Source organism: Pongo abelii, chromosome 6, assembly GCF_028885655.2.
Source record: "Pongo abelii isolate AG06213 chromosome 6, NHGRI_mPonAbe1-v2.0_pri, whole genome shotgun sequence".
NCBI classification, from domain to species: domain Eukaryota; kingdom Metazoa; phylum Chordata; class Mammalia; order Primates; family Hominidae; genus Pongo; species Pongo abelii.
The window spans coordinates 59,385,655-59,674,012 of NC_071991.2; the positions used below are offsets into that span (position 1 = coordinate 59,385,655).

At 40.8% G+C, this 288,358-nt stretch overlaps 1 protein-coding gene, 1 long non-coding RNA gene and 1 pseudogene across 3 annotated transcripts; all 3 read left to right on the plus strand.

Annotated features, from left to right (window-relative positions):
- Positions 1-51,843: 51,843 nt before the first annotated feature.
- Positions 51,844-206,616, plus strand: LINC03007 (long intergenic non-protein coding RNA 3007). The gene is made up of 5 exons (XR_008526978.1): positions 51,844-51,977; positions 143,267-143,493; positions 201,143-201,193; positions 201,560-201,809; positions 202,782-206,616. It is a non-coding gene; the product is annotated as a long intergenic non-protein coding RNA 3007 (long non-coding RNA).
- Positions 114,955-115,296, plus strand: LOC100432760 (ubiquitin-like). 2 transcript variants are annotated; one of them, XM_054559369.1, is made up of 2 exons: positions 114,955-115,057; positions 115,145-115,296. In XM_054559369.1, exons 1-2 carry the CDS (start codon positions 114,955-114,957, stop codon positions 115,294-115,296), a joined length of 255 nt encoding a protein of 84 aa, XP_054415344.1. The 2 variants fall into 2 exon arrangements, with proteins under 2 accessions (XP_054415344.1, XP_054415343.1); XM_054559368.1 differs by having other exon boundaries at positions 114,955-115,296.
- On the plus strand, positions 187,112-193,142 carry LOC129060355 (tigger transposable element-derived protein 1-like; annotated as a pseudogene).
- Positions 206,617-288,358: the final 81,742 nt, after the last annotated feature.

Consider the following 288,358-nt stretch of genomic DNA (forward strand, 5'->3'; position numbering starts at 1 on the left):
TTCTCCAAAAATCATCTTCATTACAGATCACGGAAGCCTCAGAGATCTCCACTTCCAATGACTGGCAAAGTATGGTACAAATTAAACAGCTCTGGTGGTGTACAGAGAACTGCCAACATTTTCTTTTCTGGTGTTTTTATCTTCAAAAGGGCAAAATTGGCTCTAACCATATGCATTTTATACATCTTGTATGTATCTGTTCAAGAATAGTTAATCCAAACTAAGCAATATAACATTTTTCCCACCAGAAATTTGGTAATATATACAAAGATTGCAGCTGCCCATGGGTCTGTTTTGCTTTGCAAGCTGTCTTGATGGACAAGGCTCTATTTTTAAGCTAACACTTTATTTTCATTTGTCAATGCAGTTTTAGCCTTGAAATAATACTTATAAAATGGAAGCGTTTTTATAGTGCTCCAAATACAACTTTCAAGAAAAAAATTGCAACTATTAAAAATCATCTTGGTCTCTCTGTTCCAAGATAGTAATTAATTTAGAAACATGATCAACTTATTTTTTAATGCCAAAACTTTCAGTTTGGTTGCTTGACTGTGCATTTGCTATTTAAAAATAGAAAATGGAAATAATTTGGTCATAGGTTATGGCGTATTTTGGAAAAAGACCTATGATCTGGGAAATGGTATGTTGGTTTGCATTGCAAAGGAATAAGTGAATGAATACAAAAGTGTTTGTTCAATGTGCCTCTGAAGTAATAATTGAACTTGAGGAAAATGTTATATTGAGGTTTTGAGAGGCTAGGGAGGTGAGAAGAAGAATCTTTCAAAACAAGGGGAAATCTCAGGGGAAACAGTATGGAAACGATTGCATCTCAGGAATTCACATAGTGACAGATGCGCCACCAAGGAATGATGGTGTGGATGGCGCAGTAAGAGGAAATAGTTGGGATGTAGACAAATGTTTTAAAAGCCATGATTGGATTTGTCAATAAACCAAGAATAAGAAATGTTTTGTGCACAGTCATAAATATTAGGTACGGTTTATTTGCAAAAGCCAGCTGTGTATAAGCCATAGCCTTCCACTAAAAAGGTAGTTCTAGAAAGCAAAACGAGGAATTTCTGTCATTTCTTATGATCTCAAAGGGATGTTGGAGAGAAGAGCACAGCATTTGTCACTTGCTTTGAGCATCAAGTGCAATAGTCGAGCTGAAAAGTGAGAGAAGCACTCTGGAGACATAATTTCCAATGAGGTTCTTTTCCCGTGTCCACTAACAACTCTAACCACAGACACACATGCTTATACTTTAAAACATTCTCGAAAAGGTGCTCCATTTTCACAGCAGAAACCCTTTGCTGAATTCAAAAATAGGTTTTATTAATTAATGAGTCATCACTCTGAATTGTCCTACTGACCTGGATATATTCTTTACAAAATGCACTTCCCTTTAAGTTAGAAGATGGGCATGCATTTTTTTGTTATTATTTTTTAGAGAAAATTAGAATTTTTATTCTAGTTTTCTAGTGGCAGATCTTTAAAAAAATTTTAATGTAAAATTTCAAACCCCAAGCAGAAGGAGAAAATAGACTATAAAGAAACCCTGTGTATTCATTATCCTGCTTTAGCAATTACTATATTTTGCCAATCTTGGCCAAATCTTTATAAAGTACAAGTGTCAGGTTATACTTTCTATATTTAGACATATTCCTGTAAAAAGGCATATAAATTGAACTATTGTAAATTTATTGGGAAATCTTGCTCTTAAAAATTATCTTAAGGGCGGTCCATTGGCTAAAGTGAATAATCATTCCCTTTTCTGTTTTTTAGAGTAAATGCTTTTTGTCCTCCCTCCCTATCTCTTCTCCTCCCTCTCCCCACTCCTCCCTCCTCCCTCCCTTTGTTTTGTTTCAGCAGGGAGTACTTTTTGCAATATCTTGGAATGGGAAGTTGCCCTTTTCCATAGGGTTATGGAAGCTGATAGTTTCAGTGGGACAGAGGTAAAGAGTGTTATGAAGAGGATTTAAAAAATATATCTCTGTGTGTGTGGTTCATGTTTTATGGTCAATCTGGTAAAGCCACTTACTTCCAGCATTAGTAGCAATCACATTTTGATTCCATAATTGCCCACTTTACATTTAACTCAAGATTTCACCTGCTAGGAAGTCAGGTCGAAGTTGTTCCTCTTAGGGACTGAATGCCTCTGGTGCTTACCAGGGTTTTGGAGAACACAGCCTGTTTCACTGAAGTCTGGGTGTGGCTCTCTCCTCGGGATAGAAATATATGACTTCTTAAGCACTGTGGTGGACCCTGCCAGAAACCTTCCTAATACCCATTCTTTCCATACTGACAGAATCCTAATCCTGTTTGGGGTGGCAACGTCCCCACCTAAACCACTGTATGTCCCAGCTCTCCCAATGAGACATGAGTAGAAGTTTGCTGGGGATTTTGGAGAAAAATTTTGCTTTTCTCTTGTAGGCTGATGTCCTATCCCCTTTTCCTTTTGTGTGGATGGGGTACCACAGGAGGACCCCTATCTTGTGACCATGAGGTAGGAAGTGTGAGGAGTAGATGAGAGAGGGAGGAGGCTGGGACCTAGCTCCTGCTGAGGAATTGCTACACCTGCCTGCACCAGCCACCTCAGGATTTCTTGCTATGTTTGAGAAATAAGTCCTCTTTGATTACAGTCAGCTTTCTGTTAACTGTGTAGAAAGGCAATTTCAGATGGACCAATGCATAATATATAGGAACTCTTGCCGTTTCTTAACTTCAACCTTGGGTAACATCATTGTGCATGTCTTGAGTTAGGGAAACTGTCTGAGAGAAATGTGAGCAGGACTCAGCCCTCCAAGTAGTGAATGTTTCTTGAAAACAGCCCATATTTTCTTCCAAGCGCACACTGAAAATGTTCCTTAAAAATTTCTCATTCCTAGGTCTAGGCTCACAAAGTGAATCTGAGAACTGAGGAAATTGCTTAGAGAGCTTGCCTTCCTGAATGCTTTCATAGAACTAATCATATCATTGAGTCACAGATGATTTTTAGACACGTTACGGGGATCATTTTCCTTGGTGATGTGAATTTGCTTTCAATGTTTACACGCACTGCATAAACAAAATAATCTAGGAAATTCAGGTTTGAGTAGCTCTACACTTAAAAAATGCTATAGTTGTTTAGCAGAGACGGTGCCAAATAGGGTGGCTTCTTCTGAGGTGAATAAATCAGGCATGGGATGGTATCACTACAAGGCCTTCAAATGCTCTGAGAGCAACATGTAAAGGCCATGAAAGATTTTTTTTTTGAGAAGTGACAGATTACCTAACACAATAATCCATGCTATTGGACAAATTGGTTTGCAAAGAATACAGCTGGCTTCATTTCAGCACCGCTAATGCTATGAATGGCAGCAACCAAATGATACCTGGAGGGCAGGGGCCCTTGTATGACAAACCTGGCTCTGGGCCAGCTCAAAGAACGTTTTCTTCTTGGTTTTTTTTTGTCTACATTTGACACATGGCAGCCACATCAGGGCTGTTAACATCAGATGTTGTGTAAATCTAAACAGGTAAAAAATCAGGATCAATTTTTTAAGATAGAGACGTTTCCAGCAATTCATCTTGAACACAGAGCTCTGGCATTCCTCACTCTCTGTGAGGCCTCCTGTTGCAGCAGATAATTTATGACTCCCACATCTTGGCATTTCATTAAAACCCAAAGCATTTGACAAACTGTATTTTCAGAAAGTTTTTTCCGTGAGTTGGTTTCTAGCAGGAGGAATTTATGATGAGTTGACTTAATCCTTGCTTTTTAGAGGCGTCTAAAAAAAGTTCTTTCTATAAACAGCAGAATTGCGTGTAGGGGATGGCAGACCAAGCAATGGCTAGGATGTCCTTGTGAAAGAAAGCTCACCCAATGCCGTTGTAAAGCCTCCTGTGTGCTGCTCAGCTTTCGCGTCTACCTCCTGAGCTAATTGTGCTGTCTGGAGGTTGGCGGGCTTCCAGCCTTACCTGGACCAGTTTTTCTCCCAAACCCAGGTTGCCTGTGTATTCACTTATTACAACTAACCACTGTGAAATCATTCACAGACTTTGGAAATCACATATGTAAGGTGATTTATTTATATATTTTGACTAATAATCTTAACTTGTCATTTCGTTTTTAAAAGTTGATAAACAGACTCGGAGTTGGAAGAGGGAGGTGTTCGTGTTAAATTTATAACCCTGTTTCTTGGCATTTTTGGGTTGGTTATTGCTCTTGGATTTCTTTTCTTTTCTTTTTTTTTTTTGGGTTAGAAACATGTGTGTGTGTGTGTGTGTGTGTGTCCTGGGGTCTCTTGCTTGCTCCTTCTGGTTTCCCTCAATATGTCAATATTGCATTACACAGAAAATTTTTGAGAGGTGCAGCCTTCACAGAATTTTTATGCACTAAGAAAGAGGAAAACTGAAAAATGTGAATATAGCATTTTGTCAGTGTAATTTTTGCCTTTTCTTGCTGTATATACACAATGTAAAGTTAAATGGCATTTCAGCAGTGATTCAGTTATTTTGACAGGCAAAACAGAAAATTCAGACTCTTAAATATATTTTCTTGTCTGTTTCCCCAATTATCATCATCTATGTGGAATTCAGCGATGGTCACAATTCCACTTCACTTTGAGCTGAATACACATCGCTTCTTCTTACATCTTTCTTGTCTGTTTCTATGACCAAGAGAAATGAACGGGGAGGTGTGGGGCAAGTGTGTAGATATTTCATATTACTGTTCCAATTGCTTGAGGGATAATATGAGTAATACTGGTTACTTACGTTGACTGAATGCACAGCTGACTGGTCTCCTGCAAGTCTTGGCCTGTACAGACATAAGTCCATGTAGTTTGGGTTAAACAGCAAGTACAGGCAAAGAAAATTAGCGATGTGGCAATTATCTGGATAATTCAGATTTAAAACACTACTTATCCTTGAAATGGTTTCAAGGGAAAAATGGTTTTGTGGGGACTTACTTAGATCAGCATGTGGGAGCTTTCTGTAAAGGGCCAGATAGTACATATTTCAGACTTTGCAGACCTGACAGTCTCTATTGCAACTAGTTAACTTTCCAGCACAAAAACAGCCATAGAAAATATTTAAAGGGGTAGGTATGGCTGCATTTCAATAAAACCTTATTAATAAAAACAGGCAGTGGATCAGATCTGGACAGCTCTCTTTAGATATTCTATATGGGTCTTTATTCTCTAAGTTGTGTAATCACTAGATCACCAGTGATTATTCTGCCTCACGGGAGTGGAAAGCACACGTGTGTGTTAAGTATGTGTGCATACAGATCTGATCAATGCTATTTATGGATGTTAAGATGAATCAGGCTTAAAAAAACCCTGAAGCATCTCAAACTACTCGGTTTCAAAATTCAAAATGTTTTACAAAGTCTTTTCTCCTGTCAATCTTTTCAATTGTTCCAAGCCTTCTTGTCTACGTGTTGTAGAGAGCAAGGCCGAGAGTGCTGACAGACAGTGGGAAGGGCTGTCTCAGAGGTAGAGAATGAAGGATGGAAAACTGACAACTTCTAGAAATTGAAGAAGACGACATGGTCTGGACCGTCTGAAGAAGCGAGTAAATGGGACGTTTAAGCTGAATTAAGGTGTGCAGGCTTTTTGAGGTGTATTTATCTGTCAGGGATGGTTACTGCTTTTGTCTGCCCCGTTCTTGCTCCTGTCTGCCCCATTCTTGCTCCATGATCCATAATGACTGAGTGGGCACACAGCACTGGCCAGGAGAATCAGGGGCCTTCCCAGGTGTTCGAGGTGGTTCTGGTGGTGAGGATGTCTTTCTATTCAGATTGGAAAGTCTTTGTGCAAGTCAGAGTTGTCTCCAGCCACGCTCCCTGAAGTGTAGAAAGCCCTTTGGCAGTAGACAGCGTGGCACCAACAGCCCGCAGAGCGATGAAATGAACAGAAAGTGTCACCTCTGAGCTCTGAAGCTCTCCTTCGACTCCGTAAACCACCCAGTACCTTCCTGATCACCCCCTTTATTTTGATTTAACTATTTTTAGTTGGGGATTCTACAGCCATAATCAAACAGTCCTGACTGTTGTTTTACCATCTCATTGGTAAAGTATCTGTCTTCAAATGTCAAGTTGTATATAAAATCTCTATTCTCATAGAAAATCTGTTTCTTTTTAACAAAACTGATGTGGCTATATTCCTGTTACATTCACTATGTTTCTAAGAGGGGCAAAAGATACCTTCCAATATCTTTTTAGGATGAAATACATAATTCTGTCTAGAACTTTGTGACTTTATATGCACATACTCACAAGACACATACACAACCACACCTACCTACTCTTTCTTTGGAGTAAAAGTTGCTATTTGGAGACAACTACCTTTTACAGACTTCAGAATGAACAAATAATAAAAATAACAAAGAAAATTTTCAGAGAGGTTGAAGCCGCTGTAGCAGAACCCAGCAGTTGTTTTAAGAATGTTTTCATTGCTCTAAGGGAATTTCTTCTACTTTGGATTCACAAAACCATATGACTGGTCTCCTCTAACAAAGTGGAACAGAAGCTATGACAGACTTCACAACAGAAAGTCAAGTGGAGAGCTGGAAATGAATATAATCAGTGTTCACAAACAAGTTATAAATTTCCAGGAAGAAAGAGTCCATTTGACATGTTAATTTTTTTGCATGAGGCAGTCCACAAAAATCTTGATAAACAGTGTATTTCCCTGTGTCCACTGGACTCTGTGCAATGTGGTCCAAGCCAAAATGGACACAAATTTATGAAAGAAAACTAATCTTTTTGATTCTCAATAGTCAAGATATTCTTTTGACTTTTTATAACTCATGTACAGTAAAGTTTACAAATCTTAAGTGTGTAGCTTACTGAATGAATTTTCATCTATGTAGATATCCATGAAACCACTACTCACATCAAGAGTTACAATATTTCCATCATTCTAGAAAGTTCCCCTATGCCCCTTCTATATGAATATCCCCACCAAAGGCAACCGCTATTCTGAACTCTAACACATTAGATTACTTTGGCCTGTTCTTAGGCCTCATATAAATAGAACTGTAGGCTATTTATTTTAGGTGCATTTATTTTAGGTGCATTATTTTAGGTTTGACTTTTTTTTCACTCTACAGTATGTTGGTGAGAATCATCCACATTATTGAGTATAGCAGGATACTTTATTTTTATTGCTGTGTAGTAGCCCACTGCACGAATATACCACAAAGTATTTAACTATTTTGTTGCTGATAGAAATTTGGGTTGTTTCCTGTTTGGGGTGATTATACATTAAGGTGCTAAGAATTTTCTTGTACATATCTTTGAGTACACACATGTACTCTTTTCTCTTCATTAATACACCCATGAATGGAATTTCTGGATCATAAAGTAGGTATGTGTTTAGCTCTAGTAGATACTGGTAAGCAGTTTCCAAAGTGATTGTTCTAATTTACAGTCCCACCAAAAGTGCATGAAAGTTCCATTTGGTCCATATCCTCATCAACATTTGGCACTGTAAGTCCTTTTAACTTTAGCTCTTTTGATGATTGTATTAGTCTGCTCAATCTGCCATAACACAATACCATAGACTGGGCGGCTAAAACAACAGAAATTTATTTTCTGAGAGTCCAGGAGGATTGAAATCCAAGATTAAGGTGCTAGCAAATTTGGTTTCTGGTGAGGGCTCTCTTTCTGGCTTATGATAGCTGCCTTCTCTTTATATCATCTCCTGGCCCTTTCTCTGTGCATGAGTATGAGAAAGAGCCCTCTGATTTCTCCTCCTCTTATAAGGATGCCAGTCCTACCAGATTAAGACCCTGCCATTATGACCTCATTTAACCCTAATTTCTTATCTAATTTCCCAAGCAAAGCGTCATCTCCAAGTACCATCACACTGGGAGCTGGGGCTTCAATATATGAATTTTGAAGGCCATTTGGATGGCCAGTAAGCATATAAACCTTAAGTGACTGCTTAAGGTTTAAGCCCATTAAAAAATTGGTTGTCATTCTCCTTATTGATTTGTAGGAGCTCTTTATATATTCTAGATGCTAGTTTTTTTGACAGATATGTTAATCACAAATATCTTCTCCCAATCTACAGCTGATTGTTAATTATCTTCATCTTGTGTTATGATGAATAGAAGTTCTTTATATTAAGGAAGTCTAGTTTTTCAAACTTTTATTAGTTTGTGTTTTTGTGTTTAAGAAGTTTTTGCCCACACCAAGTTTCTGATAAATTCTCTTAAGCTTTCTTCTAGAAGCTTGATTGTTTTAACTTTCACATTTGAGTCTATGTGGTACCTTAAATTAATTTTCTCCTATAATGTGAGCTAGAGGCTCAAAGTTTATTTTTTTTTTAGATGAAGATCCATTTGACCCAGAACCATTTATTTTAAAAGCTCCCCACTGAATTACAGTGTGTTTTTATTGTAAATCAGATGACGACTATATGTGGGTCTATTTTTGGGTTCTCTATTTTGTCCCATTGGTCCATTTACCTTTGTCTGTGCCTCCATCACTATCTTTACTACTGTAGCATCTTACATCTTGTTATCGGATTGTGTAAATCCTCCAGATGTGATTTTTAAGATTGCCATGGCCAGGTCCTTTGCATTTTCATATACATCTTAGAATCAGCTTGTCAGGTTTCACAAAAATCCTGCTGGAATTTTTATTAGGATGACATTGAATTTTTAAGTTAATTTAGGGAGAATTTATACCCTAACAATGTTGAGTTTTCTAATGCGTGAAAATGACTTATTCCTTAATTTATTTAAGTCTTTCAAAATTTCCCTCAGCAATGCCTTGTGGTTTCTGGTATATAGATTTTGCACATTTTTGTTAGGCTTGTTCCTAGGTATTTTATGATTTTTGATACTATTATATTTGGTGTTTTAAAAATTTCATTTTCTAATTATTTTCAGTAATTATGCAATTACTTTTTGTATCCAACAATGTTAAGTTACCTTAATAAATTGAATAGTCTATAGTTTCATTTGGATTCTCTATGTGCACTTAATCATTTCCTCTATGAATAATGTTTTATTTTTTGCTTTCAAATCTTTTACTTTTATTTATTTTTCTAGCCTTATTGTCTGGGTAAGAGCTCCGCTATAATATTGAATAGAAGAGATTCAAGAGTATTTTTTTGTGTTGTTCTCAGTCTCAGGGGAGAGTGTTAGATGAGTTTTATATGCATCTTTTATCGAATTAAGGGTTTCTTTGCTATTCTTAATTTGCTAAAAGTTTTTTTAAGTCATGAACAGTTGTTGAATTTTATCAAATACATTGTCTTTGTCTATTAAGATCAACAGATTTTCTCCTTTATTATGTTATGTGGTGAATTACTTTAATTTATTTAGTATGTTAAGCCAACTTTGCATTCCTGGAATAAATCCCATTTGGTCATAATGTATTAATTTTTGGCTGTATTACTGGATTCAATGCGTTAATATCTTGTTTAGGATTTTTCCATCTATAATCTTCCTTTCTTATATCAGATTCTAATATCAATGTTATGCTCCTCAGAAAAAAAAATTGGAAGGTTTTTTCTTTCTCTATTCTTTGGGAAAATTTGCACAAAAATTCACTAATGAAACCATATGGGTACACGGCTTTCTTTGTGGATGTCTTTAAATTATGAATCCAATTTCTTGAACAGCTTTAAGAGTATTCACATTTTCTATCTCTTTCTGAGTCAATTGTAAATAGTTTTCTTCCAGAATTCATTCATTTCATTTACAATTTCAAATTTATTGTTGTAAAGTTCTTTATAACCTCCTCTTAATATGTTTTCAGTGTCTGTAATATGTGTAGTAGGTCCTGTTTTTCAACTTTGGAATTAGTTACCTGTGTTTTTTCTAAATTTACCTTGCTGGGAATTTATAAACCTTGCTAATTTTTTCAAACTACCAAACATTTGTGTTTGTTGATTTTTCTCCATTGCATATTTATTTTATATTTCATTAGTGTCTGTGCTTAACTTTATCATAACTATTTTAACATTTTTACTTGTGCTTAATTTGCTACTTTTTCCATAAGCTTTTTGAGACAGCAACATATTAATCTTCAGCCTTTAAAAACTTTAACAATATATGTATTTACCTAATTTAAAAAATATTTTTAACACATGCATTTAGTTCTAGGAATATTCCTGTAGGCACTGCTTTAGCAGCATTCCAGAAGCCTTGATATGTTGCATTTTCACTTGGTTCAGAATATTTTCTAATTTCTATTTCTATTCCTTCAATGACCTGTGGGATATTTAAATGTGTGTTGCTTAATGTCTAAATGTTTGGTTATTTCTTATCTATCTTTCTTATATTGATTTCTCATTCAATGCTACTATGATCAAAGAAGATAGTTTAATTTAAATCTTCTGAAATTTGTTAAGACTTAATTTATGGGCAAGTTTATGGTTTATTTTGGTAACTGTTTTATAATCACTTGGAAAGCATGTGGGTTCTCCAGATGTTGGGTGGGTGTTCTAAATATGCCAGTTAGGTCAGGTTGACTAATCATGTTGTTCCAACCATCTTTATTTTTTGCTGATCTTTTATCTGCATGTTCTGTCAGTACGGAGAGAGGTGTATTAAGGTTGGTGCTACTCTGTCCAGCTGCAGAGGCTTGCCTGACTTTACGGAATATGTGCATGGCACTTCCTGGAGTCATAATCAGAACTCATGCTGAGTATGAATGTCAACCCTAGGACCTGGGCCTCAATGGACTGGACATCTCCAAGATGAGTCAGAGGTCTGTGTTGAAGATTCAGTGCCATGTATGAATGACAAATCAACCTCTGTCAATTATATAATTGTAATTGTAGCATTGTAATGGTAATTTGGGTAGGATTTTTGATTTATTTGGTCTGCTATTTCTCCTTCTTTAAGTCAGACCACAAAAATGCTCACTCTTCCCAGGCTACAGAGAATACACGAAGGCCCTGGCCGTGGTCTATGTGAAGACAGCGAGAAATGGAAATGTTACTGGACAGAAGGTAGATGCTGGGAGTTACCTAGGAAGTACCTTTTACCTGTAGAGAGCTGTTTCCTCAGCAAATTCTGATTTTGGAAGTGGAGCCTGACTCTGCCTGAAGTGTGGGTTCAAGCATCGCCCCAAGTCCCTTTCTTCATGGTGAACACTTTCTAGATGGGAGTATATGCTGGCTCCAAATTGTCCAGTGCTGTGGGCTTGGTATTTGTGACGGACCAACGAGTGTGCACAGACTTCTTTGGAGCATCAGGCTGGGGAAAAACAAGGGTTTTTGAATTCAGAAGACCTAAAATTAAATCCTACTCTGGCACTTTCTGGTTATCTGACCATGGGCAAAACTACAACCTCTTTAAGCCTCACTGTTTTCATTTGTAAAATTGGATTCACAGGATTTATGGGTAGGATGAAATAAATAGGAGGCTCCCAGAGCTATGTCTGGTCAAAGAGATAATCAATATATGTTACTTCCTCCCCCTTGCTTCTCAGTCTCTCAAGTGAAAGAATTGAAGAATGTCCCTACCTTTGAGGTTAGTGTTGAAGACTGAGAATGGGGTTGGCTGAGGAACCTAGCCCTGGGAAAAGGCTGGGAATATAAGCGGTCTGGGTTGACAGGTCCAAGGCCTACGGAACATTGAAGTTTTCCCACAAAAGGAATGGGGACCAGTTCTCAGCTATACTAGACCCTGCTCCTTCCCTTAGTTTATGCTGACGCAGTTAAGCCTCCCAGGAGAATTATAAACCAGCCCATCCAGGAAAGACGTGACTGGCACTTCACTTCTGTCCAAATGTGGAAAAGCCCCTTACACATCAGAAGTCCACCCAAATATAATTCTAACACTTTCCTTTTGCACAGGACTGGGATCTGTTAGCACTCATCACTGTCTGAGATCTGCTCTAAAGCACATCCTAGGAAAATGTTATTGCAGCCATGGAAGGAGGGCTGGTAGTTCTGGCTCAGCAGGGGCTCCAACAGAAATGGAAGCATCTGCTGAGGCTGGTGAGGGCAAGGCAGGGGTGACAACCTAATTCTGAGGGCCTGTGGGAGGCTCTGGGAGCCCTACCCTCCCTCTCTGCTAGAGTACCCAGGTTGTCCTGGAGTCCAGAAGACAAGTATTCTGGGTAGATCTGATCCTGTCTAAACTGTGAGAACAATTACAGGCAAAGCGTGGGATAAAACCATGCTATGGAAGACCTCCTCATCTTGGGATGGGCTTCATCTCTAGCAGGCCCTACTGAGAATGATTCCAGAGGCTCTTCTGGGCTCAGCTGGAAATCAGGCTGAGGCTAATTAGTGATGTCTGCCATGGAGCAGGGACAGGCTGGCTGACAAGTTGCTCCATTATTTTTTGTTTCTTTTAATGTTTAATTTTTTTCAAGTGATATGTTCATATAATAGAAAAAGTCAGTGATACTATAGGGCATGTAAGGAAAACCATGTTCCCTTGTCTCACCTCTCCATACTTGAGCTTTGCCCTCTACCTCCACTGTCGCCTCCCCCAAAGCCAAACTCTTTCCATTTTTAAAAGCTATGCTTCTTATGTCCATATTTCTTGTTTCTTTTTCTTTTATTAAGGGCAATTTAGAATATATACAAAAGTTGAGAGAATAGTTTGAGAAATCCCATGTTCCATCACCCAGCTTCAACCACTATGCGCCACCAGTCTTGCTTTCTTTCTTTCTGGAGTGCAGTGGTGCCATCATGACTCTCTGCAGCCTCGACCTCCTGGCTCAAGTGATTCTCCCACCTCAGCCTCCCCAGTAGCTGGGACTACAGACTGAGATTACAGATTTGAGCCACCATGCCTGGCATATATATATTTTATATATATATATATATATATATAAAATATATATTATATATATATTTTATATATATATATATATTTACATTTTTACCTCTATATTTCTAAATAATATAGTTATATTTGAGTCTTTATTTTCAAAGCCAATAGTATGGTTGCTCTATCCCGGGGATCCATCTATGTTACAGCAGGTCTGAAAGTCATTGAGGGGCAGAAAGGTGCCTTTGGGTGAGGCATGATGGTCCTAGCTGGGATCCCTCCCCCTGTGGCCTCCCCTGCAGAGGTTGGCCTTCTAAGCAGTTGAGCCCAGCGATGGGCTAACGCAGGGTTTTGCACTTTCACTTTGTGAATTCGAGGACAGTTTTAGAGATCCTTGCTCCACACAAGTGTATGTGGAGCAGACATGTGTGCTTATGTAATAGCACTCAGATTCCTTCCTGACACTGGGAAGGTGAAAATGGCAATTGTTTCTGAAGTAGCCAGAGTGGTGTAATGGAAAGAACTCATGGTTTGTTGGAACTAGTAAGCTTGGATTGAAATTGGGCTCTGTCATGTAGCAGCTATGTGACCTTGGGCGAATTATATAAACTTTTTGTCTCTCTTTTTTCCACATGTGTCATGCAGGACAAGAATGCTTACCCTGAAGGGGCATTGTTGTGAGGACCAAATAAAATAACACTCACAATGCACTGGCATATAGCAGAACCTCAATAATTTCATATGCTCTCTCTCTCAGTTCATATACTATAGTACATAGTATCTATCTATAGATGTATGTGTATAGATATCATACATAATATTTTCCTTTTTTCATAGATAAATGGACAGCAAATCTAATTCACTTTATTTTGCTTATTTACTATTGTATTTATTTAAAAGATTTAGCCTTTTTACTTTAACTTCTACTTATGACTACCTAAAATAAAAATGTAAGACGTAACAAAACAACTCTTTTTAGTAAAACTTCCTTAATATAAATTAAAAATCTTACTAATAGAATTATTTTTAAAAATAGGTTTTATTAGTTTCATGTAATGCCAACTAATTGAAGTAAATGATTCTTGTTTGGGCCTGCTTTAGTGGACATGTTACTCACACAGTGAAAAGTGTTTCAGTCAGGGCTCCTCTGGTTGCAAGTGCCAGAAAGGTAATGCAAATTAGTGTAGGCAAAGAGGAATTTTATTGGCTCACAGATGTGGGAAACCTAGAGGCTGAGTTGTCTACAGTCATATCACGGTCTAGGAGCTCATAAAACGTTGCTAGATTTTTATCTTTCTCTTGCCATCTCTCCATCACTTAGCTCTGTGCATTGACGCCAATCTGCAGTTTCTTCCACTTTTCAAAGGTATTCAAAGTGACTGAAAGCATCTCTAGCTTGTGTGGTCTTTGCAGCTCTCAATCCCAGAGGAAGAACTTTTGTTTCCCAGAATCCATAAGTCCCATCTCAGGAAAGACTCTGATTGGCTCAGTTTGGTCATTTGCTCACACCTGTGGTGAGATGGTGAGTACAGGGACTCAGCGGTTGCTAAGGCGGGCAATCTCACTAGGACCACATGGAGCTAAAGGGGTGATTCTCCAAAGGAAAATCAGAGGGTCGATATTATATAATGAATGTTGTTCAGAGTAAAGAAAAATAAAACACATGATCATGTCAATAGATGCAGAGGAAGTATTTAACAAAATTCAACATCCATTCATCATAAAAACTGTAAGAAAACTAGGAAGAGAAGAGAACTTCTTTAACATGAAAATGACATCTATACAAAATTTACAGCTAGCATCGCATTTAATGGTGGAACACTGTGTGCTTTACCCCTAAGGTTGTGAGCAAGGCAAAAATGTACACTCCCACCATATGTACTCAACATGAGAAGTCGTTGCCAGTGCAATAACTAAGAAAACAAATAAAAGGCATACAAATTGAAGAATAATAAAGTGTCTTTAATTTAAGATAACATGCTCATCTACATGGATTATCAAAAACAAAACAAAACAAAACTACAAAGAAGCTACTAAAAGTAAAAAGTGAGTTAAGGAAGGCTGTACTATACAAAAATCAAATGCGTTTCTATAAATAAATAATTGAAATTTATAAACAATCTAAATTAAAAATTCAAAAAAGAATAACAATTGTAATAACATCAAAAAACACTAACTACTTGGGGATAAATCTAAAAAATGAGTAAAATTTGTATTCCTCAAAATAAAAATTATTGATGTGAGAAATTAAAACATATTTAACAAACAAAAAAATACAGCATTCTTTATTGATTGGAAGGCACACTAGTGTTAAAATGTCAGTTTTTCCCAAATTGACCAATAGATTCAAGGCAATCCCAGTCAAAATCCAGCAGGCTTTTATTTCTTGTAGAAACTGACAACATTTTATATGAAAAATTTTAATTTGTATATAGATAAAAGGAAATAACTGTAAACATAATAAAAGGAAATGACTATATAAGTAATAATAAAAGCAATTTTTAAAAATAAAGAACAGATTTTTTTTTTTTGAATAGAGACAGCGTCTTTTTCTGTCACTCAAGGTGAGGTGCAGTGGCACAAATATAGCTCACTGCAGCCTTGAACTCCTGGACTCAGGTGATCCTCCTGCCTTAGCTCCTAAGTAGCTGGGACTTGAGGCACATGCCACTACGCCCAGCTAATTTTGTTTTTTGGAATTGAGGTCTTGCTATATTTCCCAGGCTGGTCTCCATCTCCTGGCCTCAAGTGATCCTCCCACATCAGCCTCCTAAAGTGCTGGGATTATAGGCATGAGCCATCATGTCAGGTCAAGAATAGCTTTTTAAAAATTGACACATAATAGTTGTACACCATCTGATACAGGCTACTATAAAGCTATTTGAGCATGAGGACATGGTGTTAATGTAAAGTTAGAGGGATAAATCAACAGAACAGAATAGAAAGTCCAAAAATAGACCTACACATATATTGTCAATTGATTTTCCACAAAGATGCCAAGATAATTCAAAGGAGAACAAACGGTGTTTTCAACAAATGTTGCTGGAACAATTTGAAAGCTATATGCCAGCCGGGCATGGTGGCTCACGCCTGTAATCCCAGCACTTTGGGAGGCCGAGGCGGGTGGATCACGAGATCAGGAGATCGAGACCATCCTGGCTAACAGGGTGAAACCCCGTCTCTACTAAAAAATACAAAAAATTAGCTGGGCATGGTGGCTGGCGCCTGTAGTCCCAGCTACTCGGGAGGCTGAGGCAGGAGAATGGCGTGAACCCGGGAGGCAGAGCTTGCAGTGAGCCGAGATCGCGTCACTGGACTCTAGCCTGGGCGACAGAGCGAGACTCCATCTCAAAAAAAAAAAAAAAAGAAAAGAAAAGAAAAGAAAAAGAAAAAAGAAAAAAAAAAGGAAGCTATATGCCAGAAAAAAAAAAAAAAAAAAAAAGAAAAATCAAACCTTGACTCCCACTGGCTCTGTGACCTCACCAAGTCTCATTTTGAATTGTAACCCCCACATGTTGGAGAAAGGGCCTGGTGGGAAGTGACTGGATCATGGGGGCAGATTTCCTCCTTGCTGTTCTCGTGATAGTGAGTGAGATCTGGTTGTTTAAAAGTGTGTAGCACTTCCCCCTTTGCTCTCTCTCTCTCTTCTGCTTGGCCGTGGTAAGACGTGCTTGCTTCCCCTTCCCCTTCCGCCATGATTGTAAGTTTCCTGAGGCCTCCTATCCATGCCTTCTGTACTGTCTGTGGAACTGTGTGCCAATTAAACCTCTTTTCTTCATAAATTACTCAGTCTAAGATATATCCTTATAGCAGTGTGAGAATAGACAAATACACTTCCCTAGGAAAAAAAGAGAAAATGTTATGACCTTGTGATGGGAAAAGATTTGTTAGTACGCAAGGAAGAGTCATTAAAAATGTTTAATTGGACATCATCAAAATTTTTAATAAAATCTGCTCTTCAAACATGTTCAGAAAGTGAAAAGCCACAGAGAGAAAATAGTTGCAAAATACATATCTAGCAAAGGAACTGTGTCCAGAATATATAAAGAACTCTCAAAACTCAATAAAATAAAAAATAATTCTAAAAAATGGGCAATGTATTTGAATATATATTTAACTCTATGAGAGCATATAAGTACCTGAAATGATGCTTAAGATAATCAATTATTAGGGAAATGGCAAATCAAAACCATGATGAAACACTACCACACACTTACAGAAAAGCTAAATTTTGGGGGGATTTTCGGGTCTTGTGATTCTTCTTTTCATATTATTTCTTTATTGAAAATAAAGATTGTATATACTTATGTAAAAGAAAGTTGTTAAGGGAAAAACAATTGCATCATTTACACAACTTATTTGGCATGTGATTATGGGTTATGCTAAAAAGTCAATATAGTATAATTTTTATCAAATAGTTTATTCCTCTATTTAATGCCATTCTTCTCTGCAAATGTGTTTGTAGCATTAATTTTATATCAAATTATTTATTTACAATGCTCTGGAGCACCTAACTTGCCTTAACCCATTAATTTTCACCCAAATCCCCATTTTACAGATAAGTAAACCAAGGTTGGGAGAGTTAGGAAGCTTTCCCCAGTCACATGATTAGTAACAAGAAAAACTTGAATTCAAACTGGGAAGTCAGGCTACAGAGCTGGCATTCTGACTACTCTAATGAGAAAAGGAAATTTCCGTTTAGCCTGTGCTCCTCCATGTGCACAGGTCACAGGACCACAGATGATAAACCAAACCAAATCCATGTTACTTGTAATACACATTATGCTATATATTCTTAAATAAAATTTATTCATCAAAGATTAAGATGTTAAAGATGGCAGCAATAGACACTGGGAACTACAAGAAGGAGGAGGGAGGGAGAGAGGCCTGGGTTGAAAAACTGTTGGGTACTATGCTCACTACCTGGGTGATGGGACCATTTGTACCCCAAACCTCAGCATCATGCAATATGCCCATGTAACAAACCTGCACATGTATCCCCAAATCTAAAATAAACATTGAAACTATAAGGGGAAATGATTAAAATGTAATAATTATGGTAAATATCTTACGGTGCGGGAGGGTCATAGCAAAACAAGATCAGGTCCTCTCCCTTAAGAAATTTGTAATTTGCTTGAGGAGATAAAACATGTAAATGGGAAATATTTTTTGAAAACCCAATAAATGCAAAGCCACTAGCAGCCCTATTTAAATGTGCTGGCGAACAAGAACCAAAATCATGTCCTGGCTGGCTGGGTTTAGCTAGGAAAGCTTTTGAGAGAAGGTGAGTTTTAAGGTGGGCTGTGAGGGAGGGACACACATGGATTAGCGAAAGCTAGAGGGAAGGCTTTAACAATAACAAACACTGGGAATTATAGCTGACATTTGTTTGTATTACCATGTTCCATTCACTCTGCCAACTCCTCCATGTGCATGCTCTCATAGAACCCTCACCATAACCCTGTGAGCCAGGTACTATCATTATCCTCATTTTAAAATATAGCGAGACTGAGTCATAGAGAAGGTTAGGTCACATGTTCGAGGTTACTCAGCTAGTAAGCAGAATGGGGATTCATACTAAAGTTGGCTGACCCTAAAATCCAAGTTCCCAACCACTATGCCTGGGGTTTATCCCATTTAAAAAATGTTAAGCTCTGTCATGTACCAAATACACTGGTAGGACAGAAAGAGCATTTACAGGGTTCTAGATGTGAGAAGTTACTCTCGGGGGCTCAGATGACTGAGTGCATGTGTGTTGAGTTCCTGCACTCAGGTGGCAGAGCAGTTGACCTGGCACCGGGCATTTACAGACATGAGGAGCTCAGCATGCCCCACACCAGGAAAGTCCCAGTGTCTATTTTGTCCAACCCTGATCATTGCAGTAATTTCCACAGGGTGTCTTTCCCGGGGCCATATGTTATCAAGGTACTACCAGCAAAGTGAAGGTTGGACTGTAAAGTGGCAGTCTAATCTTAAACCAGTGAAACAGCAGGGAAACCGTTCACAGAGTTTGCTCACATCAGCATAATCTCAGTGAATCATCCCCAAGGACAAGCTCAAATGAGCAGGAAAGGCATGTGGATGAAATATAATCATCAGATGCAGTGGAAAAGACATGAGAAACCAGCGAAAGCAGCTGAATGACATTTCCAACCAACCTTTGGTCATCGTTTTGGCTAAGTGTCCACAGGCACACCCAAAGTCCCTAAGTCCTGGGAGCCCACAAAGAAGAAACAGGATGTGTGCATGTTTATTTTGTGTGCACGCATGAGTGTGTGTGTAGGTGGGTGTTTAAATTCATGGCAGCAACTCTGCTGTATGTGTTAAATGGCTGAAAGTTAGGAGAGTGCCAGGCTCGGCTTTAATTGGATTTTCTAAAGCGTAAATAAAAGGTAGGGAAGGGAGATGCATTCTCTGATGGATGTCTTCCCTCAAGTGTGCACAGCTGGCCCAGTCCCTCTCTTGCCTAATTAAGGGGCTTTATTCTGCTCACGCTCAGAGCTGCTGCCTGTATGCTTGTCTGGAAGCTGACATCAAGCCCATTTGGCCAGAAATACCTCCAGAGGTGGAACTGGCCCAGAAGACTGGACCCCCAGAGTGCTATGGAATGTCTATGGGAACAAAGGAGGACCTAATGGATAGCAGAGAAACACGATGCCCAGCTCTGGTCTGGTAGGAGGTCCCTAGAAGAACGGCTTCAAGTGAGACTTAGAAATACACCCAATGGGTTAGCCTTTGGGAAGCGTAATGAATACTACCTCCAGTAGTTTTTGAAGGTCAGCCTTTGTTGTGAAGGGAGGTGGGACAGGGGTGGGCTTTCAGGGGCTGGGAGAAAAGAGAAACCATCCTGCCATCTTGCCCTCTACTGTCCATTTTCCTCACCAGGACAAGGTATAAGGGAGGCAAGTTGGGCACCGAGGGAGACAAAATTTCAGGAGCTGCTCACTGTTGTGTACTTGCAGTACTGTAGCCACAGGGATCTTTCAAACATGCATACATGAGTGTGTCAAAGACAGAGACCAAATGCCTTAACAGAGCTCTGTCAACCTGGGGATCTCTTGAATGTAAAATTCAGATTATAGGTCAGAAGCGAGATTCTGAGAGTCTGCCTTTCTAATGAGCTGCCAAGGTGATGCTGATGCTGCTGGCCTGGGGACCACAGAACAGTGAGGGTTCAGGTGCCAGCAGAGTCAGGATGTCAGCTGGGTCTGGCCTACCACCTGTTTTTGTAAATAAAGTTTTATGAAAACACATTCATTTACATATTGTCCATGGGTGCTTTCTAGTTACAGCAGCAGAATTGAATAGTTGCAACAGATTGCATGACCCATAAATCCTAAATTACTTACTGTCTGTCCTTTACAGAAAGGTTTGCTGATCCCTCTTTATGAAATCTGTCTTTGTTTATCGCCTGTTAATTACATTTCAGCCAAAAGCCATGCACTTTCCTTTCTGGGGCTTTGCAATTAAGATTGCCTCTGCCTTGATGTTCTGTCCTTTCTCTTTTAAACTTTTACCTTGCTTCTCTGATCTCAGCTTAGATGTCATTTCTTCCATGATGCCTTGCTTGACTTCCAAAGACTGAGTTAGGTGACTCTCACATATGCTTCCAGGGAGTCTCAAACTTCCCATTGTGACATGAATGGACACTTATTGCGCTAAATGGTGATTGCCTATTTCATCATCTAGATCTCCTGTTAGACCATAGGCTTCCTGAGGAGAGACCATACCTGTTAATTATTGAATCCCAAGCACCAGGCACACAGTGTTCAGTTGTAAAGTTGATGACTTTATGACAACTTTAGAACCTTTCTTATGTTTAAGCAGTCTGAATGGAGAGACATCTTGAGATTCCAGATCTAATCTGCTTACCAATACTGGTTTCCTGAAAGAGGATAAAGTACTCAACAATGCCATCACAACCACCCAACACCACTCATGCTCACACACAAACACACACACAGCTGCTCTTGGTTCTCATTTCTGGGTTAGGCAGAGAACTTACATACATTTTGAGATTAAAATCCTTGAGCATTTAAGAATGGATCTATTTGTTTCTTGAATCTTCTGCACTGAGGCACTTTAGAGCTGTGGTAGAAGTTTCAACAGAAGGAGAGTAAAACTCTGTTTATAATGATTCTTGGATTGTATTTAATCCTGTTCTCCTTTAAAAGGGAGAATGGAACTCCAGTTCAAGGGGCCATTTCAGGAAAATAATTAGCCATTAGGTCAACTGCCTCTTTCAAGAGAACAAGCAGTGGTTTACAAAGCTCATTTCCACTCAATGGGGCCAGTGGAATCTTGGGTGAAAAGCCAGGGTCTGCCCAGTGAAAGCTGCGGGCTGGCCTGGGGTCTGGCTGCTATAGACAGGTGTCTGTAGTTGCCTCAGATTCTTTCTTGAACACTGCAGTATGCGCTTCCAAGGTGGCCCTTCTGCAGTATGCAGGAGGTGTCTAGTGGCAAGGCTTAAAGACTTTAAGCCAACCATTGATTGAAGGTTTATAAGATTATCTTGATGAGATGGTCTGAGCTAACCAGATGCCTATCAAACCAATGATTCTTCAATTCCTTCCTGAGATGTTTAAACCACTGCCACAATGTTTGCACATCATGAGGCATTTACCTCTTTTCCTCACACTCTTTATTTCTGTTCATTTATGGTCAGTTCCACCAGGCCTCATTCCCTCAAGTTCGTCGTTAACTATCAGAACCTATGTGTGTCCAGGACCACTGCTTTTTTGTTATCACAGATGAGTGCTTATGACTTTTTAATATCATAGGCATTTCCTCTGCAATCTCTCTCACTTTCTTTTTGAAGTGAGAAAAAAACTCCTTAGGAGAAATTATGTAACTCCAGAAACAAGAGCCAGCATTGGAGACATCCTGTGACAGTGAAAAGCCAAATTCCAGATGTTGGGTTTTGATTCTCCAAAGAAATGTGTTCAAGGAAGGGAGGGATTGGAGTCAGATCAGGAATTCATTAGAGATCTGCTGATTTCCCTTCCTGCACAGTTAGGCGCTCAGGGCACGCAGCTGACACAGGCTTTGGGGGACAGGGCAGAGGTGGGCAGCACCCCAGGCCCTAGCTGCCCAGCAAGCTGCAGGCCTCTGTCTTTCAGATGCCTGGGCCATTTTCCCTCCTGATGCTCTCAATAAATGTTTACTGCAGGACATCTGAGGCAGGATATACAGGACAAGGTTCTTGGAGGAGATGTAATATTATTTATTTTCCTTTGTGCCAGTCTGAATATGTCAAGTGAGTAATTTCTGGACTTTTGTGAAGTTTGACCTCTTTTTCCCTTTTTTTATGTGAAGTAGTTGCTCATTTCTCTGTTTTGGTTTTGTCATAGTTGGGATTTTTCAGGCCACACACAGACATACTTTTTAGTTTTGGCAAGGAGTAAACGGCCAAAGCTCATAAATTACATTCATAAATATTTAGTGTACTTAGATGTGCTGAGGATTTTTAAAGGAAAGGAAAGAAAACCAAGGCTGGGTAAAAATAAGCTTTAGCCAGAGAAAAACAAAATCCTTTCTTGTTTGAAAACTTGAAAGCAGTCACTGAGAAACAAAAATGAACTTTGGAAATGTTCAAAGGAATCGTATTCTGCTCCCGATGTAATAGCAAGGAAAACATCTCTTGATTTCAATAAAATTTTGGATTAAGTGCTCCACAATGACAGGGTGAAGAAATGGTTGCATTTAAGAGTCAATGAATCATGGAGAAAAAGAAATGATGATCCTGGAAGCAGCTAATGATCTAATATAGAGCTGCTTTGGGTCAGACAGTGGGCAGAAACCAGGGAATCTGGCTTCTCATCTTCCATTCCTTGGGGCGAAGCCTGCATTGTCCTCCAGTGTCTGGAAGAGACTTAGGTGTAACCCACTTTAAGAGACACTAAAGTACAGCCTTTTGGATATATCAGAATGAGATAGGAATGATGCTTGTATTGGAAAGATTCTTCACTTTCTAGGAGTGTATTCACCCCTAGATTTGTCTAGTAGCTGCTCTAGTACATTTAAAATAAAATTGAATTTCTAAAATATTGATTTTTTAAAGAAAAACACACAAAAAACACAAAGCTTTTTAGGAAATGCTCCATTGCATAAAGAGAGATGTTCTTGTGCTAGCTAATTTCCTCTCAGGTTTATGAAGCTATCGGCATTAACATCATTTTGTCATTTTCCTGCTCAAAAACCTCCTTTGCCTCCTCATTGTCTATTGCAAGGTTTCTCAACCTTGGTGCTATTGACATTGATGTCATTGATTGGGTGGTTTATAAGCAATAGAAATTTATTTCTCATGGTTCTAGAGGCTGGGAAGTCCCATATCAAGGTGCCAGTAGATTTGGTGTCTCTTGAGGACCCACTTCCTCACAGACAGCCAACTTCTAACTCTAACCCCAGAGGGTGGAAGGAGTGAGAAGTCTCTCAGGTCTCTTTCATAAGGGCCCTAATCTTATTTGTGAGAGCTCCACCTTCATGACCTAATCACCCCCAAAGCCTCCACCTCCTAATACCATCACCTTGTAGGGAGGTGAGGATTTCAACATAAGAATTTTGGGGGGACATAAACATTCAGACCAAATTACATCCCCACTGAGTCATGACAACCAAAAATGTTTTTGGGCATTGCCAAATGTTCCCTGGAGGGAAAAATCAGGGAGAAACACTGGTCTACTGAATAAAGAGTATAGATCTTTCCTTCTCTATTAGTGTCCACCTCCCTTATCCTCTCCTTAAGGCACGTCTGCCTCCCAGTCCCCAAACATTTGTTAATGCCCTTTAGTTTTTTGTTTCTGTGTTTTCCCCCACTTGAAATGCCTTTCCTCTTGCTTGTTCCTATCTAAACCTTACCATACCTTCAGAATACATTTCCAGTCCCAACTCTTTCAGCATTCCCAACCCCATTTGCTTTCCTCTTCCTAATACAAGTAGTATTTATTGTCCCTCTTGCTCTTTTCGAGACAACAGAAACTCCAGAGGTGTTCAGGGCCATCTGCAAGTAGAGAAACCTTGAGCCCCTGGAGAGACCCCTAGGGAGGAACTAAGAACCCAGAGTAGAGATTATTGCTCAGGATAGTCCCAAGAGTTCCCTACTCAGAGGGGAACAGATGTTGCTGAGAGAGGACCAGGCCCAATGAGGCATTCAACTAGGTTTGGTGATATTTGGTGGTCACTTGAGTAGATTGATGCTGAAAGTCCAGATGGGGAGAAGGAACATGGCCACTGGGGAAGGATGACAAGCTTGAGGACCAGCTTCATTGGACACTGATACCTTGCCACCAAATAATCCAATTTAGGCAGTCAGTGGCAACACCAAGAGGGTGGCTTTGAGGTTTAAGTACCATACAATTCCGTCAGATTCCCCTCTAGCCATTTCTGATAAGAATAAGAATAAAAATAAAAATAATAACAATTATTAATATCATTCCATCACTTAGAGTGATCAACTGTCCCAACTTGTCTGAGATGGGTTGGACAGAGACCCTGAAATGTGGGGCTTTCTGCTGTATAACTGAGATGGTCCTGTGCATACTGGAAAAAGTTGGTCACCCTACTACCACGATTACTACTACAACTACCACTACCATTAATATTTTAATATTTTCTAATATTTCTCATATTCTAATAGTTTCTAATATTCTCTTTTAGGTGCAATTTAAATTTTCTCAATTCATGCAAAGTTAGTTGAAAGCTACTTCAGAAAAAAAATTTTTTTGCTCCAAAACATATAATGCAACACACACACACCTTCCAGTGGGAGCTGCCATCCCTAACAAAACTTCTTTTAGATAGAATTCTGGCATTGCTTGTTGCCAATAGAGTCCTCAATATGACACTGGGCCGGGAAACTCTTCCCTTGCGTTGCACCCATCTGATTTGGGTCAGAACACTCATGGTAATGAGGTTCTACAGTCTTGAAGGAATGTCCAAATATCTGAGTATGTCTTCTTTTCCATTTATGCGGCTTAGACCTCTTTTCTGGTTAAGTCAATTGAGTGATCCCACTTAACATGGTCTGAGATTGCTGTAGGCAACGATTCCATTTACAAAGCAACATGAGTTCCAGATAATCTAATTGGTTAATCAGGACTCTCCAGCAAAATGAAACAGGCCAACAAAACAAATCAAGTCAACAAAACTAGCTTAAGTGTGTTTATCTGAGTAGACTTGGCCACAAAAATACCTGTTCTAGTCTCATATCCATTATTGACAAGCCATATAACTTTGCATAGATCAGTTGACTCGGACCAACTGCTGACTTTCTCCTCTGTAAAAGAGATGATATTAGTTTGTTATGCTAGTGATTAGTTTGTATCCAGTGAGGTGAGAGTATGCTGAGAAGTGTAAAGTGTTATGCAAATGGAAGTCTTTGCACTGAAAGCGTTCTCTTTTGGTGACTTTTAAAAAGGAGTATTATGTTAACCTTATCCTGGATTTGTGTTCAAAATCTTACAATACATTGCCATTCAATTTCATGTGCTCAGCGGTTCTGTGTGGTATAGCTGCTGTTTTTGGCAAATGTCATCATTTCATTCATCAAGCTGTCCTGAAGTTTGAGCCCTGAAGTAGCACATGTGGAATGAGGACAATGGAATTCTCCATCCTCCAACTCCACTAAATTCCGTGGGACTGCACGCAGTAGCCCCTTGATGGTAACTCCGAGCCACAGTGCTCCAAAGTATAAACTGTTAAAAAGTAGTAAAAGCCCTTACTCCAGATGAACAGAGGTGATTTCCAATCTAAACCCAACCTCAAAATTCTAGCTGAAAAGAAAACTATCCAATTCTGTGATTCCCAAGTAATGTTTGAACCTGGGCTACTAGGGCTGGGTAGTAACTAGGATGTTGGGCCTACTTTACTTTTTCAGTAGTATCTGCGGTGATGAAAACATCAAGGAGGTTATTGTCGTATGTATGTGTGTGTATGGGGAGATGGTGGAGTGCACCAGCTTTTGAGTCAGACTGACTTTGGTCTAAAGAGCTCTGTTCTGTAGCTATGCTTTGAATTAATATCAAATAAACAATATTATAATTTCTATTATTATTCTTGCTCAGTTGAGATGAGAATGTGGTCTTTGCATCAAGGATGCCTACTGGGGTGGCTCACAATAGGACAACCCTGAAGAATGCCAGTGGGCAGATGGTTCAGGACAGAAAAAAATTAGCTTTGGCCTCATCCAATCATCTTGACTTTCCTGTAGAAGAAGCAGCAACTGGAAGGAAAGGTAAGGAAAGCCGATTTCCAGTAAGCACTACTGGTAGATGGAGCAGGAATAGAGGCAAATTGTCCTATAACCTGTAGCAATGGTGAGAAACCTTCAAAATATGTTGCTGGAGACAATCTCCAGGAGTCAGTGGCAGCCAGGCCAAAACAGGCCTGCTAAAGGAAGGGAAGATGGACCTCAAGGTGATGCTTGTTGCTCTCAAGGAACCCTGCCTCCAGCAACTTCAGTTGCTCGAGGGTGCCCAGATAAACTTTATTCTTGGCTGTGAATAGAGATGACCTAGTCTTACTCCCCACCTTGCACCTTTTCTAGGCTCCATTCCATTAATAGTCATTTCCATGTGCTGAAATCCAGCTCATCCTTCAAGGCCTGTCTCAGATGATCCCTTTTCTGTGGAATGATTCCTCTGAAAGTGCTCTCTCCCTTCTATCTAGCTGTGATGCACAGACTATTGGGGTAAAACCAAGAAACAACTTGGGGATTTGGGAAGGATCGATTTGGATTGAGAACTTTTATTTTACCAAGGAATGATATTTAAAAATGCACAAACAAAACTGTTTTCTACTTTACAAAAGTTAGTATGTTAATTTCAAAGGTAGGAAGGTTATGATTTCAGAATAAACAATAGTTTTTAAAGTAGGACAGAGTTAATGTTACCAAAAATATCTGTCTACATTTTTTTTTGCATCATTTCACATTAGACTTCTGATAATTTTACTATGGGTTTGGACCCTTCTGCAGATCATGGTATTTGGCAATCTCAACCCTGTGACAACTTATTGGTACCTCTTTGGCCCTTCTCAAGGTCCTCATCATGCTGACATTTTTTGGGTTTATGGCTATTATATTAGAAGCTCCCTTATGGTAGGACACAATCCTTAACTTATTTCTGTATACCCTAGAGTTCTTAGCCTAGAGTCAATCCCTGTGAAGATTGAATAGCTGGATAAATGTGCTGTGATTGAACAAGGTAGACTGTCTAAACACAGAAAAAATGCTAGAGGCTTTTCCAGGGGGTACTTTACTGCCCTATTTCTGAGAGTTTTACACTGAAATCAGAGCTACAGTAGATTGATTGCATTAAGGGCCCTTATTCTATACCCCTCTCTAACCCATAGTCCTATAATCTTATAGTGCTCTACAAGGGACCCAGCCATATGACTTACTCAGAATAATTGGATGTTAGCATGCATCATGCAAATGGAGGCTTGAAAAGGTACTTGCTTATTTCTGCTTGTGCTCTTGCCATCTGCTATTGCCTTGAGAGAAATACATTTGAGCTAGCCTGCTGGAAAATGAGATAGGTGAAAGAAGCCAAGTCACCCCAGTCATTCTGGTTAAGGTCAACCTACATCAGCTAGCAACCAGTCAACACCCAAACACATGATGAGCAAGCCACTATTATTGGCAGGAGCAATTGATGGATTGATGTGCAGCTGACAGAGACCTCTTAAGAAAGCCTAGCAAAGATTAGTTGAGCTCAGTTCAAATTAGCTGGATCCTACAGACTTGATGAGTTTGACTAGTGTTTGTTGTTTGCAATTGAAATTTTGTGGTAGTTTGTTGTGTAGCTTTATTGGGGCAATAGACAATTGATACAAGAGCCTTGGCTAAAAGGTAAAACGGGTGGTATATTAGATTTCCAGAAATGATGTGACAAAGCACCACAAATGGATGGCTTAGAACAACAGAAATTTGTTGCTTCACAATTCTGGAGTCTAGAAATCTGAAATGAAGGTGTCAACAGGGCTGTTCTCCCTCTGAAGGCACTAGGAAAGGATCGTGCCATGTCTCTCTCTTAGCTTCGTGTAGCCTTAGGCATTCTTTGGCTTGCAGATGCATCACCCACTCTTTCATCTTTACATATGTTCTCTGGTCTTTATATCATCTTCTGTCTTTGTGTGTCTGTCCATATGTCCAAATTTGCCCCTTTTATGAAGATGCCAGTCATATTGGAATAGGGCTTATCTTAGTCCACTTTGTGCAGCTCTAACAGGGTAATTGAGACTGAGTAGTTTATAAAGAACAGAAATTTACTTTCTTATGGGTCTTGAGGCTGGGAAGTCCAAGGTCAAGGCATTGCCAGGTTTGGTTTTCTGGTGAAGGCTGCTCTCTGCTTCCAAGATGGTGCCTTGATGCTGCATCCTCTGAAGGGGAGGAATGTGGTGCTCTCACTTGGTGGAAGGTGGAAGGGCAGGCTAGTTGAATGCTGCATGAAGTCTCTTTAATAGTGATTTAATTCTGTTCTTGAGGGAGGAGTCATTATGGCCTAATCACCTCTTAATGGTCCCACCTCTTAAGTTCATCACATTGGCCATTAAGTTTCAAGACCTAAATTTTGGAGAAGACACAGTCAAACCATAGCAGGGGGCCCATCCTAATGACCTCATTTTAACTTTATCACCCTATTTCCAAATAAGGTCAAATTCTGAGGTACTGACAGTTAGCATTTCAATATATCCTTTTTTCAGGGAGGAAGCACAATTCAGCCATAACAGGTGGTAAAGTTACTGTGAGTTACCACTGAAAGCCATGAGAACCAGTCACATGGTATAATTTAAGCCTCCTAATACATCTCCTTCCCAAATATCTTTCCCCAACCCACTGGAATTATCCTATGGCCTGCCATTTTACCATAGAAAAAGTCCCTTCTAAAATATCCCTTTGGGATGCTGGAGGATCAAGATGAAAATCATGATTAGCTAACATCTGTGTTATAAACTGAAGTGAACAAAAAGAGGACTAAGCCAGAAGAAGAAATGGGCAGAGAAGGAATTCTATAAGGAGGAAAGTGGCAACTCAGCAGGCATCTCTGAGCCTGGACCTAGTGGCAGCACCTGCATCCTAGGGGGCAGCTGGGAGGAGTATGTCACCTAGGATTCATGCTCAGATCCTCAGGAGGCACTCCTGTGCTGCATAGGGATCCTGACCCTAAAGAACCATCTTCCAGCAAATGATTTGCTACTGTGAATCTCTTTACTTATTCTGAGTTAATTAAGCTTATGTAAAATGCATCTCAATGTTTCCAAAACAATGCACCACAAAATACCAAAGTTTTGATGCTTAAAACTAAATTAAATAAGACAAGCATACTGCCTCTTGATGCTTCAGTGTCATAATGCTTTGTACTTTCAGACTTTCTCAGCCAACAAGAGAGGGGCTTCTAAATTTTGCAAATATACTATCAGCCAGTCCTATCAGCTTTTCTGAATTCACTGCTATAGAAGATGCTTTGCCCAGCTCTGGCTACAGATTTTCCTGCCATCTTGCAAAGATTTATTGTCTTTCAACACTAGCCTCCAGGATTTCTTGTCAAGCCATAGGCCAGGTGCAATTGAACCATTTCATTCTGGCTTTTTTCAAGTTGTAAAAATTAAACCTTCCCTCTAAGATAGGGAATTGTGGTTTGAGAGGGCTTAGAGAAGAGAATAAAGAGACTACCCATTGGCCATTCACCAGAAACCATTTGCAACCTGCAGCCAAAATGGCCTGCACATGATATGATTGCTTTGCCTACCTTCTAGCAAAACTGCAAATGTACCTCTTGGCTATACCCATAGAAACCACTCTGCTAATTTCCACAAAAGAAGCAGTACCTGGTTTGGACAGATGCCTTGTCTATCTCTATCCTGGGCAATTTGTTAATGGCTAGGTGGATTCTGGTTCTGAAGAGGTTGGAGACAGTGATGAGTACGTGAAATGACAGATCAGTGGCTCTCCACATTGGCTGCACAGTGGAAGCACCCGTGCATCTTTAAAAATACCCGTGATGGTGAATTTTATGTGTCAACTTTACTGGGTCATGGTGTGCAGATAATTGGTTTAACACTATTTTGGGTGTTTGTGTGAGGGTGTTTTTGGATGAGAATAACATTTAAATCAATAGACTTTATGTAAAGCTGATTGTCCTCCCTAATGTGGGTGGGCCACATCCAGTCAGTTGAAGGTCTACACAGAACAAAAGACTGACCTCTGGACTTGAACTGGAACATTAGCTCTCTCCTGGGTCTCCAGCCTGCCAGCCTACCCAGCAGACTTTGGACTTGTCAGCCTCTGTAATCAAGTGAGCCAAATCCTTAAAATAAATCTCTCGCTATATATATACACACCCTATTGGTTCTGTTTCTTTGGAGAACCCTGACTAATGCAATAACTATATCTGAGCCCTTTCCCCAAGTGATTCTGATGTAATTGGTCTGGGGTGGGCCAGGGACACTCATGAGGGGTGGGTTAATTTTTATAGATCTCTGGGTGATTCTCAGGTGATACCAGGGTTGACTACCACTGCCAGAGCTTCTCTCTGCCCCTAACGCATAAAATGGGTCCTGGCTCAAATCACATAACCAACATGAGTCCTGACTTTGCTGTTAATGGGCTGAATAATGTTAGGCATATAACTCAAACTTTTGAGCCTCAGTGTTCTTATCTGTAAAGTGGAGATAATGACAACAGGACAATTTGATTGTTGTGAGGCTAAAGACAGGTCAAATAAAATGACCTACAGAAAATCACAGTCTTTTCATTTTTATTAGGTGGGATGAATGCATGCATCTTGTGTACATGTTACTTTTGTCATCACCATGCTGTATAAAACATGCCTCTGTAAGAAGGGTGGGTTTTCTTTTCACCCTTATGTACTAACCTTTAGCCTCTCCTCTTGGATAAGCAGCTTGGTCTCAGCAGTTTTCCTAGTGTGGCTGAGAGCCCTGGATCTGACCTGGTTTCAGCACAATGGGGGCCAAGCCAGGATGGGTGGGACCCTGGATATTTGAGATTCAGCAATTATTGTTGACTTCAGGCCTCTGTGTGGGGGCTCTGCACAAGGGGACTAACTGGGACTATGATGAAGTCATAGGTCACTTAGAAAATGTTGGTGAAACAAATTGAAATATTGTGGCCAAATCGCAGCTGTGTAAGAGAGCAGGAGACATATGTGACCGATTTTCATGGTTAGCTGAGAGGCTCACCATTGCCTGGGGTGAGAGGCTTCAGTCATGCATTGGTGAAAATGATCTCCCTCCATCTCTGGCCAATGGGCAGCTTGCTGTTGATCATGTATTAATTTCAAGTGGTCATGCCCCTGTTCAGGTATCATTGTGCCTGGCTGCAAAGCATGCTCCTCCATGTGACATTTGAGAGGGACATTTGAGAGGGTTAGGGAAACCACTTTTCCCATACTCTGTCATCTTGAGTGAAATGTATTCAGGACATGTAAAAACCATGCCCTTTAATTTATGGCAACATAAACAAAACCTAAGCAGCCTGAGCTGAAACTACAAGATGAGGGAGACAGGAGAAAAGCATGGGTGTGCTTAATGCACTTCAGGTCCATTCACTCCTATGCGTGAGTCTGGGCAGGACGGCTGCAGAATTTGGACCATGAACACATACTTTGCTCATATTAAAACTGTGAAAATAGTTGGGTTTATTTACATCGTGCATTGGAAGAGGACATTTTTAATAGCTTAAGGAAGGTGCATCATTTGAAAGGATTGACAAGTAGGAAACCTGTATTCAAACCTATATGCAGAAAAGCCTATACCAGGTGTGTACGTTTTCACCCCATCCAGGAAAATCAACTATTAGATGGCAGTTGGTGGAAACCACCAAGCAAGATCTGACAGTTTTTGATGGGCCTTATTTATTCATCATATGCTTATAGGCTGCCTCTGGGTCAGGCTCTGTGCTAAACTCTGAAGGGGTATAAAGTTGTGTTCATGCAATGTCTGCCCTGAAAGGATTTACATTAAAATGTGGTATAGGGCAGTGATTAACACAGTATACAAGTTTCACTTTTTACTAGTGATGTAATTATATGTAAATTACTTGAAGACTCAGTTTCTTCTTCTGTAAAATGGATTTGACGATCATGGTAATGATGATGATCGTGATGATAATAACGATGATGGTGATAGCAAACATGTATTGAGTACTCACAACCTGCCAGGCTTACAGGCATGGAACTCAGAAGCATGGAACTTTCGTGTAGTCCTCATTCAATCCTCACAATAAGCCAATGAGGTAGGTTATTATTACCTCCATTTTTACATCCTTTATGAGATGTAATGAAGATTAAATGAGTTAATGTACACAAAGCACTTAACACAATGCCTGGCATTAGGAAACCCCAGTAAGTAAGTAATTGGCAATAATCATGAATATTAAAATTTTAATTAGTGGATAGAAGCCAGTTCCCAAATAATTGTCATAGCTGCTTTAGAAGAGATATAGGCAAAATGCTGTGAGGGTTCAGAATGGGGAGAGTACCTGTAGAAAGAACAAAGACTTCACAAGGGAGGTGGTCTTAGAGCTGGGCCTTCCAGAAAGGATGTGATCACAACAGGCAGCATGGCTACAAAGGTGTGCAAGCAAAAGCACCAGCATGAACAAGGCCAAGAGGCCACATGGAGCAGGGGATGTTTGGGGCAACTGGAGTAGGCTAGTTGGCTAAGGGAGGAGGAAATATAGGAGTTAAGATTTAAAAAAAAAAAAAAATGGAGGCCCGCTTGTAGAGCACCTTGGATGCATTCTAAGAGTTTACACTGAATTTGGCAGGTAGGGAGGCCACCAAAGGATTCATTATAAGTGGTGATAGCCACTGTCAGAGCTGTTTGCTTCTTGAATGCAGCCTTCGAAGAGTTACCCAGGGAACACATAAAATACTGGCAAAGCTATTGGTCCTGGGATTTAAAATGAACTCCGGGCCAGGCCACAGTCCAAAGTGGATGAGAGTTTGGCTTTAATGATGAGGATTAGGTCAGATCTGAAAACCCACAGGGGTTAGATTTAGCTGGTCTGGTCCCTGCATCAACAGCAGTGCCAATATTTTATCTGTTGTTAAAGTGATTCCACCCGTCTTTCTTCCACCCTCTTGCCTGTCTAAGAGAGATACTTATAAGGACCAGCAAGGAGTGCCTGCACATAACACACAGTGATGACAGGGCATGTGGAATGGAATTTGTATAAAACTTATCACCAAATTCTGGAGGATTCTCTTCACCCCCTCTCCACTTCCTCCATTATTTCTTAATGGGACAAAGAGTGATCCAAAAACAACCAATGAATTGTGTATTTCTTGCATGCCTTTGATATGCAGGCACAGAGCTACAAGCTACATGTCCCTGTCCCCTCTCCCTAGGAGCATAGAGTTCCAGTGAAGAACCTAAAGCACAAACACTGATAGCTGTAAGGTAAAGTGGAAAGGGGTAAGAACATTTAAGGTGAGCAGCAGAGTGCTTGTGCTGGAGGGGAGGGTGCAGGTGGTAATGATGGGCCTTCTTTGGAGAAAGTCAGCACCTATCAACCCCTTATTTTGTCCTTTATATTTGAGTACACCATCTGCTGTGGGCTGTGTGGTGCAGTGTCTTGATATCAGACAGACCTTGGTCTGAATCTTGGATCCACCTTTTACTAGCTAGGACTCCTCTGGTAAAATTTTTGAGCTTCATTTTCTACAAAATGGGGATTGATATTGCAGCCATGCATTGCCTAATGAGGGGGGATACATTGTGAGAAATGTGTTGTTAAGCAATTTCCTCATTATGCATACATCATAGCATGTGCTTCCAGAAACTTAGATGGTATAGGCTACTACACACCTAAACTATACGCTATATCCTAGGCTACAAACCTGTATGGCATGGTACTGTACCAAATACTCTAGGCTACTGTAACACAATGGTAAGTATTTATGCATCTAAACATATCTAAACATAGAAAAGATACAGTAAAAAATATGATGTAAAAGGTAAAAAATGGTAAACCTTTGCAGGGCACTTACCATGAATGGAGCCTGCAGGACTGGAAGTTGCTCTGGCTCAGTCAGTGAGTGAGTGGTGGGTGAATGTGAAGGCGTGGGACATTACTGTACATGACTGTAGGCTTTATAAACACTGTATACTTAGGCTACACTAAATTTATAAAAAATTCTTTCTATAATAACAAGTTAACCTTAGATTACTGCAACTTTTTTACTTTATAAACTTTTTAATTTTTTAAACTTTCTGACTCTTTTATAATAACATTTAGCTTAAAACACAGACACATGATATAGCTGTACAAAAATACTTTCTTTATATCCTTATTCTATAAGCTTGTATTCTATTTTTAAACTTTTTTTTCTACTTTTTAAATTTTTTTTTTGTTAAAAATGAAGACAAAGACATACACATTGGAGAGCCTAGCCTAGGCTAGGCTGCCATCTGTAGTGGCAGCTCTCCCCAGACGCAGCACCCCACTCATGTTAGTAACATGGGGGTCAACTGAGCTACACACATCCTCCATACTCAGTTTAACTGGGCTGACTTAGGCCACGTGCGTACTTCTGAATCAGGAACAATCTTCATAAGTTCCTATGCCGGTTATTGGCAAACTGTGTGACCTTGTGTAAGTCACTTAACCTCTCTGTGCCTAAGTTTTAAAAAATATGTCAAATCGACATATCTGCCTTACACTGGTGTTGTCAGAATTTAATGAATGGTGGTTAGCTTAGATCAGCTATTTTCAAACCATCTGCAGCAGCCTAGTGCTAAGTCACGAAGTAAATTTAGTGGACTGTGACTAGCTTGAAAACCAAAAAAACAAAACAAACAAAAAAGATAAGACTAGAGCACATTGCATATGATAAAGGTAAATATTGTTTCATGAAAGTCTTGTTTACATTTTGTATGTGTTTTTATGTGTATTTGGTTGTGATAGAAAACAATTAATACACTGCTTCATGAAAAAAAGTTGAGAAACATTAGCTTGAGCCAATGAGGGTGAATGGCTGAGGCTGGAATCATTCCTTTAATCAGGGCATTGTGAGGAGAGAAGGAATAGATGGAAGGGAAAAATACAAATTGCAAACCCCTTATGTGGGGTTTACCAAGTGCCAGGCATTGACTTAAGAGCCTTAGGTATATTACACAGCATTGTTGGAGATAGACAACTTTAGCATACCCATTTTACAGATGAGAAAACTGTGGGAGAGAAGTTAAGTAACTTAGCAATGCCATATCGTTAGTAGTGGTGGAGCTAGGTTCACATTCTTTGATGTTCTCTCCAGCCTAAGGCCATGTAGAAGAGTCCATGGAAGGGAGGGGTTGGAAAGAACATCAAAGAAGTGCATTTCATGATTACAAATTGGTCTTTCCAAAACTGTGTTCCTAATAATAGCTACTGTTTGTTCCAAGTTGTATATTTAGTCAGACTATGTATCTGGAGCTGCTGTAACAAAGTAACATAGACTGGATGGCTTAGAAAGAACAGACATTGGAGCCGGACACCGTGGCTCATGCCTGTAATCCCAGCACTTTGGGAGGCCAAGGGTGGGGTGGGGGCAGATCCCAAGGTCAGGAGTTCGAGACTAGCCTGGCCAACATGGTGAAACCCCGGCTCTACTAAAAAAAGTATAAAAATTAGCCAGGCGTGGTGGTGGGCGCCTATAGTCCCAGCTACTCAGGAGGCTGAGGCAGGAGAATCGCTTGAACTGGGAGGCAGAGGTTGCAGTGAGCCGAGATCACGCCACTACACTCCAGCCTGGGTGACAGAGTGAGACTCCATCTCTAAAAAAAAAAAGAAACATTGATTTTCTAACAGTTTTGAAAGCTCGAAGTCCAAGATCAGGGTGCCAGAATGGTCAGGTTCTGGTGAGGGCCTGCTTCTGGGTTGCAGACTGCTATCTTCTCATTATATTCTCATGCAGTAGAAAGAGGGTGAGAGAGCTCTCTGGGGCCTCTTTTATAAAGGGATTAATCCCATTCATGAGGGCTTCACTGTCATGACCTAATCACCTCCCAAAGGTCTCACTTTCTAGACCATCGCCTTGAGGGTTTCAACATACGAATTTTGGGACAACACAGACATTTAGTCCACTGCATCATGTTATCCTCAAAAGACCTTTCAGCACATAGTCAAGTTTTTCAAAGGCTCTGAGTACAAGTGGGGTGACACTGGTTGGAGACAAATATAATTTCCTTTAAAACACATCTCTGTTCCCCTGAGGTGTGGGAGGTAATGTTTTCATGATGCATCCAGAAACACACAGTACTAGCCACTGAGAGCATATGGGAGAATGGAGGGAGGGCCCGTTTGATTCTGATGTTTAGAAGATACTCTGATCTCTTTCTGGGGTGTTTGGAAGGGAAATGGGAGGACTGAACAAAGTGACCTTCACACGCCCTGATATAGGTAGGAGCAACAAAGAAATACCCCGAAAGAAGCCTGACCTCATTTTATACAGGGTCATCTTGGCAGGCTAATCTAATACAGTAGAGGAATAATTTTTAAAAAGAGTCCCAAGAGGGCTAATAAAATGGCTTTGAATTTCATTATGTTTGAGAGAGAGGCACTAATTCAATTAGCCACAAAATGAGCATTTTTCTATCCCTTCTGTTCGAAGCAGTTCTGAAGATAGACTGCATCCAAGCAAACGCTGAGCTGCCTTTTAAAATAGTCTTCGTTCTAAAGACAAACAGTCCTTGTCAAAATTTATCCATTTCCTGAACTGTTACTTTCTTCCTCTGTGAAATGCAGATAACGGTGGTGCTAGCTCACTGGTTTGGTGGGAGGATTATGCATTTAATTCTCAGCACTGGGCACAAAGTAGCCACTCAATAAATGACAGCTATTGTTATCAGTTCTTATGGTAGCGGTCTTGTAACCACAAAACAACAGAGACTTTCATTTTTCTTTGGAGGATCTTTCCTTTTTCCCAGTGTTTTTATTTTTCGAGGCTTCGAGGATTTTAGTCAGTGACTATAGGGACAGTACATGGGAGAGAATAAAAAACAAGGATAAATGATATTTCACTTGAAATGCACAGCAGAGTTTAAAGGGAATGGAGGAATAAAAAGAGGTAAAGTTTGCTCTATCAGACTTTCAGAGAATTAGGAAAAGATGCCACTAAAATAGATTAATTAAACTACACAGCCATGCACGGTGGCTCACTCCTGTAATTCCAGCACTACGGGAGGCTGAGGCGGGCGAATCATCTGAGGTCAGGAATTCAAAACCAGCCTGGCCAACATGGTGAAACTCTGTTTCTACTAAAAATACAAAAATTAGCTGGGCGTGGTGGTGCACGCCTGTAGTCCCAGCTACTCGGGAGGCTGAGACAGGAGAATTGCTTGAACCCCGGAGGTGGAGTTGCAGTGAGCCGAGATTGGGCCACTGCACCCCAGCCTGGGCAACAGAGCAAGACTCTGTCTCAAAAAACAAACAAACAAAACACTACAGATATGTTCATTCACTTGCCATTTACTCATATTTACATATTGAAGTCTGGTGTATTGGTCAGCTTAAGCTAAGGTATTCTGGAGTAGCAAATAATGCCTAAATCTCAGTGGCTTAGAACACAGGTTTACTTGTTGTAAGAGATGACAAGATCTAGAAACTACTTGTCTGAATTATTAAATATTTATTGAATTCCTATTTGTCATTCTTGTTTTTGTGGGGTAGGGAATCATAGATTTTTAAGACATGGCTTCTGGTCTTTGGTAGTTCATTGTAGTGACAGAAATTATATAGCAGAAGGTCCCCTATCCAATGCAACTGGGATTTGGAGTCTGTCGGTTAATCCAAAATAATGGTGTAAGGTTATACCCAGAACAAAAATACGCACGTCTTCCAGATCAAATATCAAAATGTCTTTCCATCGTAAACCAATTTGGTCATGATAAGTCAGCACCACTTGAAAGAGATAGTGGAAAAAAGCAAAGAGATACTGGAAAAATGAAGTTGCTTTACAGTCGAATAAATATATATTGTCATTTCCATAGAGCACAGAAAAAAAAAAGAGAATGCTAGACTGAGATTATATGACAAAGAAACAGTCATTCCTAATATCAAGCATCTTTCTCAGGCTCTTCTAACAACATTTTGTAGGATTTATAATATGGTGATGAAAATTATTTCTTTATGTTTAAATTGACGTATAATTGTATATGTTTATGACACACACAATGTTTTTAAAAATGGATACATTATGAAATGGCTAAATCAAGCTAATTAACATGCGTTACTGCACATGCAACTTTTAATTATGGTGAGAACATCTAAAATCTACTGTCAGTAATTTTCAAGTATATAATACATTGTTATTAACTATACATATGGTAATTTTTAATTTGCATGAATGCTCCTTAATAGCAGGGACCCTGTCTTATTTTTTGTACTCCGTGGCACCAAATCTGTTCTTAGTACAGTGCTCAATAAATGTTTGATAAACATATGAAAGGATAATTTAATATAACACTAATTATGTGAGTAGAATAATATTCAAAGAGTCAATTCTCCTTTCTACATGTTTAGCTTTCTCCCAGAGACAGATTTAGGCCTTGGGAGATGGGAGAATCTACCTCGGCTGAATTTCCAAATGACGTGGCCAGCTTTCTTAAAAATGCATTTCTATTCCATTCCATTCCATACTTTGTTATGATCTTTGGCTGTCTTTTTGAACCTTATGACAAATCCTCATGGAGCACATATCTTTGAAAAGGAATGTGTGCCAAGAAGAAGAGAGACAGAATTCCACATGCCACCCCAAGTCTTTTTTCTTTTTTTCTTTTTTTTACTGTCTGGAAGGTCAGCTAGAAACCCCAGTTTTGTGGGGAGGAATTTTTCCAAATCTAAAAAGTACTGCAGAACACATCAATCCTGTCTCCAGGTTTTTCCTAGAATTTATTTTTTCCCTTATCACTACATTTAAACCCTGCTGTTTCCAGTGTATTTATTTGTGAAATGGATTTAATTCTGTCCCTGTAAAGGCTTTAGAAAGTCTGTCAGGGGCATATAGGGGCACACAATGCTTAAGAATGATGTTAAAATTTTAAAAGTGATTTATTTGACCCTGAGGCCAAATGGCACAGCCTGCAAATGTGATAAATCTAGCAAATAAATAAACAAATAAATAAATAAACATAAATGCCTTTGAGGAGGCCACTGGCCAATAGGCAGCTCTGCAGTTGGCATTTAGTTTTACAAGAGCACTTGTTAATCCCACATGCTCAGTACAGTTATAAGAGTTTCATTTCCTCCCTAGACCTTTGTGCCTCCCAGGTGTGTGGAATAGAACGCTTTATTTGAGCCTGGAATCGTGAATGTACTCCCTATAAGAAGATAACTTCATGTATATTGATATCACCAGTAGGGGTTTATTTGCCTTGAAGTTAGGAACCATGACTTACACAGCTCTTTGCACAGAGCTTTTTACACAGTATGTATTCTACAAACGTGTTAAATGAATGAATGATTGCTATATCTCCAGCACTGGGCACAGTATTTAGCACGTGGAAAGCACTCAATAAATGATTGTCACATAAATAAATAAATAAAAGAATTGGGCAAGTCACAGTGTCAGCAGGTATTTCTATCTTCAATACTCTTGCATGTCAGAGATAGGCAATATTCAGGTCTTTTTGGTGGCTTATTGTTATTATTTGAAAAATTCAGTGTTGAAAGGTACTGAGATAAGGTGCTAGACTGTGGAAGGGGTGGGAGGATGAATGACTAGAGAGAGAGAAAAAAGAGCAAAATTAAATGTCAAGCTTGCTTGCTTTTCTTTCTTCCTTCCTTCCTTTCTTTCTTTTCTTTCTTTCTTTCTTTCTTTCTTTCTTTCTTTCTTTCTTTCTTTCTTTCTTTCTTTCTCTTTCTCTTTCTCTCTCTCTCTGTCTCTGTCTCTCTCTCTTCCCCTCCCCTCCTCTCCCCTCCCCTCCCCTCCCCTCCCCTTCCCTTCCCTTCCCTTCCCTTCCCTTTCCCTTCCCCTTCTTTCCTCCCTCCCTCCCTCCCTCCTTCTTTCTTTCCATCCATCCACACACACATATATAAAACTAGCTGTGAAAATTCATTAATTAGGTCGGGCGCGGTGGCTCACACCTATAATCCCAGCACTTTGGGAGGCTGAGGCGGGCGCTGGGAGGCCGAGGTGGGCAGATAATGAGGTCAGGAGTTTGAGACCAGCCTGATCAACATGGTGAAACCCCATCTCTACTAAAAATACAAAAATTAGCTGGGTATGGTGGCACGTGCCTGTAGTCCCAGCTACTCCGGAGGCTGAGGCAAGAGAATCGCTTGAACCCGGGAGGCAGAGGTTGCAGTGAGCTGAGATCATGCCATTGCACTCCAGCCTGGATGACAGAGCGAGACTCTGTCTCAAAAACAAAACAAAACAAAAAAATTTCACTAATTAATGTGGAAAACTATTAAATCTACCTTCCTATCTGTCTCTATCTTTATCTATGTGTGTTTGGACCCTTGTCCTGAAGCAAGACCCCATAGTTCAACTACTGTTGGGCATTTCCACTTGTATGCCCACAGACAGCCTAATCTCTGTCATTTGTCTTTGAGGGCTGAGCAATTGGTTTGTCATTTAAGTCAATGGTTTGTTTCCATCTCAGGATCCACCTTGGACAAGGACTTCTCTATTTCAATGACCCTCCCTGACCCCTGTTTTATATAAAATTTTTAATGGGGTCCTTCCTAGGCATGTTGCAGAAGTTATCTATGTAAAACCTCTTACCACCAGTTCTTCTGCTCAAAAACTTTCAATAGCTTCTCATTATTTATAGGTTAAAATTCAAATACTCCAGCCTAGTTTTAAGATCCTGTGTAACCTCCTTTTGGAACTGTCTTTACTCTATTTTCAAACCCCCTTCCACTAGGTTTGCCCTTGCTCACCCTTGAGAGGCTGCTGTTCTTTCCATTTCTCCCAGTGACCCTCACTGATCACCCTGCTACATGCCAAGCTCTTGTATAGGATCTCATTTGTTTCTTCACCTGTTTACTAGATGCAGGAATGCCACCCACCTCCCTCTCAGCTGAGCTAAATCTTAATCATCCTTTAAGGCCCATCTCAAATCTTTCCTTCTCTGAGAAGGCTGCCTTGACAATTCCAGTCTATAGGCCTTCCTTCTTTATTTGAGCTCATCCCTTCCAATATTGTATTAATATATTTTTTAATGTTCCTCTTTTCTCCAAATTGCACTGTCTGCTTCCATGGGGGAAGAATTCTGTCACAGCCTTTTAATGCTTTTTTAGTGCTGATTGCTCGGTGAAGTCACTTATTAACTGCGGGCTAATTGATTGTGTAAATACTTTCAACAGTTTGAACCTCATTATTTTCTAAATTTGTATCACTTTAGCAATCAGAAAAATGTGCCACCAAGGCACAAATTATCTCTCATACTAAAAATTTAATTATCAGGATCCATGCAGACATTTTTGCACATGGCCATTTAAAACATACATTCACCCTTTTAACTCTCCTTACCCTTTTATTTCTGGAATGCTGGTAAAAAGACATAGAATGAAAATTAGTCTACTTTGGAGGCTTGAAAATACTGAAGAAAAGTCTGCCCAGGACTAAATCTTTCTCTTGTCTTTTGTGGAATAGTGGAAGGCTCTTAAGGCAAGATCCTTTTTCTCAGGAGGCTAGTCACTTCTCTCCATCAACTAACTGTGCAAGCTTGGATAAATCTCCCAGCTGCTTGTGGTTCATTGTCCTCATCTTTAAAAAGGGGATGATACCACTAGCTGGGCCTGAGATCATGTAATGCTCAGGAAAATGTTTTCTAATTTTTTATTTTTTTTAAATTAGAGAGACGCTCTTACTCTGTTTCCCAGGTTGGTCTTGAACTCCTGGCCTCAAGTGATCCTCCTGCCTCAGCCTCTCAGAATGCTGGGATTACAGGTGTGAGCCACCATGCTGTTCCAGGAAAATGTTTGAAAACTGTAAAGTACAATTTTGATGTTAGGTTTTATTGTGGCCACTGTCAAATTACCATCTCTCTCACCTTACCACCTTTGTCACTATCTGCCATCAACCCAGTCCTCAAGATGAGAAATGTCCATTGGAACTGATGACCTCTTATAGGAGCCAGCAATATGGCATTTTCCAAGTGTAAATGGTTCATATGCCATATCTTTTTATTTTGGTATGTTGCAACTTCCGAGAAATTGTATGAGGCCTATCATTTCTCTCTCTTGCTGCACTGAGATCCCTTCTGGTTTTGTGGCTCCAGCTCCCACTGCTGCAATAGGCTTTTGGATAATAGAAATGTCTCTTTGGAATCGTTAGAGAGTTTAAGTTTAACATTGTGAACAGCTGGTCCTGATGTACCAAATTTTTTTGAACCTACAATACCATCAATTGTAAAACACACCATCATTTCATAAATCACCAGGAAAGGCAAAAGTGCTGCCAACTTTAAAGCATGACACACCGCTGATTACAAGATGCACCATTTCAGAGTGATTAAAATATGAAAAATGAGTGTCTGAGAATTGGTCAAATTACAGCAAGATTATTGCTGCAAGCATCTGCTTTGAGTCCTCTGAGCCTGGTGATGGCAGGTGCTGGAGTCTCCCTGCTCCCTGCCCTTGCCTCAACCTCCACTGCAGCCATAGCACTGCTGAGCACCCCAATGCTGAGCTGCAACCAACTGGCATCTTGCTTCTCCCAGGTCTTTTATCCTGTGAAGGCAGTGGTGGAGCTGCTTGTGGAGACTAAGCAGAGGTGTGCAAAGAATGCAAAGCCCAGGAGATGGGATGCTTTCTGTTACGACCTGGCAATGCCTCCTTCAGTCTCCTTGTTGCTATGATAAATCAGTATGGTTATGGTAGGAAGTTGCCCCAGAGGCAGTCGCTTCCAGCTCCGAGGAGGCATGTCGCCTGGCTTATATGTTCTCTTTTTTTTTTTTTTTGAGATGGGGTCTTGCTCCGTCACCAGGCTGGAGTGCAGTGGCGCGATCTCAGCTCACTGCAACTTTGCCTCTGGGTTCAAGCGATTCTCCTGCCTTAGCCTCCCAAGTAGCTGGGATTACAGGTGCGTGCACGCCACCACGCCCAGCTAATTTTTGTATTTTTTTTTTAGTAGAGACGGGGTTTCACCACATTGGCCAGGATGGTCTCGATCTCTTGACCTCGTGATCTGCCCACCTTTGCCTCCCAAAGTGCTGGGATTACAGGCGTGAGCCACTGCGCCCGGCCGGCTTATATGTTTTCTTCTCCAGAGGCACTAGAAGGTCAGGTGCCCATTTGAATTTTTTCCCAGGCTCAAGGAGCTCTTATTTGGTAAGAGTTCGTCTTGTAATTACAGATGGGAGGCTGAGAAGTCTCCTTATTTAGTACACCTAGGGGTCATTTTAATTTGAGTTTTACTTCAGGAAAAATAAGGGTTCATCTTAGGTTACTTTCAAAGTGACAAATAACCTGATTCCCTGGCCTTGGGCCTAAGAGCAAAGTGGTTTTCTTTTTTCTCTGAGACAGAATCAGGGCTGGAGGGAGCCAGAAGGTTCAAAGCTATTTGAAGCAAAAGGCATGATCCCTGCCCTTGTATGTAGGGAGGTAGGATCACCCAGGTTCTCAGGTATCACCAACAACTGCAGATATTTCAGCACCTCTTTTCCTCCAAATGTCTTGGGTTTCAGATAGGGAGGTAACCAGACCCTTCACATTTGCTACAGTAATGCTGTTTCAGGCCCTGTTCCTTGACCTTAGAAATCACCTGCTCCTCTTGAGGTATTATCACCCTCTGGGGTGAGACATCTACTATCCAGATTTTGCTAACAGTATTGGGAATAATTTCTAGCTCAAACTTGTCATTGTTTTGTGTGGATCTTGCTTTGGCTAGCAAAGTATGTCACTCTATTGTGGCTGTAGTATTATTGGCTTAACTTACATGATGGATTGGAAGGTCCTGTTGGCATGGTAAGAAGTTGCCCCACAAGCAGACCCTTCTAGCTCAATGGAGGCATGTTGTTGGGCTTATATGTCCTCTTATGCTGGAAGATCAGGTGCCCTCTTGAAGTTTTTCCCAGCCCTGAGTAGCTCCTATTTGGTAAGGGTTCATCTTGTGACATGTGAAGTTAGGAGGCTGAAGATAAGAGGTTTTAATCTCTTCATAGTCTTTCTGTCCACTGTGTGTCTCTGTATTCTAACCACTTAAGAATGGGGGACTTTCAGAGGCTTTCCAGTCGTATAACAATCAGCCCAAACTCTTTAGCGTAACACTCACAGCTGTACTAGCCAGGACTTTTTTTAGCTCAAACTAGCTCAAGGCAAAAGGGCATTGAATGACTCATGTAACTGAAAAGTCCAGGGAAGGATCTAGAGCTTCAGGCGTAGGTGGGTCCAGGGGATCACATAATGCTCTCAGGGCTCTCTCTGTCTTTTACTATATCTTGGTTCCCGGTTCTTCATTTTCATAGCTTCATTTTACAGACAGCATCTTTCTAGAAAATGGGAAAGATAACTGTTAACATCCTCAAATTTATATCCTTTCAACCTCAGATAAAAGAGTCATTTCTTTCTTCTGATCCTTACATTAATCCAGAAAGTCCTGATTGACCCTGCTCTGATCTTGTGTTCACCCCCGGACCAGTCGTTAATGTCTGTTCTAATGATCTTCGTCTGAGCCACGTGCTCACCCCCATGACTGCGGGTGTCTGGACACAGTGATGATGTCCTCGCTGGGACCACACACAGTGAAGGAGCAGCTCTCTAAAGACAGTATGGATGGTAGACAGACAAACACCAAGTGTTCTCTATCAAGGTCTTTTACTCCTTGGCTCTTTCTACTTGCCCAGCTCCTCCTAGGACTTCCCTAGACTCATATCTACCAAACACATTGGAATACTTGCTGCGATGAAAACCTGCCTTCATCTTAACACCTTATTTTCTTTACTTTCTATGCTGTTTGGATTTTTCTTTTCTTTTCTTTTTTTTTTTTTTTTTTGAGACGGAGTCTCACTCTATCGCCCAGGCTGAAGTGCAGTGGCGCGATATCGGCTCGCTGCAAGCTCCGCCTCCCGGGTTCACTCCATTCTCCTGCCTCAGCCTCCCGAGTAGCTGGGACTACAGGCGCCTGCCACCATGCCTGGCTAATATTTTGTGTTTTTAGTAGAAATGGGATTTCACCATGTTAGACAGGATGGTCTTGATCTCCTGACCTTGTGATCTGCCCGCCTTGGCCTCCCAAAGTGCTGGGATTACAGGCATGAGCCACCGTGCTGGCCGTGGATTTTTTTTCTTCCCCTTCTATACTTACCAGAATTTTTCTCAGTCTTCGAGGCTTAATCAAAATGCTGCTTCCTTCAAAACTCTTACCTATACTTCAAGTTCTTCCACTTTGCCACCAAAGGATTTGGCTGATAAAACTTTTAGAGAGTTTGTTTATTCTCCCCTCTATTTGGAGTTACTTGTTTACATGTCTACAATGTCAAGATTACTCTAAGCATCTAGTAATCTCATAGGAGATAGGCAATAAACATTTGTTGGTTGGAAAAGCATTCCTTCAAGGTCTTTTTTTTTGAGAGGATTCAATGTATTAAATCTACCCAAATGCGCACGCACGCACACACACACAAACACACACACACACACACACACACTCAGGCTCCATATATATAATATCTGCTTAATGATACACACATAGGACTTTTGTATATTCCCAGCAATACACTGGGAATAACACTGTTAGCTTAGTTACAAGCACATTGTCTTATTGGTGACTTTTTAATCTCTGGGTTAGGGAGGATGATGAGTTGCGAATGGGGTTGTGGGAGAAAATCTATCAAATGATAAAACCTGGGTGTGCTGTAGGAATGAATGCAGGACTGACATGCATCCTCCCTGGAGAAAGAGGAAGAGCTAGGGGAAGGAAGTTGAGCATAATGGCAAGAATGCAGCCTCCAGGTTAGAAGTTGGGTTCTGCTACTTGTTAGCTATGTGATCTTGGACAAGTTGACTAACGTCTGTGTGCCTCAGTCTCTTCTTTGTAAAGCAGTGATAATAGAGTATTTATGTTATAGGACTATTGTGAGAATAAAACAAGATAATGCATGTGGAATACTTGACACAGTACCTGGCTTCTAATAGGGGCTCACATGGAAGCTTGGCTCCCCCAGCCTCAGAGCCAAGGTACAAGTAAGGTACCGGTTTTTTGTTTTTCAGGGTAGTCAGGTCAGTCACATTGTGTGAGTCTATACTGGGAATGCATTAAAGGACACTCTCAGTTCTGACTGTAGCTACCTGGATAACAGTGTTACTGTCTAATGACCAGAATGATGGATGCACTGAAAGGGTGGAATATGTGGATGGTTAGAGGTCAGTTATCTCTGTTGAGAGCAACACTGGCAGCAGCATTTTTTATTTCCACTGCATCTGAAATGTGCAGTCAGCCTGCAGAGTGAGGGGCAGAAGCCCCCTTTGACCACATGACACCCAGCGTGTGGAGGATCCCCTGTCCCTGGTTGAAGGGTCTACCAGTTGAGAGGAGGAAACCAAGCCATTTTATGAATAAACTCTGTGCCTATTTATAATAGCGTAATTGTAGACACTACAGGAAAGGAATCCCAGAATAGAGTCCACTGCTAGGTGAGACAACTCCAGGAACTCTGCTTTTTATTAACTCTTTTATGATGCCCATCATCCCCTGTATTCAAATGTTTTTCATGTTTGTATAGAACAGCTACAATGCTTCACCCAGACCAATGCACATCCCATGGAGAGGAAGACACATATGTGATTCATTTTCTTCAGGATGAAGTTTAAGGATTTACCTAAGGACCCAAGAATGTTGTGAGGTAATTTTTCAAAGCGCAACAGGTGGTGTGGTGATTATCGATTGGTGGGCTCACCTCGTCTTCCACTAATTGGCTATGGGTTTGCATTTCCAACCAGTGACCTACCATGTTAATAATGCGACGGAATCTTTAAGGAGGCAGAGGAAGCAGCACTGCTTTACTAGTAAACAGATGGCCGTGAACATGCATATTCCCTGTGCAGCAGTTCTGGACACCAGGAGAGACGTCCTAATGAGCCAAAACTTCCCTGAATGATAGAATATGTGGGCATGGGGTCAGGTTGGGGGGCACTTTAATTGTTATCTAGGCAGGTGAGCCATTTTACCAACGAAGAACCAAAGAAGCAACACTGACTGTCCACAACTCTCAAAGCACTTTATTTTTCTTTTCACATTAAGATTTATCACATTGCATTGTGATTACCTGTGTATCTATCCCTCTGTATCAGGTCAGAGTCTTTCTGCTGCAAGTACTGAAAACTCAGCTCAAATTACTTTCATCAAAACAAACAAACAAACAAACAAAAGGACTTTATTGACTCAGTAACCAAATGTTTAGCTGGCTCCAGTCTCTCCATTTCTCAGTTCTACCTTCCTCCACACTGGCTCCATTGTTCTGGCATACTTTAACTGGTGAGGACAAGTGGCTGCCGCTAGCCTAGACATAGATTGTCACAGCTTCAAATCCAGAGGGGAAAAAGAGGACCTTCTCTCTGCCAGATTTGTTCAGATGGGCTCAGAAGCACTCCTGAACCAATCTTGTGGCTCTGATTGGCTGGGCCTAGGGTAGATGCCTATGAAGCTGTGCATGGAGTCTGTCCTATCTAAACTGCAATGACTGAGACTAGGAGGAGGACAGGTCCTCAAATGATATTTGGGGAACCATTATTAGAAGAAGGAAGAATGGATGCTGGGTAATGCAGAAAAAAAAGCCATTGCCCTCCCTGCCTAGAACTTGAGTTTTCCTATAGAAGAACAATGTCTGAGGCTGGGTGTGGTGGCTCACACCTGTAATCCCAGCACTTTGGGAGGCCGAGGTGGGCGGATCACGAGGTCAGCAGTTTGAGACAAGCCTGGCCAAGATGGTGAAACCCCGTCTCTACTAAAAATTAAAAAAAAATTAGCCAGGCATGGTGGTGCGTGCCTGTGATCCCAGCTACTCGGGAAGCTGAGGCAGGAGAATCACTTGCACCTGGGAGGCAGAGGTTGCAGTGAGCCAAGATCGTGCCACTGCACTCCAGCCTGGGCGACGGAGTGAGACTCTGTCTCAAAAAAAAAAAAAAAAATACAACTGCCTGGCGCTCACGCCCAGAAATGGATATCCTTACATTAATCCAGAAAGTCCTGATTGACCCTGCTCTGATCTTGTGTTCACCCCCGGACCAGTTGTTAATGTCTGTTCTAATGATCTTCGTCTGAGCCACGTGCTCACCCCCATGACTGCGGGTGTCTGGACACAGTGATGATGTCCTCGCTGGGACCACACACAGTGAAGGAGCAGCTCTTTAAAGACAGTATGGATGGTAGACAGACAAACACCAGGTGTTCTCTATCAAGGTCTTTTACTCCTTGGCTCTTTCTACTTGCCCAGCTCCTCCTAGGACTTCCCTAGACTTATACCTACCAAACACATTGGAATACTTGATGCGATGAAAACCTGCCTTCATCTTAACACCTTATTTTCTTTACTTTCTATGCTGTTTGGATTTTTTTTTTTTTTTTTTGAGACAGAGTCTCGCTCTGTCGCCCAGGCTGGAGTGCAGTGGCACGATCTCGGCTCACTGCGAGCTCCGCCTTCCAGGTTCACGCCATTCTCCTGCCTCAGCCTCCCGAGTAGCTGGGACTACAGGCGCCTGCCACCACACCCAGCTAATTTTGTATTTTTAGTAGAGTTGGGGTTTCACCATGTTAGCCAGGATGGTCTCAATCTCCTGACCTCGTGATCCGCCTGCCTTGGCCTCCCAAAGTGCTGGGATTACAGGTGTGAGCCACCACGCCCGGCTGGCTCATGATCTTCTCAAGTAGGCTCCTGTGTGTGTTGTTCCCCTCTTATGTCCATGTGTTCTCATCATTTAGCTCTCACTTATAAGTGAGAACATGCGGTATTTGGTTTTCTGTTCCTGTGTTAGTTTGTTAAGGATAATGTGGGCTGAATTCTTAGTGCGGTGCTGTCTCTTCCATGCTGTCCCCTCTTAGTGACATGGTTGTTCTAGAAAGGTTGGGAATCATCTATGTTTTTAGCGTTTTATCCCTTCCATTTAAATCATTTATTTAGAGAAAATATTCCAACTTAGCTGTTCAAAGTCAGAAATTTTTATGTTTTTGGTTTGGGCCAGTGGACTTAGGCAAATTGATTGGCACTTTGGTAACTCTTGGGTAACTTATTGATATACCAAATCTGTAGTTATAACAGGGAGCCAACTGGCTAACCACGTGTGCATCGCATGCCTCTCATGAGCCTCCTCAGCCTCTCTCAGCTCTGTCCCCAGGCTCTCAGCTGCTGACCCTACTCAGCTCCCGCTGTGTTGAAACTCTGTGGGGACCCATGTCTTTCTACAGCCTGATGCCATTTGGTTAACACACCTGAGCTCCCAGGTTCTCCCACCTTCTCCTAGACTTGATGAAATGACACTCAGCAGGGCAACAGCTCTGGCAGAGGGGCCAGATGGTGCAACCTGGAAGTGTAGGGACATAATTCCCTGTGGTATGTGCTTTGATCAACGGCAAACAGGAGATGGAAGGGAACCTGGAGGACCAATTCCCTCTCCTTCCTTCCTCAGTGGACTCCTGCGTCTCTTTAGGCTCATTGTGAAGTAATGGCCAACATATTCATGCATCACTTTGCATTGCTTTTTATCCTTCCCTGCCTCACTTCTCCTTCTTTGACTTTCATTGCTCTGGGATTTCACCTCCCATAGAAAGCACTGGGATGGAATTCCTGCTTCAGCTCTGTTTTCTAGGAGAACTGGGCTAACATAGGATTATTTTGTTTTCATATGACATTTTCTCTAAAAGCTGCTGAAAAAATTTTTAAGTTCAATCATCTTGATTTGCTCTGATAAAATAGCATTTCTATTTCTCTGTAAGATGGATAAACTGAGGCACATAGAGGATGCAACTGTTCAAAATTACAGGCTTAATCATGGATCCATTGAAACATAGAATCCAGGTTTTCTGTCTTCCCATCAGATACTCTACACCCAATCACATTTTAGGTCTGGGTCTGCACACACAAAGTACAGAGAATAATTGGGACAATTATCCTAATCATTCAAGCCAAGCAACCAAACCTAAAATAGCTGCATAATTGAATTCAATGTTTCCATTTCACATTGGACCTCTGAAAACTGCCAAAGACAAGTTACTAGAATTTTGCCGTTATGTTGTTATAAATGCCACTGGTGTTAGTGGGTATGTATTTTTAAACAGTTGATTCCATGTCTTAAAATATTTTGCCTTCTGTGCCACATTCCTTTGCTTTTTAACTAATGGAGAGGAAAATAAAGTTATAGTAAAGATAATACAATTTTCACAATAGAGGAAATGCCATAATTATAAATAAAACCTTTTAGATTTGCCCAGAAGTGTACTATAAACATGAAGGTAAGGTTAATTAGTAAGTGGACATTTTTGTGCCTCGGTTTCATAATGATTTCAAAGTGACTCCTTGCTATTGCTTTGTATTTGTTTCAAATGAGTTTTTATTTTTATTTTTTTAAATTGAAATTAATTTGAAATTATACCCTAATAGGTATAGAAAACCAGTAATAAAGAGGACTGTAATACAAAACAAATTTTGGTACTGGGATATGTTCTAAACTGAACCTAAAAGGAAAGCTTTATTTGTTTCTGGTCTTTTCTGTGCGTGGTAGTTGATAGTTACGGTCGGGCGAGTGGGGGCTTGCATTCTTCTGTTATATGTAAGATCCTACTCTCAAGTATTTTTAAAGCACCACTGAGGAACTGACACTCAGGTTACAATGGTTTAATCATGTTACTGTTGTCAGATGTCACGAAGTACATTTGTCTAGAAAAGGCAATGCATCAACCTAGCACAGAAGCCACTTCTGCACATTAGCCACCAGAACTGGAAATGTCAAGCCAATATTAAGGGCACACTGTGTTTTTTGAACCCATTTAAAAGTACATGAGTGGTGAACCGTTACAGAAAAATAGCCAATTAGATAAGCATTTAAAGCAGAAAAATCTCAGTTTTGGTGAAATGTACATCTAAAAGAACTGAAGAAAAAATTTAATTTACTTGATGTTTACAAACATGTCAGAATGGAGAAGTGGGTTTTAGGTTCTTGGTTGGCTCCCACTTTGGATTTTGACTTTCCCTGTGGCCTAAATCACAGAAGAAACAGGAAGAAAGACTAAGGCTTCATGGAAGATCATTCCCAGGAACTCAACAATAGGCTACAAGTACATTTTATCATGGCAAAACTGAGATGAAATATTATTCATGTTATATGGATAGGAATTGGAAATGACAGTGACTTGGCCAAGGTGTACAAGACTGTTAGGAAGAAAAGAGTGACATCTTTCAGTGTCATGAGTTTGTGGCTTATACCATTATCGACACTCAACATTCACAGTAAGAATTCCACATTCACATATTTAACTACCAAGACTAGGAAATAGGTCAGGTATTAATCAATTCTTATGGAAAATTGGGCATTTAAAATATTCTCAAGTTGTGTGGAACAAATAGAAACCAGAATGAGCTAGCTTCTCTCTTAGTTCTTTATCTCCGGAGTCTTTGAAGAAACTTGGATATTTCAAAAAGCATCTTTCCCAGGAAAGAGGAGGAGGGTCTGGAAAGGAATAAGAATTGTGAATTTAGCGTCAGTAGATAAAGAAATGAATGCCTGCGGGGCAAGAAAACTGAGGTTTAGACCTTGGAGCAACCTTCTAAAACAAAGATCTTCTGCCAAAGATTCTTAACGCCCACTCGTGTTAAAGTTATAATAAAAAATACCATGAAATTCAGTGAAATACGTTCATTTTCAACGCACAAAGAGTGCTAGGCTTTCAGTCCTGATTAGAGGCATGTTTTCCTAGGACGGCTGAAGTCATTGTGTCGAGTGAGAATTTGCTTTTTCACAAAAGGCTAACCACATTTTAGTATAAATGATGTCAGTTTCTAAATGCATAAAAGGCAATAAAGCTTAAAAGTTAGAAAAAAGGATTATGAAAGAGAATTTGTTTGACAATTCATTCCTTCAGGCTATGGAGGCACCATGATACCAATTTCATTTGTGAAAAAGTTAAAACTTTTTCTCATTGCTTTGTTTAAGCATTAATCAGATGTCAACATCTTGAGAAAAGTCATCTGTGGCTGGCTTAGCACTCTCTGGGTGCTGCTCTGACCCACCTTTGGGCTCAGTGGCTTTCTCAACCCAGCGGATGAATGGACCTTTCAGAGATGATCCTTATTAACCTGAGAGACAGGTATAACCATCTTTATTTCTCATCTTTCCCTTTATTCTCTCTGTTTTTTCCTCCCATTCCTTCTCCTTCTATATTTAAGAACAACACAAGAGTTTGGAGGTTAAAGGGCACAATATTTTGTAAACCAGCCAGTCATATAAAAGAAACAAGGTACATCATAAATATTTGGATTAGATTTAGTCTCCACTGTTATTAAGAGGGCACTGGGTACTCCACAGTCCTAACCAGAGTTAACTTCACCTTTAGCTTGGCTTCTCTTAGCTGAGTTCCTTTTTAAAAAGCCAGTCTTCTCCTGTATAGTGATTATTCTTGTAAAGTCATGATATTATAATCCATGGGATTTAGGAAAGTAAAGTGAAGATTAAAGTGCCTGGGTATCTTTGATCGCAAGTCTAAGATCATTGCTGAGGATCAAAGTCTTAACTTGGGAAAATTTAGCCTCATTACTGTTTTGAGGTCTGACAGCTGTCTCTGTGCTTTTAATAGATCAATTCCATTCATCTATTCAAATGAGCTCTTCCAAATGCTTCCTTGATGTGCCAAGAACACACTTCTCATCTGTGTAGTTTTGTTATTTAAGGATGATATATTGGATTTTTTTCAGTCAATCATTTTGGTTATTCTGACACTTTCTGTATACCATGTCCTTCAAAGTTATTTTTGTTTTATCAAGAGATTTCTTTGTGTGGCTAATAGAAAATGGTGCATAATTGTAACAATAATGAAGTTTTATATATCTTTGCACATGGGTATATGTGACATTTTAGAAATTCATAACATTCTGAGGAACATATTGGCGCCATCCTCATAGGATTTGTGTCCATGGGGATGCTAAGTGATCATTCAAGTCCTTACTTTCTATCTCATTCTGGAGATGGACTAAAAGTTGTAACACCAACACCAAGTGGCATGTTATGTATTTATATTTGTGAATTAGAATTTTCCTGAGTTGGGGAGGTGCATGGCAAGCATGTCTTGCTTGGCCTCATAGTTTGCATGAATGAAATGAAAAGATGGAATGGTGGTGCTTATGATGGATTTTATTGCTATAATACGAACCTGAGTAATGTTAATTAAGATTAATTAGGAGTAAGCTAATTTACAGTGGGGGGGAATCTACTCACAGAAATAAGAACAAATTGTCTAAACTTACATATAAATACTAAATAGTAGGAACTATTTATTTAGCTAAAATTAAACTGTAACAGGTTTGGTTGAAGATTACCCACAACGTAACCAGTCAAGGGGAAATACTGTAAGGATAAAAATTCAACCAAGGGCCAGGCGCAGTGGCTCACGCCTGTAATCCCAGCACTTTGGGAGGCCGAGGCGGGTGGATCACGAGGTCAGGAGATCGAGACCATCCTGGCTAACACGGTGAAACTCCATCTCTACTAAAAATACAAAAAATTAGCTGGGCATGGTGGCAGGCGCCTGTAGTCTCAGCTACTTGGGAGGCTGAGGCAGGAGAATGGCGTGAACCCAGGAGGTGGAGCTTGCAGTGAGCCAAGATGGCACCACTGCTCTCCAGCCTGGGTGACAGAGCAAGACTCCACCTCAAAGAAAAAAAAAATCAACTAAGATGTTACACAATGAATACTATACACATCACTGTCTTGAGGGCTCAAAGGAGCCTTTAATTCTTGCCTAGCACAATGGAAAGAAAAACAAGAGAGGCACAGTACCTAATATAATAGATGTTGGAACACAAGGCCAGAGAGAACTATGTAGAATCTCAGGTGGCATAAACAGCCAGGAATTGCTTGAGAAAGCAGTAAACAAAGACAGTTGTCTTTCCAGCAAAGGCAATTCAATATTCAGATCTTGGACTATTGGGCCTTCAATTGTAAACAAAGACAGTTGTCTTTCCAGCAAAGGCAATTCAATATTCAGATCTTGGACTATTGGGCCTTCAATTGAGAAGCTTTTGGAAACCACTGACTACGGTAAGGCCTGAAGTGTGAGGATCTGAAGTCTTTGTGGAAGATACAAAGGGAATGGATGGGATTACCAGACATTGGATGGTGACACGGAGCCCCAGGATGGGAATCTGTGCCACAACTCAGCATCCAGGAGCTCCAAAGCATCTGCTCATTTGGGGCTACTCCAGGTGGTGTTTTCAAGATAATTCATCCTGAGTGAAATGTTCCCAATAGCCTTTGATCTAGCTACTAAAGTCTCTTTTTGGTGATGCCCCAGGAGGTGAGAACACTTTGTGTATATCCCTGGTGGCCTGCCCAATTCCTTAGGTTGGTTTCTTCTCTGCTTCAGTAATGAAAATGTGCAGCAATAACCAAAGACCTGCAAAGCAATGTGGAAATATTCACTCATTAGTGAACTATCAGTGCCTCCCATGACTGCTGCCATTTCTATCCATGCAGATGGCAAAGGGCTGGCTTCTGAGTGTGTCTTCCTGAGGCTGCAGAGCAGGAAGGTGACAATCACATTAACCTCTCTCTCCCTCGCATCATCCTGTCCATTTGCTCCTCTCTGCATATACTCTCAGTGCCAAAAATCTAGTTAATTGTGAATTTCCCCAGGCAGTGTCTTCATTTAGGTAGTGCATATCCAAGGCCCAGTATCTGGGTGTCTAAAATCAGTATATTGCCATGTAGACAGATTTCAGCCACCCCAGATGGAGTTTATGCTCAGGAAGTGTTGGACCTTAGCAGAGCTTTCAGACTTAAGGAAGAAAAAAGATCTACTTTACCACCTGACAGCATGGAGACAGCTTTATGTACATGTTCTTACAGGGTTTGGCTAAACATTTTGTACGGTTCGGGTGGAACATGTGAAGAACTGTAATAGAAGCAGAAGCGTTGCAACACGATGGCCCGATCGTGGGGGCTTGGCAGCAGCTTGCTCCAGCTCTCAGTTTGGTACAAAGTGCTATCATTACTATTTGGAAGCAGCTCCCTGTAATGTGAAAAGACTTCCAGGGAAATGCCAGGAATCACAAACACAGCCATTACAGAATGCAGAGACAACCGCTATCTTTGCAGGTGGCCATTGGTGGCCCGGATCTGCCTCCCCAAGTCTTAGGCAGAATCTGGAGGGGACAGGAGGGAGTTGAGGGCAGGGAGCGGGTAAAGATATTTTCCCCAGTTCAGCCAGAAAGCTCGGGTAAACGGGCTCTTCCTTTGTAGTCTTGGTTCTTCTGTGTGATCGGCTGAGGCTGAGGAATCTTTGGGGTAAACTCAAGGCAGCTGTGTGAATCTGGCCTTGGGGAAAGCCGGGAGCAAGGCAGAAAAACAGCAGTGGGAAGTGGTTGCTTGGTGCTGAGTTTGGCTTAAAGTGTTGAGCTCCGCTTGAGCCTTCAGGCTCCAAGCAAAACTCCAGAGGAACGAAACCCACAGCAACCCAAACAAGGTTAAGGCTGAGCAGGAGGCCATCTGTGGGGCCACACTGCTCTTCACACGCGGTCTGTGCAGGCCTTTCGGTGGATGGAGACATTTCACTGCAAATCGGGTTCCTTTGGACTCATCTGAGCCAGAGTCGTTCAATGTGTTCAGTCACGACTCGGTTTTTCCCAGAAGCAGAACCCCCTTCTCACACCCAAGACCATGTCCTTGGCTGGCAAGTTATTATTTACCTCGTAGCCGAGCCAGGCAAGGGAATCAGGGGTTGTTTTCGTGAAGAAATTCACACTGGGATTGAGATGTGGGGATGGGTTGTAAAAGGAAAATATGAACAGAGATTTGGAGTCGAGACTCTGAGACTCTGTTGGGGTGAACTCCCCCCTCCATAAGAGTCCTGGAAAAACAGAGGCGATGTCGTCATAGCAGCTGCTGATGGCCTGACAGACAGTTTCCGCAGCGCTACATGAGGCCCTTTGGTGTCTCTGTCAGGAGATTGGCAGCTGAATGACACCAATGAGGCCGGGCTTGTATTCCCTCTGGGAATGCCGCCCTAATTGATAGACGGAAGGCAAAGAGGAGGATTGTTTTTGAACCTGAAAAGAAACCCCTTTTTTTCTCCCGAAAGCTCATGCCCCCACTCTCCACAGCTCTATTTTCCCCTCCCCCCGACACTTTTTTTGGAAGGTGTTTTGTTCCAGGGCAGTTACAGAGCTTAATGGAACTGAATGACTTTTACCCTTCACAATCTGTCAGTCAAAGCCCGACTCCAGGACTGTTAAATAAAGTCCTTTCAGAGGCAGACAGGAGAGGAATGTGTCAGTCAGGCAACAGACCCTGTTGTGTTTTAATCTGTCAGAGGGCTGATGAGGAGAGCAGCGGGCCCCAGGCAGGGCACATTCCCAGCAGCCCGAAGAGGCTTTGACAAACCCAGGTGTGGAGCCAGAAAGTCCCCCGACTCCAGCATTCTTGAGGTGTGGACTCAGAGCCCCCAGGCACTCGGGTTTGCAATCAACTGTGAGATGTTTGGGCAAATTTTCAGCACAGGTTTCATACTAAGCATTTTTAACATAAAACCAACCACTAAGTGCCGGGTATCCGTACGAGGCATGGCTTTCAAATTAATACACTGCTTAGCTGAAAATACTGCAGACAGTAATGCTCTGGCTGAGGGGCCTTCAGGTAGACTCCAATTCCAAACCAATTTTGTCGAGTCACTTTCATTTTTTTCTAATACTTTCCCTTCACATTATATGACAATCCATTAATCTTACCCATTAACTTAAAATTGCTGGGCAATTTTTTTGCTGAGTTCTGAACAGTTGCTTTTGTTCGCTATAGATTCAGAGCTTTACATAAAAAATGTCCACCATTAGACATACTAATGACCAATTCCTTATGTTTGGGTGACATTTCCTTTAAGGGGTTTCAAAAAAAAATTTGGAAAAGGATGAGAGTAGAGTGGAAATAGGGTGGAGGGTGTGGGGAAGTTGATTTTTAAACAAACGGGGTTTGTTTTTATCAGCATGCAGGAGAAAAAGCTACAAAATACCAATACAGATATTTTTACCCAGGGCTGAAGGCCTGGGTGTTCAGGCAGGAAAGGCATCCCCTTGCCGCAGATGAGTGGCAGTGGGTCTGGCAGGGAAGGAGGTCTGCAGAGCCTCAGCCCTGAGGGTTGTTTGGGCTCAGGATAAACTTGAGTATGTTATTTATTACTTGCCTGTTTTCTTGCCTTTCCTCAGGAGATTTTGTGTAAAACAAGAACAATCTTCCCTACTTCCCCCCACCCCTGCAGTTTTCTTTTCTTTGACATGCCTACCTTCTACCCCCCAACACATTTCCCAAATTAGTCAGTTAGCAAAATTTTGTCTCTTTTCTTTTCTCTTTTTTATCCCCTGATCAGGTCTAGGTATTGGGGTGTCCATTTTCCAGCAGCTCCTGGGACCACTCGCGTTACTTGGTGTGTGTGCATTGGTGTATTAGGCAATGAAAAATTCCCCTTCTTCTCTCCTTCCATCCCTCTCTAGCCAAAAGTGTAGACTTTGTGTTTTTTTCTAACCATGGACATGGGCCCCTAGGTATAAACCTGTTTTAGACAGACTAAACTGAAATTTGAAAGGCCTCTGGCATAGGCTGATAAACTTTGTCAAGCTGAAGTAGGTCTAAAAATGTTAAAATAAATATGGCACATTCTCTGTTACTAAAGCTAAACAATTTCCGAAGAAATGAATTTTCAGCATTTTACCCCAATCTGTGACATTAGAGAATCACAACGGACTAAATGGGAAGGGATTAACAACAAAACAAAAGCACGATAACTTATTTCTATACTGAGGTGGGGAAAGAAAGTCTTTTCTCAAATGATAATCAGGTTCTGTGAGCTATCTTAGAGCCTACAGTGCCTCAAGTTGTTTAGAAGGGACTATCAGTTAGATTTTATGCCCATGGAAAACTTCATGGGAACAATATTCTTCTAGAATATTAATGAAGTCTTCAACTTCATTCCAAAAATATGTGCTCTGAGGTTTCCTGAGTCCATCCTTCACTGGTTATTAACGATCTGGCGCACTTTATAAAAAAGCCATTTCTTGGTTCTCTTTCTGCCTGCCTGCCATTCCTTCTCTCAGCCTAAAACAAACATCCTATTCGGGCACTGCTGGGAAACACTGGAGCCTTCTAAACAAGGGAAACATTTTTTTTTCTCTTATCCCTGAGACTTAAAATGGATGCCATGGCTTCTGTTTTTAACATTAATAGCTACGCAAACACTTGCAAGCAAAAGCATGCAGCTGATAAAAATACTTCTTAAAATGGCAGTGTGTTCTCTAGTGGGGGAAAAACACTTCAGATAAAGCTCTTAATCCTCCCATTTCTTCACAGGTGACACTCAAAAAATTGCTCTGGTTAAAAAGCAAATAAACATACACACAAACCAAAAAATACAAATAAACCAAAATCCCACGTGTTGCTCTGGCAGCTCCCAAATTCAGTCCATAAAAGCACGGTTAGGAGCAAACAACTTTTCAATTTCCCTGTGTCCTTTCCTATGGCTGTGGTTGGAGAGACGTAGAGAGAGGCTGCTGCAAAGTCACAATCCAGCCACACGGCGTTGATCCTGTCATGGCTGGTGTGGTTGTGCCCACACGTGACCTGAACATCCTTCCCACTCAGTACCAAATACAGTCAATTCTCTGGCTTGATGGTGCATGGACATAACATTCAGATATTGCCTGTGGTAAGTCTGTCAGCCTTCATACTTAAATAATGCCTGCAAAACATCTGTCCTGCTGGGCTTTCATTAGGATGGCTGCTAAATCTTTTGTCTTAGATGGATGCCCTAAGAAACACAATTTCCTTTCTGGAGTTGCATGCAGAAACAACTGAAACCTACATCTGAAAGTCTGCTTGATAACGCTTAAATTCTTTCTATTTTTTGGACTGATTAAGATTTGAAATTCCTTTTTCAAGTCTATTTTAATATTCAGAAACTTAAGTGTCAGTTACACAAATAGCACACTCTTGGAGTTTTAGCTGAAGATCTCCAAACCAGATTACCCAAAGACTTGAGGGGCCATCTCTACAGGAAGTTCCAGGGGAAAACTAAACCCAAGTTTGTAAACTAGTAAATCAGTAACCCAGGGTTGGAAACAGAGTCAGAGCCTTGGCCTGCCCATCCATTTCCTTCATTATTAGTTCTTGTGTGATTTTTAGTCAAATTAGATCATCTTTGCCATTAATTATTTGTAATAATAACAATTCTGGTAATAATAATTATTAATGATAATATAATGTATTGATTATATATTATGTTATTTGTATGATAATAACATGTGCTAAGCGCATTCCTCATGCATTCCGTATATTATTTAAAAGACAAAAGCCCCCTTTTTGAAACAATGTTTATGGTGGCTAAGAGCCTGGCCTTGGGTGACAATTGCTCCCTGCCTGTGGTGCTCAGCTATCACATTGGGATAATAATAGCATGGACTTCACAAGTTGGTTGTGTAACTAAATGAGTTAGTATTTGGAAAGCCCAGGGAAGTATTTCTGGTCCACCATAGGTGCTGTATAAGTGTTAATACTATTATTATTGTTTTGTTCTACTGTGTAGCCTACATGAATAATGTGAGGGTAGCTTCCACCAATTAGGAACAGCATTCTTTATCAACAGCAATAAGCCCTTTCCTTCCTCTCACTACCAAGCATCCTCCAAATAGTGGTCGTGTTGGCATATAAAATGGCCCAAAGCTTGCAACAGTGAATTTCTGGTGATTGAATGGTTTAAAAAAAACTTTCCTGGGAAAGTTCCCTTGTGAGCAGGCAACCCTGCAGGGAGGCATTTACCCCAGGGCAACACTGAATTAGTCCTAGTGCAGTTTAGACTTCCATAGAGGTGGCCAAAGGCTTCTAAGATCCCTGGGGGTGGCATCTCACTCTCTGGGCAGCTGTCTGTTCTTGCTGGGCAGTCTCTGAATGGCTGTGCCTGGCCTTGAAGGCCATATTCACCTAAGATGTTTGACCTTTGTCTCATTAAACTTGTCGTGACTCTCCCTCACGTCCATACAGAGCTAATACATGATATTCAAATGATCCCTCTGTTAAGTAAATAGCCTGGAAACTAGAGAAGACCTCAGCAGGGTGCATAGGCAGGAGGCAGGGCATCCCTGTGCAGTGAGGCTATTCTTGATAACCAGGCCCCCTTCTTTAGCCACCTTTGTGTTTTCCAGACCATCTCATATAGTGGATGCAGTCCCACCCCTTGGGCTTCAACCACAGCCAAATCCTGCCGGGGCATTGCACCCGCGGCTTCCTAATTGCTACCAGATTTGTCACTTTCCCTTTGGGAAGATAGCTAAGTCTAGCAGTCATAGCATGCTTTCCTATTTAACTGGAAGGACAAACAACCCTAAATTTAATCCAGTTTAGTTCAATAAATATTTATTAAACACCTATAGATGCCTTTAATCACTTATTTTATTTCCTATCAATAAATTCCTGTATAAATATTATAAGAATGTAAGAAAATCTGCAGACTATTTGAACTACATTTTCTGATAACCTTTGCCCTGCCTAAATTAATTCCCAAATACCTGTAATGTTGATCTTGTTTTAGAAAGGCAGCACAGTGCTCCCTCTGGTTCTCACCTCTTACAGGCTTACACTGATGCCCACACACACCTTTGTTTGGTTAATATGGTGAAATATGAGGCACCTAATTCAGAAACCCTTGAGCAGGTCTGACCTGGCCACAGTATAGTCTGCAGACGTGATACAGCTCGGTTGTAGCTCAGAACTAACTAGCTCACAGGGACACCAAATCCATTTGGCTCAGCAAAAGTGTGTACTAATTCCTATAGTGCCTTGGCCCTGACAAGAAGCAAGTGACAGATACATCCTGTGGCTGGGGATGAAAAAGTTGGGGTCATCCAAATTGGAGTAGGTAGTGAGTTGGTCTTTCAGTCTCGAACTCTGTGATGCGGAGATAGTTCATGAGTCAGCAAATAAATAGTTTTAGAGCTCTCAGGCAGCACAGCAGCATGCAGGGATGAATCGACAGAGTGATATTGGCCATCTGTGGTGTTTTATTTTTATTTGTGCAAATTTATGGGGTACAGGAGAAATTTTGTTACATGTATACAATATGTAGTGATCAACTCAGGGTATTCAGGCTGTCCATCACCTGAGTGCAATATATTTTTCTTAAGTAGAGTCACCCTACTCTGCTATCAAACAACGAATTTATTCCTTCTATCTTACTGTATGTTTGTACCCTTTAATCTATTTGTCTTCATCTTCCCCCTGCACTCACCCTTCCTAGTCTTTATCTACTTTTCCACTCTCTATCCCTTGTGTCCAGAGTTTTAGCCCCCACATATAAATAAGAACATGAGATATTTGTCTTTTTGTGCCGGGCTTATTTCACTTAAGTTAATGACCTCCAGTTCCAACCATGCTGCTGTAAATGAGATGATTTCATTACTTCTTATGGCTGAATAGTATTCCATTGTGTATATATACCACATTTTCTTTACCTGTTCTCCACTGATGGACACTTAGGTTGATTCCACATCTTTGCAATTGTGAATAGTGCTGCAATAAACATGCGAGTGCAGGCATTCCTTTGATATATTGGGCATCTGTGGTTTTGTCTGCCACTCCCTCTCTTTCCACTGGGAAATTGCCTTTCTATCCCTGATGGTTCTGGTGACTTGTCAATTACAGAGCCTCATCCCTGGCCCTGGGAGGTAGGCCCATGGTCTAGGCCTGGTCAACTTCAATCTTGCTCTCTCCATAAGGACTGGGCCAGGGCATATGTCCCAAGTAGGGTCAGTTATATCCTTCTATAAAAGCCAGTGTGTGGGCACTGGGACAGATTTGAGATACTTCTGAATGGCAAGCTGTATACACAGAAAGCCTATGACAAGAGAGAATGAGGTCAACATACAAAAGAAGAGAGACCAGTACAACAGAGAGATGGAGAGAGAAAGATAGAGGGAGAAAGAGAATTTTCTTATTACTTGAGCACTGTGATTGAAAAAATTTCCACCCTAAGCCCACTTTTCTGCTTATAATTGTTTATATTGGGTTTATGTTGGGTTTGGGGACTAATACAGAAGATTTCTTTATTCTTCGGGCAACTTCTTGGCTTTGGCAATCTCTTAGTTAAGCTACGTATATCTTTTTTCATTTGTAAAGTGGGATTCGTTCTAGCAGCAGTGGCAGGAACACAGTACCTCTTAGGGAATTTTTGTGGAATGAACGAAGTAGCTAACAGTATAAGGGTAGTTAGTAAGTGTTGGGTTTAACTATGTGAAATCACCACCATTTGACAATTTTTGGCTTCAGAAGAAGCAATTTCACATGGTTAAACTAATATTTTCAGCTACTGAGAAAGTAGCCACACTGTCAGTTAACATTTGTTGAGAACCTACTATGTGTGGATATTGTGTTAAGTGCTGTGAGGGCATTTTGGATGGAGAACACAAGGTCCCTCTTCTCAGGGAGGTCACAGCCAAGTGAGGGACCAAGAACTTACTGAGAAACCACTGATTATAGTGTTGGCCTCACTCCCTAAACTAATGAAAAAATTAGTATTTTTTAAAAAAAGATTTCTTATTTATCAATGAAATGTCATTTGTACAATTTGAGAAGGATCTTTTTATAGTGTCAAATTCCAAGAAGAGTTCTGTTGCTACACTTCCTAGAACTCCTTTGCTTGCAACCTCTGTCTTCTTTGAATCCTTTAGAAACTGTTACACTGCAGCCCCCAAAGTCAAGAATCAAGGAAAATACGGAACATAATACAATATGCCTTTTCGTTTGGTCTCTGTGCTGATTCACCCCACCTGCATGAGAATTTTCTCCTTTCTTTCTTTCTTTCTTTTTTATTTTTATTTTTTGAAATGGAGTTTTGCTCTTGTTGTCCAAGCTGGAGTGCATTGGCGCGATCTCGGCTCACTGCAACCTCCACCTCCTGGGTTCAAGTGATTCTTCTGTTGCAGCCTCCCAAGTAGCTCTGATTACAGGCACCCGCCACCATGTCCAACTAATTTTTTTGTGTTTAGTAGAGACGGGGTTTCACCATGTTAGATTGGTCGCGAACTCCTGACCTCAGGTGATCCACCTGCCTTGGGCCCCCAAAGTGCTGGGATTACAGGCTTGCGCCACCACACCCAGCGCTGAATTTTCTCCTTTCATTCCTTTTGTCTGGGAAAGAACCAACTCCAAATCTCATCTGTTGCTGCATCAAATCCCCAATTCACACAAGCAGAAGGTGAAGAATAATAATGGCGTATAGCAGAAGAATTACAGAAATTTTACTGTGACTTCAGTTTATGCATAACTGGGTTCTCCAACTAGATGGCATCTGAGATGACCTTCTATGCTTCCTCTGTCCATATTTCTTGGTTTAGATTTCCAGACATGGTGCAGCAGTGATCAAGCAGTGATGATTTATTCTAAATATCTCAATTTCAGGGTGTTTGCCCACCAATTCTCCTCCACATAATGTGTACCTAAAAACAGAGACGAATTGCCCAACTCAGGCCAGTTTTTATCTCATGTAGAAAAAGAATTCCCTGCAGGGAGAATATGGTTATTAACCTTCCTTGAGTGGTCGTTTGCTTAGCCGTCCGGTTGAGGGCTCGTTGGAGCTTACAGACTGCTTCCCAGAAAGGAATACTCCTCAGCTTTAAAGAAATGGGTGGTTTCTTCCTTTCTTGTTTATTTCAAGTGAGGCCTCACTTTACCCTGCTCACTTCTTTCACTTAAAGAGAAAATCACCTTCATGTGGAATAACTTGCTTCTTTGCCAAATCTATCCATCAAAATAAGGAACCTTGGGAACTTACTAGTGGACTTATAGAATAGGTGCTCTAATTTATGAAAGATGGACTTACAGAGCAAAAAATGCATGTAGTAGAGGCCATGGTCCCTTGCACACAACCCTGATGTTTTAATTTATCTTCTGCAAACAAGAGAGATGTTTTTTCTTCTAGGTGAACATAAATACAGTAGTTGAATGCAATCTAAACTGTGATGTCAAGCTGTAGAGCTCCTCCAGTGTTGCCAAACCCTCGTGCTTGTGCACACACACTTTATAAGGGGCACTCTCGTTGCTAAAGGAATTCAGGCCACTTTTGCGTGAATGCCCTGTGATTGGCAGGAATGCTGGCTGTTGTAACTACCATATTGTTTGGCGGTGGAGAATATTTTTTATTGCTAGTTCAATAGCATTTCACAGTTATTAAACCAGAGTCATTGTTCCCGGGGTCTCCCAAAGGCTTAGAAACTTTGGGGCACAAAGGAGAAAAATACACAGGCACAAAACCTGTCAGTTATCCTCATTGTTCCTCATTGTTCTAATGCAGCTGTTATACGCTTCGCTTTTAAGGTATTTTGGGAGAAATGTTGAGAAAGCAGCTTTTCAAACATATTTATGGGCAACTTGTTTTCATAAATAAGAATTTATGGGACCAAATTCAATCATAAATATTATTTTGAATTTTTTAAAATTGGAAACATTTATGGAATGATACACCTATATTATTACAACTGCACATGAAAGTACATTGATTAAAGATATGTTCACGGTATTAGCAGATATGGCCAAATATCCCATAAACTCCAAGATAAATGCCTGCCTGAAATCATTAATAGGGCCCAAGTAAAACGCTCCAAGAAGGAGATGAATGGGTGTGATTAGGAAGGGAGCACATATATTTCTCTGCAAGTAAGAGCTCCCCCAGCTCATTTGGCAGATAATGAAAATATCCTGCAAGTGAGCGGGGTTGGATGACCTTGTACAGCTGGCTGGTGTTAGTGACAATTGAGGACTTGCTGGGAGAAAAAAAGGCAGCCTAGAGGACATTTTTCCCCTTTGATAAACTTCAGTTTTAGGATGAGGACAGAGTGCAGGGTGCTAGGCTGTTCTGCAGGGCTAACAGGGGACCAGCACAGTGTACTCATATGGGTTGCCTGAAGTAGGAAACACTTAGGGTTTTTTGCAAACACTCAACTTTCTGGGAATTCGACTACTTTTTTTGTTATTTCTCCTGAGAGCACCAAGCCAGGTCCTGATGATTTTGCTCTCCTCAGCTGATTGCGTACTTTGTGTATTGCTTTCTTTTGCTTCTTCCGAGCAGTTTCTCAGGCCCCGAGGACCACACTGACACTCAAGTCAGTGGATGCACAATTAATATTCTGCCGAAAGAAAAATGTATTCTTATTTGTCTTCAAGTGTGGCTGGCAATAACTGGGCATGGGCAGGAACTTGTGTTTACCTGAACAGAAACAGAAGATGTACAACCTCTAAGCACTTTTGTGGCTTAGCTCTTCCACCAGTCTAGGGCTGAATTCTGAGATTCTTCTGTTTTTCTAGAAGAATTGCAACTTTAGAGGAATATACCCCATGGGCGATATTGTGGCTGATGATTTGATGGCGGTTGTGTTGGTCCTCATGTTTGGTCATGGTTTTCTCCTTCTCTTTGTAAAAGGGGAAATCTACCTCAAATTCTTGGATATTTCCTCCATTTATACTTTCTTCTCCATGCCTGTCTTCTCCACCCCAATTCCTGTCATTTTGTTTTCCACCAAGGGAAGTTAAGGTTCCTTAACTGAAGATTTGGTAGGCTGACTTCTCCCTGTGATAACTGTGAGAAATCATTCTCTCCTGAAGGTAGAATAACTCTTCCCCACATCTATTATACATATGCTGTATAATTAATCTATACATTTCTAGTGCGTATCTTATCTCTTTTCTCCAAACTCTCCTGCATCATTCAAAAGGAGATTGCCAGTCTCTGCTTTCTGTTTTAATATTCAAAAATAGAGACTCTTTAAGGTTACTTCTAGGCTGAATCAATTAAACTACTTTTTAATAAAGAACTTATTTGCTGGGGTTTTCTCATTAGCTATACAATCTCAGTTTTGTCAATGTCTAATCCCCTCTTCCTGTTTGTATATGCTCAAGGAGCATTTTGTGAACATTTTTGATTAAAATGGATTAGTATCTCATCTTAAAACAACAGCAACTGATAGGCACGGTGGCTCACGCCTGTAATCCCAACACTTTGGGAGACTGAAGCAGGTGGATCATTTGAGGTCAGGAGTTTCAGACCAGCCTGGACAACATGGTGAAACCCCGTCTCTACAAAAAATACAAAAAAAAAAAAAAAATTAACCAGTGGTAGTGGCTCATGCCTGTAATGCCAGCTACTCGGGAGGCTGAGGCAGGAGAATCATTTGAGCCTGGGAGGCGGAGGTTGCAATGAGCCAAGATCGCGCCACTGCACTCTAGTCTGGGTGACAGAGTGAGGCCCTGTCTCAAAAAACCAAACCAAACCAAACAAACAAAGACAGCAAAATCTTCTCATTGAAAAAAATCTGGAAGGATATGAATCAAAATGGTAGCATGGTTTTTCTTTGGGGGATTTGGGTCATTTTCCCCCTTTTTAATACCTTTGTGTATAGTGCAAACTTGTACTTACACTCAGACAAAAAGAGGTATTTTACTAAATACCTTCTTTCACAAGCCATTCAGCACTGTGTTGATTTCTTAAAGAGTTATTTGTAAGGAGATTGTGCCTCCAAAGAGGATCGGAGGGTTGTCTTCTACCTACATTAGTGACTCACTTTGAGCAACTCATTGGGTTAAGGCTTCAGATTTTCTTGTGTGCAAAATCAGAATAACACCCACTTGCAGGAATTATTAGAAGCTAATGGGGATATGTGTAAAGTGGATACATGGATACATGTAAAATGCTATCTATACAGGAGGAATAACAATAGTAATCATTTGCTCAGCGGGAATCAGTGAAGCAAACTTAGGCCAAGGAGTGTAAGACAAGGGAATATCAAAGAAACACAATACAGATATTTTACTTGTGTTAGCATGGACAGAGGAATCCTTTCTTGGAGCCTTCAAGTTTGTGCAAGCATTTTAATATTCTTGATAGCAGCTTCTAGCACTGTTTTGTGAAGTGTGTGTGTGTGTGTGTGTGTGTGTGTGTGTGTGTGTGGGTGTATGTAGTGGCAACAAAAGTACCTCAAATGCAATATACAACAACATCAAATTATATGTAAAAGTAATTGTCATAGCACCCATAAAACCTCACCAGCCGACTGGTTCATGGATTTTAAAACACTGGTTTATGTGATGCCAGGTGTTTGCCACAGAGAGGTAAAATTACTAAAAACGGAAACAGAACACAGAAATAATAGTCTCTCACAGAACAGCCAGTGAACTCACTAGATAAAACAGCTATTCTGGGAACAGAAGCTGCAGTGGAGTTTTCCCACAACACAGCAGTGGAGATGATGAAGTTGCTGCCTGGAAGCAGAAGCAGGTAGAAAAGAGAAGTGAGCGTGGGAGGAGGGATACAGTCACGTGATGAATAGCTGTGTTCCAGTCAACCACAGACCGCACATATGACAGTGCGCTGACAAAATTATAATGGAGCTGGAAAATTCCTATTGTCTAATGACATCATAGCTGCCATAAGGTCCAAGCACAAAATGCATTACCTTTTCTGCGTTTGGATATGTTTAGATACACAAATCCTTACCACTGTGTTACAATCGCCTACAGTATTCAGTACAGTAACATGCTCTACAGGTTTGTAGCATAGGAGCAATAGGCTACAGCATATAGGTTGGGTGTGTGGTAGGCTCTATCATCTAGTTCTGTGTAAGTACACTCTACGATGTTCACATGATGATGAAATCGCCTAACAATGCATTTCCCAGAAGATGTCCCTGTCATTAAGCCATGGCTCACTGTACCTTGAAAATCCCTGAACACACTGGACACCCCTGGGTCCTGGTGAAGATGCCCTGTCTGCTTGGGTTTAGAACCATTTTCAACTCATCTCAAGTGCCAGGAGGAGCTGCTCATCTTGTACATCTGGGCTGTTCAGCAGTGAAGCGGTTATGTGTAAGGGTGATCCAAGATTTAAACTGTCATGTCGACAGTAAGCCGGGGAACAGGCTGTGCAGGGGCCTTAATAAATCTGTCCTTGCCTTATGGCCGAACCTCATTCAGCAGAAAATTATTTCTGCAGCATATTGAATGCTCTGCTCTGATGGAGACAGAAATAAAAAGAAAGGTGGAAATGGGGAGAAGAGAATGGAAATTCAATCCACATGTGGTGGGGAGGACTCTTCAGTAAATTCTTTCTCAGATGAAATAAGAAACAGAATGTGTAGGACTCTTGGAATAGAGTACATTCCTTTGATTACTAAAATGTCTTAGGGTAAGAAAACGGACAAGCAGTGATTCTCAGAAAAGATCGATCTGGAGGATGGGAGTGGGGAAGGAGGGGGCAAACCTCTCCCTTAGTGATTTAGACATGATTGCTCATTTATTTATTTGTTTAGTCAATCAGGCTTTATTGAATGTTTACCTACTGTGGACATGGAGATGAGCAAGACATCTTGAGGAGTTTGCAGCGACTGAGTTAGAGCCACATGTTCACTGAGCATCTAAAATGTCAGGCACCAGCTCAGTGCAATACAGCACAACGGAAACACACCTCTGGAACCTTCTCTGAGTCAAATGTGAGACTATGTAGTACGGTTCCAGATATCAGAGAAGGGTCAGCAACTTTTTCACAAGACATTTCCCCAATTCAGTATAAGGAATAGGGGCTTCATTAATTGGAAAGATTGATTTGGGAAAAAAACCCAGTCCCTTTCTCAGACGATATGGGATTTAAATCTCTTATTGCTTTTCCTTAGGATATTTCAGAAAGAGAAGAAAGGGTTAAGATTGGGGGCTTCTGTATTTTTCAGTCCAGTTTATAAAAGTATGAAGGATCCTTCCAATCCTGGACCAGAGATAATTTGAATTCAAGAGATAATTTAGGAGACAGAACTCCTTCTCTTTCCACCAGTTCTGAAACTATTGGAAAAAGCTTAAGAAAATGCAAATAAATAATCAAAACATTTCCTCTTCTAAATAATTTATTCACTGTTTTTTTTTTTTTTTTTCTTCCTATACTTTCATTCCCAGAGCTGTAGTGAGTTTTAGGAACACAAGGTGTCAGATATTGACTTTCTGTCGTTGTTGAGTTCTCTAAATTCATGACCCCTCTAGGCATTCTAGGCATAGATAATATATAATTCAAAGAAGAGATCTGCAGCTTTCATCTTCTCTTTCTTGCAAGATTTGGAGCTTTTTGTTCAAAGGGTGATCTGTTCTGCTGCAGTAGAACCAGCCCTGTTTCCAAAAGTTTTGGCAGAGGACATGGCGCCCTGTGGTACCTTAAGGCTTTGGCAGACTCTCCCTGAGTTCCATGCTTCTGTGAGCTGGAAGTGTGGATTCGTCCTGTCCTGTCCAAGGCTGGCTCTGCTGTTGATCTGCACCAAAAACAAAGGAAGGAGAGAGAGCAAGACAGAACCAGCTAGCTGTCTTAGGGAAAGGGTTGAGGCAAAGGCCCAGGCCATGAGTGCAAATGAAGATTCTCATCTGCAAATGAGAGTGGTGGTTGGATGAATTGGGGTAAGGAAGTCCAGGGGTTAAATGGAGGAATTTTGCTGAAGATAATCTCTCAACCTTCAAGGAACAAAGAGACAACTAGCCCAGAGATGGCTCCACAAAGGACTGGATTACCAGTTCACAGAGCAGGGCTAACCACTCCAACATGAAGTATTCCAGAAACGTTTGTCTCTGAGTGGGTGGTGCGTCTGGGTGTCCTTGATGGGGAACCAATTCATAGATGCTTCTGTGACCTTTCTCTAGCTCTATCTCTTGAGATGTTGCTATCTCTCTTTCTGAGAAAGGAAAGTTGAACTCCGAGTTGCCTGAAGAGGACGGGGGCTGTGGTTATCTCCCCAGGTACACCTTGGGAGAGCCTTGGGGTTTCAGAACTGAATAGGTTGATGAAACTGACTATGGCCAAGAAAACTGGCTACTATCAATCAGCTCCTCTCCTCATGTTAAATATTTAATAATGTATTATTGAAATATATTATTCATAAGCTCAATTTAATATCTTTTTGTGCACATATATACATATATATTTAGTTTTAATTTTTCCTCTCTCCTTCCCTTATATAGTTATTAACTATTTAACTATATAAATAAATTTCATCCTAACAGGGCATTCTGGCAAAGCGTATAGTAATATAGATGCAGAGAACCTTGTGATTACTTATGTCACTCTGGGTAAATTATGTCATCACTCTATTCCTGGCTTTCCCCATTTGTACAAAAAGAGAACACACCTCTTTTACTTTTCTCAGTGTAAAGACTAAGATGACCTAGTGTGGTAGGAGTTACTAAGAAATTATTTTAGGCAGATAGAGAGGAAAAAAGGGGTCCTTGGAAGATTTTTCACAGCTCTTGTCTAGCATGAAAGAGAATCCTGACTCTTAGACTCCAGCCGGCAACCTTTGATATGCAAATGCAAACCGTTAGAAACTGGATCCACCCAACATGGCCGGCTGGCAACCTTTAATATGCAAATACAAGGCGTTAGAAACTGGGTCCACCCCACATGGCGATTCCCACCATTGCCCTCTTACCCTTGCCTCTTACATGTGCCTAGCGGCATGGTTGCCCCTACATATCCCCAGGTGTGTGGAACATCATGGCGCCCTACATTTGCATATTAAAAGACTAGAGTGAGAGAGCCAGTTTTTTCACGGTCTACGTGAATGACATGCCTTGTCAAACCAATCCCCTGAGCCCTATGCAGATCAGACACCGCCTCCTCCAGCCATCGAATATAGCTTGCTGATAGCAGGGTTCCCTCTCAGCTTTGGAGCCCTCCCTCCCTCTGTCTCTGTACAGGGAAGCTTCTTCTTTCTTTCTTCCCCCTTCTTTCTTGTCCATTAAACTCTCTGCTCCTTAAAACTACTCCATGTGTGTCCGTTTCATTTTTTCTAATTCTACTCGAGATGAAGAACCTGGTGTTCTCCACTGATCAGAGCCCTGTCACTAGCTCCTCACTCCATCTCCACTAAGACTTGAAGTTCTTCGAGAAGCTTGTACAGAAGTAAAAATAAGGGTGATTTTCTTTCATTTTAATGACCATCATTTGGCTACTTTCATTTAGCACTGGAAAAAAATCTGTAGATACTTGATGATTTCACGAATAGTTTAAGCATTATGATTTATTTGGATTCGTAACTGAGAAATAAGTTCACCTTGTCTCTCTAGGAGCCCACATAGCTCTTTGTGCCCCATCCTGCCATCCATGCGCCCAGATGAGATTTTCAAGGACTTTTCTTGCTGTCCTTGAGAGGTAACTGTTAGGAAGTGTCTGGCCAGCGATCACTGTGACTGAAATCCCTTTCTTTTCTCTTTACCCTGGATGGTCTCCCCTTTCCTTACCTAAGCCAGATTTCCTTTCTTCACACTTGAATCCAGAGTTCAAACTGGAGAAAAGGGTTGGAGAAATCAGAGGAAACCTTTGACAAATGCCTTGGGGTGAGGGGCTAGTAGGAGGATGGAGAAGCTAAACAAAAAAGAAAAAAACAACAAAAAACCTTAGGCTAAGAAGGAGGAGGAGGAGGCAGCAGTGACCTGGAGGAGGCTTTAGATATCAGTTGCTTTTAATGTTCCTGATATGACGTGAAACAAAGGAGACCTGAAGCATTTAGAAGAAAAGAAAACGATGGAACTGAAACAAAGCTGATCAATTATAAGGGAGGGTGTTATATCAATATTCACCATGTCAGGTTATTCCATCCTGGGAGGTGTAATGAAAGCCCCTGATTGGCTTGATTAAAACTCAGAAGAAGATGAAGAGAAAGGAATGTGTCTGAGTACAGCTGTTCAAAATGCAAACTCGTTTTTTAGCTTGGTATATCTAAGACTGAAACATCGCCAAATAATTGCTGGGAAAGTATTTGGTTAGGTTTCAAAAGACTGTTTAAAGAAACTGACTAGCTGTAAAAATGGAATATTCGGAATGGCTGTCTGGGAAAAATAAAATTAAGAACTGGAAAGATGTGCTCCATAGGCATAAGGGAACCAAAAAAATGTAGAGGAGGAGATGGTATTTTGTATTTTTAAGGATGAGAGTGAAGGTGTCTGAGCAAGAGTTAATTTGCCAAGTTTTGAGTTGTGAATTTTTTCCTTGCTGTGGTTTCCAGGAAGGATTAGGACTTTAGTTTTTATGCTAAGTGGCATCTTATTATAGAACAAAAGATGATAGCCTCGAGTTACTGTATCTAAAATCTGGAATTCTGCTTCAGGCATTCATCTCACATCTAGTTAACTTTAGAAATAAAATCAGAGGGAATTTGGCCTTCAGGTTATAGGGCTGGAAAATGCTTTGAGAGGCCTTCTAGTTGGATTACTTCTGAACTCGCTCTGACAGATGAAAATTTATCTTATTTTTAAATGTTCCCCAGAGGAAGAGTGTCCACAGACTTCCTTAGTAACTCATTCTAGTTTTTAACGACCTCCACATTCAGGAAATTCCTTCTTCTGTCTTACCTAAACCACTCGGCCTCAATTTAAGTCCATTTTCGTTTGATCCGCCCCAGTAGAGATGGAAAAAAGTGGGTCACCTTTTTGCACAAACATCCTTTCACATAATTGAAGATTAATTTTTAAAATCCAAAAAGTTCTCTATCTCCTCTTCTTTATCTCATTGAATCTCCTCACTTCCTTTAGCCTTCTTTCCCTTGGTAGTTCCATCTTCCGACCTCTTATCCACATTTGCCGTTGCCTCAGACACTTCCTCTGTCATCTGAAGCTCATTTTGTAGGCTGGGAGAGACGGGAGAAGGTGGCAATGCACATCCCTCCTTATTTCTTTGGGCTGCCTGTGCTGGAACTCATATAACAAGCTATATACAGCCCTGATAATGTTTAAAGATTTTAACATTTTTCTTGCCCACATTATAATTGTTTTCAAAGTCAAATTTTGCTCACACAGTAGTTCTGTGGGCATTTACAGAGGCATATATTATATCTTTAGGTTTCAGAAGGGCAAAACCAAATTATGGCCGGGCGCGGTGGCTCATGCCTCTAATCCCAGCACTTTGGGAGGCTGAGGTGGGTGGATCATGAGGTCAAGAGATCGAGACCATCCTGGCCAACATGGTGAAACCCCGTCTCTACTAAAAACACAAAACTTAGCTGGGTGTGGTGGCATGTAGCTGTAGTCCCAGCTACTGGGGAGGCTGAGGCAGGAGAATCGCTTGAACTCAGGAGGTAGAGGTTGCAGTGAGCCGAGATCGTGCCACTGCACTCCAGCCTGGCGACAGAGCAAGACTCTGTCTCCAAAAAAAAAAAAAAAAAAAGAAGAATTATTCAGTATAATGCAAAAAGTAAATTCAATAGTCGTTCCTACATTAGAAAAAAAACGTTTTTGCCCAGGAGGTCTTTTCACTAGGTATGAGCATTTCAGTAAATAGCCTCTCAGCATTGCCCAACTGTTATTTGATATTTTGCATGAACTGGTTTCTTGGGTTGAACTCCTGATCTTTCCCCTAGTTCTTGGTGATGAGACCCTAGAATCTAATTAGATATCACATTCGCCAGCACTTTATCCAAATGCTTCCAGGACAGGGCAAAGTCTCGATGTGTTTTCTTGGGAATCAAAGCTGTTGGCTAAACAAAGTAATGGATTTTTTATAATTTACTTTTGCTTTAAATGAGGTCCTGTTATTATCTGTTTGCACAGTTTCCAACAGGTTTAGATATTTGGGGATCAGAGAATCACTGACATGTACATGACTTTACAACTGGCATTAAAAAAATATTTCTAAAGAACTCTAAAAAGAATTTGAGACAGTTTCAGATTTCCCTATAGTTTTCAAAACGTGGTTGTGAAGGTGTAAATGGGGAACAGGTGCTTTTAAAAATCAATTGATATTTTGATGAATCATGTGCTTACTTGTACTTGTGTCTTAGCAAAAGACCATGGAGAAAATAAAAACATAGAGAAAGCAGGCTACTTGTCCATCATTCTGTAGAATGAGTTCACAGCAACCAGGGCACAGTGCTACATTGGAAGCTGGAGTCCTAGAGGCCTCATGTTCCTCTGATTTTATTCTCATTCATTAGAGGACACCTATCATGGGCCAGACAGTAGTCTAAGCACCAAGGTTACTGCAGAGAATAAAAAGAGACAGAAGTCTTTGCTCTCAGAGAACTTACATTTAGTTTTGGTTTTATACATTTATCTTCTCCAGGATCTATTAGAGTTAGAAATTTTTGTTTAAAAAAATTTAAAAAAGAACTTTAGCTTCAAAAATGCATCCCTTATTTTGCAGCCATTAAAAATTATTATTTATGAAAAGTGTATGGTAATGTGGCAAATGCGTGGTGGGTTACCATACTAAATGACAAGAAGGATACAAAGTTGTATATGCAATTTTTCCTAAGTCAAAACTAAAATCAACAATAAAATCATCCCCTTTTACACACACACAAACACACACACACACACACACACACACAAGTAAAGGCTACAAAAAATATGCTTGCCAAAAATACAACAAAATTTTAATGGTGCTTGTGTTTCAGTAGCAGAATGATAGGCAATTCTTTTGCTTTTTACTTTTCTGCATTTTTTCATTTTTTTGTAGTAATCGTATATTACTTTAATAATAGAATGACACATGTTCATTGAAAGAAAATAATTCCTTTCAATCTTTAAAGTCTTTAAAGTTTTGCAGTCTCTCATTAAAATACACCTGGGATGAATCAATTCTTAAGCCATCATCAGTAAAGACTTGAAAGATACACACCTGGGGAAGACAGACACCTCCAAGAGGGAGGAGCCTGGAAGGAAGCAAAATCAGATTTCAGTCCCATCGCACTTTTCCCTGTCCTGGGCAGCTACCTGGCAGCAATTTCATGTTGTTCTTTCAATTAGGGATAGAGTGAAGACGTGATCATTTGGTAAATGCGTTAGGCATCGTATATTGCATTCCATTTAACAAGTGAGGAAATGGCTCGGTGGCACTATGGAGTTGCTTAAAGAAAGTAAGAAGTGTAGTGAGGATTCACAGCCAGGTCTGGAGAGAGGCGATGAACTGTCTTCCCCGAGCTTCCAGAGATGCCTCTCAGACTTCAGGACAGCTTTCTGAAGGTTCTGGGGAGGGTTGAGGTTTGGCAACCATGTACCTGGAGTGATCAGGGCAGTCCTGATTTAAAAGAAATGACCCCAAGAAGGGTCAATTGTTAAATATGTAATCTAATATGACTATAATTTTGATAGCTTTGTCAGAGGATTTTCCATCAATTCATTTATAAATTGGAAAAATACCTTTCCCAGACCACTTGCCTAGTTTTGATTGAGAAAATAGAGTCACACTGCAGATGATTCTTTTTATTTTTACTTTTCATAGAGTCAGGGTCTCTCTATGTTGCCCAGGCTGTCTTGAACTCCTGGGGCTCAAGCAATCTTCCCACCTCGGCCTCCTAAAGTGCTGGGATTACAGGAGTGAGCCCAGCCAATAGGGTCACATTGGATTGCAAAAGCAGAGAGGAGAATGTGGGGGTCTAAGACATTTTCTCAAGGTAGAAGGCATTATTAATGTGTGTGTATATATTTATTTATGTGTATGTGTATATATATATTTACATTTATTTTTTCCAGCTTGAGTTCAAGATTTGTGCTGAAGTCTCTTAGTTACTGCAACCTTAATATAGTCAGAGTCTCTAGGACTTGCTGGGTTGTGGGTTTAATCAGAATACTAGGAAACATGAGTAGTATTTTCTAAGGTTTGTCTTTGAAGGATCAGAGGCTATAGAGTGACCCAGCTAGCATTTTGTTTACTATTTTCTTTCTTAACCTAGAGGTCTGGGAGGTAACTGGCCACTATATTGGAGATTCTCTTATTTGCTGCTGTACAGGAGGTAGAGTCACAGAAGACTGAATCAATTGGTTCAGCTTTCAAACATCCAGAGGTCACTGCACAGCATGCGGTGGTTGGTAAACTAATATACTTTTTATTTTTGGGACCCAAATAAAATAGCTGTTTAGCACACTTAATGCTGGCCAGTATGGAAGCCAGGGCTCAAGAACTTTCAAATTCCTGATGTCAGAATATATGAAAGCATCTTAGCACCAAACACTTGGATAATAAGAGTTAAAGAGAAAGCAAAAGCTTCATGGGTGAATTTTTCTTTTTTTTTTTTAATAAGAGGGACACTTAGTGAAATTTTTGCATGAAAATAAGATAAGGTTCTATTGTTCAACTTTTAACGATAGCATGGAATTCTGAGTAAACATGGATGAAATACAACTTGTCAGCACAAAAATACTGCCTGTCATAGTCATTTGTGTATAAAATATGACCCGCGGGTTTGAACCATATGGTTACATGAGTTCTAATTTACGTGGCATCTTCTTAAGTCAGCAGAATGCGTCCTGGCCTGCCTGGGGGAGGTGGAGTCAGCACCTCACCCAGTGAAGTGAAAAGGGCTCCCCTGGGGAGAGGCCAGTTACGGCTGTTGCAGTGTAGGTCAGGGAATTGCAAGGCTAAATGGAAGCCTCCCCAAGACAACCAGAGCCCTTGCACGCAGTGGCATGGCTGACCAGGCTGTCCCTACAATCAGCTTTCAGAGTTGGACATGTGAAATTGAAAAATATTAAACATCACAGCTTGTGACTTAGCTGTTCCTTCTGTTCCCACTGTGGGGGAAGAAGTAACACAATCTCCCCTAGACGCGATTGTGAGAGCGGACATTTGGATGCCATTTTAAAGCAATGTTTAATGAAGTGAGAAAATGCATTTGCGGTGTTGTGCTCTGTGGCACATGTACGCAAGCCCAGAAGTGCACAATGGACACATTTTGTGATTTAGACATGAATTGGAAAAGCCAAGGAAATGCCATCGAAATAAAAATCAGACTTGAAAGTCTAAGCTGAGCAAGAAACAGATGTACTTTCTGCTACTTAAAAAAGAAATTCTTCTGTCCTCTCCTCTCCTCCCCCCACAAGCTGTGCCCTGTCACTATCTTAAGATGACCTTTCCACCGGGTCTTTCTGAGATGCTTTTAGAGAACGGGTTGGGGCATGTGACTCTTGACCTTTCTGCAAATTCTGCGAGGAGCCCCAGGGTTCTCCAGCTGCCCTCTGGGTGGTCCCTACAGACGTGGCTGCAGATGTCTGCTCCTGATAAGTCCAGAGACCAGAGACTGAAGACCCAACAAGGGCTCCTCTGGAGGGTGAGGTAGGCAGCAGCCTGGCCTGGAGAGCTAAGGGCTCAGCCCAGAGCGGCTGCTCACACTGGGAGGCGAGGGCTGCCAGCTTTGGTGTTTTGTTTCTTGGGCAGGTGTGGGGGAAGTTATTCTTGCTTTTAAAGGATTTTTTCTACCCTGCTGCCATCAGCTGACAATGAAATCTTCCTAGAGTTGACATCCAGCTAAAGGATACTATCATCACTAAGACCAAAAATAAAGCTCAGATATTCTTTCTAAGTAAGTCTAAAAGTGGGGATTGAAATTGACATTGCTTTGGAAGAATAAACAGGGCAGCCTTCTTAGGTAGCAACTTATGTTTGGTAGTGTGCAAGGGGAATGACTGATGAAGCACAAATAAAACAGAGAAAATAAGTCTAGAAAGTGTTGTTTCAGTTGCTAATAAATGAATTATCAATACAGAAAAGAGAAGTGATCTAAGGCTTATTGAATACACACTAAGTACCAGGTATTGACCCAGGTACTCTCCACATGTGGATTCTAGTCTTTACCACAACACTGGGAAAGTGGCACTAATGTTTCTGTTTCAAAGATGAAGACACTGACGTCCTCCGAGATTCAAGTATGTGACCTTGTGCGTAAAAATAATAAACGGTTGAGCCACATGACTCAGGATTGTCTGAATCAAAATTCCGTGCTCTTTTCTGCGTACTGTCATTTTAACAGCTGGTCTAAGTGAATATCAGGTTGTTGTTTAAAATTAAGACCGTATTTTCTTCATTTCCAGTAACAAGTTGGAATTTTTGTGGTTTGAAACAGGGCCTCCTACATGGGTGAGTTTTCAGTAAAAAGTATATCCCTTTTGGTCCCTTTTGTCCACATAGAGCCATGCTCATGTTGTGTAAAAGCCACAATTTTACTATTTTTTTTGTTCCAGAATCCATCTAGCCCACCTTTTGATTGTCTGCTCTGCGATTTTTTGCTTTCAGATCTCTTGGATCTTCAACTTCTCTATCGGTTTGTGTGGATTCTGTGTCTTGGCTGGTGTTCTATCTCACCCCTGGTCCCAACAACCTGATTTGGCCTTCCTCTTCTGGCACTGATGGCGTGTCCTCGCAGACACAGCTTTCCCTTCTCATGCATGGCCATGATGGGCAAGTGGTGTTTGAGCAGCCTTTCTCCCTTGGTTCCCTTATTGGTGGCAGGCATATGGGCTGCCCCTTCTCTGCATCATAGCTTTAGTGCAATGACTTCTTATTTATATAGGAACAGCCTGACGACATAATACGTTTCTGCTTTCTCGAGTAGTGACATTTAGCATTATTATAATATGGTAAAGTTGTCAGGCCACTGAGAAGGTCAAGACCAAGAGTTTCTTGTCAGTTCTGTTAGATAAATATATTTTTAACCTCTGTATCTGGCCTTTGCAGTTAGTTTTGCTTCTTTCTGCCATTGGTATAGCTTTTTACACACAATTGTCTTGGTCAAACCTGAAAGTGCTTCTATCACGCCTAAGATATGAAGGACATGGGCTTTTTGATAAGTCTTTATTTTTTAAGATGTCCTTTGCTTACTTATCTCTCTTCTTCTTTATGTTCTAGATGATTAAAATTGCCTAAAGGGAGTGGTATGTTACCAATTAAAAGCCCTACCTTGCAGAGTAGATCAATGGTTGTCAACCTTTTTGCCACCAAAAACCACTTTCTTATTTTCTTTTCTCAAAGACTCAGATTTAGTCCAAATACTAAATTTCTTTTTCCTATTATTTTTTAATTTCCCAAAGACAAGCAATTATGGCAGAGTGAGATTTGAACCCAGGTCTATCAACTAAAACCTGAAATCTTGGCTTGTCTGCTACAGGTCAAATTGAGGCAATATTAGGTTAAACCATATGAAATTGCCAGTGTTTGACTATTTTTGACCTACAAAAATGAAAATTGTTTGTGGCTCTGCCAAATAATTTTGTTGACCGAATTAATTTAATTTCACACAGAATGAATGCTTTATATGTAAATCAGCCTAGGTTAGATTCATCCTGGAAAACATACTAGTTCTGGGAAAACTTTTGTAATAGTAGCAATAACTCTAATACCACATTCCTTGACACTCCCTTCCTTTCCTCCACCTGCCCCTGCTCTGGCCAACCCTTATACTTCCACAGGCTCCTTGGGGTTAGGGGCACTTCTTTGGGAAACACAAAATTAGGTGGATAACATGAATTCTGTCTGATACATATATTTATATATTATATATATTTAAATATTTATATATTATATATTATATATGATATTTATATATAAATATCATATATTTATATATAAATATATATTTATATGATATTTATATAAAATATATATTTATATATGATATTTATATAAATATATATTTATATATTTATATAAATATATATTTATATATTTATATATGATATTTATATATAAATATATATTTATATATGATATTTATATAAATATATATTTATATATGATATTTATATATAAATATATATTTATATATGATATTTATATATAAATATATATTTATATATGATATTTATATATAAATACATATTTATATATGATATTTATATATAAATATATATTTATATATGATATTTATATAAATATATATTTATATATGATATATATAAATATATATTTATATATGATATATATAAATATATATTTATATATGATATATATAAATATATATTTATATATGATATATATAAATATATATTTATATATGATATTTATATATAAATATATATTATATATGATATATATAAATATATATTTATATATGATATTTATATATAAATATATAATATATGATATTTATATATAAATATATATTATATATGATATATAAATATATATTTATATATGATATATATAATATATATTATATATGATATATATAAATATATTTATATATGATATATATAAATATATATTATATATGATATATATAAATATATATCATATATGATATATATAAATATATATATCATATATGATATATATAAATATATATATTTATATATGATATATATAATATATATTATTATATATGATATATATAAATATATATATTTATATATGATATATGATATATATAAATATATATATTTATATATGATATATATAAATATATATTTATATATGATATATATAAATATATATATTTATATATGATATATATAAATATATATTTATATATGATATATATAAATATATATATTTATATATGATATATATAAATATATATTTATATATGATATATATAAATATATATATTTATATATGATATATATAAATATATATATTTATATATGATATATAAATATATATATTTATATATGATATATATATATTTATATATGATATATAAATATATATATATATATTTATATATGATATATAAATATATATATATGATATATAAATATATATATTTATATATGATATATATAAATATATATATTTATATATGATATATATATATTTATATATGATATATAAATATATATATTTATATATGATATATATAAATATATATATTTATATATGATATTTATATATGATATATATAAATATATATATTTATATATGATATTTATATATGATATATATAAATATATATATTTATATATGATATTTATATATGATATATATAAATATATATATTTATATATGATATTTATATATGATATATATAAATATATATATTTATATATGATATTTATATATGATATATATAAATATATATATTTATATATGATATATATATTTATATATGATATTTATATATATTTATATATGATATATATATGATATTTATATATAAATATATATTTATATATGATATATATATATTTATATATGATATATAAATATATATATTTATATATGATATATAAATATATATATTTATATATGATATATATATTTATATATGATATTTATATATATTTATATATGATATTTATATATAAATATATATATTTATATATATTATATATAATATCATATATATTTATATGATATTATATATAAATATATATTTATATGATATTTATATATAAATATATATTTATATATGATATTATATAAAAATATATATATTTATATATGATATTATATAAAAATATATATATTTATATATGATATTATATATAAATATATATATTTATATATGATATTATATATAAATATATATATTTATATATGATATTATATATAAATATATATATATATTTTTTAAGCTTAGTAGTCACACATAATTTGTGTTCAGATAGAATTCTGGGATCTTTTCCTTTTACATTGTCTAGGTCTTTGTTCCCAGCATGGAGTGAAGGAAAAACTTTCAAGAAGAAAGAGGGAGCATACAGTTGGAGGAAAACCCTCACAACTTGCGGTCGTGCAAACTTTGAGTAAAGGCTAAGAGTGCTTATCATCCCTAACCATCTGAAGCCTTCCTATATGGAAATCATTAATCATCATCGTCGCAATCATCGTTAGCACTATCCTCATCCAAATAGCTAACATTTATTTGTCTTATAGCTTACAAACAACTCTTGCATACATTTGATTCTCCTAACATTCCTGTGAGATTGGTATTATTAGTTTCCTAATTTTGCAGATGAGTAAATTAAGTGAAGTTCAAGTTCATGTAGTGAGATCCTTGACTCTGAAGCGGCATTGCCCAATAGAAGCTCCTGCAATGATAGAAATATTCTATATCTATGCTCGTCAATACAGTAGGCAGGGCACATGTGGCTGTTGAGAAATGGAAATGTAGTGATGTAACTGGATTCTAAATTTTATTACTTTTTACAAACTTGATTCACTTGAATTGAAATTGAAATAGCCGCATGTAGCTAGGGCTAACATATTAGATAGTAGCTCGAGAACCTGTATTCTTTTCTTTGCCACGTTTTCTCTCTTTGGTGCGGGGATTCTGGAGACTGAAAGAAAGGGAATGAATGTAAACTCTAGCATCTTATTTTGATGGATACAAACATTCTTCCCCTGAAAGGGATTCCAAGGGGTTACATGAACCTTGCACAATCTCCCTGTAAAGGTTGTTAGACTATGAGATACTCTGATTTTTCTGGCTGTTTAACTATATTGTACCAAAAAATACCCTCCAACACAAGCTAAACCAAATTCACCCGGTTTCTTTCTAGCCATATGGTCTTATGACAAACATGACTAATTCCTGCTCTGTTTGGTTTGAATCTTGTTAATCTGCCAATTGGTTAGCACCCGTTACAAAGCAGCTTTTATCTGGAGATTCTCATTAGCATGTGAAATTAGTCTAAGTCTAAACTTCATTTTGCCAAATCCTTCCTTGGTCTGCTCTTGAAATAGAGTCTGTTCACAATAGAGGTTTTGTTCCTCGACTGTCAATAAGGTCAGATAATTAGCTTTAAAATTTTTAAAATCAGATATTTAGCATTTTTTTTTTTTTTTTGCCGCAGTCTAAGCTTTGGCAAAGCTAATTTTTTTAAGTTTCACTTCTGCAATGGAGAAAAATGTCGTCTGTTGCCCAGCAAACAAATGATTTCTTATTGTATCAATTTGGTTTCAACAAAATAATTTAAAAATATTCTTTTGTTAAATTTCACTTGACCCGCTGCTGCTTCTACTTATTCTCTCACCTCTAAAATTTTTCAACATTGCCTAAAAACCCTCTTGACATTGCTTTTCTGCATTTTCCCACCAGTGATGGAAGGTAACACAAAGAATCAGAAATGGCTGCATTAATATTTTTTAAAAAATAAAATTATAGTCAGGAGGACAGGTATGCATATGTGGTTCCCTTAATTATTTATCATTTATTTCTTTTAAAGTAACTTTTTATTATTTTTTCAAAAACAATACATGTTATTCAGAAAAAATAGAAAAATCAGAAGCAATTATCCCAAGACTTTCTAGAATAAGTAAAATTTTAAAAAGAGTTTTTTGAAAAACTGACATAAGGTAGCCACTCTTATTTGATCAAGTAAAGACAATTAAAAGACAGAGAAAGAAAAGGAACAGCTTCTCTCATCATCACTTCTATGGAGAAAGGATATTAGTATACTAAAAAATTTCTTTAGCATAAAGAATAACCAGTTAGAGTAAACATATTTAGTTTTATAAAAAGCATGATCATTGCAGTGTCCTTCTTTTTCTCAGTTTTGACCCAGACCTGGGAAAATGTCATGCTGGAAAGCATTTGTGGACAATAGGTATAGAGAAAACATAAAAGTCCCCCTGAATCCCACTTTGCACGGCTGTTCTATTATTTCATTACACTTTATTGGAATAATGATAACTGTGTCTGTGAAAGAAGGGATTTGCATTTTCCTTGGCATTTACTGCTATTCTGTGTCTTGTCTACCTCCCTTTGTAGAGTGTTTGCAAAGCCTGCCTGAAGGTAAAATAACTGCAAGTGAAATGTGAAGGTCTTTTTCCATCTTGTTGTCTCTCATTTTAAAATATTTAATAGTGCAACCGAGACAAGATGGGAGATAACCTGAGCAGGAAATGTGTGTCACTCAAAGCCCATCATTTTCTCTGTCCTGGCCATGAATAGTCACTAAATGGTAGGAGACATTATGGTACACTAGTTAAGAGCTTGGGCTTTGGAACCTGCTGATCTTAGCATAGCTACTCACTAGCTTGGAAAGAATCCGAGTATCAGCTTTACCATCTATAAAATGGGGATACCTAAGTCTTCCCACCTATTGACATTCTTGTGAAGAGTAAATGTCAGTTGGTCAGCACAAGATCTGAACCATAGTAAGAGCACAGTGAATGGCAGCTATTGTTCGTTTCTTCTGTAGGACGCTGGGCACTGGGTGGAAGGAAGGTAAAGGAGCTTTTGTGTTTCTCATTGTGTGTGGTGCATTGTCATTGCTCACTAAGTATCAATACTAATCATCACAGAGAGTGGGTGGATGCTCTTTGGAAAGGGCATGAAGGCTCTGTGCAGGGCAAAAGTCAGATGCTTTTGATGTGCTGCTGGGTCATAGCGGGCTTCTTAGAATCTCCAAAGGACTCAAATTTGCCTCCTGCCAAATGTCGATGTTCTCTGAGGCGCAGGATCCAGAAAGGAGAGGTTGAGAGAAAGCTCAAGTGTGGGTGGGACTCCCTGGAGAAAAGCCGCCCGAGGAATGCAGGGACCTGGGTCCTGCATCATCAATCGCCTATTGAGAAGGGGTCCCAGATCTAAGACGCTCTCTGGGAGGGCTTAGCTTTCAGAAAAGACAAGTTCTAGAGAGAGATTTGATTGTTGTTTGAGGGAAGGTAAAGATATTTTAATTTTTTAAAATTTTTATCCCAATTGTGCTTTTGTTGAGGGGCAGAGGTGATGGGGAGAGATGGAGCTGGTCACAGAAGGACTGCAAATCCCAAACAATAAGTGTGCTGGGTTGTAGTGGCTCTCGTGCCTCATATTCTAAATAAGTATTATTTTATTGTATCTTTTCTTTTTGTCCATTAAAACTGGCTTGGTTTCCTGTTGGAAAGTTTTTGGTTAAAAGATCATTTTGCTGCAGATAACATTCTCTTCTCCTTCCTTAGCTAGGAAAGAATAGCTGGCAGGCTGCAGTGCCCCAGATGGTATTGTTTGAATCTGGGAACAAAGATTGATGAAAACATTTGAGCCATAATTTTGACAAATTATTGAACTCCCTGTAAGCTTCAGTTTTCCCATCTTTAAAATGGGGATAATAATAACACCTAGCTGATAAGGGATTTGGGAGGAACAAAGGTGACAGTGCTGGCCAGAAATGGAGTGCAGTCGCTGAGCAGAGACAGCTCCGAGTGGACATTAGTTGATAATAGGACAAGACAAGTAGAAGTAGGCTTGATGTCTCACAATTTATGTCGCTGATTTCTGTCTTCAGACAGCACCGGGGCATTTCCTTCAGTCAAAATTTTCTTCCCTTAGGAACTCTTGGGGGCGTGTGCTCCCCTCCCAATGCCCACCTCCTAATCAGAAACAAAACTGGGCTTTTTCAAAGGAACAACTGCTTTCCCTAAGCACAATCTTCAAAAAGTGGTGCCTTCTCAACAAATTTTAGGATACTTTGACTTGAGATTTGTTGTATTTATGGTAAGAAGATATTAAAGAAAGCCCTGAGAAATATGTCAATACACATCAAGGTAGTCAAAGGATGGAAACTTTCTCTTTTTTTTTTTTTGAGACGAAGTCTTACTCTGTCACCCAGGCTGGAGTGTAGTGGCGCGATCTCGGCTCACTGCAACCTCTGTCTCCCGGGTTCAAGTGATTCTCCTGCCTCAGCCTCTGGAGTAGCTGGGATTATAGGCACCTGCCACCATGCCCGGCCAATTTTTGTATTTTTAGTAGAGAGGAGGTTTCACCATGTTGGCCAGGCTGGTCTCGAACTCCTGACCTCAGGTGAGCCACCGCCCCCCGCCAGGGTGGAAACTTTCTATGTGTGCATTCCCTTGCCTGTCCCTGGTGTGGGCCCTGCTCTCTGGCCAACCTCGCCCTCAGCTCATCCCCATTGCTATTCAAACACTGCCACCCTCCTTGCCTTCTTGTACTGGGGACTCATTTTCTTCTTAGGGTTGAGACATGCCTCATTTGGAACCTGGGGCTATGTAAGCCCTCTCTCCCATAGTGGTAGGAACTGAAGGTAAAATGAGAAAACATGCTAGAAATAAGTAATAAGTGCAAGAAAACAATGCCTGTTAGTAAGTGGTGTCTTTTTTGAGTTTTCTACGCATGGTGATTGATTGTGTTGCACCTTTCGCATTTCCACCATTGTGATCAGCACTCATGGAATGGGGGTTCAGGCTCGGAGATGCATTCTGTGGCTATGCACCAACATCTGTGTTTTGGTTTGTTTTCACTTTTCTTGTTAAAAGCGAACTATTCCACTATGCAGACAGAGTGTGTAGATCTGGTGAACATTTGATCTGATGAACATTTGATCTGGTGAATATTCTGTTTTCCAAGTGCCTCCCAAATCTGGCTGTGTATTAGAAAAAATTGGAGGCACTGGTTTTCAAACAATTCTGGATCTTGTCCTTGAGGATAATTCTGTGGGTCTGCGCTGGGGACTAGGAATGCCTGTTTTTATCACTCATCCTGGGAGATTCTGACAGGTCCAATTCATGGACTGGCCTTTAGGAACTGATCCATCGGTGATAGCCACACACACACACACACACACACTCACTCACTCACTCCTCCGCAGCAGATAATAAATCCCTCCATGGGATCAGAAGCTCAGGGCCTCCCTTTTCCAAAGGAGGCCGCCTGCAAGAAGACTTTGAATGAAAAGAAGCCAAGCCTGGTTCAATTCCCAGAGATGGAATTTAACAATGACTGATTGCTCATCATCTGCTATTTGAGTGTCATAATAAAGACAAATGGGAACTTGGGAAAAGATCTCTTTATAACTCACCTATAGTACTCAGTGCACTGAACTGTAGACCACAGGGTAGGCTGCTGAGCCCAGAGAAGGGCAGTTATTAGTTAATAGGTACGCACTGAGCTTATAAAATGTTTTATTAAACGACAAAATCCTAAACATTATACAGGGTTCTGTTTTGTGGTCCGTATGCTGACTAAATTCCCAGGTGACTTTAATGAGCAAATGGCAGCCCATTAAAATTACAGTAGTTTTGCAAAGAAAATAGGTCTCCAGGGGAGGACAAGAAAACGCACCAGGCTGCTACTGTGTTGATAGTTGTCCCAGGAGCTCCCTTCTCTTCCCCAAAGATTGCTGGTGGAGGAAAATCTGCTGTTCTGAAAAATGTTTACCCTCATCTGGCCTGTCCTCCTGTGTCTGAGAGACACTGCTTGCTTTTGCTAATCAGTTCCTAGCCTTGCTGACCTTGAAACAATGAAGAAAACAACACTTGTGTGGATATTTTGCTTAACAAAGAAAACATTTATAGTCAACCACTGGGAAAGAATGAACTTGTTTTTCCATATTGGTATAATGACCTCAGCTTTCTTTCCAAGAGACTATATTGTAAAGCAATAACCATGTACCTCTACTAAGTTATCATATTATAACTTATAATTTATATTTGCATTATATAAATTATAAGCCTCTTCTTTATATTAGGTCACTAGGAATTTTGCTTTGTTTTGCTCTCAGAAAAGGTCCTGTTTCATGCAGACCAAAGGGGCAGTTTCTGATCTTCTTTCCCCAGATATGCTATGAACATGGTTCCCAGTGTCTTAAGAGTTTATTCCCCAGAGACGGCATCTTGACTATTTCTTCCCAGTGCACATCACCATGCAAGCATCCTTCATATTGAGGTGTGGGAAGAGTTTTTCACAGTATGTGAGATGACAAACCTTCTATTTCAGCATCTGTATGTAATTTACACTAAATATGATGTTCTATAACCCTTGCCATTACTGGTCCCTAAGTGGACCTCAGCCTTCAATGGATGAATGCTGAGAGGCAGCAAAGCTGCATGGACCAAAAAGGGACCAAGAAGGGCAAGGATCAAGGAAGGCCTAGATTCCTCATTTTTGCCCAGGCTTCATCTGACTGAAAACACCTCTATGTGCAAGTTTTCTCTTTAAATCACCATAACCCTCTTCCCTCTCTTCCTTTGGCCCTTTTTTTGGTCAAGTCTTTTGTCATTTAGGTACCCTTTAAAACATCACCTCCTTCTGAGGCTTTCTCTAGCCAGCTACTATCACTCCTGTTGCCCCTGCCAATCACTCTTGATTTAATCACTTTCTATTGTATCACCTTTTTATATTTCTGCCCTAATACTTGCTACTCTGTGATATGATCATGTTGGTTTATTTCCTTGACTATTGTTTGTCTCTGCCCATCCCTGTCTCTAGAATGTAGGAGCTGGGGCCTTACATATCTTGTTCTTCATTGCATCTCTAGCACTTCAAACAGTGCTCAGCACAGGGTGACAGACAACAGCATTTGTGGAGTGAATAATCTGTGGAAATTCTTTTTTTAAAAAAACACAGTCTTGCTCTGTTGCCCAGGCTGGAATGCAGTGGTGCAATTTTGGCTCACTGCAACCTTTGCCCCCTGGGTTCAAGCAATTCTCCTGCCTCAGCCTCCTGCCTCAGTTTCCTCCTCTGTAGATTTTTTTTTTTGAGATGGAGTTTCACTCTTGTTGCCCAGGCTGGAGTGCGTTGGCACGATCTTGGCTTACCACAACCCCCACCTCCTGGGTTCAAGCAATTCTCCTGCCTCAGCCTCCCGAGTAGCTGGAATTACAGGCATGCACCACCACTCCCGGCTAATTTTGTATTTTTAGCAGAAATGGGGTTTCTCCATGTTGGTCAGACTGGTCTCAAACTCCCGACCTCAGGTGATCTGCCCGCCTTGGCCTCCCAAAGTGCTGGGATTACAGGCATGAGCCACTGCGCCCGGCCACTTTGAAGTATTATTTGTATTTTGTATTTTTGGACTTGGTGCAGCCCAGTGGGAAGTCAGATCATTAAGACTGACTGTGATAACATATTTTGGCCAAGTTAAGCAGCAAAACCGTGGGAGTGGGAGGCAGGTACCTTTCCTTTGATGCCACATCACTATTCCTTATAAGATTCCCAGGAAGGAAGGCACGGGAGGTGCAGGCTGGGTGTGGAGACTCAGCACTGAGTCTTGCTGAGGGCCCTCGAGGCTCAGCGGGTAAAGGAGGTCAGGGGTGGAATTTGTGGGCTCTAAGTCTGACGCTGCCTCTTAGCCTATACTTTATGTGTAGATAGTGGCATGGAGAATGGAAGCCTGGGATAGAAAGTCCACACGGGTGATTCCTTGGAGTCTGTAAGAGATGATGGCCCTATGGTTGAGAGGGTTTAGGAAGTGGTGAGAAGTGTGCCAGGTGTGCAGAGCCTGGCCATGGTCCCAGATGCAGGTTCTGCCTAAACTGACTTTACTATAAAATGTCTTCATTGGGTCCAGGGTGGACAAGTTCTCAAAATGTTTTCAAAAATAGCGGCAGCCAGGAAAAGGCATACCAATATGCCCGGTAGCTATGCTATCCTAAACTATGTTTGGCAGGTGGCTGCATGAGCAATTCATTCTGCAAGCTATAAATGACACCGGTCTTGTTACTAGATGGTCACTTCTTACTGAGGACACAATTATTATTTCCTTTGTGTCTTGGAGGTGGTTACAGTGATTTAAAGGGAAAGCTTATACATGCAGGTATGTTTTCAGTCAGATTAGTGGGCAAAAACAAGGAAGCTCCCTTGATTCTTGCCCATCCTGGTCCTTTTTTTGGTTAATGCATAATGACCTACAGGAGCATATGAGGGTAAGAAACTTTCCGTCCAAGGAATGCCTTCATGCTCTTGATGTCCATGTGTTTGTTCTTTGCTCCTGAGGCCATCACCTCTACCCACCATGATTCTGGGTGACTGTAGATCATGAGACAGATTTGGGAGAATGACATCAGGAACTAAAATCTTGCCTTCTTATTTGATGAGTGAAATCAACTTTCTGAAGAAAGAGTAGAGGAGAATGATTTTTTTTTCCTCTTAGATAACCTGACCTTGAAGGTGGCCTCCACCTCTTATGCCTTAAGCCTCAGTTTCCTCCTCTGTAAAATGGGAATAATGTCTACCTGGACTTTTGTACAAATTAAATGAGATAATATAAAGGTGGGGTGGGGGAGCCAGGATAACTTCAGTCCCAGCCATTTACGAGGAGCTACCTGTCATGTGCAGGATACAGCAGACATGCCAGGAGCCCACTGATCAGGAGCCCATTGATAAGCAGAGTATTGTAAGTAATTAAGTCACATGTCTGTATAAAGTTCTTTTACAGGAAGGGCATCTGACTTAACCTGGGAAGTATTTGGGAGTGAGTGAGCCTGGCCTGCGGATAATGCCAGGCAAGAGAAGGTGGGAATGCAGATGTGAGTCCTTAAAAAGAAGGAAAGGAAGACATAAGTAGGGGGAGAGCAACTCTAAGCAAGGAGTACGGTACCTCAAGGTGAGTGAGCTCAGAGTGGTTCCAAGTGACTGGGCTGGAAAGCACAAAGCTGGGGTGGATGAAGAGGAGGGTGATGTTATCAGAACGGCCAGACTTTCTGAAGAAACAAACCTGGCAGCAAGGTGGGAGGTCTCAAACTGGTTGGAGATCTGCAAAATAATTCTGCTGGTAACTAGCTCACTGACGGAGGTTGAAAACAAGATGTGTGTCACATATATCAAGCTCTTTCAGACATGTGTTGGGGGAACTAAGAGACTTAAGAGAGTCAAGCCCAAGCAATATTATTAATATTCTCCATCATCAAATGTTGGACCCAGGCCAGAGAACGTTTTCTGTAATAAATTTTTTTCCTGGGATTTTATCCTGTGAGATACATAAAGTTTAAGGCTGTCAGTGGAGAAGCATTCTGTAAATCAGGAACAACTGACATTTTGGTCTTTAGAAGCTAAGTAGGTATGGCTCCAATGTGAGAGGGGTGGAAATTATTTTTATTCAGCAAAGTGTCTTTGTTGGAGAAATTATAGAGCATACTACAATCATTAAGTCGTTGAGCCTTCCTCTTTGCATAAAACATTTGCTCAATTGGCCCACATATAAATCTATTTTTTTTGTTCAAAATGGCAGAGAAGCATTAATATGGGAATTGGGCTTAATAGGTTTGGAGAGAAGCATCAGTCATGCACCAGACACTCTTCTAAACACTGGCCTGCAAAGAACTGTCCTCTTTAACACACCAGGGGTTATCCAGCCTGCAGTAGTCATTCAGTAATTCAGCAAATATTTAGAAAGGGCCTTGATGTCCTAGGCTCAGCACCATACTGTAGATCACAGTGGCCAATAAGATGGACAAGGCCCTGATCTCATGAAGCTCAAGGTCTGGTTGGGGGACTTGGTAGCAATCAAATCATAAACAAGAGAATGTTAGATGGTGGGTCATGCTGTGAAGGCATTCTAACAGGATCTGGAGACAGAATGGGGAGTGGTTAGGGAAGGTCTCTGAGGTGACACTGGGCAGAGACTTGAATAAGGAGCCAGCTGTGCAAAGATCCAGGGGAGAGAAGAGCAAAGACCTTGAGGGAGGAATGGGATTGGCAAGTTCACCAAGTGCTGTGGGGTGACTCAGCCTGAGAACTCTGAAATCAGGCTGTCCTGGTTTGATCTCAGTGCTGCCACATAATAACTGTACTAATTTGGGCACGTTACTTAACCTCTCTAAATCCTACTTTGCTTTTCTATGAAAAGGGAGCTATTATAGAACTGCTGTAGGATGCTTTTATGAGATAAACCAAGTAGAATATCTGACAAAGAGTAAGCATTCAATAAGTGTAGGTCTTCTTCATCAATAATTAAGTCAACAAACGTTTACTGAGCATTTTCTACATTCCAGGCATTAAGCTGCAAACATATTACCAGGGATATTGTCTGCTGCTGTTATCCAGTCCTACGGTTTGGGGAAAGATTTCCCTCTTTAGACTATGACCTCAGGGTACACATAGGACATGCACACAGGGGAGAAGCTATTTATTAAATATGACAGATGGTACTATGTAAGCTAAACGCTGGATTATTGTACTTGAAAACATTGGTTTCCCCAATAAATATTTATTGTGTGCCTGCTGTTAGTTAAGCAATATTTTAGGTAATGGGGATAAATTATGAATAAAATAAAGTTTCTGAGCTTATAGAGTTTACAGTTGAAAACTCTTGGCAAAGACTTATCAATGTCTAATTTGATTATAAGTTTCAACAAATAACTCTGAAAAGGCATGAGATGCATCTAATGTAACCTTTCTCTGGGTATAACTAAAACTATGTGTTTGGAAAAAGGATTCTATTTGGCCACCAAAGTTTTCACCACTCTTAATATGGAACCAATTTTTCAGTATTCAAGAGGTAGTAATATAGGGAACTGGAATGGCAATCTAAACCATTAGCTCCTTTTTTCCATCAAGAAGAAATCCAGGGGAAGTGTGTTATATGTATTGAAAGAGAATGTGTTCTGAAGTCAGACAGACCTGAGTTTGAGGACTGCCTCCACCTCTTCAGCCTTAAACCTCAGCTTTTTTTCTCTGTAAAGTGGGGATAATATCTACCTGGAGTTTTGTGCAAATTGAATGAGTTAATATAAAGTTTCCATCCCAGTCACTGATATTGGCGTGCAATGAATATTAGTTTCTAGTCTCCTTCTTCCCTACTCATCTCCTCTTCCTACTTACATTCAAATCTGGGGTTTCTTCTGAACTATCAGCAAAATCTAAGCTGTAATTATCTCTTGGTTATCTCAATGATAAAAATTTTTGCTGGGGCTAGAGATTTGAGGCATCGTTTTGGAAACTGTTATCTCAGGTGCCTTCACCTCCTGGGCTGAGATGCAGTTTTCTGAACAAGATGAGATGAACAAGGTGACACTATTGACAGCAATCACATGGGCTGGTTGTGAGAATTAAGTGAGATAATATGTATAAAAGCGGCTTAGCATAGTGCCTGGCACAAAGGAAACAAAAAGTAATAGCTGCTATGCATATGCAGGTATTTTAGGCTCTCAGACCAATTTTTCACTGCTGGATGGTCTTGGGAAACAGCCACACTTTTAGAGAATCCTTTTGTTCTAAATTTGAAACTGAGAGCAGGCAGTGTAGGCTGTGACCTCATTTGCTCTTGGACAATGGCAGTGTAGTAGCTCTTGAGACAAATGTGAATAAAATATTACTTTGGACTTTTGACAAACAACACTTTGCATAAGTATGATCAAACGAGAAACTAATGGGGTGAGTTTTCCTCTAGGACACAAATGGATAGAAAGTAGATGAGAATGAGACTTTTTAAGAAAAATCCACATTTTAGTTTTGCTAAACAGATAATCTTGAAAATTTGAGTAGTATGAGTCTTGACAATCATTCCGAGTACAAGTTTTAAATATATTCATTCAATAAATATTTATTAACACCCACTATATTCAGGCCAATATTTTCTGTCTTTCTATTCTAGGAGCCTAGGCCTCAATTTCACGGTGTATCTTGTATACTAATCCCTAGCTTATTTTCAAAGTGCAGCTAACATTCACCCAACTTCCAAAAAAGTCAGCATATTCATAGGGAACATGTACACTTTCTTTTGATTAAACTTTGAAACTTAATTAGTCCCAGGAGAGTGCAGTTGACATTATTGTCAATATTATATAGTAGCTGATCCAAAAGGACCTTGGCCAATAGTGTTCTAATTGTGGAAAGCAGGGAGAGTAAGGCTACAGGCTTTGCCAGAGCCAGCTAACCCCGCTCCATTTGTTCTTCAGGGAAGGACAGAATTTGGTTTTAAGACCAATTACGTGAGTATCAATGTTTTGAATTCATGTTTCTTTTTACATTGTTAAATTTATATATTTCAGCTTCACTTTGTTTCATCTGATGCCTTGATTTTTATCTTATTCAATCTCTAAAGTGATAGGCAATCTTTAGAGGTATTTCCCCACCATCTCCTCTTCTATTTCTGTACTCTACCCTTACTAGTACCAAAACTAGAGACAATACAAGAAAAGAAAACCACAGACTAATATCTCTCATGAATATAGATTCAAAATCCTCTGTAAAATATTAGCAAATTGTTTCCAATAATACAGAAAAAGGTTAATATATCAGGACCAAGCAAGGTTCATTCCAGGAATGAACCTGGACCATTCAGCCTGGCTGGTTGAACATTCACAATCAATGGGTATAGTTGGGAAAATATTTGGAAATTTTTGGGAAAAATGGGAAAGTATTAACAGATCAAAAAGGCAAAGCCATGTGATCATCTCAATAGATGCAGAAAAAGCATCTAACAAATTCAACATTCGTTCAAGACAAATCTCTCTGCATATCAGGAATAGAAAGGAAATTCTCAACCTGATAAGATCTTCTATGAAAAATATACAGCTAATATCATACTTAATGGTGACAGACTGGAAGCTTTCTCTCAAAAATTGGGAATGAGGCAAGGATGTCCTCTCTCATCACTGTTCAGTGAGCTTGAAAAGCAAAAGAAAGAAAGTCCATGCATACTGGGAAATAAGAAACAAAACTGCCTCTATTTGCAGACAACATGATTGTCTATTTGAAAAGAAGTTACAGATAAATAAGGGAGTAATGCCAGAATAAACTCTGTGGTGCTGGATTGCAGTCAGAGATGTCGTATGAAGTCATGTTTATTTTAATACATATACAGCTAAGCAGATACAGAAGTAAATATACATGGGTTAGTACACATACACACATAATCTAATGTTGTTCACTGAGAGCTAGGATCAGAGACATCCTTGAGTAAAGAACACACTTAGCTCCAGATTTTGGTTTCTAAACATTATTCTCTAATAAAAGGAACCCAATATTCTTCAGAAAATGGCTAATTCTAGGGCTGGGGCAGTGAAAACATAAGATGAGCCTGGAGCATCTCATGGTGCCAGAATTTAAAGAAGTGGTTAAGAAAAAAAAGGAAAGGATGGGACATATCCAAAGGACACAGGATCCAAACTGAAAGAGTTTCTAATGGCCAAACCTAGAAAATCTGAGAAGCAAAATCAACAATGACAATATTAGATTGTAACCCCCAAATGAAACAAATATCTATAAATCCATGCTGATATAAATACATGTTTAAATAAATACATGGGGAGAAGGAACAAGTCTTACTTACATATACTAAATAATGTTAAGATATGAAGGAATTAGGGAAATTGAAAATTGCCATAAGAACCTCACAATAGTGATTACTGCAGGCAATATTCACCAACAAATGCTAAGAACAGTGGGTGAAACTTTAAAGAGAAGTGGGATAGCTATCTAGCCTCAAAGTGTCTTCCCCAAAATGTTTGTTTATTACTGTGGTGGTTTTAACATGTGTCTGCAAATTCTTTGATATCTCTCTCTCTAGGACTTGGAATTTAATTCATCTCCCCTTGAACGTGGGCTGGATTTCATGATACGCTTCTAATGTAAAGGAGAAATTAGTAACTTTTCCTTGAAGAAATCTCATAGATACTACCTTAATCCAGTGATCAAGGTTAAGTTCACCAATAATAAGACATATTGATATAATATCCCTGTAATGTTGCAAAGGGCATGTCACCTCTGTGGCATTCCTTCCAACAATCTATAACTGTATCTAATCCCAAGAAAACATCAGACAAATCCAAATTGATGGACATTCTACAAAATATTTGACCAGCTGTTTTTAAATATGTCAGGGTCACAAAACACAAGGAAAGATGGAGGAACTGTCATAGACCAGAGAACATGACAACTAAGTGCAATATGGTGTCCTGAATGGAATCCTGGAACAGAAAAGAGACAGCAGCACTGGAAAGATAGAGAAATCTCAACAAAAGCTATAGTTTAGTTAACAGAATTATACCATGCTAATGTCTGAGTTTTGATAATTGTATCATGGTTATGGAAGATGTTGACATTGGAGAAAGCTGGGTGAAGAGTAATTGGGGACTTTATGGTCTTTGCAACTTCTTTCAAAAAGTCTAAAATTAATTCAAAATAATTTAGTTTTTTACCTTTTATTTTTTATTTATTTTTGTTTTTATTTTTGAGATGAGGTCTCACTCTGTCACCCAGGCTGGAGTGCAGTGGTGTGATCACAGTTCACAGCAACCTTGACCTCCTGGGGCTCAAGCAATTTTCCCATCTCAGCCTCCCACGTAGCTGGAACCACAGGCATGCACCACCATGCCCAGCTAATTTTTTTATTTTTTTTATTTTTTGTAGAGACAGGGTCTCGCCATGTTGCCCAAGCTCACCTCAAACTCCTGGGCTCACGTGATCCTCCCGCCTTGGCTTCCCAAAATACTGGGATTATAGGCATGAACCAGCATGCCCAGCCTGAAAAATAATTTAAAAGTTGGTGAAAGTGAGCTAAATTCTTACCCATCATGGTGTGAAGTCAGTAGTTATTGTATACAATTAATAAATCAAGAAATAGTATTTTAAGCATAATATTTAGCAATACATGAGTAACTATTTGAAGAAACAGTTGAAAGAGATAAAAGTGATTGCATACGGGGAATGGGACTGGGATGGAGAAACAGTGACTTGTAGGCTTCTCTGCATCAGTGCCTTGTAACAAAACTTTTTATTCTGAAATAATTTCAGACTTACAGAAAAGTTGCAAAAGTGGTACAGAGATTTCTCCAAATGTTAACATCTTACATAACCATGCTACAATGATCTAAAAGCAGGAAATTAACACTGATAGAGCATCGCTAACAACTTGCAGGTTGATGGTTAACTACCATCAATTAATCTATGAGTGTCTTCGTTGTGCCATTATGTTCTTGATCTGGTCCAGGATCCAGCCTGTGATCTCACATTGCATGTAGCTATTGTCTTTCCTTACTTTCTTCTAGTCTGTGACGGTTCCTTAGTCTTTGTTTTTTACAATTTTAGAGTATTGCTGCTTATTTTGTAGCATATTTCTGAATTTTTTTTTAAATTTTGGATTTGTCTGATGTTTTATGCTTTTCTGAACATGTATTCCTTGCTCTTGATTTAAATAAACTAATTATATAACCCAACTACATTTTACCTGGGTGATCTTTTCTGATGTTCAATGTACTTGGCCAGGAATTTATTTTCACTGTGTATGTTAAGTCTTTTCTAAGTTTCTCAATGTGGGCTTTGTTTCTTTTGGTTCCATCGTTGGTGGAGTGAAGAACAATCTTAATTTCTAGCCCCCTCCTAAGGATTTAAGCTGACAGCAAAGAACAGGTCTAATTTCCTCTGGTTGTGGGAGGAGACCAACCACAGAGGCAGGGCCTGGCCTCGGCCCATGCGGAGGTGCCTGGGGGTTGTTGAAATGAGGGCAAGCTTCCTTAACCAAAGGTTCTGGCAACCCCCACAAGGCACCCCTTCTCTTCCCTGTGACTGAGCACTTGGGTGCTGACCTTTTCAGGTCTTTGCCTGTCAAATGCTTGCCTTTGGCCCAATCATAGCTTCTCACTCCCTTTAAACAAAGAGAGTAGAGACCATCGGCATCTCCAAACGTGCGCTCTGCCTTTTGAAGCTTTGAGAGACTGCGCTGGTATAAATCAAAGGAGAGAAAGAGAGCTTATTCATTTAGCTCATCAAAAAAAATCCCACTGTCATCATGTCACATACAGGAGTTTATTCTTTTCATAGCTTTATTCTTTGCCCGTTAAGAAAGGAATTGTTCCAGGGCACTCATTCCATACTGTATATTAGCCATTTCATTTTTCACAGATGGAAAAAAGTACCTTTCCACACATGATTAATTTTGCAGTTGAATACCAGAAGAGCCGACCATGTGCTGGCTTTGGGCCATCCATCAGCAATCTAACATCTGTAATCTAGCCACAACGAGTCACTGTTAACATCACGAACAAATCATGGCTGGTTCATGGTCTGAGCAGTTTATGGACCTTGTGTGGGCAGAGTTTGCATTCTTCCCAGGGATTTGAAAATGAGGATGATCTGAAGTAAGGAAAGCTGCATATGAGGAGGGCTCATAGAATTTTGTCTTTAAAACATTCCTATTTGATTCTTACCAATGAGAGTTCAGAGCTCTGCCCTCTTCCTCCTTAAAGGAGAATATCAGGGAGAGAATAGTCCAGCTTATACTTTTGAAAAGAGGGGGAAAGCATGATTAGAACAGTTTGAATTAAGTAGAGTCAGAACAGTGGCATAAACTTTTTTTAAATTTTTTTTACTTCTTTTCTCCCATGGATCTGAATTGTGCAAAAGAATTATCACTCACTGCGAGTCCCAGTGTGAACACTTTCCATCAAATGCTCTGACAGCACAATGTGTCATGGAGCCAGGCAGACTGGGTTCAAGTCCCAATTCCCCAGCATAGCAGTTGTCTTTGGATGTGTCACTTAACCTCTCTGTTCTCCTGTTTTCTCCGGGATCGTAATATCCACCTCACACAGTTGTTGTGAGATTTCACAGGGCAGTGCTACCGTATGTGCCGGCACCTGACACTTAGTAGGTGCTGCTGGAACTTATGTTTCTGTTTTTTCCCTCCTCTTTCCTTTCCAAAGAGAACAAGGTGTCTCTGCCAGGATTAACAGATCAAGACAACCGTTCTGGAAGTTTAGTTGAAGGGCAGATCCTTTAGAGGAAAATGAATAGCTTTATAAATTGCCTTCAAAAGTAGCACCAAGTCCTTCAGTCAGTTTTAAAGGAACTGTTTACCGCTGCATATGGCAGTCATTATTTGGAATAATAAACCCTCTGAGAATCTGAACATTCATGGGCCAACAGATGGGTCAACCTGCTTCGCAATTTAACAAAGTAATTTATTTCAATCACCGGGACAGGGCATGTGAAGATTACTAATTCAGTTCACAAGCAAAAGCAACAAACACCACTTGGTTGCTGAATTGTGCAGCCATTATGGAAATGCACACCTGTTCAGTTGGTTTTGGGACAGTCTTCATTTCGATTAGCGTTTTGTTTTCTTCAAAGGTATGTATTAAATTGCTGTAGATTCTTCTGCTGAAATGCATGTGCTAATTGGTGTCAGGATGAGATAAAGATCTCAGTGAAAATTTATACTGTAGTGTAGATAAAATTAAGGTCATCAAAGTTGACTTTGAGAAGTAGAACAGATGTATCAGAAGTATATTCTTATAATAATTGGGCAATGTGATATTCTTTCTTTTCAAAACATTCTGCCCAGGATTTATTGGGGAAGAAAAATAGCCAGGATTATTTTCTCTCGTCTTCAGATCTGCTTAAATCTCCCAGATCTTGACTTTATCTCTCTTAATCCATGCTCACTCTGGAGCCAAAGGAAGAGAGAAATAGAAAAGATGGTCAGAGAGCTTCTCTGGAAAAGTTTCTATGAGCTCAAAAGCGGAATCCAAGATGCTAAAAAGAACTGGGTGGTATTCCCCTTTATAGTTCTCCTCTCCTCTCCCCCAACCCCAACACTGAGTTGGACAGAACTTCTCTGATAATGTCAGGAAGCTTCACACAAAAGATGGTGCCTGGTTTGCATTTGAGAGCTGCCATATGTTAGTTACAATTACTAATACCACAAGATTGTTTTGTTGCCCTTTTTGAAGGGAAGATACTTGTTTTCTTCTGTAAAGTTGTTCTCCACTTTGATGTCTGTACTTATTTTACTTCAATACAGATGGGTTTCCTTTCTTACTATCCCTCCCAAATTATTTAATTTTTGGTTACCTTCTTTCTGCCAGAGGTTAGATTAGCTACTGGAATTTCAACTAAGCAGAACACAATTCTATCTCTCATGCAGGCAGGAAGACAGACAGGGAGGCAGCATTTATAACTCAGTGAAAATATTGCTACAATTGGAAGTAAATGCAGATTATGAGAGAATCCCTTGTCAGTGTTCTTAGAAGGCACTTCTATAATATTTTTACATTTCCATGTATATTAGAGCAGTAAATTAATATATCAATAGAGCTGCAAAATTGTGGTCTTTTTAAAGTTTGTATTTATCAAACTTCAACACCCACATGAATTCAAGGACTGTATACATTAACTCATCATCTCAGGTCATTTGTGCTGCTATTATATAACAAAATACTTAAGACTGGGTAATTTACAAATAACAGAAATTTAGTCCTCATAGTTTTGTGGGCTACAAGGTTCAAAATCAAAGTGCCAGCAGGTTTCGTGTCTGGTGAAACCCTGTCTCTACTTCCAAGATGGTGCCTTGTTGCTGCATCCTCCAGAGGGGATGAACTGTGTGTCCTCACACGGCAGAAGAGGAAAAAGGCCCTAAGCTAGTTCCCTCCAGCTCTTTTATCAGGCACTAATCCATTCATGAGGGCATGATTTAATCATTTCCCAAAAGGCCTCATCTTTTAGTATCACCCCAATGGGGACTAAGTTTTAATCTATGAATTTTAGGAGCCATTCAGATCATGGCACTCATTTAAAGTCAATGTCAAAAGTCTCAGTTTGAGAAATTCATGAATATGAGGCCTGGGCCAAATGGCCCTTCTTCTCCCCCATCCCCACCCCCACCTAACAGCTCTGCATTGCAGCTCCCTCTTGGTTTCATTTGGATGTCTCATCTCCCTAACTCCTGCCCTGCCCCTCCCAAGGCTCAAAATATCTTAAACCCAGTTTTTCACCTTGCCCTGAATCACCAAATCAGTTCTTTCTCGTAAAGTCTCTCCTTCTGTAAATGGCCACACGGTATTGTCATCTACTTTGCACTCCTCCTTCATCATCGTTCCCTAAAATGTGACCAGTTGTCAAGAGCTGTTGGCTCTCCATCTGCCCTATGCCCTGAACTCTTCCTGTCCTGTCCCTCCTCACTGTCATTTTCCTTATTTAGGGCCCTACCATTCACCTGGGTGGTTATCATGCCTTCCACGAAGTCTCTCCTCTTCCTGCCTCACATCAACATATTCCACGCCCTACCCACTTGGTAAATTGATCCTTTTGGTACCAAGATACCTGGCTCCCCACTGCCCACAGAATTAAATAGACGCTTACCAGCCTGAGAGCTAAAACTCTTTCTGGAATAGCCACAACTCTTATCCCTCCCTCCACATACTCTAGGCACAAGATAAATGAGAATACTGACTATTCCACAAACACATCTTTGCCTCTCCATCTCTGAGCATTTACATATACTGTTGCTCTGCCTGCAATGCCATCCCAGAGATTCTGCTTGCTGAAACTCTATCCTTCCTTTAAACTCCACTTCAAATACTTCAGGAAACCTTCCCTCCTCCCCGACCCCCTGCGTGGTGCTCCCTCTTTAGAACACTAGTAGCTCTTTGATTCTTTTAATATCTTACGGCTCTCACTTTTTCTTTTCTTTTTTTTTTCTTGAGATGGAGTCTTGCTCTGTTGCCCAGGCTGGAGTGCAGTGGCGCAATCTCGTCTCACTGCAAGCTCCACCTCCCGGGTTTACGCCGTTCTCCTGCCTCAGCCTCCTGAGTAGCTGGGACTACAGGCGCCCACCACTGCGCCCGGCTAACTTTTTGTATTTGTAGTAGAGACGGGGTTTCACCGTGTTAGCCAGGATGGTCTCGATCTCCTGACCTCATGATCCACCTGCCTCGGCCTCCCAAAGTGCAGGGATTGGCTCTCACTTTTTCTAATGTACTGATTCCACAAATACCTAGCAAGCATCTATGAGGAGCTAGAGACTCTGGCATGTGCTGGGGTTAAACGAGGTATCAAGGATCCCTTTCCTCACAAAATTTATAGTCTAATGAAGGAGGCTGATAAGCAAACAGACAATTCCCATAGGGTGACGAAGCAGGAGAGTGTCTGATGGTAGCACGGAAAAAGGCTGCTCCATAAACTGGGGCACAAGGGCAGAAGAATCCACAGACAAATATCCCCCTCAGTTATCTATATTTTCATTTATACCTTCTAGGTGGACCTGTTCTTGAGGGAAACTGGCTCATATCACTGCATGTCCTTGAAGTCTAAGTATTGTGCCTACACATCAGCACTTACAACTTTGTTTTTGTTTTTTTTAATATATATATTTTTATTATACTTTCAGTTCTGGGGTACATGTGCACAACGTGCAGGTTTGTTACATATGTGTACATGTGCCATGCTGGTGTGCTGCACCCACTAACTCGTCATTTACATTAGGTATATCTCCTAATGCTATCCCTCCTCCCTCCCCCAGCCCCACAACAGGCCCCAGTGTGTGATGTTCCCCTTCCTGTGTCCAAGTGTTCTCATTGTTCAATTCCCACCTATGAGTGAGAACATGCAGTGTTTGGTTTTTTGTCCTTGCGATAGTTTGCTGAGAATGATGGTTTCCAGCTTCATCCATGTCCCTACAAAGGACATGAACTCATCATTTTTTATGGCTGCATAGTATTCCATGGTGTATATGTGCCACATTTTCTTAATCCAGTCTATCCTTGTTAGACATTTGGGTTGGTTCCCAAAATAGCAAAGACATTTGGGTCTTTGCTATTGTGAATAGTGCCACAATAAACATACATGTACATGTGTCTTTATAGCTGCATGATTTATAATCCTTTGGGTATACACCCAGTAATGGGATGGCTGGGTCTGATGGTATTTCTAGTTCTAGATCCCTGAGGAATCTCCACACTGTCTTCCACAATGGTTGAACTAGTTTACAGTCCCACCAACAGTGTAAAAGTGTTCCTATTTCTCCACATCCTCTCCAGCACGTGTTGTTTCCTAACTTTTTAATGATCACCATTCTAACTGGTGTGAGATGGTATCTTATTGTGGTTTTGATTTGCATTTCTCTGATGGCCAGTGATGATGAGCATTTTTTCATGTGTCTCTTGGCTGCATAAATGTCTTCTTTTGAGAAGTGTCTGTTCATATCCTTTGCCCACTTGTTGATGGGGTTGTTTGTTTTTTTCTTGTAAATTTGTTTGAGTTCTTTGTAGATTCTGGATATTAGCCCTTTGTCAGATGAGTAGATTTCAAAAATTTTCTCCCATTTTGTAGGTTGCCTGTTCACTCTGATGGTAGTTTCTTTTGCTGTGCAGAAGCTCTTTAGTTTAATTAGATCCCATTTGTCAATTTTGGATTTTGTTGCCATTGCTTTTGGTGTTTTAGACAAGAAGTCCTTGCCCATGCCTGTGTCCTGAATGGTATTGCCGAGGTTTTCTTCTAGGGTTTTTATGGTTTTAGGTCTAATATTTAAGCCTTTAATCCATCTTGAATTAATTTTTGTATAAGGTGTAAGGAAGGGATCCAGTTTCAGCTTTCTACATATGGCTAGCCAGTTTTCCCAGAACCATTTCTTAAATAGGGAATCCTTTCCCCATTTCCTGTTTTTGTCAGGTTTGTCAAAGATCAGATAGTTGTAGATGTGTGGTATTATTTCTGAGGGCTCTGTTCTGTTCCATTGTATCTCTGTTTTGGTACCAGTACCATGCTGTTTTGGTTACTGTAGCCTTGTAGTATAGTTTGAAGTCAGGTAGCGTGATGCCTCCAGCTTTGTTCTTTTGGCTTAGGATTGACTTGGCAATGTGGGCTCTTTTTTGGTTCCATATGAACTTTAAAGTAGTTTTTTCCAATTCTGTGAAGAAAGTCATTGGTAGTTTAATGGGGATGGCATTGAATCTATAAATTACCTTGGGCAGTATGGCCATTTTCATGACTAATAAAGAAGAAAAGAGAGAAGAATCAAATAGGCATAATAAAAGATGACAAAGGGGATATCACCACCAATCCCACAGAAATACCAACTACCATCAGAGAATACTATAAACACCTCTATGGAAATAAACTAGAAAATCTAGAAGAAATGGATAAATTCCTTGACACATACACCCTCCCAAGACTAAACCAGGAAGAAGTTGAATCTCTGAATAGACCAATAACAGGCTCCGAAATTGAGGCAATAATTAATAGCTTACCAACCAAAAAAAGTCCAGGACAAGATGGATTCACAGCTGAATTCTACCAGAGGTACAAGGAGGAGCTGGCACCGTTCCTTCTGAAACTATTCCAATCAATAGAAAAAGAGGAAATCCTCCCTAACTCATTTTATGAGGCCAGCATCATCCTGATACCAAAGCCTGGCAGAGACACAACATAAAAAGAGAATTTTAGACCAATATCCCTGATGAACATTGATGCAAAAATCCTCAATAAAATACTGGCAAACGGAATCCAGCAGCACATCAAAAAGCTTATCCACCATGATCAAGTGGGCTTCATCCCTGGGATGCAAGGCTGGTTCAATATATGCAAATCAATAAACGTAATCCAGCATATAAACAGAACCAAAGACAAAAACCACGTGATTGTCTCAATAGATGCAGAAAAGGCCTTTGACAAAATTCAACAGCCCTTCAGGCTAAAAACTTTCAATAAATTAGGTATTGATGGAACGTATCTCAAAATAATAAGAGCTATTTATGACAAACCCACAGCCAATATCATACTGAATGGGCAAAACCTGGAAGCATACCCTTTGAAAACTGGCACAAGACAAGGGTGCCCTCTCTCACCACTCCTATTCAACATAGTGTTGGAAGTTCTGGCCAGGGCAATGAGGCAGGAGAAAGAAATAAAGGGCATTCAATGGGAAAAGAGGAAGTCCAATTGTCCCTGTTTGCAGATGACATGATTGTATATCTAGAAAACCCCATCATCTCAGCCCAAAATCTCCTTAAGCTGATAAGCAACTTCAGCAGTCTCAGGATACAAAATCAATGTGCAAAAATCACAAGCATTCTTATACACCAATAACAGACAAAGAGAGAGTCAAATCATGAGTGAACTCCCATTCACAATTGCTTCAAAGAGAATAAAATACCTAGGAATCCAACTTACAAGGGATGTGAAGGACCTCTTCAAGGAGAGATACAAACCACTGCTCAACGAAGTAAAAGAGGATACAAACAAATGGAAGAACATTCCATGCTGATGGATAGGAAGAAGCAGTTACATCTTTGGAAAGATGTTTTTGCACAAAGCACCTAAGTCTGAAATTTGCATGAAGCTTCCTTTGAGAGATGAAGCCGGCTGGGCTTCTGGGTTGGGTGGGGACTTGGAGAACTTTTCTGTCTAGCTAAAGGATTGTAAATGCACCAATCAGCACTCTGTGTCTAGCTAAAGGTTTGCAAACACACTAATCAGCACTCTGTGTCTAGCTAACCGGGTGGAGACCTGGAGAACTTTTCTGTCTAGCTACAGGGTTGTAAACGCACCAATCAGCACTCTGTAAAAACGGACCAATCAGCACTCTGTAAAATGGACCAATCAGCAGGATGTGGGTGGGGCCAAATAAGGGAATAAAAGTAGGCCACCGGAGCCAGGAGCAGCAAAGCGCTGGGATCCCCTTTCAAGGTTTGGCGCTTTGCTCTTTCGCTGTTTGCGGTAAATCTTGCTGCTGCTCACTCTCTGAGTCCATGCTGCGCTGCCTTTGTGAGCTGAAACACTCACTGTGAAGGTCTGCGGCTTCACTCCTGAAACTCCTGAAGTCAGCAAGACCACGAACCCTCCTGAAGGAAGAAACTCCAGACACATCTGAACATCTGAAGGAACAATCTCCAGACACACCGTCTTTAAGAACTGTAACCCCCACCGTGAGGGTCCGCGGCTTCGTTCTTGAAGTCAGTGAGATGAAGAACCCACCTGAAGGAACGAATTCCGGACACACCTTGTGGGGAAATAAAAGTCTCAGGGGAAAAAAGTAAACTAGAATAAAATGCCAAAAGGATTTTTAACTCCAAAGCTTGAACTCTTTCCCAGAGCTTCAATTAGTTAACTTGCTATCTCAATAATTAGTTCCATTTTACAGCTTTCACAAATAACGCCACAGGCTTAGGAGCTGACATCACAAAACAGTGTCTAAAGTCAAGTGGCTTTCCTCCATCTGTTACCTCAGAAACACCCCAGTACCCATAGCAGAGTGCTTGACAGAGAGCCCACAGTCAGGGTTGGATAAGCCAGTACTAAGCACTGTCCATGTTGAAATGTGGGGAAAGAGTTTAATCTTGTAAAATGCTGGCTGGGTCTCTCCTGGGACAACTAGTCTGTAGTTCCCACCTCCCTTGCACTTAGTCACTTAGTCACATGATCGAGTTTTAGCCAATGGAATGTCCCTGTCCTAATGGGTGACTTCTAGGCCGCACATTCTTTCTCCTTGCTGGAAAGCTCCCTGTTGAAGATGGCAGAGACAGAGGTGGCACTGCCAGCACCTCCATGCCTGCCTATCTGGCACACCAGGTTGGACTGTTAAGTGAGCAAGAAAAAAAGCTCCCACTATGCTAAGCCACTAGAACTTGGGGTTTATTTGTTGAACACCTGGCATAACCCTGATTAATACAATCCACTCTATGTTGTGTTCAGAAAGTGAGGACAAAAAAGCAAAACATCTCTAATGGGCTCTCTGTGAAACCAGACTTGCCTTCAGGTGAGTTGGTTGCCTTGTTTCTCTGAGTGCCTTCAGTGGGCCTTTGGAAACTTGCTTTTTTGGAGCAAAGTTAGGTAGGTTCAATAGTATGTTTGAAGTTTTCCTGTGTTAAATTTTTAAAAAATTTGTAATTTGTGGATGCAAATTCTTCATGGTTTTCACAACTGAAGAAAAATTTCCAGATGTTTCACAAAGCACTAAAATACTGTACGTTGTTTTCTTTTTCAATGGGAAATTATTCACAGGGCAATAAAAGGTTGTTTTTTCAGTAAACAGATTATGTTTCAGTCTGCGGTGTGAACACTTAAATGGAACGATGCAATATGCCACTTTTTAAAAGAGGGTTTTAAACATGTCAGTACAAACCTTTCAATCCTCTGTCCCATAAATTCAACTTTTTAAAATGAAATCAACCTGAGCCCTGTGAAAGCTCATACTGCTATATCAAAACCAGTGAAATTTGCCTGTTTATTGCCACCTATGGAATGTGGCAAAGAAACATTCTTTTCACATGGGACAATTTCTTCAACTTTACACCAAGTGAAATTTAATTACTTTTCACTTCCTGGAATCATTAGGCATTAGTTCTCCTGGAGGCGGGGCGAAAGGAGAAGCTGAAAAATAAGTCTGTGTTTAATACATTTCACCTTGGAATTTTATCCTTCTTCCCTCTACTACTGGTTATGCGGAAGTTTCAGCCCAGGAAGCCACTTCAGAAACATTTAGGAGTTCTCATCAACACAGGTACATTGACACTCAAAGCAATTCCTTGTGTCTCAACCAATATTGTCAGTGAAACAATTGGAATGTCAGGTTCTTCCAAGTTAGCGTTTTGAGATGTTTTTGTCTTTACAAAAAAGTAGTAAGTGCAGTAGCAAGTAAGCAAACAGAAGCCCGAGCAAAGCCTTCTCCAGGGTATGGTTGTATCACAACACAGGAAAAACAGAATTGTACAGAACAAGTATGGTTTAGTAACTTAATTCACATCACAATAGATTGTTTGACTCTTCAAAGGAGTTCATGGGTCCTTTTATATTTAATATTCTTTTTATATTTAATTATAAATCATATATTAAAGTTTCTCATAGAGTATTTGAATGTAGTTTATGGTAATTACCTAACAAAGAGAATGAGAAGGGATAAAATTAAAGACCCTTGTTAAAGTCACTGTCAGAAATGCGGATGAACAATCTGCAAAGACACGGAAGACGAAGGGAAAGCGAGAGTCAGTGAAGAAACACAGTGCGTCAGGTCGCATCCATGTTGTAGTGCGAGGTATACTCATGCTACATCGTGAATGTCTTTCCTCACTTTTTGGGATCCTCACCCCATGATAATGTGCAAAATGCTCTTGGTAATTACAAGACAGGACACTGCTGCTAGTTGGTTGAGACCTAAAGACTCTCTCATAATACCACTCTTTGGGAGGCACCAAAGATGAATATTGGAAAATGTAGGATGGAAGTAGACAACTGTACAAAGGAGGAACATAGCATGACTTTTTCTTGGGGTAGATATGGAAGAAGAGAGATGATTAAGTGAGAGCAGCACTTTCTTTATGGGCAAGAATTCCCATGCGTACACATGTTGGTTTTGCAGTTCAATAGAACTGGATTCTGAGCATCCTATACATCTTAGTTTTGTTTTTTTTTTTTTTTTCAAAACAGTGGCAACCATTCTTTCTTAATGGATAACTGCATACTCTGTGTGTGTGTGTGTGTGTGTGTGTGTGTGTGTGCACGTGATGAAGAAAATGATTATCCCCCACTCAAGAGTTTTAAAATGTGGATAATTTTCGTGCTGAAAACCCAACTTGATTAAAGTCTCTATATTTCACTATGTTTAATTATCTGGACCTCTAATTTATTTGAAGGCAAATTTTCAAGATAGGACTAGAGGACATATTTTATTTAACTGTTTGTTAGCACGATCTGAAGATTATAAATATTTAGACCAGTGGTTTTGGGACCCCCACTCTTGTGTGGGGGTCACACAAATGTTGGGGAGCCCTGGCCCTCCTAAGTCTGCAACCAACCAAAACCCCTTGGCCTCTTCAGTTTCTCTACCTTACAGCCAATAGACTGTAAAGATTTCTGTGCTCTGAAACACTCCTTGATCTGTACTGAATTTCATCTGAATGTAAAGTTTAGTCAGGAGGGGTTTCGCCTTTTTAAAAACTCTCTCGCATAGTGAAGGAATGTTTTTTGAGTGCCTATATATGTTATATTCTGGGCTTTGGGGAGATTACACTAGTCAAACAGACCTAATCTTTGCATTTTTGACTAAGTGGGGAGATGGGCCTTGACTAGCAGGCTACTTCAATAGCTTGTTAGCTATTTACTGTTATGGTCAGTGTGACAAAGGATGCTTGTGGAGTCTGAGTGTGTATGAGGTAGAGCTGGGCAAAACGTCCTCAAGAAAGTGACTCTTATGCTGAGACTTCAAGGTTAAGTAGCATTTGGCCAGAAAAAACAGTCACAGGAAGCACCTTGGGCAGAGTCTTGGTTCAGGGTGGCTAGAGATGGGCAGTGTGGTGGGAGAGGAGGCTGGAGCAGGTGATTAGGTGGGTGGGGAGGGGCTGGTCCTGCAGAAGGTGGAGTGCAGTGGCGGGAAGTTGGTGCCCATTAGTAGGGCAATAAGTTTGAAATGGGCTTTGCCTAAGTAAATATTGCTTGCAAAGATTTTAGCCTGTCCATCCTTGCTGGGGTGGGTTTGGGGTTGGAGGGGATGGTCCATCATTTTTCACCTGGGCCTGACCTATTCTTTTTTAATTTTAATTTTAATTAATTTTTTTTAGAAACAGGGTTTTACTCTGTCAGCTAGGCTAGAGTACAGTGGCATGAACATAGCTCTGTGCAGCCTTGAACTCCTGGGCTTAAGCAATCCTCCTGCCTCAGCCTCTCAAGTAGCTGGGATTACAGGTGAGAATGACCATGTCCAGCTAATTTTTTTTTCTTTGCAGAGATAGGGTCTCGCTATGTTGCCCAGGCTGGTCTCAAACTCCTGGACTGAAGCAATCCTTATCTTCCTGTCCTGGCCTCCCGAAGTATTGAGATTGTAGGCATGAACCACATTTGTCCTCTGACCTATTCCTGATGGGGTTGCAAGCAGAGCCCTGTGGGCCATGGCAGGAATTTGTATAATATCCTAAGAGCAATGAGAAGCTACTAGACAGTTTTAATGAGAAGTGTGACGTATTTATCAAGTGCTGTCAGGTTCTAATATTGAGGACTTGAATGAGGTTTGGCAAAGGGCATCAAAATATCTGAGTGTGTTCGTAACAAGTCATGACAATTAAATTTTTAAAAACTGTGTAAAGGAGGAAGGGGCTGGTTAAACATGATGACATTTGATCTGCCTCATTCTTGTTCAACCTAACAGCATATAACTGTGCTAAAGAGAATATAACTCAATATTAGTCTGTAATAGTAGTAGACTGTGGCTGTTTTGAACCAACTAATTTTTGCAGTAATTTCACTCCTAAAAAAACGTGTTCTTGGCCAAGTACAGAGGTTCATGACTGAAGTCCCAGCATTTTGGGAGGCTGAGGCAGAAGGATCGCTTGAAGACAGAAGTTTGAGACCAGCCTGGGCAATATAGTGAGACTTTGTCTCTATAACAAATTAAAAAGTAGCTGCATATGGTGGCATGCATCTGTAATCCTAGTGAGTTGGGAGGCTGAGGCAGGCGGATCCCTTGAGCCCAGGAGTTTGAGGCTACAGTGAGCTGTGATCACACCACTACACTCCAGCTTAGGTGACAGAGCAAGACCTTGTCTCTACAAAAAAGAAAAAAACCTGTTCTCAGAAGAAGCTCATGGTGGGAGGAGCAGAAACCAATGCTGACATATCAGTCTTTGATACGGAGGTATAGTAGGCAGACATGAATTTTCCTAGATTAAAAACAAATGTGTAATGAAAGTTGAAATACAAAGAATTTCTCCGTTTATCTTCTTGACTAAAGAGGGAAAAAGATCATACACATTGTAGATCATGTGAATTTTAGGCTGATGATTTGAAACATTTTTATAATAATTCAGTGGCTCTTTTTGAATATCCAGATGTTAATAATGGTTCCCTGCTATGTGATTAGAAATGAATCTGCCAAGGAAAAATGAAGCCCTTTTCTCTTGGGGGAAGTTGAGTAACTTCTGTTATTTTCCCAGGCTTCCTGGGGAAGTCTATCAACATATGAATAAATGATGGGAACCGGAGTCTGGCTGGTCACTATGGAATTATCAGCCTTGTTTTCTGAGTTTGACCTTAGTTATTTACACACTCAGCTTGAAATATGGCAAATGTAGTCACTTTTCAGCTATTTCATTCCTTGAAATCTAATAGTCCTTTAAGTGTTTGAGATTGAAAAGGCTGTGCTGTTTTCATAAAGGTTTCTGCTGTCATTGGTCGTGAAGGCCATGACTTTTGCCCAAATGAAGAAATAAGATGAGGACTGGGGATTCCCTCTTCTCTATTAAATTTTTCTTGGGAGAGAGAGAAAAAAATCATCCTCTTGAAAAAGAAGCAACGTTTAAAAGCCACAAATCTCTCTTAGAGATAGAAACCCAGTAACTGGCTTGGATGGATGATTTTTGTTTTATTTTTGCATTTCTGATATGCTACCTGTTTTAATTTTTTCTTTAACACTGAAGATTCCATGCTAGGGTTGTCTTAGATCTAGGTATTTCCAAATCATTACATTCAAACATTAAAACACTCCATTTGGCCCTTAGAAACATCATGATAGTCTTCCTTTACACTGAGGAGCTAAAGCATTTCTGGTATAATGCCTAAACATAAACATACATCTGCAATGACCTCTTCCCATATGGGACCCTTTATTCAGTCCACCAACATTTATTGACAGGATTTTTAGGGATTTCTTGTCAAATGAGATCTTGTTTTGGCAAAATAAAAACTTATCATCTGAGAAATGAGAAGATCATTGCTTTTTAAGCAGCATTTATAGGACATTTAATATATATAGGACATTTAATATGTCAATATTTAATTTATTGACAGGATTTTTAGGGATTTGTTGTCAAATGGGATCTTGTTTTGGCAAAATAAAAACTTATCATCTGAAAAATGAGAAGATCATTGCTTTTTAAGCAGCATTTATAGGACATTTAATATCTATAGCATTTTGCAAAGGAGCAGAAGGTAATAATATTAATAACAATAGTTGGCATTGGGAGCTAACATTTGTTGCACACAATCAGCCAGGCACTGAGGTAAGCGCATTATATAGTTTGGCTTATTTTTTCCTCCAGCACTCTTTTGGGGTAGGTACTATTATTATCTTTATTAATAGATGAGGAAACTGAGGCTCACTAAAGTTTAGTAATTTGCCTAACACCATATGGCTAATGAAAAAGCCAGGACACAGTCCTAGGAATTTGTTTCCAGAGTCAAGAACCTTCTAGATCAGAGGCTCTCCAACTGTGGTTCATGGAGTGTTTTCTGAGAACCCATGAGATCAAAGTATTTTCATATTAACACTAAGAGGTTACTTGCCTTTCTGTGCTGACATTTGCGCTAACGGTGCAGAAGCAATGGCAGGAAAACTGCTGCTTCTTAGCACGAATCAAAGTGTTAAAATCAAGTTGTGCTAGTGGTCCTTGTGTTCTTCCCTGCCATGTATTTGTGGGGAGATAAAAAAGACAATTTCTTTTAACAACGTCCTTGATGAAGGAGTAAGAAATTATTAATTTTTCTAAACCTTGGCCTTTATGAAAAAATTTTAAAACATATTCTGTGTGACAAAATGAGACATGAGCACAAAGCCCTTCTTCTGCACACTGAAGTACAATGCTATCACTGTTTGATCGTTTGAACTGTGAGCTGTCTAGTCCTTTCTTTCATGGGGCCCCATTTTTACTTGAAAGAATAAGACAAACGATGGATACTTAGACATGGCAGATCTTTTTAGTGGCGCATTTTTACAAAAATAAACAAAATGTGCTTATTGTGTCAAGAAACTCACTGATAGTATTTATGGCTAATAATAAAATTTGAGCTTTCAAGAGAAAATTAGAATCTTGGAGATCTTGTATTCACCACCATGAGCTTGATAGCTTCAGGATACTTAAAGACTTTTCTGAGCTCAGAAGTGAAATTAACACACGCAATTTTGTGATATAAAGTAAGATATGGCAACATCTGGAAAATTGCATAACTAACAGAGTCAACCAATATTTCCCCAATGACCAATGCTTGATGTTACAAAATCATGCATGAGTAAAAGATTCATTCAATGTAGGAGGTAAACAGTGGATGGTAATGTTACAGAATATAGCAACAGTTATTTTGTATAGTTTCAGATTCCACATTATAACTAACCTTTAAGAAGCTACCACTTGTTAAGTTTTGGTGTGATACCAAACAATATCTGCAGTGATCTGATAAAGCTATCAAAATGCTCTTCCTTTTCTAAGTACATAATCGCAGTTAGAAAAAAATATGCTGGATAATCTTCATAAACTTCAATCAAAACAATATATTGTAACAGATTGAATGTAGGAGCAGATATAAGAATCCAGCTGTGTTCTATTAAACTAGACATTTATGAGATGCATAAAACTGTAAAACTATGCCATTCTTTTTACTAAACTTTTAAAATTAAAAAAATAATTGTGGTAAAATACACATGAACGTAAAATTTACCATCTTAATCATTTTTGAGTGTACAGTTCAGTAGTGTTAAGTACATTAACATTGTTGTGCAACTAATCTCTAGAACTTTTTTCATCTTGCAAAACTAAAATTTTACACCCACTAACCAATAACTCCCGATTACGCCCTCTGCCCCTCAGCCCTTGGCAACCATCATTCTACTTGCTGTCTCTGAATTTAACCACTCTGGGTACTTCATATAAGTGAAATCATATAGTATTTGTCTTTTTGTGACTGGTTTATTTCACTTAGTAACTTTCTTGCTTTTTTTTTGGAAATATAGTCATTTTCATAACAATGTTATTTATGTTAGCATACAATGGATTTCTTATTGTTATTTCAATGAACAATAAACACTTAAAAATTCTCAGTTTTAAATTCTAGTAGAATAAATGTCAATAGATATAGCCACTATACATATCTCTGTTGAACCACTAGCTGCATTACTGTAATTATTCATTTTAATGTTTGTCTTTATAATATAATATAATGTTTGTCTTTGTATTATAATATAATTATAATATAATATAATGTTTGTCTTTCTAATAGTCACTACATGGTGACTATTGTGGCAAGGACTGTGGAGTATTTATTTTATATCTATAGGGCAGATGTTAACTGAGTATTTGATAAGTGATGAGTGCTGAAACCCAAATTACAGTCAACACACTTTGAAAGTTACAGATCAACTTGTTGTGTGAGTGCATAATGCATAATTTTAAGGGGTGCTGGAATAAACATTTTAAATAGCTATTATATAGTTTAATGTGTTTTGGAAGAACTGTAACTTAGATATTGAACTTCCCATTTCACCAATTTCATTGTTTAGTATGAACATAAAATAAGATGCCAGGTAGATAATGTTGTATATTGGAAAGGCAAAAAATTGTGAAGTTGGGACTCCAGTGCTGGAGTTGGGAAAGCAATCATAGTCATGAGCTGCATTTCTTCTGATGAATGAGTTTTCTTGCCATCTTCCTTATGGACATCTGCTGATAAGGAGAAACTCATTGGTAGAGAGTCCTTGAAATTTCCGTAATATGTACCAACATGAATTAATACAAAATACAACAATTATGCAATATGGGACTTGAAAGCAAGTATTGTACTTTATCCACTGTGATGGTTAATACTGAGTGTCAACTTGATTGGATTGAAGGATGCAGAGTATTGTCCCTGGGTGTGTCTGTGAGGGTATTGCCAAAGGAGATTAACATTTGAGTCAGTGGACTGTGAGAGGCAGACCCACCCTCAATCGGGTGGGCAACATCTAATCAGATGCCAGCATAAAATCAGGCATGGAAAGAGAAGACTTGCTGAGTCTTCCAGCCTCCGTCTTTCTCCTGTGCTGGATGCTTCCTGCCTTCAAACATTAGACTCTAAGTTCTTCAGCTTTTGAACTCTTGGACCTACACCAGTGATTTTCCAGGGGCTCTCGGGCCTTCGGCTACAGACTGAAGGCTGCACTGTCAGCTTCCCTACTTTTGAGGTTTTGGGACTCAGACTGGCTTCCTGGCTCCTCAGCTTGCAGACAGCATATTGTGTGACTTCACCTTGTGATTGTGTGAGTCAATTCTAATAAACTCCCCTTTATATATACATCTATCCTATTAGTTCTGTCCCTTTAATGAACACTGACTAATAAACCCACTAAACAATATGGGACTTGAAAGCCAGTATTAGTACTGGCTTTAATTTCAAGGCTTTCAAGACCTAATAATTATGTCTTAAACCCTCATCTTTTCTAGAGAATGACTTTATTTCTCATTTATTAAAAACCCGCCCTAATGTCTTTCTCTTAATGAATGTTCTTAGTTGCTCTATAGCCATGGGATCATTGAGGAAATCTTTTGAATTTGATTAAAAATAGTCTGTGTTAAAAATAAAAACTCACAGAATGACATATGAAGCCCTTACCTTCTCTGTATTTTATTAGTAATACATATGGTGAATAAATACAATTGCTGCCATATAAAGCAATTTTTGGTGCTATTAACATTGTTTTCTGATTTACTATGATTTGAGTATTTATTGATCTGGGGCTGTCACTGGCCTGAAATTAATGGTGTTTAGGGTATAAATTAGGCAGGATGTCACAACATCTTAAATTCCATAGAGAAGAGTGTCTGAGAAATGTGCCTTTTGCTGGTCTCAGTGGAGTAAAACTTTTGATCTTCTGCATACTTGGATCTGGCTTCCTGCAAAGCCATGTTGCCCACATTGGTGCCAATGGCTAAAGCTGAGTTTTTTAAGGACAGCACCAGCTTAAATTCTTGTTGCATTCAGACCAGTTGCAGTCTTGTCTCTGCTCCCTTCCCCTATGAAGAGTTTGGGGAAAAAACATCATGAAAAAATATATATTCCTCCTGAGTACCTGATCCAGAGCTCAGACATTTTTGGAAGTGACTTGGCCTGATCTTTTATCTAACTGTCTAATTTAGAAAACCACAGATTGTCTGAACTTAAAGGGAATCAAAGACAAAACAAGATTGAGGCGGCTGAGCTACAGATGCAGAGATGCAGATCTTTGTGAAGACCCTCACAGGCAAGACCATCATCCTCGAGGTCGAGCCCAGTGACACCACTGAGAATGTCAAGGCCAAAATTCAAGACAAGGAGGGCATTCCACTTGACCAGCAACGTCTGATATTTGCGGGCAAACAGCTGGAGGATGACTGCACTCTCTCAGACTGCAACATCCAGAAAGAGTCCATCCTGCACCTGGGGCTGCACCTGCGAGGTGGCATTATTGAGCCTTCCCTCTGCCAGCTTGCCCAGAAATACAACTGCGACAAGATGATCTGCTGCAAGTGCTGTGCTCGCCTGGACCCCCGTGCTGTCAAATGCTGCAAGAAGTGAGGCCACACCAACAACCTGTGCCCCAAGAAGAAGGTCAAATAAGGCTCTTCCTTCCCCCAAGGGCAGCCTCCTGCCCAGGCCCCATGGCCCTGGGGCCTCAATAAAGTGTCCTTTTCATTGACTGGAAAAAAAAAAAAGACAGAACAATTCAACACACCTTTTTTTTTGCAGTTGATGAAACAGAACTAGAGAGGCTAAGTGGCTTGCCCTAGTCAATACTGAATTGGTGACAGAACAAGGGCTAAGCCCAGGACTCTCATCGGTGGTTTATTTTCTTTCAGCTGCCTGCTGATGGGGAACATTTGTGGGACTTCTTTGAATGCATTCTTGGGGAAATATAGTGAAGTGGGATCAATCCCACCCCAACTCTCTCTCTGTTTATGTCTCTCCCTCTCTCTCTTGCACACACATAGACACACAGGGTATTCCAGTCACAGTTCCAACAGCTTTGTGACTTTGCTTGGTCACTTAAGCGAGCTAAGGCTCAGGAGTGTATTCTGCTTCAGGGAGATGGTGATACCTGTGCTGGCTGTTGCATGTATTCCATGAGAAGATATATGTGGAAGCCCTTCGTGAGATGTAAAACCCTATAACTAGTGTAACAGGGTGGTAGTGACAGAAGATTTTAAAGCAAAGTTCCAAAATGCTTGTTCACACAGTTTTTTGTATAGGTACAAGAAATCTCATGAGGTTGTGAATCCTGTGGTTTCATTTGCATAATTCATAACTCTGTAATATGATATTGTCTTAACCAAATAGCCTTCTCTCGGTCTTTTCTTCATCCCTTGCAGTCTTTTAAGCCAAATTCTCAATTTCAGACCTTGCTGGAAGTCCCCTTGGACCTTCGGTTTGTTATTTCAAAGCTAGGATAAAAGGAGTTTAAGATATGGACATGTCTAAGAAAAATATACTTATTGCTTTGGGCCTTTTCTTTCATTCTGTGTTATTTGGCAAGCTTGTTCTATTTGCTTGAGCTGTGGGCTGGGGATTAGGAGACTGACTGGGTTTTGATCCCTGCTCTGCTCTGTGTCGCTTTGGACCTGGTACTTAACCACTGTAGAAAATAAAAAGGCCAGCTCAGTGGACAGCCTGTTTTGGTCAGTTCAGGCTGCCATAGCAAAGTGCCATAGGTGGAATGGGAGTTTAAACAACAGAAACGTATTTTTTCACGGTTCTGGTGGCTGGAATGTGTGAGATGAGGGTGCCACCATGGTTAGGTTGTGCTGAGGGCTCCCTTTCTTGCTTGCAGATGACCATCTCCTCACTGCGTATTCACACGGCAGAGACAGACAGACAGTTGGCAAAACCTCTAGTGTCTCCTTCTCTCTCTCTCTCTCTCCCCCGCCTTTTTTTTTTGAGATAGGATCTCACTCTGCTACCCAGGCTGGAGTGCAGTGGTGCGACCTCAGCTCACTGCAGCCTCGAGCTCCCGGGCTCAGGAGATCCTCCCACCTCAGCCTCTCTGGTATTTGGGAACACAGATGCACACCATCATGCCTGGCTAAATTTTTGTATTTTTTGTAGAGACAGGGATTCGTCATGTTGCCCAGGCTGTTCTTGAACTCCTTGACTCAAGTCATCCACCCGCCTTGGCCTCCTAAAGTGCTAAGATTTGAGGCATGAGCCACCACACCCAGCTGGTGTCTCTTTTTGAAAGGACAGCAGTCCCATCATGAGGATCTCACCCTCATGATCTCATCTAAACCTAATTATTTCCTCAAGGTCTAATATTCAAATACCATCACATTGGGGGTTGCAGCTCCAAAATATTAATTATTTGAGGGGGAATACAATTTAGTCCATAGCAGGCCTCTTGCAGTCTAAAGGCTGCAAGTCTATATTACATGTGAGGTGTAATGCTAAGTACTGTGAGATACCAGAAAATTTGTAGTACAGAAAATCCAAAACACAGCTCACTCCTCAGGATCACAGCCTGTTTGGAAAGCAAACATAACACAAAGCAATGTGAGAGGAATCACGCGAAAGGAGCAGACACAACAAGGGCCTGTAGCAGTTCGGGAGAGAGAGATCGATTACTACTGGAAGAATCAGGAAGGTCTTGCTGGAAGAGGTGGTGTTGAGTTGGATTTTGAAAGATGGAAAGATATCCACAGATGACTATGGGTATAGGGTGAGTGACAGGCAACAAGAACAAAGATGGAAAAATGCTTTTTGGAGAACAGATGAGCCTGAAGCTTAGCAGGGGATAGTCCTGGAAATACTGGTTCAGTCCACCCAGTTGTAAAAGCAAATGAGTGATGACTGGAGAACCTCTTCAGCAAATTAATAAACAAAGTGGGCTTTGGGGGAAATTAACTCAATTACAGAGAGGAGAGTTGCTTAGGGCAGAGAGGAGATGAACAGAGAGGCCAGTTTGGAATCTAGAGATGTGGCTTGTAGATTTCTCTTAAACATCTGGAATGTATATTAAAAAAAAAAAATCAAGCCGTGGATTTCTTCACTGCTGGAAAACCACCATCACCCTTCTGGTTTTGGCTTCTGCTTTGGGTGATCAGATTTATTTCCTCTTGTCAAGAGTTATATTCCCTTTGCGTAATAGACAGAGGCTCTGGGTGCATCCGGAGAGGTGTCTGTAGTCAAGACAAGCTGTCGTTTCTAAGAGGAGCGGAAACAAGGGCAAGGGCTGGCATTTCACTGGTCCTTGCATACCTCATTTCTGGGAAGGGCAGGAGTGAACTTGGTGGGGCAGGAGAGCCTGAGGCACACTGTGTTCTACATTTTGGGAGCTGTCATCCTCAGGGATGAAAGACTGTCAATTCAGTTTTCAGCACCCTTGACATCTGCAAGCTGCTTTTGTAGCCTGAAATTTCTCAGGCCTCTTCCGCCTGGCGTAGGAAGGTTGCCACCTTGACATGAACCATCAGACTTGGCTGCCTCACTGTGTCCGGCTGCGTGAGAGAAGTGCCTCTGCCCTCTGCCCTGATTTTATTTATGGTTGTGTTTCACATGGGCTCAGGACAGTTCTCATAGGTTCTTTACTTAGGTTTCCTTGTTAGTGTCTGTTTCCTGCAAAGCCACTTGAGAATGCTGTTTCCTGGGGCCTTTCATGCCCTCTCCCCATGGCTGCCCTGAACACCAATTGTCAGAGCTTCCAGTGGTGCCAGAAGATCCCAGGACCCCTTCTGGACTCACTGTGCTGGAGCCACTCTGTCCTCTCTCCTGGGGCATTGGTGCCTCTGCTCAGGGCCCTGAAGCATGAACCTTCCTCCTTATAGGTCACACTCCTCATGCCAATGAACACCCAACCCCTTTGATTCAGAAGTTCTCCAGACATGGCCAGACTCTGAATCCTAGTTTAAGTCAAGCCGTTCCTGAGGACTCCCACCCCCACACCAGCACCTACAAGGCATGTGGCTACTGCACTTTGTTTCTTATCCAGGTGGCGGGACAGGGAAGCAGGTGCTAGAGGCACCAGCAGCACCACTCCCAAGGTGTCAGGGGTGAAACTGTGGCAGAAAGTTGCATAGTTGCGTGTCGATGTGAAGTATCCTCCATGGAAATTTCATTTTCAAAAATGCCAGGACTGACTGTATTTTCATAGAACCAAGGCAGAGCTTCCGTTCTTAGAGGGTGGGCTTTGGAAACAAGACGGCCCACTGCTGAGTCCAGGAGTTGTCTCTTTGGGGCATTCAGGGAGCTCAGAGGACACTGTTGCTGGTCGGTTGCCCTGAGCAGGAACTTCTCAGGCAAGATCAGGGGACTGGGGGCCCTGGGAAGGCAAGTGGGCTAGGGGAAATGCCCTCAGCTGCAGGTCAAACTGCGTCCTGGTGTTGGGTGTAACATGGTATGTAATAAAGAGTATGAATTGGTGGAACAGCTACCCTGTTTTTCCATCACAGCATGGGGCTTCTTTTCAGTTCCAAGCCTGAGAGTGAATTCTGGAAGGGTGGGGCAGGACGGACCTTTTGGTAAGAAGGCAACTCCTTTGCCATTGGGCCAGCACAGTCCCCAAAGGGTTGGCATCCCTGAGCCCTGCTGGGCAGTGGGGGCTAACGGTTTGTGTACGGAGGGCACAGGAGACACAGGGGGCACCAGCTTTGAAGCGGCTCTTCAGCTGATAGTCAGTTATTAAACATCTCAACTGAATGGCTGTTCTGGGGAAACAAAGATGAACAGATCCCTCTCCAGGGAATTCACATTCCGTTTGGGGAGACAAACAAATAAATGCAATGAAAAAAATGCTATAACTGAGATGTCCTGTCACAGAGAGTGTTCCTCAGCAGCAGCGGGAGACAGAAGGTGGTAAACATCCTGGGGGATGGTGGCTAGGACTGCCTGTGACCTCCAGGTGGATGGGTGGGGCTTGAGGACATGGAGACAGGACCAAGCATGAGTGAGGAAGGCCATGGGGCACCATGATGACAGGGGTGCACAGAGCGCAGCTGGGGGTGCTGATGGACGTAGAAATCCGAGGAACTGAGCTTTTCCTCAAGGTGGCAACAGTCAAGGCAGAAAGAGGGCACTGGCAACCCAAAATGCTGACCTGGGAAGTGAGTCCCAAAGACCCCTGGACAGAGTCACCCCAATTCTCTCTGTGGGGATCTAGTTTTAGGACTTGTGTTCCGAAACAAACTCCTTCTATGTGATGGGCTTCAAAAGTGGTAGGGCCTTGTAGAAATGACTAGTTTAATAGTGTGCATTGTGCATTCACTCAGATCTCTGGTTTGGAAACATGCCCTTCTAGAAACCTTCCCTTTAAATTTAATTATTTGAATTAGTAATAGAGGCACCTAGTACAAAAGATACAAAAGGAAGGTAGATAATGAACAGTAAGTCTCCCTTCTGTCCCAGGGACCCAGCCACCCTCTCACCCTCCCTAGAGGAGCCACCGTGTTCAGTTTCTTGTGTCGTCTTCCAGAGATATTTGATGTACAACATGGCTCTTTCTCTATACACACACCCACAGCACCTATTTAAGCGTAAATAGGAACACACCATAAGGTCTTTCTGCACCTTGTTTGTTTCTCCTAGAAATATATCTGGCTCTGGTTCCGTATGAGCTCATATAGAGATTCCTCAGTTATTATAGCTTCTGCTTATTCAGAATATATGTGTCAATATGCATGTGCCTATGCACATATTCAGAAATATATGTGGTGCCACAAATATACTTAACATCCACCATTTCACACGAGTAAAGTACTTGTAAACGGCAATATGTTTCCAGAAGAAGAGTTGTTGGATCACCTTGTATATGCATTTAAACTTCAGGTAAGCATCACTAGGTTGCTTTCTGTAATGGTCATATCTCTTTCCATGCCCACCAGAAATATCTGAGAGTGCCTGTTGCTCCACACTCTTACCAACAGATTCTGTTGTTAAACCTCTTGATCTTTGCCAAGCTGATTGGTGAAAAAATGTTTTTTCATGGTAGTTACCATTTGTGTTTCCTAGTATTCTGACAGAAACTGAGCATCTTAAAGAGTACTTTTAAAAATCCTGTACCACTTCAGTCCTTTTTGAAGTAGGCAGAGGACAGAAGGGAACAATATTCAGAAAACAGAGGTCCCAGTCAGCTGAGAGATAATTGTAATAAATTCCTTGAGGACAAGCACGTATCCTTTTCCTTTTTATCTTTGTTGGCCCACAAAATTCACTATAAATGTGTGTCAGATTGAATTTGTGTCACTTTGGTGTAAGAGGGGAAACTTTTTTCATATCTGCCCTTCAGACTTTGATGTTTCCCTTTCAAGAGTTTGAAAGTGCTTTCCTGGAAAAATTCTGTTCAAAGAGTTCGAGTTTCTTTTCTTGTTACAATGTTACTGCTTGAAGGTCCCATTCATCTGTTATCTCCATGACTTTCTTGTTGTCTTTCCTAAATCATCTTGTATCTGTGAGGAAAGTGTCAGAACTGCATTAATCTCAGAATATGAGAAAACATTTTGTGAATGACATGGACTCCAAATCTTGAAGGAGTGTTTCTCTACAGCCTGTATTTGCTGCCGAATTTTTCATATTGCATTAGCCAATATTAAATGTCAGTGAGTTACAGCTCTTTGGTGCATTCACCTTAACTCTAGGACATTTACCAAAGGAGTTCTGATCATGGGATCCCATGGGAAACATTAGTATTTTAATCTATATTACTGCCAGTATTGAAAACTTTATTAGAATGCAGTATGATATATCAAGATCTCTACAAAAATGAATCATTTTTGCAATTTGACTTTGCAACCATTAAAAGTTTCCATAAACATAGATCTATGCATCCAATAAAGAGCAGACAACATGAAGCTTTTTGTACACTCAAATATTTCAAATTTTAGGATAAAAATCTTAGTGGTAACAAATTGGATATCTATGTCCCTTGCCCTGCCCCCTTAGGAATGAAAAAATATCTGTTTTTAGTTACCAAGTTTTATGCTGGAAGCCATGTTAAAAAAGATTATGGACAACCCTTATTTCCTTTCTTCTTTCCTCCCTTTCTTTTTTCTTCTTCCTTCTTTGGTCATATATTAGGCAGCTACCATATACTGGCCACTGGGATAGAGTCAGAAGTGTATGTAATTGTGCTTATAAATATGACTGTTTTCACAGTCTTCGCAAGGGCAAATTATTTTCTTTTTCTGTAAACCCTTTTGTTGGCAACAAACACGAAGGAAGGAGCTGATTCCACAGCCTAAGACTGGTGGTAAAACACCACTTTCTTGTACAAAAATCTCACATTCACAGAGATGCCAGAGTGCTTGAAATTCTACCACTAGAGTTTTTATCCATTTTGTTTAAAGTATTAACCCAGAAAGTCCCTGTTCAAGTGCAAGTCTATAACTTGGGATAAATAACATACACTGATGTGTACTGAGATATATGAGATTTTAAAAATTGTACAATTAACTATAATCTAGCAGAGAACTGACTCCTAAGGAAAGGGAAACACCAGGTAGGTGACGCTTGATGGTGGAAGGGATGGACCAGAACGTGGGATATTGCTGGGGATTTGTGAGAGTGCACAAGACAAGGGCCCTATAACCTAGAAGTATAGACATTGCTCCATTGTCTCTGGATAGTAGAAAACCAGGCCATTGTGGTGTCACCTCATTCCTTCTCTGGGTATCTGTCTGTCTCCCTTGGATGGTGACTGGAATTTGCTGAGTAAACTCCCTGCCACTAATCAAGACTAACCTCCCTAGGTGGCCTGTACCCCATTTCCAACTCAAACTCTCACCCAGGTGTCCTCTCCTCTGTTGACCCTAAGCCATGAGGAATTATTTGCTGTTTCCCCCCAAAACCAGCCTAATGCACTTCTTTCCATTGCCTCTGCTCACACTAATTCATGCTGAGGATGGTTTGCCTGCCCCATACCAATCTATTCTTCAAGTCTCAGTTTGAGAATCACCACTTCTTGAAGACTTCCATGACTTTGCCATCTTCACACCTGCTCCAAGTAGAGCAGACTATTCCCTTCTTCAGGAACTCAGTGAATTCTAGAACGCTTCTAGCACAGCATCTATAACTTTTTATAGCACTTACTGGTTTACCTTTCTGTTTCTTTACTAGTTTCTAATCACCATGAGGGCAAGGACTATGTCAAATATATCTCAGTATCCCTAGCTTCTTTTAACACTTGGTAGGTAATGTATGCTTAATGCTTTTTGGCTGAACAAATAACAAATGACTCAATATCTGAGAGAGGGGACCTAGTGATATATAGGATAATTAATAGATTATGGACATGGGGGTCTTGCTTCTTGAAAACTCCATTTGATTAGGTATTTTTTGAGCACTTAACACTTGTGTCACTGTGACTTAGTCACAGCTCCCACTTGCTATCAGCCTTATACACTATTTAATGTAATCTTCAGCACAACCTAAGAGGTATGTATTATTATCCCTGTTTTTTTGGATGAGGAAATTGAGACTTGGCAAGATTAAGTAATTCACTCAGAATTACACAGCTATTCAAAATTTCAGGCCAAGTCCATGCAGGTCCAACGCACTTGCTTTTCCTTAACTGCTGCATGAAGCTAGGTACTGCAGAGGATGTAAAGGTGCTGCAAGCACTTCACAGTCTAATGACAGAGGACAAGCACTTCACAGTCTAATGGCAGAGGACAAGCATATGCCGTGAACTCTTCTAATTCCAGGCATTGGATAACTGCTACAATAAGGGTACAAACAAAAAGGCTGATAACCACGTTTGTGTATATACAGAGTTGCCTAGATTTACTGTCATGATATATAATTAATCTTTATTCATGTATCTCATAAGCAGAGATGAAGAAAAATTCATCAAAACTGGAAGCACACACATCGGGTTGCTACATTAGCATGCTTTGGTTTTGTGCAGAGAACCAAATTCCAGCCAATGATCACTGGTCCAGGGCTTGCCCAGCTCAGGTGGTATCTGTGGGTGACATAGCCTGAGTTGTGCCTTTGTTTGAATTACTAGCCTTGTCACCAAGGATTTAAACATGGAATAGACTGGCAGGACCGTGGTAGTAGATTAGAATATCTTTGTTAACTTAGAAGTTGTGTGAGGTTGAATTGGAACCAAATCACACTGAGGTCCTTCAGAAAAGATGGTGTGTATATACTAATGAACAAATTGGATGGTTCTTGTGGGAAAGGCACCAACAGTGAATGGGAACACAGCCAAGTGAACACATGAAGACTAAAAATTTGGAAAACTCAGGGAATGGCTATTTGGGGCAAAGAGTGGGAAAACATATGGCCACTTAGACTAGACCACCCAGTTGGATTTGCTGATGTGCAAATCACTGTGGTGTGGAGACTTCCCCAGCCAGCCCCATCTCCCCATCTTCTCAAAAAAGGTCTTGAGTGACAGAGGGTCTGGATACAGGGGGCTGATGGTCATCAGGAGAGGAATTCCAGTGGGGTCATCCTGAGGCTAACTTGTTCCCAGTCAAGATGACTTTCTGAGAGGTTGTTCTAGGAAATGATCTGTGCTTTCAGTTTGTTCTTGAGAGGTCTGAGGGGTTAGCTGAAGAGAGGAACCAAAGCAGTTAGGATTAGACTCTGTTGAGGTAGCAGAAACCCCATCATAATAGTGGCTTAATCCTGTGTTAGTTTGCTAAGGATAAAAAATAACAATAAAAAAAAAAACATAAAAAACTAGTGGCTTACATTATTTAAAAAAAAGCATATTTCTCTTTCTCATAAAAGAAGCCCAGGTGTGACCAGGTGTGGTGGCTCACGCCTGTAATCCCAGCACTTTGGGAGGCTGAGGCGGGTGGATCACAAGGCCAGGAGATCGTGACCATCCTGGCTAACATGGTGAAACCCCATCTCTACTAAAAATACAAACAAAATTAGCCAGGTGTGGTGGTGGGCACGTGTAGTCCCAGCTACTCAGGAGGCTGAGGCAGGAGAATGGCGTGAACCCAGGAGGCAGAACTTGCAGTGAGCCGAGATAGCGCCACTGCACTCCAGACTGGGTGACTGAGCAAGACTCCATCTTAAAATAAATAAATAAATAAATAAATAAATAAAAGAAGCCCAGGTGTGTCAGCTTAGAACATGATTTTACTCTACAGTGTCAGGGACCCAGTTCCCTTCTATCCTGCTCAGCGTGTGACTTCCACTTCATGACCCAAAATGGCTGCAGAAGTTCTTGTAATCACATCCTTATTCCAGCAGTAAAAAGGAGAAAAAGACAAAGAAGCACATGCCCCCTCCCTTTAAACATAGTTTAAAGGATGTACCCAGCACCTCCTATAGTTGCACACCTAGGTGCAAGGGAGGCTGAGAACTATAGTTTTACTCAGGGTGACCATATGTCCAGCCAGAAATCAGAGGTTCTTTTACTAAAGAAGAAAGAAAGAAATGATTTTGTAGGACAACCATCAGTCTTTGCTACATTAAAGCAGACAGGAGGAACCTCCTGGAGTTCTTTGGGTGGTAGCAGTAGTACATTGAGTTGGGTCTGGGATCCTGGGGCTGGTAATTCTAGATCTGCATCTTAGGCCTGAACAGGAATTGCTGTGTGCTTGAGTCGAAGAGAAGGCAAGGAGGACGGAAAGGGAGTTTGTTTCCTGAAGCATGGCACATAACAAGCACTTGGCTCCTGGGTAGACCCTCCATGTGGATCAGCAACATTTCCTGAGACATGATCCTCAGAGCAGCAGTTCTGCAAAATGGTAGAAGGTATGACTCAAAAGGCAAGGGCCATGGTAAAACAAGTTGGTGCAACACCAATTTATGGGCAGTTAAGCAGGCCACTTAACAGTGAGAAGCCTTAGGACCTTCAATGTGGACTAATGAGCACTACAGAATTCCAACCAAGAGTGGAATGTGGCACACGGCATCTCCCCCTCCTCAAGGCACATCTCCAGTGTCCTGTGGAATGTGCCCCATGGATTCTCAGAGATCGGCAGGACAAGGAACTCTGCAGTTGCGTTGCCTGATGCCACCTCTGACAATGTGTGTGATGGCAGGTTGGTGCCACAAAGGGAGATTTGGTGGGGCAGCAAAGAGAAGAAGATGCTGAGGCTTACGTTGAAAAAGGAGGGAAAACCAGGCCTTATGGAGAAGTTCTTTACAGTCAAAACAAGAGGGCAAAGACGTGAGGATTAAAGTAGAAACTCTTGAATAAAATCAGTGTGGAAAGAACCATGATAGATACTTCTCCCAGAATGGCAGAGAGAGGGGTCCTGACCGACCCCACCAAGGCAGTGACCAGCCACGTGCTAAGCCCTGCAGGAGCAACGGGCTCCTTCCATCTGCAAGCTCTGGGGCAACCCCAAGAAGAGAGCTGATAAGGAGTGAGCATCCTCCCCCAAGCTGCAGCTGCTCAGGGGAAACTGAAAGCTAAGACATTTAACTGCAAGTTGCTAAGACATTTAGTCCTCTTGAAATCCATAGTGATTGTCTTTCCCTTAGATTTAAAACTTTTCTCTCAGACAAAACTTGTCCTATCCCCTAAAGGGTGTAGAGAAAGAAACTTTGGTAGTAGTGATTGACAGTGGTGGTGGTGATGCTCAAACATGGTGGAAAGGTGGGTCCGGCCTCCTGGTCTTCCCCTTTTCTCTCCATGGGCTTCTCAGCATTACCTGTGTGATAGGAGCAGGTCTATTTCTTTGCTAATTCCCCTTTGGCAGGGTGCAGAAAAGTTGGGGGAGGGACAAAAGAAAAGGTTAAGAGAGAATATCATTTTTCTCTTGCAACACACACCCCTACCCCTTCATCATACATTCTCTTACTTCTGACTCTACCTTTCCACAATTACAGAAATCTGCTTATTTAACACAATCTTCTGAATGTCTGCTTTCCCTCCCAATTTTTTGGGTTCCTATTGTGTAGTTTTTCCTTAGTGGTTGTTTAGAGCTTGCCTCTTGGTTTCTCTAAATGTTGAGAGGACACAGTTATGGCTTTGTGAAACTGGGCCCCCCAGTGGAGCCACAGTGGTGGCCCAGGCTGGAGGTGGGGCTGGTTCTGGGCTGTGACTGAGGAACTGGTACTAGAAGAGGCCTGAAGTTCCTATGCATACAAACTTGCCCCAGTTACCTTAAGCCTCCTGAAAGCTCTGCATGTGATTATTTTAACCTGATTTCACTGGAGCTTGCTAGATATTTCTTGCTGATTTTACTGGATATGGTCAAGGTGAGAGTTAGGGGTAAAGGCAAAGAGATATAAATCCCCTTTCCTGGTGCCCCTCACGCTGACCTGGGCACTACGCAGCTCTGCAGAGTGGAGCAGAAAATTCCTTAGCCTTGATTGTTTCTATGTTTATTGGAATTATAAAATGGAGAGCGATTGTAAGTTCTGAGAGAGCCTCTAGCTTCTGCATTTGAAGATTGGTACTACTGCTTGTATTTCTAGATTGACTTGATATGACCTCATAACTTTACCAGAGTTTCCCTAGGGACACTGTTCCATGCCAAGTATGTCGCACTAGGTGTGATAATTTGCCCCAAAGCTGTGGAAAACTAGCAAAAGGACAGATAAAGAATTCACCAATGTATAATTCAAGCCTAGGCTGATATTTATTGGATTCATAAGGCTGAATTACTGATAAAAAGAGGGGAAATGAGCAGAATTGTCAGTGCCGTTAATACTGTGTGCCAAAGGGCAGAGGCACTTATACAGCTGGAGAGGACAATAAAAAATATAAGCACGTTAAGGACTGTAGAGGCTCAGTCACCTCTGGCCAGTGTGGCTCAAATAAATCTATATAGGACCCCAAACTTGAGACCTGATAAATGTGCCACTTCATTTCTCTGAGCTGTGTAGTCCATATGGGGCCAAACATGTCAACACTTCAGACCACATCATTTCTGATTTTAGAATTTTTCCAAACACAGCGGGTATTAAAACCCCAAATCTTGCATGCAAGAAGAAAACTTCTGTGGACGTACCAAGCAAAATGTTCAGCTGTCCGTGACTGCAGAGTGGGAAGACAATACAAGCATTTACAGGCTGGGCCTCCTGGAATCCTCGTTGAGAAATGTTGGATGGAGGAGCCTCCATAGACGTCTGCCCACCTCCCGTCCCCAGTCCCAGACTCCACTCTTCTTTCAAATGTCACACGTCAACAGAAGCAGAAGGCTGCTTGCTTTCTCTGAATGAGAAAAATAGCCTCAGATTTTGCGATTTGTGTGGAGCGGGAATTTAAGCATTTTAAGTTTAATTTCTTATGATTTACCTTCATGAAGTATTTTGGAATCAATCCACATTCAGCTCCCCTCCTATTCCTTACCCCTTCCTAAGTGGTGCATAACTTTTAGGTCTGGAACGGTTTCAAAACACATGAAGAACTCACTTCTACTGAGCCACTTGGTTTTCAATCATAAATGTCAACATACATAATATACGTAGCACTGTCTCACATAACACAATTAAAACATGTAAATACACGGTCTTTCAATTAAATCAACTGTGTGAACAAATATACTATTGAATGTTTTACATGTGTGCATCTTTAAAAATCATAAACATGCACATCTGTTTAAGTTTTGTGTCTACAAAGTTCACACACAAGTAAAAGTTGGTGATATTATTTTCTGTACCCAAACTGTTTAAAAAATATGTGTGTTTGTATATGTAGAAAATTCAGGCACAAGCTAAAAGCCAAATATGTTTCCATCCATATATATGTAAAGTTAAATTACCCATCTTACTTAGCATTTACATCCTTTGTGAACAGTATCCTTAAAGGTTGGTTTTTATCGTTTATAGTATGCCTGCTGAGATCCGCTAAATATAATTGTGATTTTTGAGGGATTAAGGTAAAACCAGATCTCTGATGCAAGCTCAGACCACACCCTCCTCTGGGCCAACTCTGTGAAGCAGGCTGGGAAGCAGCAGTCACATGAGGTGAGTGGGGACTCAGTGACACCAGAGGCCGCCTCTTCCGGTAAGTATTAGTACATCCTGGACACACTGCTGAGAGCTGCCATTTCTATGGCAGCTGCGGGGCCTGCAGAGGCCAACTTTCTGTCAGGCAGCTCAGCACACAAGCTCAGAAGCTGGGTGTGGAAGGGAAGATGTTTTAATTCTCACATCTACTTCATTAAAGTCAACACATTGTGTGGGTGTCAGTTTCTATCATGCTGCAAAATAATCACCACTTTAAAAAATGTTTGAAGAAGTTGGGATTTGGTAACCACTCTAAACAAACAAGGACCACACCACAAACACATTGGTATTGGGGCCTCTAAATGCAAAGTGACCTCATGTGCTAAAGGGAAGTGATCTTATGGATCCTGATCCACTGCTGCAAATACCCAGAAACCCTCAGGGCTTACATTCATGAGCCTGAGGCCCAAGCACCCTCCATCTCTCTTTCACTCTTCAATGAAAAGAGTAAGTTGGACAAATATACATTATTCCAGTCATAGGATGTCCTATGGCAGTGGGTCATGCACTAATCTCTTGGTCCACAAGATAGGCTGTGATTTGCTCAAAGTCAGAGACAGGTCTAGAATCCGGGTCCAGTAACCTTTTAAAATTTTAATTAACATTTGTTTTGAGCAGTTTTCAGTTTACAGAAAAAATTGAACCAAAAGTACGTACAGTTCTCATATGTCCCCTCTTCCACCCACCCCAAATTCCCCTGTTTTTACTATCTGGCATTAGTGTGGCACATTTGTTACAATTGATGAGCCAAGATTGACATATTATTAACTCAAGTTCATAGTTTACATTAGGGTTCATTCTCTGTGTTGTGCGTCCTATGGGTTTGACAAATGTATAATGACACATATCTGCCATTATAGTATTGTACAGAGTAGTTCCACTGCCCTAAAATTCCTCTGCCTCTTCATCCTACTCTTCCTGTAACTGCTGACAACCACAGGTCTTTTTACAGTCTCCACAGTTTTGCTTTTTCTCAAATGTCATATAGTTGAAGTCACACAGTATGTAGCTTCTTTCTTAGTTCTTCTAAGATGAACTTCTTTCACTTAGCAGTATGCATTTAAGTTTCCTCCAGGTCTCTTGGTGGCTTGATAGCTCATTTCATCACTGAATAAGTACAACCATCATATGGTTGTACTGGTTTGATCTATTTACATATTGAAGGACATCTTGGTTGCTTGCAACTGTTGGCAGTCATGAATAAAGCTGCTATTACTGTAGCACATTCCTTCCACATGGACTCAATGTCAATTGTCAAGACTTTGCAAAATCAATTCCTAACAATGGTTACATTTGACAATGTTTGGGCCTCATCAAATCTTTCCAGTATTATCTGCCCTGTGTAAACTCTGCTTCCAAGAGACTCCTCTATTCCATCTCTGAACCATCCCTAATGTAACACACCCATTCCAGAGTTGTTCTTTTATTCATATCCCTGTATCCTATTAAGAATTTTTTTTTTCCCTCTAGTTTTCCAATCTGTATCCTACTCATCCAGGCCTGTTCATATCCTGCCTCTGCTGTGGCAGTCCTCCCTGGATTCCCACAATTTTTAGGCAAAAACTCTAGAAAGCAAATGGGAGGAAAGAGAAGTAATTTACTTTCTCAATGATAAAATCCCCTCAACATGGAGAAGAGCAGTCAGGCAGATGTGCTTCGAATCCTTGCTCCACTACCTTACTGGCTCTGTGCCCTTAGGCAAGTTACTTAACGTCTTGAAGTTCAGTTTTTCCATCTACAAAACGGGTTGAACACTATCAACATTTTGAGTTACAGTGAAGATCTATGTAAAGTACTCAGAGTAGTTTCTGACACCAATAAATGATGATGCTCTCCTCTTGCTCCACTTCCTCCTTATCACTATCATCTCCAAATCCAGAAATGATCTCTCCCTCTTCTGCATCCTCACAGCCTTCTATGTGTGTCCTTGTCATGTCTCCAAACTGGAATATATGCATGTGGGGCTGCTTAACCCCTTTGGCATGCACAGTGCCAGGGGCAGGCTTTTTGAGTGTATTCCTTTACATTTTAAATTGGTGAGGTTAAACAGCACTAACCCCTGTGTTTGTAGAACCCTGTTCCAGCTAACCTCTTTCTGTCTGTGTGGGTAACATCCCTAAATACCCTTTTTTTTCTGGGGCAGGAGAATGCTCCTGTTGGATGTGCAAACTATTTCTGAAATAGGGAGAGGACTGTCAATCTCGGCGGGGAGTCAGGGAATGTCTGAGAATTTGCGGCTAGGGTGCACCTATGTTTTTCTTTCAATTACTCATGGCTGAGGATCCAGTTGGAGGATAAATCAGACCCTTCTGCCTTCTCTCTCTGGTTTTGTATCCTAAATTCAGGCTAATGCTGAGGAAGGAAATTGAGAGGAAAGCCCAGCTTTGAAACCACATGATGAGTTTTATTGGGGCAAGAAAGTTATAACTGTGGTAAGATAAGAAAAACAAATAACTTGTGTGTAAGTGACCTCCCACCAATCTGGTGATATCTGAGGGTAGCAAATGTAGAAACAGTGCAGTGTTATTTACGCACCTTTCCTAATCACTGTGGGACCTGGGACCTCCAGGAATCATTGAGTCTGTCTTTTGTGCAGGGCACATAATTTGTTTTGGGTTTTATAGTACAGGCCAGCAAACCTTTTCTGTCATGGGCCAGATAGTAAATATTTAGGCTTTGGGGGCCGTATAGTCTCTGTCAAAATTAATCTGCTGCTATGTTGCAAAAGTAACAATGGCCAATATGTAAACAAGTGGGTGTGGCTGGATCCCAGTAAAATGTTATTTATGGACATTAAATTTAAATTTCACATAATTTTCATGGGTCACAAATAATATTCATTTTGTTTCCGCTCAACCATTTAAACATGTAACAAGCAGTCATAGCTTTTTGGCTGTACAAAAGTAGGTGGCAGATGCATTAAGCTGTAGGTTGCTGATCCCCACCTTACAATATCATACGGAAAACTGGCTAAGGCAGAATTGGGGTGGATCAGGTATAATTTTTTGGTGGGGTGAAGGGAAAATGATGTAAGAGGAATTTGATACCCCTTTGTCTCATTGCTTTCATTCTGAACATTAACCCGTAGATCGATCATGTCACCTCAAACTAAATTGATCATTTGTGCAGTATTTCTCAGCATTGGCATTGTTGACATTTTGAGCCAGATAATTCTTTGCCGAGGTGGGGGGTGGGGGGGGTGGGGTTCTATGCATTATAGGTTTAGTAGCATCCCTGACCTCCACTCGTCAGATGCCAGTAGCCCCTCTCCTTTCTGCAGTTTGATAACCAAACACAACTCCAGACATTGCCAAGCACCCAGCTGAGAACCACTGAGCAAGTGAACAGCCTCAGAATGACAGGAAATTCAGCAAACCCCTAGCAACCAACTAACTGGGATGGAGGAGAAGCTTGCATGTATGTGTGTGCACATGTGCATGTGTGTGGGTATCTCCAGACAGGGCAGTCTTCTCTGGATTCCCACAATTTTCAGGCAAATCTGGAAAGAATATGGGAGGAAAGAGAAGTGAGTAATTTACCTTCTTAATGACAAAAGTGTAGTCACAAATAATGCGTTCCCTGAAGGGGGCACTCCCTTAGGGAAGACTCCAGTCCAGTCATTAGCAGGGTGTTTCTAATTATCAAATAATCAAGTCAGACTCCACAGTGAGTAAACAGGGCTCCAGGCTTTTAATAAGGCCTTTATTGTGTGATTACCCTTTGAATGCCAATTAAAAGTTTTTCTGTTTTTAGTAGAGGACAAATATTTCATTCTTTCTGTGAAAAAGAAACCTCGGTAGGAATTGAATCATTTCACTTCCTGAACAGCACAGAAAAAAAAGATAAAGAAAGGAGGAAAAAAGTGTCGTTTTTTAAGGAGGCAATGGAATGCTTGAATTCAAAGAAAAAGTTGCATGTACTGCTTTAACCTGGGTTTTCAGTTTTTTTTTATTTTTATTTTTTGAAATGGAGTCTTGCTCTGTCACCCAGACTGGAGTGCACGCACAATCTCGGCTCACTGCAACCTCTGCCTCCTGGGCTCAAGTGATTCTCTTGCCTCAGCCTCCTGAGTAGCTGGGATTACAAGCACGCACCACCATGCCCAGCTAATTTTTGTATTTTTAGTAGAGATGGAGTTTCACCATGTCACCCAGGCTGGTCTTGAACTCCTGACCTCAGGTGATCCACCTGCCTTGGCCTCCCTGGGTTTTCAGTTATTAACAGAAAATGTTGAACAGAGACCTGTGGTAGTGAAGAGACTGGAGATTGTTCAGAGTGTGGCCTTCAGGGTATTATGAAATGCTATCTGTGATAGATATTGTATTGAGAACTTATTTAAACACACAAAAAAGCATGGACTGACTGAGACAGTTGGCATGGCTTTTTACCATTCTGTACCGGTTCTTAGTAATTGCAGATGAAACTGACATAGAGATGAGTAAGTAGCAGTTTAGCCATCGAGACAAGTAAATGCCATTTGATTTTCATACTGGGGCAGATATCTAGGAACAAAAGTCAAGGTTCATCTATTTGCCAAGAGTCTCCCCACTCACAGCCACCCCTTGGAAAACCAAAATTTAAAACTGAACTAAAATAATCAAAACACCCTGTGATCCTGTGAAGGAAATTAATAGGAATCACCCAAGTGGGTGACTGTTCCTTCATCACTCATTTGCCACAATTCAGCTTGTTTTTATTTGCCTCAAAACTCCCATTAAATAAAATTTGTCTTGTAGCCCACAGATCATTTCCCATGACCAAAACGCAGATCTGTCTTCTTTTCCTACTAAAGAATCTGAGCTATGTTTCTTTTCAACAAATCCCTATTCCCTGACCCATATTCTACATTTCACCATGTTTTGTCTACTTGTCTTCTGATTCCAGCTGTGTCATTTTAGTTATCACGCCTTTGTGTCTCAGGACAAACATCGTAGAGTGGGAGCGAGTCAAGGATGCCGACGACACGACACTAACCCAAACTGGGCAGCTACATGCCAGCATCCTAACCAATGACCTCCACCCACTCACTGTTAACAGGAGCATTTTTTTTCCTCCTAATGCATATTTTAGTCTTGATTGACCATCAACCATATGACAGGGTTGTCCTGTGGGCAAGTTTATTATTAACAGCTCACAGCTGGAGTTACAATAACTACACACGGCTGTGACATTGCACTAATTGACGAATACACATCTGAGAACAAGACACAGAAAGTGGCCATTGCAAATTACTTCAAGCACAAATGGAGGGTTTAGCGGGAAACACCAGTTTCAGATTAGAGGTTTCTATATGTTGAGACCAAATTGGTGCGGGGAGAGGGGCTGGCTAGAGGAGAAGGGGAAAGCAAGGTTGATAAGTCACGCAAAGGCTACTTTTGAGCCTCCATTAGGTTCCTGTTTCTATAAATTATTTTAAACAGATCCCTGTTAATGAGAAAGAAACAACTGCACTTAAGTGGAATTAATCCTGAATTTTTAAGTGCTCAGACAATTAAATCACTAAATCCTTCGAGTGCCTTCCGTTCATATTTCCCTGTCTAATCCCGCTATCACAGGAGAGGCTGGGCGAGGTCTAAGAACAGTGTGTGCTGTGATAGCTACATCACTTAGCATTAGAGTCAAAGAAGCCGAGTTTGGAGGGGACCTGGGTTTGTCTGTACCGGTGAGTGGAGTGATGGGGGCAGGGACACTAGCTAGGGATTGTGCATGAGTTAACTGGCTACCGCTGGCTCCTCTCGGGGAAGGCTCCTGAAAAGTTATGAAATGTGAATAGGCTGTCTGTGCATCTCTCAGTAAATTTCTTTCTCAGATGTTTCCAGCCAGGGCAACTCGATTGAGAAATGACTGGGAGAGAACAGAGGACAAAGCCAATGAGCTCAGTGTCTTATAAATCAGCCGCACCGAGCTGAACTGGAACTGTCAAACTGTGGCAAAACCTGCTGCTGTGCAAGCTTGTGAGGCTTTTCAAAAACAAAACCTAACCCTCGCCTGGCTCTCTAGATGGGAGAGGGCTTAATTAAAGTTCGCAGAGGAGTGAGGAGTGGAAAAAGAAATATGGTTTGCTCAGAAAATAAAAAAGAACAAACTCAAGGGAGCCCATATGTGACATGTCCCAATTCTGACTTGGCTCAGGCACAGGATTACAAGTGGGGCCATGCAAAATAGCTAAGTGCTGTCATTAGTAAATCCTGCCTAGAGGTCCAGTATTACTCTGTGCTCCAAAGCAAAACTAATCAAATAACCTGGAATTCTCCCAATAATGTTACCCCTATTTTATGGATGAGGAGACTGAGGCACAGGGAGGGTGAGTCCTTTGCCCAAGGTCATATAGCTCCATAAATGGAAGAGCTAAATAGGATTTGAACCTGTGAAGTCTGGCACTGGAATCCATGCTCCCAACCACCATGCCATCAGTCTCTCTTTGGGGACATCACAGACCCCAAGTTAATAACCCCTGCTCTAGGCAATAGAACAGTAGGCAGGTCTGATCCTGACACTTCGTTTTCTGAGAGTCTTGTTCAGACATTCTGTGTCTCAAGTATATCCAGCGTCTGGATCTGTGCCTTTGATGCTTAACTACCTATACTTGTCTGGAGTTATGTTAGTGCCTTCCCCCGCCCGAGTCTTTATACCAAATGCTGAAAATCAGCTTCGAATTTGGAAGCATAGGATTTGGGAGGAAGACTCACTGAGGTTTCCCATGGCAATTGTAAGTCAGCCAGATTGCATGGTCTCCATCCACGTGAAGGCGTGAAGGTCACCCCCTTGTGCACCAGAAAACAAGGCCTGTGTACCAGGCCTGAAGTTGCATTACTGTTGCTAGGGAGACCATAATTGAATTTCCTGAATTGCGCACAGTGCGATAAAATGTTGAATAACCATATTTATTTGCCTTCTAGGCCCTGTGGCATCTGTTGTTTAGTTCACAAAGCTCCTATTGACTGAAGGAGGGGTTTGTTGATCCAGAAAGCTGTGATGGGCCCATGAGGCAGTGGGAGCTGGAGGACTCCTGGGTAGGGCTGAGAATTCTCATCTAGTTCAGCAATCACTAGCCAAATGGTCTGGCATGGGAAAATCCGTGGAGACAGCCTGAGACTCTGGCATGAAATTGATCCCTCTCTTTCCTGATGTTCTCACTTCTTGATTCAGGGGAAGAAAGAGATGGTGTGGGAAAGTGGTGGTATGGAAAAGGAGGGGTAGCAGGAAGGAGGCAAAGGGGGTTGGTTAGAGACAAGTGGTGGAAGGGGGTTGGAGAGCTATGGACAGAGCTCATGTGTCCTGTTCACATGCACAGGGGTGAACATGAGGCACTGTCTAGGGATGGGTATGACTCGGGGCATGGATACACAGGTGAATGAGACACAGTCCAGCCCTCGATGAGTTCACCAAATAGTTGGTTCCCTAGATACCTAAATCTTATAAGAACTTTACAAGCAGAGAATTATTGGAAGGAGAGGAAGGGTCCCTTAGCTCTGATGAGCAGGTTGGGAAAAGATCTGAGGATTTGGTGATGGTGAAGGTGAGCTCTTAAAAGATGAATAGGAATTCAGTGGGTGATTGGCTTATCGAGCTCAGGAAATGGTGCAGGTAAAAACACAAGCAGAGAGGGGGCAAAAACCTCAGATGCTGGGTATTCTCTGAACTGGCCGTCTCCAGTGACCCTGATGTGCCCTGAAACCCCAGAAGTCTTCAGACATATGCAACCCAGATGACTATGCACCAAAAAGTCAGTCAGTCACAGGCCCTTGCCTGCGGTTCCCTGCCTGGCCAACCTGTCCTCCCTGCACCCAGGGAGCTGCAGAGGGCAGCATGGTGGCCTTCCCCTTGTCGAAGCAGGTAGGCCAGGGAGCCCAAGGGGGAAACGGTGGATCTGGATGGGAACCACATGACCAGGTATGAAGGAAAGAGAGTTGATGGCTTGAAAGTGAAGAGTCCATTCCATAATAGTTTGAATTTCATTTTAAATATTTGTTTTCCCTAAAACTTCTCAAAATATTTACTGGCATTGCCACTCCTAAGTTAGCAAATGAATGGGTGACTTCTCTGGAGCAGAGGAACATAGAGCAAAGGAAGGAGAAGTGTAGGGGGATTGGACTTCATACAGGAGCTCACTGAGTCACAGACCCTATCTTTCGGAACAGAGTCACAGAGGCGCGACAGAAGCGGGTTTTGTTGCCTGAAGTTTATCAGTGTTTCAATTAGAAATCAGTTCTAATTGAAGCATTGGAGCTCTCTAACCCGTCATAGTGTGGAGTGATTTCTCGCCTGGCTTCAATTTGGTTGTTTCAATTACTGAGGTAATAATATAGTCACACCTCCATTACTCCAAGGTATGCTTCTTCTTAATTTATCTTTGTATTCACCATTGGACTTTCCAAATAATCTGTTTTTAGTGTTGTTCAGTCTACCCTGCTGAAGAAGATGTTTAGAAATGTTTTCTTCCAAAATAACAAGATGAAGAAGAAATGACTTTTTCCATTTATTTATTTATTTATTTATTTATTTTTTGAGACGGTGTCTCACTCTTGTCCCCCATGCTGGAGTGCAATGGCGTGATCTCGGCTTTCTGCAATCTCCACCTCCCAGCTTCAAGCAATTCTCCTGCCTCAGCCTCCCAAGTAGCTGGGACTACAGGTGCCCACCACCATGCCCAGCTAACTTTTGTGTTATTAGTAGAGATGGGGTTTCACCATGTTGGCCAGGCTGGTCTCAAACTCCTGACCTCAGGTGATCTGCCCACCTGGGCCTCCCGAAGTGCGGGGATTATAGGCGTTAGCCACCATGCCTGGCCTTTTCTCCCTATTTTTAAGCTTTTTGTTAGAGAAATTTCAAGAAGTCATCCACAGTAGAGAGCATGGCACCAAGAACCCACAGGTGCCCATCATCCAGCCTTCACGGCAGCTCAAGGCTGATCTGATTTCCTCTCTCCCCAAGCCCTCTGCCCTGTTCTTCCATGGCCCACCACCCCATCCACTGCATTGTTTTGAAGCAAATAGCAGACATCATGTCATTTTATTTACAAATCCTTCAGTATGTATCTAGATAAGGACTTTAAAAAATGTGTAATTACCATGCTGTCATTGCACCTAAAAAATAGGATTGGATTTCCAGTCAGTTTTAAAATTTCTGCAGTTAATTAATAAATGTCCATTTACTAATAAGCAGGACAAACCTATACACTGGATTTGGTTGTTGTGTCTCTTAAATATATTTTAATCTGTAGCTTCCCTTTCCCGCTGGCTTTTTTCCTTGCAATTTATTTGTTTAAAAAACTAAGTTATTTGCACCGTAGAGTTTGCCACATTCTGAATGTATTAATATCTAATGAAATGATACATCTAGGGGACCATATTTAATAGCTGTGAAACCATTAGGTGAAAGGCCAACAGGAAATATTCTATTGGATAAGGCTGATGATCCCGGAGCCCTCTGGTCAATCCTAACATCCCCGAACAATCTGATGTGTACATTACCTCCTAGAGTGAATTCTTACCCAAAAATTTAACTTGAAACTGATTGAGCCTATAGTTCTCAAAACCACTTTATGGAAAATACAAGGGACAGAAAAGAAAATCACATGATAGGCTTCCCCCACTTATTTTAACGTAGCAAGCATTTATTTAAAATTTCCTTGGTTACTGCGTTATTAACAGGCAGTATATTGTGATGTTTTCTCCAAAGGTTACTGAGGACTAAGGTGTGTTTACCCCTCACTAAATGGACTCAGACTGCTGTAATTTTGTGGTTCTTTTGCCTGCTTTTTGTAGATTTTCATCTACTTCTAATGAGGACTGACTGTACTGTAACAATTTTCGCATGCCTCAGTGACCTTCCTTCTTGGTCTTCCTCCTCCACCTTGGCCCCTGCCCACAGGTTTTTTTCCATTTTACTGTGGATTGAGAAACCGAACATTGATCCTTGTAAAACGTGTAAAGGTTAAATAGCTCTCAGTGAAAGCTAAATAAAGGCTTCTATTAGTAAACACACAAATATTATTGACAGGACTTTAGCAAGAATCATTGAGATTTTTTGCTTTTTTCCTAATTCTTGATTGCAGTCTGAACAGCAGAAGCATCTGGATAGATGAGATATAACCCTGGTGTTGCTAAACTGATCACGTTGGATAGAAAGTTCAGTCATAACATGCAACAGTAAGCCTTAGCTGTGCATAGGAAAAGTGGAAAAATTCCGAGTTAACAAAACCCAGGAGCGCACACAATCCTAAAAATCCCACAGGAATGTAACCTACATGAGATCCTTAAGGATAAACAAATGCCACACTTCACTTCCTGACACGTCACATTCTATGGGTCCTGCTTGGCCATTCTGTGCATCTCTGTTGTCATCACCTTCTTCTTAAAACATCCTCTTCCTTTGGATTCCATGACCTGACATTCTAATTTTCTCCCACCTCTTGGGACTCTCCCCGGTCTCTTTCCTGATTTTCTCCCACCTCTTGGGACTCTCCCCAATATCTTCCCTGGCTCATTCTCCTCTTGCTTACCATTAAATATTGGAGAATTTCAAGGCTTGATACGCTGCCCTCTTTTCCTTCACATTCTACACCCTCCCTCCGTGACCTCGTCCGTATTCATGGTTTTAATTATTATCTATATGCTGGTGACTCTTAAATTTATATCTCCAGCTTAGGCTCTCATCTGAGCTCCCAATCATAAATCCCATGGCCTATTCCACATCTCGACTTGGCCATCTCACAGCACTTCAGACTCTGCATGTCCAAACACTGAACTCATGCCTTCTTCCTCAAACCCGTTCCTCCCCCAGCATTCCACCTCAGTAAACAGCAGCGCCATCCAAGAATCCAAGATGAGCAAATCAGACACTTGGCAGCACCCTGGACACCTCCCTCCCGCTCACTGCCATATTCAGTGAATCAGTGAAGTGCTGTTAATTCTCATTTCCAAATCTAGCCACGTCTCTTCATCTTCACAAATGCCACTGTAGTCCGAGCTCTCACAGTCCCATTCCTGGGTTACCTGGAGAGCTTCCTACTCTCCCCACATCCTGTCTGTGTCCAACCTATTCTGCAGCCAGGAGCCTTTAAAAAATATGTAAATCTGCTTATAACTTCATCATCTTCCCAGTGCCTTGAAAAAAAAGACCAAAATCCTGGCTTACATGGCCCTGTGTTATCTGGGTTCTACCTCCTTCACCAGCCTCATTTCACAACCCTCTTCTTGTTCTCTGGGATCTACTCATCCTGGTCCTCAGGTCAGGCCTCAGGACCTTTGCACACACAGTTGCCTCTGGTAGGATTGCTTTCTTCTCTTGACCTGGTTAATTTCTATGTGTCTTTCTGAACTTACTTCTTTTAGGAAGTAAAAGAAGTACTTTTACCTTTTACAGACTACCGGCTGCTGGTAGGTCTTCCTAATGTCATGTTCACAGACCTAATTCTTTATGATTGAATCAGCTTTACAGGTGAGGAAACAGAAATGTTAAGTAACTTGCTTGGGGGTCCAGGTAGCGGCTTTGTGAAAACACACACTGGATCATTTTCACTTTAATAGCAGCTACATCTCTTGTCAACGATTAGAGTTCTGTGTCAAGTTTTGGTTTCTAAATGATGTGTAGATGCTGGAATGAGTTGAGAGAAAAGAAACAAGCTAATTAAAAGGTAGACGAGTAGGACCTTTGAAGAAAGAGCAAAGGAGGTGGGGATTGTTTAATATGGTGTGGGGACATGGGAAGAAAACAGGATTTAGAGTTTTCAAGTTTGGGGAGGTTATTGCAGCAGAGATGGCAATAAAAATACTTTTTGACTGGCCACAGGGTACAAAAGATGATATTTCTCATCTCTATAAAGATGAGAAATTGTAGCTGGAGGGGGTTTGGTTTCACAAAAGAAAGGGTGATTAAAGATTTGAACAAGACACAGAGTTAGTTTCTAGAAGTCTTTTTGCAGATGTGGTTAAAAGCAGGATCAATAGCCTTCTAATTCACCTGGTGGCCCAGGCGTTGACCTATTTCAGGCAGGGAGCTGGGCCTGCTGACCTCCTGAGGTTGTTTTGAATGAATGACTGAATGAATGAATGAATGAGAAAGTGAACCTTGCCATCTGTCACAGGCTAGATTGTGCTTCTGCCCTGCCTGGCATGGAAAAAGAAATATTGAGTGGCACGTGTCCCTAAGGTTTCCTCAGCTGATCACACTCAGTTGGCCTTATCTGCCACACAGGTGTTTCCATTTATTGCTGATAAACTGTCGGCTGAGAGTCAGCTTTGGGGTAAGAGGTGGGCGAATGAGTGGAGGGGAGGGTAATACCCCAGATGTTTTCCAAGAAGACAGGAGAAAGTTATTCCTCAGTACTAATACATTTCGTCATCCTATCTGCCTGCAGATGTTAAATTTGGGAACACTTCCAGGTTCTCTTTTTGCTCTTAAAATAAAATAAGTTGTGTATTCAAAAACATCCAGGACCCAGTCTTCCCTGGGGATGTATCTCTTTTGCATATGGATGAAGCTTTGGGGACTTAAGAGGATCCTAAATTTTACTGGCTATGTTTCTTGCAGTCTCACCAGTCCTGTCAGGTTTCTCTGTCGGAAACCAGGAAAAATGAAAATAATCAGAAGTGCCAATTACTGAGTGCCTACTGTGTGTCATACAAAATTAAATCACCATGGCAATACTGCAAGGGCCGTATTAACATCCATTTTACCCTTGGGGAGTTCACCCAAAGATTGTCATTTCTCCAACTTCACAAAAGTGCTAAGTAGCCAAACCTGGTTCAAACCCAGGTCTGTGTAACTTCAAATAATAACGGCAACATTTTGAGAGCTTTCTAGTGTCCCAGTCACTCATTAAATCCTACAGAGGAGGAACTATTAGGTCCTTTTGAAGGTAAGGAAACTGAGGCATAGGTCGTACAGCTAGTAAACGCAGAGTAGAGAGTCAAAGCCCCAGCAACCTGGCTTCAGAGCTTATGACCCTGTACTGATTTCCATCCCCTTTCAACACTGCATAGAGAACTTGGGTTGCCTGGACACAAGCTTTAGTTAAGTGATCTCAGCTTCAGTATCTTGAGTAAGAAAACTTTCTTCCCTGTGTTGTCTTATCTTTCCATTGATCTTCTGTTGTGGGAGCAGCTGCAGGCTCCCCACCCTGTGAGAGCTTTCGTGTGCCAAGTCATTGGCTACAGGTGGCAAAGTTGTGGCTCCAGTTCAAGTCTCTCCCCTGGAGTTGGATGTTCCAGAAAGGACGCTCAGTTCTTCAGGGCTGTCTCTGTGATCCAAGCTTTGATCTGGGAAAGGTTGCGCCTCATTGCAGAGTTGAAGCTATCTCCCTGCTTTGTTTACATGAACGCCCTTCCAGGACTCTGTCTGCTTTTGGGGTGGAAGTGCCCTGCCAAAAACTCCAGCTCTCCATGCTGGCTGTGTGGCCAGCATACCTCCTGCCTTTTCAACGATTCCTCTGCCCTGGATAGAGAGTGGTGTCTCATAACAGTTTGGAAACTACAAAAGTTTCCCTGGCAGGATGAATGATTGACTCGGCAACATGTTCTTGCCTTTTGGAGTTGCCCTCCAATTTTTCCAGGCTTGATTCTGTAAATCATTTCATCTTGTGAAAATACTGGGCCGTGAGCACAGATGATCTCAAAGGTGAGGATTATTTGAAACTCCATTTGAAAATCTATCCTCCTTTCAACAGATTATTCTTGTGAATAAAAATTTTCTTGTGAGCATGCCAGTACACAGGTAGTTCTAGGGCCTTTGAGAGGAAGTAGAATATGCTTCTGCTCGAAGAGGCTTTGGAAAAAGTAACTTGTCTATATATTGACAACTAATTTATCATAAAAACATTAGGCCTGCTCTCTGCAAGTGCTCCTGGGGAGGTGTTGGGGAATGAAGTGGGGAAAACTCGGAAATGTTTTGAAAGATATGTCAAACCCGTAAACCTGAAAATGTCATTTAGAATATTCTGTTGCTTTCTGCCATCCCAAGGAGATGGAAATCTGTGGTTTTCAAGATAGGTTAAGGTTATGTAACTCACAGAGTTGGAAGAACATTTTGGGCAATGATTTGAATTATTGCTTGTTGTAGTTTTTGCTCATTTTTCCCTTTTTCCAGCAATGAGAGAGAATCGGTTGAAGGCAGGCTGTGACAGAGAAGGTCCAACAACCATCAGTTGATGGATGATATCAGAGAGGAAGCTTCTTTGACATCTCTGCTCTTCTTTAACTTGCTGACCAAAGAGTAGCCCATGTGCAATTGCCATATGCTTTTGAAATGAACATTCATGAATGTTAGAAATTATCTTGCTGGTTTTTGGAGTGAAGGCAAATGTGCCTACTTTTCAGCCATACTTAGGAGACCTAACTCATTTTTTAGAGTATCTACAATTTAGTGTGATCCAATGAGTTTAAAAAAATGTACCCAAATATTCGGTTTAAAATTTTGTATTAGATATGAAATCCTTTCATCAAGCTATACCCTAGAAAGGTGATTTCATAAAGTATATTTGTAATGTTATAATGATTAAAACTGATCACAAAGTGATATAAATGGATTAGCTTGGGGAGAGAAAAGAAGACTTGAAAATCTTCTATATGTTTGTGAAGCATTAAAAAAAAATGACATTCCATTTAACTCTCACAAAATTTTTTCTTTTTTGCAGATGAGGAAACAGAAGCTGGGATATGTGAGTAAACATTTCCAAGGTCCTGCAGCTAATCAGTGGTGAGCTTGCGAAGAAACCCATAGCTTTCAAACTCTGAAACTGATGCTCCTTAGATTCACCAGGCTACCTCACTTACTACCTAAGTGAAATCATCATGGAGGGCTCCTTGTCCACCTCTTTGCAATGACCCTAAGGATCTGAGACGTACTTACCTCTCAACAAAGGTAATAACATCATATCTAGGAGGGGCAGTAGATTGATTCTTGAATTAGGCTGCTTGAGCTAGTACTCTTGCTCTGCTGTTCACATGCTATGTGGCTTGGGGGCAAATTACTGAAACTCTTTGTGCTTCAGTTCCCTAATCTGTGACAAAAAAAAAAAGTGTAGATAATACATATACCCAACTCATAGGTTTTGTGAGAATTAAATGAAATGGCAAGTAGTTTGCCTAAGGCCTGGAAAAAATAATTATTCGATATGTCTATACATTTTCTCATTTTATTTGGAGCTTGCATTATGTTTCGTTATTAATTTCTTTAGCAGAAAGCCACCTAGAAAAAAGCATGCAGGTTTCTTACAAGGGGAAAAAATAAACGCTTGTGAGCACAATTAGATATACCAAGGAAGACGTGGGTAACCCGGTCTGGGAGAGCATTGGTAAGGTGGCTGATCATGCTTTCTTGTTTTTGTTTTTTCTCAAACAAATTAGAGATTCCAAATTAAGGAGCAAGACTAGAACAAAGGTGAAAATTATGAAAAATTTCTGTGAAGCCCGATGCTCTATGGTAACCAGTTAGCAAAAAGCTATTGAGGAGAAAGGAACTAGACTAACGCAATGTCTTTTTGCTATAGCTAATTCAATCACTGTCATTACCACCAGCATATTTTCAGAAAAGAGAATATTTAAAAGACTCAATTCTGTTAAAAGTTGGGTACCATATAGTCTCAAAAGTGAGCTATGAAATCCTGTCCCAAGCCAGAAAAAACAAGTTCACCATCTTGCGAGAGTATTCTAAAAAAAAACTTTTTAAAACCTGTTTCTTACTAATTATTTGATTTACATTGAACATTTTGAATTTTCCATTATGTGAAGGGTCTAAAGTCTTTTGCCAAGGGCAATGAAAATGGTGGGAAGGAAAAAAAAAAACACAAAACACCCTTTGTATAAATTTCACCAATTTCTGCACAATTAGAATACATATTAGTTTTTCTTGCATCAATAGAAAACATGCTGATGGAGGGAATCCGTTCCCTCCATCATGCTGAGAGGGAAACATCTCAGACCATTTAAAATTGCTCCTTAAAATAGAAGTTTATTTTTCCCCTTTAGATTTTGCTGTTCAGGGGTGGAGCTCCTGACCATGCTCCCTCTGCAATGCTGCATTTCAGGGACATTTTATTAAGCATTTTACCTTCAGTGGTGATAGCATCCCTTGCTATTTGGGAGGTGGGGTGGGATTAATAAAAATAAAGGTTAGCCCTTCCTGATCTCCGTGGGGGCCATGTTGTCTCAGTTTTGATCATTTCCCCCAAATTAAGATTTCTGCATAAACCCCCTGTGTCTGTGTTTGGCTGGCAGTTTTATGACTGACCAAATTGTGCACTGGCCGCTGTTCTGGTTGGCTGAATGTTTATACAGGCTGTTAATCAGATCGGGGAGGGGGCTGTGGATATGGGGACTGTCTGTGAGCCGGAGCGGTCCTGTTTGCTGTCGTGTGCAAGGGCCTGCACTTTGTTACTACAAATTACATAATGACATGTTACATTTCAAAGTGTATTTTTACTTCAGGGAAAATTAAACCAATAAACAAACAACCCCGGAGGAAAAAAAAAAAAAAGAAAAAATAAGATCCCTGGTTTCCAGATCTTCCTCTTCGAAAAGGTTCTTAATTAAATTGTAGCTATAAACAAATCTTTGTTTTATTGCAAAGAGAGCAATTGTGTATAAAAGCTATTTTTAAAAATTAGGATGTGAACATTTGCCGGACAAGGGTCTGGTCCGTGTTACGTATTTTATGATGTGTACAAAATGAAAAGGCAAGCTTGTGTGGTGATGGTAGATTTTCAATTTTTGATTGTTAATCCCTCTCAAATGTTGCTCCTTCTTGCTTGAATAGAGCCTGTAAACACAGGAATTACCTTAATTTTTCCAGGTACTGATTCAAGCAAAACTGCTTAGCATAAGCATGAAATTGCCGACTCTGAATTTTTAGTCATGTAGAAAATCAGTTCTTTTCTTCATACTATCTGCATTTTAGGAACTTTGAAATTGTTAAAAAACAAAACAAAACCAACCCTCTAACTCAACTTCTAAAGTTTTCACTGCACACTTATGCATGCAACATTAATTCTTTTCTGTAAGCTGTTGAAATTAAGTATATGTTCAGGATCCAAGATTATAATGATACCCCTTCGTGTAGTAGTTACACTCATATATTATTCAAATATGTGTGTATGTACTTGTACAAAACTTTTTTGGAATAAACTACATTATCAAAAGAGAATGTGTTTTCACTCCCTTCTCTGTAGTTGAGTGGAGTCCTGAGAATAAGGACACCTATTAAGCTGCATTTTGTATGAGTTATTTGATCAAATCAATTCTACCCAAATCTGCTGTTATCAGAACCATTTGGCCCAGAATTCCTGGGTTTGTTCAGGTGTTTGGCTGCTACTAGGAAAAGCAGCAGCCCAGGAAATGGCTGGGTGAAAGGGGGCCCCTATTATATTTTAAAAACACCCGATGATGCTCACATTTCTTAGGCAAAATTACGATGTGACTTACAATAATTTATCAGTACAATCCACAAAATGAGAAATCACAAGATGAATTGAAATAGACAGTCTAAGTCTTCCTGTTCAGTTTATTTATTTTTAAATTCAGGATGTTTTAAAAGAAACCTTTTCCCCTTAAATCTTGGAAATAAATAAAGGGGTTTTGAAACTTCAGTTAAAATGTCAGATTTCAGCAATGAATGGAAAAAAGAAAGGGTAGCAAAGTAAAGGACAGATACATAGTGGAAATTTTTGTGACTAAAAAGGGATCATTTGAGGCAATGCTTTTTGCTGGCAAAGAATGCTTTCCCTATCTCATCTTGGATTCTTGACAGTTCTGTTTGAATAATTAGGTTGGATTACTTTATTACTTATGACGGTATTCAACCCTGTCCCAAATTGACCTTCCACTTTTCAAGTGGTTGTGTTTTTGACTTCTGTTTGGGACATTCTGGTGGGGCTTGACCTTGACTTTACAGTGAGCAGAAAAGACCACCAGATTTTTTCACTGCTGCTTGAGCTTACTTTCACAACTATCAGATAAACAACAGCCCAAGGTGAAGAGTCAGATATTAATTCAGGGCTTTCATTCTATGAATGACTAATCCAATAAGAAAGAAGATTTCCGTCCAAGGAATAGTCTAGGAATTGTCTAATAAACAAAGATATGCCCATGAATAGATAAGATGCCTTCATCCTTGTTTTGTGCTTTGCCAGCGTGTGAAGTATAGATGGAGAAAGGGTACAACATAGCTTGTTGAATGAATGAGTAAAAATGGGCAATGTATAATAACAAGTATATCATGAGGCCTTTCCTTTTCATTCTCTTGGATTGAATGCTCTCAATTTCCCCAGGTTGACAACTTCTTTCCTCTGCCTATGTTGCCATCCATGTCATGGTTTGTGTCAAGACTCTAGGAGAAGTCTACCATCAGCACCACAGCTACTGTGCACAAATCCAGAATGCCAGACTGAAGGCAGAAGGAAGGGTAAAAGTTCAATTCTCAGATGGCAATTCAGATTTAGAAAACAGAATGAGAAAGAGCAGTAGTGTCCATCTCTCCTCAATGATGAATTCATGTCTTAAAATGTATCTGCATCTATTTCTTTCGGTCTACCATCCATCCATCCATCCATCTTTCCTTCTTTCTTCTTTCTCTTTCTCTCTCTCCCTCCTTCCTTCTCTTCTTTCTTCCTTCCTTTTCATAAGTAAAACTAGTACTAATGCAGAAGTCTGAAATTAGACTTTAAAAACGAGTACTACTCTTTTTTTTTTCCTTTTTTGAGAGAGCTGGTGATTTTCTTCCTTGCTTGGCATTAACTGTCTTACTGTCTTATGATACTTATCTTTAATGTGGCATATCAGAGAACCTCTTTGAAAATGTTATGGCTTAATGCGGCTCAGGGAAAGGCAAAATAAAGCTTTCTGATACGGACTTCACAGTTAATTTTTGAGAAGGTCCACTTTCATATGCAAGCAAATCTGTTTAGAAATGTTTTAAATTTTAAAGCATGCATACACATATAAAACTCATTTATGTGTTTTTAAATGCTGTTTAAAATTTTAAAGTATACATACAGAGCAAGAGAGCAAGAGAGGGTGCTCAATATGCATCATAATAGCATGAGAACTGAAAAATAAAAGTTTACTTGCAAACTTAACCGGCTTTGCAATGCAACAGACTAAACAAGTCACATTTTATACAATGTATATGTTTATAATATGAGTGCAGCATGCCAATGTGCTATTTAGATCATTGTCCTGGTTGAATGAACAAGCTCACAGGTTCACCATTTAATATTTGTTCTCTTAAAAACATGAAACTCGTTTTGAAAATACTGGCTTAAATGGGCATTATTAAGTCTTTATCAGTTCTAAGCATTTCAGCCTTTTGCATCCAGAAATTTCTCAATCTGACAGAATAAGAAATGCATTTACATGGCCTAAGCTCTTAAATTGTCCCTTTCAATTAATGCCCCATCATGGAGCAATCTGGAAACCATTACTCAGTAACTCTTCATTATAATTGCTTGCAGCTGAGTATTCAGCCCTTGGTAATATAAGAATAAAAGAAAACTCAGTTAGTAACAAGTGCAATTGATTCCATTCAGAATTCCCTTGGTGCTTTGCCATGTTTGGCCTGCATAAGAGGAAACACGAGGGTTTTTTTTTTTTCTTTTGGGGCCAGGAAATGAATTGGCAGACATAAGATGGTTTGTGTGGTGCGCGCCTTCATTTTTCAGCTGGTCCTTGTTAAAAATGAGACGGTGGGACTCCTGCTTTCTTCCCCACTGGCTACATTTTTTTTGGAGGGCTTTTCTGGTAATAGATAAAACCACAAAACTTCAATTTGCTGCAAACTAACAGCATCCAGAAACTGTCACCTGTAGCTGTGGCCGATCCTGGGACTTACTACTGCTAAGGAGTGGGCTTTAGAATTTTAGTCACTTCTACTTTGGTCCTGACTTTATGAGAGCAGAGTCCCTGGTGCATTATGTACAGGTGGAGAGTGTTTATGTGTTTGAAGGCAATCAATCACCAACTCAAGAAATGTAAAGATCTAAATTATGATAGATGAAAATGTGAAAATGTGATGTGGTAAACTAACCACCCCCACAACCATGTTTCCCCTTCCTGCCCATGAAAATCAAGGACCTGGCTTTTAAAAATGGTGAAGGGAAACGTTCTTATCACCCATTCCTGTCAGAGATGATGCAGCTCATTGCTGATGCAGAGATCCAATGTCCAGTGCCCGAGTCTCCCTGGATTCTGAGCACTAGGGGCTGGACTGTGGGGACCATCAGTTCATAACATCCTGTCCCTGCTCCCTGCTGTAGATGACTGAGGCCAGCTGACAAGGACACTCAACTTCATAAATTAAAAATGTGTAAATTATAAAATACATTTTTAATTATAGAATGAATTGATGTTCAGCAAAGAAGAGTTGAACGTAATAAAACTCTCATTTAATTATTTCCATTATTTGCTTTCATCATCAAAGGAAAAAAACATCTCTCTGAAGTTAAATGGCATTTCATTTTGATTAATTGTAGAAAGAAGATTGGAAAATCTCCCATGACCAAGGAAAATTGTGAAAAATATTTCTGATATTTTGTCTATGCATTTTATTTTTGAGGGTGTTTTTTATATTACTGTGACTATTTTGTATTTCCTACCCTGTTGTAAACTTTTTAAAAATTGCTCTTACAGTTATTACTAAGTATATGATTTAAAATCCCTAATTAGGGTTCTTAAAGAAGAGAGAAGCACTCTCATACCCCTAGAACAAGACGAACAAAAGAAGGAGGAAAAATCTTGACCTCCGTAAGATCCAGGATGGCACGTGCAAGGCACTGACACAGCATCTGCCGGCATCACTGACTCTCCTGGACCCCAGAAGCCCACTTCCCCAGGCTCTGAAACCCTGCAGCAATGAAAAGGAACCATAGGCAAGCCATAAGGAAGATAATTTTTCTACTAAAAAAAAAATAGAAATGCATCCTTAGAGGCAGGTTTCATGAGGACAGAGAGAATCCAGTTTTGTGTGTGCCTGATTTCGTTTTTCTGTCAAAGAGATACAAAACAATCAACTGAGTTATCTTGAACTTACAAAGATTAAAAATAATCAATTCCTGTTACTATTTTCAATTTTTCCCCAGTTTTACTTCTTTAGGTATGAAGAAATATAGCCTATTAAAACCTGGATTAATAAAAAACCTTTCATTAACTTTTAGAAGTTATGTGATAACGAAATCAGTGTATGTCCAATAACCTTGTCCAGTGACTATGAATTCAGGCCAATTAATTAGTGATTCTCAACCTTGGGATGAGTTTGGGGGTGGGAGTGGGTTGGAGGTGAAGCCTACACTTAGTAAAGAAGATGTATCTAGTAGCGTAGATGTCTATGTTTGAAGTAATCAAACCCCAAACTCTGGGGGATTCTGGTCCAGGCCTTGGGCCAAAGGTGCATACAGCCACAAGCATGTCCTCCAATCTTCCTTATGAAGGCCTCCTTGTTCTTTTAATGGAACCCATCATGGATGGTTCATATTCCTTCATAAGTCAGGTGGGCCTGTCTGCCCAGTTATCTAGGCTGTTTACAGGACCCTTTCTTTGTTTCATATTTTCAGCACTTTTATTCAAATCCTCTCTTCTTGTCCTCCTGAGGATGAGCAATTCTCCCATTTCCAATCAATCAACAGATCTTTCTTGAGGTCTGATTGAGAGGAATTTTCCTCAGTTGTCTAATGCTGCTGTTTAGTAATGTCTGTGGCCAGGCTTCCTAAGACCAAATTCTTGGATTTGAATGACTTCAAAAATCTTCTTTCAATGAACATTACATCTAATAATGTTGAATAATTTAAACTGCTGGGAAAAGATCGTAGTTTTATAAGGAGATGAGGTAGATTCTTACTTTCCACCATAGATTGAATTTATTTTATCTGTATTCCTAGTTATATGTTCTTATTTTTACTTTTATCTACTTATATTTTTATAGACAGAGTCTCACTCTGTTGTCCAGTAGGTGCAGTGGTTCTCACAGGAGGCCATAGCTCACTGGCTTCAAGTGATCCTCCTGCCTCAGCCTCCCAAAATGTTGGGATTATAGGCATGAGCCACTGCTCCTGGTCTCTAGTGATATGTTCTTAATGAGGATTATTTCATTTTACTACCTCACACGGAAGTCCTATGACCAGGAAATGTACAAATGGACAAGAAGAGCGTATCAATAATAGCTGGCCCTCAATTATTTGTAGAGAGGTAGACTTACAGAGGTTGCAAAGTGAAGTCCCCATGGACATCCACCATTCAGTGTGTCTGGGTTGGCCAGCAAAGTGTTTTTGAAAGCATGAATTAATTTTCATCATTGGAGAATGGGATAATTCATATGGGAACATTTTCCCCTGCTTCTCTAGAAAATCAATGGATCTAGCAACAGTGGCCCCCTGTTTGGCCTGGCAGCCACGAATGGATGTTGGGGAGTGGTGGCCCCTTCCAGTGGGCCAAGGGCTCTTCAGTTTGCCCCCAATCTCCTCCCAGCCAGTTTCACTCTTCATTACCTGCTGACCCTTGTCTGCTTTTGAGTGTGAGAACTCTACTGTGTTTTAGAGCTACTTGAAATTCCCCAATTGTCCTCCTTTTCATCACTGATGACAAAACTCTTCTTTTTAATGCTGCTGTGTAGATGCTTGGGTGTTGACTGTGAACTATGACCTTCGTGATCAACTTGGAATCAAATGTCTCTCAGGAGAGGATATAAAGTACTATCTGGAGGGGGCCCCTCCTCATTCACTGAAGGCAGGAGACATTCATTTATTTCCTCTTCCTGCTCACTGGCTGTGAAGATAATGATCGCTTAAAGAAATATGATATGGGAGGCCAGAGAGAAAAAGAAAGAAGCAAAGCAAGAAGTGTGACAAATTCTCAAATGCATTTTGAGCAGTTGAATTGCATAGGGCACTGTAATAATGTCGCAGGACACTTTTACAAAGATTTGAACACCAGGCATTCTAATCCTACACAAAATGGCCCTGCTGATTTGCCCCCGTGGGGGGCTACAGGGCTCTATTGAGGTCTCTTGCCCAAGCAATGAAACATTTCTGTGGTAGGCTGAAGACTGTGGGCCCCCAGATCCACGAAAGAGCAAGCTCAGCAGATACCCAGTCTCTTCTGGGATCCAGTTTGTTCTATGTCAGGGATCAGGAGGAAACCCACATAGGGTGACTCTTCTCAGGAAGGTAGAGCCTAAAGGGGAATACCCAGCCCTTTCTTTGACCTCTTTCTCTTCCTTCGGCCTTAGCAATGAGGGCTGGGAAGAAGAGGTGACTGTGCATTTGTGCATCTCCCTGCTTCCAGATCCCTTCTCTCCACAGAGGCCAAAAATCCCATTTGGATTGGCAAATCTGGCTGAACAATGTCCAGATTAAATCTGAGAACTTTCTCAGTGTTAAAGGTTTCCAGCCTTTAGCATCCATAAAAGCAAACAAGATAAAGTTACACTCAAAATAGGAATGGTAGGGAAAATGGTCTCCCAGGGTTTACCATAAAAATCAAATTACTCCCAGGACATTGGTGACAGTTAACTCTCTGGCTTTCTTATATCACACAGAATTATTGCTCTGAAAGAGTTTTTCTCACAGTTCTCCAGACATTTGTTGTATGCTCTTTGTGTATTTCGGCATGCACGTACCACCTGGGTCCACACCATGCATGGTGATGACATCTCACAGTTGCTAACAAATGAGAGACACCAGAAAATTGCTTTGTCCAGCTCAGCAAAATCAAACTCCCTAGTTGAACTTCCTTCTGATGCTGGGGACCAGGGAAACAATGAGTAAAGGGCAGGTGACTTAACAGATCTGTAGCAGAATGCCAGCCCCACCTGTGTACTAAGGAGGGGTTGATATTGTGTGGGCCACCTACCAGTTACTTCTCGGAGCTTCTCACTGTGCACACTTAGCTTCCTATCATGTCTGCTTAATTGAAATGTATGCACACGTGTCCCTGACAACCAAGGAGCTATAATTTATTGGTAATTCATTTTGCCATTTTTTCTTTCCTTTCTTCTCTTAGAAGATGCTCCCCATGGGCAGGCCCAGGAGTCCCCTTACCCAGAAATCAGAAGACCCAGGAAGGAGAAGTCTGCACAGAGCAAGCCAGCTGTTTCAGTCCTATGGCCATCTTCCATCAGTGACGATGTCCAAAAGGATGCAAAAGCCCTTGTGACAGAGGCTGCTTGGGAATTAGCAAACCTGCTTCCTCTTCCCACTGGGCTTACACAGCCCATTGCATTTTCCAACCTCCATTGCAATTAAGTGGCTGTGTGACTGGGTTTGAGCCTGGGAAACAAGAGCAGCAGTAATTACACCACTTCCAGGCCTGTCCTATTCAAGCTCCCTTGTGAGGTTCTCCATGTTCATTGTCCCTTTAGCTGGTTATGATGGAAATGACTTCTAGGGCAACTTTGGGAGTTGCCTGATGAAGATGCTGAGCCACGAGATAAGAAGAGTCTGGGTCCCTGATTCATCATATGGAGGAGAGCTTCCCAATCAGGAATAATCTCACTAGACTGTGACATGAGCGAGAAAGAAACTTTCCTTTTGCTAAACCACTGAAATTTCTGGGTTCTGCTGATAGAACAGGTAGCATTACTTCAAAAAATACAACATCAATCTAGGACTTTCTGAAAGAATGAGATACGTAAATAAAGCCTAGGAACAACCTATAGGAACTGGAGAATGGCGCTTATTATGGATGGAGAAGGAAAAAGAACTACAGGTCCTCCACAATCTTCAATGTAGATTACATCTGGAGTAAAAGAATATCTAGTGTAGATCAAGAATAATATCTAGTGTGGATCATATATTCTCCAAACGAGATGCTCCAAACGAAATGCTCCAAACGAAATATTCTCCAAAAGAAATGCTTGTAGCTTGGAGAGATCAATATTTCTTCAGACAATCGGGCACTAACAGTACTTGTGGATATTCACTTGGGAAATGTCAGAGCTCCAGATTATAAAATTCTTGGAAAAGCTTGCAATTGGCGCAGAATGGAACATGGGACTTTGTAATTAGGTCTATCCCGGAATTACAACCTTTGCCCATACTAAGCTGGAAACAATAGAAAATATTTAAATGTTGGACATTTTAATTACAGCATAGGAGAGAAAAAACACACAGTGGATAAAGATGTTGTGGTGTATTGGCTATAATATTCTTAGCAAAGTAGGAAGTTATGACTTCAAAAAACTCTCAACAGATTCCTCACTTTGATGGGAGGAGACTGCAGGTATGGGAGCAGTAGAGACTTGAATTACTCCGACATTATTGCAGAACATTCCTCAAGTCTTTCCTGAATAATTGGACCCCTTATAGGTCTATCACTTTGCTACTATGAGATAATATTGAGTTTGCAAGAATGCTTTTGCAGAGGCCGCTGTGCTCCTGGAAGACAGTATTTATAAAAATAGTCACTTTTTATGGTGGTATCTGTTTGGGACAGTGTGAGCCCCTCACTACTCTCAGCTTTAGATATGGAAAACTCAAAGACAGACACAAAGGAAAATACTTCTGTTTTCCATTATTGCAAAAATAACCCTTTGTTTAAAAACCACTATCTATTGATTACATTTAGTGATATTAGAGACATATAAGGCATGAATATATATATATTATTTTTCAAAAATTCAAACAGCTTAACACAAAACTCTATTCTCAACCAACATTTCTTAGATGTTTGCAGACAAAAGATGAAAATCGACTGAATTGTTTCTTAGGTTCAGGAGTTCTAGACTCCAGTAAAGAGGCTCTCTGGTCCTGATGAGGCCATAGGTTAAATAAGTTTGTTTAGTTATTTTCTCTTTCTGCCATGTAAATTGCCTTTCATTAGCTCACTTAATTGCCTGGGAGAGAACCTTTTCTGAGTTACCTTCTGAAACCAGGGAATTAGATGTAAGGTGGATAGCCACCTTTCTCTTTATTGTTACTGTAAACTATATATCTCTATTTTTCTCACTAGCCATAAAACACATTCAATTGAGTACATCACAGACAATTTAAGTGATGCCCACAATGTACTCTTAGCATGAATATGATACTGAAGTCCTACCTGTGAAGGATTACAGTATTTTAGAATTATTTGTCTCTGAAATACACACACAGTATTTTAGCATTATTTGTCTCTGAAATACACACAAAAACACACACACGCACTCTCACGTACATGACTGTATATCTCCTATGTGCTCTGAATCCTATAATAATCTGGTGAATAGTTACTGTGCCTTATTGAAAACGTGCTGACTCTTATCTTGAGTTGAACACACTGTGCCACGTGTGTTATTTACTTCTCTGTGGCCTTTGTGGGGGTAGGTTTTGGCCTATAATGGCCAATAAAATGTGTGCATGTGAGAATGCCTGAATTAGCTCAAAGGAACAAAAAAAGAGTATTGCCCTACATATTAAAGGGTTGGTGTTCTGGCAACTCTAGGCACTGCTGGTGGGGTGGTAGAGAAAATGGAAGACCAATATCAGCAAGGAATTGAAGATTGATGAAATTTTTTAGACATTAGAAAGGGCATCATACATTCCTCTGCAACCTGGAAAAAAAGCCAATAGTAGAATGAAGCAAAGCTGGTAGAAACTATAGCTAGAGACAGAAGATTACTTCAAGATTGGAGAAAATGGAAATGTGGGTACAGATGTACGAGTAAGGCAGCATGGAAGTACAGGAAAGTGGTTGGTATAGAAAGTTCTTCCGATCATTCCACACAACTCCCAAATCAGTGGTTTGCAGAGTTGTCCACAGCCTCACTGGGAATGTAACTTCTTAGGCCCACCCCAGACCTACCGAATCAGAAACTGTGGGGGTATGACTCTTGATCTGTCCTTTAACCAGCCTCCAGTGGTTCTGATGAGGGCTGAAGGTTGAGAACTACTGGGAGAAGGTGTACATGATGTGGGAAGCATAACTTTGCTGTTCTTGCAGATGACTTCAGTCTTCCCGGCCCTTCACAGCATCAGCCTCTTTTAGTGCTGTGTGCCATTCTACTGTTTATAGGCACACAGTTTTCATGACAACTAGTCCCTAGACAGAAGTTCAAGGGTAGACATAGGCCTATTTCAATGCTAGAAAAAATCTAGCAGGGCTGACTTTAGCTAGAGGCAGTGAGTCCATCATCAATGGGCACCATCCTATGTGATTTTCCAGGATATTTTGACCATAGTCAATATTCACCATATTGTGATCACTTTGAATCCCAGACAGATTCTACTCCACTAGCCCACTGCACCCACACCCATCTCACTGTTCTTGTTTACAATAAAGAAACCTCTGCCTTGGCAGCCAATGCACACTTAGCCTCTTCCCATTTTGCTTGTTATAGGCTTTGCCATACAATGAAGATTTAATGCCATATTCAGCTAAAACACCAGCTAGAGAACCCATAACACAGAATACTTTTGAAGAGTTCAAATGAATGGGTTTGCTATTTTTCAGAGTGCTTTAAAACACAATTGAGTTTCTCTCTGCTGTTCTCCTACACTTGGGATGATTATCTTGCATCATAGTTTGGTATTACTAAAAGGCTTTTTGTCTGATTATGAGCCCAGAGTTCCCAGAGAGGGGGAGATCTAAGAATCTTTTTCAAGTCCAAAGAGAATGTGGAGGAAGCATTTTCCTGTGCCCTGTAGAAATAAATGCTCCAGTTGTTGCTCGGGGAAAATGCAAGAGAATCCTGCTATTTTGCTGATATGGAAGACAAAGAGGATTTGCACCAAATATTGCTTTTCATGTGGGAAGCCAATCCCCCTTACGTGAGCCCCCAACACGCGGCAGTGCAGTCTGCTTTGTTGGGTTTCACCATATTCCACTGATAGGAATGAGAGGACTGAAAACTGATGAAAGGGGCAGTGAGGGAGCTTCAGCTGATAGTGTGTTGAGTGTTACAGCCTGTCTGGCACCTGATGTCACACACAGATATTACACTTTATAACTGCCATCGGATGTCAGAGGTTTCCTAGATGATAGTTCCATGGGGATCCAGAGAAGGCCACCTGCACAAAGGTCTCTGGCTGGCTCCTTCTTTGTGTCTGCTACCCAACAAGAAACCAACAGCAGGAAAAGATTTATGAGTTGGTGAACAAAAGATAAATGATTTCAGTCTCTGGATGTTTTAAGAGCAAATTTTTGTACATCAAGTGGTTAAAATTGATCTCTCCATTGACTTTTGTATGGGATGGGCCCAAACGAATGATGTTAGGTAATCAATGAAAAAAGTCTGTGCGTGAAGAATTAACCACAATATTGGATTGCTACGGAAAAGGCTCCTCAAAGCAAGAAATAAGTGAGGGCTACTCACACTCAAAGAAGGCTGGACCAAGAGCCATCTGCCCTGGCTCTGACATGCTGAGCAGACTCGATCACAGACTGGTCTGAGACACATGACTCATGAAGTGAACCCTCTGACAGTTAATATTTCTTTTCATGGAGATTCTGATTTTGCTATCTGTGCTGGCGTTTCCTGCCTTTGTAACCTTCCTTTTATCTCAAACAAATAGCTCCCAGGGTGCTGTTGTTTGTTATAATAAGTTGTGATTATAAGCTTTTCTGGTTTAAGCCACTGTGAGAGGACCAGGCCTTGTTGTAACCCACTGGGAGGGACTGAGCATTGCTGAGCACAGTCTTTCCCAAGCTCCTAACATGTGTACTAGCCTCCCTAGGTAACTGCTGAACATCCCAGGGCTTCTGGATCCACCAGGCCAACCCTGCCATCCCACCCCTAACTTCCCAGCAAACGTGGAGAATAATACCAGGGCATTAAATTAGACCTCATTACCTAGCCAGTTGGGCTGCCCGGCTCTCCTGCACATAATAATGAAGTCTGATTTACTGTGATCATTATTCAGGAATTACAGGTCACTAAATAACATACTTTGCTCACACATGTCTTCTGAGCTAATAAATATCCTGAGAGGAAACATTCTTGAGGGCGTGAGTCTCAGGTTTGGATTGGTAAGTTCAGGCTCACTAATTGCATGAAGGCACTTTGCCTACTGCTCACGAAATCTTGGGATAGGAAAAGTCTAATTAACAACCTCAGGGGATGTGAGTGAGAGACAGGGAAGAGACTGCTGGATTCTTTGGCGTACGGGCACAGGCCAGGGTGAGCCACTGGTGGAGGCTGACCCCAGGTGAGTCAACCATAGAGCCAATTCCATAGCACCTCATGCAGGGCCTTTTGGGAGCAGAACGGGGGGCTCCTCCCTTGCCTCCTTGCACTGTGTATTCCTGACATATCAGTTAGGAGTTCCCTGTCATGTCTTTCTCTCACCACTGGGCCTTTGCATGTGTTGTCTAAAATGCTGCACTCCATTCCCATCTCCCATTGTATGTGTTGTCATCATGTTTGGAAACTCAGCTTAGATGTCTTCTCCCCAAGAAAGAATTCCATGATCCTTTCGTATCAAGTGTCTACTCTTATACAGTGTATGATGCCCCCATATGGTTTTCATTGACCTCCCTGTATTCTCCATTAGACTGTGAGGCTCTAAATGGCCTAATCTGGATCTTACTGATTGCTGTATTCCTAATGCCTGGCACAGCACCGGGACATGGCAGGTGCCATGTTATTTGCCTGGAGAATGAAAAAAAAATTGTCTATGTGGAAGGAAAGAAGGATATTGAGAATAATGTCATGAATGTGGTGGTGGTAGCAGAGGGTGGTGACTTTTTTAGCCTTGGTAATATCTAGTCATGGAGAAGAGGTCCCTAGCCACCCTGGACATTACTTTCCCAAGCCTGTCATTATCCAGACATACATCCAACTGGAAACTTCTAGAAGGAAGAAAACCTTGTATCCTTGAATGCCTGGCCTGGGTCTTGGCATATAGTAGGTGTTCATTCAATGTTGGATTAAGCTGTTGGCTCTAGTAGCCAGTCTTGCCCACTCACCAGAGACTGGGGCCACTTTCCTTGAACATAAGGGGAAAATGTGGTTTGTGGCTGAGGAGACTGAAGCTTCTTTCTGGCCCTACCCTCAAGTTGAGCTCTGCTGGTAGGCAGGGGAGAAAGGGGCACTGGCAGGGCTAACTGCTGTCTATAATTCCAGGTGCAGCAAGTTGACATTGTAACAATGCCTGGCTATAGGCTTTTCTTTGCATAATCCAAAATCATAGCACATTGAGGTTTCAGCTTTGGACATAATGCAATGATAAGAAAATGACGGCATCAATGAATTGTCACAAGTTCTAGTTTGATAACATCCATATTTTTCTTAAAACTGCAATATATATTTTTAAAAGTCTATTTGTCTCAAGGAAGACACTGGGGATTGGGAAAATAGGATTAAAAATAATTCTTTTTTTCCTAACTCATAATGCAAAATATGTAACTGGTAAATACTAAGTAAATCTGACCATATATCTACATTATTTATGGAAATAATTCAGGATTATTTACTTTGTAGAAAATTTGTTAGAATGCTTTAAAAATTACTGAAATTAAATAAAATCAGGCTCCTTGAATTATCCATGAGTGCAGCTTCACATAATCAATACTTTAGCCATTCTAGGATGACATTGCATCTCAAGACTATTTTCTAACTTAATAAGATTAGAAATAATAAACTGGTATTATTTCTTTGTGAACTGGGGCCTCTGACCTGGTAATTTAATGCCTTCATTATTGCACTGGAAGAGCTCTTAGAGACCCACTGAGCCTCTCGTCCTACTCACAACCACATTCCGTCCAAGTGATAACCTGAGACCTTGTTTCCTTTGGATGTGGGGGGTTACATGCAATTGAGGAATATTCTTAACTTATTTTTAAAACGCTCTGAGCATTATTTTCAGGAGAGTAGTGTATATATTTAAAATGGAATACTTTTATTGATTCAATAACAGAAACCAGTAGGAAATAAGATGGCTTATTCCTGAATTGTATTGTTCTGGATATTTTCACGCTGGCCAAGAGGTGAATTCTGCAATGGGGACATGAAGGAGTTTGTTTTTGCCCAGCCTGTGCTTGATTCAGCTGTGATGGTTCATGCTCCTTTTTCCTGCTATCTGGGAGAAACTGAAGGCAAGGGTGTTAATATCTGAAAGTGCTGTGAGTCTGAGGGCTGAATTCTTATCCCATTTTCTCATGAATTCTGTTCCTGCCTCTTCGGAGTCGAGGAGTCTCTTGAGCCTGTCTGTGTGAAAGCACTTTCTCACGAACCTTTGCCTGTGCGGCTTGAAGAGGATTTCCTCCTCTGCTTAAAATATGTTAGGGCCACACCTCTGCCCAGGAGGTTTTTCAGAGGCCCTTCTGGGAGGCCTGTTCCCAGAGTCACCTGTGGTGAGAAGCCAGTGGAGGACTTGATTCCCAAGGTTATAAGCTGGACTCCAAAATGGAAAATGAATGTGGATTAGAACAACCCACGTAAAGATTCTCCTGACTGGGAAGGGCTGGGCTAAAAGAGGACGAAACATGTTCTATTTAGGGAGCACCATTTAAAACGCTGAACAAGAAGGGCAGGAGGCAGTTACGAATTCTTTAATTGACCAATAGGAAATTGAAGTCTCTCTGCGACAGTTAAAATTATTTGTCCACTGGGTCTGTTGGCTGTTGGTGACTTGCAGAAACAGCTTTGTTGTCAGGCAGCGCTGCTGAAAGTCATGTGACAGAGCTGACTTGGGCCTGGTGAGTTTTGAATAATGCGACAGTAATAACAGTGGCACCCACTGTGCTCCTGGTGCTATTGACAGTGCTCTGCCTCCATCATCTCATTTGCTCCTTACATAAACTACAATTGTATGAAGTGGGCCACATTTAAACACTTGGTGAGACTGTGACTTTCCCAAGGTCACCCAGTTGGAAAGGGTGGAGCTAGGACTCAAATCCAGATTGCCTATCTTGAAGGTCATGTGCTCATAACACCTAAGTATCATATGGCCGTGCCAGAAAGTTGCAAGAAAGAACCGTGCATCTACAACACTGCCTCAGAATCAGTGGCTTTCCAGGGCAAATAGTTTATTTCATTTTATCACTTTCTCACATAATTGCCTCCAGTTTTATAGACTATGGCACAGTGTTTTCAAAATATTGCAAATAGGAAGGTAGTTATTACTCAAGAGCAGTCAAGTGCTTCTGGGCCCTTCTATTGAGCCTCTAAATGTCTTTGGAAATGCTGGTGCTGGGTAAAGCCGCCTGGTGAGCACAAAGCAGCCCATAAGATCTGAGATGGGATGCATTTTCCTGAGACCCTGGCACACTTTACCTATGGGAATTGGAATATGGCAGGGGAAATGCTTGGTTAGTGACTTGTTCCATTGCAATGTCTTCTCCAAGGTAATACACTGGAAGGACAATGAAGAAAGGACAATGGAGGACAATGAAGGACAATGAAAGAACAGCCTCTGAATCGATAACCAGAGACTTGGGATACTACATGGCTATGAGAACAGTGGAAGATTCATAAACTATTCTTTTATAATGAGTGCAAAATTGAAGATTCAAATATTAATGATGACTGTGACTGACATTTCTTGGGTGCTTACTATGAGTCAGACACTCTTCTAAGCCCATTACGTGTGATGTTAACTCATACTTCACAAGGTTCTTATAGCAACTTTGTGAAGCAAACATTTGTGTGTAATTTATTTCTGCTCATGTTATATTGGCTGAAATGAGTCATGTGGCACAACTGGCTGCAGAGGAGGCTTGAGCTGAGTGATCAGTGCCCAGATAAAACTCTTGGAATCATGTTATTAAGTAAATAGGAAGAAGAAAGCCGGGGGACAGTGAACACCTCTGTCCACCCCCTAACGTATTGAGCAGTGAACTTATCCTTGGAGTGGTCTGAGAAAAGGGGTGTTTCTTGTTTTCTCCTCCATCTATGTTTTTGGAAGATGACTGTAGAAAAACCTGATTTTACAGAGGTTGCTAATCTCACTCAGGTGCTGGGTACTCTGAATAGATAAAAGACAAGAAAGGATGAGTGAAGGAGATGAAGAAATTTGAGCATTGCCTCTTCTGTAAACCTCCTGTCTTTGGACAGAACCAATACTTTTGTCCATGAGGCTCTTGCGCTTTTTGCCTGATTTCAGAAATTATGGAAGTTGTTCATTTATTTATTCGACTAGCATTGATTGGAAGTCTGGGATGCATCAGGCCCTGGGCCTACAAAGACACACAAGATAGACAAGGTCCTTGCTGTTAAGGAGTTTACAGTCTATTTGGAGAAGGCAATTGTCAATAAGTAAGTGGACAGGTAACTTCAGAAGTTGATAGGTACTACAAAGAAAGAACATAAATAAAACCACCCAAAATTTAGTAGCTTATAATAACAAACATTCATTCTTGTTTACCAGCTACATAATTTGGGGGCCCAGAACAAAATGAAAGTGTAGGGCCCTTGTTAAAAATATTAAAACATTCAAAACAGTAACAGAAGAACATTAAACCAAGCATGGGGCTCTTCCAAGCAAGGAGTCCTGTACAACTACACAGGTTAAGCACCTGTTTGCAGGTGTGTGGGTTGGTGGGGCTTTGCTCCAGGATTTGGGTTCAGCTCAAATTTGCTCCACATGTCTCCACATTTTCTTTGGCACAGGAAGTACCGAGGCTTAATATCTCATGGCAGGTCAGAGAAGCACAAGGGGCATGCCAGTCTCTGCAAGCACATGTTGAGCCTCTGCTTTGGTGATGTCTACTAACATCCTATTGGTCAAAGGAGTCTATGGCCAATTTCTAGGTCAAGAGGTGGAGAAGTACATGATTCCTACCAAGAAGACATAGCACAGTATGGATGCAAAATTCTGTTAAGGGATGAAGTGAAGAATTGAGCTCAGTCATCCTCATTGGCCTGGTAAGAGTGTGATGATGAGCAATTATTTTAAGAATGGAAGTAACATGCTCTTTTTACATTGTCAAAAGATTGTTCAGGCTGTTATGGGGAGAATAAATTGTAAAGGGCAAGAGTGAAAGCTGGAAGACTAATGAGTCAAAGAGAAGATGCTGGTTTGGATTATAGTGGTAGAAATGGAGATGAAAGTGAAGGATATTATGATTTAGAGGTAGACTCAGTGAGACCTGTTGCTGGGTTGGATGAGGGGGGTGAGTAAAAGAGATCAATGAAGACAGAATCCTATTTTTTTATTTGAGCAACAGAAGGGAGAGGGAGGCAGGAGGGGATTAATTAGTGGGTCTGTGTCCTTAGCCAGACTACAAACTTCACAAGGAAGAGACTACATTATCTTATTCATCTTGAAATTTCTAGAGACCTGTATAGTGATTGGCTTATACTAGGTGCCTGAAAAATCCACCAAAGGAAAAAAAAAAAGCAGATGCTTAGTATGGTGAGTGACATCCTTGGAGATCCTGGAGTAACTTGGGTGAAAGATCATTAAATAATTCATTCAATTAATTCAACAACCATATATTGATCATAGCCCCAATAGTTATTCATTCCATTAACATTTATTGACCATCTTATCATGTGCAAGGCCATGTACTAGAATGCTAGTAAATAGAAATGATTACAGTGCCTCACCTAAAGGAGGTGATGGTCTAGTGGAAGAATCAGGTAAGGAAACCCATGATTATAATATAGGATTAGAAGAGTGTGCATGAGGAACTATGGAAGCAGAAAGGAAAGTCCTAAACGCAGCCTCCTGGGGAGAGTTTTAGGAAATTTTTCCAGAGGGAGTGATGCTTAAACTGAGTCTTCAAGGAAAGTAGGAGTCAGCCCACAGAAGAGGCTGGAAATAGTGTTATAGGCACAGTAACAGCACATGAGAAGGCTCAGAGGCTCGACTGTATATGACATATGTCTGGCGACATGCAAGCAGCTGAAGCCTGAGGAAGGCAAGGTGAGTTTGGAGAAGAAGGCCAAGGCCAGATCACAAAGTGCTTTGGATCTTATGCCCTGTGCTTGGGGCAATAGTTTGCTGATAGAATTTTAAGTAAATGAGTCACATGGCTTATGTTTTGGGAAGATGTTTCTTGGAGCAAGGTGTTGGATGGATAGGGGTTGGAAGGGACTGGAAGCAGAGACTATTAGGAGCTCTTGGAGTAACTTGAGTGAAAGATCATGAAAACCCAGATCAAGGCAATGGCAGTGGGAATGGGGAGAGGTGAGTGATGTGAGTGACATCTAGAACAGTGAATCAACAGCATGATTGGCTGCAGGGGACAAGGGAGAGTGAGGCATTGACAATGATTTCCAGGTTTCTGGCTTGAGTGACTGCATGGAAGGGAATGTGGCCATTCACAGCAGTGGAGACTGTATTGGGGAGAAAGTTTGGTGTGCAGAAGCCCATTGAGCCAGTACCCACATTTGGTAGGATTACAAACATTATCAGGGAGAATTCAGCAAAGCAGCTATTCTAGGTGCACAGTGTGGGACTGTTGTTGCTTTCACAGGGTTCCCTGATTCTGGTACTTGAAAACCTGAAGTTAGCCCTAGAGAGACATCTCCCTTCAAACCCAGTGAATCTGGAGTTACTATCTCCTTTTGTCTGTGCAACAGTGGAAAGCCTGCTCAGGGTATTTCTCTTCTAAGGGTGATCACACAGCAGTCAGGGATATGGTGCCCTGTGGCAGTAGCTATACTCAAAACACACAACCTTGACACTATAAACATTTTGGGCTGTGTAATTATTTGTTCTGGGAACTTTCCCATGCATTATAGGATGTTTAGCAGCATTCTTAGCCTCTACTCACTAGATACTAGTAGCAAACCCCAGCTATGACATCCCAAAATGACCCCAGACATTGCTGATGTCCTGTGGGGAGCAGGTGTCCAAAAACAACTCTTACCCTTCTTTGGCCTGTCTCAGTTACCATAATAATATTAATGAGTATAGCTAACCACATATTGAATATTTTCCAGGTATTCTGTTAAGAACGTTACTGGAATTATTTCGTTTCAAAGTAGAATTCTATTTGGAGAATTGTATTTGTTTACCATTGTACAGCAGAGGAAACCAAGGTACACAGCTACACTGCTCCAGTGCTGAGGATGTCAAGTGGTTTTCTTGCCACTATATTATTCTAGGTTAACTTCAACCCCATCATCAAGAGAGCTCAAAGCTCAGTAATGACCCCATATCCCATGGAAAAATTAACACTGGGTCTGTGAATATTTGTTATATGTTGCAAACACTCACTGCATACCAGGTGCTGATACAAGCACTCTCCATATGTTAACTCATTTGATTCTTATCATGACCCAGTGGAGTAGGTCCTGTTATCACCTCCATTCTATGGATGAGGAAATGGAAGCATAGAGAGGTTGAGTAACTTGCCTGAGGTCATGCGACCAATAAGCAGCAGAGCCAGGGTTCAAACCCACCATCTGGCTCCAGAGTCCAGGTCTCACCCAGTACGCTATCTCTCATACCTAGTAGCAGTTGAGGCCCACTGGGCTGTTGGGTTTGGGAGAACACCAGCAGCCATGAGCAAGCAAGGAACGGAGGTGGTGGATGAGTCTTCGGAACACAATAATGATGTAGAACATGTATAGGTACATTAGAATTCATCACAAGGGCATTTGAATCCCTCCCCAGCTGCCCACGCCCTCCCCAGTCCCCTATGGCTCAGAAAGGCCCCAGAGAGTTGAGTCGTGGTTTTGAGAGCTTGCATAGTCAGAGCAGGCCATAGTTCTCATTCTATCCCTCAGATCTTTAGCCCAAAGGCAAGGTTGCCCCTCAATGCAGCTTCGCCAGGCAGCTCTTTGTGACTAGGGAGGCAATACTTTATCCATTGTCACTTCTATATGGGGAGAAAAGAAAAGCCCAGAAATTCCTGCTGGGCACCATTCTCAGAATCTGCAGAGCAGCCAAACCTGCTGTGAGCACAGAGATAAGCCAGGAAGTGGAAACATGACCAGGCAGGTACTGGCTCTGCAGACTGGACAGAAAGACTGATGTGGTGGGCAGTAGGCCAGGGTGGGCCAGTGAACACAGGGCTCAACTAGCATCAGGAGAAGCAAAACATTCACAGCACAGCCTCCAAAGAAACAGGACAGAGTGATGACAAGGAGACTGGCAATGGCTAAATCAAAGCAGACCCAAAGGTTCCCCTTCCCAGCTTGGGGTGACCTGGGAGGGGCACTTCAACATCGACCTGATCTATGACCCAAACCTAAGCCAAACTTCCAGCTGGCTGAAAAGAAGACATTTTTCAGATCATCATGGAAGCTCCTTCCAGATTTTTATGCCCTGCCCAGGCCTATGAGTGTTCAACTGTCTTAGATAAAACTCAGAGGAAGCATCTGTGATCCTGCTGGAGCTAGTCCTATAGAAAGCAGGAAGGAGTCAACAAGCCATAATGCCTCTTCTCTCTGGAAATTCTCACTGTGGTTTCCAGACTGGAAGGTCTGAGTGGTCTGAGGAAATAGCAAACGCTCACTGTGTTCCCTGCAGCCTTCTGGGAAGGGTTACACATAACACTGACCTGGCTCTCCATGATGCCCAAACAATTTGTTAAAATGTTTACAAAAATCATTTCCCCAACAAATGTGTACTGAGAAAGGCTCTGTTTAATACAGTCAGCTGAAGGTGGAGGGGAAGCTAGTAGATAAGGAATACAAGAATGCAAAGCTATGACCCTACTTGAAGCGGTGCAATGATCTGAACCCCAAGCCTTATGTGAGTACATGGTTTCTTGCTGTTAGTTATGTGCTGAAAGCCAATAACCAATGACATGTAACTTCTCTGAAAATAGAATTATTTACTCCATTGATTGTCCCCATGAGATAGTTGGTTACCCTCAACAAGGGAATATTCCTGTGGACATCTTCTTGAGCCCAGGAGAGAAAATAAGGGAGCAGAGGCAGCATGTCCCTGCTTAGAAGTCTGGCCATTGTCTACAGAGTGCCTTGCTGCCTCATCATGCTTTCACTTGTGTAGACAGTCTCATTGGATCATTACAACAACCTTGTGCTGAGGAAGAGCATAGCCTGTGGCATTATCCATAAGGATGGTGATGATATTAAGAAATTAGACCATCTATTGAATACTTACAATGTATGGGGCCCTGGCCCTGTATTCTATGCACAGTTGCCTGTTTAATCCTCACTGCTGCCCTTTAAGGAAGGTACCTCTTTTTGGCCATTTTGTTGATAAGGGAAATGAGGCTCAGAGAGTGACTTACTCAAGGTGACACAGCTAGTTAGTGCCAGAGCTAGATTTGAACCCAGATCTGGCTGACCATAAGTCCTTGCTCACAGACACTGAACTCAGTCCACAAGGTATTCATAACTTGCTGACAGGTACACAGCAGGCAATACAGGACTCTGAGTTCCTGCTTCCTGCTTTGGGATCCTTCCCCCTGCCCATACTTAGCTCAGCTGAGTCCCTTGGAGTGGGTGGTTTCCAACTGTTCTCGTCCCACCCACCTGCTCTTCCACCCCCTCTGCCCAGACGTGGACAGCTTCCTTTCTGTGTGCACTAATGAGCTCTCTAAGCCCAGGCAGTGCCCTGGGGTGCCAGATGTTAGGGTCACAGTGGGAGTTAGCCAGGAACATAGGCGTCTCCTGTTTGTTTTGGGAAGGCACCAGTTCTGGACCACCCAAACTGCTCCTTAGCCAGAGCTCACTTGGGAACTCTGACATGGAGTTGGCAGCTTTCCTGGTCCTCCTGATAACTCCCCTGGGCCAAAGGCTCAAGTACCATAAGCCTCTCAAAGCCCCAAACCAGTGAACTGCTGGTGCTCGATGCACAGCCCTTGGCTGAGGATGCCCAGTTTCCTCCATTCAGACAGGAGACAGCTGCCCACCCCTGTTCCAGAAGTCCTGACTCAGAACAGTGGTGCCTGTTTCTTCCTTCCTGGTGCACCTGGCTTGAGCCTCAGCCTGTACCGGTTTTCACCTAAACTGCCCACCTCTACAGCAAGGCCGGAAAGAGCTCCCAGCCTGAAGCGCCTCCACTCATTGTTACTGTTGGTGTTATTGATGTGCACAGGTTGGATGCAGAATGGGAGGCTCATTGTCTGGCTTTAGAATCAGAGAGTTCTGGCTCTGAATCCCAAACGTGCCGCTTAGGAGCTGCAGGACCTTGAGAAAAGCCACATTTTCTCAGCATGTTGCAGTGTCTTTATCTGTGCAGTGGGGCTCATGCCACCTACCTCTCAGGGCTGGTGTGTGGATTAAAGGTGATGTTTCATAAGAGGTGTCTAGGACAAGGCCCGGCACATCAGGCCCTCCATGGATGTGACTCTCTCCTCTCCACTTATCCACACGAACAATCACTCCTCTTCTTATGGACACTTGTCCTGTGGCTGAGTGGCTTCTAAAAATAAGCGGACACTTCTGCACACTTTCCCTGGAAGAGATAAGGGAGTGCTGGCGGCTTGGTTTCAGTGGGTTTAGTGTTGGGCAGCTGGTGGAAATGATCCAGTTACTTCTGATCCCTCCCCTGCATGGACGCCTCCGTGGTGTGCAGGCCCATTCCTCCATCCCAAGCATGTAATGTTCTCATTCGGAGAGGTGAAAGGGAATGTTTATAACTATGCCTCCTGGTAGCTTGAGGGAGAGAGGACACCAGAACAACTGCTCTACACAGAAAGGACAAAGACCAATGCCTCTGCCTCTGTACCTTGGAGACGCTTCCTTTTCAGGGTCATCAGAGATTTCTCCCAATTGTAGTTTCCACTACCTCCACACCCTTGCATTCTGTACTCTCTATTCTCTTTGTTTAGAACACCTTCCCTTCCAATCTTAATTTTTAAAAAAAGTTTTAGAGTACAAGTGGTTTTTGATTACATAAATTGTATAGTAAATACAATTACTATAAAGTCTGAGATTTTCGTGCACCCATCACCTGAGTGGTGTACATTGTACCCAATGTGTAGTTTTAAAAAATCCCTTATGGCATTTCCTGCCTTCCCGTTTCAGAGTCTCCAAAGTCCATTATACCACTCTGTCTGCCTTTGGATACTCATGGCTTAGCTCCCATTTATAAGTGAGAACATATGGTATTTGATTTTCCATTCCTGAGTTACTTCACTTAGAATAATTGCCTCTAGCTTTATCCAAGTTGCTGCAAAAGACATTATTGCATTCTTCTTTTTTATGGCTTAGTAGTATTCCACTGTGTATATACCAATCTTTATCTAAAATGTAGCCCATTAAATTACCTTCCTATCAAAGACCTTTTAAAAGTCTTATTTCCAGAGGCTAGTGTTATAAGTAAGTAATAACAAAAAGCACTGCCTTTGAACCCCTGACTATAAGGAGTTCATCTTCCTTCCACCCCTCCTGGAAGTCACTGACAAAGAGATGTGATAGAAGACAGGTGCAGGGTGCCTTATAGGATAGTTGTTTGTTTTCTTCTTTCTGGAAGATGGTAAACTCCATGAAGGCAGTGACTATATTTTACCTATGTATCAACTCCATCCTAACAAGACATTGTCCAGGCCAGGTTTTCTCAACCTCTGCACCATTGACATTTGGGGCTGAGTAATTCCTTGTGGTGGGTCTGTCCTGTGCATAACAGTATGTGTAGTAGCATCCCTGGCCTCTACTCACTAGATGCTGGTACCACCCTGCCCCCTCAATTGTAGTAGCCAGAAATCACCCCAGTTGAGAACCACTGCTTTAGGTTCTCAATATGCTAAAAAATATTTTTTAATAGAAAAATTTTAAGTATAGATGAAAGCAGAAAAAAAAGATGAGGAATTGTAGGTATCTACCACTCCTCTTTAATACATATTAATATTTTGCCAGTCTTGTTTCATCTACCTAGCATTATTTATTTCATCTACCTACATTACATCTATCACCTATTATTTTAAAGCAAATCTCAGGCACCATATCATTTCACTCATGAATACTTAAGTATGTATCTCTAAAAGATAAGGACTTTTAAAATTACTATGATGCCATCACATCTGACAAGAGTAGTAATAATTCCTTAATATTATCTAATACCCAGCCCATGATCAGATTCTCTCATATCATGGACTTTTTAATGATTGGTTTGTTCAAAGGCTCAAATAAGGCTGTGAAATACAATTAAATTTCTTTTATTCTATCTTTTTCATGCCATTAATTTTAATGAATAATTAATAAATATTTTTAATTACGGAAAGTGAGGGGTGCCAAACCAAATTTTGAGGCAAAAAAGAGGGTTTCTGAAAGTTGGCATGAAACTCCCTTCCCTGAAGGCTGAAAAGAAACTCGCTTGTGTTCATTAGCATTTGTTTAGTTCTCTCAGAGTCACCATTGACATACTTGCCTAAAATATCATTTATTTATGAGTGAATATCTTCATTTAATTTTTACGTGTATTTTCAATGCTCAAAAATTAAATTCAACTCACTCCGTACAGAGAACAGTGCTAGGTATAACTTGCAGAAGAAGCATAATTTTTCACAGTTGTTTTCTCTACTTGGTTTTCCAATCCAAAGTCAAGTAGAAATGGAAAGGCATCTCCTATTGATACTGTTTGCATCTCTAATGATCAGGAAGCTCAGATAGTTAAAGCAATTGTTTGGCCAATAGTTCCTTTAATCAGTACTGCACTCATATCTAAGCATATGTTTTTAGACTTTAGATAGTGACTTTCTTTTTATGTTTACAAAATTATTTCTATGGCAAAATCAGAGTACAATTTATTTTCCCTGCAAGAGTAACCTTGGGGTGATAGGAAAAATTATATATCTATCATGTTGCATTGTTGTTTGCTTGTAGAAGCTGCAATTTGTTTTCCTTTATTGAAATGTTTGCTTTCCTTATGACATAGAGAATATTTGGAGATATATTATGTATGCATTTGCTCTATGCATATATTCTTGCCCTTGGGTAGAAATCTAGTGTCCATGGAAGAATGTGGCATTTGATTGAAAGCCAGTGAGCCTGGTGGTTTTCCAACAGTTACAGTTCACGGTTCTGCTTGAAGCAAATGCCTCCAACTGTGGACAATGTGCCTTCCTTGAGAACTGAGACAAGTTGCTGGTTAATGTCTCTGAAACAGCCTGTTAAGACTCTTACTACAAATTAGAGTCTGGATCATTCCGAAACCCAAATAGACTTCTTTCATCTTCCAGATGGCCGTCTGATTGGGAGCTGGGCAGGATCACATTTCAGGTTGTGACTTAATGATTCAGGACAATATTTATGGTTATTACTTGACAGAGGGCAGTAAGGAAAATTAAAGCACAGCCCCATGCTTCATTTATGACAAAAAACAAATACATGGCAGGGTTGTAGATTAGAGATGGCATCTCCAAGCTCCAGGCAGAATCCAGGCACAGTTCTGAGATGACCCACGTGAACAGGTACAGCTACGTTGGCAAGTCCAGACTTTAAAACTTCAGTCAATGTGTTACTTTTGGAAACAGCCAAATAATTCTCTAATAGGAGATCTTGGGAAAGGTATAGCTATGAGTGAGAGATTTCAGAGGAGACAAATAATGCAATTATGTTCTTTGCTGGTATGATGACGACATGCAGCTGAAATATTATGTTTTAGGGCACATTTTTGACTTTATTATCACAGTTGGTAATATCAACAGGAGAAAAAATAATTGTGTTTGCCAGTTGTGGGCATTTTGTTTATGTAGTGTTGTAATTTCTGCATTAACTTCTTCTAAAACATGCTCTATATGATATAATATTCATCTCTTACGTTACCCGGAATTTTAGGAATTCTGTAATTGGGTGCTTTGGGGAAGAAAATGGCAAGCCGGGGAAGATGAGACATAGAAAGGGATAAATAAAGCTTGAGTCAGTTAATGAAAGTGTAGATTGTCTGTAAGAAAAGCCAGCAGAAAGTTTATCTTGCTCCATTAATCCTCTACTCACTCTGTGAAATGACAATGCACATATTGTTCTGCGGGAAAAAAAAAAGAGAAAACTAAACCATATGCCATTAATACATTTGACCAGCTGTGACATTTTTTAAATAAGCTTTTAACTGGTTTTATTACACCAACTGTGTAATTTCAAAACGACTTCGTCATCTCTTATATCTATTATAAACAAGTACTTTGTTTAACCGAGCCAATAATAACCTTCACAGGGAAGGTTGAGACTTGAGGGAACCAAATTCTCTGATTGTTTAGATAAGGGAAAAGAGATTCTTTGGCTAGAAACAGAAAAAAGAACATTATCTTGAAAAGAAATTTTAATTTATCATACGATTCCCAATAATTTGATATTTCTTTCTGTTGTTTGTGGGGTTGGCTTCCAGTGCCCGAAGCCTACCCCCAAGTTAGTGCCATCTTGGTTCCAGCACTCATGCTCTGCTCCTGGGCTCCCAGCTTCCAAAGGGACTGCACAGTGGGACTGTGTCAACACCACTTGGGTTGTTCTGCCCCCAGTGGGGAGCTTGCTGGGGAAAATATGGTCAAGCTGACTTCAAGAGGAGTCACTACCTCTTCTTTTTATTTTTTCTTTGACACATAATGATTGTACATGTTTATGGGTGTAGAATGTGATGTTTGACATATGTATACATTGTGTAATGATCATGTCAGGGTAATTAGTATCTCCATCACCTCAAACATTTATCATTTCTTTGTACTACCTTTTCTTTAGGCCTTGACCTTGACAGCCCAAACTGCAAGTGGCTGCTTTTGCCAGGTGGACTGGAGAGAAGGAATGGGGAGAAATCTCCTTGCCTCCTTACGTAGTGTAGGGTAGAGCCAGCAGCCTCCTGGGTTCAAAGACAAGTCTCTATCTCCCCAAATAGTTTTAGTTTGTGGCCTTTCTTCCTCTCAATATAGTCTTTTAAGTTGTTGCTATGCATACCCATTTTATTTCTTTCCAGACATTTGTTTGTTCCTGCCTCCTGGAGATGCTCAGGTCCTTTCATTTTGTAGGAGGATAGATTGGATACTCATGCACCTATTGTTTTTTTCAGTGGGTGGTGCTCAAGGTGAGTGACACTGACAGCTAATGTTCCTCACCTGCCTCCTTTAGTGTAGCAAACTGGTGTAACTTGGACTGACTCCTTGGGGAACACAGAGGGCTGGGTCTGCACCAGACCAGAGCATGGGCTTTAGAATGAAGAGAGTTAAATTTACATCCTGGTTCTATTCTCTACATGATCAGAGGAAATTAACTCTCTCAGTCTCCAACTTTATCTGGAAAGTGGGAATAATAATTCCAGTTTCACAGGATTGTGATAAGGATGATATAAAATTGCATGCTTGAGACAGGAAAAACAGTCCATATTTGAAAGGTTTACCCCTAATCTCTGCAAAAGGAAATCCATTCTATCGGGAATATTGCACTGTCTGTGCCTCATACTACGTAGTTGTAGCAGGAACCATAAACCCAAGGCTACAGGACCAGTGTTCTCAGATTGCCTACGCTCTGTGCTGTTACCCTCTTCCTAGTGCCTCTGTGCTCTACGCCTGCCAGTGACCCACGGCTTCTCCTTCTCTTGAATCAACTAGGCATTTGTATCTTCATCACATTCAGTCTGTGACATTCCTTATGTTGTTTTTGTTGATGGAGTCACAGAATATTGTCAAGCTGAAATTTACCTAATTTACCTTCTGGGCCAAGGCTTCCACGTTACTGCGGAAGTCCTTGAAGCCCAAGAGGTTGTGTGACTTACTAAGGGCATTAAAGCTAGCTCGTGGCAAAGTCAGGTATCTTGATGCACGGGCCAATAGTGTTTTCATCACCTGAGATTGTTATTTAACTTCTGTGTGTAGATATGTCTCCTACTCATGCCTCCACCCCTAACACACACAGACATACACACCCAGACACACACACACACACACACACAAACACAGACACACACACACAACCCTCAGATTTAAAGTTCCTTGAAGGTATATCGACTCCCAGACTGTCCAGCATTTTAAAGAGGTAATTGATAAAAACTTGCTGAACTGATTCAGTGGTAAGGAGCAATTTCTGGACATGTCAGCAAACAAACATTTCATCAATTATCCTCCTTTTCAATTTTACAGATCTATTGATCTGAAAAGCAATACAGATAACATTTTCATGTAGGAAGAGGAGTTTTATCCTGAGTCAATGGTCACTGCCTTCCTTCCCCAGGGAGCTCAGTTGTCCTTGTAAAGGTGGGAGTTGGGACATCTGGATCACTTCACACTGGGGCAAGGTTCCTTAGAGCAGGAAGGCCAGGAGACATTCAGTGCCTTCTCTGCACCTTGTGATGAATAGGATCTATTTATGACAGACTAACTCTGTCCTCAACCTCAACCAGGCAGTGGCTCCTAGCCCAGTTAACTTTCAGATGTGCTAGTGAGGGACAAAGGCACAAAACCAAATGGAAAGTATTGCACACATTCAGTGAGAGAGGTGGATGCAGTCAGCCAATTAGGGGAGACGTGAAACAGATGACTCGTGACACGGCTGGAGAAGGCGGAGTGTTTTCTAATACATATTGGATTCCGTTTTCACCAAAGGTCAGCTTTAATCAAGTTCCCAATGTAAATATTACCAATATAAACCAAGTAATGGAGGTTAAACGGCTGCTCTCGAGGTCAGCGACTCTTGGTCAAGCTGGAACATTTCACGTGAAATGGACCAGTTGGAATTTACCTGGAGGGCCTCATTGCCTGGCCATGAAACTCGAGCCTGCCCTGACTCTCTTAGCTGTTGGATGGAGTGCAGACCGATGCAGAGCATGGCAGGGTAGCTCTGCTTTCCAGCTCCATGGCTGAAAACCAGATGCATTGGGCCCTGGGGTTTTCATAAACACACAGGGCTGCAGTTTCTCTGTGGCTGAGGTTATAGTGTGGGGATGGGGGCACATGAATGTCTGATGCACAGGCAGATACATCCTGCTTACTGACTTCTCTACGGGGGAACACCTGGTGATCCTGGGAGGATTCCCCTCTCCTCCTAGGATCTGGAGGCTGAGATCCCTGATGAGCCCTCAGGCAACCCTTCACAAGAGGTGTTACAAGATCTTGCTGTAGAGATAGGGCCACTTTATCAAATGCCACACCAGCCTGGCCTGCCACACATGATCCTGATCGTACTGGCATTTTTTACAATGCCCTTTCCTTACTGCCCTATTGCTCTCGCTTAGCCATGTGGCATCACATGTCTACATCATCATTTGTCTCTGTCTCTTGTTGTGCCTGCCACTCAGTTCTTAAAATCATTGTCCTCGTCTCTCACTTTCTGCTGGCTTTAACCATAGCCTGAACTTCTCTGCTGCCTTCTAGTAAACAAACTATATATATATATGCAAACTATATATATTTCTTGCATTAACTTTTCCTGCCAAAACATGCTCTATGATATAGTATATATAAAAAACAACAAACTATATATGTATGTATATCAGATAACTTTCATTATTATATAAAAAAGAAAATTATTGCAAAAGTTTCTTTTGTCTTTCCAATGTGCCAATTACTATGCTAAGTAACTTACATACCTCATAGTATTTACTTTTCATAGCAATCCCATGAGGCAGATACTCTTTATTATTCCTAATTTACAGATGAGGAAACTGAGGCAGAGAGAGGATAAGTAACTTGCCCGAAGTCACGTGGTGGTAGAGACTGGGCTTGAACTCACCTCTGACATTAGTCTTCACTCTTAACCACAACTTATATTGCCTGCTTAAATGGTATCACGAAGCTGGTATCTTTTCTGCATGGATGGTTTTGAGTTCTCATTCATTTCTGACCAGGTTCTGAGTAAAAACACAGTTTTCCATCTACATATCTTAGCCCCTTCTTTCAAAAATGGGCTTTTAATCAGAGATGTAGAAAGAGTCTCACGTATTTTAACTCTTAGAGATAAATCTATGTGCATAACAAACATACTGCATAGAGGCGGTGTGTTAAGATAAGTTTTAAGGGTATTCATTGGCTGTTTCACCCAGCCAATGCTCAGTAGGGTCTGGGAGCTTCATGACTGTCTGGCTTCATGCCTTGTTCATCAATGAACCACACATCCAGGAGGAAAGTATGGACCCATCCTATAGCAGTTGCTTTGGTACCTAGTCTACAACACAAAACAGCCTGGGGAGAGGAAGGCTGCTGCCTGCGAAATGCACCTCCTGTCATCTTTATGGGCATGCCAGACCATAAAACCTGGAGAGATATGACCTGAATAATCACGTTATCTCTTTCAAAGCAAAAAGGAGAGGAGGATGGAACATGGATATTGATGTACAAAAGTGAGAGTCTAAATAAACAATCTACATAAATTTGCATTTGTATAGGAGCGTTGTTATAAAACGTGGTCTTCATTAAAGAGAGAGGCTGGTGATATACCTTAGGAAGGACTGACATGTGTGATTTCTGGTCATCTGGCTCTCTCATCTCTTTAAAGTCAAATCCTGTCTACGGAATATTTGCTTTGTCTAAATAATGCAACAAAATCACCTAAAATGAGAGCTTCTGAGATCTATTCATGACAATATTATACGTGTGGTATAATTTACAGGGATAAAGATGTACGTTCACATGTGTAATTTCCAGGGGTCTTAGATGCAAAAGTTTTCTGGTGATAGGTGATAGGAAAAATCATCCAGAAGGGCATTCTGGTTTAGAACTAAATATTCTTTAATCCCAAGGGAAAATGAAACAGAATAATTAAGAGTGACCAAAAATAATTTCCTTTATAGAAGGGGGAACAGTTGCTCTTTTTCTTTCTCAACTCATGACTGAATAAATAAAAAGGGAAAATAGCTTTTAACAACAGCATGAGGGATTTAGGTTAGAAAAATGACAAGCTTTCTTTTAAGAAGATTGTTTTGTACAGGCTGTCATCTGTTCTGGTGTAAAGTGGAGGGAAGAAAACAAAGTAGGATGGCTTGATATCCTTCCCGAAAAAGAAACAGGAGGAAAATAGTCCCCAGCCTTGCTAAAGACATTAGAAAGCAGAGCCATACTGTGGAACAGTCACTGGAGTTAAAATTAAAAGACTGGAATTCCAGACCCTGGTTTTCAATTACTAGCTGTGTGACCTTGGGTAAGTTATTTCACTGCTCTGGACTTCATTTTCCTCAACTGTAAAACTGGAGCATTGAACTAGAAAATATCTAAGGTTATCTTCAGTTCTAATAATTTTTTGGTTTGAGATTCCTTATGGCAAGGGATGAATATGTTATGGTTTGCCTGGGATGGTCCTGATTTGTGCCTATTGTCCTGGCATAATTATTGATAGTGCACAATTTCATTCTTAAAATGTCGTGGTTAGGACCACAAATTATATAGTCACCCTACCTAGATTAGTTAACATAACAATTTTCACTTGAGATCAGCTTACATTGTTTTTCACAATACTGATATTAACCAGAAAAAAACCAGAACTATTCAGCTGAACAACTAAGCTCTTCTTCCAAGAAACAAATATTAATAATGGTAATAATGAGAGATCTTGTTTATTGAGTTGGAGTGCTTTCCAAGCATTAGCTAATGTAATTCTCATTACAACCCTATAAGTCAGATGCTACTCATTTCTCTTTTACATTTGGGAGCATTGAGCCTCAAGAGGTTAAGGTAACTTGCCTAAGCCAGGATTTGACCCTAGGTCTCTCTGACTCCTGGGAACAAACATTTAAGCTTTCTACCATGCTGCTTGCAATATAGTGTATTTTACTAATACCCCTGGCACCTTCAACCCACCAAGTGCCTTAGCTGCTTTTAGCAGCCAATCTTCCTGGCTGAGAAAGCAAAGCCTTTGCAAGTTCCAATCCATTCTATATGACATGAAGACTTACAGATGAAAATCTTCCAAAATCACTATGACTTCATATGAGCAACATTTTTTTCTTTCCAGCAAAGATACTCAGACCCCTGGGTCATTGTGAAAGTCTTTGGAACTCTAAACTTTTTGATATTTACTGAACAAGACCTGCCTAGAGATTATTGAGAAATTGTGATGTTAATTAAACCATGATGTTCCTGTTACCCAGCAAGCAAACGGTTGAGTGATAAAAGTGGTTCAGTGTCCTAAAGTCATTTTCAAAGCAAAAGAGGGTCTGAACAAAATAAATGATTCGAATGCAAGACATAAACAACCAAACAGGCCTGCAAACGAGACCAGTAATGAGGCATCTGGGACCTTAGTTCTGCTTCTGATGCCTTTCAGGGCGAGCCTTGATGCTTTTCAGATTTTCAAAGAAAAATAAACTGGTGACAAAAGAATAGCAGCTGTGGGCACAATAAGGAAATTAGTTGGAGCAGATTTGTAATTAAGCACTGAAAATGGATCAGTATGATCCCTCCCTGTGTTCAAGTACCTTTTGCTTTTTGTCTCTTCTCAAAACCCCATTTTTAACAAAATTAACACACATTTCATCTTCAGTCAAGCATGTCCTGACCTGGGATATTAGCTAAAGACATTTTTTTTTTTTTCTGGAAAAAACAAGACATTAGCTCACAAGAAGCACAGAACCCCATGAAATAAAATAACATTGACTTTGGGTTGATTTTTGTCATTTTATAACTTTGGAAAGACAGAGAGCTTTCTTCACTCAGAAGATTGTATGTTTATGTATAATGAAGGGAGAGTGAAGGATCCTGGGGCATTGTGAGGATAATTAATTTTTATTTCCTAACATAAGATGAAGATGAAAATTTTATGATCTTTATAATTGTCCTGATGTCATTCAACAATCACATCACAGCCAAATAAAAGTTAGGCTACAAGGATATTATTATATGTTGAAAATGTTTTAGAAAATAGCAGTATTTTTGCATGGAATGAACTTTAGTGTTAAATATATTGATTATGCCTTCTAGGCTAGAGATGCCTCCTCACCCCCAGCCAGATGAAACCTTGACGCTTAATGTGGCATTTCATGGCTGAGATGCCCCAGCAGCTCTTAGAGGGAGACAGACCTAGACTCTTCTTGAACTGAAAATTAGTGTGTCTCTCAGAGAAGCTGATTCCTACTTCCTGGTCCACCCTGGAGAGTGGGCCTTTCCTCTTGCTTCTGGTTCGTATCCCCTCTTCCTGTTCTTCCTGTAAATCACTTTGAGCTTAGAGAAATGGAGGAGTGGGTCGACCTAGGTGTCCTGAATCATTAGGCACACTGGCTCCTCTGGGGGCCAACCAGACTCTGAGCTTTGACAGCAGTGAAAGGTGACAAGAAAGTAAATATCCTAGTGCCCCACTTAACCAGAGGTCAGACGTCCCCCAACCTCCGCCTTCTGGAATTCAGCTTGAGAAAGAGGAAGGAAGCAAAACAGGCTCGAAGCAGCGGAAACACCAGTCACAAATCAATGCACTTTAACTATGTCTGATTGAGTTGTAATTAACACATACTTCTAACAAGCCAATTTATGTAGTCTCTCAGCCCATAACGAATTAAAAGCAGAAAATTGGAGGGGGCCAACAAAGGAGGTAAGAGAGATTGGTAGGGATAACACTGAAGGCAGTAAGAAATGATGGCCAACACCCTGACATCAAAGGAAGAATCAGAAACAAGCCCCTAGAAAGTGGTCCCAGAATTAGCAAAATCAGCTCTCCACAGCCATATATATCGGGTCAAACACATCTGGAAAGCCCTGAGGGCTCGTTGTGGTACTGAACACCATAGTTCCTGCTCTAAAAGCTGAGACAACGTGTGAGAAGGAGCCAGCTCGTGCAGAGACCTCGGCCTCTTCCAACTCCCACGGTTCTCCAATCAGAGAATGTTTGAGAATCACCCAGGGAGCTCGCTGAAAATAACTAACTGGGAGATTCTGACCAAAAACATCTGTATCCTCAGCCCAGGATCCTGCATTTTCACATGGCTCCACCCACTGCGATGCTAACTCACATTCTCACTTTCGAAATCATTGCTAACTCCTTCACCAAACTGGGAAACCGCTTAGGCAGTCACTTAGTAATTGGGGCCCTGATTCTTTTGTAAAATAAAAGGTCAATCATCTCTAAATTCCCTGACAGCCAGACCTGCTTAGAGTGTATTCTAATTTTCCAACAAATGCCCATGCAGCTGCTGAGTGATTGAGGAAGTGTTCTTGAGGAAGACTGACCCCTTTTCTTAAAAAGAAGGCCTAGAAGAGTGTGTTCAGTGTCTCTAACCTTGGAAAATTGCACATCCCATCAGTAAAAATTTGGGGGTGCTCACTCCCAATAGATGTGTTTTTATTTATTTATAATTTATGCATGTGCTATTAAATGAATATATTGTTTATATAATAAAACATACCCCAAAATAAGATAAAGATTAAATTAGATGTTCTAATCTTTTCTTCACATACACCACTTTTAAGATGACTGGAATAAATTTTCGGACAGATTCTATTCAACATCCATTAGAATATGAGCAATTCTAAGGGCACTTTTTGCTTAATTGGTCGTGGTAGTCTCAAGGCCCAGCTCATGGTCCAGGAATGTTTTTGAATGAATAAATGTCTTGGGATTTGAAGTGGCTAAGTTTCAGTGATCCAGGATATTCATTTATATGGAATATCTCTTTCTTCTGTGGTAGTCAACAAATACATCGTGACTAAATGTAGAAAATAAAGGGTGAGGTTGGGAAGTATCACTCATATTTGAAGAAACCACCTGTTAGAACTTAGGGAGTATGATCAATATTTATGAAGCTCAGAAAATCTTCTCCAGGGCAGGGGGATGACTCATAGTTCATGAAAAGGTAAAAGCATCAGCTGTTCCATTAACAGGTATGTATTAAATACCATATGTGTCTATGAAGGGTTTCGTGTGTGTGTTGAAGACATTCTTTAGGAGGTAGCAGGGATTTCCTTTCCCAAGGATATGCTCTGTCAGATGCAATTTATTCAACTGATTTTTTCTTTGTTTTTTTGGTTTTTTTTTTTTGATTTGGGAAAACCGGGTAATATTTTTTAAATGCACTTTAAAAATTAATATATACCACATCCTTCTTTATGCAAAAGAAGTTTAAAATTTAAAACAGTTTAAAATTCTCTTGATTATACTAAGGGTAGTTTGTGGCTTATGTCATATGATGAGTGACTTTGCAAAGTCCTATAGCTGTACATCTTTAAGTATTCTATTTGCCAAAGTGACCAAGGCTCAATTATAGTTGTCTGCCCACTAGTCATTGGCATGGCAGCTCCTTCGTGAGTTGTAAGGATCACACTGGTCATTGCTGGGACTGTGAGAAGGAATTATCTGGGAAAGAAGAGGGCAGACCTGTCTTTGAAGAAATGGAAACGGTAATGGATACCTGCTTCACTTAGTCCGGCACTTCTCAAATGTTGTGTTTTTAGGACCTCTTTACATTCTTAAAGTTGTTGATGACTTCAGAGAGCTTATGTTTATCTGGGCTATATCTATAAATATTAACTATATTTGATATTAAAATTGAAAAATTTTCAAAATACAAGAATACCCATTCCATTAGCCATCAGAACAATGAAATCTTTGTCACGTAGCCTCTAGAAAACTACACTGTAAATTCGTGAGAGAAGAATGAAAAGGACAAATAACATTTGGGATTATTATGAAAATATTTTAACTGCATAAACCCACAGGAAGGGTCTCAGGAACCCCCAGGTGTTCCTAGACTACACTTCGGGAACCACTGACTTAGTCCATTCAAGAGGCAAAAACCTGACCCATGTCCATGTCAGGCAAAGTGTCAACCAGCTGTAAAAGTGACACCTGGCTAGTGAGGTTGAAGAATTTCATTTGGATGATGTCTGCCTTGGTGACAGCTGGTGGCCCACCAAATTATGATAAAGCACATAGCACGATGTGCTGAATGTGGAGGACACGGTATTTGTAAGAGTGACTTTTCACCTCTGGAATTTTTGGAACCAGTGACCTTCCCTTCTTGACATGACTCTTGACACAATGACCAATGTTCCTATGAATTCTTTGCTGTGGCCACCTCTGGAAATCATTAGCTTCTGGGCGTGGGTAAAAGATTCTGAAGAGTAGATGCTCCAGAGCTCAGTTCTCGAGTTTCAATAGCAGGATTCTTTTGAACTGAGATCTTGACATTTCAGCAGGAACATTCTGCTGTTGTCAGAAACAGGGTAAAATAGGTACCGGTTCCCTTGAGCAAATGTTTAACATTATATTATTTACATTTAGAGTCAATAAACACACAGATACCTGTTGAATGAATAAGTGAAATATGAAGCATGTCATCAATTGGATGTGATTAACTGTGGTCTTGGAAGGACAAACTATTTCTTAGGGCAGAATGGAGAGCCTTCTCCCCTTCTTCCAGTGAGAGAAGATGGTGGGGAGGACTCACTCCTCATAGAGACACATTAGTCATGTTGGACATGAGTCAGAGGACTGGGGGCAGAGCTGATTATGGTGTAAAATAAAAACATGGGGCACCTTGTTTAAAAAGCATTAAAAAAGTATATTAAAGGTATCAAAATAGAAAACTTTTTTTCTTTCTTCCATATTTCTTTCTCTCCTCTTGTCATGATGTTATATATTTGCTATCTGATGTCATTTTTAGTAAAGAAAAATTAAAGTTTTAAATTATTAGCACAAATTTTCCCATTTATCTTTATATTGTGCAATGTCAGCTTTAAATGAAAATGTAAGAGCGTGTGTGTAGAATCACTGAAAACATACAATTTGGTTTTCATAGCTTGTATGTGCATAGGTATTTGATTCTTGCCAGAACAGTGAAAACACTGCACAAAACTCCACTGTTTTTATTTCACTTCTTGAAACACGTGTATTCTACCACACTCTGGAAGCAGGTAGCTTCCATAATATGCTCACCTTGTATTCACTTGGAGTCTCACTGAACTCTCACACAAGGTGGGCCCACTAGAATTGCTGTACCCATGAGGCATCACCAACAATACATATGAATGGGACAGCAAGAAACAGCGGACACACGTACTGTGCATGTCTCCTCTGCTCACATATACGTTCCATTGTCCCATCAGACTTCGCCTACAAAGCACAAGTTCAAAGATAGAATTATTAAGAATTTCAAAATGGCAACATCTGAGAATTAACCAAGCATGGCACCCACTTGAGCATGAGACCGTATGGCACTGCATGGATCACATGTCCATGAAGCTGACTCTCACCTGGATCATGTTACTGTGTTGAGAATGGAGGCTTATCCTGACCGGTGAAGCCATGCTTGGGTTATGGTATGTGCAACTCTCCCAAGAAGGTGGGATATCCAGGATCCCACAGGAGAACACTCCTCCTGCAGGGCCAGGGAGGCTAGAAAGCAGAAGAGGGAGCCCTAGATAATTAGTTGGAATGCATGAAGAAAATGATTAAATTCCTTTTTCTATTGACTTTCTTATCTCATTATTTGAAAGCTTCTGTGTAGTATGTGTGTGTTTTCAGAATGCACAAACCGTATTAACAAAGCACTATAGGCATAAAATTTATAAATATATAAATATATATTGGTGACTGTGCTCAAAAATGTTTAACTGAAAGGAGTACCTGAAAGACTAATTGGAGGGCCCCACCCTAGAAGACAGCGTGAGGAATGGGGCAAGGTGGAAAGTGAAGGAATGAGGCCAGAAGGAGGACCATTTTGTTTTACTTAGCAATGGCTTCCTGAGAGTTATATGCCATTGAACTCTTCTTACAGCACTATGAAGCAGTCTTATTATTCCCATTTCACAGATGAGAGAAGGGAGACCCGGAGAGTTACATAAGTTGCTGAGGGTCACAGAGCTGATTATGGCCAGGTATGCCTATTGCCCTGATCACCTATAGATTGCAGGAGGCTGGGTACATAAAGAGAATCTGAGCAGAAGTGTCCCCATCAGGCAGAAACTAATGTTTTCCCTGTTCTACAGATGAGGAAATGAAGACTCAGAATAAGGTGGTGGTGGCTGGAGCTTCTTGGGGCAGAGGCTGGGCACGTAGTACATTGCAAAGTCTGGAGGGCAAGTGCCATGGCTGAGATGGTCACCAGCGTCCTGTGGAGGGTAGATCTAGTTTCTAAAGGGTTGGAGAGACCCTTCAAATGGGAATCACTGGCCTTAGAAACGGGTAGACAGAATCCTTAGCCACTGGACTGGAAATTACAGGCTCAATTTATTTTACACAGCAAGCTCAAGGGCATGAAGAATCAGTTTATAATGATCTCTGTGGTATTTGCAATATCCCTAAAAGGTAACAAAGCAGCTTCATCTCATATTTATATCTACACGGAGTTAAGTAGCTGGGACAAGGCCTTCCCGCTTATGACTGAGAGAGATGCTGTTCAACTCCAGATCCCTGCGCTGGCTCTGACACAGGCTGCAAATAAGGCAGCTTCTCATTGTCTTTCCATTTCTTATTTTACCTCATTTGGTTAAGCTCAGCACGAGGAACTTCCGTTTTCTTATCTTGAACATCATGTACTGTTCCAGCCCACAGCCAGCCACCCAGGAAGGAAGCATTTTGTTCCTTTTAGACAGGGGGTCTGGCCAGCCATATGGCCACGTTGTTGAAAGGCTCTGTAAGTAACATTATCTCTATCCCACTAAAAAAAAGATCTATTAGACCTTGAGAGTGCACAGCATGTTAGAGTTTAATATTCATCTCTGGTCTGTTTACCTCACAACAAACATGAAAAGAAAAACTGCAGAGGCAAGGGAGAGGGAGAGTAAGGAGAGGGAGAGAAAGAGCGAGAGAAGGGAGGGAGGGAAGAAACCAAGCATGGGCCTCTTTTCCTATCTATTTTGAGTTTTCCTAAATCCTATTGCAACTTAATAATGTCAATATGTCAGACCTCAATCTGTCTGTTACTGTTGAGAATCTAAACTATGTTAATTCTTCACAGTAGTCAACTCATTATTCAAATGAATATTAAATGCTTGCCATTTTTAATATCACATGAAAGATGTCTTTATTCTTTCTCTTTCCTTTTACGACTTTTATAATTTGGTTAAATATTTCGATGCCTACATAAAACAGGTAGACCTAAGAAAGAAGTTCCAGCAAATGCATTGTTTCAGCTAGAAAACATAAAAAGAAATTTGCGTGGCAGATTATCTGTCCTGTATTTTTATATCCCTGAGGCAACTGGCTTCTTGGAAACTGTGTTTTAAGCTACCTATTGTTTTTGATTTACACTGCAGAGAATTTTGAAAAGTGCTAAATGAAATGGATCAGAAATATTTTAAGTGACTCAAAAATGTGAAGAAATGTAACATGGAAAAAATGCCTGAATCTGTTCTACTTAAAAAGCTATGTCAAATAGAGATTTTTGCACTGTCAGTCAAAATGGCCTAGTTAATGAAGTATAGTAGGCAGAAGGAATTAAGCTGTGAGTTGGATGGAAAAAATTACATGCTTTTTCTTTCTAGTGTAGGAAGCTAACAAATATACATCTAATTCTAGACTATTAGGAGTCATGGTGAGAGTGGAAGACCCGTGGGTGATCTCAAAGAGCACTCGTGCCTATCATCTTTGGCATATATATTTGCACACATATGGGACATTAGTAGGACTGACGAGAGAATACATTATATTTCAAATAACAGTTTTACTTTAGAAACTTGATCCTGTGTGACTGGCAAACTGTCTAGTGAGCTCTTCTTCAACCTGTCCAGCTCTCATCCTCTCCCTAGCCTAGAGGTGGATTTATTTCTCATATTGACATAAGGCACATGCTTGATTGAATCCCTCTATCTCCCTCTCCCTTGCCATCTACCTTGCTCTACTATCTTTGCATCTTATTGGTCTCCCCTGGACAGTCTCTGAGAATGAGGAGAAATGTTCCAGTAATAACAGCTGGTTCTTCCTGAGGGTTTACCCTGAGCTTTTCTATTTACCTTTTCCTAAGCTCTTGTACATATTATAGCCCTTCATCTTCCCCATGATCTCATGAGTTTCTATTAATATTCCAATTTAGAGTTGAAAAAACTGAGGCACAGAGAAATTAAGCAACTTGCCCAAGGACACAAAGTTTATAAAAGCGGTACTGGGATTTCAACCTAGATAATCTGCTTCCAAAGCATGTGCTTATAACCAAATTTATTACTGCCCCCCAAAAAAGGAAAGGCACATATTGGCTGGGAATGAAGACAGGAGTATAATGAAGAGGGTAAAAAGGAGCGGGCTTTTGGGTTCAAATGGTCTGTTTCTTGATCTGGGTGCTGATTTACATGCACCTTGTGGAAAATTCATGGGACTGAATACTTATGCACTTTTATTTATGTGTATTATATTTCAATTATCTTAAAATAGGAAAAAGTAAATGAACAAAAATAATTAAGGTATATGTATATTATCAATGATAAGTTGAATGCCCGTTGGGTATTCAATAATAACCTTCTTGCTGAAAGAAGATCGACAGAACTGGGCTCACACAGAGGTGGCCTTGCGAGGAAGTTGAAAACATGCACCTGGGGTCCGGAATGGGTGTAAGTCTAGGCCCTGCCACTAGTTAATTTTGAAGAAAATAAGTTGATCTCTGTCCATGTCTCAGTTTACTCACCTGTAAAACTGGGGGTAGCTTAGTCCTACTTTACATAAAGATTTAGAAGTGAAGTGAAGACAGTCTCCTCTTGTTCGATGCCAGGGGAGCCTTGGTAATTAGAGTGTAGCAGCTGGTGCAGGGAAGGGAACATCGGGCTAGTAACTGTGATCATTTTTCCTAAATAAATAAAATGTAGGTATTTAAAAGCCATTTTGATGGCAGGATCAAGGTGTGTTTTTTCTCCAGGTAAAGGCTTTTTCTTTCAAAACAAATTGTATGACCAGATGCAAGCTTAGCCAGCTGACACTAATAAATCCACTGCGTTCACAAGTTCAGAAGGTGCAGACATTAGAAAGAGTACATTTCCTCCTACTCTTCCTTGTAAATCTTATGTTCCATAAGTAAAATGCAGAAGCAAAAATGAATAATTTTTGCAATTCCTTAGAGTTTATGACAGAGGCCAAATTCCAGGAAGAAGCAAACCAGTTAAGTTAAATTTCTTGGATTAGATAAGACTGGTTACTGAGTCTATGCACTGGCTTGATGTGTTGTAAACCTGTGAAATCTGAAATCTTCGTTCTCTTTTGCCTCCTCCATAACACCGAGCTGGCCCACAAGCATTTATAGGATACCTACTGTGTGTATTCCTTTTCTGTGCCCTTCAATGCCTGATATCCTGCCCTTGGTCAAAAAGGCCCATTCTAATTGTGCCAGTGGTCAGTCTGCTTGCCACAATTCTGTCAAACCAGATAAATTAAACATGTCAGGTGACATGTGGAAGAAAAGGCTTTCTGATTTATTAGAGAACTCTTTACGGATAAGAGTTATTTCTCTTGGCCTGATACCTGCTCTCAGAGGCTTGATCACATTTCAAGGCACTGCAGCCACTTCCTTAAATATTCTGGGTTCTCAGATGTTTGAGTGCACGTGTCTCTCTGTGTGTACACATCTGAATACGACTGGAGAACTGGAATGAGGTTGTTGCTGATTGCAAAGTAAGAAAGGAGGGGAAAAGTTAATCCCTGCTGCTCTCACTTCAATGACTTTAAGCTTCACTGTTGCTGTCTCAGTTGGGGAAGAACTTAGGGTCACATTGCAATGTAAAAAAACCCTTAGTGTAGACAAGTTTGAAAACATCATACTATTATTTGGGAGGTGTATAGGAAGCTCTATTTTTTACCTGTTTGTGTTTTCAAATAGGATGCTATGGTATCTTTTTTCCCCTGATGTAGTTATTATTCTTTTTTTTTTTTTTTTTAAATAAAAGACCTAGTGGCATAGGAAGGTCAAATTTGGGGTGATCATTCTCCCTCTAGCTTTTCAGATGTCACAACCAGATGAAGTATAATTTAGGAAGCACAGAGCTGGGTGATAGGTCTTGCAGAGCTGCCTGTCTGTTGAACCTGGAGGAAAGTTTATCCCCAGCAAGGTAATTTATGACACAAGAGTAGCTCAGCTCCCTGCAGGCAGCACAACCTAAGTTCTCCAAGAACTCCTGGTTTATTGAAGAGAACTGTAAGTCTGGAGCCAGGATAAGTTATGGCTTTCCAGTGGCTTTCTCCTTTCTCCTTTTCCGTGTTGTGATATTTATTATTTGTGGATGGGGATGAGAGGGTTCATGCTGCCAACTTTTGAACCCTCTCTAAATTCATGGCTCTGAGTTTTGAACCGTCCCTGAACCTTCCTGTATTTGAGTTTCTATTCTCTTAGCATTCTGCAGCTTCCTGTTTTGAATTGAGAAAGTCTTATTTTAAAAGGTGGAAACAATTCCTTAAACATCAAATAACGTTTTTTTTAAGTGCAACATATTTTGATGAGCCAAGTGTAAATGAATTGGAAACATATGCTCCAAATTTCTCCAGTTTACGCAGCAAGTTCATGGCTGAATTATTGTTAGGTTTCACTGGATTCAAAGTTGATAAAAAATGATAGGACAAAGGATGGACAGGCACAGGCACATTCATTCTTCTTTTTTTTTTCTTCTACTGCTTTGTTCCTTTGTTCATGTAAAATGGGCTTTGGTTGAGTTCTAAAAGCTGGAGAGAAGAGGAGGGCTCAGGAGACATTTATAAGTCGGGTTTTGCCAACTAAAAGCTCTGTATTAGGAAATAGGGCATTTTGGCTAAACATTTAAATTCTTGATGTAATGGCTGTAACCTTAGGAGGTAGAAATAACTTTGAAATCTGGGCTTCCTACCTCTCCACTCCATTGGAGCCTGTCTCATCCCCTTCACACCTGGAGCTCATTTGCTGCTTCCTCCCCAAGCTTCAAGTCCTGTCCTTAAGAACCCTGAAAGGTTATTTGGATCTAGAGCTTTCTACGGCCAATTGCCTTAAATATGTCTTTTTGAAAGTAGGCCCTGTGGGTATTAGAGACAGCTCTGCAAAGGTGGCCTAGGAGGAAGCAGAGGAAATCCTCCTCCACAATCCTGCTCTTCTGTGCTCACCGTGCAATGGGTGCTCAAAGCTGTTTCAACCTCAGGAGACCTGTGTGGGGGCACTTCAGGCTTTTAAGGGTCTGAGTGCATGGTACGTGGTTTAAGAGATGCTCACAGGGTGACAGTCAGTATTGTGTGGTTGGGAGAGAGTAACCACGAGGCCACAAACCGGACTGAGTCAGAGAAGAAATGTTTACTCTTCCTGCTAACATCCTCCAAGACATGCTTGGGAAAACGACTTGCCATTTTTCTGGCTTTGCCCATTTTCCCACCTGAAAATGATAGGCTCATGATTGCCACCCACCTGGTGAGGGGGATGCGGGGTGAATGTGGGAAATTCTGCAGGGAGCTTAGGAATCCCCGGTTTCCAGTTTAGCATCTCTATAAAGCACTAAGCGCCAGTAAAACGCACTTGTAGCATGAGCCAGACGCTATGGGGGAAGCAGGTACATTTTGCATGCAGTGAGCCACCAGCTCAAAATCTGCCTTCTTCTCATTTGTAGAGAGGAAAACACAGTTGTTAAAAGTTATTTTGTGATGACAGAAATGTGCTGAAAAGAAACTGCCAAGAAAACTCCTTTGCCCAGCCCTGGCCCTGGTGTCCCGTGGCCAACTGGGATTATCTAAAGTGGGTGTCCTTAGAGAGGGCAGGCATTCTCTTCCACCACAGACTGTTGAAACCTCCCCATTCGACTGTTTTAAAAGCTGCAGAGAATTAAAAATAGAAGCTTTTCAGAGGGAGGAGAGGGCCCTTTGGGGGCACTTTATTTGCTTTGGTTTCTATCTCCCTCCCTGGAATGCAGTAAAAACTTGGAGAAGTCAGTACGCGGAGGTAGTCTTGCAGAGAAATGAAACCCCCTCATGCCAAAGTGAAGGCTGAGGGGCTCTTTCTGGGATCTGGTTTTATAATCATTTCTGTTTATAGTAGGAAAGAAATAACCCCCTTCTTGAATTCAGCACATGGAGCCCTTTCTTCACTGCCCCTCTCCTTATACAAACATCATAGGGCCTACTCCTTCAATGGGTTATATTGAGCAGCTAATGTTAAATACAGGCGGATGCTGCCCATTGAATGGGAAGCTTGTGTCGCTCAGGTGGTGAAAGTACCATTCATGCAGAGGAGATGGTGATTGCACATGGTGGCCACCAGAGTCTAGATAGTTGGCTGGATGGGTGGGGAGCAGGATGACTTCCATGCTTTTTTGAAAGTTCACTAGAGGGTGTGAGGGTGGGGGAGGAGAGGACTCAAAGGCGATCTGGAGGCCACTGGTCCCTGGAGCACTGAGTTTAGCTGACTGATATCCTGAGGAAATGGGAAGGGAGGATATGATTGGGGTCTGAGAGCCAGCGTTTGGCTAGTTCTTTCTCTTGTCTGTTGTCTGTCTTTCTGTCTTTTGCTCTGTCTCTTTTCCTCTCGCACACACATGGCCCTATATTCTCCTGGTTCGGATTATATAAAACACCACAACCACGACAAGAAAGGAAGAATTCCAAGTGTTACTGTATTACTTTGTGAAATAATTTTTTATTAGGGATCCCAGCAGGCCATCTACCCCTGGGACTTGAATCCCTTTCTCAGAAACCGCTGTGGGGAGAAGGCACAATAAAGAGGAGTAAATAAATACAGAGATGAGGGAACCCTCCAGGAGCCATCCCTGCCCTGGCTCACACAGGTAAGCTGGGCTTCCTCCTACCACCTTCCTCCTCAGCACCTGCCTGGCACTGATGATGTGGTGCCGTGGCATTGAGGGATGCTATGGGGCTGTGCCCTGGGGAAGGGGGCTCTCTCCCTTCAGAGGTGGAGCTTTGAGCTGGATCTTCTGGTGACTAGTTGAGGTCTTTGTGGTTTCTGAGACGCTGAGTTGGATATGCCTTAGCTACTTCTTTGCTTAGAAGCAAAATGTCTCTTCTCATGCTGCAGTGGAAGAGGGCTTATGAGAAGCATTCTACCTTTCTTTACCCCACAAGAGTGATTTGAAAATGAAAAAGTTAATGTTTTGATGCATGCTGTCACACTCAAGTGACAGGCACAGCAATATTACCTTCATTGTTATGGTTATTGCCATGTCCCTGTGTGTTCATTTTTCCCTCTGACATCACAGGGTAAGTATGGTTTCCTTTGGAAAAGACACTGGTACAGACTGCTAATGAGGACATCCATGGGGCTGCGCTGACAGCCATTTCAGCCACAGGCCATCCTTGTTCTATCACACTTCACTTCATTGCACTTTGCAGATACTGCATTTTTTCACAAATTGAAGATTTGTGGCAACCCTGTGTCCAGCAACTTGGTTGGTGCCATTTTTCCAACAGCATATGCTCACTGGTGTCTGTGTGTCACATTTTGGTAACTCTCACAATATTTCAAACTTTTACATGATTATTGTATCTTTTTTGGTGATCTGTGATCTTTGATGTCATTATTATCATTACTTTGGAGCATCACGAATTGTGCCCATATAAGATGGTGAACTTCATTGGTAAATTCTGTTTTGACTACCCCACTGCCAGCCATTCTGATTAACCCTTCCCCGACTCTCTCCCTCTTCTCAGGCCTCCCTGTTCCCTAAGACACAAAAATATTGAAATTAGGCTGATGAATAACCCTACATTAGCCTCTAAGTGTTCAAGTGAAAGGAAGGGTCACATGTCTCTTTATCAAAAGCTAGAAATGATTAGGCTTAGTGAGGAAGGCATGCTTAAAGCTGAGATAGGCTGAAAGCTCGGCCTCCCGCACCACTCAGCCAAGTTGTGAATGTGAAGAAACAGCTCTTGAAGGAAATTAAAAGTGCTACTCCAGTGAACACATGAATGAAAATAAAGTGAAACAGCCTTATTGCTGATAGGGAGAATGTTTGAGTGGTCTGGATAGAAGATCAAACCAGCCATCACATTCCCTTGAACCAGAACCTGATCCAGAGCAAGGCTGTCACTCTTTTCAATTCTATGAAGGCCAAGAGAGGTGAGGGAACTACAGAAGAAAAGTCTGAAGTTAACAGAGACTGTTTCATGAGGTTTAAGATGAGAAGGTGTCTTCATAACATAAAAGTGCAAGGTGAGCTAGCAAGTGCTGATGGAGGAGCTGTAGTAAGTCATCCAGATCTAGCTAAGATTGTTGATGAAGGAGCCTACACTAAACACATTTTCAATGTAGATGAAACAGCTTTCCGTTGGAAGAAGATGCCACCTAGCACTTTGAAAGCTAGAGAGATGAAGCCAATGCCTGGCTTCAAAGCTTCAAGGGACAGACTGACTCTCTTGTTAGGGGCTAATGCAACTGGTGACTTGAAATTGAAGCCAATGCTCATTTACCATTCTGAAAATCCCAAGGCCCTTAAGAATTACACTAAATCTAGTCTGCCTGGGCTCTGTAAATAAAACAACAAAGCCTGGATGACAGCACATCTGTCTACAGCATGGGTTTACTGAATATTTTAAGCCCACTGTTGAGACCTACTGCTCAGGAAGATGCCTTTCAAAATATTACTGCTCATTGGTAATGCATCTGGTCAGCCAAGAGCTCTGAGGGAGATGCACAAGATTAATGCTGTTTTCATGCCTGCTAGTACCACATCCATTCTGCAACCCATGGATCAAGAAGCAATTTCATCTTTCAAGCCTTATCTAGGAAAAACATTTCATAAGGCTATAACCGCAATAGAAAGTGATTCCTCTGAGGGACTGGGGCAAAGTAAATTAAAAACCGTATGGAAAGGATTCACCATTCAGATGCCATTAAGAGCATTCATGAGTCACGGGAAGAGGTCAAAATATCAACTTTAATGGGGGTTTGAAAGAAGTTGATTCCAACTCTTATAGATGACTTTGAGTGGTTCAAGACTTCAGTGGAGGTAGTCACTGCTGATGTGGTGGAAATAGCAAAAGAACTAGAATTGGAAGTGTACCCTGAAGATGTGAGTGACTTGCTGCAATCTCATGATCAAACTTGAATTGATGAGGAGTTGCTTCTTATGGACGAGCAAAGAAAGTGGCTTCTACTCCTGGTGAAGATGCTGTGAACATTGTTGAAATGACAACAAACAATTCAGAATATTACATAAGCTTAGTTGATAAAGCAGTGGCAGGGTTTGAGAGGATTGACTCCAATTGTGAAAGAAGTTCTACTGTGGGTAAACTGCTATCAAACAGCATCACATGCTACAGAGAGATCTCTTGTGAAAGGAAGAGTTCATTGATGTGGCACACTTCATTGTTGCGTTATTTTAAGAAATTGTCACAGCCACCCCAACCTTCAGCAACCACCACCCTGATCTGTCACAGCCATCAACACTGAGGCGAGACCCTCCACCAGCAAAGGTGACGGCTCATTGCAGGCTCAAATGATCGCTCGCATTTTTTATCAATAAGGTGTTTTTAATGAAGGTATGCACATTCTTTTTTAGACATATCCATTTAATAAACTACAGTATAGTGTAAACATAACTTCTTCTGTCTGCTGTGGGAAACCAAAACATTTTTGTGTGACTCACTTCATTGCAGTGACTGGAATTGAATCTGAAATATCTCTGAGGTATGCCTGTATAATTTCCTCGGGCATTGATCATGCTTCATTTTAAAAGGAGGATATCTGAGAACCTGGCTATCTTGAAAATAAGATAGGGACAAACCTAAAATGTTTTAATTAATATTCCAAACCCTGCAAAGCTTAGCTAGCTTGCCAAAGTTTGATTTCTGTAGACCTGTGCTGTTCAGTAGCCACTGGCCACATATGGCCAGTAAGGCATATGAAATGTGGCTAGTCTGAATTCAGAGGTGCTGTAAGTGTAAAACATCACTGGCTTTTGAAGACACAGAACGTAAAAAAGAATGTAAAATATCTCATTGATATTTTTTCTTATTGATTATATGTTGAGATAATACTTTGCATTTAGTTATTTACATATTTTATTAAACTTAACAGATTAACAATTTCTATGTTTTTAAAAATGTGGCTGCTAAAAAATGTAAAATTTATCTATGTGGCTGCATTTGTAGCTTGCGTTATATTTCTACCGGACAGCACTGGTATTATAGCCTTTATTAATAGACAGTGGGAGTATTGCTATCTGGAATTCAGTATTTCCTCCCCAATTCACAACATCAAGGATGTGATTGGCCTTAATAGACTCTACTGTTGTATGTATTGCCAGGGAAAATTATGAAGTACTTTGAAATAGATAAAAGAAAAGTGTCCTGTCTAATTAGGTGGGTATAATTGGGGTTACTTCCACGTTTTATTGATCTTGAGCTATTTTATAGTTTTGCAAGTTGTAGAAAACTGGTAATAAGGAAAATAATTCTTATCTATAGAAGTCGAATTTATTATACCTGGTGGAATGTAATTGATCATTGCCTGCAGATAGATCCTTTTGCATCTTGTAAATTATTTCTGACATTCCTTATTGCCCATATATGTGTGGATTGTTGAATTCTTCTTTGATCTGATTATAACATCTTATTTATCCCTTATTAATTAATGAGCTGAAAAAAATCTTGGAAACAAGGTCATTTTATCTTTTTATGAGCGTCACAATTTTACCTTTTTCAGACGAGATTGGGTGTGTTTGGAGTAGTATGGCTGTAGACAATATTACCTTTTCCAAACAACATTACAGAATGTAGGAATTTATGGTGGTCAAGATTAGCTGACCTGTTCTTCCTTCCTCCCTCCAACTGCTAGCCATGCCTCTGGGTTGTTATTGAGCTACTTCTGGCACTGTGAGATGGAATATAGAGTGCATTTTTCTCTAGAAAGTATTTAATCTGATGGTTGTTTGGTGCTTAAACATTATTCATATATAAGGCAAGCTGAACTGTGGGTTGTTTTGGATTTTGTGAGTCAACCAGAGAATCCTCCTATCCAGTGGAATATTTGATTCTAAGAAAAAATGTTCTTCATTCCAAATTATGGAAGAGAAACTTAGCATACTATTCCTTTGTAAGGCATGTACCGTGGATATTGCTCAAGCACTCAGTTGCATAAAGTCCCCAGAGTTTAATGGTAACAGGTGTTTAAAAGAAAGAGAGTTGTTCCTGCTTTTTTTCCTGTGGGGTTATTTGTTTGTTTGTTTTGCTTCATAAACATTAAAAAAAGTCCCATTCTTATTTTACCTTGTTGTCTTTTTCCAGTAAGAGCTGGCTTCCTTCAAAGCAAGGTAAGAGGAGATGAGCCAGTCACATCAGTATGTGTTTAATGATTCCATTCATTCCTGTAAACAGAATTGATTTCAGCAAACATGAGCAAATTAAAAATATAGAATTGGCAATTTCACATACTGTCCTTTTTTAAAAGTTTGGAAATGTTGCACTTAGGATGTATATGTTTGATTTCTTTTCCTCATTAAAAAAAAAGTTGGCTTTTTTAGCAGAAATATTATTACATTTTGTGAGTATTGGCCTCCAGCATTTAAGTTTTTACAGAACACAAGGACATTTACTGGTCTTTCATAGCAGGGAAGTATGATTTTTATACATCTGTAATTCTGAAAATGAAACATTCACTCTACTAATGCAGAAGAGTCCACTTATGAATTATATGTTTTATGGACTTTTTTTTAATATAAAGCAACCATCTTGGCAACTCCATTTAAAGTATACTTATACAATATTATCACCATATAATCTACCCATATATAATTATTTTCTTTCTTGTTTCTTTGAGAAGTAACATGAGGCTTTATGGCATGAGTAAAGCCCTTGACTGAGGTATTTTTAATACCATAATTTACCTGGGGATACAATAAAGAAAACCAAAACATATGCCTTTTATAATTTTCAGTTGTTTGAAGTTAATTTTTGAAGTTTAACTTGGCTATAGCTGCTTTTGATTTTTTATACTAAGAAATGTTTTTAAAACTGTTAACAAAGAAGAATATGAATTTATGCAATTATTTATTTCAGAATAAAATAACATATTTTTAATAAGTCAATTTAATGAAATGAAAACCTTTGGTAAAATTTGAAAGATCTTTATGTGCTTTTGATGTATCTTATAAAAAAAAGTATTGGTGGCCCTTAATTCTCAATGAAACGAGGAAAAAAACTGACACATTAAGTCTTTTGTTATTATTCAAAAATAATAGAGTACTGTATTTAAAAAATAAAACCAAGTTTTTATTTGCATAGAAAATTTATTTCTTATAAAAGAGCTTTACTCCTCATCCATTTTCCACAAAAAGGAATTACTATATTTTTTAGCTCTTCCTTTAGCTAGGATTTCTTTAATTAGGATTTTCCTCTCACATTGATTTTACTTGTTTCATTGCTAAGAAAGTGTTCATTGCAGTGATGACTGATAGTTAAATAAATAGATACAGAGAGGTAGATTCTTTCTGGAAAGCAAAGAATTGGGGAATCTTTTCCAGAAAACTGTTTTACTTTTTATTAACTTTATGGCATTTAAAAAATTAATAAAAGGATGATGTCTTTGTCCTCAGCTGACCTTTAAGGGCTAAAAAGGTTTAGAAAAAAGGTTACCATTTATTACATATAACTATACTACTTATTGATACTACTGAGCATATAAATCATATCACATACTATTTATGACATATGGCTTCATATAAAAGAGAGTCTCCATTGTTAACATGATCATTATTTATGTGAAAAATAGCTAAGAAAGGGGTACATTCAGGAGGCATGGAGTACTTCAGCTATTTTTAATAGCTGAAGTTTTTAATATTTTTAATAATATATTTAAATGGGGTTCAGGCAATTCATAAAATGCCTGAATTGGTAGGCAACGTTTTATATTTGCTTTTTGCTTGGAAGAGGAATCTTCTTCAGAGTTTCAAAAGTATCCTTGCCCATCTCCCTTAGAAAAAGTTCAGAACTACTTAGCTAGCAGGATTGCTAAAGCTTGCTGCTTGTCTCTTTAACATATAGATGAAAATGAACATTTTAAAGAACATCTTACTGTTTTGTCCATAGGATGACCAGTGCAATCCAAAGACTATACTTTCCATAAAGACTTTGGCAGTGTAGATAAACTGAAGAAGGCACAGTGCTTTAGCATGCCATCTCTTCTCAAAATCTAAGGCCACCTTTCTTTTGAACACCATGCTGTCTTGCGTCCTGGCCCCCAGTCTTTTCACCCTTTTCCCTCTGAATTAGCTAAAGAAAATTCATGGCACTTCTGGCTTCTAGAGAGATGGATAATTCCAGCTCCATAGATGAAAATGCAGTAATGTGATCCATTTAAGAAAGCAATCAATGTATGTTCATACAATGGGCCTGTATTAGGAATATATTATTAAACGAATATTGTGCTATCGATAAGGGGTTTTATTAATTTACAAACTCAGAACTCCAGTATTTCTATCAATAACATGAGTAAGAAAGTGATGAATCACTTATAATCAACCCTGATAGAGACAAGGTTATCAAAGTCTATATTTGCCATGCATAAAATTTATCCACGCTTGACTTTAATTTCTGTTCTTAAAAACTTTCCCTATATCCTAAAACGAACGCATGGTTTTATTTGCAAGTGAACAGAAATTGTAGGAAATTGAAAAGCAACCTCTGAATAATGAAGATCTTGACAGGAAAATGTATCTGATCTCTGAGGAAAGGTGTTGGAAGAGATAGGAGATGGCAGGAGGATTGTCTCAAACACAAGTTTGAGTTCTTTTGACAACAATGTCTCCCTGTTTATGAAATATAGAGAATTCTGCTCAAGAAGTGAGGAAGTTTTGGAGACATAATCAGAAAGAGAGAAATGCAGACAAAGAAGTTGTTGAAACTAGCTCACTTCTCATCATGCTATTTTCAGAATTTTTCTCTTCATCTCACACTAAAAACAACCCTGTGCAAAAGACAAACCTTTTCCAGATGTTTTGGTGAAATCACTTTTACTCTCTATGGACAATAATAACCAGTTTTTGTTTAAGGCTTTACAATTTAAAAAGCATGTACTTTTAATATTTACAATAATAGCTTTTTTAATATTTACAAGAATCCCCTAAAATTGCTGTTGCTTTTATTTACTATTATCATACTGACTTTTTCAAATAAGACAACTGAAATTCAGACTCTTTTTAATCATCCGAGTAGTAAGCAGTGGAAGAGGCACTTTAAAATACAAATTATTAAACTCCAAATTCTCTGCCTTTCTTCCTCCTTTTGGATGACAATAGGGTAAAATGAGAGAAGCATTTTTTAATAAATAAATGTTTATTTGCTTTTTTTGAGTAACAGCTTGGAGAAATCTAATATGTCATTTTGTGTATTCTTAAAAATCCCTTGCTTGAAGAATCTAATGACTTTAATGCCTATGGATTTATATATTATAGGCACCATTTTGAAATATTTAGGGAAGGAGAGAATATAATTATATGCCATGAAAATAAACTAACACCATCAGGCCAGAAGTTGATGCCAACCAAAGCATCCTATTGTCCCATACACTGTTGCTGGCACTGATGAAAGTTGAGGATTGGAAGAAGTGGAATCAGCCAGCCTCATGCAGATTTCAGCTGGAATCTGTGCTGTTCTTCCAGGGTGCACCAGGGGCTTTCCTCCTCCCCTCACTTTCTTTCACTCCCCACTCAGTAGCTTCAGAGGTTGACAAGAATTCAGCTCGGGCAGGCAAATGTTGGTTTATAACATGAACACTGACCATTTCTATCTTACAATTGAGAGAGGGGAAGCAAAGAGAGGTTGCCAGACATCTACAGTAAATCAAGAGGATGTCAGGATCTTTCCATGATGCCAAGTGCTTGCTACCGATGGCTTTTTCTCCTGAAGTAACTTTTAGCTAAATTTACAGATTTTCAGAGGAAAGAACCCCTGTAGCCATGTTTTCCCCCAAAGATCAGGCTCGCTTTCCGCCTCAGAATGGCTTCTCACAAATAGAGTAGTTTTTCAACAACAGATGGGACTAAGTTGAAAGAGACCTTGTCATTGGTCCAGTGGCATGAGGACTTCTTCAAATGCACATGTGGTTCTGATGATCACGGAGGGACCACATGACGTGGATGAAATTCCTCTTTAATGGGCCAGCTCTTCATCAGCCCTGATGTTCAGGCACCCATGTTTAAGATGCAGGTCTCCAGCAAGACCAGCATGAGTGCCACAGAGCTTTGTGGAGACTCACCAATATAACAGGCCAGCATTTGGGAGAGGGTAGTGATTATGTGATTTCAATTTCATACCATCTGTCCCCAGATTTCTTTTACTACCAGGCTGGTCACTGGCTTTGGAGGACAGTCAAAATCCAGGGCTCTGGAATACTCTGTATGGAGTTCAAAGGAGCAGGCGTCCCTGTGAACTCCAAGGCTGGTTGTTGCCATGGGGAAGTGGACCGAGATTGCTGGCTTCCAGCAAGATATGTACTTGAAAGTCCTAATGAAAGCGTGTTAAGCCCTCCGAAGCTGGCTATTTGTCTGAGAGCCTGGCCAAGAGATGTCAGACAGCTCCACGGGCAAGAGAGTACATAAGCAACTGAGGAAAAGGGAGGAAGAGACACGCTGATGTTCTTCTCAACAGGAGCATTCTTTCTTCTTGGGAGTCCATCAGCCTCATCATTTATTATCAGACTGTAACCACCCTTCATCCTCTTTCTCCAGCAGGATCTCATCATTCCAATAAGAACCTAAATCATAAAGCAAAGCAAAAACAAGAAAAATATGGCTTTTTGTTTTTGGCTAGAAGGTCAGAGTTTCTTTTTTTTTTTTTTTTTAAGTGCCGGCTTATTTTATACAGGCTCTTGAATGATTATTTTCTTTTCTCCTAGGCGATCTGGATTAATTGATACAGTAAAGGTCTGGAAGCCCTAAAACTTGGGTTAATTCCTAACTCTGACACAAAGAAGCTAAACAACCTGCAAGAGAATATGTAAAAAAACCAACCACAATTTTCCTATCTGCAAAATAGAATAGGGGTGCCACTAGGCAGCATTTTAAAAACCTTGTGTTCCTTATGCTAATTATTCACCCTTTGGCATTCCAGATCATGCCTCTTGACATCAGTAGCTTGATTGCCAATGGATGATGATACTGGTTTCACTTTTAAATATGGGTTTCAAAAGTATCAGTTTTCACAGTTGTCAGAGAAACAGAATATTGGATGTGGGAAAAAAAAAACCTCAGGTGGAAATCCAGATGTCAATCTCTCTCATTTCACAATGAGGAAGCCGAGGCCCAGAGTGGTGAGTGACCTGCCCAAGGCCACAGTCAGAGTTAGAGCTGTGCCAGGCCCAGGACGCGGGGCTTTCCTTTTGATCAGCATTACATTTCCTAAACCAACTTGCCTTTTATATGCCTGCTTTCCATGATGATTTCTGGGGAAAGGATTTCTCATGACACGGATTTTTCATGGCTCTAGATGGGTGATTTCGGGCAACATAGAAGGGCGCCTTTTGATCTAGCTGCTTCCGCATCAAGTACAACACTCCTTCCTCGATGGCAGAATGGCTGGCCTCTCCTATCAGTCGCTGAAGTCTTAGAAGACATGAAAATAAACAAAGCCTGACAACTCCGTTCCCTGTGTTATGACCTGTTCACCTCCCCTGCCACTTCCAACTTGACTTCTCCCTGAGTAGCCCCCATGTTATTTAAGTCAACAGGGCTTTCAGAAGTCCGGCAGTGCCGAGGCTGCCAGAAGGAACACTTGCGTGGCAGGCGCATGTGGGTCTGAGCTCTTTAAACTCTGGGTCATCACTGGTATAGAAGCGGCTCCTGCTGCTCTTCAAATCGCTCTTGGTCTTGAAACTTCCTTCCAATGGTTCCCTCCCTTATGCTTAACCACTTGATGCCCTGGAATCACTGAGGGTCTCATTCTGATAAATATTATTTTTTGAAGCACTCAGGAGTCTACTTTATTCTGGAATGTTCCAATAGGCAGCTTTAACAAAAATATGGGTGACTTCTTGAAAAAAGAGTAAGCCCAACTTAAAGTTGACTGTGAATGACAATAGCAATCTGACCTCCAATTCATTAAAAAATACCCATATGTTCACAGAAGGTTGTTTCATAATAGCTGCAAAGTGGAAGTGACCCAAATGAATGTCTATCAGTGGATGCCTGGGTGAAGAAAATATGGTATATCTACACGATGGAATATTACTTACAATGAAAAAAAGTATTGCTACATGCTACATGAACACATCTCAAAATTACGCAAAGTAAAAAAGATCAGATCACATACTGTATGATTCCATGTATATAAAATGTCCAGAAAAAGCAAATCTATAGAGACAGAAAAATTAGTGATTGCCATGGGCCAGAGGTGGGAAGAGGGAATGACTACAAATGGGCATGAGGTTTATTTTGGGGGTGATGGAATTGCTCTAAAATTAGATTGCAGTGATGGTTGCACAACTCTGAATATTTACGAAAAAAATCATTGAGTTTTGACTTCAAAAGAGTGAGTTTTATGGTATGTAAATAGTACCTCCATAAAGCTGTGCAAATGAACAACCATGCAGCAGACGCACCAGCTCCTAGCAGGAAGGAGAACTTTGGAGTAGAGGGATGTCTAATGTGGCTGGGCCAACAGACCAATTCAGCCACACAGTTTCCCTCACCCTGACTGCTCCTCACGAAAGGCGACCTTCAAGTCCGGGCAGGAGCCCTTGACATGATGCAACGATTTATTAAATAGGCAGGCTGCCCTTATGAGGTGAAGTCTGACAAAGTCTCAGTTCAGGGACATCTGCATTCAAAGTGAAAAACCGATGGCAGCCGCAATGATTTAGATCTGCAATTAAGACATTTAAAGTGTTTAGGGCTGACAAGGAGTTAAAGTAAATGTTGATTCAGTTGTAGAGTCTTCAAAGATTTAGGCTTGCAAAAGGGCCTTGCACAACTGTAGGATTTTATTTATTTATGCATTGTTATTGACTTTAAAATATTCTTTTTTCTCCCCACAGAGAACTTTTCCAACCAGCAGTGGGGCCCTTAGCAGGGGAGACTGGAAACAGGTTTGAATAATACGTTCAAGATAATTTTCAAAAAATCACCATTTAACGAGTACCATATTCCCTCCAATTTTCCCTAACATGTGATTCACCATTTTGAAAACACTGATGTATAAAGAATGCATTGAATGTGGCAAAAGTTGAAGATAGCCCCTGTGGATAAGACCTAATGGACACCATCCTGAAATAATACATACAGCTCAACCCCCAGACATGTGTCTTTAATTTAAAATAATTCAGCAATCATGTTCAACCAGAACCTGATTACACAAAATGGGACTTTTTAACTCCCAGTCTTGGATCAAATTTTGAGGCTACAAAAAAGCAGGGGGTGGCAAAGATAATATGTGCCATGTTTATATATTCCAGATATGGTGATTAAATGATCCACACACAGGCTGGGTGCGGTAGCTCACGCCTGTAATCCCAGCACTTTGAGAGGCTGAGGCAGGCGGATCACCTGAGGTCAGAAGTTCGAGACCAGCCTGACCAACATGGAGAAACCCCATCTCTACTAAAAATACAAAATTAGCCGGGCATGGTGGTGCATGTCTGTAATCTCAGCTACTCGGGAGGCTGAGGCAGGAGCATCGCTTGAATCCAGGAGGTGGATGTTGCGGTGAGTCGAGATTGTGCCATTGCACTCCAGCCTGGGCAACAAGAGCAAAACTCGGTCTCAAAAACAAACAAACAAACAAACAAACAAAGATCCACACACAAATTTAACTGTTTCTTTGAGCTTATCAAGGCACCTAGTGCCATTTTCCACCTGTAAATATTTACCTTCCTTTAAGAGAACTTGAGTGGAAGTCCTGACTGGGATGCAAAAGAAAAAATGCTGAACATAAATTGAGCCTCTGTCAGAATATTATGACTTTCAAACCACTGAACTATAGTCTCATTCTCTACTTTCTCAGAGGCTCAGGAGGGAAGGAGGCTGAACAGAGTTAGCTCTCTTGGGTTGGCACAGGGGACCCAGTACAGGGCCCAGAAGATGGTATCCACTGTAGTTCTTGCAAGTGCTTGGCTTCCCTTTGATCTTTTATTTTGTTGCTGGCTGCTGCCTTCTCTTCTCAGCTATGATGACGTGGGTCCCCTTCCATACAGGAAGTAGAGCCCCTGCCTGTATTGTGATTTCTGAGATGTGAGGAGGTCTCCAAATCCTTCTTCTTGATAGGATCCCCAATACTTGAAGTGCCACCATTATTAAGTACTTATTTCTTCAAATCCTTGTGATCAGAAGTAGTGGATATAGTGTTTGGTGAATCTCAAGCAACAGTCTCTAGGGATAAGATTCCAGATAAAACACAAAACACCCAGTTCAATTTGAGTTTCAAATAAACTACAAACATTGACTGCATCACTAGAAGAAGAATGATGAGTCAGTTAATTTTACTCAACAAATGTTATAAAGGCTCGCCCCCCAAGATAGGATGCTCTAAAAATTAGGTACCATAAACCTGGATATACTAGAAATAAAGCTTTGTGTTGGTATGCTTTGTTTTAAAATAAAGGGACATATTTAGAATGGATGGTTTTCTTTTCACGTTGATAATGTTTCTGCTTTTCCTTTTGTTCCTTTTGTTTACAGACCCTTTATGCATTGAAAGAAGAAAGTAGAACCATTTCTGGGTCCCAGCTGTGGGAAGAGCTCCTGTTGCTGTGGATTCTGACTTCTGGGTCTTGGCGCAGGGTGTGGCCAGCAAGCTAAGCTGTCCTGAGGGTGTGCTGGGCCAGGGGCTGAAGACAGTGTTGGAGCATCCACAGACTGGTTTGTCTCAAGAAGCATGTTACTAAATATGAAATAGCAAAATCTGCAAGTGGGTTTACTTTTCCCCAATAGATTAGAATGGATTCAATATTATCTCTTTATTAACTTCACTTTTAATCACTTGCATAGCAAGTAGGACAGAAAGGTGGCTTGAAAGTCAGTCGTGAGAATTCCAGATAAATTGACTTTGCTCACAACAATCTGGTATTCATGTGACTATCAACTGTCATGTGTGCTGGGGCAAAAAAAGATTAAGATTCATTGGTCTCAGTTCCAGGAGGGGAAACCCAGGATTGAATTTTTTCAGCCTTCTATGATAAAATTTCCTGCTCTGTGGGTGTGCCAAAGCTTTTTTCAGTTTCCTAAACTCCCATATTCAAGAAGAGAAGCTATTTTCTTTCTCATCCTTCCTTGACAAAGCAAAACATATTTTCATTGTCTACTCTGTGTCATCCATGCTTGGTTCCTGTCCTCAAACAGCTTATAGTTCAAATAAAGGAGAGGGAGAATTTTACAAGGGAATTAAAGGTAAAAGTTTCTGAAAGCCAGTTAAAAAAGTCGTGAGGGAGGGGTCTGGGAGAAGCTGAGCAGGGGTGAAAGGGTACGAAACATTATGGAAGGAGAACGGGGAGCACCCTGACTACTGGGTGGAAACACCAATCAGTGGGTAGAAACCACACAGTGGTAACACTGATTAGTGGGTAGAAACCAATGACAGCAGGTATATGAGGCATGGAACACTTGGCTTATTGTAAAGTTTTCAAGATATGTGGTCCTTTCTATCCACCAGGGGATGGGAGTTGTCTTTGTATATCAGCCATGGAAGGGCTGTTTTGGTTCATCGTTCTGTGGTCTACTTGGGTAGACCTGAAGCAGCCGTGTTTCTGAGGAAAGGAAGAACAGCTTTTGTTTTGTGATATTTAATGGTAGATGTAGTGCCATGGAATGATGCAGATTTCATTCAGATATTCTTGGATCTTGGCCCCAGGACTCACTCATTCTTCCCTATATGAGCATTGGTAGTTACAGGTTTTATCCTTCCTTTAACTGTCTTTTGAAGGCAAAAACTATATCCAATTTGTCACTGTCTCCTAACAGTACTTAGTAGTGTCTGATGCATCTTAGGGAGTTTGTAAATGTTTGGCTGAATAAAGGGAAAACAAAAACAACAACAAAAAACCTTCATTTTGCTTTAATAAAAATATTTTAACTAGTTTCCACTGGCATGTTGTAGATATATTCTAAGAAACAGTATCTTCAAATGATGGCTTCAATAATGGATGAAAAATCGATTTCCTAATGAATTATTTTATAGAAAGCACCACACACACACCCACACACACACCCAACATCAATTAAAAAGTCATTTGAAATTTTAAGAACTATAGGATAATAATAGGTAATCCATGTGAAGTTATGACAGCTTGTAAGGCCAGGGAGGGCATGAGGAAATGAAACACACAGATCATCTTCAAACCACAGAAGCTCAGACTTCTCTTGCTCTGAAAGTTGACGATCAGTGAAAAGCCCAGTGATAGTTGAGTTTTACCTCCTCTTCTTCTGTATAATCCCTTTTTTGGTGAAAGCAGAGATGTCATGGACAATGTAGGATTTCATCAAATCTGAGAGGCCATTGATTGTAAGATGGCATTGTTTTAGGTATCACTAAGAAAGAAAAAAAGCCTTGCCAAGTAAACTCCCCAAATTCAGAGACATTCAAATGTTGAAAAATAACTGTTTCAGAATCTATGAAATACAGACAATTCTCCCTAATGCTTGGCCCAGGGCTTTGCATACCACAGGTGGTCAATAAGCATTTGTTGAGTGAGTGAATAATGTTGACAAGCAGAAATGCCTGGTTTATAATGCCTAGAGCCCATCACTGAGAACAATGGGCTAGATCCCTTCTTGATGTTTTAAGTAATCGCTGAGAGAATGGGTGGGCAATTGCTCTTCTGATTGCTAAGAACAAAACAAGACACAAAACTGATAAAAAGCAGAGTTGCAGAACTGCATCCTGTTGATGTACTCCCAGAGGAGTCAGGCCTGGAGTACTGTTCAGTAAGAAATAGTGACTTTTGCATCCTTGACGTCGACATCCCAGTCATACACGGGCTTTTCTCTGAATAATCAAAGAAGGGATTATTTTGTGTAAGAATGGACAAATGAGTGTGTGAGTTTGTGTAGGGTAAGGAAGGCAGGTAGATAGAAATACATAAAAGAGTAAAAAATTCCTTAAAAAAAGCTCACTGGGTTTAACACACGAATCATTTACACATCAGAAAACAGTATACACTTGTGACTCTGTACCCACAGAACTCAGAACTGCAACTTGCAACTCCATGTCTCCTCACAGTGATAAATATGGGCAATATTAATGTCATCTTCTAAGCCCCCAAAAATATAGCTGACTCTGTTCAACAGAGCTGGTCAGACTGCTGCAGATAAATCATATTCAGATCAGAACTCCATGTACACATAATCTTTGGGGCATTTGCAAAGTCTAGGGGCATGCAGTGACAGATCTGGATTATTGATATCACTTTGCAGCCTGTCCTACTTGAGTTTTTTTTTTCCTACCAGTAATAAGGATGGATTCTCTGACACTGACCTTATAAATTGGCTTCTAGTTCATCTTTCCAGAGGTGCTACCAGAGAACCAAGAAGCAATTTCAATTAAGAGTACAATTAAGGAACATACCTTTTGAAATATTATTTTTTAGTTTTTACTCATTTTCAATAATGGTTGTGCAAGACTCTCTTAAGACCATTTCAATTTTCAGGAGGTTACTGGAAGAGTCTCACTGGGCTTATGTGACTGCGTTAAACAAGGGCAGAGCTTAAGAATTTGATCACTGCTAGGCTCTTTAACAGGAGGATCTGTACCTGATTCGTGTGGGTATTTCTCTGGGACCTGGCACAGGTTTTTGAACCTAGTATCTGCTCAACTGAAATGTATTAAGTAAATGAATAATGAATAAATGATGCTAAGAAGCACAAGCCTCTTGGTACCACTGTAGCAATTAAAGACTTTTAGAGTATATAAATTTTTCTTCCTAAAACGCATTCTGAGGAGAGTAGATAGGTATTAATGCAAGAAAATGAACTCAAGTCCAAAAAAATTGTTGAGCATTAGTGGATTCAGCAAGGATTTTTAATCTCTTTTTCTTAGACTCCCCTGAAAGAATTTAGAAACTATGGACCCTCCCACACTTTTAAGTTAGCATCTAAATTTTTTAAATCACAAGTTGTAACAGTTACAAAGGGTGCAATTTCTGGCATGTTTGACAGTTACGAAGGACTCAATTGCTGGCACATTTCTACTGTTATATCACTCTTTTATTTTTTTATTTTTTGAGATGGAGTCTTGTTCTGTCACCCAGGCTGGAGTGCAGTGGTGCAATCTTGGCTCACTGCAACTTCCGTCTCCTGGATTCAAGCAATTCTCCCACCTCAGCCTCCTGAGTAGCTGGGATTACAGGCATGCACCACCACACCCAGCTAATTTTTTTTGTAATTTTAGTAGAGATGGGGTTTCACCATGTTGGCTAGGCTGGTCTCGAACTCCTGGCCTTAAGTGATCCACCCGCCTCGGCCTCCCAAAGTGCTGGGATTACAGGCATGAGCCATCACACCTGATCTATAGTACTCTTTTAAATGTATCCACAGAATCTAAGTATCATAACAATTTGATGCCTATCTCACTATTTAAAAAAAAAAATATAGAAACAAGCTCTTGAAATTTTACATTTCTTTATCTCTATAAATGCACTCTTTATATACTACTTCCCCCATATGGTTTTATCTTAATGAAATGTATTTTCATACTTAAAAGACTTTCCTTGAACATTTTACTTCTCTGCAACAAAAATATGTATCAAATTTGAAATTAATAGCTTTATTCATTGTCCCCATAATCTTTTGTATTAAAAATTCTACCACTGATATTTAACAAACAACAATATAAACTTTAATAAAATTATTAAGCATGAAAAGTAAAAGTACTGAATATTTATCTCTTAAAGAGGTGGAAGAGGCTGTTTGTTAAAATCGGAATTCAAACAAGGTTCACACATGGCAATTGGTTGGTATGTCTCTTAAGTCTCTTAGCATTTCTTAAAATAAGAATGCTAAGTCTCTTAGCATTTCTTTAAATATCTCCCCTACAGCTTCCTTCTCAATTTATTAAAAATATCAGGGCCTTTTTCCCTGTATTTCCCAGTAAATTATTAGTTAAAGCTAGAAGCATGATCAGACTCAGGTTCACCTTTCTGGTAAAATATTTTAGGCAATAATATTTCCTTTGCATACCTTTCTTAACCTTTCAAATTTAAATCTGTATCTGCCTTTCAATCCAAGCTCCACACTCCCTTGCCCAATAATCTCTGGCACTGGAAAAGTGAGGCAACACAGTAAGGCCAAGGCTATCAAGCACTCAGATTATCCCAGATTGAAAGTTTGGTCATCCCATCAGATAAGAGCCTACCCGGCTGAGTTGCTGGCAGTGGGTAGAGACAACATAGAAAGGGTGGGGAGAAGGCAGCTGTGATGACCAAGTTGGGCTTCCTGACCAGTTACAGAAGTGGGAACTGAAGTAGGGTCCTCAACTCTACTTCTCTTTGTGTATTTCCCCAAGTCTGAGAAAAGTACAGATGCAGAGAGGACCTTCAGTAGGATCAGAAGTAGTGGCCATTGCCATCCTAGGTCTCACAGAAGGGCAATACTGTCTGGGGGGACGGAGGAAGGCATATAAAACATACCTAGGGTGGCCATGGGCTTGTCTACTTCAGTCTCCTCTGCAGCTGGAGTTACAGGCATGTCTGTTGTCCTAAATGCACACATCTCCTGAAACGAGCATTAAGTCTCTCAGACAGGACTACCCAAACTCTTTAGGAAGAGCAGAAACATTTCCTGTGCTGTAATTGAATAGATACACCTATCTCCATGAATTCCATGTCATGTTGCTTGGTTCTTTCCTCTATATTCCTCTTTCCACATATTCTTTCTCCTCTTTGGGATTTGGATGGACATTCCCTTAGTTTTCAAGAGAAAAAGCTGAAGATTACTATTTGAATAAGGCTTGGTTATGTTCTTAGCCAAGGGTCCTTGATCTCATTTCCTTTTCTGGGAGAGAAGGAAAAGGGCTTGTTCTTCCTCATAAAGCTTGGAAATCCATTATCCAAATTGCACAAGAGGTCATATCAATGTGTAGCTAGCTGTACCAACTAAATATATGTTTCAAGTATTTGGCGAAAGTGTTTTGTGACAAGAGGGAGGTAAAAAATAAAAAGTGGGAAGAAAGAAAGGTCATAAAGGGAGTGAGAAATAAAAGGAAACAGAAGAAGTTTGTGGCATAACCAGCAGATGATTACTGTTCTTAGCTCCACTTCCCTACTGATATTGAAATGATTTCTTATTTTCAACCTCATGGGAAAGACTATTTTCTGGGGCATCACTAGACTGCTGCTCTGGCTTTTCCAGCAACCTGTTTAGGTTGAGGACAGACATTCAGGAGAGCCAGCTGAGGGTTCTAATTTAAAGTGCTCAACATTAGCTTTCCAATGCTGATTGCAATTATTCACCTACTTGACCTCACTGCCTGATAGGAAATTACTCTTTGGAGTAATAAGAGTAATATTTCATGCTTATTTCATGATAAGAAATCACCCTTTGGAGTAATATGCATCCTGTTTAATAATGCAAGCGCTCTGAAAAAAGTATTGAGTTAAAGTCTCATAGCTCTCCATGCCTTTCCTCCTATTAGAAGGTGAGGACAGGTATCAGAGGAGCGGAGAGGTGGAGGGTTTAGAGAGGGACAATTTGGGGTATGGGCCACTTCCAGAGAGGCAGTGTCAGGATTGGGCCCATTGTGGGTTTTGTCAGAGCATGAGAGCCCTTGCTGGAGTAATTTTATGAGCTAATGAAGTAAAATCAATAAACTGAGAATCTGGTAAAGTGTCAAAAAATTGAGGAGATTGAAGTATAATACCCCAATATTTTCCCAGTATAACAAACACTGTTACTTCATAAAAGAGGGGACATTTCTTGCCCTTTTATCTTGCCGTTGGTGATATTAAAAAGTAAAAAAGTGAGTCTCAATTGCTTAAACCTGGGAGGCGGAGGTTACAGTGAGCTGAGATTGTGCCACTGCACTCCAGCCTGGGCAACAGAGTGAGACTCCATCTCAAAAAAAAAAAAAAAAAAGGTGAGTCTGTGGTCTTTGAATAAATGGCCTTTTTTCCCAAGAAAGAACATTCATAAATTTATAATAATACACACATACTATATACATACGCATATAAGATATATCTAATATCATTGTCCTTATTTTTCTGGGTCCATAAAAGCTTTGTTATAAACCTGCATTTGGAAACAAGTGGCTTAGAAAATACAGTTATGAGGTCAAGAGATGGAGACCAGCCTGGCCAACATGGTGAAACCCTGTCTTTACTAAAAATACAAAAATTAGCTGGGCATGGTGGCACGTGCCTGTAATCTCAGTTACTGGGGAGGCTGAGGCAGGAGAATCGCTTGAGCCTGGGAGGCCGAGGTTGCAGTGAGCTGAAATCACACCACTGCACTCCAGCCTGGTGACAGAGCAAGACTCCATCTCAAAAAAAAAAAAAAGAAAAAAAAGAAAAGAAAATATAGTTATCACTTATAAAGAGTTTCTGAATATATCATGTAACATGATGTATAAATATGTCAGAATTATGCATATGAAATACATATCATATGTAGTAATTAAGTACCGTCTACCAAGAGATTCCTTTGTAAAATCACTATAGTCTTTTAATATGGAAATACTACAGTATGTGTTGTTATAAACCATAAAAGAAAAGCACGGTTTATTGTTCAACAAGAGCTTATAATGTAATAGCAGTTATATTATCTCCTTACTCTTTGGTGGAACGTATAGACTGATATGACAATCCTATGGAGCCAGACCTGATTGATGTGGCAGTCATTATTGTAGCAAAGTCAGGTTAAAGCTTTAAAGCTAAGTAAGGGAGCAAAAGTAACTGCAAACTATATTGCACTTGAGTTCACTATGAAACCAAGTGTAGTTCCTGCACAAGGCGATTGTTATGTGGATTGAATGCATGCATTCCACCTCCTTCTGTTATTTTTCAGGGGTTCCTGTTCTGAGCCAGTACTCCTAGCTTGAATATCACCTAACCCAGAGAGTGGTAGCTGGCCCTTTCTTTGTGTCCCTTCCTCCTGCCTTGACTATGAAGGAGGGAGGTTCATATCTTGGCCATTAGAAAGTTAATTGCTCCATTGTCCATCAGCTGAGCCCCAGGTGGTGACTATGAATGATGCCAGAGAATGGGATAAGGCAAACCTCAACCAGGGAGCTAAGAAAGTTTGAGTTGGTATAACGAAAAGAGTGTTCTGTTGACCTAATCAATTGATTCCTTCTATTAACCATTATTTTGGGCCCTTACTTTATGCCAGGAACTCTGCTAGGCACGGGGAATATGAAGAAGTATCAGGCTCCTTAAAGAATTCATAATTTAGGAAAGGGAATGTATAAGATGAATAATGTAACACTGTCTGATAGGGGATGAGCAACTTAGCATAAAGGGAGGAGAGGGAAGATGATCAAGGAAAGCTGTATTCATTTATTCAACAATATTTGTTGGGTGCCTATTGCTGTCCCAGGACCTATTCAAGGCACTGGGGCTACAGCAGTGAGAATAAGACAGGTTAGGTTTTTTTGTTTCTTTGTTTCTCTCATGAAGCTTACATAGTAGAGGAGGGAGACAGGCAAAATGCAACAAGATGCTTGACTTGCATCTTCTTACTGGCACTTCAGCTTGAGAAAAGAGGAAGTTCAAAGAGGAGAGAGCTTGAGGCGGGAGGGCCAGGTGGAGAGACTAAGAACTTGGTGAAGTCCAGTAATCATTTGAGAGTTTCGTTCCAAGTACAGAACCTAAATCAAACTGGCTTAAGCAAAAAGGAAACATGTGGCTCATGGAATTTAGTAATCTAGAGAGTAGCTGGCTTTGGGCTCAGCTTGCAGTAAGAGTTAAAAGGGTATCAAAGAGACCTTGTGTCTCTCCACCTCTTCATCTCAGCTCTGATCTGGCCCATAGTGGCCTCATTCTCTAGACAACTATGGATAACTTCCACCTCATGTCCTTAGCTCTGGGAGCTCTGGTGGAGAAGAGAGAATCTTTCGTCTCTCTTGATGGTATAAGCAAGTCTTTTCCAGCGCATGGCTCTGAGGGATCACACGCCCAGCTCTTACGTGGAATGGGATGCTCTAATGGGCCAGTCCTGAGTCACATGCCTTCTGCTGGAGCCAAGAGTATCTCTCCAGGAGAAAATCCGTGCTGTACCCAAAGAAGAGTGAATGCATGAGAGTATCCAAAAAGTCATCCCCAGCATAACAGCTTCAGTAAACAGTCCCCTGGGTGTCAGGTTGCATGTCAGAATAGAATATAGCGGGTACAGCCAAGGTTAAAAGGCAGATGAGTGCCACCCAAGGGAGAGACCAGTGCATGATTAGAGGCTGCTAGCTGAACAAATACACACCGGCCTCCTCGGTTCTCCTGCATTCAGTTCTCTTACAGCAAGAGAGTAGATAGAGTGTGCATAAGATCCAGCTGGCAGTGCATTGCCCCTAGGGCCATCGATCCACCCTGCAGCAAAAGTAGGTAATATGGCTGCATGCACCCCACTTTGTGGAGAATAGAAGGACCCCTCCCCTTCCCTCATGGGGGTCTGAATTGCAGAAAAGGGGTGGCAGGGGGCAGGTGAGGGGACATGCCTGAGGGCCATCCATGCATGCGCCTAAGCAGTACTCACTGAATTTGAAATAGAGGAAGATTCTTGCATAAGGTGATGAGCCCAGCACAGGCTATGAGGGCCCCTACCTCTTGGTAAGGAAGAGCTCTAGGCCCAAGGCCCATTTTTATGTGGCCAAGCAGAATCACAAGACTGCCCACACTAGACTGCCTTTCCCAATACCAGGCAGCTTTTCCAGGAGTAGAAGGCTTTATGTTGCAAAATAAGGAATTTGGGCATTATTCTATGGGGAATGGGGCAGCTCAGCGAGGTTGGAGAATAGCGTGGTTACATCAAGGAGTCTTGAACCAGGCTACCTGGGGTCAAATCCAAACTCTGCTACTTAGTGCCATGTGACTTTAGGCAAGTTATTTTCCTTCTCTGTGCCTCAGTCTTCTCATCTATGCAACGAAGGTGATAGCAACAAGTCCCAGTGAATAGGTATTTTATGAGGATTAAATGAGATAATATATGCGAAGTGCTTAGAATAGTGACTGATCCCTTTAAGGTTGCTGTTCTACTGGAGGGAGTTTAAGGATCAAATAAAATGATAGACCACAGAACTAGCTGGTGGCAGTTCTGTGACCTTGGTGAGCCATTGCCTGTTGCTGAGCCTCAGTCTCTTCCTTGACAAAAATGCAGAGGTCAAATTAGACAGTGTCTGAGATCTCCTTGCTCTCATGATCTTCAGCTGTAGTTGCAACGTGGCAACGCACTTGTGTTTAAATTTTAAAATGAGCCTTGGTGCCTTGCCCTGCCCTTTCAAGGGAAGGGGACTGACAGCTCAAAAGGAACCAAAGCTCTTTAAGCAAAAGAGCTCACCTGACTGTTCAAGGTAATCCAGAGAACTCTCATGAAAATCCGTCTTCCAATGCTAGCAGCAAATGCCCACTTTTCTCTAAGAAACAGGTGAGAGCAAGGATGTCTGATGGTTTTTGAGTTTACACAAACTGGGTCCCTCCCACTCCTACAATCTTTTGAACATCTTGAGCCAAATGAATTCTTGATGTCAGCAAAATTTTACATAAGTTATGCAAAAGCCATCACCAGAAACACGGAGAAAAAGACATAAATAATGCAAATAGAGCATCCATCTTAGCCCTGGCCAGATGAAGTGGGGGTGGGGGCTGCAATTAGCAAGTTGGGGCCCAAAAATGATCATTGTGCTGCATAATCTATAGGAGGAATCTTGTTAGACCTGCACATTTGCAAGGCAGAAATATCATGCTCGATGAAAGAGAAGGACAAATACAAATTGTGAGGGACTGTGAAACAAGGTAGGAGGAGAGATTAACAGAGACGCAGAGAACGGCAAGAGAGAGGATGCACTCACAAAAGATGGGAGACAATGGAAGCCCTGCCCTTGAAATCCTTGCCATGGCTTCTTGATCAAGCTGTTGATTCTATTTAAGCCTAAATTACAAAGGACTGTGAATTATACATGGAAAATTGTCTGGGTGCATCCCTTAGCAGATGGGAAAACTGTGGTGGCAAATGAAATTAGCAGGCTGCCTTGTGGAACGAGCTCCTGCATGTGTTCAGAGTCTGCATGGGGTACAAATGCCAGGATCATCAGGAACAAAATAGCCATTAAAAAAAAAAAAACACCCTTTTTCTTTTCTCAAGATTTAAGAGACTGATTCCCTTATTCCAAGAAATTGCCAACTGGTTTTTCATTCTTGGAGATTTGGCAAGGAGTAGGCATGAGAGGAGGCCGGGGGACTTCTCCTCTGCTTCTCACTGCCCACCCTGGCCACCCTGAATTTCATGATCATCTCCAGGGACTTCAGCACTGGGCACAGAGGCAACAGCAGAAAGGAACAGAAAGTCAGCTGTCACAGGAGTGAAGCCTGCTTCTCTCCTTCAGGGGGGCAATGCTGGCCAAAATTAATGGTTTCTGCTGAAATCACAATGTGAAACTACACTTCCTTAGAGAAGGAAGCGTAGGAATTGTCTGTTCCAATTGAGGAACAGAAAATGAGCTTAGGGAGCTCCCAGCAGCCAGCACAGCAAAAACCTAAAGAGAATGATACTCACCAAACAGCATGGGGAGGCAGATGAGGAATTCTCAGCAATCACCCATTTCTGATCAGTAGCCTTCTGCTCTGCCAACTAGGGTTTCCACAAAGTCTAGAACTTTTTGGACACAGTTTCACTAGACTTATATCCTAGGGTGAGTTAAAACCCAGCAGATAGAAATTCAACATCATCGTAATTATTAAAATAAACATAATAATGATAACAACTCTAATTGCGATCATCAATACACAAGCATGATGAGAGCTATTACTTTCTTAAAGCTTACCATGTGCCCAATACTATGTTAAGTACTTTATATGCATTTTCTTATTTAATTCTCAAGACTTTGAGATGGATACCATCATTAGTTCCATATAAAAAGTGATGAAACTGTGGTGCAAAGAAGAGGAATGACTTTCAAATGTCATTGTGGTAGATTGATTGCAAGGTGGCCATAATTCTTCATTATTCCTGGCATCCACACTCTGCAATGTGACTTCACAGCTTTTGACTGTTCTTATGGCTTCCGTTTGGACAATAGAACCAGGCTTTGCTGACAGTGTCCTAGTTCTGAGCCTAGGTCTCAAGAGACCTCCTACTCTTCTGCTTTTTCTCTTGGAAACTGCTGGGCTGCCAGGTGTACAAGCCTGGACTAGTCTGTTGGAGGATGAGAGACCACGTGGAGCCCATAAACCATTCTAGCAGAGACCATCCTAGACCAGCCAGCCTCCTGAAGACATATGAGAGAGCCCAGATGAACTCAGATGAGCCTGGCCCAGATTGGAAGAACCATCAAACTGATTGCTGACCCGTGAGCAATAATGGATCGTAGTTTAAAGCTACCAAAGTTTGGGGTGCTCGTTACACAGTAACAAACAACTGAAACAATGGCCCAGGTAATACTATTACTCTAAATTAGGTTTCCTTACTCCAAAGCCCTTTGCCTTTGACCTCTAGTCGCTAGTGACACACTCTCATGCACTCCACCTTTTTTAGCAACACCATCTGCTCTAATTTGGTCTTTCTCTTTCCAGTAGGTTCTGGTAGCATCAATTACTGTTTGCCTATGATATTCATTTGCTAGCAGAACCCCTCTGAGACTTGGAGAGAAATCCCTATTCCAACTCTAAGGGCAAATCTTGGTTTTAAAAGCCAGCAATGGTGGCTGCAATCCCTTCAAGGACCATTAATCAGGGGTGAATATGTGACCCCTTTCTGACTATGAGTTAGGCCCATGCACCAACTGGGGACAACTGGGAAAGGTTTCCTCTAAGGACAGAAACACCAGAAAATACAGCTTTTTAGATTTTGTATGCTGCCCACCATCTTGCAACAATAAGGGGCCCTGACTGAGACTGAAGCTAAGCTGTGACAGGCACAGCACAGACATGGGAGAAACATGGAACCCTGATAAGATCACTGGGACAGAGGTCAAATCAAGCCTGGGATCCACACTACTCTTCTTTAGAACTTTCCCTTCTGTTAAGTCATTTGAATTTTTCTGTTTTTTAACTTGCAGACAAAAGCATCCTAATGGTTAGAGTTCCCATCATCAGTTAAAGGGAACCCAGCCACTTGCTTGTCCTTTATTTTCTACAAAAACCAAAACCAAAGTGCACACAGAAGCTTATTCCCTGGAGGCAGGTCCCAACTTCCGGGAGCCCCGTGCTTAAGATGTGTCTTAGCGCCTTTTGGTTGACTTCGGCAGTAAGCAGCTGCCTCGAGCCTCAGAGCAGGATGACTGCAGGATGGGAGTAAAGGGCGAGGAGTTTTGAGAAGTGCTAGGACCATGATTGAACTGTGGTCAGAGATCCAAGGAAGCAAAAACGTTCCAGCAGTGTGTGTTCTCAGCAGCAGTCTCCCTTTTGGTTGGTCCCAACTTTTTCTCCCCATTCCTGGACTCCCAGGAAGCATGTGGTATGTGTCTTTATTCAGGGGAGACACTCAAAGTATTTAACTACTGTTATGGCACAGACGTGGACCAATTAAAACAGATGGCTACTGTGGTGCTGGAGAGGGACTTAGAGGCTTCAGTTTTTGGGTTATGGGCAAGTGCGCACATAGTCGGAGGGGAGTCATCCTGGAGAAGCGGTCAGGGCAGAAAGGGCAGAAGATGGATCCGGGGGGCAGGTGGTGGATGGATCCTGGGCAGTCAGGAGGGCATTTACCAACCAGTCTGGACTTATTTTCCAAAATGTAACACAAATGTTAACAATTATTCAGCCACATGGGGGCATACCAGGCAGGAATCTATTAGAATGCATACCATATTCTCTATGTTTGTCTGTTCTGCCAGCCTGTGTATCCAGGCCGGGGGCACTGTGATGCTGACATATTAACACATCTCTGGCACCTAGCCCTATCTGCAGCACATAAGCCATCCCAGCACAGCTGCATTTATTTTTTAAATAAATTGAATTGAACAGAATCGACAATATAAACATTGAGACCCATCCATGTTGTCTAGTCCAGATTCCAAATATAGAGGAATCTGACTGGTCATGCCATTTCCCTTTGAAACAATTATTTTTTTGGAGCAGGGTTATGGAGAGTTAAGGTGACCTCTGACGTTCCGACCTCTTTCACCCTGAGATATCACAAGATTCAGCTGTCTCATTGGGAAGAGCAGATGGTGGAGGGAACTGGGGGAGAGCAGCCGATGGCCACCCTCCATCACCCTCAGTAATCCAACACTTCTCATTTGACTGAGAAAAGAGCATAAAACCCTGCCCCTCGCAACTCTTGTCCTGCGAAACTCCTAAAAACAAGCCAGGAGTCCAGGACTTGCACACTGTGGAAATCTCGAAAGTACCCCTGTGTACTATTCATCTTCCTTTCCCTGAACACCAAACAGTGTCTGACCCACAGCAGGGACTCTGGGACCATCTGCTGAGAGTCAAGTGAGTGAATGAATGAATGAATGAATGAATGGGGTGCTCTCCCTTGCAAGCAGTTTCGATATAGAGAACATGACATAAACTTTGGAGTCATATTAATTTGGTTTCAAATCCAGATTTTGTCATTTAATGGCTATTGACTTTGGGCAAACTCCTCAACTTCTGTAAATGTGTTTCTCATATGCAAATAGACATAATAAAATCAATGTCAAGGGCTCACAATGCCTGTAAAGTGCTTAGTGTAACACCTCTAAATGCTCAATAAATTGTAACTACTTCTCTCTTCACTTTCTTCTTTTTCTTTATTTCATCTTTTGGGTTTTAACATTATTGTTAGTAGTATTAAACTCAGATATTCTTCGCATGTGTTAGAACAGCCTAGCTTGAGTTTTTTCACGTGAATCATGCCCTGATAAGTCATATAAATGGTGTTTCTGAACAAAGTCTTTGTTGTTCACTTATAGCCATTGAATGTGCATACGCTAAGGAAAAAGACCCACTTGAAACAAGCCTCGTAAAGAATGCAATGTTTAAATGTAATGGGCACCTCCCTTCGCTTATCTTCTCCCTCATAACTTTTATTGAGCCCTTACAGGGTGCCAAACCCAGTGCAAAGCTCTTTATGATCCTATGTTTTTCCTAATCTCTAGAACAGCCAGGAAGGTTGATACCAAGGCAATCTTCTTTTACTAATGAGAAAACTGAGGCTCAGAGATGTTAAAAGATTAGGCTAAGAGAATACAACCAGCAGAGCCAGTATCACGAATGTTATGGTGGTCTCCCCAGTATCCACTTCTTCTTCCGCAGGTGCACTTCTGGTTTTGGTGTGATCAGCTCCATCCTCAACTCCACTGAGTGACTGTAACTGATTTAAAACAACTGCGGTAATCCTATTTCTTTTGGACAGTGGTTTTGTTGGATAGCTCAGATAAACCAGACCTCAGCTAATCAGTGCAGGACATTCCCCTAGTCAATCTGATTGGCGGTGTGACAACTGGCGGAGAGCAGTTGTCCCTCTCTTTCTCCTGCTGGCCCCTAATGAAAAAGCAGTTAGCCTCACTTGCTGCTGGAGCCAGCCTGAAGCTTTGAGAGGAATTGGGGAATCAGTCTGAGGATGGAGCTGAAACAGCAGAGTAGAGAGAAAAGGAACTACTGGTGACATTGAGCTGCTGAACAACCAACCTGGAAGCGTCTTCTGCCTCTGCTCCAATATCAACTACTAACTTTTGGTGTTAAACCTGTTTCACTTGTTTTTTCTGTTACTTGCAATCAAAAGCATTCTAAATGACACAGCAAGATTCAAACCCAGGCTTATCTGACCCCAGTGTGAAACCTCCTGTCCTACTGCTTTCCACTTTCCTAGCTGATGGTCTTAAACTCACACCTTTATCAGAAGGCAGTAGCACCACTGCTGAGTCAGCCAGTCTGCAGCGTTTTTGGGGCAGTTTGTTCTCTGGCTGGAAGAATGAAGTTCAAGAGGTAACTGGTGGACATCTAAGGGCACTCTTTCAAATTGGTGACTGGAGATCATTAGAACAAGCTGAAGGCTATTTCTAGATATAAAGTAATGAAAACCTCTTCTTGGGATCAATCCAGCCAAGGAAGGCTGTGGAGCAGGGCAGATTTCAATGAGGACCAGAGAAGTAAGCAGACAGCTGCGACAGCTGCTTATCAGGTCTTGATGTATTGAACATGTAAAAATGCTGAACTCCTCTGATTGCAATCTAATTTGTACAAGTGCTTAGAAAGAACACTGAATTTATCAGAGCTCGAAGTGCAAAATATTAAAAAATAAATCACTGCTAGTAAAATTGTAGAGCTATCAGGAGATCCATTAGAAAAGACAGTTAGCAAAGTCTATTTGAAGCACGTTCATCAAGCTTTAAAATCATAGAGAAGCCCTCATTCACATGGGCATCCTTCTAGCCAGCTCAAGAGGACCCTACAATTGAAGGCAGAGAACAGCTGAATCCTCATAATTAGGAATCAGATCATTGGGAATTTTAATGAAAGTGTTTAAGATATAAAAGAAAATGCCAGCCAAGTCGCTGAGATCAGGAGATGATTTCTAACCTTCGTTTTCCTGGTCCTTGCCTTCCCAGGTGCGCTGTGGCCAGGGCTGCTTTTGGTCTCCACCTGCAGACTTAGTCATGCCCAAGACCAGGCTATACGTCAGTTTCCCAGACCTGGGTTTAGGTGACTTGTGGCAGTTGAGAATCTTCTGTATTGGGTTTCAACCCACCTTGACTACTGTAATTGAGGGATCCATGTTGACCTCACTGGGAAGCATCCAACCTTCTTGCTTACCCAGTTCAATCCTCAAGCAGGAGTGGGCATCCTAATTCTGACTGGTCAATTTCTCTGTTCAGACCTAAAACCTCAAAGGGGCCTAAGCTCCTTGGACTCTGGGCTGTCGCCTGTCCCCCAAATGATGTGTAGTGTCACACTCGAGGCCGGTCTTTTCAGCTCTGCCCATTTCCCCTGGGCCTCCTGAGGAAGTGGGTTCCAGGCCAAGGTCTGGCCCATTCCTCCTCCCATCTGCCCCATACAATACGAGAAAGCATGAACCTGACTCATTTATGTGTTAACCGTTTATTTGTTTGTTTTTTAATAACGAGGCAATATAGCATGATGGTTTAGGAAGCAGTGCTTCTCAAACTATGCATAGTGAATGACCAGTGTTTTATGTTTTCAACCTACCATAGAATGAAATGTGGGCTCCAGCAGCACCTTGCCCCACATGTGCCTCATGATGCAAATGCGACAGCTCTGAACTCATCTATATCCTATTTAATGAGGTGTGCCCACTGATCATGCACTGGGAAGCCATAAAAATGTCAAATTAGAAAACATTCCAAATGTATACTTTCTATTTCCATGCTTGCCTTGTTGCAGATCAGTAACAATTAGCTCACATCTGCACATGGCACTTTGAGTAACCTTTGTTTAGATCAATGGTTCTCAAAGTGTGGGCCCTAGACCAGCAGCATCACCTGGAAAGTTGTTAGAAATGCAAATTCTCAGTCCCCAGCCAAGACCTAAGAAATCAGGAACTCAGGAGATGAGGCCCAGCCATGGGGACTTTTACCAGTCCTCCAGGTGCTGGCGAGGGTGCATGCAAGGTTGGAGAACCACTGCTCCTGCAGCTGAGCAGGGCAAAGGCCTGACGACAACAGGGGTGTTAGGAGATTTCTCCTGTTAGAACCTTAAGTACAAGTCAAAGGAAATAATCATGTCAGTACTGACCTACTGAACTCAATTTTTAAAACTTTGAGTTGCATTTTCCTTAAAGCCAATGAGTAGTGCATTCTACAGAAATTTACCTAAGTACTCGTTTTAATCAAGTCCACAATTCCGGTGTTCAAAGTTAATATTTAAGAAATTTAAGGCTAGGTGTAGTGGCTCATGCCTGTAATCCCAGCACTTTGGGAGGCCAAGGGGGGCGGATCCCCTGAGGCCAGGGGTTCTAGGCCAGCCTGGCCAACATGGTAAAATCCCGTCTCTACTAAAAATACAAAAATTAGCTGGGCATAGTGGCACATGCCTGTAGTCCCAGCTGCTTCAGAGGCTGAGGGAGGAGAATCGCTTGAACCTGAAAGGGGGAGGCTGCAGTGAGCCAAGATCGTGCCATTGCACTCCAGCCTGGGTGACAGAGTGATACTTTGTCTCAAAAAAAAAAAAAAAAAAGTAAAAAGAGTGAATGACCATTTTATAACTTCTCCTTAACTCACTCCTATCTTTTGCATTATTTTTAAGCAATGCTTCAATAGCATGTGAACAGAGACACTCAGAAGGAAGGAATACCAAGGGAGGGAAGATGAGGCTCATTGAAGGCAAAGATACCAGCACCCTGATATGTTTTGGGTCCATGTCCCTTGCAAAATCTCATGTGGATTTGTAATCCTCACTGTTGAAGGAGGGGCCTGGTGGGAGGTGATTGGATCAAGAGGTAGATAAACCCCTTGCTGTTCTCGTGATAGTGAGTTCCCATGAGATCTGGATCTTTAAAAGTGTGTAGCACCTTCCTGCCTCTCCTCTTCCTCTTGCTCAGGCCATGTAAGATGTGCCTGCTTCCCCTTCGCCTTCCACCATGATTGTAAGTTTCCTGAGGTTTTCCCATCCATGCCTCCTGTACAGCCTGTGGAACCATGAACCAATTAAACCTCTTTTCTTTATAAATTACCCAGTCTCAGGCATTTCTTTATAGCAATGTGAGAACAGAGTAACACACACCCCATCTCTGTGTCCCCAGTAGTTGGTTGATCATAGATACTCAGTACATCTTAATGGAACAAATGAATAAATGAATGAACAAATAGAAGCCTGGAACTGGATGAGTTAGAACACTTTGGGAAAGAACCTTCTGATTAATTGAACTTTCTGGTTCATTGACAAATACTTTTTGCTCTGGTTTCTATTTTTAAGACACTTCCTTAATAAAGTACATTTTGTTTTTCATCTTTGAGTGACTTTCTATTAATTACAAGCCAGTGGTAGCTTGATTAAAAGATAGTCCTTGTTCAAGTGTGAGGCATTCAAGCTACATCTGTCCTAAAGGAGACTGTTCAAGTTTCCCATGTCGCATAACACAGCAAAACTGAGAATATTATTTGTGAGAATTTTCTTATTGGAAACCACATGCAGAGAAAAGCAAATAAAAAAATTATAGCCCATAAAGCATGACAAGTATATGCTGTTATTATTTTAGAGCAAATTTAATTATTTTTATTGTTAATACTTAAATTAAGCACACCTGCATTTGACATTACCATGAGGATAATCAGTAAAATAGTTTAATATCAAGCTTAGAGTTGTTCAGGAAGAATTTGCCAAAAATACAAGGAAAATCATAATTTTTTTTTAACGAGAGAAAAGTAAAAAACATCTACCAACTGGTTTGCATACTCAGGGCCAAGCAGCCAGAATGATAGATTCACAGAAGTTGACTGAGTCTGGCTGAAACTCCATTGGCACAATGCCAAGACAACACATTGATTTGCTCTGTTCAATCCCAAATTGGTTGAATTGATTAGTCAGTTGGAGTACCTTGGAAATCTATCCGTAACCTGTTTGTCTTGAGTACAAAGGCCTGCGTCTTTTAGGAATATCCTCAGCCACACAGCATCCCTACTTAATGGGGAACAAAAGTACTATGGTTACGTAAATGCAAAGAGACCTAGGGGTACCAACAAGAAGTTCCAATATCTGGCTCAGAATCTCCTTTATGATTCAGGCAAGTTCATTCTCATAGAGAGTTTGACACTCCTGGGTTCTTAGAAAAGGGGGAAGTGAATCTTATGAGAGAGGAAGAGAGAGAGAAAGAAAGAGGAGAAACTGATGATGTTATTAAAACAAAAATTTTGAGGTAGGAACTCAGGAAGATCTGAGTTCAAATCCTGACTCTACCTCTTTGGTCATAGGATCATTTTCTGTAAAACAGGGATAATAATACATCTACTCCATAGGTATTTTTTTAAGGATTAAATAAGATCGTGCACATTGAGCACTTACTATCATGCCTAGTGTTTAGTTAAAATTAGCTGTTTTTGTTAGTTACTTTTTGTCAAGCATAGAACTTTTCTTGATTTGCCCAATAATGTCTCTTGGGTGTTAGATATTTGAGTTAATATCCAAAGATAGAGAGTGGATGCCTAATGGCAAACTCTTTACTCTAGTGCTGAGTTTTCATCACACTTTATGAGCTGGTTGTGAAGGAAATAATGATTTTCCCACCCAAAATATATCATCCCTGGAAATATTCCAGTTGATGGTCATGAAGCCAAAAAGCAATAGTAATGAGATTATCAGACTCTGCAAAGAAGGATAAACTAAAGAAGGTTCCAAACCCATGCCTGCCAAGTTTTCCCTTATTTGGAAGTAGCTCGTATGAAATTCTGGAACTGTGTACAGGTCATTCTCAATCTGCCCATTAACTTTCCTGTTTTCTGTCTTCTTGTCTACCTATGTCAACCTGTCTTAATATTTAAGCAGTTTTCAGGAAATTCAGTTTTAAAATGACAGCAAAGCAGCTTTGAATTGGCAAAAGCTTCACATTTCAGAGGTGATACTAATCTAAAGAAACACACTATTATCTTTGTAATTTCCAATTGTTGCTGGAAGCATTTTGCTGCGGAGACCATTGCCGGCTATTAAGTAGAGGAGACTTGTTTTGGTTGCCAGAATTAGCTGAAATTAAGATCCTTTGACATCTTCTTACAGAAAAAAGTCAGTTTCAGTACAAACAATCCAGAATTTAATACATTGTGACAGGTTATAAAATTCTACGCATTTGAAAGAAAAGCTTTGCTGGTGGAATAATGTGTTTCTAATTTACACATAATAGGCCCATGAAGTTATGACTAGAAGGATATTAAAGTAATGAGGAAATTCCAGTTATAGACACCTTCTGTAGAGATCTTAAAGATTATGATTAGGGCAGTCATTTTCCCAAGTACCTTATATAGCTAAAGCCAAAATGAAGGTGTCCAAACAAAAAAGGAGACGAGAAGCACAATAGGCTTCAGTTTAGAGGGCCAGGAAAGCATTTTTGAGATAGCTGCTCAACCCAGATGTGGAGGATTTTATTAAACTTAATGAATGCTGTGTTTTTTGAAGACCTACCAAGGGTCAGCCCTGGGTTCTTTTCCATGAAGGAAAAAGGATAGATCACCAAATCCATGAACAATAAGAAAGGCAGTATCATTTTGGGGGCTAAAACCTTTCCCCCAATACAAAAAAAGAAACATTCAACTTTGCCTTGATTCTTCGTCCCACAATTGTCACCTTCTCCATCCTCCCCATAATTAACACAATGCACAATTGTTTCATTCAGTGTTTTCAGCATTTAGAAAAGTCTCAGTGCCACTGTGTCATTTAAAATGTATACTAGATGGCAAGAAAATTGGGAGTGCGCTATTTGATATGACTTTGGGTAGCCATTCTCATAACACAAATTGATATAGAGATAGCAGAAGTGGCTGGTGCAGAACAGCAGAGAACATGCTCATGATGAAAGGTATATGATTCACTGCATTGCCAATATGTAGTTTCCTGTCCTTTTTTGAGATGAATTCTCAAGAGTTAGTTGATAGAAATGAACCTACTTTCTGACTAAACAGTGATTGGAATCTCATTCTGTTATTGCTTATAATTTGGGTGTCATATTAAACATAGGAGGTCAATACATCTTGGGTGCCATATTAAACATGTTAGAGGTGGTCAATACATTTCCACTTAGTTGTTAGGAGATACGGCAATTTTGTTCCTTTTTAAAAAAAAAAAACTTTCTCCAGTAAGAGTTTCATGGCTCTCCTCTTCTTTCTACCTCTTTGCCCATCAAAAAATATTTTTTGAGCACCCTCTACATGCCAGGAATTCTCTAGGCACTGGAGAATGAGGTCCTTGTGTTCACATGTGCCATGGTTAGGCTCTGATCCTCTTTGGCTTGTTGAAGTTCTCTTCCATCAAACAGCATTTTCTAAGCCTTGATCTTACCTGAGTGTGTGTGTATATACACATATGTATATATATGTATGCATGTACATATGTATATATGTATGTATATTTGTGTATGTATATGTATATGCATGATAGGTTGCAAACGACATTGGAAGAAGTCACCTTCCACCTAGAAGTCTGAAAAGGTGATGAGTTTACAGTTTACAAGTCACCATATTACTATCAAAGAGTAGAAAATGTCCAAAGAAAACAAAAAAAATGCTATGCCAGCAGCTTTGCTTCCCTAAAGCCCATCTCTTTCTGACTTTCCTTCAAGAGGCATGAGGTTTAGTTACCAGGTACAATTTCCATCTCTACTTTCCCTAATGAAGGGTGTCTTGGTGACACTTGACAGCTGGGAAATCAGTTCAATTCAGCCAGAGAAAACAAATCTAGCTAGCAAGTTGTTTGGTGTCCTATAGAAAGACGATCTTCTTTTTTTTAAAATCTTTTTGCCAGTTTGTTATCTTGGGATGTTCTGGAATCCACTTATCTACAACTGAAATTTCCTTCAAGAATAAATATGATAGAATTCTTTCTCATCCCTCTGTGGTCATCATCCCCTAATCAATAATAAAACTTTGAAATAGCATCAAAGGCCATGGCGACCTCATTCGTTCAGAATGCATGATGTTTTTTCATTGCACTCAGAGGAGGTTCTTACTACAATAGCATGAGAATATCCTTGTTAGATGAGGACTGGAATCTGGGTTTGTGCTGTTCTCAGCATCCTGAGGACTCAAAAGTTTCAACTCCACTCAAAGTGAAATCATCATCTTCTGACAGAATTTTGGACATAAACTAGGGTAAACTTGGATAACAAGAATCAGCCCTTGTTTGTGGTTGAAACAGAGATATCCTATTGTCACTGCTTGGGCTTCTAGAAAACTAAATTCCTGATAGATTGAAATTTGGCCCCCAGCTTGCTCTGTGACTTCTTTCAGAGTAGGCCCATGCAACGGACAATCTTATTTATTTTCCTGCAAAACCTCTCATTTGAAATCTCAGAGTTGGAAAGAATCTTACAGGTCATTTGTTCTTATCTTTACTCCTCCCAAATTCAACACTTGTGTCTCTTAAAAGACCATATATGGTGACAAAGAACTCACTAGTTTCTGATACACTAAAAATGCCTGGCACAGATGTATGCAATGAGATTTGTACAGAGAATTTATGGAGGAATGAAAAGATGCACCCAGTAGCCCAAGTGCCAGGGGCCAGCTCAAGGTGTGGGAGGTATTTACCAAAACTGGCTGGCTATATCCATGGCTTCACCGTGACAGTTAGAGAGAATTAGAAGAGTAAAATCACCTTCTTTTTAGCTGAAGTTCCTAGTTAAGCAAGTAGATGTTGTTTGCTGCCATTTTTCTATTACCCTTGTTTCTTGAAAACGCCTACACAATTCATGCCGTTTCTGAAATCTACACTTTGTAGTCATTATTTTAAAAATAACATATTTCCTTTTGCATATGCACTGAGAGCTGAATAATTAATTTGTTTACTATTTAACACATGAAGATACTCAAAAACAAATGAAGTCAAACGCCTTAGTTGGCTTCCCATCTATAAGAGACATAAGAAGAAAGATACTACATTAAATTCTCTCTGAAGGGAATTTTGTCAATTGTTTCAAAAGTTTATAAAAGTGTTAATACCTGGCCAGGTGTGGTGGCTCATGCCTGTAATCCTAGCACTGTGGGAGGGTGAGGCTGGAGGATTAGTTGAGCCCAGTAGTTTGAGACCAGCTTGGGTAATATAGTGAGACCCTGTCCCTGCCAAAAAAAAAAAAAAAAAAATTAGCCTGGCGTGGTGGCACACATCTGTAGTCCTAGCTACTCGGGAGGCTGAGGCAGGAGGCTCACTTGAGCCCAGGAAGTCAAAGTTGCAGTGAGCTGTGATTGCATCACTGCACTACAGGCTGAGTGACAGAGCGAGACCCTGTCTCCAAAATAAAAATAAATAAATAAATAAATAAGTGAATAAACAAACATACTCTTTATTCTTCTAGAAATTCATCCTAAAAATGGATTATAGTAACAAAAACTGGAAATAATGAGTTTATCAATAATAATAATAATAATGGGAAATTGGATCCAAATGCCCAATATGAGCTGTCCAGGTAATTAACAGTAGTTTGCTGTAACAAATAATACAAGATCTCAGTGGCTTAACACAATAACTGCTTAGTTTTTGCTCAGGATACAGTTCGAGGTGGGTTGTTTGGCAGCCTTCCACTCAGCGGTTTAGGGATCCTAGCTCATTCTGTCGTGTAGTCCTACTCTCTTTTAGAACGCCAAATTCTTCCTCTGGATCCCCTGAATTCATTTGATGAATAAAGAGAAAGAGCAAACAGGAATGCCTGCATAGGTAATGTGCTGGATATGGCTTGAATAATTCTGACCACATTCTTTGGCCAGAACCTGGTTATATGACCACAACTACCTGTAAGGGTAGTTATAATCCTTATAACCAGGAAGTATAACCCTTCACTATGCCCAAGAAGAGGAGACAGGATTGGTGAGTATCCTGACTTTGTCAAGGATCCTGACTTTGTCAAAAATAATGTATTTGCAAATAAAAATCCTATTATGTTGGTGCAAAAGTAATTGCGGTTTTTGCCATGGAAAGCAATGGCCAAAATCACGATTACTTTTGCATTAACCTAATAGAAGCCACGTATTTCTTCCTGAAAGGTGGGATGCTAAGGATCTTCCTTTTCTATACTGTGCTTTTTAATATTCCTGGGGTGGGGCGTAGGGTGTGGATTGGGAGATGTTGGTCAAAAGGTATAAAGTTTTACTTTGGATGAATACATTCTAGAGACCTATTGTATAGCATGATGATTATAGATAATGATGCACTGTATACTTGAAAATTGCTAAGAGATCTTAAATATTCTCACATCAAAAAAATAAGCATATGAAGTGATGGATATGTTAATTAGCTTGATTTAATCATTTCACAATGTATGATGTATATCAAAACATCATGTTGTATACCATAAATACATACAATTTGCATTTGTCAATTATATTTTAATTAAGCTGGAGAAAAAGTAACTTTACTTTAGAATAGGCCTCTCTAATAGAAATATAATGCAAATAACACAGGCAATTTTAATTTTGTTATTTTTCATTTTAATTTTAGTTTTTGATATGTTAATTTTTATTGATTACATGTTGAAATGAAAATATGTGGGATATATTATGTTCAATAAAATGTGTTATTAAAAATAATATCACTTGGTTCTTATATTTTTAAAAGTGTAGCCTCAGAGTATGAGAAGCAGCCTGATGTAGACTAGGTAACAGTCAGAAGGAACTCAGAGGAGGATGTCTCAGATGTGTGGGAGGCAGGAAAAACTATGAAGGAGGTGGCTTTGGGATTGGGCCTTGAAAGATGCTATCAATACAGGAGTTCCCCCCTATCGGTGGTTTTGCTCTCTGCAGTTTCAGTTACCTGTGGTCAACCATGGTCTGAAAACATTAAACGGAAATTCAAGAAATAAACAACTCATTATTTTAAATTGTGTGCCATTCTAAGTTGCCTGCTGAACTCTCTTGCTGTCTTGCTCCATCCCTTCTTCATCACAAAAAGAAAAAGGGTGAGTACAGTACAATAAGATATTTTAGGCCGGGTGCAGTGGCTCACACTTGTAATCCCAGCACTTTGGGAGGCTGAGGCGGACAGATCACTTGAGGTCAGGAGTTCAAGACCAGCCTGGCCAACATGGTGAAACCCCATCTCTACTAAAAAAAAAAAAAAACAAAAAAATTAGCCGGGCGTGGTGGCGTGTGCCTGTAATCCCAGCTACTTGGGAGGCTGAGGCAGGAGAATCGCTTGAACCCGGGAGGCAGAAGTTGCAGTGAGCTGAGATCACACCACTGCACTCCAGCCTGGGCGACAGAGCAGGACTCCATCAAAAAAAAAAAAAAAAAAAAAGATATTTTGAGAGAAAGAGACCACAAGTATGTAACTTTTACTGTAGTATATTGTTATAATTATTCTCTTTTATTATTAGTTATCCTTGTTAATCTCTTATTGTGCCTAATTTATAAATTAAACTTTACCATGTGTATGTATGTATAGGAAAAAATATCACAGACATAGGGTTTGGTACTATCTGTGCTATCAGGCATCCACTGGGGTTCTTGAAACGTATCCCCTTCGGATAAAGAGGGACTACTGTAATGCTATAGATAATTGATGACCGCAATATCGACAACACCCACTGTTTATTACAAGCTTGCCACTCGTCGGTCACCCTGCTAACCGCTAGGGGTCGGTAGCGAGGCGGAGATGGACTTTCTGAATGCGGAAACACCAGCAGCAGTGGCAAAAGCAGAGACCTGGACAAAGGACTGTATACACTTGGAAGTATCTGGAGTGGGGTGGGAGGCAGGGGACAGGAACGATTAGGTGTTAAACTCTCACGAAGTAGAAGAAAAGGCAGGTAGGCAAGTTGGAGTCAAGTTTAGAAGCATCTTAAATGGGAAGGGAAAATCTTTATACCTAGTTCCGTGAGAAAACGTGGTGATAACAAAACACTTTGGAAGCGCTTTGTGATACGTGCTGTTCCAGTGTCCAACACGCACTGGCTCACAATGAGAGAGGTACCAATGCAGTCCTGTGAGGTGTCACCACGGGGAAGTGTTCTAACACGTGCATGTTTGGCGATTTCAACGCCATGTGAACGCCATAGAGTGTATTTACACAAACCTAGACCGAAGAGCCCACCACACCCCTGGGCTGTGTGGCATAGCCTATTGCTCCTTGGCTACAAACTGGAACAGCGTGATACTGTGCTCAATACTGTAGGCAGTTGTAACACAGTGGTAAGTATTTGTGTATCTAAATATAGAAAAAGCACAGTAAAATACAGTAGCAAAGATTTAAAACAAATGGTACAATATTAGATGTATGGGACACTTACCATGACTGGAGCCTGCAGGACTAGAGGTTGCTCTGGGTCCCTGAGTGAGTGAGTGGTGGGTGAATGTGAAGGCCTGGGCATGACTGTGTGCTACTGTAGGCTTTAGAAACACTGCACACTTAGGCTATACTGAGGTTATAAAATATCTTTTTCTTTCTTCAATAATAAATTAACCTTAGCTTACTGTAACTTTTTTGCTTTATAAACTTTTTGGTTTGGACTCCTTTGTAATAACACTTAGCTTAAAACACAAATACATTGTATAACTGTACAAAAATATTTTTTCCTTATATTCTCATCCTATAAGCTTTTTTCTATTTTTAAATGTGTTTATTTATTTATTTCCTTTTGATATCACTACCTTCCACTCACACATCTTATCCCATTGAAAGGTCTTCAGGGGCTAGAACACCCATGGAGCTGTCATCTCCTGTGGTAACAGTGCCTTCTTCTAGAATGCCTCCTAGAGAACCTGCCTGAGGCTGTTTACAGGTAACTTTTAAAACCATAAGTAGATAGAGTACACGCTGAAATAACAATTAAAAGGATGGTATAGTAAATGCATAAACTAATAACATAGTCTTGATTAACATTGTCACGTATTATGTACTGTACATAATTGTATGCACTATACTTTTACATGACCAGCATCTCAGTAGGTTTGTTTACAGGAGCATCACCGCAAACGTGTGAGTAATGCCTTGTGCTACAGCGGTACAACAGCTATGACGTCACTAGGTGATAGGAATTTTTCAGCTCCATTATAATCTTATAAGACTACCATCATATATGCAGTCCATCATTGACCAAAACATCATTATTATCTCTATTATCCCCATTTTACAGTTGAGGAAACTGAGGCATAGAGAGTTTAGGAAACTTCCCAATGTTAGACAGTGTGTGACAAAGCCCAGATTTCAACTCCAGTATTTCTGGCTCCAAAATCTACCTCTTAATCACTCACAAAGACTACACCATTTGGAACCAGAGACCTGGATTCTCATCCTAGGCTCTGCATTCGCTCACTGGGAGACTTGAAGTCCTTCTCTGAGTCTCTGGTACCCTCAGCTTCCTCCTCCATGAAAATGGTTCATACCTTGTCTATCTTAAGGTGTCACTGTATGGATGGAATGGCACTGGGCACAGAAAGCATGAGTTACACTGCCTGGCACAGAGCAGATGATGCCCATAAAAGCTGGTTGCCCCCCAAAATGCCATGGGAGGTCATTTTGGGCCTTTAAGTGGGGCAATGAGATGATTGGACTTATACTTTCATATGTATGTTGGAAATACTCATCTTCCCTGATTAATCTGCCAGAGATTGATTGGAGCTGGGAGAGATGTGTTAGAAAGATATTGCAAGAATCCAGAGAAGAGGCAGTGAGGGTCTGTGCAGGCACAGAGGCAGGGAGAAAGCAATTGTATTATTGAATCTAAGATTTTAGAGCTAAACAGACTCTATGGGCCATATAGTACAAACTATCCTCATTTTATAGAACAAAGGGGCCCCTACCCAGACTTAAATGACTTGTCCAAGGAGAAGCTGTGGGACTAGTCCAGGGCTTCTAATTTCCTGATTCGCTGATTTGTCCTCAACTCAGGCAGTGCTGATGTCTCACTAGAGCTTTCGACTCTTAATAAAAATAACAAAGTATATCTATTTTATGTAAGTCATATACTTTCTACTCTTCAATAGCTTCCATGGACATTAATCCCATTTGATTTTGCCAATGACAACTCCCCTCGACCACCAAAGGAAGGTAGCACACTGGAGTTAGAATTATCCCCACACTACAGATAGGTAAACTGAGGCATGGAAGACGATTCTAATTTCTGCCTCAAATTCTCTCATATTTACTTCTACATTAATTCTTTACATTCTGTTTTTTAAGTGTTACCACAATGTTGATACAGGAACGATATTCACAAAATTTCGTCCTGAACAAAATTTCATAGGGACAGAGAGGCTTAAAGAAATGTACCTTCATTTAGAAAGGTTAATGGTTGGGGTTTACTTGAAATTATGTCCAAAGAAAGGATCCTGTGATCAATGGGAAATTGTATGTTTGTAGTTGTCCTGTTTTAATTATGGTGAATGAAAGTATATCTCGCTTAGAAAGTATGCTGAGATGCTATCTCTTTCTGTCTTCCTTCCAGAGGAAAGAAATCAAATCGTATGTTTATAGAATTTGTTTTCTTGTCTGTGGCCGATTGCTAAATCCTACCACAGGAGGGCGCAGGAAATGTTAGGCGCTTTTCATAAAATGGACACTAGGTGGCACCGCTCTGCTAGTTTTCCTCATGTCTGCTTTTAATTTCGTTTTTTTTAATTCCTTTGTTTAGTAGTAATTGTAATGGTTAGCTTTAGCGATGTAAAATGTATTTTTATTTTCCTATGCTTTTCTTAATATGTCTGGGTCTGTTATTTTGCCTTTATAAAAGTATGCTAACAGAGGTAGAACTAGTTATTTATGTTAATATGTTTTCTTTACATTACATAAATTAGTTGTATTTTCTTTCACAGTATTTTTCAGGAATTCAAATATGAGTCCAGATTGAGTTTTCCTTTTTGGTCTGTCATTGTCTCTTATTCTTTAGAGTTTTATTGGAAATTACATGTTAGTTTGATTTTAAAAGAGGAGACGTAATTCTGAATCATATCAGAACAGCAAAAATCTAACATAACTTGAAAGTGGAAGAGAAAAATAGATAACAATAAAGGAGCTGGGAATGGATTCTCCTATTTAAATTTGCATAAGGAGGAATTTCTCTCAGTCTTATTAATTATTTAGTGAATTAGTTGTGTGTCTGTGAATTATGCCCCTCTCTGGAGTTTGGATTCCTAATTATAAAAATGACGCAGTTCCTCTAAACATTCTCAAAGATCTCTTGGCAATCTGAAAAGCAGTGAGATTATGAGCATATTAACAAAGTTATGCCCCCTGCCTGTTCCAAACACAATTATTGAACATATATGTATAAACTATGACTTTTCAAAAAAATCTAGATAATTATCAGTGGCACAAAATATGCAATTATGAGCCCCAGCCAACTTTTCAATCCATGTTACTCGACTGGCGTTCTTGTGAGAATGAAGTATGAACACCGAGGAATAAGTTGCCTGCCCTGGCAGAATCGCGCCCCTGGAGCAGAACTTGCTGGCTCTGCCCAGGGAGAGACTTCGAATCCAACTCTGGCTCAGTCCCTGAGTAGCGGGGAGACACTGACTTGTCAATTAGCAATGGGCAGCGAGCTCCACAGCAGACCCCATGAGGAAGATGTGGAGAAGAAAAAGGCCAGGCCCTGTACCTCAAAATCTATGAGGGGCACAAGTTGTCCTGTCTTGGGAGGTTAGTAATACTGGGGAATAAGTGCCAAATAATATCGGATCTATGTTCCTGACCTAACCCCTGCCCAAACCATTGCCCACAGCTGTGATCCTGAGAAGAGATGCTAAGCCACCACTGGGCACTGGCTGGGTCTGGGTGGAAATCATCGAATTAGGGCACAGAAGAGCAGATGAAGGCTGGAGAGAGATGTTCATACAATTGCTTAACATTCTTTGCCAACTGGTAGCAAATGTTAGACATCATGATCAAAGGTGTTATGTTTTCTATTGGACAAAAGAAAGTGGCAAAGCTGTAAATACATCAGGTTCACATGGATGTTCACTAGCCTGGAAGCTAATAATATGAAGTCTGCAAGGCAGTAAAAGTCCTCAAGACATGCCCTCCTGGATGAAGTCCACTGGAGCTGGTAAAATGTTGAGTGTGAACTCATCAAACCAAACAGTGCATATGGAACCCTTTTAATTAAATGCCCGTGTTGGTGTCATGGGGCTCTTTCTAACCTCTTATAAAATAGAAACAGTTGCATATTTTAGTGAATGGTATGTTGACTGATCACCAAGACTAAATGAGTTGCTGAAAACTGTGAAGCCTGTTAATGTTACAAAAACAGTACACACTTGGAATAATTTTGTCCCTACTGTCATATGGGCTGAACCTGGTAAAAATGTGGTGGGCCTTTCTGAGCCCCAGTGCACTTCCTGATGGTCTGGGCTAGGGTTGTGCGTGGGCTTTGGGGAAGCAGGAGATTGGAAGTGAGTGGTATAGAATCTGAGTTTGGAAGCTGAGGCACTGAAACGAGGGAAAGAGTGGGGGATGCACCATCAGCCACTGAGGTGCAAAAGCTCATGAACCAAATTTTTGTTTTTTTTGAGATGGAGTTTTGCTCACTGCCCAGGTTCAAGCATTTCTCCTGCCTCAGCCTCCGAAGTAGCTGGGATTACAGGCATGCGCCACCACACCTGACTAATTTTGTATTTTTAGTAGAGACGGGGTTTCTACTTTTTGGTCAGGCTGGTCTTGAACTCCCGACCTCAGGTGATCTACCTGCCTTGGCCTCCCAAAGTGATGGGATTACAGGCGTGAGCCACCGCGCCTGGCCCAAATCTTTGTAAATCAAGAACAGTTCATGTCGATTCAAGATGGTGGCAGCAGTGGCAGTGAACAAAGATGCAAGACTCCTTAGCAGAGAGCTGGCCTTCCTTCTTCCAGACTGATCTTAAACCAGTGATTCCCAAAGGGTGTTCCTGGGCACTCTAGCACTGAGGGATGTTAATGGATGAGGAGAATAAATGTTTTTTCAAATTCATTTGGGAAATGCTAGATTAAAAAAAGTCAACCACATTTATTTGCTTCTTGGAACCTTTAATATGCTACCACATATTACAACATTTTTAAAGAAGTATTTATTGTGTAGGGTTTCCTAAACTTTTTGAGTTTGGAAACTTTAAAAAAAAAATCATTGAGTATCTCGTGACAGGTGTTCTGAGAAATACCTCTTGGAAAATAATATCCTAATGCATCCTAATTTATTTTGGACTAAATTCTATTTTAGCATTTTCACTGTAAAATTTTCAGGATAAAATAATTGACAGAAAAGTGAAGGTTTTATTAAACCAACTTATTTGGTGACATGCAAGCAAAGCCAGAGGATTATTTTGATTCATTTGTTTGAATCAGTTGTGAGCATAGACACACTCCTAAAAGGGGCACTGGCCCCATATTTAGATTATTTTTCTCTCACTCAGCTCCACTACATTGCCTCTGCACTCCACACTATAGGGCCTGGCCTAAGTGCTGCCACTGCCTTGGAGCCTGATACCAGTTTGGCTGTCAGTCGAAGCAGATCTTCTGCTATGATGAGAATAAGAAGAATAAATACAGTTCCCGATTTCCAAGTCAAAGACAGTGCAAATTGATATTACACAGTAAAATGCAATGAGATTAAATCAATAACATCTGCAATAAGGCATAATGAAGGTAAAATTATATCTCTGGCTTCCTGAACAGCTGTGAATCTATTTTTAATGATCCTCATTTTTGGCAGTCAGCTAACAACTTCTAAAACGTCCTAGAAATTGGATTGTTAAGCAGATGAGCACGGCAGTGGCTCAGAATGTCATTAATTTCAGCCGCCTTATCCATCTGCATGGGTGAGACAGGGGCATGGAGAACTTACCCCTCACCCACCCACCAAGCACCCCACTCTCAGCCTTGGGTGGTCCCCGCAAATGCTGAAGATAGCAAGGCAGGGGAGCTGCGGGCAGAGGAGCTCTCCCTGGAGAACCACAGGCTGTTGAATTAAGGACAGAAAGGAAAAGTTCTCGCCTTTGTAATGCCAATTACAGTACATAATTGGCTTGCATGTCTCCATTGCACTATAGAACCTCATAACCACTGCAGAGAACAGGATGCTGTAATGATCCCTCAGTTTATCAGCGGGGCACTGAGGGGCCTTGAGATTGCTCTGCCCAGGAGTTGGTTAAGTTGGTCACACTGCCAGCAAGTGCAGGAGCCAGGACCCAACACAACTCTTATTCCAAAGCCAAGACCATTTCCATGGCCCTGCCGGTCTTCTGCTTGTTTGAATAGTAGCCATGGGAAAGGCACCATGAAAAATTTGATATTGAGGAAAGTGAACACTCAGGATCAGCCATGTTCTTCTTAGCTGCCTGGCACCTTTGCACTTGGCTGCAGCTTTTACTACAAGCTGTGCCGGGGAAACAGGCATTGATCTCTTTGGTTGATCGTTTTGAGCTTGCTTTCCCTCTCTGGGCTGGCAGGGACGGGGATGGGAGGTGGCACACCATGCTCTGCACATGGCTGTATTTTCTGCATCCCACGGACAAATTCTCAGATCCCAAGTCAAGCTTACAGGCTCAGGGGCTCAGGAGGCTCCAGGCTAAATGATATTCCAGAAGGCTTCACCTGAGGGTAGAAATTCACCTTCAGACCCCCTCCCTGCCTGTGTGAGAGCTGAGAGAGGAAGATGAATTCCTTATGCTCTTCCCTGTGCTGGGAAGCAGTGGCGTTGAGAGAGATCTTCGTGCTGAAGATGGAGCTGCAGCTAAGATGACCAGCATAGTTTATGGGCTTATTCCACCGCCAGGCTTGCTTTTGGCAGTGGAGCTGATCTTTTGCTGCTTGAAATATGCGACAATCAAGAATTTGATGGTGCAGAGGGTGAGGCTGTGGCATGTGTTTGGATTGGAGAAGAGTCTGGTTCTAGGAGAGTCATCCTATGACAAATGGGACCTGAATTGTTGAGTAAAACAATATAAATGGATACTTCCTTCAACAAGGAAGCCTCCCAGTGGCCTCCCAGTAAATGGATCCCAGTAAATGGATATCCCAGTAAATGGATCCCAGTAAATGGATACTTCCCAAACAAGGAAGCCTCCCAGTGGCCTTCCTGATTTGATAGCAGGAATGCTGTTAAGAGAGGTGGAACTGGGAGGTCTGTTATAATGGAACAATATAATCAAATGCTAATGGGTAAAACAATGCCTGATGTGCTCAAAAACTAAGGCTGGCATCTGAAGACGTGAGGGAAATTGGAGGGATTAAGGTCCACGTGAAGGTGAACAAATCATGCTCAGAAAGAGAAGGCAGGAGCAGTCCTGGGAGAAGAGGGAGAGCAGATTGCCAGGCCCAGGAGGACTCAGTGGGCTGACTGCAGGGGCTAGGAGGCAGTGCAGTGAATGAGAGGGACCCTTGCAGCTGTGTCAGGACCTGCTTGTCGTGCCAGGGGAGCTGGGGTATCTCACAACTTGCAGGGAACAGACAGCTTTCTTCTGGCTCCTCTCTCCCCAGTGGTTCCCTAGCACCAGCTCTTCCTACATGTATTAACCAACGATTCAAACATGTTGTTTTGCTTTTAGAGAAGCTGTTGTCCAGCAGCATTTAACTTACATGTGGAAGTCCACATGCTGGTCTTAATGAGTTAGCTGTGGGTGGGGACAGCCTTTCACTGTACGAGGAGCTACTTGTCTATTAGTGATGAAAAACCTTACTTCTTCATTGTTCACTGACAAGGGCTTAATTCAGAGTTGGCAAATAGGTTTTGTCTCACGTGTTAACTTTATTGATTCACTGTGTTCAGAAGGATTCTGAGGCTAGGTCCAGGTTCATTCAGTTAGTGAGGTCCGCCCTGGATAAGCGGTAGAGAAGATGAGAAGTCATAGCCACCCCCCTACTGCACCCAATGAGGTGTTTGCACTTTAAGTGGAGCTGGCTGAAGCCTCGAAAACCAAGGGAACATCACACTCTCAAGTGGGAGAGGAGATAGAAGGAGGAGCACTTCCTGCTCCAAGGCGCAAAACACATGATTATTTCAGGCTTTGGAAGTATCAGAAATCAAATTCACTGCTAATGAGGCTGTTTGGAAGAATCAAGACGCCAGAGAATGGTTAAGTAGAAGCCGGAGGGCCAAGCTAAATTGTCCAGTAACCTGACTTAGAGTTAAGGGTCAGGAAATTGGGCTACTGCCCATCAGATAGGAGGAGCAAGCTGGGTCCTCTGCTCCTTCCCATTTTGAATAGTGAAGCAAGAGCAAGTCCAAAGAGACAAGGGGGATGGAGACATGTATGTATACACACATATATGTGACTCATACTTATGTGTGTGTGAGTAGATATACACACATGGAGATCATATGCGTCTCACTTCAGTATAGCTACACGTACGTGAAGATCATATGCATCTCACTTGAGTATAGACACACACATGTGCAGATCATATGCATCTCACTTGGGTATAGATACATGCACATGCAGATAATATACATCTCACTTGGGTGTAGATGCATGCACGTGCAGATCATATACATCTCGCTTGGGTCTAGATGCACGCACATGCAGATCATATGCATCTCACTTGAGTATAGACACACGCATGTGCGGATCATGTACATCTCACTTGGGTATAGATACACGCACATGCAGATCGTATGCATCTCACTTGAGTATAGACACACGCATGTGCAGATCATGTACATCTCACTTGCGTATAGATACGCGCACGTGCAGATCGTATGCATCTCACTTGAGTATAGAAACACGCACGTGTGGATCATATGCATCTCAAGTATAGACACACACGTGCAGATCATATACATCACACTTGAGTATAGATACATGTGCAGATCGTATGCATTTCACTTGAGTACAGACACACGCACGTGCGGATCATATACATCTCACTTGAGTATGGATACACACACACAGATCATATACATTACACTTGCTTCATCTATATTACATATGGAGGAGAACAACTTAAGGAATGAAGAGCCAGAAGCCCTATTCCCTTGCTGGTCTGCATCAGATAGTCATCTTTTCTAACTAATTAGAAAGAAATGACTAAAGGCAGCCAATTAAAACTGAAGATTAGAGGGCAGCCACCTGTGGGTTAGATACCTGAAAACTGATCTCATGATCAGCTGTGACTCCCTGGGACTGTGGAGTGTGAACCACAGAGTTAGAGAAGCAATTTGTACTTTGGCTCTGAGCAGATCAAAACCTATGATGTTGGTGGTGTCTGGAAACCTTCACTGTGAGTTCAGATTAGTTCTGGGAGGACCTGCAGGGCTTGAGTAAATTAAAAAGCAGAGCTTAATAGTATTTTAAACAAGATGGTATCACCATTCAGAGGTAATTCTACATGTTAATATCTTTCTCCATACTAGCTTCCTAATAAACTGCATTTTACTGGTAGGGTATGGGATGCTAATTATCAATGGGATTTTGTTTTTAAAAGGAAAAGTTACACCAAATGTCTGCATTGGATAATTTCCCTTAGATGAACATCACACGACTGATGCCGAATTTACTCATGTATTAGAGAAGCACATACATGTATTATGTCACAGTTTGGTTTTATAAAAATATTTTAATAACTCCATTTTAATATAACTGATTTTCTTTTTAATCTCATGTATGTTATTTTATACATTAAAAACATGGGTCTGAGAAGACAGTCTCTGAATAGAAAGAGCCCCCCTTTCATATGAGGAGGCCTGGGGTATAGTACTTGCTAAACAACTTTGATCAATCCTCCTTTTAATGTATTTCTTTAGGGCAATTTAGAAAATTGAGATGAAGTTCATATAATATAAAATTTACCATCTTAAAGTGTACAGTCACTGGATTTTGGTATATTAATGAGATTTTATAACCATCACTACTATCTAATTCCTGAACACTTCATTACCCCAAAGAGAAACCCCTTCCCTGTTAGCATCACTCCCCACTCCCCCTGCCCTAGCCCCTGGCAATGACTAATTTGCTTCCTGTCTCTATGGTTTTGCCTATTCTAGACAGTTCTTATCAATGGAACCATATAGTATGTGGCCTTTTCTGTTTGGCTAGTTTCACCTAGAATGATATCTTCAAGATTCACTTCTGTTGGAGCATATGTCAGGACTTCATTCCTTTTTATGGAAGAATAATATTCCATTGTATGGATGTACCACATGTGGTTTATTGTTGATCCATTCAGGCCAAGTTCTTTTTCAGCCTTAGGTTCTACACTTGCAAAATGAAGAGATTAGGGAAGATGATGGCTAAGGATTCTCCCAGCTTTCAAATTATGTTTGTGCACCCTCCTTCTAGCCACTGCTGCATTGTTTTGCATCAATCTCTGCTTTGACTCAGTTCTAACTGACCTGTTTTCAAAGATTAGCCTATCCAATTTCTCAGAACATGTTTTTCAATTCTATCCATTTATATGTATCACCAAAATTTAGAAACCAGTTTGGAGATCTTACCTAATTTAGGCCTTTTGGGTAGATGTCTTTAATGAAATATTCCCCGTCTTCAATTATCTTTACAACATTACAGCAATCATTCAAACTATAATGAGCTGGGCCCATGCATAGGAGGCCGAAATTTTTTCAATTACAACCAACAGAAAAGTTCTTTTAAATATCTGTGGCACTTTGGACGCCCTTGGGAACAATTCAAGGTCTCTTCCAACGTTCCCACATTGCCATTCTCAATGCTGAATTCCAAAAAAGAATTTTCATCTGTCACTTTAAAATTTCAGCAAATCCCAACAGCTTATTTCCACTAAGCCTGTAAAGGATCAGAAAGATAAAGGAGGAAAGGGCTCATGGAGATAAGGAACTAGCAATAAATCCTCCAACGGTGTGAGTACAAAGCATTGTTCACAGAGTTCACTTGAGGATCTGCACCCGCTTCTTAACTCATTGCCTTCACTCTTGTCTTTATTAGATTATGGAATAGCACATAGGAACAACAGTCAGAAATAACACAAGGCTTCTTAGGCAGTACAACAAATACATATTTAATATGAGAAAAGAAATTGTAAATTACGTACAATGTTATTAGATTTTATGCTCTCTCTCATCCCCCCAATGTATACATTTAAAAAGGAATCGCCTGTTTCATCCCCTCACCTTTCTCTGACATCAAGTAAGCCCTGTTTTGCTTTCAGCCTGTTCCTTTGTTACATAACCACACTCTCAATCCATTCTTTCATTTCCTCCCAAGTGCTTTCCATCACACCGTGGCCTCTGAACCTCACGTTTGAGACACCTCATTACACCCACCGGCACGTGGTGCTGAAGCGTTTACTGTGCTCAGCCCAGGACATTCTTTGCTTGCAAATGCTTTAGTTTCTTTGGGAGATAAACCAAGAAATCTGCAAATTCATACCTAATCTGTCATAGCCCTGTCACTCAATTCAGTCCTTTCTAAACAAAATCCTTTTGGTGAAAGGAAGACAATACCCCCATTTCATAAATAATTTTTTCCACCAACCTTAATCTGCTGTCTATGAATATTAATGAGTCTCATCGATTCATGTCTCCATTTTATGTCCTATATTAGACACCTTCCCAGAAAGCTAGCTGTCAAGGTTGCAAAGGAACCTATTTCACTTTCACATTAAATTAGCAAAATGAAAAAGGGCGACTTCTTTGGCTTGTAGGTTTCAAGAGATACCCCTTTAGCCATACACTCTGATTTGTTTTTTACATTGTTCTTAAATTACAGGCTGATCTTCGCAGGAAAGAGAGATAGGTCACTTCTTTTTGTTTGTTCCAGGCAAGAGTTGACTGGTAACTGGTGACCTGATACCATGGAAAATTTTCAGAGACCTACAAAATGTGTTTCTGTGTTTTTCTCTTACCACTAATTGTGACTTCTTTGCTTGCCTTTTTTTCTTTTTCTTTTTTTTCTTTTTGGTGCCTTCCTGGTTGGGTCTATGTCTGAATTCCTATGAGATTCTGCTTCTTTTGGCTATTCCTGCCTTTAAATATTTTTCCAGGGGACAGCAGATTAAATAGGATTGGTTCCAGGACTGCTGCTGGCTTATAGGGAATCTTTGTGAAAATTAGAAGAGTGGTCTTCTGACAAACTAATTAGAAAATGATGTTATGACATTTCCTCTAAAGGGACACATTAGGAAAAGGAGCCCCTCTCTGGGTGGACATAGCTGTGTACCGGGGTCCAGATTCTGTGGGGGGGCGGGCTGCATTTTAACACCCACTTCCTCTCCACAGGGCGCCCTGGTTCATTTCTCTCATTAAATCTTTCACATGTCTCTCTTAGCTTATTTCTCAGACCCAAGATATTTCTGGAACACCAGAGGCCTACCCTTTATGCTTAGTTCTCTTCCAATTGCAATTCATTTTTATTTTCCTTTCCTCTTTTTCACAGCATTCATGTTTAATCTCTTGTTTATCTGCCAGGTTTTACTGAAGCACCTTCACCTTTACAGCATTGAGCAATGTGAATAGGAATTCCAATGGCATCCTTGGATTCTTTTGTTTATTTGGTTGGTTGAGCTTTTTAATACATGCTTTCACATGTTTCACAAAGACTTGTTTGCCCATAGCATTCTGTGTTGCTTAAACGACAAACATGGCTAGTTGCCAGAGGGGGCCATGTTATTTGAGGGGACCCCGGAAGCCTGCTGTGGTTCTAAATATACTCCTCCCTTGCTTTCCACACATGCCTGAAATTCCATCTTAAAGTCATAATCTTTTTGATTAAGTAAATGTAATATAACACACTTAGAAATAACAAAGTACACTGTATCAGTCATTAACATTTTAGTGAGAACTAGCTTATAAAATCCTATTCCAGGGACAGCTATGAGAAAGAAGGAAGGGTTTGGGGCATATAGGGTACTCACTCTCTGGAGGGTAGGCCTGGTTAGGCAGGCATAATACAATTTGAGCACATTGGGCATTTGGGGGATCTCTGAAAGAACCAGGAACACGGAAGGCAAATTTTCCCATGCCAAGTTTTTGTCTACAGTAATCCCAGAGTAGGGCTTGGTATCAGCTATTCAACAGTATTGGTGTTTTCCAAACCAACTAAGGGTGGGACTTTTTTTTAACTTATTGGGGCAGCTGAGAATTTGAATTTCTGCTTTGGAACGAAGTCAATCACTCCCTATTTTGTCCTGTCTGGTATAAACATTAAATTTTCTCAAAGGCCTAGGATTGATGTTAGCAGGACAGCATATACACATCCAAGGAATTAATTTCTCAGTTGAACATGGATGTCTGTGGAAAGATCTTTGGGTCACAGATCACAAATGCAAGGAATATTGAAGAAATTAGGGTCCTTAAAGATCATCATTAGTCCAGTCTTAATGTGGGCTGCACACACATTTAAGAGTACAAAGTCATGAGTTACATACAAATAAACATGAAACATCTTCCTGAAGTGTCAATTTTACTAGGCAATAACAAACTTAAAATGTGAGTCTTAAATTAAAACAAGCATGACTATATTATGGAATTGAGTGCAGCAGTCACGAGAACTTGAACAAGCACCCAGGGAAATGAATGCATGATTACAGAAGACAGAGCTTAAAGGGGTCTTAGAAATCATCTAGACCTGCACACTGAGACCTGATCATGCATCAGAATCACCTGCAGAATTTCAAACAGAACTCCAAAACAATATTGAAACTGGGCTTCTTTCCAAATGTGTTCTGGTACGTTGATATTTCTCCAAAGACTTGCAGGTGATTTGAAGGTACAGTCAAGGCTGCGATTCACCAAATTCTATCCCAGCTGAGGCTCAGAGAGGTAAAGTGACCCCAAAACATACAACAAAAATTTGTGTTTTTTTTTTATCTATTGTTCTATCTATGATATTCTTCTCAACAGGGTTGGCTGTATAATTTGTGGGGCCCAATGCAAAAAGAAAATGCAGAACCCCTGTATGCAGATTACTATGAATCTCAAGACAGCAACAGCAAAACATTAAGTGCAGAGCCTTTGTATGTATGGAGCCCAGCGTGAAGTCGATCCTGCCCCTCTAAAAGCCTGAACAGCGTGTTCAGGGTAGCAGCCACCTTGAGAGCACAGCTGGAGCAGGTCCACAGGGCAGAGAGGAGCCTGCCTTCCTCTCCACGTCTTAGTTTATGGGACCAGTTAACCTGCTCACATGCACAAAAACACACATGCACAAACACACACACAAACACCTGGACAGGTAGTTCCAAGAACCCTCTGACAGAAGTGTTCAGCAGAATGAAGTCAGATTTTTTAAAATATGAAAGCATATTTCCTTGTTTATCTAAGTCAAGAATGAAACTGTCATCTTTTGAGTGTAACCTCTGTTCAATGGATTTAAAATTCTAGTTTATCCTTTCTCCCCAAACCACAACCCCACTCCTCATCCCTGCATCATCTCCTATACTTCTAAATCTTTATCTGGAATTTTAGACTCAGAAGACTGAAAAGTATTTTGTCATATTTTGACCCAAACAGCCCTCTCTGAAATACATATCTGTGGTGTTGTGGGGTGGCCAGAACTACAGGAGCGCACACACACACACACACATACACACACCCCCCACAGAATGGAAGCAGCAGAGCCGATAAGGACTCCAGACCTGAGAGTAAACCTCACCCTAAGGATGCCATTCTTTCCGGAGAAGGAGGATGTGCACTTCTGGGCCTGGATAAAGACCTCTGTGAGGGCCAGGAGGGAAGGCACAGGGTGGGCCTGGGGTCAGTGCAGGGAGGCAGAGGGCCATGGCCAGCCTATTGGAGGAAGGGGGAGACATTCATTGCATTCTCTTGAGATTCAGTAGGGAGCAAGATACTGAGAGCTAATGAGTCAAGAGGAGGATGGAGGACACCAGGGAATTCAGAGTAGATAATGAAATTCTCATTACATCACCACTGGATTAACATGCAAGCTTTCCTCTCTCCCAGGATTTCTTCTTGGTGCTGGCTGCTGTGAAATATTTGTGGCCAGAGATGCAGGGAAGCCCTAGAGGAAAGAAGGTGATTCCTGTTTCTGGGAATTTGCATCCAGCCCTGTAGTCACAGCAGCCAGTGGCCATCGCCTGCAGGACTGCAGACACTTTCTCAAAACCCTGGAAATCATGAGGTATCCGGTCCTGAAGGCGAGGCCAGTCTGCTCAGATGTGGAGAGATCCAGTGCACTCTGTTCTATGAGGATCAATGCTTACCTGGCCAGCCTTCTTGATGCCAGACCCTTGTCTGTACTAGTGTTCCTTTGGCTGGCCCCTAACAATATCTAAGTCTGCCTCTCAACACAGAACTTCATAAAAATAACAAAGGATTCATTGAGATTCAGAAAAGGCCCATGCTGGAAAACAGTATAAACAGTTTCCTAAATAACTATAGACCGTGCACAGGGATAGGTAGGCGATGATGCAAAACAAACCACAGATCCCACAGGAGCTTCTTGGTGCGGTGGTCAAGGCAGACTTTGAGGTCAGACAGACAAGAGTTCTGTTCCCACCTCTGTGTGATCTTGGGCAAAAAACTTAGCCTTTCTTAGCCCTTTTTTTTTTTTTCACTACAAAGTTGCCTTGAATACGTATGTCATAAACTTGCCTTGTGGGTTAAATGAAATGGTGTAGGTGAAGGTCTTAGCATGAATGCTGTAGGTATTCAGCAATAACCACTATTAGCCACAAATCCTTTCCTTCTTTCTGCCCCCACTCTGGGAGTGAATGAAAACCTTAGCCAAGAGGACATTTCTGGCCAGGTCCTGTTCCAAACATTTAGCACTTTTTATCCCAATTCTGTGGAGTTGGCTGGTCTGTATGCCACATGGGTGCTTTTTCACAAAAAGCCTAACAGGCTGGGTGTCTCTCCATAACAGGGCCTATATATTAATTGAAAGACAAACTTCTTAGCCTCTGTCTCCTGCTGTTTTCGAATGTCACACTTTGAACATGAGTCAAGATGAATAGTCGTAATTTGCTTCCCGATCAATTTGGGCAGTGCTGGAAGATGAGACCGTTCTTTCCATTTCTTCTAATGTGTGTCCAGAGAAGTGGCCCCAGGATCATGTCTCTCTGGGTTACCTTCTAGCAGCTGGAGGGAGGGCTCGCCCAGACCAGAACTTCTGAGGGGACCCAAGCCCTTCAAGAACATGTCTTTGAGCATTCTGTTGCAAAATAAGAAAAGTAAAGACAATGAAGCGAGATTTTGTTCAATAAAGCTTTTAATGGAAAGGACTATCCTTTATCCTTTATGCTGAGATTGTGGCTTGCTTATATTTTTGGTATGAAGTTATGCTTTTTTGGTGTAAAACAATGGAGAGAGTAGATAATAGTGGTTATTTTTCATGCCCTGGCTTGGCAAAATAAAAGGTAGGCAAACTCATGTTACTCCCCTCACCACCACCAACCACCATCCTATTACAATTAAAAAAAAAAAATCTGGCCAGATGCAGTTGCTCATGCCTGTAATCCCAGCACTTTGGGAGGCCGAGGCGGGTGGATAACTTGAGGTCGGGAGTTTGAGACCAGCCTGGCCAACATGGTGAAACCCCATCTCTACCTAAAAATATAATAATTAGCCGGGCATGGTGGTGCGTCCCTGTAGTCCCAGATACTCAGGAGGCTGAGGTGGGAGAATCGTTTGAACCTGGGTGGTGGAGGTTGAAGTGAGCTGAGATTGTGCCACTGCACTCCAGCCTGGGTGACAGAATGAGACGTTGTCTCGAAAATTTTTTTTTTAACTGGCTCATGAAATTAAAAAAAAAACAGAAAGCAAAAAACTGGAAACCACTGATATAGACCACCCAGTCTGAGAAAGAAAATCACTTCCAGATTAGCAGTTACCTGGAACATTTCCCCCTGGACTGGAGACTCCTGGGCTTTTGCTGCATAAATTATTTCATGTCTCATATGTGGCTAACGTGGCTAATGAAGATGTGAGGAGCTTTATGAGAGTTTATAGGTTCCCTAGTAAACCAAGCATGTCCTAATAAGGATGGATGCAAAATCGAATAAGCTGCCGTCATTCCCACCGCGGATACAAACCCTGCCTTTGTGTAATAGGTCTGAGAGCACTCACCGCCACTGCTGATTCAGTACTTCCAAAATGTTATGTTTATTTTCTTATACAAATTCTTATGTTAGAGTGTTAACTTTAACCAGTTTTTTAGGGGCTTTGAAAAGACCACATTTTGGGGGGTAGGTGGAGAGTTTAATACTGTAAAATTACTTATTTCATCATTATAAGTCCTGAACTTCACTAGGAACGAGCTGACGTTTCTGATAATGTGTCCTGGAAGACCTACTGTTTTGTCTCATCCTCTTGTATTTGCCAGGGTTGCCTCAGTAAACGTTTCTGGAGCTCCTTGGGAAGGGCCCCTGTGGTTCTCCAAAGGTTTTCCTGATGCTGCAGTCAGCCACTGGGCTTCAGATTGCTGGTCTTCATATCATCCCATCATCTTGGGGCATTTCACTGTTCCAGACACTTCCCACTGGCCTTGGTCTCCCTCATCCTCTCTTCTTCCTCAAGACTTTGTGATTCATTTCTGCTGCCCCTCCTGGAATGACAACTTGCTCAAGTTCTGCCCCCTCCTCCAGGGTTCAGTTCTAATCACATTTTGTCTAGGAACTCTAAGATCCCTAGAATGTAAATACCTCCCCTTCTTATTCTCCTACTGTACTGTGTACCCCCATAAGCCAAGATGCCTATGATGAATGCCAAAATGGTTATTTACACATTTTTCTTCCTACTACCTCCAGCAACCATGTGGATACAAGGAATAGATCAAATTAGTTTTTTGAAACTTGCCCAAACACTGGCACAGTATATGGTACATAGTAAGTCTGTTAAATATAGGATAAAACTGAGTTGCCTTAAATTCTGACTAGAGTGTAAATGACTGATTGTCATACCTCTACAGAATGTACAAGAGAAACTGTCTCCATGGTAGGAATTTTTGTTCTAATCAGTCCATGGAAAGAAAAAGCTATTATTGAACTTTCCAGGAAATCACCCAGGCTGAGAAGTCTACACAATATTCAGGTAGGTAAAGTGTCAAAGAAGTTTATCGATTCATGACGAGAATCCTGCGGTGTCTCCTACCAATCTTTCCAAGTGAAAACACTAGCAGGTTTCACACAGTATTAGCCTCATTTAACCAGCCATCATTTCCATTTAAAAAATATGAGGGGAAGAATTAAGAGTGAGTAGAAAAAATGCCTTTGAATTAAAATCGTTGCTTTTCTTTGAACATCCAGATGATTAAATGAGATCCAGAAGAAAGCCTGCAAATTCCAAAAAATAAAGCCCAGCCGGGGGTATCTGCATTCCCTCATGTTTCTGCTGGTAACCCCGTGGTAAAGTAATGATTGATTCAGAGAGAATTATGGCTATTATAAACTGTAATCAGTGGTGGATGAGAATAATTACGCAGAGAAAGGGGGAAAAGCTGAAACATGGCTGAGCAGTGTTCTGATGGATGGGGAAGTCATTTCCTAGCTGTTAATGACTGATTTTTCAACAGTCGGCACACAAGCTTTAATCCCAGAGGGGAAAAGGAGAAAGGAACGGCCACATTATTAAGGATGCTACTGACTTAACCTTACCCATTTTCCTCCGGACATTGCTGGTGCCTGTCTCCCATCTGTTCCTGCTATTGCAAACATACCATGCAGGGTTGAGGTTAGGACCTGGCCTTTATCTGAGAGACACTAGAAAGAGTTATGGTTGTAGAAAACTACTGTAGATCATGGTGGTGGGATACAGCATTAGGGTGTCATAGCATCGTAGGATGTTAGGACTAGAAGGGCCACAGAAATCACCTGATCCAATCTGCTCATTTTATAGATGAGTCCAGAGAGGTGAAGTGATGCGTCTATGTCACATAGGTGAGGGGCTTACACATAAGGGGAAATTGCTCACACAGGACCCGGGAGACTGGCCTTATAAAAGAGGCATGATCAGATCTCTGAGGGAGACAGCTTTACTAAAGCCAATTCGAAATTGGCATCAGGTTGGTCTCTTGCCCTCAGAGGTACGCTCTGGAGTTCAATATTCTCTCTGCATTAGTTGTTACTGGATGAGGTTACACACGGTCAGAAAGGGCATGGGTTTGTGGAATGATCAGTTTTGGTTTACAGACCAGTCATGAGTCCTCTAAACTGTGACACTGACACACACAGACACACACACACACACACACACGGACACACACACACACACACACACACACACAGAGAGAGAACCCAATTTATCTTATCATTTGCAGCCATAAAACAGAATAACTGACAGAAGTAGATTAGAAGTCATAAAACTGTGTAAAACAGGATAGCTAAGATTTGGTTGGCATCCCCCTTCAGGGTTCTTGAAGAGCCTTTTGGCTAGTTTTGCAAAGTCCTGGGTTCCCCTCTGGCCTCCCATGCAGAGGCCCCACAGAAAGAGGCTGCACGGTGGTGCTGGGCTGTGACAGATTCCAGCCATGTCTCCCCTCCCCCACCTGAGGATAAAACCCGTCAGAAAGAAAGGCAGGATCATCTTCTAAGAAAATACCGTTGCCTTTGAGGCTAAATCATGTCAAGATATAAGATCAGGAATGTCCAGATGCTGTTTATCCAATCGTAATTAAATTTGGACTTCTTTAGGAGAATAAAACATGTCTCAGTTCCAGGAAAAGTTGTTTTGATCCCAAGGCTGTTTGGACTCTTTTTATGAAAACAAACATTTTAATCGAGATGATACCAGTGTTCCTAGATTTTCACCATGAAGGCGGGTTTTCTGGAGCAGAATCTCTTGAGCCACCTTATGTTCTTCATAATATTTGATCCAACAGTATTAAATATCTCAGCTTTTTTTCCACTTCCATCTTTAGTTTTCGGAAATTATTTTCAACAGGATCAATTCCTTTTCAGGTACATTTTACAATGATGCATTGAGAAGTTATTTTTCTGTCTAGTATTTTTTCCCCTTCTTCAGGTAAGTACACCTTACTTTTCCTTTGAGGAACCATGCTTTCCCTATGCCGTGGGATCCTCCTGTAACTACAAGTCCCAGAGCAGCCATCCTACCCCAAGTACCCTACCTGGCTTGAGATGCATAAGAGGGTATGCAATCCTAGCAGGCCAGGCCAAGTCCTCTATCCCCAAGCCAGGGTGATTGGCTTTGAAAGAGCCACCACTTATGTGGGGCCAATCACCGTCTTTCTCAAGATTTGCTGTATGGATACTGAGAGAGAGTGTGTGCTCTTCAATTTGGAACAATAGCTGGAAGGATATGAATTTTTAGCTGCCTGCACTATCTTTTCAGTGTAAGGAATAAAGAGAGAGAGAAGGTGTGAGAGACAGAGAGAGAGAGAGAGAGAGGGATTATGATGTCACCTCTGATGCCAGGAAAACATGACTCTTGTTTATTTTATAACCCTAGACTTCCCAGTTATGGGAACCAATGGATTCCCTCCTTTGCTGTAAGTTAGAATTAGATACAACTCAAGGAGTCTTGGCTAAGAAAAAGACTTTTCATAGGGTTTAAATTTTGGCTATTGAATGTAATACTTATTTTTTATATGGAAACATTTATATTGAATTATTATGTCAGTATTATGTCAGTAACAAAAGGTTACAGAAGTTTGTAGAGCGGAAGGTAAATATACCTTTTGACTATAACTTTCAGGCCCAGTATGCATCTCATTCTAACCAGTCTTTGGAGCCTATGTTTTGAAAGAATAAATGAATGATTGGACAGATAGACATGCTAAAGTCCCCCAGATCTCACCAAGCACCAACTGTAATCCTCTTTTCTGTCAATTGGTTATTCGAAAGAATGATTCTTTTTTCTTAACCATGCATGCACATACACCGACCCACATCATCCTACAAGGATTAACCAGAAAAAAGCAAAGTTCTCTAGAGGAAATACTTACAGGAATTGTCCAACATGCAGTTTAAAAAAGAGTGCCATTCCCCCACAGGTAGTGCTAATGGGGGGGATCAAATTATGAGAACTCCAAATGGATGTAGAAATTCCAGAGCAGAAATTCAGCCATCTGACTGAGCTATTGCTTTCCATCTAACTTTTCTTCATCTGGGGCCCAACCTTCTACACTTTTGAGGATTAAGTTATACATAACAAAGTACTTTGTTTCTTATAGGCTCTGCCCTGCCCTGTGCAGAGCAGGAAGAATTCAGGGAGGGTGCGTGAGATGCCAGTTCTGATAACTTTCAGATGTGGAGGGTGAGTGCCTGAGACCTTGGAGGCAGTCCAAAAGCTCTTCCTCCTAGGAGGGTCCTCGGGGGGGCACCTGTTAGAAGGGACAGCAGGACAGGCTGGTGGCGCAATCATGTCAGCAGGGCACACAGGAAATCACGTGGCCCCAGAATTCAGTACCCGGCACTGGGCCCACACTGCCCCAAGACAAAGCATCCTACCCTGTGCTGTTCTATTGTGTGAAGTGCAGTTTCTTAGCTGGGAGAAGGAAGAGGAGAGAGGAGCCGCCCTTGGGCACAAATGTCAATTAAGATCACTGTCACCAAGGTGGCACACAGCTTCTGCTCCAGGCAGGACCTTTCCCATTTTATTCTGTCAAGATGGCCATCTTCACAAAGAGCAAACAGATTACTTTGTAACAGTCACTTAAACTCAGAAATGAAGACAAACCATGTCACAGAAAATGGGTATCTCTTTGTCTTATTTGTTGTTGACCTGCTGGGTGTGATATATTTCTGTGGGTTTACCGGTAGGTCAATTCTCTGTATTGATGGGTCTTTGAAGTTAATTATTATATGATACATATGTCTGCATGCATGATACATATATACGGTTATAGACACACATGAGCATATATATTTTCATTCATTCATGAATCTATATGGGTGGTATACATATGTATGTTTATACATGCATACAAACACACCTGTCTTATCCATAATTGTGACTCTGGAAAGAGGTGTTGAGCACATTTTTTTTTTTTTTTTTTTTTTTGAGACGGAGTCTTGCTGTGTCGCCCAGGCTGGAGTGCAGTGGCGTGATCTCGGCTCACTGCAAGCTCCGCCTCCTGGGTTCACGCCATTCTCCTCCCTCAGCCTCCCTAGTAGCTGGGACTACAGGCGCCTGCCACCATGCCCGGCTAATGTGTTGTATTTTTAGTAGAGGCAGGGTTTCACTGTGTTAACCAGGATGGTCTCGATCTCTTGACCTCGTGATCCGCCCACCTAGGCCTCCCAAAGTGCTGGGATTACAGGCGTGAGCCACTGCGCCCGGCCTTGAGCGCATTTTCGAACAAATAGCTTACTGACTTTTTCTGTTGATAAAGTAAGAATACTCATGGTAGAAAAATCAGAAGCAGAAATTTGTGAAAAGAAACATAAATACCACCTCTAATTTCACGAAACAGAGAAAACTCTGCTTTATTCATTCCTTTCCCTTTCCTGAATATTTTGTGGGTACGCCTTTTCCATGACACAGATCATGGTATGTACAGGGCAGCACACTGCCGTTTTCCACTCACCCCTATTTCCCCTATGACTGTGAAACAAATGTTGAGCCTACCTTATGCATTTCTTTACAGAGGTCTCAGTTTAAGTATGAGTGTGTGATGTCTGCGTGGCCCTGACTCCAGAAATGGGGAGTCCCAGTTCTGCATCCACATAGCTCCCTCTTTTACATTGATGGGTCTGCTTGAAGGAGCAGGAGGTGAGATCAGGCATTGCCCGCTGGCATTACCTTTTCCCCCAACCCCCCAAACCCTTTTCCCCTACACTTCTCTCTCAACCCCTCCTCCTTGCCCTGGCATAGTGATGGAACCATCACTTGCTGAAACCCAGAAGGAGGCCTCTTGTTTAGCACTGGCAAGGGGCAGATGACCTTCCCTAGGATGAAGGAGGGCAGCCCTGGCTCCGAACTGTGACTAGCACTTTGCCCTGCAGAGAATGCACCTGTGAGGCTGGTTTAGGGGTGATGTCTGCAGACTTAGACTTGGATCTTGAGTATGCACTTCCTTCCAGCCTCTGGAAGCCATCTGCATCCTCAGTAGCTGAACACCGTGAAAAGGGTGCACGAGGCTATTTGTGTAAGTGGTGGCTCTGTGTGTGGTGTGTGTTATTCAGAGAGGGCAGGATAATGAGCTACCAAGGGAAAGAGTCTTGGCCATGGCTAGGTGAGTGATGGACCTTAGCAAGGGGCACAGCCCTCAGCCACCCAAGGCTGGGCTGTCCCCACCCCATCCCCACTCCAGCCTTGATCAGATCTGCTTCCAGTTAGTTGGGCCCACAGGCACAGAATGCAGCAAAGAAAGGAAAAAACACAGGATAGAGAGCCAATGTTGTAGAAAAGGTTGTTATGGAAAGATTTAGGCACAAAGACATTTTTACCTTTTTTTTAAAGCACCAATAAATTCCTTCTTGTAAAAATGACAGGAAACCAATTTGGAATAAAGAAGAGAAACTACAGAGAGAATCATCAAAGATCCTTGAAGCCAAATGAATACAAAAGGAAAGAGACTGCAACTGGAGGCGATGAGGGAGGTCAGAGGCTTGGTTGGCCTTTGCTGCCTGGCCAGAGCTCAGGGGCTTGCGCAAAAGCTCTCCCTGTGCCTGGCTCCACTTGTCCTGCTGGGGCTGTGCAGGGTGAAGGAAAGAGAAGGCCAAGGTGTGCTGGGAGCCCAGCACTGACATAGCTCTGGAAGATCTGTCCAGTGACGCGTCAACTACGCTGTACCCTTCCCCCTCTAGGTCAAAGCAGGTGCCTGCAGCCAATACGAGGACCTTCCAGGAGCAGCAAGGCCTGGGTAGGGCCTCCCTGCTTTGTTTTGTGTTTTGTAATGTGCCTCCCTGTTTGGGGGTGTCTAGGTTTATGCACTAATTAATCAGGCTGTCTGCCTGTCTGTTAGTTCACAACGAACATGATACTCCCCTTCCTAAAACTATGAGATGTCAATGTTTTAAAAAAATATACTTTCCACTTCTCAAATCATAGCTAAATCTTAAATTTGACAAAACCATTTTAAGGTAAATGTAATCTTTTTTATTATGGAAGTAATATATTTTTATTTTATGCGTTTAGGAAAATTGAATAAAGCACACAATATTTACTTACACTATACTATTACAATAGAAATATGTATTTGGAGATTGTGTGTTTCTCCTATTTTTCTTCTTTCCTTCTTTTTCTTCCTTCCCAGCTGACCTGAGATTATAATTACTACATCCTCAGAGCTTTCCTTGAATTGGGGCATTTTGAAAAGTCCCAGAGGGTCTAAAAAGCACAGGACATCATGGTTAAAAAGTGCTGGGCAAATCCTACCTCCCCCTTCTCAGAGACATTGAGAGAAGTCCCGCAGTAAATATCACTGTTGGACCTGGTTTATAACATCTCATGCTTCTATTTGATCAGGGAACACTTTATTTCACACAACACACATTGCCATCCTGTGGATTGATTCTGAATACACAGCTTCAAAACTGCTGTTCAATCATGAGAAATCTGAACTGCCCCCGCCTTTTCTTGTGATACCGGCTTGTATGCTATCAATAGCAGCTGGTTGGTGTCCCCAAGCCCTTAAATGATGATGCTAATTTAGGGGCTGGCCTTTGAAATACCATTGATTGAGATTCTAGTTTGATATATTGGATACTTTGATTATTGAACCTCCCCTAACTGTTCTGTTGAAAACACTTCGGTGTCTTGTTTCGTAGTGATTATCATCACCATGATCATTAGTGACATTTATTGGCCATTTACTGCTTTTGGTCACTGTGCTGAGCCCTTTACATGCATTATCCTATTTAACCTCATACCAGCTTCAGCAGGGAGACAGTATTATTCTTCTCACTTAAATGAGGAGGAAACTGAGGCTCAAATTGGTTAAGTAACATGCTGAGGGTCAGTTGGCTTTCAAGTGGGTCAGCTGGGATTCAAATCCATGAGGTCTGTCTACCCTCAAGCAATATAAACTATTCACTTCAAATATCTCTGCTGTAAGGTTTGCAAACATTCACAGAGATTTACTGGGCACATCTTAAGACCTTGTGTACTTTTCCCTCAACATATTTATAGCCCTAACCTATCTAATTACCTAGCTGGGTTTTCTCTTTCCTCTGTGTCTTTCCTCTTGCAAGGATTTATTAAATTTCTACTAGATGTTAAACCCTGAGTCAAGTGTGATGATGAAAATGCAGTATTAAGACAGCAGCCCTTCCCTTAGGGAGCTAACAGTCAATGTAAGATTCCGAGGAGTAAATCAATGGCTAAAACACAGTCCACGTTCCTTTGGGAACCCAGAGGAGCAGCATCTAAAGCAATGGGAGCCAGGGAGAACCAACTAGATGAGGTGGCCACAGAGCTGGCTTTTAAAGGGTAGGTGCCCGATAATAAACCAAGAAGGGGAGGGACTGACATTCCAAGAAGACAGGTGGGCATGGAGTCAGGAGATGACCAAGGAGTTTGGGGACCCACAAGTGCTGGAGTTGGGTTGGGCAGTAGGTCTTTGCAGGAGGAAGATGGAAGGACAGACAGGGTTGGCTCTTGGCGGGTTAGGTGGGGCGTGGCTGTGTGCTCAGCCGAGGAATGCTAGATGTATGCAGAATGAGATGATTCGGTTTGTGTTTTAGAAAAACCACTCCCTCAACACTGGGAGGCCATCTGAAGCAGAGGGATTAGGAATAGAGAGCAGAATTAGCATGGAGGAATCTAGAAGAAAAATGAGAAAGGCCTGCCCTGAGGCAATGATGGTGTGTGTGGGCCAGAAGAGGAGGATACTGTGGGAAGAAAAATTGGAAATATCTGATTGACTTTTAGATGTGGAAGTGAGCAGGGAGTAAAAATGACGGCTGGATGTCTGATTGTAGTGATGATGCCAGTGGGACTAGACAGCACTGGTGAGGAGGGGATAGAAGGGGAGACACAGAGGAGGGGCAAGGAGCCCGTGTGTCTGGCTTGGGTAACTCAGTGGGTGATGGTGCCAGTGAGACAATTTGAACCTTCACCTCAAGGACCCTCCCCACCATTTGACTTGTCCTCCTAAAACTGTGAAGCACTGACTTAAAAAAACAAAAAACAAAAACCAAAAAATATACTTTCATTTTCTATTCTCAAATCTTAACAAAATCTTAAAATTTGACACAAAGTATTTTAAGATAAATATCACGTTCCTTTTTTTTAATTACAGAAGTAACATAACTTTATTTTATGTATTTAGAAAAATTGAGAAAAGTACAAAATATTCACCTACACTATTATTACCTTCGGGAGATGTATTTAGGAGTTGCCTTTCTTTCTTTTTCTCTTCCTTACTTTATTCGCCTCCATCTTCTCTTTCTTTCATATGTATTGATTTGATTTAGTTATTTATCACCCATTTATCTATTTATTCTACTGATATTATCTCAGCATCATCTAGTATACCAGGCACTGGGGATACAGCAATAAACAAAACAGTACTTCTAGGAGTATAAATTCTGATGGAAAAGATTTTGACAATAAGTGAACAAATAAATGTATGTTGGGTGGTAAAAATTCTATTGGGGGATATCAAATATAAATAAACAAATAATTGTATGTAGGGCAATGGTACATGCTATGGAGAAGAAGAAATTAAAATGAGCAAGGGAGCTCTGGAATACTGCGTGGAGATTGGCCATTTTATGTAGAGTGGTCTGGAAAGATCCCTGGTCACTTGAGGCATTCATTAGAGACACGAAAGAACAAGGGAACAAGCTGTGGAGCCTATCTGGGGAAAGAGTGTTCTGGGCAGAGGGAGCATCCAATGCCAAGGCCCTGGGGTGAGAGGATGCTTAGCATGTGTGAAGAACAGCTCATGGGTAGAACCGAATGAGTGAGGTGGGGAAACGGGATGAAGTCGTGGAGGTAGGAGGGAGCCAGATCAGCTGAGTAAAGAACATTCTTGGAAAAAAGCACAGAGACCAGTTTGGAGGATATGTAAATATTCCACACAAGGGTCAATAGTGGCTTGTGCTGGTAGTGTGGTGGGGGAGAGTTGAGAAGCAATTGGATCTGGATTTATTTTGAAATCAGATTAGAGGGATGTGATGTGTGAGGCAGGGGTCAAAGACAATGTCAAGGTTTTTGACCAAGGTTTTGACCTGGAAGAATGGAGCTTTTGTTCACAGAAATGACCATTTGTTTATTAATATACCTGCACATATTTGACAGACTGAAACTTAACTGTACCCTGTCTGTATCCTTTCCTTTTTCCACCAATTCTTTCCCCTCAAAGCAGGAAATTAAAGGAAGCCAAATAAAAGACATGCTTCTTGTTCACCTTTTTACTTTTTCTAGCCTTATCCCTATATTTTTCCTTGTTCTTGTCAGGGAAACGGAATGTCCATGAGTCAAGCCATGCATTCTGAATTTTGCTTGTGAGGGGACTCAGCTAGAGGCTGCACTTTATTTGAACTTTGTGGCCAGTAGCCAAGGGAAATAAACCTTAATTAATGCTAATTTTTCTAACCCCTTTCTTTGCCTTTTCAGCAAAATAAAACCACCTTTGGGAGGACTGGCAAAAAAAGTTAGACACCACACTACTAAATCTCACCATTGAGATAGCAAAAATATTTTCCTACAAGGTTGTGTTTGGTCGCAAAATGATAAAATATTTTGTCTTGCTCCTCCTCCTCTCTGTCTCCATTTTTTTTTTAATGTTTGAACAAGTCAGCTGATTTTTATTTGTCTTTTTTCCTTAGAAGATTAAGACAGTCTGTGAGCTTGTTTGTACTGGACTGTGTTCTGAGTGCCGGGGCTTGGTTGGCCATTGTTACAGCCGCTAAATTTCAGGGTGAGGAAAGAGCTGGCAGGGGGAGTTGCCTGCTGGTTGACTCAGTTCGGATCCAATTTATTGGCCTTTCTGGTCTGTGAGATTGTTAGACCAGCTACCTGGGGACAAGCTATTAGGAGGTAATCTTCACCCATTTCTGTAGGTAATAGTTTCTATTAAAGTTAGAACCAAGGCATGCCCTTGTTAACCTCCTGGTGAAGACCAAGAGCTGTGTAGTTTAAGGGGCTTCTTTCTTAGCTTTGGTCTATTTCCTGAGCACTTTGCAGGTTATGTTTATAAAATAGTTGACTTGTAGATTAGAAGTGTAGTGATCTGTGGGAGCAACAGCATTTCCATGAGAAAATGCTGTAACATAAATCCTTAGAATGTTACAGCTCCATCATCATTTAAGAGACTCGAATGTGGTCCCATCCCCTCCCCATCTCCCCATGTCTAGACCAAAAACCAAAGCAAAACACACACACACACACACACACACACACAAATAAAAAGAAACAAAATCATTTACTCATTCCTCACCACTACCACCTCCACCCTATTTTAAAAATGAGGAAGCAGAGGCCAAGCGTGTGAAGGGGCCTGCCCAGGGATACCCAGCAAGTGAGATGCTGAGGATGGGGCTTGGCTTATGAGGTTGCTGCAAAGAACCTGAGAGCTGCTGTGAAGAATCAAAAACATTTGCTGTTGAGTTGCTCTTTGGCCATGTCCTTGGATAAGGTCATGATTTAGGGCAGTGACATATCTCACCTGGACCTCTATAGTAGTCTCCAAAGTAAGATCTCTTTATTTTTGTTTATTTATTTCTGAGTCAGGGTCTTGCTCTGTTGCCCAGGCTGGATTGCAGTGGCTCAATCATGGCTCACTGCAGCCTGGATCTCCCAGGCTCAAGTGACCCTTCTGCCTCAGCCTCCTGAGCAGCTGGGACTACAGGTGCACACCACTACACCTACTAAATTTTTTGTAGAGATGGGGTCTTGCTATATTGCCCAGGCTGGTCTCAAACTCCTGGCCTCAAGTGATCCTCCTACCTGACTCTCCCAAAACACTGGAACTATAGGAAAGATCTCTTTAGATAGTCCTTTTCCTCCTCCAGTTCTTACAGGAAAAATCTGGGAGTTCAAGAGCCATGGGAGATTGAGGCAAAGGAGCAGAACTCAGAGAATCATGGAGATGAGAGCAGGGCAATGACCAAAATTGTTGGGTCAGGGAGCCTCCTGTCGAGAGCCTTAGTTGCTGACAAGGCCCCATTCCTGCAGATGTGGAGAGTGCTCAGTCTTCCTAATTCAAGTACGACAGTCTCCTCTGAGTAAAATAACTTCTGTGGGGTAATTACTTTCCCTCCTCTCAAGGGCATTCCCCACCTCCACCTTCACAAAGAAGCATCATGGTCAGTTGCAAGGGAAGCCTGTGTATCCTCCAGGCATCGTGATGTTCTCCCAGTCCCTGGGCTGCATCTATCGCTGAGTAGCTGAGGCAGGTGTGTCCACCTGTGATCAGGCACCCATGGCCTGGTGGTTCCTCCTTATCCTTCTGATCCCCTGAGGCCTGCCTGTGGCTGCTCCTGAGAATTTGGCTGGCAGAGTCTGCTGTGGAGCTGAGTCTACAGGGTAACCGTCTTCCCCAGGACAGTTTGGAAGCCAATGTCATCAGTCATCATCTATGTTTCCTCTGGAGCACGTGGGAATTTCCATGTCCCATAAATACTAGGCCAGGGATGTGGTAACCTTTGGCCCAGTCTCAGGAACTTCCTTCAGAATTGTCTGTTTTAGTTCAGGCACCATGCAGCAAGCAGCGCCCTGTTGGCCACAGGGCTTCTCTAAGAGGCATGGAGTATTTACAGGATGAGCCCAAGGAAAGTAAGAAAATAGTTTCCTATTCTGGAAGCACCTTACGCCTACCCCAATGTCTTCTGCTGAAGTTCAGCCTGGCACTCCAGATGTGGGAGCCAAAAGGATGCTAATCTGACTTCCTACTCTTCTTCCTTAGTGGCTTCCTCTTCCCCACCCACACCCTGTGAGTCTCTTCCTTTCTCTTTATCTCACAGGTTCTGCCCATGCCTCATGTAATCCTCCTTACATTGACTTAAACAAATGAGCTTAATGTTCATATCCCACCAGGCTTGGTCCCTGATGTGTAAAATTCCAGCTTTGGGAGTTAGGAAAAAGGTCTTTGCTCTTTCTCACAACAAACTCTGGGTCTTTGAAAAACAAAAGAAGCATCTTATGACGTTTTTTCCTCTCCTTGTGTTCAGCATCTGAGTCTCTTCCTCCCTTCATGAAGGTTCTGCCATGGTGTGAGTTTGGTGAGAGCTGAGAGATCAGATGTTCAATTTGCTCTCATAGATCCCTGGCCTCCAGGATGGGGGCTGCTTCTTGTCTGACGTTGAAGTCTGTTTGTTTAGTCAGCCTCTGGATGTTATGAGCTCCCAATATGCCTCCTATAATTTTAATTTCTGCTTAGGTAGATTTCATTTCTGTTTTCTGCAACCAAGAACCATGCCATTTCAACATATGCTTTCAGATTATCATGTAAGTGGAAGCAGATTGTCATGTAAACTTAAGTTTAAAAAAAAAATTCCAAGAGATCAGTGACTGTTCTTTGAAGATTCTAATTTTATTAGGATGTGATCAATTCTTTTGTTTTAGTTGGGGCAGGTGGTGGCTTGGGGCAACCAGGAATTAGGAATTATCAGGAGCTACAAACATTGGTTTAGTATCTTGGAAATGTTATTCTCACCATACATTTTGGGAAGTCTTTGGATGGCCTAGATTAGCATAGTTTATTCAAGAACATACAGTACTATAGCTTGAACTATAATAAAAATTGTCACTCATAATACCAACCAGTTTCTCTACTGAAACCTGTTTTCTGTTCCAATTTCTCTGTTCATTATGTGTCATTTGCCATAGAACGTAAGCGAAGCAAAGTGACTCTACTAGTTATCTATTGCTGTGTAAGAAATTACTCCTAAATTTAGTGGCTTTATCATACAATAAACATTTATTACACACAGAGTTTCCATGGGTCAGGAATTTGGTAGCAAATTCACTGGTAGGGTTTGGCTTGGAGCCTGCCATGAGACTGCAGCCAAATGTTGGCTGGGCCTACGGTCATCTGAAGGCTTGACCAAGGCTTCAGGAGGATCTCCTTCCTAGATGGCTCACAGACACAGCTGACAAGTTGGTGCTGGATGTTGGTAGGGGGGCCTCAGTTCCTTTCCTCATGAGCCTTTCCACAGAACTGCTTGAGTGTCCATGGCAGGTGGCTTCCAACTGACCAAGGAGAAAACTGCAAAGCCTTTTATTCATTAGCCTTGGAAGTCACATTTCCTTACTTCTGCTGTATTCTGTTGGTCACAAAACCAAACTGTGATTCATTGTGGGAGGAATCTTTACAGATGTGAATACAAGGAGGGAAGGATCATAGGGGAACATCTTGGAAGCTGACTTCCACAGTCACTGAGCTGTGAGTGCTCTAAGGTGGTAGGAACAGGTAACCCAGCAGACAATTTACAGCAATCAATGCACTATCATCAAATTCACTGCTCTGTCAGAGGAAATTGCTATCACACATACATTGTGGGGAAGTCTTAAGATCAGGAGGAACTCAAATGTCTCTCACATAGAGGTAGTCACAGCCTCTTCACTTTTTCTTGGTCTTGGATTTGCACATTTTCTGCCATTTTGTCATGGTGTGAATGTTCATCCCCCTGAAACACATTTTGAAACTTAATCCCCAATGTAACATTATTAAGTTGTGGGGCCCTTAAGATGTGATTGGGTCACAAGGGCTCTGCTCTCATGAATAGATGAATTCATTCATGAATTAATGAATTAATAGGTTAATGGGTTCGTGGATCAGTAGGTTATTACAGGACTGGGTTAGTTGTCACAAGAGTGGGTTGTTACAGAGTTGGCTCTATCTTGTGTGCCCCTCTCAGCCTAAGATACCCTCCATCACGTTGTGACACAACACGAGGCTCTCGCCAGATGCTGACCAGATGCAGCTGCCCAATTTTTGACTTCTAAGCCTCCAAATCCATACTAAATAAATATCTTTTCTTTATAAATTACCCATTGTCAAATATTCTGTTACAGCAACAGAAAATGGACTAAGACATCATGTCACATGTAAATATTTAGAAATCCATTCTTGGCAAGCACCTGAGAGGGAAATGTGTCTTCATCGTCACTTAGCATTACCAGCTGGGCCAAAGCAGCCTCTAGATGAAAACTTGTTATTTCTCTGTATTTGGTAGATGATTTTTCATTGTGACTTAAAGGGAGGAGAAAAGAAGGATCCAGGAAGAGCCAGAATGCCCCATCCAAAGTCTTTATTGCAGATAAAGCCAGTCTCTCTCATTTTTTATGAACAAAAACCATACAGAGTGGTACCTGTTCATGGCATCTTACCATGTTTGGACTGGAAGAGACCTTAGCAATCACATGTTCCAACACCATTCTTTACTGGGGAGGAAGCTGATGCCCAATAAATGAGGAGGCTTGTCCATTATCAGACAACTTATTATTAATAGAAGCAAGTCTAGTAGAATGCAAACTCTTGGTTCCTGGTCCATTGTGTTTCTGTTATTCCAAGGTGTTTCTAAATCTTTATTTCAGAAGTCTCCTGATGTAAAATATTCTACTTGTGTGACAAGTTTTCTGAAGTAGATCATTTTCTTTTCTTAGGAAGTTCCTAATGCTTTTGGACTCATGGTCTATTTTGAAAATTCAATAAAAGTTATGTGCTCACCTGCAGAAATATGCACATACTCATCTACAGATGATATTTGCTGTGCAGATTCAGGGAATTGTGGACCACCTGAATGCCATCCTACTGGAGTGTGAAAGTCAGGTCAAAAAACTGTCTAAAATTTTATTTATAAATGTTTCTCTAAATACTAATGTCATCTGCCCTTCCAAAATTATACTGTAAAAATATTCTTAATGAGCCTTGTTACACAGCATTTGAATATTATTCTGGTTTACATTATGTTTCTGACTTTGGAAGCTGCATTATCTTTTGATATCTCAACTTGCAATGTCTTTTCCTCAAGTCCTTGGAATATTTGAACAGTTCTAGGTTCAGGCCTATCCTTGTCAGGGAGACAATCTTTGTTTTATTTAATTGAGAATATTTTTGTTTTATAGGCTATTTAATATTTGAAAGACCATGAGGTTAAATTCCTCACCTGTAGACTTTCCGCCACTGTGCAGCAGGCATTATTTAATCACCACATGACAGTTCCGATCAGAATTCAAAACTTACGCTGACAGCCAGAGTCTGTGGGGTCAAGCTTAAGTTTATTACTTTACAATCCAGAAATAAGCATCTTTGGATTGTTCTTCTAGGGTGTTCTTTATGCCATTCAACTAGATGATTATTTCATATCCTTTTCTCCCTTCTCGAATTCCAATACTTCTTTTCCTGCCCTCATCACAGCTGAATACTTTATTTTCTATTTCACTAATAAAACTAAAGCAACTCGAAGAGAATTTCCATAGGTTCTTTTCACTGTATCCTCCCAGCTCCCTGCACCTGTACTGTGGGTACTTCGTGCCCCCTGGTTGGGATGGGTGAACTCCAAGGCCAATCCCTTCGCTTGTGCACTAGACTTTACCCTTTCTCTCCTACTCAAAGAAAATGCTTCAACAATTGCCTCCTTTTTTTACTCAAGAATCACTATTTTCTCTCTCCTGGATCATTCCCTTTAGCATACAAACCTACAATCCCTCCCACTGTAAAACAGCACAGAACTCTCCCTTGATCTCACATCACTCTCCAGTTACGGCCAGATTTATCTGCCCCAATTACAGCAAAACTCCTCAAAAGAGCTGTCTCTACTCTCAGTCTCCATTTCAGCTCTTCCTGTTCTCTTTTGAAGCCACTCCAACCAGGGTTTCATCTCTACCACTCTGTGGAAACTGCTCTGGTCAAGGTCACCAGTAAATACCATACTGGTTATAACTACTTGCCCAGCCTCAAATGTGCCGTCTACCGTCCCACTCATATCTGTTCCTGAACTGCACATTTGAAAGACACTCAGGCTATCACAAGCAGAAAGAAAGAATGTTTACTCAACTGCTTCCCAAATTTGATAACCCTGCATGTCCAGCCCTATTTTGTACAATATAATTTTATGAGAAAATTGAGCCCATACAATTAAAAATATAAACTCTTCTAGGTCTATACATACAAAATGGGGCATCAGCAATTATTCAATAAATTTGGGCTGTTTAGACAAAGAAGTAGAATAACGGAGATGCCTGCTCCTCTCCTCAGCCACCATTTTTTTGGGGGGCCACAATTGGCACTATTTGGTCTTAAAGGATGTAAGAAATTGTGTATTTCCTTGTTTTCCCTTTTGGGGACGGGGGAGAAGAGTCCATGATATTACTATTGAAGGTCTAGAATGCCACATATTTTACTTTAAAGGAAAACGTGCAGCATGAGAATGAAGTCTTAGAAATGAAGCAAGCTGCACCCTGTCCTAACAGTCTGCAACCAAATGGTCTCTCCATGGACCCCGGGAGAGATGACTGTGCATCAGACTCCTCAGAGGAGGTTCTGAATGGACAAGGCAGCAGTGGTGGGCTCTGTGGGGAGGAGTTGGGAGGGAAGCCATTCCTAATAGATCTACATTAGAAGGAACTGCTTTATAAGTGACTCACGATTTATTGCAGTGGGATATGTATGTCTTCCTCAGCAACCAAGAGGAGAGAAAGGGATCTCAATCCATCTTTTAAGAACTCAGGCTATTTCTTCTTTGTCTCCTTATAGGGCATTCTCCATTCTATCTCCTTCCAGATCGAAAGCTTCATTTATTTTCCTAGATAAGGTCTGAATAAGGGCAAGATATAATTTAAATGCAGTCAGGCTTAAGATAAATCAGTCATAAAGAGGCAATTATTTTATATTAAATCTGTGTCCTTTCTAAAAGGGAATTTGTATTTATCAATTAACTCATTTCCACCATTTAATTTTTCTAAAGGAGATTTTGATCTTAAAAAATATTCATTGTGGGGTCTTTTAGTTTGTAGAAAGATTTAGATGGTTGGGGGGGTCATATTATATTTGGAGTCATTTTATTCATCAACATTAAAAAATATATTAAGAAATACTGTAGATCTCATTATTTGCTTTAAGCACTCAAAAGCTCATGCAACATTTTTGTCATACATTCCAGATTGTTAGATCAGTAATAGGAATGTCTAGCCAGCAAATGAGCACGGTAAATATCAAACGTCATTTGCAATCAGACTTGCGTTTGAATTTCAGGCTTACCACTGCACGATCTGGGGCTTGCTACTTAATTTGGCTAAGTTTTAATTTCCTCAATCAGAAAGTGGGGATATAAACAGCATTTGATTGTAGCAAATATCTATTGGCTTTGCCTGTCCATCATGCATTTCCTCTTCTGGCCCAGGACATTTCCTTTTCTCTCAGGAACCACCCCTCCCCTATTCTCAGCCCATAGTATTCTGATGGAGCTAATCTGCCTCCTGGTTTGGGGCTGTGAACATGACTCAGAACTGCCCATCAGAGAACATTATGTCTTTGGTGCTAAGGACTGAATGTTTGTATCGCCCCAAAATTCATATATTGATACCTAATCCTCAATGCAATGGTATTATGGGGTCTTTGAGAGGTAGAACAGGTTATGAGGGCAGAACCCTCACAAATGGGATGAGTGTCCTTTGTAAAAAGGCTCAGGGGAGCTTGTTCGCCCCTTCCACCATACAAGGACACAGCTTTGAGGCAAAGAGCAAGCCCTAACCAGACACCAGATCTGCCGTTGCTTTGACCTTGAACTGCCTGGCCTTCAGTACCGTGAACAATAAATTTCTGTGGCTTATAAATTACTCACCTAAGGAGTTTTGTTGTAGCAGCCTGAATGGACTAAGACACTTGGCCACAGTGGTAGGTGATGTGTATGTAACCTAAGTGGAACCACTGACTTCTGCTAGTGGTATTAGAAAATCAGTATATGCTCTCCATAAGGATTGCTAAACCAATAGAATGTAAGCCTGAAACTGTGAATGGCTATTATGTTATCCCATATGGGATCCTTTTCGAGAATAATGCCAACGTAGAAAACAGCAAAGCCAGAAAATATGGAGAGAGACAATATCTTGGGAATATTTGAGCTGTTGTCTCCAGCTACGCCCAAAGCACAATGCAACCCTGGATTTCTTAATCATATGTACAAAATAATTTCATATATTCAAAAGCCAGAATAATTCTAAATACTGTGGACATTGGTATCCAGAGATTGGGAATTGCAGGGAACAAACCTAAACTATGGAATTAGTTGTCAGGGTAGGAGATGGAGTGGAGAGGTTTTTCACTCTCCTGGCTAGAAAGTTGGTTACCCTATAATGTGGGTTACCCTTTCAAAGCTTACTGTTGTAAGCATTAGTAGCTCACCCAGTATTTGCCACTCTCTGCCTTCCAGGCACATGTTAGAATTGAATTTTATGGCCCCTGTGATTAGGTGGGGTCATGTCACCTACTTGTTCTGGCCAATAAATTTTGAACAAAATTAAACACCTAATTGCTGGTGCAAGATTCTCCAGGGCACTCATTGCCTTCACTCCATTGAAGATGCCAGCTGCTGCATCAGCCTGGAGTCCTGAGTATAGGTCATGAGCAGAGCTGCCCTGCTGACCAGCAATGGGCATGATGCATGAAGAAGAAATAAACCTTTTTAGTTGTCAGTCACCGAGATTTTGGAGGTGTGGGTTAGAGTAGTATAACCTAGTCTTTCATGGCTCATGTACCTGGTGTATCTTGGGATTTAGACCATATTCCTATCAAAGCTCAAGCCTTAAAAAGCTTGATAGGAAATGTCAGGATTACATCCTGCAGCCTTCAGTTTGGCCCTATAAGAAAGAAAACAAGCTACAAATTGACTTATCTGAAAGCACGGTGGAGTGAAGAGTGGGTGAGGGGTGACTTTGTTAGGAGAGGGCCTGTGACCAGCAGGGCTAGGTGGCTGCAAGTCAGGGATTCAAGAGCTTTGAAGGCTTGGCCAAGCCAAACCATCTTCCCCAAGTCACAGTTAATGCAAGCAAAGGCAGAAAAGCTAGAAACTCAGGGGGAGATAAGTATTGTATATGTATATGTATCCCAATCAGATATGTACTGGGATCTGGGGAAAGCCTGATCTCCAGTTGGTGGTGGGCTCCCAGCCAACAAAGTGGGTGATCGTCAAATCACACTGCACAGAGCCACCCACTGGACCACCTTCTGGGAACAAGGGGCAGACTGGCTGCTCCTTCCCACCCAGCTATTGTTTAATATTGCCCAGGGGCAGAGGCCAAACTGGGAACACAAAGACATGTTGCCAAGGGACAGATACTTTGAGGCCTAAGACTACATTTAAAGACCATGACTCAACTGAGCTTTGGTTAAACAACACAGCTCTAAAAAGCCTGGAGGTAGTTCGGCTGAGTTCAATCCAAACTTCACTAGCTGTGTGGCTTTGGGCAAGCTACTTAACCTCCCTATTCCTCTATCTCTTTCCAAGAAAAGAGGGAGAATAATAGTATCTACGTGATGTTGCTGTCTTCAAGATTTAATTAAGATAATGTATGTAAAGAGCTTAGAAGAGTGCCTGCACATAGAAAGCATTTAATATATGTGTTAGTTACTCAACAACTACTATTATTATTAGCCAAGATAATGGATGGTTAGTTTGAAACAACTTGAACTGCCAGAGAAACCCAAAGCTTGGCATGCAAATGCTTGTAATTGCCTGACCCCTAAAATGAGCAGGCCCCAAACCTGCACTAACAGCAAGTGGGCTGCTAGAGGAATGAAGGGAGCCCTGGAAAGGAACCTTTTTCCTAAGGCAGCTTACATGGGACCATGGTGGATGTGTGCAAGAAAGAGCCTTCCAGAAAGCAGAAATGAGGACTTCCTGGTTGGCTGATCACATAACTCACTCCACTGCCAGGGCAGCCAATACAGGCTACCTTCTCCAGCATAAGATCTCACCAGTTACAAGACAGTAGCCCCTGTATGTTGTTTTATTATTTTCTTTTCCTAAATAACACATTTTTTCCCCCAATTACCCTATTTTGCTTCCACCGTTGAATGTTGGATGTGACAGGGAGTTAGAGTTACTTTCTAGCCATGGAATTCTGTAAAGCTATGTGAAGCTACATCTGAATTGACCAAGGGGAATTCCTATCCATCAGAGTCTCTGGACTCAGAACTGGGTGCATTAACTAGACAAGATTTCATGTTGCCTCCTTTTGGGGATGGGCTGAGTGTATTTTTGTTGTGTATGGGACAGTTGCATTGTCAGGCAAGGGCATATTTGAAGTTGTATATATGTGAAGAAGCGCATGCCTACATGCAGGATGGCAGGGTGAAATGAAATGAACCAGGACATTTCCATTTTGCAGAAGCAGGCTTGAGTTGTGATTCTGCCACTTGCAACAAAGAGTTCTGACTGAAAAGATAAAATAAGAGACAATGTGAATAATTTACTAAATACGATGTCCAGCATATAGTAATGGTTTAGTATACACTAGCCACTGTTGTCATTTTGAAGAATATTGTAAGACCTAAGTGGAATAAGAGGTTAGGAAAATAAGGCTAAGCAGGTAGATGGCACTTGTCCAAGGTGACACAGCTACAAGTTACAGAGCCTATATGATACCAAAGTCCCTTGATATGGTTTGGAGCTGTGTCCCCACCCAAATCTTACGTTGAAATGTAATCCTCAGTTTTGGAAGTGGGGCCTAGTGATTGGATCATGGGGGCAGCTCCTTCAAGAATAGTTTAGCACCACCCCCTCAGTGTTGTTCTTGTGATGGTGAGTGAGTTCTCAGGAGATCTGGTTGTTTAAAAGTGTGTGGGTCCTCCCCGCCTGCTCTTTCTCAGTCCTGCTCCTTCCATGTAAGACACTTGCTCCTGCTTTGCCTTCTACCATGAGTAAAAGTTCCCCGAAGTCTCCGCAGAAGCAGACACTGCCATGCTTCCTGTACAGCCTGCAGAACCATGAGCCAATTAAACCTCTTTTCTTTATAAATTACCCAGTCTCAGGTATTTCTTTACAGCAATGCAAGAACTGACTAATATAGCCCTGTTCTTTGCATGGAGGGAATAGCTTAGCCCCTGTAGGCCAAGAGAGTACAGAGAATCCATGCGCTCTCTGTGCATTAGAGCCAAAGGGACTAAGAGATCACCCCATGCAGCCTTATCATTTCACAGATGAAAAATCAGGGCTTTCAGAGATGTGAAGTTATTTCACCATGGAGAGAGAAAAAGAATGCAAAAAGCCCAATATTAGCATTTACCTATTATGTCACCAAAGCATGAGGTCGAGAAGACCAAGGATATAGTCATGGTTCCATATTCTGACTGTGGGTTATGGGACCAAACATTTTTCTCTTCTAAGAAGGGAGGAAAACAAATTTTCATTATAACCACAACATTGTTTTATTGAGGCTGGATCCCATTAAGGCATAAGCATTTTTGTGGATTTGGGTTTGCCAGAGCTGAGTTTGGTGATAAGAATAGAGAGAGGCCAAGTTTGGTGGTTCATGTTGGGACCCACGGAGAGGGTCCCAACGTGGCAGGGAGGGCTGCAAGGGGAGGCTGAGGCACTGGTGCAAGCAGAAACCACTCGGCGAGGCAGAGCAGGGGTTGGGGCCCCTGGCCGTCCTGTGCCACGCATGCTCGGGGTCCCGGGGTCCCTGGGGTCTGGGGTTCGCGGCCCTGGTGCAGCTTTGCCCCACAGGCAGGGTCCCAGCACAGCAGGGAGGCCTGCAAGGGGAGGCCGAGGCACCGGTGGAAGCACTTTGGGAAGCCATGGGAGAATCACTTGAACACAGGAGTTTGAGACCAGCTTGGGCAACATAGTGAGACTCTGTCTCTATGAAAAATTTTTTAAAATAAAACAAATAAACAAACAACAGAGTCAGAGAGAATGAAGTTGCTTTAGTTAACAGAAAGACAGAAAACATTTGGTGTTGGAAAAGCACTAGAGGCTTGTGAGATAATACGAGGCTAAAGGCGGTATATAGAATAAAGAAGTCCTTAAAAATATATCTGGGGGTGGGTGGAAGACAAGGGTCAAGAGAAAGAGTGAAATAATGATAGAATAGATTGCCTAACAATTAATTGAAAATGGTTCACCATTTTGGTACCACCATGGCAGTGAAGTGAACTACACGGTCAGCCAACTCGGCTGTCCCCAGTTCTGCTCTCTGCTCTTATTGCAATAAAACCCCTTCTGCTTCCTCAAGACCTTCAGTGTGTCTGCTGCATGTGAAACCCCCATTTGAGCAGATTTTTGTGTTGACTAAGGAAGGAGTCAGTTCTACATCTGCATCACCATGGTTGCACATGTGGAGTGGTACAGTGATCCCTAAACTGAACTAATTAGGTAGAGAAGCCCTCAAAGCCAAAATAATGATCCCCCAACCCTTTAGAATTCATAAAGACTAAGAGGAAGTTCTGGGATGGCCTCAGAACATAGCATGGAGTTTCCAGCCCATCTTATCTAAATATTCAGGGCCAGGGAGGCTTCAGATGACAATAGGTTTAACATTTTGTCAGGTGTTGAAAGCTTTGAGATGGGAATGAACATTTCCAGGACATATTCCTTTTTCAGAGTGCAAAACCATGAAATCAGGAATAAATTGCTCTTATGTTTGCATAGCACCCCCAAAACTGACAAATCTCCCTCAGCGCTCTTCTGATTTCCTGGAGGTTGCTCTACCCCTGTCTGGTTGGGTGAGCAATTGTAGCCTGGGATCATCTTCTTGTCTTTTCTCCTTTCTAGTATTTATATTTGTCTTCAGGTTTCATTTCAGACCCCAGACGCGTCTTTCATGCTTTCCTACAAAAACAATCGAAAGATCGTTTCCATAAGAGTTGATGAGATCTCGGGTTTAAAGGTGAATGGTCCTCTAGTTACTTGGCCTGAGCTGACAGTCCTCTCAGCATGTATGATACAATTGTCTCAGCCCATCTGACTGCTGAACTACCGAGGGCAAGATGAGGAGTATAATGTGTCAAGGCAAACCAAAGCTGACGCTCTGTCTCCAGCGCCATCCGCAGAATCTCCACTGGCTGACAGAGGACACACTGCTCCTATTTGGATTGGCTTTCACTACCCTCAGAAGGGTGTAGGAAATCCATCTCTTACCCAGTTCTTGGAACCACTGGGGGATCTGGCATGCAGATTGAGAACAACTGCCAGGGAGTCTTGATCAGGAAGAAACCCAAGCCCGCCTTCACCCCTCACATTTGCAGAGTTCTTGACACATTTAAAAAGCATTTTCATATACACTTGAAACGCTCTTAACCAACCTCCACTTCATCAGCTTGCCAGGCCAACTAATCCTCTCCATCCGTTCTGTAAAACGTGATGGCTGAGGACCACATCAAATAGAATACTCTTGACTCCAAAGTTACTCTCTAGTAACACTTTGCAAACTGCATATTGAGATCCATGAGTGGATCATGAAAACAAGTTAGAAGGTTGCAGCAGAATTTTTAAAAATGTAAAATAGAAGAAAAGCATGCATCACATGTTGTAAGGATAAGCTGTGTTTTCTAAAAATTATGTTTGAGGGGCACAGGCATGTTTGCATTTGTGTGAGTATGCATGTTTGTATGTGAGTATTTATGTGGATATATTAGGCTGCAATAAGAAATGCCTTTCTGTGGATCTGCAGTCAAATAGTTAGAAAGATATTGCTCTAATATGCCCAGGAGCCTTTTTTCCTACTAGCTGTGTAGTGCACTTACCAAGAGTCAGTGGTAGTTATTCCTAAATTTATTTATAGCAGTTGTACTTGGTTAATTTATATTAATATTTATAATAATTTTATTTAATTAATGTAAGACTGATGAGCTATGAGAGTGAAGAAGCAGAGAGTTGTTTCCATAAAAATAGAGTTGAATGATTTGGGAAGGTCTGATAAAGTGAGTTGCTGAAAAAAAGTGCTGCACAAATAAATTTGGACCAGATCATGGTAACATATTGAGGGGAAATATTAAAAATTCAAGAATCTTAATTCATATAGCTTTAAGTTGTAATTTTTTTCAAAAAATGGCTTTGTGCAAGAAAGACCAGGAAGAACCCCACCAGCAAATCTATTGCCTATCAACTACACGTGTAGACAGTGAGGATTCAGTGGTAAATGTGACCCACTGGAAAGATGACAGGGAACAAGACCCTCAGATTGCCTGCATGAAGCTACAATCCAGCAGGAAAGGCAGACTTGAAGTAAATCATTACACAAGCAAATAATGATGACTATGATACAGCCATGAAAAGAAAGGTCTGGACTGGGGAGCATTTAGAATTCTAGGGGTTAGAAGTCACTTTCCTAACCCTGTCTTTACAAAAAAATACAAAAATTAGCTGAGTTTGGTGACATGTGTCTGTGGTCCCAGCTGCTCAGGAGGCCAAGGTGGGAGGATCACTTGAACCTGAGCGGCAGAGGTTGCAGTGAGCTAAGATTGCACCACCAGACTCCAGCCTGGGTGACAGAGTATGAGACCTTGTCCCCCTAAAAAAAATGTCACTTTCCTGAGGCCATCTTTAGTTTGTTTCCTCATTCATCAAGTGGAGCTGGACATACTTCCCTTCCTATTGTCTCTTAAGGGCTTTCATGTGAAACACGAAATTGAATTAGAAGAAAAGTGCCCTCCAAATGTAGAAATATTATTAGAAATAGTCTCTGGCACATGCTATGGTCCAATAGCACTTAATAAATGTGGAAGCATGGAAAGAAGTGATTGAGTGAGAAATAGTATTTTCATGGAAGATTAAATCAATTATTGGAGGAAATACATCACATGCTTGAATAGCTAGAAGATTTAGAAACATACTTTTCCTACATTTGCTTTTGACTGGATCTTATATTTGTTAGGTCTTTCCTAAATCTGCTAAGAACTGTTTTTCCCCCTCATTGTCTTTGCACCTGAGTCCTGAGCAGAGAAAACCTGCTTCTACACCCAGCCAGGATTGGGTTTTATTCTTATATTCCCAACACTACCCAAGATAATCCCAGACATCTACTGAGAACCTGTTCCCTGCATAGCTAGTTCTAAGAGCCTGTAGGATGTGACAGAAACCACCCTGGTCCTTTCCCCTTTCCCTCCAGCCCCAGTTCTTTCTTTCCTAGAAATGTGTGATTGCCCTACCACATTCTTCTTGAGAGGTATGAGGCCACGTGGACTGCAGGTGTTCCTTCCATCTCAAAATAGAGACTCTTGTGCCCCCTTCTATCAACCTGTCTCAGAAGTGTCTTGTTTCCCTTCCAGAACTAACCCCAAAGATAACTGCCCATTCCTTCTTGACCCCAGCCTTTGTAGCCTCAAACCCATCCTTCCGAACGTGCACAGCAGGTCTCCTCTATCTTGGAAAAAGAACAGCTCTTGGCCACACTGTATCCTCAGACTGCTATGTTATTTCTCTCCTGTTGTTGCCACTTTCTTGGTGAGTTCTCCATGCTTCCCATCTCACCATCTGCTCACTCGAAGTCTGGTTCCTGCCTCTCCTGCTCCTGTCATTGCCCTTCAGAAAGGCACCATGTCTTTCTAACAGCAAACCCAGTGGTGTTTTCTCAGTCCCCCTCTTCCATGACAAAAGCAAAGTTACATGAAGGAGGAACCAAGGACTCAGGCAATGCAAAGGATCAAGAGGGCTGATGAGGATTGGATCAAGAGTATGAGTTTGTTCATGGCCCCATGTTATCTTTCTCTGTTTCTTGGAATCTTCATCATTGATTACTTCTGTGAATGATCTAGGTTCTTCCTCTTCAGCCTTGGCCTTTGCTTAACCCCTAGGGACCGTTAGAGCTCTGGTGTTAGAGATTATAATGTAGTTTTCAAATAGCCTGAACAACTTGAATGTTTTCCAAATGTTCTATTATATCATCTACACTTTGGGACTTGATTAAAACACACCACCTGAGGCTTGTGAGGCTCCACATCCCATTAAATCCCATCACTGCTTGCCACTGGCTAGACCAATTGCCGCCTCCCAAAGGTAACATGCTTTACTTAGGCAATGTGTGGAAAGGAATTGAACCTGACTGCATGGAGTAAGTGCTTACTATAAGGAGCTGTTATTAGTATAAATGAGTGCTCAGATTAGTGGAGAGACTTCCCCCTCATGACTTCCTTAACCAATCTGCGGGTTTACTCCATTTTCTAGTAAGCAGAGAAAAAAGTAGTTGTTAATAACTATCGTCGAGAGAATACAGTAAAAGAGCAGATTCCTCTCTTATCTCATACCCCAGCAATAAGAAACCCCTTGCTCTGCCTCTTCTCTAAGTGGACATCATGTGATCGGTTTTTTTTTTCTGGACCATCATAAAGACAATGTAAGAAGAAGACTGACTATGCAGCCCCCACATCCACCCTCAGATCAGCCTAAACCACTGAATCAACCATTTCTTGGGCCATTTTATCATTATGGATATGATCTGAGCCTCAAAATGTGGGCTTTTAAATTGTGTGGACTGAAATTTCTGTATATGAAGAAACATAGAAAGATTTTAATATTCAGTTTCAATGTCCTCAGCATGCACAAACCATTCAAACTTTGTATGGCTCAGTGTAGTTACAAAATATCTCTGTCTAGTTATAAAATGCCTTAATTTTCCTTTTGATCAGTTCCAGATTCCAACTTACCTTTCAGTCAGCAAGAGAATCCTCCAAGGACTCAGTACTAGGAACAGGTGTGCTTCTAAATGACATCTTTCTTTTTGTCTTTTGAAACTATGAGCCATGAAGCTGTCTATATTTCCCTCTTTGTGATGACCATGTGGAAGCTCATGTTCATATTTGCAGCCTGATGCTGGAGGCAAAATATACGACGTAATATAAGACCTGCATTTTATATCTAACCTTACCCTTGGTATTGCTTTGTTTTTCTACCTTTATCCCAATCCTCCATACCCACTCTTTTTTCACTTATTTAATTTTGATTTTACCCTTTATATCATTTGTCATTATGTAAACTACCACAAATTGTACTGAGAATAAAATCCAAACTCTTCAGTATGTCCAAAGAAGCCATTCCTCTCTCATTTGCCCTTGGTCGCCTCTCTCAATGCATCTTTCATAATTCTTCTCCTTGTTCACACCAGCCTCCTGGCTGTTCTTTGTACTCACCAAGGACTTTTCCATCCCAGGGCCTTTGCACATGCTGTTCCCTCTTGCTGCAATGCTCTTCTGCAACAAGGCTCTCCCCTTCCCTTTGCTTAGGCCTCTGATTCAATGCCAGCTCTTCAGAGAGGACTTTTCTGTCCACCCCGTCTAAAGCAGGATTCTCTGTCTCTACTACCTCCCCCATTACCCCATGCCACTGCTTCACTTATCTTGGAATATTTCTTATGACCTAATGATTAGAAAAACAAACCATGTTTCCTCTATATTCTCACAACACGCTTCTGACACCAGATGTGTGGGGATTTCTCCCCACCAGCAAGCAAGCAATTAATGATGTAGAGTCTACAGTGAACACTAGGTGGGTATCCTTCAATCCAATTCAATTCAGACACCATCTACCTGGAGATAATGTCAGATCACACAATTTGGGGCTCAGTCTCATAAGACTGCCCCCCACTTCAGATGACAATCATAAGCCCCAGGTTGTTTTGTCTCTGCTTCTGCCCGACTGGTATAAATGAGGAATTAGATGACCCCCTCCTCAGGTTTGATTAACTTGCTCTAGCAGCTCACAGAACTCAGGGAAACATGTTTACTGGTTTATTATAAAGGATATTACAAAGGATACAGATGAAGAGATGCATAGGGTGAGGTATGGAGGAGAGGTCACAGAGTTTCCGAGAGCTTTCTGGGCTTCCCACTGTCCAGGAACCTCTAGATGTTCAGCTACCTGGAAGCTCATCTGAACTCTTGTCCTCTTCTGCTTTTATGGAAGATTTCCCTATTAAATCATTGGCCATTGATGATGTGGGCCGAAAGTCCCAACCCTATAGTCATGCCTTGTCTTCCTGGTGACCGGCCCCCATCCTGAAACTACTTAGGGTCTGCCAGCCACCAGTCAACTCATTCAGTCAACTCATTAGCACACACACACAAAAGACACAGTTTGAAGATTTAAGCATTTTAGAAGTTGTATGCCAGTAAACTGGACAAAGATGAATATATATTTTCCACTATCATACCTCATTTAAAAACAGTTTATCTTGGGCAGCCTGGGGAGTGGTTATGAGCACAGACTCAGAAATCAGACTGTGTTCATCTTCCTGCTTTACCAGGAAGTGGGTATGTGACCTTGGGCGAATTATTTTACCTCTCTGTGTTTCAGTTTCTTCATCTGTAAGTGAAAGACATAGAAAACAGTGCCTGGCACATAGTGAACACTATCTGAGTACTTCATTTTTGAAGGAATAAAGAATTGATGTTTATTTTCTGACTCCTTACTTGGCCTGTCTTACTTATCACTGTCTCCTTAGCTCCGTAACAGCCCCTGACATATTAGGTAGGCCCTTAAGTATCTGTTGAATACTTTTGGTATAAGTAAGAGCACTAAAACATAAATAAGTATTTTTAAAGCCTGAAGTTAAAGAGAAAAGACACTGGGCCAAGTCTTGGAAGACTGAAGTTTCGATTCTTGCTCTGCTACCTAAGAGCCAGTTGATTTTAGGTAAATTAGGTAAAATCTGCCCAAGGCAAAATTAGAATGAAACAAGTCTTCTTTGCTCCAGAGGTGAAGGGAAAGTAAAGTGAGGATTTTACAAACCTCCACTTACTCCATAAAGAAAAGTTATAGTGTTCCCCAAGGAGAACATGGAGCCATGTTGATTAAGCTCTTCTATGTGCCTGGCTCTGCCTTAAGCCCTGGGAATATGGAGACTAAAGACTTGGCTCTTTCCCTAGAGGAACTGACAAAAATCACAAGGAAGCAGAAAGTAAACAATTGCAGTGGAGTGATGACTGCTTTGGTGGAGGTGAGTTTGGAAGCACAGCGGGGAGCCACCTATAGGTGTGACCCTCACCCTGAACTGAGAAGGGAGTTGTCTGGGTGGGGAGAGGCATTCTCAGCACAAGGAGTGAATGTGCAAAGACATGAGGCTCTTTTCACCACAATTTCAGGAAATGAAGGCAGCTCAGTATGCCAGGGAGTGGGTGTGTATGAGGAGAAATGGCAAATGATGGCATAGGACATGTAAGCAGGGCCCCGATCTTATAGGGTGATGCTACGATTCTCCTCCTTGCCCTCCCATTCCTCTGACGAAGTGGCCTGGGTACCTGCTGGAGGCTGAGACATCACTCCTGGCCTTAGGAGCCCTCCTGACTTGCTGGTCTCAAAGCTGCCTACTCAGATGTGTGCCCAACACCTCAGAGAAGCCAATGGCACTCCTCAGAGAGAAGCAGGAGGCTCACCAGAGTCATCAGATCAAATCAGATCAATTTTTTTTCTAGACAAATGGTATTAAACCTTCCTATACTTGAGGAGAGGGCTGAAGAGAGGGCAGGGGCAGCCAAAGTGAGGAGCAATCCCATTCTTTTAGATTGAGCCTGTTCCTCCTTTCCCCCCAAATTACTTCTCCCACTGCCTTCTCCTCTCATGACCGATGCATCATGATGCTCCCAATTCTCCACTCATCTCTATATTCCTGCCCTTTGCCACGGGACTTTGCGGCATCCAGAGGCGGAGTCTATTTCCCCATCTGTTGAATCTGGCTTGACCAATAGCATGTAGGGGAGGTGCTGGCATGCAGGTTCCAGCCCAGCCATTGGTTCCACTCTCCCCTAGAATCCTGCCAAGGGGAAGTTGCTGAGTCATCCCAGGTGAGACCATTCTAGATCAGTGAGGCCCCAATCAGCCCAGCAGGTGACTGCAGAAGCGTGAGCAGGCCCAGCTGAGATCTACCAAGCCAGGACCACCCACAAAACCACTTGCCCCACCCTTAGGCTTGGGAGAGAGAACAAATGGCCATTGAGTAAAGTGACAACACTTTAAGAGGTTTGTTACATAGAATAGCTAACAAATATACTTCTCAGTGATTTTTTATTTTCCTTTTTGTCCTTCCTTCCCCAAAAAGAGTTAAGGAGGCAAGATCCTGGTGACTGAATTAGGGAGAGGGCATGAGTCGCCATTTTGGGACCTATTTACTCTTTCATCCTAGGATGTAAGCTTTCTATTTATATGAGTACCAACTGCCCTGAAGAGACACCATTTGTGCAGCAAGATGTGTTTTCCGTTCTGATAAACCATTTTCCCCCTTACCCACAGCATTACCCTCTGCATTGCTAGGGCTGAAGGTCATGGCTAATTGGCATGGCTGCTGAAATCATCTCTGAGAATCGCCTCATGGAAATCTTGCAAAGTGGAGAACCCAGTGGGAGAACAGCAGGATTCTGATAATGCGCTGAAGATAATTTCGCTGGCTCACCATGGGCCTTGTTTGCTGGTGATAAAATAAAGGATAGGAGCCCAGCAACCAAATTGGCTCCAGAGTTGATGTGTGGCCGAACGACCTTGATGAGGAAGCTGGGAGTTGTAAAGCAGGCTCGCCCTTTAATGGGTGCTTTGTGCTTGTTTGGCTCCTTGTCTAGAGATTGGGCAAAATCTATTAGTGCGATCCATGCCGCTCACTCCTCATACCAGAGCCATCTGGGAGAAGACTTACCCATTTATTTTCTGATCCTCTAATTGGAACTGCTGACTGACTCTTATGTACCTGAGTGGCTTAAAATGGGGATGCTGAGAGCTCTAGGACCAAAGCATTTTAAAGGGCAACGGGAGATGTCATTCACATTGTCTGCAGATCTGTTTGGATGGATGTGGACATCTGCCAGGAGCAGCCAGCCTGGAAGGTGCCCGTGCAAAGACTGCTGATTTGCAGTGACCTCTGACTGCACTTAAGCAGCTGAATTCTTCAGACTCCAGTGAGCGGAGATTGAGTGTGTTTGAAGTCAGCTGGTGAAGAGTTGATCTTGTTTTCTGATCCTTCCTTCATCATCTTGGGGAAATACAGACAGGAAGTCTCCTGAAAGAGACCTTCTGGCTGCAGTTTTCAATGGCAGGAAGTGGGGGCTACCTTCAAATTTGACATGAAAAGCAATTCGGACGTGGCTGGTTGGTTCCAATTAATCACCCTCATGGGTCTACAGATGACTGAAAAGGTTATGAACCATCCTTTTGGTTAATAGTTTGGTAACTGAAGTCTGCACTCTCAAAGCTTGTTTTTTTTTTTTTTAATTTTGTGATGTGTTGCTCTGTTTCCCAGGCTGGAGTGCAGTGGTGCGATCTCGGCTCACTGCAACCTCTGCCTCCCAGGTTCACGCCATTCTCCTGCCTCCGCGTCCTGAGTAGCTGGGACTACAGGCTCACGCCACCACACCTAGCTAATTTTTTATATTTTTAGTAGAGACCCGTTTCGTGTTAGCCAGGATGGTCTCGATCACCTGACCTTGTGATCTGCCGGCCTTGGCTTCCCAAAGTTCTGGGACTACAGGCGTGAGCCACCATGCCTGGCCCAAAGCTTGCTTTTTTAGTCATCTACTGGGAAGGCCAAGCCTGTTGCTATTTGCAAGTTACTAAGCTGCTAAGTCTCTATGGGAGACCTTATGAGTGTGAGTGGAGATGGGGAGTTCACTTGAGAGGAAGCTAGGTTTCCTCCCACACTGCACTTTGTTTGGATTTTGCAGAGTAGATCCCTTCTAAATAAAGCATGCAGTTTAATGCATCAAGCTTTTCTTGGGCACTTACTATGTGCCAGGAACTGTTGAGGAAGGGAACACAAGAATGAATACCACACGGCTCCTACTCTCGTGTTGCTTAGGAGGCACCAGGCTCTTTTTTGGGATGCCCTGCTCTCCCTCTTTTCCCTGTAACAAGCTCAGCAGCTCTTCTCTCCCTGTACCCACTTGGCCTTAATGCTGCTGGAAGTACCTGGAGGGTTGGGGTGGGGCTTTTCCTTCCCCCAGAAATGTAATGGGGGGAGGATTTTTAAAAATATGTCTATGAAAGTGAAACTTTCACATTTTGTTAATTTTTATCACATTGCATTCCAAAATGGATATAAAAATTACAGGTCATAAGGTCAAAATGGGAAGGATACAAGGGGAAATACATGCAGAAAGGAATACACAGAATATGTGCCACAGAGTCTTATAAATGACCTTGGTGTAGGGAGGGGGAGCACAAATTTGGCTCAGAGCATCTTCATTACTAGCATAAAGATGAAAGCCTGAACAGACAGTGGATTCATATTATTCCTAGAATTTAAAAAGCAGATTATTTTTAAGAAATAGCTATTCTTGAGAAGGGATACATTTCTCATAGTCCCTTAAAAAGGGAGTGGTATGTAATACAACTTATTGGATTCTTTTTTAGTTTAAAGGATAAATAAAGATTTTCAAGTCTGTTGCCTAATGCATTTGTTCTTTAAAGATGGTTTTCTAAGAGGGAATGCTAATCTTGGGATTGCGATACTTCCAACATTCTGTGTTTCACATTATAATAAATACCAGACTAAGGGAGAACTTGAAATCCACATCGGGAAGGAGAAGTAGGGTTTAACTTAGGAGCTGGGTTTAAGTGGACAGGTTGATAACACTCTCAGATTATGTCTTTATCAATTAATGTCATTTTAAGCATGGAGTACAGGGCTTCCAGTTCTGGGGCAAGATGGTTTAGAATTATACTTTCCTGCTCTTCCCCTTTGAATACAACTAAATACCCTGGAAAGAATTCAACAATTATAAGAGGACTGAAATATAGGAAGAAAGAATGTGAATATCAGGACTTGAAAAACAAAATCAAGATGAGTTCCCTGGGCTTTCTTTTTGTCTTCCATATATCCCAGACTGGGTGCCAGAGAGGGCTATAAGCTGGAACCACCAACAGGCATAAACAAAAAGAAAGAAACAAGAAAAGCCTTCTCTCTCTAGCCAATGCTCTGAGAAAGGGAACTGTGTAAGTCCCCTTTCTAAACCCAGCAGGTACTAAGTGGGAACTTAGTGGGGATTATCATACCCAGTGGCAATAGTGAGCCCCATCTGCCTGCAGCAGCAGCAACATCAGCCTCTGACAAGGCCAAGCCCTCTCCCTCCCCACAACTTGTCAGCAGGTGGGCCACTCTGCCGGCACTGGCAGCTCCAGAAAGCCCAATGTCTCCCAGGCCTCACCCAGCAGCAGAAGACAATTCAGGCCAGGTGTTTCTGGTCCCTTCGCCTGATGGCAAAAAGCAAACCAGGCCTAGAATTGCCTAGCCCTCCACCCAGTAGCAGAAGGTGATGTAGGCCCTGGGTCTTCTACCTTCCACCCAGTGGCAGAGAGCTACACAGACCTCATGGCTTCTGGCTTTCTACCCAGGAGCAAAAGGTGGCCCAGGCAGGAATTTCTGTCCTTCTGCAGAACCGACAGAGATCAAGTGGGAAGCTCACTAGCATCAGGTGACTGGAGAACAGGCTGAGGGGCACGCTTCCCATCGTGTGGGTTTAACAACTCTCTGCATAATCATACTAGGTAGCTCACACAAGTGCCTTGCACACCACAGGCAGCAATAGCAAGGATCCAGTAGGACCTTGAGTGGAGCCAGAAGGACAAAGCAGACCAGAATAGCACTGCAAGGGCTCAGAAAACTGAAGTGTCATTGAAACTACAAGCCCACAAAACTAAGCCAGAACCTACCTGCTAACCCTAAATAGGGTGACTTGACTACCTGCTAAAATATAAAGGATCCATAATCTCCTAACATATTAATAATTACTTTAAATGTAATTGGTCAATTAAAAGACAGATATTAGCCAAGCTGAAGTTAATCACATATTGGAACTAACAAAGACTTTAAAGGAGTCATCATAAAATCTCCTCAATAAGTAAGTACAAATTACTTTGAAACAAACAAAAAAATAGAAAACCTCAGCAAAAGAATGGAAGTTATAAAAAGAGCCAAATGGAAATTTAAAAGTACAATAATGAAAATAAAAAGTCACCTGGATGGGCTCAATGGTAGAGTGCAGAGATGTGAGAAGATAGAAACAGTGAACTCAAAAACAGATCATTATGATCCAACTTTATGCTGTCTACAAGAAACTCACTTTAAAAACAAACACAACATATTTAGGCTGAAAGTGAGAGAATGGAAGAATCATATAATGCTAACATTAATTCAAGAAAAGCATGAGTGCTTATATTAATATCAGATAAAGCAGACTTCAGAGCAAAGACAATTACTAAGGACATTATATAATGTTAAAAGGATCAGATCTTCAAAAGAAGGCATAGTAATTCTAAATATGTGACAATAAACCACGGAGCTTGAAAATACAGAAAACAAACAAACAAAAAAACCCTGATAGAGCTGAAAGCAATTGATAGTCATGCTGGGGAAAAAATTAGTAAAGTTACAGAGGAACTGAATAATGCCAACAACCAACCTATCCCAATTGATACTTATGGAATGCTTGACCCAACAACAGCAAAATACACATTCTTTCAAGCAACCATAAAACATTCACCAAAATAGACTATATTCTGGGACATAAAACAAATCTCACCTCAATAAATTCAAAAGAATTGAAATCATACAAAATATCTTCCTTAACTATAATGAATCAAACTAGAAATTAATAACAGAAAGACAATAGGAAAGTGTCAAATACTTATAAATTAAACACACAAACAATCCATGAGATGAAGAAGATGTCACTAAGAAAATATTTTAAATGCATAGAACAAAATTAAGATGAAAATATTAATACAACATCCAGAGTTTGTGGAATGCAGCTAAAACATTGCTGAGAGGAAAATTTATAACACTAAATGCTTACCTTAGAATAGAGAAAGGTCTTGATTCAATAATTAATGTTTCTACCTGAAGTATAATATTCAAGTAAAACTTTAATTATTGAATTAAGACCTTTCTCTATCTTAAGGTAAGCAGGAAGTGTTTTTAATGTTACTTGAATGTTGCTTCCTGGATTAATGTACTTATTATTATCTTTAGAAAAATTATCTTTCTTGTGTAACTATTTTATTCTATATAAACACTTGTACTCAAGAGCTTGAAAGCATGCTTACTGAGAGTAAGTGACTCGGAGTGAGATGACCTCACCCTGTTGGAGCTGCTTCTGGATTGGCTCTGGACAGGCAGTTGTTGGTGAATTGACCATTTCACTCAACAACTTATTTCTCAGGTGATAGTGTCTGATGAATTTTTACTCTCACTACAAATTCTATTGAAGAATAAGAACCAAATCCAAAGGAGCATATTCGATTTGCACAAGAAATGCAGCAGTCTTGAGACACACCCAGATTAAAATTCATTTATTCATTATTATTTATTCATTCAGCCTATGTCCCAAGGACTGTTCTAGATGCTGGAATGTAGCAGTGAACAAAATAAAGACCCTGTCTGAGAGTTCTACTTGATGTAGAAAGCATAAAATATTGAACAACATAATGTCTTTCCCCAGGAGTTTGCAATCTAATAGGGGAAATAGCTGTATATCCAATGAAATGGGCAGCTGGAATGTAAAGTGTCAGATGGGAACAATAGGAGAGCTTAGACAATGAACTGAGGACAAGACAATGTTTGGGGATGGGGTCAAGCAGTGCGAGGAAAAACTTTTATTAAGAGGCTGAGTTGGGGTTATGAGGAAAAAGATAGATGGTTTACAATGGAGGAGAAAAGGGGTTGACATTAGGAGGATAAGGGTAGAGACAAGAAAATACAAGGCTAGGGGCCACCAGAGCCTGCCAAGCAGGGAACAAATGTAACACAGACACTTGGAAGCAGTAATAACTGAGCGGTAACCATTACAAATGTTTACTCTGTGCCAGGGCTTTACATAGATTATTTTATTTAATTATCAAAACATTGAAAGAAATAAATGGATATTTCCATTTTATAAAAAGGAAATTTAAGGCCTACAGGTTAAGCAACTTGTCCAAGATTACACAACGATAAGGGGTAAGCCTCAGATTTGAACCTGTTTGGTACATTTGCTCTGAACCAACATCATTTTTGGATTCAGTCACATTATTTTGTAATCTCTATTTGTCTGTAAATTTCCTTCTTACCTGACTCTCTGTTCTTCAATCCACACTCAAGCTACCCACAGATTGCAGTTAGCTGGGCTGTTTCCAAGCATGGAGGCTCCTTCTTTGCCTTTGCTGGCTTTAGTAACATATGCCTATTGACAAAACCACATTAACACCTTTTAGCCAGGACATTCCTCCTTGGAAATAAAAGTCCAGCGTACCCAGAGATTTGGCCAAAGCTCATGCTTTCACCTCCACATCCAAAAGTACCAACCGACTGGAGTATAGGATAGGGGACAGGTGAAGAGAGAATGAGGAATCAAAGATGACTCTGAAATTTTTTAAGTTAATTGTCTAGGAGAATACTGGAGCCATTATCAGGTGCAGGGAAAATAGGAAGTGGTGATGGTTTGAGAGTAAGGAGAATGAGTTTGGTTTGGATAGGTTGAATGTGAGAGCGTAGTAAGATATCTAAGCAGGAATAGCACTGATGAGGTTTTCTATCACTAGAGCAAAACCATGTAAGACGATGAATGCCATGGTTGGATTCTGCCAGGCAATTGGGTAGTGATGTGAGTGGATTTCTGAGAATGGAAAGTGGTGTAACAAAGAGACTTACCAGAAAAAAAGAGAGGTTATAGAGTTACATGACTAAATCCAAAAGTGTTTTTGGTTTCTATAAGTCTCTTTTATGTACTTTTGTGGGGTTTGTTGTTGTTTGATTTTGAATTAAGATATACTAACTGTACATATTTGTGGGATATGATGTGATGTTTTGATATATGTATACATTGTGTAATGATCAAATCAAGGTATTTAGCATGTCCATCACCTCAAACATTTATAATTTTATGGTGAGAACTTATGTGGTTAAAAAATACATAATATAAAATTTGCCATTTTAACTCTTTTAAGAGTGTAGTTCGTTGGCATTGAGTACATTCAGTGTTGTACAATTATCACCATCATCCATCTCCAGAAATTATTATCATCCCAAACATAAACTCTGTGCCTCTTAAGCAATAACTCCCCGTTATTCCCTCCTACCATCTCCTGGTAATCTCTAGTCACTTCATGTCTTTATGGATTTGACTACTCTATGTGCCTCACATAAATGGAATCATATAATATTTGTCCTTTGTGTCTGGCTTCTTTCACTAAACTTAATGCCTTCAAGTTTCATCCATGTTGTAGCATGTATCGTGTTCCTTTAAGGGTGAATAATATCCACTGTTGTATATAAAATTGTGTTTATTCGTTCATTGATTGATGGACATTTAGGTTATTTCTACCTTTTGGATATTGTGAATAATGCTGCTATGAACATGGATGAACAAATATCTGTTTGAGTACTTGCCTTCAATTCTTTGGGGTTTTACCTAGAAATGGAATTGTATGTATTTTTATAAGTTATAGTCAGTAGGTCTCCAAGCATGAGTGGCCTTCACTGGTTTGAAGTACAGTAACAGGAGAGAATTAAGTGACTTCCATTTTACTCATCTCATCTAAACGGTCAACTGAATAGTTGACAACTTCAGTGTTAACTGGAGACCTCAGAAGCTACTGTTAACCTAAAATAGAAGTCTAGAGGGCACAGAGATGTGCTTCGCTTATGGAAAGCATATAAAACTGATTCTAGCCCTGTTTCTGCCATTAACAGGCTGCGTGATCTTAAACTTGTCACTACATCCCTCTGGGGCTTGGTCTAGCCAACCCCTAAGGTTCCTTGAGCTCCATTATTCATGAAATGTTATGCAAAGAGCTCAGGCAAACACCACCGATGTAACCGGATAATGGCTGGAATTTGTGGGCAGAAGAGTCGGTAAGTAGATGCCTGGGTTCCTTATTCTCTCAGCATCCTGTAGAGAGGTAGGCTGGATGTACTCTAGGGCTCTGCTCCAGGAGAGGGACCTCCCCGTCTGTTGTTTTTTTATTTAACAGACCAAATATGAGAATGTCTCTGCACAGGCAATTTTAGGCTCAGGTGCTAGTCTGTGCTTGGGTACCAGCTGTTTAGAGGAGTGCTGGGCAATACTTGGAGGTCTTGGTTCCTCTTTTTCTCTGGACACAAAATGGGATGTCCAGCCTCTCCAGCAGGAGGGGAAGGGGCTTCCAGCTGCCTGGTTGCTGTGCAACCAAGAGAAATTCCTAGGGTTATTCTTTGGACAATCTTCTTGTTTCTTTTTTTGCACTTTAGAGCTTCCTGACATTAAAGCCTTCATTCTTGGGCAAATCCAGCATAATGGAACCATCGAGCAACAGGGTATGTCATAGTAAAAAACATGGGACCAAAGGATCTTGCACTGACCCTCATATCACGCTGCAGAAATGGCTATTACAATATGCCATGGTGGGGGCTGCCTGTGGGCATTCCTCTCCTGGATAAGAAGCGTTCCCAAAATATTGACGACATGGAAGATTCCTGGGAACTTGCTCCCAGAAGTGCCTCATCACTGTGGCCTGAGGGCTTTTATCACCTTTATTCCCTCTCCCTGACTGTATATAATCTTTATCCCTTCTTATCTTCCCCAGATAAAGGAATAATATGAGTGAACACACTCCCACTGGGTTTGTCACATAGCTCGTTAATGTGTTGGGTCAGTCACGCATTCTTGCAGTCTTACTTACTATTGGGTGCTGAGAAAATCAATTTCTTAGGTAATAAAATTAATTTCTTAGCAACCAGACGAGGCTGCATTATCTGTAACACAACTGTGCCAAGGCATTTCAAAAAATCTACAAAGTGATGATAAAGTATCTACTCATTACAGGTTAATAAACTGATAGTATAGAACATTTATTCATTTTCATATAAATGTAGTGGCTACCGTTATCATGATTTATTCCCCAAATTGTCTTGTGTGCTTAAATTGAGAAGTTACAATGTAAAAGGTTTATCTTTATAGCTGTCACTGGTGTCATATTTATATACATGCTACTTCACCAACACTTTAACAACCGAGTAGCAATATAAATTGAATAACTTTGAAGACAATGTATGTTTCTCTCTGGCACAAGTGTACATTCATTTATATTATAACCTCATTTCCGTAAAAGATTGGCTGCAGTAGAATTGAATTCAAATGGATTCAACCATTGCTTTCCCCCCACTTCCTTTCTTACTTGAAGCACACAAAATATTACTTCAGTTTCCTTTCTTAGTACTGTAAAAATAACTGTAATATTAAATGGTAGGGAATGACTGATGAACGTATGTGCATAATGAATTGTTAGTTTGAGAGTTAACTTCTTACATTTGTTGAAGTACTGTTTATATTTTAATAGTTCTCTACACTTTTTGAAGAGTAAAGCCCTGCATCCTGTAATATAATTATATAATTATATTATATAATTCTTCCTAGTGAATGCTTCAAAAAGAAATGGACTTGGATTTGAAAGAGCTGAATGGTCTGCTGAGAGCCATGTAATCTTCTAAGCCTCAGCTGCTTCATCTAATAAGGGAGATGTAAAATATAAAATATAAAATAGTGTATGTAAAGCATTAGCATTTAGAGTACCTGCCAAATAGTAAGTATTTAATAAATGCCGGTTAGTAGTATAATTATTTTTAAAGTTGAGCAAAAAGATTCTAAGTCAAACTGTTCACATTTTCCCATAAACCCATTTTATAAAAGAAATTTAGAGTAGACTGAACAGTTAGTTTTGATCTTTTTCTAACATTCAGATCAACTAAAATAAAGAGTTTGAAGTTCCTGGAAGTTGTTTCCATGTGATAACTCCAGTCTATGTGCAAATGAAAACATTAAGGAAGTTAGAGGTGGGAAGGCCTGTAATAGCATTTTAGGTCACCATGTTTTACATATAAGAAAATGAAGGCAAAAACCCCTTAGACTTCTTGTCCAAGATTACAGACTAAAAGGCAGAGTTGAAACTGGAGTTGAGATTCCCAGACTCCCAGGTCAATATCTTTCAGTATCAATTTCCCAAAGATTACAGGATTAAGCCCTTAGTGCTCAATGAATGGGAACCTTGCTGTTTTTCTTACTTTGGGGTTTACATAAAATGTTAAGATTTGTGTTCATGAATAGAAAAACTTTCCTTGAAATTGCAGATTTAGTCTTGCTATGTTGTGTATGTTAATACATGCTATCTATCATCAACACTCAACAGCTGCATTTGAATACTGCACTGCATTATATATCTTTTTGAACTTCCAGTAAAAGTTAAAAATTCTATTTTTTTCTTTAATTTTTAATTTTTGTGGGTACATAGTAGGGGTATATATTTCTTGGGTACATGAGATATTTTGATACAGGCATGCAATGTGTAATAATCACATCAGAGTAAATGGGGTCTCCATCACCTCAAGCAGTCATCCTTTCTTTGTGTTACAAACAATCCAACAACTATACTCTTTTATATATTTTTAATGTATAATAAATTATTGTTGACTGTAGTCATTCTGTTATGTTAGCAAATACTAGATCTTTTTCATTCTATCTAACTCTATTTTTGTACTCATTAACCATCCCCACTCAACCCACCCACTACTCTTCCCAGTCTCTGGTAACCATCATACTACTCTCTGTCTCCATAAGTTCATCTGTTTTAATTTTTAGCTCTGACAAATAACTGAGAACATATGAGGTTTTTCTTTCTGTGTCTGGCTTATTTCATTTAACGTAATGACCTCTAGTTCCATTCATGTTGTTGCAAATGACAGAATCTCATTCTTTTTTTGTGGCTGAGTAGTACTCAATTGTGTATATATACCACATTTTCTTTATTCATTCATCCGTTGGTGGACACTTAGGTTGCTTCCAAATCTTGGCTACTGTGAGTAATATGGGAGTACAGACATCACTTTGATATACTGGTTTCCTTTCTTTTGGGTATATACCTAGCAGTAGGATTGCTGGATCATATGGTAGTTTTATTGTTAGCTTTTTGAGGAACCTCTAAACTGTTGTTCATTATGATTGTACTAATTTACAATCCCACCAACAGTGTATGAGGGTTCCCTTTTCTCCATATCCTCACCTGCATTAGTTATTGCCTGTTTTTTGGATATATGCCATTTTAACTGGGGTGAGATGGTATCTCATTGTACTTCTGATTTGCATTTCTCCAATGATCAATGATGTTGAGCACGTTTTCTAGGCCTGTTTGCCATTTATATGTCCTTTTTTGGGAAATGTCTATTCAGATCTTTTGGCCATTTTAAAAATCAGACTATTAGATTTTTTTTTCCTATTGAGTTGTTCAAGCTCCTTATATATTCTAGTTCTTAATCCCTTGTCAGGTGTATAGTTTGCTAGTATTTTTTTCCCATTCTGTGGGTTGTCTCTTCACTTTGTTGATTATTTCCTTTGTAATGCAGAAGCTTTTTTAACTTGATGTGATCCCATTTGTCCATTTTTGTTTTGGTTGCCTATGCTTGTGGGGTATTACTCAAGAAATACTTGTCCAGACTAATGTCCTGGAGAGTTTTCTGAATGTTTTGTTTTAGTAGTTTCATAGTTTGAGGTTTAGATTTAAGCCTTTAATCCATTTTGATTTGATTTTTGCATATGGCAAGAGATAGAGGTCTAGTTTCATTCTTTTGCATATGGATATCCAGTTTTCCCAGTGCAATTTGTTGAAGAGACTCTTTTTTTCCGACATATGTTTTTGGCATCTTTGTCAAAACTGAGCTTACTGTAGATGTATGGATTTATTTCTGGGTTCTCTCTTCTGTTCCATTGTCTATGTGTCTGTTTTTATGCCAGAACCATGCTGTTCTGGTTACTACAGCATTGTATTATAATTTGAAGTCAGGTGATGTGGTTCCTCCAGTTTTGTTCTTTTTGCTCAGGATGACTTTGGCTATTTTGAGTCTTTTGTGATTGCATATAAAATTTAGAATTACTTTTTCTA

Coding starts and splice junctions, on each gene's coding strand:
- LOC100432760 (XM_054559368.1), top strand. CDS start 114,955: ATGCAGATCTTTGTGAAGACCCTCACAGGCAAGACCATCATCCTCGAG.